The following is a 285,318-nucleotide window of genomic DNA, read 5'->3' on the forward strand; positions in this document are numbered from 1 at the left end:
AGTTCCAATATGGCACCTCATGGCAAAGAACTCTCTGAGGATCTTAAAAGACGAATTGTTGCGCTACATGAAGATGGCCAAGGCTACAAGAAGATTGCCAACACCCTGAAACTGAGCTGCAGCACAGTGGCCAAGATCATCCAGCGTTTTAAAAGAGCAGGGTCCACTCAGAACAGACCTCGCGTTGGTCGTCCAAAGAAGCTGAGTGCACGTGCTCAGCGTCACATCCAACTGCTGTCTTTGAAAGATAGGCGCAGGAGTGCTGTCAGCATTGCTGCAGAGATTGAAAAGGTGGGGGGTCAGCCTGTCAGTGCTCAGACCATACGCCGCACACTACATCAAATTGATCTGCATGGCTGTCACCACAGAAGGAAGCCTCTTCTGAAGTCTCTACACAAGAAAGCCCGCAAACAGTTTGCTGAAGACATGTCAACAAAGGACATGGATTACTGGAACCATGTCCTATGGTCTGATGAGACCAAGATTAATTTGTTTGGTTCAGATGGTCTCAAGCATGTGTGGCGGCAATCAGGTGAGGAGTACAAAGATAAGTGTGTCATGCCTACAGTCAAGCATGGTGGTGGGAATGCCATGGTCTGGGGCTGCATGAGTGCAGCAGGTGTTGGGGAGTTACATTTCATTGAGGGACACATGAACTCCAATATGTACTGTGAAATACTGAAGCAGAGCATGATCCCGTCCCTCCGGAAACTGGGTCGCAGGGCAGTGTTCCAGCATGATAATGACCCCAAACACACCTCTAAGACGACCACTGCTTTATTGAAGAGGCTGAGGGTAAAGGTGATGGACTGGCCAAGCATGTCTCCAGACCTAAACCCAATAGAACATCTTTGGGGCATCCTCAAGCGGAAGGTGGAGGAGCGCAAAGTCTCGAATATCCGCCAGCTCCGTGATGTCGTCATGGAGGAGTGGAAAAGCATTCCAGTGGCAACCTGTGAAGCTCTGGTAAACTCCATGCCCAGGAGAGTTAAGGCAGTTCTGGGAAATAATGGTGGCCACACAAAATATTGACACTTCAGGAACTTTCACTAAGGGGTGTACTCACTTTTGTTGCCGGTGGTTTAGACATTAATGGCTGTATATTTAGTTATTTTGAGGGAAGAATAAATTTACACTGTTATATATACAGTGTATCACAAAAGTGAGTACACCCCTCACATTTCTGCAGATATTTAAGTATATCTTTTCATGGGACAACACTGACAAAATGACACTTTGACACAACGAAAAGTAGTCTGTGTGCAGCTTATATAACAGTGTAAATTTATTCTTCCCTCAAAATAACTCAATATACAGCCATTAATGTCTAAACCACCGGCAACAAAAGTGAGTACACCCCTTAGTGAAAGTTCCTGAAGTGTCAATATTTTGTGTGGCCACCATTATTTCCCAGAACTGCCTTAACTCTCCTGGGCATGGAGTTTACCAGAGCTTCACAGGTTGCCACTGGAATGCTTTTCCACTCCTCCATGACGACATCACGGAGCTGGCGGATATTCGAGACTTTGCACTCCTCCACCTTCCGCTTGAGGATGCCCCAAAGATGTTCTATTGGGTTTAGGTCTGGAGACATGCTTGGCCAGTCCATCACCTTTACCCTCAGCCTCTTCAATAAAGCAGTGGTCGTCTTAGAGGTGTGTTTGGGGTCATTATCATGCTGGAACACTGCCCTGCGACCCAGTTTCCGGAGGGAGGGGATCATGCTCTGCTTCAGTATTTCACAGTACATATTGGAGTTCATGTGTCCCTCAATGAAATGTAACTCCCCAACACCTGCTGCACTCATGCAGCCCCAGACCATGGCATTCCCACCACCATGCTTGACTGTAGGCATGACACACTTATCTTTGTACTCCTCACCTGATTGCCGCCACACATGCTTGAGACCATCTAAACCAAACAAATTAATCTTGGTCTCATCAAACCATAGGACATGGTTCCAGTAATCCATGTCCTTTGTTGACATGTCTTCAGCAAACTGTTTGGGGGCTTTCTTGTGTAGAGACTTCAGAAGAGGCTTCCTTCTGGGGTGACAGCCATGCAGACCAATTTGATGTAGTGTGCGGCATATGGTCTGAGCACTGACAGGCTGACCCCCCACCTTTTCAATCTCTGCAGCAATGCTGACAGCACTCCTGCGCCTATCTTTCAAAGACAGCAGTTGGATGTGACGCTGAGCACGTGCACTCAGCTTCTTTGGATGACCAACGCGAGGTCTGTTCTGAGTAGACCCTGCTCTTTTAAAACGCTGGATGATCTTGGCCACTGTGCTGCAGCTCAGTTTCAGGGTGTTGGCAATCTTCTTGTAGCCTTGGCCATCTTCATGTAGCGCAACAATTTCGTCTTTTAAGATCCTCAGAGAGTTCTTTGCCATGAGGTGCCATGTTGGAACTTTCAGTGACCAGTATGAGAGAGTGTGAGAGCTGTACTACTAAATTGAACACACCTGCTCCCTATGCACACCTGAGACCTAGTAACACTAACAAATCACATGACATTTTGGAGGGAAAATGACAAGCAGTGCTCAATTTGGACATTTAGGGGTGTAGTCTCTTAGGGGTGTACTCACTTTTGTTGCCGGTGGTTTAGACATTAATGGCTGTATATTGAGTTATTTTGAGGGAAGAATAAATTTACACTGTTATATAAGCTGCACACAGACTACTTTTCGTTGTGTCAAAGTGTCATTTTGTCAGTGTTGTCCCATGAAAAGATATACTTAAATATCTGCAGAAATGTGAGGGGTGTACTCACTTTTGTGATACACTGTATATATATATATGTGTGTGTGTGTGTGTATATATATATATATAGAACAATGTATATTATTGCTCCTATTGTATATACTTATACCTATAACTGATATATTGTATATATTTATAGCTTTTATCCAAAGCAACTTACAATTATCACTGAAAGCAATTAAGTTCTGAGATCCATGCTCAGCTTGGTGGTGATGGGGCTTGAACTGGCAACCTTCAAATGACTAGTCAAGTTCCTTAACCACTGAGCTACCACTGCTCTATACCTATTATGATATCTTAATTTCAATATTTATATTCATATATCTGTATATTGTTTATAAGAATAGATGCACTACTGCTCCTATTATTATTATTATTATACCAGATGCACAATTTGCACATACTTTTTTGCATACCGTATATTTGTATATATGTACAGTACATTGTACATTCGCAACACCTAATTTACTTTATTAGTATTTGTATTCGTTTTCTTCTTGTGCTTGTTCAATTACTGGAGGCCAATAACTTCCCTCAGGGTAAATAAAGTATCTATCTATCCATCCATCCATCCATCCATCCATCCATCCATCCATCCATCCATCTATCTATCTATCTATTTAAAGGCTGGTGCTATATATTTAATCAGAAAATATCTTTTTTTTTAAATCTTAGTCTTTTGATGTGTCTCTGAGCAGTAAACGGTGTTGACAGACTGTCGTACCCACTGACAGTCATCCGAAGAGGCCCGAACTGCCAACAGGTTGTTGGGTGGCCAAGACTTAATGACACAAGAGGACATGAAGGCTATGACAGATCAACAGAAAAGCCATTGTGGCTCAGAATATAGACCATGTTAATACTGGTGATGAGGTGAATGCGTCAAATGTAAATGTAAATGTAAATGCGTCACAACACAGAGTGTATAAAACCCTAGTCGCAGGCAAGTCAGTTCCCATGCTCAAATAAATCAATGTTAAATGCTTGTTAAAGCTCTATGAATATTCATTGTTTGTCATTATGTATGTATACATTTTAAATAGACAAAAAATCATCTTGTTCTTGAACAATAACATTAAGAATTAAGGATTCTTAAGAATTAAGAATAATTGTTTCATCTGTATAAGATACAATCCAATCTGTTTGTTTCCTCTGTCTAGTTCAGAATAAGAGCCAAGTTAACTAAACTTAGCTAAATTGAACTAAAACACACACACACAGACACCAGTCCTGTTAATGTTGTAATGATCCTAATTAGCACTTCAGTGCTAATGATATCAGTCTCTTGCAAATGGTAGCTGATGTTCACAACAAATACGTACACACCTGCGTGACATTATACAGTACTACCAAGTACCAAATATTTGACACGAAGGTTCCTAGAAAAAAGAGATGTTCTTTGTCATGACTTCTAGAAGCAACCTCATTTGTAGTTAGGGTAGTAGTAATGCTGATAACTCTTTTGAGAGCTCTGATGCTAGGGCTGGTGACTAGTGGCGGATGGAAATGTTATGCCTTTCTGCAGCTGACCTCTCATTCGTAGGCTCATCTTTGTAGGATGACAGAAGACAGAGCTCGTAATGCTGGAGACGAGAGTAAGTATGTGGCCTGGAATATGTAGATGAGAAGCTGGGTACTGGGTTCTGACAGCTGGCCATCTTGACCATATGGTTGATGCTCTCTTTGTGTGTTTTAGCCTCTTACAGCTGACACAAAAGGGTATTAACACTAAAAAAAGAACCTCTGCAACTGTCTGCTGGTACTTTGTGTCAGCGTATTTTAAATACATGGTTCAATCACAAAATTGCAGCTAACATCTGTTTGATACCAGATGTTTAAAAACAGCTTGACTGTTAGCAACTAAAATCCTAACACAATTATCAAACAAATAATTAAAGAAACAGTAAAAGTATGAGGAATGAGGCAGAATTAAGTTTTGTTTAATTACCACAATAAATTCCTTTATTTTTGAGCTTTAAATAAAGATTCTGTGATGTCATAAACCTTTTTTAATAAAGTATGAATGAATTGCAATATAAAATTCTAAAATGAATTGGAATAGACAGTTGTATCCTAGTGGGTAGAGCTTTGGGCTATCAATCTAAAGATTGAGAGTTTGAATCTTTTCTCTCCCATGCAGCCACTGTTGGGCACTTGGGCAAGGCCCTTAACCCTCTCGGCTCCAAGGATGCCGTACAATGACTGACCCTGCGCTCTGACCCCAACTTCCAAAGAAGCTGGGATATGTGAAAAAGAATTTAGTTGTACTGTACATCTGTATACGTATATATGACAAATAAACGCATTCTATTCATTCTATTTGGTTCCAGTTAAATTGGTGTGGAACAGAGATACAGATGTTACATTGTAATTGACATTGTTAGTGTGTGGTGCCCTGCAAAGGACTGACATTTTGGTGTCTGCCTGGCATGTTTTTAAACACGAGAGGATTGCTGAGTAGTTCAGAGACAGCCCAAGGGAAAACTACAAAGCTGGCAATGCTTGTTATTATGAGGTCCTGAGGTGCATACTACAAATGCTATGAGGCTTCTGAGACTGCCTTCCAATGTGGTTTAGGTGATCAGCTCTCTAAAGCACAGCATGACCTGATGATTCCTGTAAGTAAAACTGAGCACTTGTAATCAAATCACTCAATCATAAAGACTATGGGTTAAAGTAATTGCACTACTGGCTGTAACTAAAGGTTGGTGCATTAATACAATATTATAACAATAATAGATAACGATTTTGTAACCCTAATTTCTGTTCTTTTAAGAGTCACACCAAGGACAAAGTCATGCTGCCTGCCAGTAACAGGAAAGCCATTCTGCTTCCTGCTAGCACTGAGTACACTCCCCCAATAAATACGTGTGACATATTTAGGGGAATCCCAGCTCCACCAAGCAGCCACTGTTTGGCCACTGAGTGAGGCCTTTAACCCGCTCTGCTCCAGTTGTGCCTGCTGACACGCCATGATATGCAGAAAAACTGAATTTCATTGTACTGTACATGTATATTTGTATATATGACAAATAAAGGCAGTCTGATGATAAGCAGTACACGTGCAAACAGTAGCCCACAGTCTAAAGATCCAGTAGTCTTTAATTAATCATGTTTATTTATTTAATTAGGACTTTAACATCATGTTTTACACACTTTGATTACATTCATGACAAGACAGGTAATTACTGGTTACACAAGATTCATCATGTAATGTCAGACACAGTCGCAGACAATTTAAAATCTATTAATCCAATTAACCTGACTGCATGTCTTTGTACTGTGGGAGGAAACCCACGCAGACACAGGGAGAACATGCAAACTCCACACAGAAAGGACGTGTACCACTCCCTCTGGAAATCAAACCCAGGACCTTCTTGCAACAGTGCTACCCACCGAGCCACCCAATGAATTATGTAGACATGATTAAATTTGTAATCTATACTCAGAAGACCCTTGGTAACTTAACATGCAAGGCATCCCTTACTGTGCAATTGTATAAAACTCTGAAGTAAAATCTGTGGTTCTTGGAACTTTCTGTAATTAAACTGTAAATGGACATTTACATGTGGTCATTATTCAAGCTGTGGTCCTGTACCGTGTCCCACTGTTACTAGGCAAGCTTCTGCTCTCGGTCTGGTTGCTAATGTGCTGCTGAGAGCATGACTGAGAAGCAGCTTAATCAACTTGTTATGGTGTGCAAGAGGGTGGGACCTACATAGAAAAAACAAGCAATACAAAAACATATATCTTCACACCTGAGCTGACATCTTGAACTCGTCGGTTCCAAACTCAACTCTGAAAACCATCAGGCTGGACGTCTACATGAACAACGATTGGCTTTTGTTCAAGGGGGGATTCTTTATAACTGATGCAATTACAACCTCTGCTGGCTGATTCGAGGGATAATGCTGATCAGGGTGTGTCTCTTCATACACAAAGCTGATCCGCATATGAACTCGCCTCGTGCAGGTGAAAAGATGCAGTTGGCTACTGCACATGGGACGGAGGGGGCGTGTGTCAGTCTCGGCTCTCCTCAGTCAGGGTGGAGATGAACATCAGTAGAGAGGAACGTAATGCAATCAGGCAATTGGATACAACTACTGTAGATTGGGAGGAAAATTGGGGAAGAACGCATGGTGGTTGTAGAAAGCAAATGTCCAAACTTTTAACTTCTAAAAAGAGAATATGTTCAGGTAGTGCTGGGCGGTATGATGGTCCACTGGGTACACTGGCTTCAATTCATCGTACGGTATGGATTTTTCATATACCAACATACCGTAGCATAGACTAAACAGCAGCTGTAGACTTTAAATAACGGCAAAATGTAGGCAGCCAATTATGTAATATTGTTTGCTGCTGGAAGCGTTGTGCAGGTACAGCTCACTAGTTACCCAGGTAGCGTTAGCATAAGTATATACAGAAGGAGTCTCAGAAGCCTCATAGCATTTGTAGTATAAATGTTTTGGTGCAACGAATGCACCTCAGGAACTCATAATAACAAGTGTTGCCAGCTTTGTAGTTTTCCTTTGGGTGGTCTTTGAACCGTTCAGCAATCCTCTCGTGTTTAAAAACATTTGCAGGGCACCACACTAGCAATGTAAATTACAATGTAACATCTGTATCTCTGTTCAACACAAATGTAACTGGGATTGTAATAGCAGAAAAACAGAAACGGAAAACAGATGAAGAATGAATACACAGAGACCTGAGATGTGCTGTGTCTGCAGCTTAGAAGTTCTTTGGTTTAAAAAATCCATCACAGACTAAAACACTACATACTGTAAGGTTTGTTGAGCCACGGCAGCTGCAAAAAAGCAAACGGTGGAGTGAAATACGAATGCAGTATCAATCCACCTGTGCAAGGACACGATTCCTCTATAGACCGTTGAGGAAAATATTTCAGGTTTTTTTTGCTGATTCAACGTTATACCAATAATACTGAAGCAAGCTGGAAGCGGAGACATATAGTCGCCCACTTTTCTACAACAAATTTGTGGATATTGTACAATAAAGTCATACCTCAGTATAATGATGAACTAAGTGTGCAAATGTCATTTTATTCGTTAAAGAGAGATCTTAATGAATTGTATAATACTTAAATATTAAAATGTTAAAGTTTTTGACATCCAAGTTCTGTTTTTGCACAATAAAATTGTTTACATTCTGCAACTGGTGCATGCATACTGACACCTTCATATATTGAGTCATTCTGTGAGGCCAAGCAAACCTTATAGTACTCAAAACCTTCATTATATATACATGATGAAAATAAAATGCTTTATATTCTACGTACTCTTGAAAACAGAATAAGCCACAGACCTATAAAAATACAGTGAAACCATCAGAAATCTTAAAAATACTGTGATACAATTTTTGGCAACTTCTCTCTACCATCCTCAGTCCTACAGAGCCACCATTTATCTTTAGTACACTGAGAGCATTTATCAGTATATGCTGTACCTACAGACTACCTATTCATACAGTGACAGTTTTTGCCCTCTGTGGCAATAAACAGTTTACCCAGACCTCCCCAAGGGCCAGACTCCCTTTTAACCTTGGTTGCACACATCTGCAGCATCTGCAGCAGAGGAGGGCTCTGTAACACTCATTTTGCCCTTACCATCGACGATCCCACCACCATGTTCACATGTTTATAATACTGGATTTGACCTACTGTGTTTGACAGTGCATTTGTTGTGATTCCAGTAGGTGGTGGTAATGATCCTCAGATATACAGACATTAAAAAAGATGATAATGTGTTTCCTGAGAGTACAGCTTTTTTTTCTGAGAGATCTGATAAATAATTTATCTACAGTATATATAAACTATGAAATATCTGTATGGACTTACCATTTAAATTCATTGCTCTATCTATTTTGAGGAACCAGCTACATGAGGTGAGTGGTGGGTGGGTGGGTCGGTGGGTCTTCATACACTGTGTAAGGACCCTGATTGGCGCAGGGGCGTGAAGAGGAGGGCTGTGCACGTGTTGGAAGAGGTGTGTACAGTGACGTGCTCTCCTCGGATGCAATCTGGTATCTCTGGTAGCAGCAGAAGACAAAATTGAGTGCGCTAAATCGGGAGGAAAATGGGAAGAAAATGGTTTTTAAAAAAATTTAAATGAGGCGCTCAGGTGGCGCAGCGGTAAAAAGAAACGCGCTGCAACCAGGGCTGGATTCTGAGAAGCGTCGTATCGAATCCAGCCTTGCTTTACCGGTTCGAAGCTGAGTGGCTATATGAGCAACGATTGGCCGGTTGCTCATGCGGGGGGTGGGACAAAGAACCGGATGTGGGTCTCTCTCTGTCAGAATGCGATTGCGTTCTCTGCCGGCTGATTGGAGGCGCTTACACAGAGATGGGAGAGGGTGCCCTTAGGGTGTGTCTCTCCGCATGCAACGCTAGGTGGCGCCAAACTCGTCAATGTGTGGGTGGCAAAGATGCATCTGGCTGCTGCTCGTGTTTCGGAGGGGATATGGGTTAGCTTCAATCACCTCCGTCAGGGCAGGGTTCGGCATAGACAGAGAGGAAGCACGATGCTAATTGAACAATTGGATGCGCTAAAGGGGGAGAAAAATTATATATTTTATACTTTCAAGGCACTGTATAGCTGTGATAGAAACTCTGTGTGTTTAATTTATATTTCAAGTATTACTGTTGCACTTTACCAAGGGTTGTAAGAGATAATGCACTTTGAAAAGAAAAGGTTTGTGGTGAACAAAGATTCTTTTCAGTTCTGGAAATGAAATAAAGTGAACATTGTATCAGAACTGTTAGATTTAGTTTTAGATTCAATCCTAATGTCTTTTTGAATTGTTTATTTACAGATACTTCAGTAATATCGATAGATTTTTTTTTTACCTTGAGACATCTAGCAGTGGAATCTACAAAGACCCTTCCAAGCTGTTTTAAAAAACGTCCACAGACGTCTGTCCCTGCATGCTCATAGGTATAAAAAAAAAAAAAAAAACACAGAAAGACAAAACAGTTTTGAAACTGAAGCTTGAAACTAAAAATGGCTTTTTACTCGTGTCCTGGGTTTCTTAAAGACTGAAACATATTCCGGTCCACATCCTTACACCACTTGGTATGTTAGGCACCAAAACCTTAAAATGTATCTTTACAGCTACAGGAAGCTGCAATGATGCCAGGGTGTAATATGCACACTTCTTTTGAACCTTGCTAGTGTGTATTGTTCTTGTGCCTCAGGTGCAACAGTGTTGTTGAACTTTTTTAACTGTTCAAAATTACTGGCCTCTTTATTAGGAAAACTGTAGGTTTACAGTTAAAAACTGGGCGACTCAGTGGTTAGCACAGTCGCCTCATGGCAAAAAGGTCCTGGGCCAAAGATCCTGGGTTTGATTCCCAGGTGGAGCGGTCTGGGTCCTTTCTGTGTGGAGTTTGCATGTTCTCCCCGTGTCTGTGTGGGTTTCCTCCAAGAGCTCCAGTTTCCGCCCAGTCCTAAGACATGTAAGTGAGGTGAATTGGAGACACTAAATTGTCCATGAAAGTGACCTTGACATCATGATGACATTGACTTGTGTAAGAAGGACAACCCGGCTGTAAATTCTACTTTGATTACCTTAAATAATTGACACAATGCCAGCCATGTCTTATATCTTCTGCTAACTTGCTGGTCAAATCTAATTTTCCACTTTTAACACTTCAGTTGGCATGCCAGCGTTTCCTGCAGACCTCATTTAAAGTGCATAGCTGTCATCTGTGCTCCTGTGTCTGCCATTAACTTTTAATTGACTGTGTGATCAGCATGGGACCTCCAACTAATTGCATATTGTTTAAGTTTCAGGGGGTAAATGCTAAAAATAATTCCTAAAAACAATGAAAACACACAGAACTAATGTGGAAATATCCAGCAACAAATGCTCAATAGATTCTGGAAACTGCCAAAGTAGATAAAGCAGCAAGCAGCAACGAGGGCATTTATTCAGTGTGACGTCAATAAATACTTAAATTAAACATTATTGCACAGTGGATCATTACTTGAATGTAACATATTTATAATCCTCTGAGTACACATTTAGAATGAAGTCTATTCATAATTTTTGATACTTAGTTCCACACTTCTACTCAGTAAGTCAAATTTACAGGTTTAGCCAACTCTCTTGGTTCCCAATTGGTTCCAATTTTAGTAGCTTAGTCAATAACATTTGATCGCTAAGCTGAACCAAGCTAGACATCTATTGTGTTAAAGCTTTCAGTTAAAAATCATGGAACTACATTAAATTAAACATCATTACACAGTGGATCATTACTTCAAATATAACTCACTTATAATCCAAACCAACATTCAGAACTATTTACTCTCACCTGTTTGGTCTAAGGCGCCTGACTTAAGGTTCAATGACCTTTCACATTTACATTTTCTGCATTTAGCAGATGCTCTTATCCAGAGCGACTTACAGAAGTGCTTCCATAGTAAACATTTCATTTCTCAAGTTTAAATTAACAACAGTCGAAGAACACAAATCTGCTGAAACCTGTTAGAAGTGTTTGGGGGGTTTTTTTGGAAATGGAAAAAAAATGTTAGTAAATAAGTACAAGTCAGCTTAAGTGCTTAGTAAAAAAGTGGGTTTTTATTCGTTTTTTAAAGACAGCAAGAGACTCAGATGACCTTCCAGTGTAATAGAGGATTCTGGTCTCTGAATGGATGCGTGGGTTCAAATCCCACTTCTAACATGAAGCCTTTAAACAATCGCACAGTTAGATAAAATCACTGTCAAACTAAACCAAGTAAGACAGTCAGCTATTTAAAAAAAGTTTTATGTAAATAATGACAGTAGAATACTCTACATCTCGCAGCGTCAGGATGGCCGAGTGGTGTAAGGCGCCAGACTCAAGGTTCAATCACCTTCCCATGCAATAGAGGACTCTGGTCTCCTAATTGAGGTGTGAATTCAAATCCCACTCCTGACAGTCCTCTTTGCTTCAGCTTCAAAATACAATAGAAAACAACTTTTCCCACTCCATTTCTCAGCTTGTTGCTGTAAATCAGGATGGCAAAGTGGTCTAAGGTGCCAGGTGCAAGTGTGACTTCTTACCTAGTGAGCTTTCTGTTCTCCAAATGGAGGCGGGGGTTCAAACTGACAGTTATCTTTACTTCTGCCGCATTACATAATAGAACACAACTTTTCACCCTCCATTTCTCAGGATGTTGTTGTAAGTCAGGATGGCCGAGTGGTCTAAAGCACCAGGCTCAAGTGTGATTTCTTATCTAGTGAGGTTTCTGGTCTCCAAATAGAGGCTTGGGTTCAAATCGAACCCCTGATAATAATCTAAGTTTGCTTCAAAATACAATAGAAAACAACATTTCACTCCCCATTTCTAAGCTTGTTGGAGAAAATCAGGATGGCCCAGCGGTCTAAGGTGCCAGACTCAAGTGTGATTATTTCCCTAGTGAGGATTCTGGTCTCCGAATGGAGGCGTGGGTTCAAATCCCACTCCTGACAACTCTCTTTCTAAGCTTGTTGGAGTAAATCAGGATGGCTGAGTGGTCTAAGTCGCCAGACTCAAGTGTGACTCCTTCAGTAGTGAAAGTTCTGGTCTACAACTGGAGGATTGGGTTCAAATCCCACCCCTGACAAGCATCTTACTTCTGCTTCAAAATACAATAGAAAACAACTTTTCACTCCCCATTCCTCAGCTTGTTGTTGTAAGTCAGAATGGCCGAGCAATCTAAGGAGCCAGACTCAAGTGTGATTCCTTCACTAGTGAGGATTCTGGTCTCCGAATGGAAACTTGGGTTCAAATCTGACTCCTGACAAACCTCTTTACTTCTGCTTTAAAATACAATACAAAACAACAATTCCCCCTACATTTCTCAGCTTCCTGCTGAAAAAAATCAGAAAGAGTTCACATTTAGAATGTAGTCTATGAATAATTTTTGATACCCGGGTCGATAGTTTCACTCAGTGAGTCAAATCGACAAGTTTAGCATAATAGCACAGGTGAGTATTTACAGTTTAAAGTAAACCACTAATTCTGCCTCAAAATATAAAATACAATAGGAAACATCATTTCCCTCTACATTTCTCAGCTTATTGTAGTAAGTCAGGATGGCCGAGTGGTCTAAGGCGCCAGACTCAAGTGAGACTTCTTACCTAGTGAGGTTTCTGGTCTCCATATAGAGGCGTTGTTTCAAATCCAACAACTGACAGTTATCTTTACTTCTGCCTCAAAATGCAATGGAAAACAACATTTCACTCCCCATTTCTCCACTTGTTGTAGTAAGTCAGGATGGCCGAGTGGTCTAAGGTGCCAGACTCAAGTGTGATTCCTTCCCTAGTGAGGATTCTGGTCTTCAAATGGAGGCGTGGGTTCAAATCCCACTTAATTTTTAAAAGGGCTACCGCACTGCGGCTACATTTCCATGATATACTGATATCAATTACTGTCACAATGTAAGTGGGTCCCACCCATCACATCAGGAACTACTGCCTGAATCATAAGGGAAAGACTCGAGTTATTTTTAACGAGTCCGAGTCGAGTCAGGAATCATTAGGAAAGAGATTCAAGTCTGAAATCCGTTTGTATGCGATTTAATAAATGTGACTCGGACTCGATCCATCTGTGTTCAGCAGATTAAAACAAGCTCATAACAAAGCGCGCTGAACCCTGATTGGTGTGGTTGATGATTATGTGATTATTACACAGTGAATCATTACTTCAAAAGTAACGCATTTATAACCCACACTGACGTGCAGTAACATTATAGTCATTCTCACTCATTTGCTATAAATACAGCCATGCTGAGTAAGTCAGGATGGCCGAGCGGTCTAAGGCGCCAGACTCAAGGGTTACAAGCCTTCCAGTGTAGTGGAGGATTCTGGTCTCCGAATGGAGGCGTGGGTTCAAATCCCACTCCTGACAGCTCTCTTTAATTCTGCCTCAAAATACAATAGGATACATCATTTTCTCCTACATTTCTGAGCTTGTTGCTGTAAATCAGAATGGCTGAGTGGTCTAAGGCGCCAGACTCAAGTGTGACTTCTTACCAAGTGAGAATTCTGGTCTCCAAATGGAGGTGTGGTTTCAAATCCCACTTCTGACTCGACTCTTTTAAAGTATTCCTCAGTAAAATAAACCCACTTTCTAATTAAATAATGATTTAAACTAAGTTAGAACTAAGTTAAATTAAACATCATTACACAGTGGATCATTACTTCAAATATAACTCACTTATAATCCAAACCAACATTCAGAACTATTTACTCTCACCCAATTGACCTAAGTAAGCCTCAGTTACCAGTGTCAGGATGGCCGAGTGGTCTAAGGCACCTGACTCAAGCTTCAATAACCTTTCAGAGTAGTGGAGGATTCTGGTCTCCGAATGGAGGTGTGGGTTCAAATCCCACTTCTGACATAACATTTTTGTATGGAAAGAAATACAATAACTACAGTGGAAAATTTTAAATGTAATACACGCATGTCATTGTTTTTCCACAGCGACATGCACTAAAAAAGTGATAAAATGAAAGGCAATACCTCTAACAGAACAATGAAATTTGCTTTCTATTAGTAAGTCCGGCATGTTCATCTCTAAATGGCTCAAAGGAAATTAAGAATTTGGAATGGCATACGTAGCTCTGACTTGAACCTTATATAAATGCTGTGGTAGGACGGCAATTAAAAAAATTCCTCCACAAATATTTCCTATTCTGAAGACTGATCTTACAGTTGGTGATGCTAAAGGTGGCACACGTAGTTTCATGCATTGGGTCATGGCTTTTACACAGGCGTGTGAGTTGTGATACTAAGTTTGATACTTGGTATCAGTGAGTTAAATTTACAGATTTAGCGTCATATTTTTGCTCACAAAAACGTATGTAACTTGTCTGAGAACATATCTAGACAAAACCAGGTTTTAGAATGTAGCCCACTATGCTACTACCAGTTAAAGGAAGAGGAAATCCTAAGAAATGCGGTTCTGTTAAATGGGCAAGAGGTTACCTGTTCACAGAGGCACTCTGATAGTAATTTGGCAAGACTGCAAATTGACGTACAAATTGTTTATTGCAAATCTGGCATATAAAAATACAGAATACTTTACTTAGAATTGCTCTTGCTTTCTTTAAAATATACAGCCAGTGATCAATAGTGCTTAAAGATAAGAAGAGCAGTAGAATATGGATAGGTCTAAGAATAAAGCGTGGAGCATTAGGGGGAATAAAGACATGAAAATGAATTAGTACAACAATGCCATTCAGATATCCAGAACAGGGCAACTAACAATCTACAGAGCAAATCACCACAGAAAAGACCAAATACATAAAGCAATTCACCACACCTCAATCCTCAATCCAAGCAAAATAGTGCAGGACTCTACTTACATTTACAACCCAACTATTAATACAGACCACATCACTCTGGCTCAGTCCTAATGGTCATTAATTGCTGCTCATAAACATTATTGAACAATATAACACGTTTTCAGATTTTTACCAGCTGGCTAATTTGGCTTAAAACCCATTATAAACAATAACCAAGAAAGCCCCAAAATGAACAAAAAACAGAAGAGGAAGAGAAAACAGTGATAGACTCTGCTTAGCAACTTGTAGTATCATGTACAAATACAACCAATTAGCATCTGCTACACATGACAAGATATGCTAATTAAACCATTATATATGTGCTAGCTACTTTGGTACTTTAAAGACAATAGGTTGTTTTCAAACCCACAACAAAACATAAACAGGTGAGTATTTACAGTTTAAAGTACACCAACATGCTAAGCTTCATTTACAGAGTACAAAATGAGCACAAAAGAATAAAAAGTGTAAAGTGTATTTTACACAGGCGACAAGTAGCAAGTTGCTAAAAACTCAATAAACAAGCATCAACTTACATTAAACAGCTGCAATGTTCAGCTCCACAACCAATCTTCCACATAATCAGGACAATTATGATGTTAAAACAGTTAAACTCCAAAAATTAAAATCTGTTCGTTGTAAACACTATTTATATGAGCGCCAAAACGTGAGGTAAAAATGCGCTAGTTTATTAAAAGGGTAACGAACTTTTAAAAGGGCAACCGCACTGCGGCTACATTTCCATGATATACTAATATCAATTACTGTCACAATGTAAGTGGGTCCCACCCATCACATCAGGAACTACTGCCTGAATCATAAGGGAAAGACTCGAGTTATTTTTGACAAGTCCGAGTCGAGTCAGGAGTCATTAGGAAAGAGATTCAAGTCTGAATTCCGTTTGTATGCGATTGAATAAATGTGACTCGGACTCGATCCATCTGTGTTCAGCAGATTAAAACAAGCTCATAACAAAGCGCGCTGAACCCTGATTGGTGTGGTTGATGATTATGTGATTATTACACAGTGAATCATTACTTCAAAAGTAACGCATTTATAACCCACACTGACGTGCAGTAACATTATAGTCATTCTCACTCATTTGCTATAAATACAGCCATGCTGAGTAAGTCAGGATGGCCGAGCGGTCTAAGGCGCCAGACTCAAGGATTACAAACCTTCCAGTGTAGTGGAGGATTCTGGTCTCCGAATGGAGGCGTGGGTTCAAATCCCACTTCTGACATGGCTCTTTTTAACAGTCACGCAATTAAATACACTCACAATCAAATTATCATTCAATTCGTTACATGCATTAGGCAGCGACTTCCTTAGTTCATTAATACATTAAATAATTATTCAAAAACTGAATTTTGTTTACCTAGGTTCTCTGTCTTATATACACTTTTGTTTAAATACAAAATAAGTGAGTCGTGTATGTAAAAAATAAAAAAAAATCAGAAAGAGTTCACATTTAGAATGTAGTCTATGAATAATTTTTGATACCCGGGTCGATAGTTTCACTCAGTGAGTCAAATCGACAAGTTTAGCATAATAGCACAGGTGAGTATTTACAGTTTAAAGTAAACCACTAATTCTGCCTCAAAATACAATAGGAAACATCATTTTCTCCTACATTTCTCAGCTTGCAGTTGTAAGTCAGGATGGCCGAGTGGTCTAAGGTGCCAGACTCAAGTGTGATTACTTCCCTAGTGAGGATTCTGGTCTCCGAATGGAGGCGTGGGTTCAAATCCCACTCCTGACAGCTTTCTTTAATTCTGCCTCAAAATACAATAGGAAACATCATTTTCTCCTACATTTCTCATCTTGTTGTTGTAAGTCAGGATGGCCGAGCGGTCTAAGGCGCCAGACTCAAGTGTGATTACTTCCCTAGTGAGGATTCTGGTCTCCGAATGGAGGCGTGGGTTCAAATCCCACTCCTGACAGCTCTCTTTAATTCTGCCTCAAAATACAATAGGAAACATCCTTTTCTCCTACATTTCTAAGCTTGTTGGAGTAAATCAGGATGGCGGAGTGGTCTAAGTCACCAGACTCAAGTGTGACTCCTTCAGTAGTGAACGTTCTGGTCTACAACTGGAGGATTGGGTTCAAATACCACACCTAACAAGCATCTTACTTCTGCTTCAAAATACAATAGAAAACAACATTTCACTCCCCATTTCTCAGCTTGTTGTTGTAAGTAAGAATGACCGAGTGGTCTAAGGCGCCAATCTCAAGTGTGACTTCTTACCTAGTGAGGAATCTGGTCTCCAAATGGAGGCGTTATTTCAAATCCAACAACTGACAGTTATCTTTACTTCTGCCTCAAAATGCAATGGAAAACAACATTTCACTCCCCATTTCTGGATGGCCGAGTCAGGATGGCCGAGTGGTCTAAGGCGCCAGACTAAAGTGTGATTCCTTCCCTAGTGAGGATTCTGGACTTCAAATGGAGGCGTGGGTTCAAATCCCACTACTGACAGCTTAATTTTTAAAAGGGCTACCGCACTGCGGCTACATTTCCATGATATACTAATATCAATTACTGTCACAATGTAAGTGGGTCCCACCCATCACATCAGGAACTACTGCCTGAATCATAAGGGAAAGACTCGAGTTATTTTTGACGAGTCCGAGTCGAGTCAGGAGTCATTAGGAAAGAGATTCAAGTCTGAATTCCGTTTGTATGCGATTTAATAAATGTGACTCGGACTCGATCCATCTGTGTTCAGCAGATTAAAACAAGCTCATAACAAAGCGCGCTGAACCCTGATTGGTGTGGTTGATGATTATGTGATTATTACACAGTGAATCATTACTTCAAAAGTAACGCATTTATAACCCACACTGACGTGCAGTAACATTATAGTCATTCTCACTCATTTGCTATAAATACAGCCATGCTGAGTAAGTCAGGATGGCCGAGCGGTCTAAGGCGCCAGACTCAAGGGTTACAAGCCTTCCAGTGTAGTGGAGGATTCTGGTCTCCGAATGGAGGCGTGGGTTCAAATCCCACTCCTGACAGCTCTCTTTAATTCTGACTCAAAATACAATAGGAAACATCCTTTTCTCCTACATTTCTAAGCTTGTTGGAGTAAATCAGGATGGCGGAGTGGTCTAAGTCGCCAGACTCAAGTGTGACTCCTTCAGTAGTGAACGTTCTGGTCTACAACTGGAGGATTGGGTTCAAATACCACACCTGACAAGAATTTTACTTCTGCAGTTTAAAGTAAACCACTAATTCTGCCTCAAAATACAATAGGAAACATCATTTTCTCCTACATTTCTCAGCTTGCAGTTGTAAGTCAGGATGGCCGAGTGGTCTAAGGCGCCAGACTCAAGTGTGATTACTTCCCTAGTGAGGATTCTGGTCTCCGAATGGAGGCGTGGGTTCAAATCCCACTCCTGACAGCTTTCTTTAATTCTGCCTCAAAATATAAAATACAATAGGAAACATAATTTTCTCCTACATTTCTCAGCTTGCAGTTGTAAGTCAGGATGGCCGAGTGGTCTAAGGCGCCAGACTCAAGTGTGATTACTTCCCTAGTGAGGATTCTGGTCTCCGAATGGAGGCGTGGGTTCAAATCCCACTCCTGACAGCTCTCTTTAATTCTGCCTCAAAATACAATAGGATACATCATTTTCTCCTACATTTCTGAGCTTGTTGCTGTAAATCAGAATGGCTGAGGGGTCTAAGGCGCCAGACTCAAGTGTGACTTCTTACCAAGTGAGAATTCTGGTCTCCAAATGGAGGTGTGGTTTCAAATCCCACTTCTGACTCGACTCTTTTAAAGTATTCCTCAGTAAAATAAACCCACTTTCTAATTAAATAATGATTTAAACTAAGTTAGAACTAAGTTAAATTAAACATCATTACACAGTGGATCATTACTTCAAATATAACTCACTTATAATCCAAACCAACATTCAGAACTATTTACTCTCACCCAATTGACCTAAGTAAGCCTCAGTTACCAGTGTCAGGATGGCCGAGTGGTCTAAGGCACCTGACTCAAGCTTCAATAACCTTTCAGAGTAGTGGAGGATTCTGGTCTCCGAATGGAGGTGTGGGTTCAAATCCCACTTCTGACATAACATTTTTGTATGGAAAGAAATACAATAACTACAGTGGAAAATTTTAAATGTAATACACGCATGTCATTGTTTTTCCACAGCGACATGCACTAAAAAAGTGATAAAATGAAAGGCAATACCTCTAACAGAACAATGAAATTTGCTTTCTATTAGTAAGTCCGGCATGTTCATCTCTAAATGGCTCAAAGGAAATTAAGAATTTGGAATGGCATACGTAGCTCTGACTTGAACCTTATATAAATGCTGTGGTAGGACGGCAATTAAAAAAATTCCTCCACAAATATTTCCTATTCTGAAGACTGATCTTACAGTTGGTGATGCTAAAGGTGGCACACGTAGTTTCATGCATTGGGTCATGGCTTTTACACAGGCGTGTGAGTTGTGATACTAAGTTTGATACTTGGTATCAGTGAGTTAAATTTACAGATTTAGCGTCATATTTTTGCTCACAAAAACGTATGTAACTTGTCTGAGAACATATCTAGACAAAACCAGGTTTTAGAATGTAGCCCACTATGCTACTACCAGTTAAAGGAAGAGGAAATCCTAAGAAATGCGGTTCTGTTAAATGGGCAAGAGGTTACCTGTTCACAGAGGCACTCTGATAGTAATTTGGCAAGACTGCAAATTGACGTACAAATTGTTTATTGCAAATCTGGCATATAAAAATACAGAATACTTTACTTAGAATTGCTCTTGCTTTCTTTAAAATATACAGCCAGTGATCAATAGTGCTTAAAGATAAGAAGAGCAGTAGAATATGGATAGGTCTAAGAATAAAGCGTGGAGCATTAGGGGGAATAAAGACATGAAAATGAATTAGTACAACAATGCCATTCAGATATCCAGAACAGGGCAACTAACAATCTACAGAGCAAATCACCACAGAAAAGACCAAATACATAAAGCAATTCACCACACCTCAATCCTCAATCCAAGCAAAATAGTGCAGGACTCTACTTACATTTACAACCCAACTATTAATACAGACCACATCACTCTGGCTCAGTCCTAATGGTCATTAATTGCTGCTCATAAACATTATTGAACAATATAACACGTTTTCAGATTTTTACCAGCTGGCTAATTTGGCTTAAAACCCATTATAAACAATAACCAAGAAAGCCCCAAAATGAACAAAAAACAGAAGAGGAAGAGAAAACAGTGATAGACTCTGCTTAGCAACTTGTAGTATCATGTACAAATACAACCAATTAGCATCTGCTACACATGACAAGATATGCTAATTAAACCATTATATATGTGCTAGCTACTTTGGTACTTTAAAGACAATAGGTTGTTTTCAAACCCACAACAAAACATAAACAGGTGAGTATTTACAGTTTAAATACACCAACATGCTAAGCTTCATTTACAGAGTACAAAATGAGCACAAAAGAATAAAAAGTGTAAAGTGTATTTTACACAGGCGACATTACACAACGGTTAAAGTAGCAAGTTGCTAAAAACTCAATAAACAAGCATCAACTTACATTAAACTGCTGCAATGTTCAGCTCCACAACCAATCTTCCACAGAATCAAGACAATTATGATGTTAACTCCAAAAATTTAAATCTGTTCGTTGTAAACACTATTTATATGAGCGCCAAAACGTGAGGTAAAAATGCGCTAGTTTATTAAAAGGGTAACGAACTTTTAAAAGGGCAACCGCACTGCGGCTACATTTCCATGATATACTAATATCAATTACTGTCACAATGTAAGTGGGTCCCACCCATCACATCAGGAACTACTGCCTGAATCATAAGGGAAAGACTCGAGTTATTTTTGACAAGTCCGAGTCGAGTCAGGAGTCATTAGGAAAGAGATTCAAGTCTGAATTCCGTTTGTATGCGATTGAATAAATGTGACTCGGACTCGATCCATCTGTGTTCAGCAGATTAAAACAAGCTCATAACAAAGCGCGCTGAACCCTGATTGGTGTGGTTGATGATTATGTGATTATTACACAGTGAATCATTACTTCAAAAGTAACGCATTTATAACCCACACTGACGTGCAGTAACATTATAGTCATTCTCACTCATTTGCTATAAATACAGCCATGCTGAGTAAGTCAGGATGGCCGAGTGGTCTAAGGCGCCAGACTCAAGGGTCACAAACCTTCCAGTGTAGTGGAGGATTCTGGTCTCCGAATGGAGGCGTGGGTTCAAATCCCACTTCTGACATGGTTCTTTTTAACAGTCGCGCAATTAAATAAACTCACAATCAAACTATCATTCAATTCGTTACATGCATTAGGCAGCGACTTCCTTAGTTCATTAATACATTAAATAATTATTCAAAAACTGAATTTTGTTTACCTAGGTTCTCTGTCTTATATACACTTTTGTTTAAATACAAAATAAGTGAGTCGTGTATGTAAAAAAAAAAAAAAAATCAGAAAGAGTTCACATTTAGAATGTAGTCTATGAATAATTTTTGATACCCGGGTCGATAGTTTCACTCAGTGAGTCAAATCGACAAGTTTAGCATAATAGCACAGGTGAGTATTTACAGTTTAAAGTAAACCAACAGGCTAAGCTTTATTTACTGAATACAAAATAAGCACAGCAAGTGTAAGTGGCTCTTAGACTGGCAACATTACACAATAGTTAAAATAACAAGTTGCCAATGTAATTGTTTGTCAATGTCATAACTTTTATTAAATAGCTGACTGTCTAGCTTGGTGTAGCTTAGCAAACACATTTTATTGACTACGCTAGTAAATGAGGAATCGTTTGGGAACCGAAATAGTCGGCTCTTCGCTATTACGCGAAACCACACATCCACTCTAAATACACCAATAACCTCAGTGTCAGGATGGCCGAGCGGTCTAAGGCACCAGACTCAAGGTTCCATCATCTTCCACTAGAATAGAGGATTCTGGTCTCTGAATGGAGGCGTGGGTTCAAATCCAACTTCTGACATGAAGCTTTTAAACAATCACTCAGTTACATGAACTCACTACGGAACTATGATTCAATTAGTTAAATGCAATAGACAGTGACTTTCCCACAGGGCTTGTAGTTGTTGGATAACTTAGCTCTTTGATATATTAGACATGCTGTGTATGTCAGGATGGCGCCACGCTCAAGGTTTACAAACCTTCCAGTGTAGTGGAGGATTCTGGTCTCTGAATGGAGGCATGGGTTCAAATCCCACTTCTGACATGTTGCTTTTGAACAATCACTCAGTTAAATAAATTTACAATAAAACTATGATTCAATTCAGTAAATGCAGTAGGCAGTGAGTCAAATTGACAGGTTTAGCTTAATAGCTAAAGAGTTGACTCTTTCGGTTCCCAAACGGTTCCTTTTTTGGTAGCTTACTCAATAAAATTTTGTTGTTAAGCTAAACCAAGCTAGACAGTCAACTATTTAATAAAACTTATGTGTATCTGTTGTGTTCAAACTCTATCAAAGAATTATGGAACTAAGTTAAATTACACATTATTAATATAATAATGTGTAAGGCGCCAGACTCGAGGTTCAATTGCCTTCCAGTGTAATGGAGGATTCTGGTCTCCAAATAGAGGCATGGATTCAAATCCCACTTCTGACATAAAGATTTTGTATAAAGTTGAATGCTGAAAATGTGAAACAACAATATTTTCTTTGTGCTGCTTTTCATTAAATATCTTAATCAAGAGACAGCTCACAAATAACTGTTTACGTATAATTTTCTCTTTCAGAAGTAAATAATGCTCAACTGGAACTGTTCTGATGCTCCTTGGGTCCAATGTCCCACACTGGACAAACACACCCTCACAAACACATCAGGAGATGTCACTATTAAAACCAGAACAGATCAAGTATGAAAACTTGTTGCCCATGTTAAGATCCAGAAGACGTCTGGTTTCCTTTATTTCCTGCTGTACGAACCCCTTTCGCAGACGAAAAAAGAAATTCTCCAGTGCTCAGACTGTGGAAAGAGTTTTTCTCGACAGAGCACTCTAAAACTGCACCAGCGCATTTACACAGGAGAGAAGCCTCATCAAAGTTCATTCTGTGAGAAAGGTTTTTACTCAGCAGAGTCATCTTCTACTTCACCAGTGCATTTACACAGAAGCGAAGCCTTTCCTTGGCACAGACTGCCGAATGACCTTAAGTGATAAATGTAACCTCAAAATGTAACCTCTCCACACACCGGAGTATCCTTGCTTTGAGTGTGGAAAAACTTTATCAATGCGATACTCTTGAAAAACACATCAGCACATTCACACTGGAACAAGCCGTATCCCTACCCTGAGAGTGGAAAAGCTTTAGCAATTCAAGTACTGTAAAAACACACCAGCACATTTACACTGGAAAGAAGCCATACCACTGTTCAGACTGTGCAGCTTCAAACAACAGAGCATTCTTCAGCTACTGTACACCAGCGCATTTACACAGGAGAGAAGCCTTATAGCTGTTTGCAATGTGGCAAGAGTTTTGCTCAGCAGAGTAATCCTCAACTACACCGCTGCTTTTATGCAGGAGAAAACCACTATCAATGTTTAGATTGTGAAAAGCATTTTATAGTCTCAACACACACCAGCGCATTTACACAGGAGAGAAGCTGTTTCACTGTTCAGCGTGTGGCTGCAGCTTTAGCTATTCCAGTGCTTTAAAGACACACAAGTGTGCTAAGACATGCAAGTTTGAGAAAAAAATAAACATGAGGTTATGGCGGCGAGTTCAACCAAATAAAGGTGTAGATATTCCCCCGGGTACCTGGTGTTTTAAATTAGATAAAAAATTTTTTTTTTTTTTTTTTTGATAAAAACATTTTGAACATAATATTTTTTTCATGTTTTTACTGCATTTTACAAAATGTTTTAACTGTTTTTTTATATGTCACATGTTAAAGGAGTCTTATTTAAATTATGAAAACAGTTTCTGTGCAGCTACAAAGAGTGTTAAACCCAAGTACAGATTTTTTAGGGTCTAGAGCTGTACTGCAAGCTCGGACAACAACAATTTCGATTCAATTTCTGTGGCAGCAATGCAAAATTACACTCTGGTGAGACCCATTGCTTGAAGTCAAGAACCCTGAGTCCTGAAACATTTAACAGTAGGTATATTTAAATCTGGTTTTCTGCAAGATGGAAACTTTGCAACCACATACAGAAGAATAGGATTTTCAGGGGGTGAACAAAACTCCAAAAAGAAACACCACATGACTAAGGCCTTTGACAAAATCCCAGTAATAACCTCAGTTGGATGTGTAAATAATAATAGGTCGACTGTTATTTGTCAGAGCTCTTCTGGAGCTGAACAGTGCTGTTAACCTTTTTATGTGAGATTTCGGAGCAGCATGAGGCAGCTCGAACAGAGAGGCTAGAGAGGCAAAATAGTGGGTGTTTTTGTAGGTTCAGTAGTCACACAAACTGGGAAAAACAGACAGGCAAAAAAGCATTTCGACACACCTGGGTATTTTCTTATTCCACAAGCCAAACTGTCTACAAAAACAGAAAATTCAGTAATGCTAATCCTCTCCCTATGAGAGTATTAGCAGTACTGAATATCTAGGATGACGCTGTCACCTAAACCTTAAAAGAAGCAAGCCTGAAACGAGATAATGAGCCAAAGCAGACGACCAACACCAGAATAATTTATAATGTAGTATTTTCAAGTTTTACGCTAAACTTAACTTTTTGTTAATGTGCCTTAGCCTAAAGCGGGCTGGAATTATGCAGTGGTGTAATGTTACTAAGATTTATAATAGTTTTATTAATAATACAGTTAATGTGGAATGTCAGCAAACAAATTAAGAATAAAGCATTTGGTGGCTATTTTAAATTAATGACTTTATTAAGACTTGTATTGGAAACTTTTATTGGGGGCCAGTTGTAGGTAAAAAAAAAACTTTTTCTTTCCCTAAATAAATCCAACATGCAACAACACAACCACAACTGACATCTACTAATGCATAAGCGTAACGTGAATACTGGAGAAACAGGAAGGAATACTGGATTATCATCAGTAGACGAGGCTATAGACACACATGGTGAATCTGAAAGAAAAGAGGTCCCAGGTTACACTCAGGGAATGATAGGCATCATACACCAACCAAGATGTATATGCATACAATGTGTATATACAGTACAGTACCTTAATGCCAGTCTGTGTGTGATGTGGTGTGTTTTGTGTTGACAGCCAGTTTCCATCCAATTTCAGTTGGGACACAGACAAACTCTGAAGGCTTATGGGTAGACCTGTTAACTGATTCCCCTCTAGGTTTAAATAGAGTAGTGATCTGCACATACATAACAGCAAAGGGAAATAGTTTCACAGTTTTACATTTTCTATTCATGTTTTTTATAGTTCCGTAATGTTATTTGATTGGGTGAAATGGGTTTCAGTCATGATCTGCACAATAGTAAAATGCTACGGTTTTAATATGCCTGGGTGATGCATTGATCTAAAGTGCTAGCACACCACTGCAGAGTGTTCAAACTTGTGAGTTCAAATCTCAATAGAGCCACCGACCTCACCGGGCGCCCACACAAACACAATTGGCCGTGTTTGATTGAGGGAAAGTTGGAATGGGTCTCTTCCTGCTGCAGGGGGTTTGGCTCACATAAAGCATAGTGTGGCTCTCTATACGCAATACTGCTGGGAACCTAATATTGGCAGTAGATAAGTAGTGGCTGGCGACGCTGCGTGTGTCAGAGGGGGCATGTGATGGCCTACAGCATTTTCTTTGCCAGAATGGAGGCAGTACAAGCAGTAGAAGAGTTATAAATTGAGAACTGGAAATGACAATATTCCGTTCCAGTTTCCAAACTTTACTGCACAACTGAATTTGGCTTTAAATGAATTCTTTAACAGTTGGATGATGAAGCAAATCACAAATATTTTGTTAATACTGCCATGTCACAATTATTGGTCAGCAGTCAATACAGCAGATGTCTTGTTCCTATTTATTCAGCACATCCACCATATAGATAATATTTGTAAGTATACAGCTATTGATTGTAGCAGTCAACATCCCCTTTATATTAGAAAAGACATCAACCACTATAGGCTCACCAATGATCAGGTTTTGTTGTGGTGGTGGATCATTCTCAGCACATCTTTCTACCCATACTTGCAATTGCCATCTTGCCTTCTGTCCACCTGTGTACTCATTCTTACCTGAGGTTCCTGATCTTCTTGCTTACATGGCCAATGAGGTTGTGAGACACATCCAGGTGTTGCAGAGAGGGTAGATTGTATAACCTGCAAAACCCACACTTGTTAGAAACCATGAGCACATACACCGATCAGCCATAACATTAAAACCACCTCCTTGTTTCTACACTCACTGTCCATTTTATCAGCTCCACTTACCATATAGAAGCACTTTGTAGTTCTACAATTACTGACTGTAGTCCATCTGTTTCTCTACATACTTTTTAGCCTGCTTTCACCCTGTTCTTCAATGGTCAGTACCCCCACAGGACCACCCCAGAGCAGGTATTATTTGGGTGGAGGATGATTCTCAACACTACAGTGACATTGACATGGTGGTGGTGTGTATGTGTGTGTTGTGCTGGTATGAGTGGATAAGACACAGCAGCGCTGATGTTTTTAAACACTTCACTGTCACTGCTGGACTGAGAATAGTCCAGCAACCAAAAATATCCAGCTAACAGAGCCCCATGGGCAGCGTCCTGTGACCACTGATGAAGGTCTAGAAGATGACCAACTCAAACAGCAGCAATAGATGAGCGATCGTCTCTGACTTTACATCTACAAGGTGAACCAACTAGGTAGGAGTGTCTAATAGAGTGGAAAGAGAGTGGACACGGTATTTAAAAACTCCAGCAGTGCTGCTGTGTCTGATCCACTCATACCAGCACAACACACACCACCACCATGTCATTGTCACTGCAGTGCTGAGAATGATCCTCCACCTAAATAATACCTGCTCTGTGATGGTCCTGGGAGAGTCCTGACCATTGAAGAACAGCATGGGGGGGGGGGGGGGGGTAACAAAGCATGCAGAGACACAGATGGACTACAGTCAGTAATTGTAGAACTACAAAGTGCTTCTATATGGTAAGTGGAGCTGATAAAATGGACAGTGAGTGTAGAAACCAGGAGGTGGTTTTAATGTTATGGCTGATCGGTGTATAGTAAGTACTTAGTATTAGCCCCCACTGAATTCATCTATTTTTACATATTTGTCACAGTACATGGTTTAAGATCATGATATATATCATTAATATAAAACAAAGAGAACATAACATAAAACACAATGTTTAAATGTAAATTAAAAAGTAATTACACCCCTAAAAGCTAATAACTGGGTGCAATACTTTTAGGGGAAACAATGGCAACCAAACCCTGCTGACAACTGAAGATCAGTCATCTACATGTAGAGTAATTTTGGCTCAGTCTTCCTAGTTGCATTAAAGTGTTGTCAGCCATGAATTGCCAAGCCAATCAGACTTAACTTAGCAGATAAGTGTATGCGCTTTGTCACTTTTAATAAAAATGTGTGCTGAGGTCACAGTATGCACTGTACACTGATGAGCCAAAACATTAGAACCCGACCCCCTGTCTCTTTGGTACCAATAATAGTAATAACAGCTGTAATTTGCTAAATTGCTTGAGCTTTTATTAAGTTTCATTCCACTACCTGGATGCGAATGCATAGATGAGCCTTAATGTCTGAGTACTGAGGGGTTTAATAAGCATTTTGGCTCTGTAGGCAATTGTTTTTCCCTAAACTTGGGCAACAACAGAAAGCCAGTGAACAGAGCACAGTCATGGGTCGATGTTAAAGCACTTGGGTAAACCAGGACTGCTGCTGCATTTTTAATGAGTTTTAAAAGTCACATAGTGGACATGTTAAGTCATGCCAGAATTAAGCTGCAGAAGTTCAGCTTCTGGATGGTAAAAGACTTGAGTGGTTTTAAAAAAGAGGAATGATCAAATCCTTCTGATGTTCTAGAGGAAGAAGCTGCATGATTAGCTTAGTTTAGCCACACACAAAAAAACAGCTGGCTATCCAGAACAACACAACTGTTTGGTATATTTTAGGAGGATGTGACCTGTGTCACAATAACAGGACAAGATCTTGGCATAACCAGAAAGATATCAGCTTAGTCCTGCAGGGGTTAAGCGTAAGATGATGATCTGACGTCCTACATGAGATATTAGATGTAGATCCCCTCCCTGAACTCACCTCTCCTGGTCAGAAACAGTCCAGCACCATATTAAAGCACAGGAGATTGCTGTGATTCTCTGCCAATTCAACTCAATAATACAACTCAAAACTTACTTTTTGACATTTAATGTTCTTTTCCACTGTACACTCAGTACACACAGATTTAGTATTTTTTTGTGCTGAAAGGAGTGGAGCTAAATAAAGACACCTGCTTTTATAGGCCTTATGCCTCAGAGTTCCCCAGATTTTGCATTCTTCAATGCTTTTCTGTTCACAGCAATTGTAAAGAGTGGTTATTTGGGTTCCATTAACCTTCAAACCAGTCTGACTTTTTCTCTCTGTTTTTTTAAATGAACAAAGTGTTTCCACCTGACTTGATTGGTTGATTAAAAAGCAGGAATGAGCAGTTGTACAGATATTCCTAATATATTGATCAGTGTGTGCATTGTAGTTACTGGCAGGGCAAAGCGGTTAGCTTGCAGAAGGAGACCACAAGTGTCTTCAGGTTAATTAGCTTCTCAATCTCCACAGGAATTTCCTCAATGGGATTGTCCCTTAACTTCAGCACCTCTAGTTTACTGAGCTTACATACCTAAATGAAAAAGAAGAAAAAAAATGGAGAGAATTAATGAAAAAGTGTACGACATAACAAGTGCTACAAGACGATAGCAAAAATGCTAACATGATTCTGCTTATGTAAAGAAACTTGACATCAAGAAAGTTCATTTGTATTTGTTGTGCACAAAAATAAATAAAGCTTTAATAATTATGTCTAGGGTGGCACGGTGGCTCGGTGGGTAGCACTGTCGCCTCACAGCAAGAAGGTCCTGGGTTCGGTTCCCAGGCGGGGCGGTCCAGGTCCTTCCTGTGCAGAGTTTGCATGTTCTCCCTGTGTCTGCGTGGGTTTTCTTCCGGGAGCTCCGGTTTCCTCCCACAGTCCAAGAACATGCAGTCAGGTTAATTGGAGACACTGAATTGCCCTATAGATGAATGGGTGTGTGTATGTGTGTCTGCCCTGTGATGGACTGGCGCCCCATCCAGGGTGTTACTGTGTGCCTTGCGCCCATTGAAAAGCTGGGATAGGCTCCAGCAACCCCCTCTCCCCCAATTGGATAAGCGGTTAAGTGAGTGAGTGAGTAATTATGTCTAAAAGTAGGTGTTTGTTTTTAACTAACAGCAAATGCAAATGGTGGTGCAGCAGGTAATATTGGTGCCACACAGCTTTGTTAACCTAGGGTTCAATACCTGCCTGTCTGGATCTTTGGTACCTCTCCACTTTCCAAAAAACTCTTTGTCTGTCTGGTGTGAATGAAAGTGAATGAATTATTGAAGGAGTGATGCCTGGGGATAGACTAGCATTCGATTAATGTATTAACATGAGTGTATTAATACCTTCCACCACTACAACCTTGATCAAGGCAAAAAGGTTACTGAGGTTAAATGATTTAAAGATAAATTAGAAATATAAATTGCTACACTTCTGGCTTCCTCCTATCATCCCACATGATAATTACTAGTAACTGTGAATAATAATAATAATAATAATAATAATAATAATAATTTACTGTCACCGTCAACATTGTCAGCCAACATCATCGCAGCAAACTTAACACATAAAACAACACACCAAAACACCAGTGCAAACAGACGCAAAGTGCAACCAGATACCATGTGTGCATCTGTGTGTATGTTTCAGTGTTTTCAATGCTTGTACATTATTTGCAATCCTTTAAAATTAGTGGTAGTTTAGCAACTAGTCACTTTTAAAATTGGTTATTACCAGGCATGTAACAAACGACATTAAACCTTATGTGATTGGACAAAAAATAAAAACCCACCTCTAAAGGAAACTCAATGAAATCATTGAATGACAGATTAAGGTAAAGGAGACTTGAAACAAGCAGAGACAGATCTGGCAGCTGGGAAATAAAATGAGCCTGTACACACAAACACACACAAAAAGAGATACATTAATAATTGTCCTTTTAATGATGTTCTGGATACTTCATAGAGTTTATAATGCTAAATGCTATATACAGTGCCTTGCAAAAGTATTCAGCCCCCTTGAACTTTTCAACCTTTTGCCACATTTCAGGCTTCAAACATAACGATATGAAATTGTAATTTTTTGTGAAGAATCAACAACAAGTGGGACACAATCGTGAAGTGGAACGAAATTTATTGGATATTTTAAACTTTTTTTAGAAATAAAAAACTAAAAAGTGGGGCGTGCAATATTATTCAGCCCCTTTACTTTCAGTGCAGCAAACTCACTCCAGAAGTTCAGTGAGGATCTCTGAATGATCCAATGTTGACCTAAATGACTGATGGTGATAAATAGAATCCACCTGTGTGTAATCAAGTCTCCGTATAAATGCACCTGCTCTGTGATAGTCTCAGAGTTCTGTTTAAAGCGCAGAGAGCATCATGAAGACCAAGGAACACACCAGGCAGGTCCGAGATACTGTTGTGGAGAAGTTTAAAGCCGGATTTGGATACAGAAAGATTTCCCAAGCTTTAAACATCTCAAGGAGCACTGTGCAAGCGATCATATTGAAATGGAAGGAGTATCAGACCACTGCAAATCTACCAAGACCCGGCCGTCCCTCTAAACTTTCAGCTCAAACAAGGAGAAGACTGATCAGAGATGCAGCCAAGAGGCCCATGATCACTCTGAATGAACTGCAGAGATCTACAGCTGAGGTGGGAGACTCTGTCCATAGGACACAATCAGTCGTACACTGCACAAATCTGGCCTTTATGGAAGAGTGGCAAGAAGAAAGCCATTTCTCAAAGATATCTATAAAAAGTCACCTGGGAGACACACCAAACATGTGGAAGAAGGTGCTCTGGTCAGATGAAACCAAAATCGAACTTTTTGGCCACAATGCAAAATGTTATGTTTGGCGTAAAAGCAACACAGCTCATCACCCTGAACACACCATCCCCACTGTCAAACATGGTGGTGGCAGCATCATGGTTTGGGCCTGCTTTTCTTCAGCAGGGACAGGGAAGATGGTTAAAATTGATGGGAAGATGGATGGAGCCAAATACAGGACCATTCTGGAAGAAAACCTGTTGCAGTCTGCAAAAGACCTGAGACTGGGACGGAGATTTATCTTCCAACAAGACAATGATCCAAAACATAAAGCAAAATCTACAATGGAATGGTTCACAAATAAACGTATCCAGGTGTTAGAATGGCCAAGTCAAAGTCCAGACCTGAATCCCATCGAGAATCTGTGGAAAGAGCTGAAAACTGCTGTTCACAAACGCTCTCCATCCAACCTCACTGAGCTCGAGCTATTTTGCAAGGAAGAATGGGCAAAAATTTCTGTCTCTCGATGTGCAAAACTGATAGAGACATACCCCAAGCGACTTGCAGCTGTAATCGCAGCAAAAGGTGGCACTACAAAGTATTAACGCAAGGGGGCTGAATAATATTGCACGCTCCACTTTTCAGTTTTTTATTTCTAAAAAAAGTTTAAAATATCCAATAAATTTCATTCCACTTCACGATTGTGTCCCACTTGTTGTTGATTCTTCACAAAAAATTACAATTTCATATCGTTATGTTTGAAGCCTGAAATGTGGCAAAAGGTTGAAAAGTTCAAGGGGGCTGAATACTTTTGCAAGGCACTGTAATAGTACTCCCATGGTCACTGTGGAAAAAAAGTTAATATGGAAAATAATGAACACATGGTTTTGTTGGAACAATTACATTTCTTGTATATTTGTAGTGTGAGCTTAGGTTAATTAACCATGCTAACATTATCTTCAAGAGCTTTTTACCCACTTCTCCCAAAGGTGCCAACAATTCATAAGCTAACTGCATCTGTCTGTCTGTAACTGGCATTTAACACATACAAATACTATAAGAAATGTAAAAGAATACAGACTTTATTTCCCAAAATAAAGCCCTAGTGTAGATAATAAGCTCGTTTAGGCTGAGAATGGCTAGCTTCAAAATAAGCTTGACAGTAATACACACTCACACACACACCTTAAGGTTGAGGAAAGAGCCGCCATATTTGATGCACTCAAGAACAGCATGTTCGGTTGGACTGACTGAAGTGAGGAAAGGTGATCGCGAGCGGCGTAAACCCTGGAAGTGTTTATCCGTAATGGAACTCAGGACAACTGAGACCGGTAAAAGAAAGAACATTACAGTTGTTTATACACTCACCAAGCACTTTTTTATTAGCCACATTTATCTGGCACATACGTACATTCACTGACTACTTTATTAGCTACACCTATTAGCTACACCACCTATCTAATTTTTTGAACTTGGTTGCTATATAATTAGTAAGACTGTAATCCATCTGTTGCTCTGATACACTTTGTTACCCCCTGTACCTCATTACCAATTGCAATAGACCTCCATGGGACCCCACTGACCAGATGATGTTTGGATGGTGAACCGTCCTCAGCAGTGCAATGACAGTATCATGGTCTCATGGTCATAACATGGTAGTGCATGTTTTTTGTAGGTTATTGAGGGGAAAAGGAATTCCACTAACAAAATGCTTAAGAAATAATATAAGCTGAATTAAGTAAAAAAAAAAAAGCCAACATTAAAATAGCTAAAAAGCTTTGGAATGGCCTAGTCAAAGTAGTAGGCTAAACCAAACAGAGAGTCCTAAAATTAGAAATCCATGCCTACAATGTAGCAGTATATCTAATTTAAAGCAGTTTTATTTAGTTAAATGTAAATTATTAATATTAATTATTTACTAAATAATGTAAATGCAGTAGATTAAGAAAATATACAGACCTTTTAACGTTTTCCAAACTTAGTGTTGTGGATTTGTATTTGAATGTGTTTTATTTTTCTGATTACCCATAATAAAGTGAAAATGTGTCTAATGTGACTAAAAATGTCTGCATTTATTAAACATAAACATATATTTAGGTGTATAGACACTACATGACATGACATTCACTCTACTGGTAAGACATAACCGAATTTCCACCTGACATAACAGAACATAACTAAGAAATTGCCTCATGGCAGTAAAGCCAAATTTCAGGTGCATAAAGAGAGTCAGGCAATGCTGTCTACCTATCCACCTCTTGTGCAGGCATCTGCAGTAAGGAACTCTGTCAACCTTCCTTCCTCAGGTACAGCCAGCCAACTGTGTATGTTGAAAGTCTGGCCTGGTCAATAATACAGCTAAGATCTGAACTCAAGGGTCGAGATTTCAGGATTGGTGGGCTACTGTGCCACCCAAGCACTTTACATTACAGCACCAGTATTAATCTATTGATATTAAATAACAGTATCCTTTGTTTATGTAGTTTAAAAGCAAGTGAGGCAGAAATAGATAAACCCAGACATTAGAAAGGGTCTCTACAAACATTCAGCCATGTATTGTATCTAGATTTATGAAGAATACATATGCTAGCATTTTTAAGGTGTAGGGTGTGTGTGAGAGACTTGCCTTGGTTTTCATCATGTGATGTGTGTGCGTGCACAGTCAGCTTCTCGTCAGGTGTCCACAAAATTCTATTATCTTCTAGATGCCTCAGGTATTCTGCCCGTGCCCTCATGTAGGTCAGAGCAGCCAACTCTAAATAAGTTGAAAATTGAAAACTGTTCAAAGAAGAGATATGTCATGTTTTACCCTGCATCACATTCTGGGATCAACGGGATGCTTGTGGACTGATTTAAGATGCATGTTTTGGAATTTTTCACCAGTGATTCCATTATAATTGCGTATAAAGGGAACACTGCAGATAGTCTCAGTTGTTTACAAGCAAGGAAGGATCGAGGTTAATGTTGGAGGTTCTCTACTTTGCACAAATGCATAACTAGTCCCAATGCATAGTCCAAAAATGAAGAACAATGTTTCTCAATGCATAGTTGCTAGAAATCTAGGAATTAAAATCAAAAATGTTTTTCTTGACTGAAAATCATGTTTCAATACATGAATACGTGTGTTAAGGACATGACTTTGGTAGAACCATAAAAGATTGGCTGAATGTTTGGTTTGAAAGATACCCTATAAAGTCTGCTTAAAGATGCTCCTTACATATGCTGGCATTTGCTTTAAATTTAGTCATCACACTTCAAAGGGACATTCTTTCATTTAATACAAATTTTAAGTAATACCTCAAAACAAATATTTTAAGCCCCACACCTAACATTAAGGTAAGGTAAGGTAGCTCAACCCAAATTTGAATCTCAGCAGCGTCTAGATGTTGTGGTTTGTTTCTGCACTTCTAAAATTGCCAGTCTGCCAAATGCCAAATAAATAAAAGTATTTTCAGAAGTTTGGCTACTATTTATAGGTAAACTACAGTGAATATTACAATACAATGGTTATGTGTGTATATTTAATAAGAGTAAAGTTTTAGAAATGCTTCTAGATCAGCGGTTTGATGTCATAATAACTTGTGTTACCACATAAGATCTGCCTTTGTGGAGTCCTGCTTTCTACTGGAGGCAGCACCTCACAGCTCAGAATTAGATTGGCCACTTCTCTCTGATGCCCACTGTGCAGCTCCAACATGGAGTGATCGATAAACTTCTTGTGTTTACACCTCGATGACTCAGATTTGCCAGGCTGGACTGTACCACTTTCTGACTTGCCAGATTTTATGAAGTCATCTAGGCAGAAGATTGGAGGAAGAGGTGCATAGCGAGGATTATCTTCCAGTAAACCCAAAATAGGGGCTTTGGGGAAAATTCGTAAAGGTCGAGAAGGAAAAGAGTTAATAATTTTGTGTGGTGTAAGTGGAGTTTCAGGACGGGAGAAAGCCAGTGGTGTAGAGGGTGGACAGTAATTTGACGTAGGTGTGTCGCCATGGCTGCTGTGTTCACTGGTTTCCTCCCTTTTTTCATCATCTTGGGAAAGACTGCACTCTACCAGCCTACCTGGAAGGAATACAAAGAGCCAGATTATATGATAATATGCCTTTAAAGGAATACACCAGTGATTTCTGATCTAATCTCCATCCACTATATCTGTAGTGTTTACACAAGGGCAATATTTTAATCTTCACTGTGCTGTAAAAATGATGGAAACTGCCTCTAGTATTACAAAGTCAAACACTAAATGATTTTAGAGAAATAAAGCAAAATATTACACAATATTATGTAATAAACAAAATTATTTAACAAACATATTACCCTTGTGAAAAAAAGTAAATAACTGATTTAACTACATTTAGCAGCAATGACTGCAACTTAACGGTTTCATCTTAATGATCTGATATTAGTCAAATCCTCTTTTGCATCATTCCCTTTCAGCTAGTCTAATCAAAGCTAATTCCCCTATTGCAATTCCCTGGCCAAATCTTCCACCCTCACACTGGCCCGAAAAGCGATGAGACTACCACATGCCCCCACTGACACAGAGGACCATACCGCCCACAGACAGTCAGACTATAAATTCCACAAATACCCCACAACTAGTACAGGAGCCTTAACCAGACAGCAGAGGATGCAATTCCAGAGCAGCAATGAGCCATCATTCCTTCCCCAGGTACAGCCAGCTAGGCCAGGTCAATAGCACAGACTGCATCCATCTTGTTTTAATCGTCTTGCTTTACCACATCACCATGTTATTTAGGTTGAAATGATTGCAGAGAATTTGCAGATGGTACTTGGAAAAAGTCTTTTGATCATGTAGAAGATTGCAGTCAAGTAAATTATTGTAGTAGGAGCTTTGTGTTGGAAGCACATTGAAACACCTTGGATCTGGTTAATGCTTAAACATCAACTTCATTCAGTCACTGAATGGTGAACACGCTACAAGTTGTCATGTACAGATCCTCTCTCTACATACAACTCAGTTTGATCTATTTTAACTGTTTTTAAATTTAACAATGCATTACCTTGTATATGATAATCTAAAATATCATGGCAGTAATAACACAGGAGCAACTGCAATTATAAGAAGTGTAACAAAAGTGTAACATTTTTCAAAGGTACATATGAATCAATAGATGTGGTAAAACTTACAACGTGCAGGGGTGTTTTTAGGAGGAAGAGGTCTCCGCAGGAGCTGGATTTGTCCAGATGACATTAATCTGTGATGGTTAATCTGTCAGGCAATATGGTTATTTTGAAAAGAAATGAATGAGCAAACAAGAACAACATTACCTCAATGTACAGTTGCAAGGTACTTAGGATTACATTATCTAAATTTCATAGCATTATTAAAAGATTCTGAGAATCTGGAAAAACCAAAAAGACCAAAAAGCAATACTTAATTCATGTAAACTTTTACTCCTCAGACTTCACTGCATTAAAACCAGCTTGCTTCTGTAATATAACCACAAGAATCAGGAATAGTTTAGAAAACCCTTGCCAATTAACAGTTTGTTGCTGGATGTACAAATGCAAGGAAATACTACTCTGGGCTCAAGCTCATTCGAGATGGACTAAGTGAAAACGTGTGGTGGTCTGTTTTTTAGTTTTTTGTTCACATTTTTGGGAGATATTAGACACCGTGTTCTCCGAACCAAAGAGGAAAAGGGTCATCCCAGTTGCTACCAACATATTCAACATATAGTTGAAAAGCCAGCTTAGATATGGTGTTTGTGTTGATGGCAAGGGTAACTTTCTGTGGACCACATCTGTGAAGACAGCATTATTTTTGAGGGGAACTCACGCAGTTTATATCATATGCTGCCATCTAGTTGACATCTTTTTAGGGACTTTCCTGTTTGTTTCAGCAAGACGATGTCAAGCCACAATAAAATTGAGAAGCCAGACCTGTTCTTTGCTAAGAACATGTGCATTATAAAGAGCAATACATGACAATGAAGACCCCTGAGTAAGAATGGAAGAAAACAGCTAACAGTCATCAGTTAACAAACAATACAAACATTTAAAGAAACGTTGATTAAACAGTGGCAAACAAGACCCTGACCCATTTTTTTTGGAACGTGTTGCACACATAATATTTAGACTGATTGTATATAATTTAATTAGTTAAAATGCTTTGTCTTTGTACTATTGAACATAGGTCAAATCATTGCTGCTTTTCTGGAACAGGTTGTATACTATCTGTGTGAGTTATTATACACCATTTAGACATATTTTCATACATTCATACTTTAATATAGTCATGATATATAATCATATCAAAGTGGACATATTATATATAAAATGGTTTGGCTGGTTCTTAAGATTATGACAATGCAACCCAAACACAACCTCCATACATCATATTTAGACTGTAAATATGAAGGTATTCGCATTATAAAACATCCACTGTCAAGAATATTTTACATTTAGGTATTCACGTGAACTTATGGAGAGAATTATCATCACTGTATCATGTGGGTTGGTGCCAACTCAACCAATAAATTACATTTTTAATAACCCAGGAGCAACTGCAATTATAAGAAGTGTAACAAAAGTGTAACATTTTTCAAAGGTACATATTAATCAATAGATGTGGTAAAACTTACAACGTGCAGGGGTGTTTTTAGGAGGAAGAGGTCTCTGCAGGAGCTGGATTTGTCCAGATGACATTAATCTGTGATGGTTAATTTGTCAGGCAATATGGTCATTTTTAAAAGAAATGAATGAGCAAACAATCTAACTGTTTAAGAACAACATTACCTTGATGTACAGTTGCAAGGTACTTAGGGATTTCATTATCTAAATTTCATAGCATTATTTAAAGATTCTGAGCAAAGCAATACTTAATGTCTGTAACCTTGTACTCCTAGACTTCACTGCATTAAAACCAGTTTGCTTCTGTAATGCATATAACCACCAGAAATACTTTACATTCAGGTATTCATGTGAACTTGTGGAGAGAATTATCATCGCTGTATCATGTGGGTTGGTGCCAACTCAACCAATAAATTACATTTTGGAAAGATTGTATTGTACATCTGCTTCTTAAGCTTTATGTTCACCTGTCTGGAACAAACATATTTTGTTTTCATTGAGCATGATGTAAATTGAAAATTTTGTGCCTTAGTATAAACAACAGTTTGGCTAATGTGTGTGTGTGTGTGTGTGTGTGTGTGTGTGTGTGTGTGTGTGTGTGTGTGTGTGTGTGTGTGTGTGTGTTTTAGGTGAGTGAAAAGCTATAAATAAATGAAAACCTAACTAAGTTTAAGAATATAATTTAAAACTCAAGCCCTACCACTGCCAGGTTGCCACTGTTGGGCACTTAACCCTCAGTTGCTTATACTGTTACAACTGTAAGTCACTTTGGATAAAAGTATCTGCTAAATGCCGAAAATAGAAATATATTCTGCTAATACCTGTACTAACATTTACTAGTATTGGTTGTTTAAATTAACACTTTTTCACTTTCACTTTTTTTTTACTTTACTGACAAAGAGTTGAACATTACAGGTCACAAAATAAATCACTAATATTTAGGCTTTACAATAATAAGTTAAAGTAGAATGGAAAGTTGCAAAACAGTTGTTGATTATTATTATTATTATTATTATATAACGTTGCTGAACAAAATGTGGAAATGATTGTTTGTGTCGTCACCACCTATCTGTGTTTCCTGGGAAGCCACTACCATCCAAATCCACCCTAAATCAATAAAAGTAATCAAATAAATCAAATGAAAACCTGTGGGAGACTTCAAGTGATTTTCACTCACTCAGTGTCGCATTCTACTACATAAATGCTTGCAATTCCTGTCAATGCTTATTTCAATGTCATTTATCGGCTAAAATCTTTAAAGAAAAAATACAATAATCGCTGGAAAAAATATTAAAGTCTATTGATTCTTATTTAAAAACTTTTAAAATGTCTTTTGAAACTTACCGCGATTTTTAATTCCAGGTTTGTTTCCAGAACCCATAACAACTGTGGTATCTAAGAAACGGGTTGCCAGATTGACTTGTATATCTGAGAGTCCTAAATATTTGTTATACCGCAACATGAATCTTTCAGTTTTATTTTCATTCATTCATTGTCTGTTTTACCATCGATTTATCCTGTTCAGGGTTGCGGTGGATCTAATTCACTGGGGAAAAGTAGGAAACACCCTAAACAGGTCTCCAGCCCCCCCCCCCCCCCCCCAATATATACAAAACAGTTACAATAGGTGTAAAAATATAAAATAGAATAAAATATTAATATAAACAGTGCAAATAATAACAATTAAAAAGGTGACATTTACAATATTGAGGTAGTAAATAAACGTTTGTTGTGTGTGTGTGTATGTGTGTGCGTGCGTGCGTGTGTGTGTGTGCGTGCGTGCGTGCGTGCGTGTGTGTGTGTGTGTGTGTGTGTGTGTGTGTATGAGACATGGTCACCCACTGTCCCTCACCTGGTGGCAGGTGTGTGTATAGAGTGCTGCTAGTGTGCAGCTCTCTCTGTGTTCCCCCAGTAGGTGGGGCAGTGTGTCGGGGTCTGGGAGGGAGGTAAAGTTGGGGATGATGTTATTAAATTTAGTGAAGAATTGGGCCCGGATGTGGTGGTACTTGGTACACTGGGTGAGAAAGTGCAGCTCCGTCTGTACTGTACTGAGAGTGCAGTGCTGGCACAACCTCTCCTCCCGGGGCAGCCAGGACCGGGTGCGTCGCCCCGTCTCCAAGGCAAGGTCATGTGCGCTCAGTCTGTACCTGGTCAGGGTGTTTCTTAATTTAGGGTTGGATACTGTGCTCATATAATCTGCTGTCTGTTTAGGGCCAAATAACACTGCATTTTACTTTGAGCTTTAGTTTCAGTTTCCCAATAATTTAGATATTTAGTTTTGAGTCTTTGTGTAATTTGGTTCATTCTAATTGGGTTTGCAGATTTCTCCTGTTCCTGAGACACACACACACACACACACACACACACACACACACACACACACACACACACACCCTAAGGGCAATTTTGGTAGTTCCAATTAACCTGACTTCATGTATTTGGACTTTGGAAAGAAACTGGACCTCCAGGAGGAAAGCCAAGCAGACACTGGGAGAACATGCAAACATCACATGAAAAAGGACCCGGACCGTTACACCTGCAAATAAAACACAGGATCTTCTTACTGTGAGGCGAAAGTGCTACCCACTGCACCACAGCGCTTCCCCACAGCTTTTATTGTATTTGTTGTAAATAGTGATGGTTGTGCATATTTAAAAAATAATTAAATACAAAAATCCTTCTTTACAAAGCCACACTGTTGCAGAACAAGCAGAATAAAGCCTTGCATTGTGTGGCTGAAATAACCATGAACTTCGCTTTGATGGCTCTTCAAAATCTCAATACGGCTAGGCCCAGAAGAACTGATTTATGGATTTCTCTTAGTGTAACAGATTTTCAGATCAGCCACAGAATGTGTTAGGTGACAACAGTTTTCTAAAGTATCCAGAGTCCCTTTGGCCATATTCATCAGGGTTCTCATGCAGTGCCATCTGAGGGCTCAAAGGTCACACACATTAAACAGTAATTTCCAGCCTTGTCTTACATGGACTGAGATTTCTCCATTACTTGCAGTAGATGGGGACATACCTAAATTATTTGCAAGCTTGAAGTAAGAAGGTTTTGAGGTTTGAGGTTTTGGTGGATCATCCTTTTACACCCAATTCACCTGTCTATTGTGGAATGTTTCAAAACAATGTTATTGAAATAATCTATAAGCTTTTCACTCATTCTTTTTCTTTTTTTAACTGTATACAGGCATCAAATGCAATGCTTTTATATTTACAAAAAAACACCATTAAGTTGGTCAGCAAAAATATTAAAAGGCATTTCTTTGTACTTTGTCAGTTAAATAAGGGCTCCACTTAACATGAGCTTGTTTCATGCACCCCAACTTCTTAGTCCATGATGATGTAAATCTTGTGGCTTAGTTTTTGGATGCAGTCAAACCAGCCCTATTTACATGGGCACAGATGAGTCACCAGCTGGAGTCAGTTATTATTCCTAACAAGCTATGATACATTATAGGGCATACTACACAACTAAAAGTTGTTGAGTGTGTATATTTTGACCCAGCATATTTTATAATGTATCTCTGGATTACACTTCACACTCCACACCTGACCATATGGCAGTCTGAATCTGTGCACTAATGCATAGAGCCAGCTGGTAAGGTTGGTGGAGAAGAAGTAATAGACCCTGGCTGTTCTTGGTGAATCTTAATCTAAATTTCAGCATCTTGATAGCATTATACAGAATTTGTGCCTTTAACTGTCCAGTGCTGTAAAATAACTTGATTGCCTGCACACATGTAACAGATCAAAACTGCATTCATTTGTGTTTGGTATGGAAATGGGATTAAATAATCTTTCTAATTTATTAATACATCCACTGCACCTTGATTAGGTGTAGAGAATGCTTTTGAAGTGCACACTTTCCATCTGAGACTTCATAAAGCTTTCTACACCAGCAACATTAAATCTAAATTCCTGTATAGTTGTCATATTCTCAGAAAATCTACAATAAATGTATGCAAGAACTGTAATTAATGAAAGTTTTTTTTTTAATTTGGCAAAATGTCTTCAAATCATTTAAATCACGGAAAAAGAACAGTAGCAGAAGCAGAAGTAGCAGAAGTTCAATCAAAAGACTGTTAGGCCTGGTTATATCTGATTAAAAGATTTTGTCATTCACGTTTTTTAAAACAATAAAACAAACAAAAAAAGTCCAGTGTAGGATAAATTAATATGGGAGCCGATTTTACGTTTTGGGCTCGAACCTTACGTAAGCACCTTTAGGTGGTGACATTTTGAACGTGTCACTTTACTTACTTACAGATTGCCATATAAAGCCATCGTGATCAACGTTCCTGTTTTCGGCTGCCTGTTACTTCCTTCCTCTCTCATTTGAATAGATCTGTCGGTCCCCAGAGATACTCTGCACACTGCTTGTGTTAACGCAGAGAAACAAATAGAACAAACCGGACCCTCACATTAACCTTTTTCAGGTAAGACATCAGCTGCACCTGCTTCCAAAGGGAGTGCAAATGTGTTGTATCTTGTACAGATGTGTGTGTGGTTGTGTGATGATGACAGGTCTTGAGAAATGATTTATTGCTTAGTGATGGTGATGGACCACTGAATGTTCTACATCTATGTGGTTTAAATGCACAGAATCTATCACTGTGTTCTGTAGAATTGTTAAGTAGAGTTAATTCAGAAACAAATCTTTACATTTATAGGCTTTTTGTAAAGATCAGATCACAAGATAATTGCTTACACGATGTATATGTATGTACTTGTTTTAAGATATCTCAAGAACCTTTGTGTCACAAACAGAAATGTTGAAATGATGTGTGTCACAGAGTTGTATAAAGTAGGATTCAAAGCTTTGCTGTGCAGTTACAACTGTTACAGGAAGTTGTGGTTAAGCGTTGCTCTCAACAAGTTTGACATGCATCGCTTCATGCACAATTTTAGGTTTTGGTTGGTCACAAAGTGCCACACTAAACAAATGTACAGCTATATTGGAGATTTTTAAAAAAGTGGAAAGTTATGACAACACCGCATGCATATGCATTTTTTGGTAGCTTAGAAGGTTGTGTTTTCTGCTAATTATATGGCTAAGTGGTCCAGAATTGACACTTTTAGGCTTGCCTTAAGTCTGCAGCTGATTACTTTAGTCAGCAGTAGTAAAAGCAGTCAATGGCAATGTAGAGCTTGCTTGACTGTGGACACTGCCAGCCATGGTACATCGGTTCTTGGATTCAAATGAACTATTCAGACAAATTTTATTCCCCCTGATCTTGGCATGAAACCAATGGTTTATGAACTCTGTGTAGTCTAGGTCTGTTATATGGGTGCAAAGCAGTAACCAAATATTTTCAGTTATAGCCAATAGGAAAATAAAGGAGCACTATATGCTTCATCAAATCCATGGTCTAAGTTGTTAAATGTATATTTGAACCCACTAGAAACTTAGAAAACATGAAGACTTTTCATTCACTCAGCCATCGAAAAAGAACTGCAGCAAATAGCATTAACATCCTAAGTCATTGCATGCAGGTGCTTAACAAGTGTGTAAACGTTTGATCTTAATTGTATAATAGTGTAGCATAACATTAATAATATTTCAGATAGTGACTAACATCTTTTTACAAAGTACTGCCATCAAGTGCATTTAAAAAGGAGCTTATACAGGCCCACTGAGCAACTTCCGTTTTCTAGTTTCATACTAAAGACGAGCACGTTGACAGGAACTGGGTGTTATTCTAAAGCGCCTAAAGGTCTCGAATGAAGATGTAGGTGAAAATTGAACTCGGTTCAAATCTTCTCAGCCTGCTTGTTCTTCCCTTTCCTGTGTTAACACCCAACTCATAAACCTCCCCTTTTATGAGAATAAAATGAGGTATGATTAGTGTACTCAGTGATACCACTGACATTTGTGACCTGATTGTAAAAGCTTTGTGATTATTAGGAAAAGGAATATCACCTGAAGAAAGGACTACTATCACACTGAGAGCTATTGGCTCAGGTCAGCTTTATCAGGCCATCAAACATCTTTATTGTCTGACAAATAGCCATGGAAGCGTGTGAGTAAAAAGGAAAAAGATTTGCATAGACACACAATAGGAATAGAACTAAATCTGTATTTCCGCAGACAGAGGCCTTCAATGGTTGGCAATGGTCATTTTGTTCTCATGGCTAAATTGGATTACTTTAATTTGCAGAGATCTTTTCAAGAGCATAACTGGCCAATAATTCATCCTTTTAAATCCGCCTGTATTTAAGGTCAAACAAGTTCGTGTATTCTGATAAAAGCTGCATATTACTCTACAATGTCCTTGTGCTGCCTCTGTCTATCTTATTTGTTTTGAAATAATAAACATTTATTTCATATTGCTCTGCCCTTTTTGCTTTCTTAGATTTTAAAATACGACTGCTAGAATTTATAGCCACAAGTGCATAGCCTCAAGATCTAGCAGTTGTGTCGGGCCAAGGACATCTCTTAAAACTGTAATTAACCCCTAACAGGCTAGATACAGTTGAGTTTAGGTGTTCAAACTGTTGGTGTTTAAATAATATTTTCTAAAATGTGTTGGTACGTTGTTTTATCAATATTAATCCTCACTAAAAATCTCCACCAAACTTTACATCTAGTACTATACTAATTAATGTAGTATTCCCTAAAACATTCCTATGTTTATATTTCTTTGGACTTTTGTAGCTTATTCCAAACATAGACGAGTTTTAGTCCTTTTTGAAAGCTTGTACAATATATATTTTATATCCAAGCTAATCTTTATCCTATTGTTTATTCCTTCTCCTTTGAAGCCAAGAATAGGTTCAGCTCTAGCAAGACAAACTGAATTTATTTAACTGATTTTTTATTATTACCTATCTAACTACCAATTTGTCATTTGATATTGCTTCCAGGTACTTTAAAAAAAGAAAACAGAAAATAGTGGCCATGTAGTAAAAGATAAACAGTGGTATTTTAGAGGATGTTCTTCAAAAGTTTCTTAACAAAAGGTTCCTTAATGTACCGCTTTAAACATGAAAAGAAGAACCAAGGTTTTCGGTTCTGCTTTGGCCATGCATTTATAGGGTTTAACACCTTAAATGGAGATAAGCCATGTCTTGAGACACAAAAACTTTATAGAAAATATTCATTAAAACTATGAGCATGTGTAATGTACAAGTTAAGTAGCTACAATTCTGTGACTTCACGAAAAGCTTGGTGAGATCACAATTAAATCAGGATACATTTCCAAATTATCCTGATTTAAATGCATATTGTTGGCACAAGCGTTATACTTTTAGTAAGACAAAATTTTATGTTTGGTTCCTTCTAACTTATTTGGAGGAATCAATATGTTTTAAAATTGATCAATTTTTCTGTTTTTATCATTATTAAAAAAAAACTAATGGCAATATAAGTGTTCTTCTAGAGCAATATCCAAACCTATTAAACCAGAATCAAATCCAGCATACAGCTGTGGATCTAACATATAAATGTTTGACAAGAAGAAAAGCCAACATTAAATGTATGTTTTTGTTTTAAGGATTAACAAGGTAATTCATGTATTTTTGTAAGATTTCATGTCTTGAGTAAAAGGCCAGGTTTTCTGAGTCAGGACCTTCTGAGCTAAAGCAGACCAGTCATTTTTTCCACAGGCTCAGCAGTGGTCCTTTTGGTCCATAACCTGCTCACCAACACAGAACCCTAGCTGCTAAGCTACAACTGTACTGATTTGAAAGTAAGTTTTCATGGATTCCATGAAACAAACTATGAGCAGTTCATTATGGGAAACTGCATGACTTTATGAGAAACAATTTAAGATTCAAACTCCACTTATAAAACGGATAGTTCCGGTCCTAAAATCTGATTGGCTGAGCCGCGTTCGAAGCCGTTGTAAAATCCCCGATAAACGCACACCTAGGACCACCTCACATCATTCCATATTAATACGCCACTGAATAGAAAAGTTAATGTTATTTTTGCCCTCATGTTGCCTAGCAACACTGTTAATCGAACTATTTTGCGTCGCGGAAGAACGCTTTATTGTAAGTTTATACACAATAAATACATTTATGAATTAAACATTGTTGTATTTATTATATTTTATTTGACCGCCGTTTTATAAAAGCAATAAGCCACTCGAGACCGTACGTTACTGTTACGATTTTAGCACGGGGAAAGAAGTTTTAGGCACTCCGCTTCGCGTCGTGCCAAAAACGTCATCCCCGTGCTAAAATCACAGTAACGTACGGCCTCTCGTGGCTTATTGCTTTAGTAGACACTCTTTCGCTCTCTTCCTCTCCCCCTACAAACTAGTCATTGCCCTATGACCAACCACTAAACCAAAAAAAGCATCATTTATGTCATTTAGCAATAGGTTGAAAATAGTTGTGAGGGATTTTATTTTAAGTTTAAGGTATTGCACATCATACATTATTTTACATCACTGCTCTTCATGCGAGGAAGTGTGTCAGAGATCAACTGAACCCATGATTTCCAGTGACATACACTTACAATGAACAACCATGGATGGACATGTCATGTTTAACAATCTTAATCATTTCTGCTGTTCTTTTTCTGAGACTAAATAATTGGAAGAAATGCTTTTGTGTCATTTTTTAATTGTGGATTTTCTTCAAATAAACCATGTGTCTTTTAATGTAAGCTGTCAAACTACCTCTTTGTATATGTGCACAGAAGAGTCACTAGGTATTCCACTAGTTATCACAATATACTGATTTCATATTACAAAAAAGGAATTAAGCCTCTGTATGATCAATATGCTGTATGTGGACCTCAGACAATGAATGACAATAACTAACAATGAACCTAAAGAAGAAATCAGTCAGTCATAGAAAAAGTAGCAGTAGTCATAATATTGATATTACTGACATTGACAAACTTTTATAAACATAAACATTTATAAACAATATAGGACATATACATTTCAGGACTATAATTGTAGAAAACCATAATTTAATGTCAATTATGCCCAACCCTTTCTGTACGCCATATTTGTAGGTAGTTAAAGCTAGTTTAGACTTCTGTGTCCTGCTTTTGTGTTTCCATATAAGAAGTAACCCATATGTTTATTAATTGTGAAAATAGCAGCAATGGCCGGCACAGCACCGATATCATCTGAAGAGCTGGAGGATCTGAGAGAGGCCTTCAGCAAAGTTGGTAAGTAAAGAATTTCTGAAAAATTACTTGGCAGTGGTTTTTAAAAGAGTTTTTAACAGTGTTATGGTGTAGTGTGGATGCTTTCTTGCATTTCCATTAGAATAGTTCATTGACTTCTTTCCATGTTGGTGTGAAAGCTAAAGAAAGGTGGTAGTTGTGAAAAAAAAAGCTGTCTCTATTTCAAAAAATGTTTCTCTTCAAATGATTAAGAATAGGTCGAATGAGACAAAAAGGTTGTAACGATGTGGGTAAAAACGTGTCAGCTTGTTCACGAACCTGATAATTAGGACCAGATTGCAGTAATTGCACCAATTCAAAACAAAATCAAAAACGCCAACCAATGCAGAGGTAATGATGAAATGTTGAATTGTTCATGATGAATAAATCACAGTGTTTGATCTTCAACTTCCTTCCAGATCTGGATTCTAATGGCTACATTAGCACAGATGAGCTGACTGAGCTGTTTAAGGTCGCTAATCTTCCTTTGCCTGGTTATCGAGTTCGTGAAATCATCGAGGAGCTCAGCCGAACCATGGACCAAAATAATGATGGCAAGATCACATTCGATGAGTTTGCAAAGGTTAGGCCATATTTCCTCAAAGTTCAAGATCATAGTGTGATAAAGGTCCTCCAGATGCTCATAACAACATAACACCATTATGGTCTCTTACTTAGTCAAGGTCACAAGTGTTAAAGTTTCACTCATGGTATGGTATGTTATCCTGTGCTACTACAGGTCTTTAGCCAGCTGAAGAACTCAGAGGTGGCAAAAACATTCCGAAAGGCTATCAACAAGAAGGAGGGAATCTGTGCTATAGCAGGAACCTCGGAGCAATCCGGCACTCAGCATTCATACTCAGGTCTGAAAAAGCACAATTTATATCAGTACATCATTCTAAACTGAACCCTAACCACAAGGTTTTTAATGTAGAAATTTACCCTAATCTCTGTCAACTCTACCATAACTATAATAGCTCTATCTAAAGTAACCTTAAATTTAACCTAAAGTTTAATACACCTATTTCTGACACCAATAATATTTTCTGTCTGTCAATTCTACCATAACTTCAGGAATCCAATTTCTAGTAACCCTAACCTAACCCAAACCATAATTACAGTGTTTTCTTACCTTATACACAGTAACTTTGACCTCTCTAACCCTAACCTATACCTTTTGTAACCATAACCTTACCCTCAGTAAGCTTTACCTCAATAAACTTTTAAAACCCGAAACTCAATCTTTACCTCAGTAACCAAAAACTTAACCTCAGTAACCCTAGCCGTAACCTTTTACCTTAGTAAACCTAACATTAAACTCTTTACCTTTACCTCAGTAAATTTCACCTCTATAACCCTAAACTCAACCTTTACCTTATTACACCTAACCTTAAACTCAGTAACCTTTACCTCAGTAACCTTTACCTCAGTAACCTTAACCTTTATAATCCTTACCTTAACCATTACCTCAGTAGCCAAAACCTTAACCTTTTACTTTAGTAAACCTAACCTTAACCATTACCTCAGTAGCCAAAACCTTAACCTTTTACTTTAGTAAACCTAACCTTAACCATTACCTCAGTAACCAAAACCTTAACCTTTTACTTTAGTAAACCTAACATTTTACATTTTCAGCAGACGCTTTTATCCAAAGCGACTTACACAATGAGCTGAACACGATGAGCAATTGAGGGTTAAGGGCCTTTGCTCAGGGAGCCAACAGTGGCAACTTGGTGGTGGCAGGGCTTGAACCGGCAACCCTCTGTTTACTAGTCCAGTACCTTAACCACTGAGCTATCACTGCCCTACCTAACCTTAATCATTACCTCAGTAACCAAAACCTTAACCTTAGTCACTTTAAGCTCTGTACCCGTCCTTTACCTTAATAACCCTAACCTTAAATTCAGCAGCCTTCACCTCAGTAAACTTAACCTCTATAACCCTTACCTCAGTAACCATACCATTAACTTCAGTAACCTTAATATTAAACCCAGAAACCACATGTATTTCATGAGTGAAACCAGTTGTTTTTCACTGTCACAGCCCACCTAAAAAAATAGAAACTCTAATTTAAAGCCCAAAAATTATTTGTAGTTATTGTATATATTGTCCACCTAGATTATTGCTCTGGATTGTCCAGTGTAATTAATTATTCGTAAAGCATTGGGGACCTTAAACAAAGAACAAAATGCACAGGTGAACACAATTGTGATGGAAATTCATTAAAACAAATATTTGTGTTTTATTATTTTCTGAGAGCTAATGTACCGTAGTTAAAGATCAGATTTATTTCATATTTTAAAGATGAAAGCCAAAACACCTATTTATAAAACACGTAAAGTTTTAGTTACGAAGGATGTCACAGTTCTGGAGGTGACTGTATAACCTACCAGACTTGATATGTTTTGTATAGAGGAAGAAAAGGTAGCGTTTGTGAACTGGATCAACAAGGCTTTAGAGAAGGACCCTGACTGCAAGCATATTCTCCCAATGGACCCCAGCTCAGACGACTTGTTCACCGCAGTAGGAGATGGCATTGTGCTCTGGTATACTTACATACATTCATACATACATATGTACACATGCACAGTTGGATTTGTTTATACAAATCGTGTTTTAAGCATGCATATTTCACCTTATGTAGTATTTAGCAGTGGACAGTTTTTAATTAGAGAGTGTTATTGGATTGATGTATTTGATATTTATGTCTATATATATAGTAACAACTTCCTTTCATAACACTTTCTCTGACTTCCTTCGACCGACATCATGGCACCTCATTGTGTCACTGCCACTAATTTGAGAACCACTTCTATATCACATGATAGCCACCAAGCTGGGTGATGTGGGCTAACGTGGTTATTCGCTGCTGATTCATTACACAATATACCAACCTTAAATTAATTGGTGTTTTATGAAACACATTACAATGAGCTGAAAAGAATAGACAACTGTTAAGATCAAATTTAAAATCAAACTAGCTGATTATATTTATCTTAAGCTCTATTGTTGTTTATCATTTGTTGTGATTCAGCAAAATCAGTACCATTCCAGTTGTGGTGTGCATGCACACTTCTATTTACTGGTTACATAAAGGAAAACCATCCCCTATTTTATTTTGTATTAAAACACACACACATTTATGATAAAGACAAATAAAACTCGACCGGTACCATCATTACAGCTTTAAAAGAAATCCCCAGGCTACATTTTTATGAAACATTATGCACATCCTTTATTCTACCACATTAGTTTTTGGGAGCTGAGATACAGAGGCACGGCTGGTCAGATTATGTAAATGGTTTTAAAGAAAAACTGTGTATAATATTGCACAGCCTTTTCACACTGTGCCTGTTCTGCTGTTTTTGCTTAGTCAGAAGCAGAAGCTGATTTATATTACTGCTAATCTTACTGTTTTTTTCTCTACAGTAAAATGATCAACTTGTCCATCCCTGACACTATTGATGAGAGAACCATCAATAAGAAGAAACTCACACCTTTTACTATTCAGGTAATAAAAAACTAAAATTGTTCAAAACATGGGCACAATTAACCAAATTTTTTTTCTAGTTGGAGGGGAAATAAAAAGCAAAAAAAATGCACATACATCTCTGTTAATTGTTACCTGTTAATGGCCATTGATTAACGTAGTAAATATTGACATATATTATTTCTTTTAGTCCGTACTGATTTCAACAAAAAAAGAACTGATGTTCATGTTAAATGTTGCTGACTTGCTGCTGATTTTGTGTTTGTGTGTAGGAGAATCTAAATCTGGCTCTGAACTCAGCTTCAGCTATTGGTTGCCATGTTGTGAACATTGGAGCAGCGGACCTGAAGGAAGGCAGACAACATTTGGTTCTCGGGCTTCTTTGGCAGGTCATCAAAATCGGCTTGCTTGCAGATATTGAGATCAGCAGGAATGAAGGTACACACACACACACACACACACACACACAAACAATAATTGTATAACTCTGAGTAGCACTAATAGAACACTGTTTATCCAAACAATAAAAAAGGTTAGCCTTCCAAATAGAATGTGACTAAAGTGTTGATACGTTATTGTTCTTAAATGTTGCAATATATATTTTTTAAAAGAATATCGTTATGACTAGTCTGAACATTATTTTGTGTTTGTCCATGTGTACAGCTCTAATCGCTCTGCTGAGGGATGGTGAGAGTCTGGAGGACCTAATGAAGCTGTCCCCTGAGGAACTGCTCCTGCGGTGGGCCAATTACCACCTGGAACAGGCTGGCTGCTCGAAAATTAACAACTTCAGCTCTGATATTAAGGTGCAGACATTAAAAAAAAAAAAAAAAGAAGAACAATCTAGCCTTTTGCTATTCCTCAAATGAGTTCTGATCAGTAGTACATTTACTGGTTTTGTCTTTTTAGGACTCAAAAGCCTATTACAACATCCTGAACCAAGTGGCTCCTAAAGGAGATGAAGAAGGCATCCCTCCTATTCCTATTGATATATCCGGAATAAGGGTAAACTAAACCTTTTTTGTTTTGCAGACCCGTTAACAGGCCACTGGCCATTAAGAGGTTATAGCTGTATAGATTTAGAGTTATTGTATTATTGTTGTTGCTGTCTGTCAATCTGTACAGGAAAAAGACGACCTAAAAAGAGCAGAGCTCATGCTGGAGCAGGCAGATTGCCTTGGTTGCCGCCAGTTTGTCACAGCGAATGATGTTGTACGTGGAAATCCCAAGCTTAACTTGGCTTACGTGGCCAACCTTTTCAACAAATATCCTGCTCTAAAGAAGCCAGAAAACCAAGACATCGACTGGAGCTCCATTGAAGGTGGGTTCCTAACCAAAACACTGTGACACTGTGCTTCAAAGCTTTGTTCTTTGTTACATGGTCAGTTCATTGTTTAATTTGATCATACTTGTCATGAGTGTAAAAAGTCTAATTTTAGCTTTAACAACACAACACCCCAATCTACGTGTTTCATTTAGTCCCTTTTTCTTTCAAAAGTTGACATTTTTTAATTAATTTCACATTTTATTACAATATCTGTAATTTTGCTTTTTTTGAAAAAGACATAAAAAACTATTTCATTGGCATTATGTCATATTATTAGGCAGCTTACTTTAGTTGTTGGGATAATGACTGGTCTTACCTGGGCATTTCTTTTAAAAACTTAAGCTCCTTAATGTCATGCTTAGAAGCTCGGCTGGCCTAATCCGCTCACTTTGCTTTTCTCCTAAAAGTAAACACCTTTAAAATACAGTTTCATGTCAACATTTCTATTTTTTCAAATAGTGAAAACCTTTGAAAAAGTACATTCGAAACCATTTGACACTGTTTATTATAAAGCATCTGCTTCAGCATACAATTGGTCGAAACATTCATGTACAACAGGACAGTTTTATATCATCAGTATGTATTTTATATATTTTTTTTTTCAGGTGAAACCAGAGAGGAACGCACTTTCCGCAACTGGATGAACTCCCTTGGGGTGAATCCTCGCGTGAACCATCTCTATGTGTAAGATTTGTCATTTTCCTTTCCAACAAAACTTTGAGAAGGATGAAATGATTAGGGATTGATTATGTATTTCTGTTACAGAGACCTGGCTGATGCTTTGGTCATTTTCCAGCTCTATGAAAAGATCAAAGTTCCCGTAGACTGGGACAGAGTGAACAAACCACCATATCCCAAACTTGGCAGCAACATGAAGAAGGTACATGGCATTTAGCAGACACTTTTATCCAAAGCGACTTACAGTTGTTACCAAATACAATTGATCACTTGAGGCTTAAAGGCCCCAACAGTGGCAACTTAGAGATGGTGGGGCAACTTGCTGATTGCTAGTCCAGTACCTTAACCACTGAGCTACCAGTGGCTGTTAAATGTTAAGTTCAATCTATACAGCACTTTCCAACTTTCAAAAACTTGAAACTAGACTAAGTGTTGGCTGACTCTGTATTGATGTTGTTTTGGTTGGCAGCTGGAAAACTGTAACTATGCAGTGGAACTGGGTAAAAAGGAGGCAAAGTTTTCTTTGGTGGGCATCGCTGGGCAGGACCTGAACGAGGGCAACCGCAAACTTACACTCGCTTTGCTCTGGCAGCTCATGAGGAGGTGAGGATTTTGGCATTAAGAAGACAAAGTGATTAACCCGTATGTTTTATGTTTTGTAACAAAATGTTTTTGTTATTAATGTTACAGATGTGGCACAGCTGGGCATATTTGTTTGTGCTGTTGAGGTGTGGTAAATTTCTAAAAGACTGTTGGTGTTTGGTTCTTCAGGTACACACTGAACATCCTGGAGGAACTCGGAGACGGACAGAAGGTCAATGATGACACCATTGTCAGCTGGGTGAATGATACGCTTACTCAAGCTGAAAAGAAAACCATCAGTGGATTCAAGGTACCAAATCTGACTTTTCACATTCTTATGATTTACAGGTTTGTGGTTCAGCGCTGAGATGGTTGGGTGTGACATAGATAGGGATTTCAATTTGAATTTGGCAATATATTGGTTATTCCAATAGTAATAACTGTGAAAGCTCTGTGGTTGACCAAAATTACCACCTAACCCTAATGCTTGCAATGTATAAAATAAAATGCATTAAAATAAATGTACAGTAATTTAAAACTGAAGGTTTAAATAACATACAGTTTTAGCTGTACTATGGTAAATGATCTTTTTGGCAGGCAGCGTGGGTACATTTAATTGTACAAATTAGCCATTTTTGGCATCTACCTGTTGCCAGGTTACACTTACTGTAGTACTCATACTAGATTTGGCTGGAATTAGAAATAATGTACACCCTTAAAAAAAGAACCTACATACAGCACTATATGCATGTAATATAGTACTAAAAACAATGTTTGTATACTGTTTTATTGGTGATTTCACACAGGAAATGACCAATTACCAAATATGTGGTAAACTAAGTGCTTGATAAATATATTAATTTATTAACATCCTAAGCTTCAAGGATCTTTTATTTTTACATTATGCACTTGTCATAGAAAAAGGCAACAGCATTGTAAGTCGCCAAAAATGATGTTAACATATGGTTTGTTTGCTAATTGTGATAATGTTGTGATAAAGTTCAGTTTTACACCATTTAACATGAACTAGTTTAATAAAGTTTGGTCGGGGGAAAGCTAAACTAGTTCTATGGCTCCTGCAGGATGGATCCATCAGCAGCAGCTTGCCTGTCCTGGACCTCATCGACGCCATTCAGCCGGGCTCAATCCGCTATGATCTGGTCAAGACTGAAGATCTCAATGATGATGAAAAACTCAACAACGCCAAGTATGTACCGTTAACCAGGTTTTTTTAGATACCCATTCTTATGAAACTTACTGAACACAAATTAAAAAACGCAAGAAACATAAACAATAAATTATTTATTAAACAACTAAGTCGGAAGATGAATAAAGTCATGGAAAAGCTGTTATTGTATCAAATTATTGGCCTTTATTAAGCAAAGAAAACAACTAAGGAGAGCAGAAGAAGAGGCTTAAGAACTCTTTAATGTATTATTAAAACCTGGCAGGATCGTGGTGAACTGAACATTTAATCACTTGAAGCTGAATCGTAAAAAAAATCACCAGCAGAACTGGCTTTGTTAATAGTGGTAATAGTTTGTTTGTTTAATAGGATTTTAACGTCATGTTTTACACTTTGGTTACATTCATGACAGGAATGGTAATTATTCGTTACACAAGATTTATCAGTTCACAAGGTTATATCAAACTCCAATTCACCTCACTTGCATGTCTTTGGGCTGTGGGAAGAAAACCGGAGCACCCGGAGGAAACCCACGCAGACACAAGGAGAACATGCCATCTCCACAGAAAAAGGAGAAAAAAACCTGGATGGCCCCATCTGGGGATTGAACCCAGGACCTTCTTGCTGAGTGGTAATACTAAAACTACAATTTAAAGAAAGCTAATGAGGCTAATCGGGAAAAAGGCTTTAATTTACAAGGGAGCACAAAGATTGGGCTCTGGAGCAATGGAAAAAGGTCATGTGGTCTGACACTTCTAAATGCCCACAGTACATTTTTTCTTCCCTAATAGAATGAGCATATTTCAGAATGAAATTGTTAGAGTGGTTCCGGGGGCATGGGGAATCATTTTCATATTATCAATTAGCCACCACAGAGTCCGGACCTTAACCTTATTAAAAGTCTTCGGGGTGTGCTGGAAAATAGTTAACAGAGTGGATTGAATATTCTGTTATCAGTACAACATCTCTGCCTAAAAATAAATGCAACTCTGGACAGAAATAAATGTTGTGATGTTATATAATGTTGTCGAAACAATGCCATAGTAAACGTATGCTGTAATGAAAGCTAAATGAGGTCAAATGAAATATTATTGAGTCAGCAGCATTGGATGATTTCATTTGCAGGCTCTCAGACTTATGAGGCTCAGAACTGGTTCCATTTTTAAATAGTCTTGAATTATACACCGATCAGCCATAACATTAAAACCACCTCCTTATTTCTACACTCACTGTCCATTTGATCAGCTCCACTTACCATATAGAAGCACTTTGTAATTCTACAATTACTGACTGATCTGTTTCTCTGCATGCTTTGTTAGCCCTCTTTCATGCTGTTCTTCAATGGTCCGGACCCCCACAGGACCACCAAAAAATAGGTATTATTTAGGTGGTGGATCATTCTCAGCACTGCACTGACACTGACATGGTGGTGGTGTGTAAGCGTGTGTTGTGCTTGTATGAGTGGATAAGACACAGCAGCGCTGACTGCCCTCACTGTCACTGCTGAACTGAGAATAGTCCACCAACCAAAAATATCCAGCCAACAGCACACCATGGGCAGCATCCTGTGAACCATTGATGAAGGTCTAGAAGATGACCAACTCAGACAGCAGCAATAGATGAGCGATCGTCTCTGACTTTACATCTACAAGGTGGACCAACTAGGTAGGAGTGTCTAATAGAGTGGACAGTGAGTGGACACGGTATTTAAAAACTCCAGCAGCGCTGCTGTGTCTGATCCACTCATACCAGCACAACACACACTAGCACACCACCATGTCATTGTCACTGCAGTGCTGAGAATGATCCACCATCTAAATAATACCTACTCTGTGGTGGTCATGTGGGGGTCCTGACCATTGAAGAACAGGGTAAAAGCAGGCTAAAAAGGTATGCAGAGAAACAGATGGACTACAGTCAGTAATAGTAGAACTACAAAGTGCTTCAATATAGTAAGTGAAGCTGATAAAATGAACAGTGCGTGTAGAAACAAAAAAGTGGTTTTAATGTTTAATGTTTTAATTCAATTTCTAAAATTTAGAGTGCTATACAACCATTACAGTATACTGTATATTAACTGGTTTATGTTTAAAACTTTCTCCTGTGTGCTTTACTGGCAAGTAAATCAGTGATAATATGGCAATAAGCTTGAGATCTGAAGTATGTTAATATTGAACCATTAAAATAATAAGAACATATGTGAAGTCTGACATTTCAATTTACATTCTAGGTACGCCATCTCAATGGCCAGGAAGATCGGAGCTCGGGTTTACGCTCTTCCAGAAGATCTGATGGAAGTCAAGCCCAAAATGGTCATGACCGTCTTCGCCTGTCTCATGGCCCGAGGAATGAAAAGAATTTAGCATGGGTGCTAACCAAATGTATACACCAATCACAATTCTCTGCCTACTATGTAACAAACCATTTTATGCTTGTTGTCATAAAATAACTTGTGACCTTACTGGAGGAAAAAACATGGCTGGAAATCGCAGGACTGGAATGTGCAGTGTTGTTTTTTAAGTGTTTCTTTTTTACTAATATAAGCTTTTTCCAATGCGAACATGACATACTAGTGTAACAGAGTTGTATTAGTAAGCATGAAAAACTGCTAAATGTTTTATTCATTTCCACATTATTCATGCAATGCTAACATGGTTAATGCAGATGTGGACTTGTTACAATCAGAAGTAAATAAAATCTTTGATAGTTTTCTATTACACTTTGTTTGTCTCTTTTGTTGAGTATAGAATATGTGGGAAATAGTGGATATACCCAGAAAGATTTGATTGAGCTGTTTTGGCATAATGTTTCCTAAAATGCACATTTTTCTAGTGACTGAATAACACATTTTATCTAAAGGGGAAAAAAGAGCCACTCAGGTGGTGCAGCGGTAAAACACGCTAGAACACATTAGCTGCGTCCGGAATAGCATACTTCCATACTCAATAGTACACGAAATGAGTACGCGAGAGTGGTTAGTATGTCCGAATACATAGTATAAATAAAGAGGTACGCGAGAAGTACCCGGATGACGTACTTATTGGGCAGCCTTGTTCGAGTATGCAAGCGATGCACACTTGCGGTCCGCTAATGTATCCCATAATGCAACTGGAGCTGCGTAGGCGTTCAAAGCGGAATAAGAAACAAGAAAGATGCGGAAAACGGAGTCCTCTGTTCACAAGTCTAAGTAAGATAAATAAAATAAAACATTTTAAAGACGAATAAATAACAAAAACACGATAAATATCCAAAATTTTGGCGAGTGGGGTTTGTAATGAGTCTGTAACTATGGTGATATTACGTCATCACGTCCTTACGTCATCACTTGACGTTGGCAAGATGGCGCATGTAGTACGTAGCGGTGTTGTGTGCATACTGCATACTTCTGTACTGAAAGTATGTACTTTTTTACCGGCCAAGTAGTGCATACTTCCTCCAATCTAGTACGTACTCTGTAAGTATGCGATTCCGGACGCAGCTATTGTTTCAAATCTCAGCTCTGGCTACATTAACAACGACTGGCTGTTGTTCACACAGGGTGGGAAAGCTGGACCAGGGCTCCTCATCATAACTGATAACAGTTACAACCCCTGCTGGCCTGCACATTAGTCGATCAGGGATAATGCGTTGACCAGGGTGTGGCACTCTGTACACTAATCCATATATGAACTCGCCCAGTGCAGGTGAAAAGATGCAGTCGGTACTGCACACAAGTCTGTTACGGTGCTCCTCAGTCAGCAGTGGAGGGTCGTCAGTAGAGAGAAAGCATAATGCAATCAGGATAATTGGATATGACTAGATTAGGGAGAAAATTGGGGGGAAATCAGGTCGCTGGGTGAAAAAGAAGGACCTGATATAAAAAGCAGGAGCAGGTTTCTTTCTTTCTGTCTGTGGACAGTAATACCCGTGTTCCAGCAGCATGTTATTCACAGCAGACCTGTTTTTTTGGCTTCTCGAATTACACCCAACCACCCAAATTTTCTGTAGGAAAGCTAAACAGCATTATTACACTTTGTACACCATCTAATTATTAATCAGAGTTGATTAACGGCTATTTTTCCTGCTGTTTAAAAAGCCCACAATTACCCTGTGAAAGAACTTATTTTTATTATAACATCATACTTCTTCTTCATTCACACAAAATAGCCCATTAGAAATCTTTAAAATCCTGAGACAGCCGCGACGTACAAATCCCTTACAAGTGTAGGCAAAGTTGTAAGTATTTATTACATTATTAGTTCTTGCTGCTGTTGACTGATTCTAACAAGACATTATTAATCTGTACAGCAAAACGTAAGCTTTTGTATGACACAGTTTACAGAAACATGTTCACTTTTGATAAGCTCTGTGCTGTGTACAGTTTAGCTGTCTTACTTTCACTGCTTTAGTTGACAGGTGTTTGGTTTACATTTTATATACCTGTACCAAATGAGACAACTCTGACCCCAAGAGGGGGCTATTGGGGGCCTTGCCTTTGTGTTATGCTTTAACAAGTGACACTCTTGGCATACTAGGCGTCCACTGAGTTCAAAGAGCAGAACTGTGCACTGATTTACTATCTGCAAAGGATAAATAAGATTATCGAAACTAATTTAAGGTACATGATACACCTTATATTAACTCTATGTACTTTCCCTTGTCAAAAGATAAAATTAAATACTTAAAATATGCACACTTGGAGGTACCACACAGGCAACAAGTCCGTCTTTATTCTACGTTCCAATGTTACTGTCCAAGTTTTTCGCCCATTTGAAAATAACTGCTTTCACTGGGGTTCACTGGAGTCCCTGAGACTATATAATAAAGATTGTTTGCACCTCTCTCCCAATCTAGTCATTTTCAATTTCCCAACTGTAACTTCCACTATCCCTGCCCTGACAGAGGAGAACCACAGACTACCCCACACCCCCTCTGCTGTGCATGCAGTCCACGGCTGCATCTTTCAACCTCATAGAAAGCCGTATCACTTTTTGGGAATCATTTATCCCTCATGCAGACAGCTCATCCAGCAGCAGAGGCCACAAGTGCAGCATGAGGAACACATCAACTGCCCTCCCTCTGCCACAGCCACTCGTGCCTGTCAATGCCCATAAGTTTGAGATATCCTACAGGCTTGTGGTCAAGTGTCTAATCCAGGTGTCAGTACAAAAAGTATATAGTATATTTAACAGCAGTGTGTGTGTATATACACTTATCTATCACTAAACAGTATTAAGTCATAATAACCAGCCCTAACTGGTAATGTTTTCTGTGTTGGAAAGTACACAATAGCTATCAAACTCGGCCAATTTCAATTGTGTCAACCTGTGTCTTCTTATGTTCTACTCATAAGCCTCCATATTTCAGTTTGCTAGCATAGTAAACAGGCTAACAAATGAACTAATGGTCAGGTACATAATACAGTAAAGTAATTCAAGTCAGCAAGTTTAGAAATTAGCTTGAGCTGTTGACATGCTAGAACAAAAACTTACTTTTTTAATATAGTCTTTTTTTAATTAAACATTTGTCAAATTAAGAAGTTCACAGCGATTTCAGTGCTGGAGCGGTTTGTACAAAGAATACACAAGAACAGAGAGGGAAAATCCTCTTATAGTTCAAAACGCACTGTGAAGTGAGACAAAACCTGGCAAGTTTTCAGTTACAGCTTTGATGTTCCATGTGCCAAGAAGAAATGGTTGGATGAAGTTTAAGCTTGCATTTAGCTTTAGCTTTATCCTACATTGGTGGTACAAGATTAAAAAGAAGGCAATTAAGGTTCAGGTTCAAATGAGTGAATTATGTTTTGAAAGAGCACCACAGCTGATTATCATGTGCACTAATAACTCAGTGTTTATGAGTCACATGAACCATCTTTATGCAAAACTCAGGTTTACTGACATGTTTGAATGAAATGTTGACCCTGATGTACATCTTTAAATGGCAAAAGTTTTAATCCACAAGTGCCGTTTGAACCAGTCCTCATCTTATATTTTTGGGAAAACAATAGTTTACTAAGAATTTTGAAAAAAAAAAAAGACATTAAAAAACATCTCTCCTCCAACTCATCGATGATACAGAAAAAAGGCCCAGACATACATGAGAAAAAAGTAAATGCCAGGTGAGTTTGCCTGAATTCAAGGCTTGATCAGTTCAGATCTCGTCTGCTCCAAAAGGACTATTTTACAGCTTTACCCTCTGCTGGCGCCTCACCATTATCGAGCGTCTTAAGGAGGCGGAAGAGGCCGGCGGCCTCACGAATTCGGCTGAACTCGATACAGAACGCCTGCACTTCGATGAACAGGTCCTGCACGTTGATGATCTTGTTTCGAATCAGTGACTGAAGAAAAACACACACAAGGCGCACCAGTCGATTCTGGAGCAAAGAAAACAGAGAGAGGGATCGTTCAATGTTTACCATTAAAATTAGGCATGTTAATGATTAATCAATTCACAGATAAATGCACAATGTATTCATCCAGTTCTAGTCTTTTATTAGTGGACGCTTTTGGATCACAGGATGCTGTTGGATTTATATTGAAACCAAGGTGTTTGAAAATCCCAACAACACTGCTGCACCTGATACACTCATAGCAGTACAACATCTGCCTTTCAATTGATTAATGAGGTACAGGGATGTGGTAAAGGGTACAAAGCAACAGATGGCCTACAGTCAGTGTTTGTATTTATTTATTTATTAAAATTTTAACATCATGTTTTACACACTTTGGTTACGTTCATGACAGAGCAGGTAGTTACTCGCTACACAAGATTAATCAGTTTACAAGTTTAATGTCAAACACAGTCTGTGGACTCCACACAGAAGGCACCTGGATCGCCCTACCTGGGAATCGAACCCAGGACCTTCTTGCTGTGAGGTGACAGTGCTACCCACTTAGCCACCCCCAGTGTTTGTACACCCACAAATTTTACCTGTATGGTAGGTGTGGTTTATAAAACAATCAATGAATGTACGTACACCAGACAGGTGTACCTATTAAAGTGCTCGTCAAGTGTAATTATGTGCATATTATTTGTGAACTGTTCTCATGATCAAAGTGCAACAATTTTGTGTATCTTCCAAAAAATGGAGTGAGATTTCTAAAGCTGGTGCTTTGAAACCAAATTATACAGTAGAATTAATATAGCTCAAACAAACCTGCATGTACTTGTCTTTGATTTGCTCGCAGGTGGAGATGCAGTTAGAGATGTACAGGTGGATGAACTCAGGTGGAAGATCCACTGCTGTTGTTAACCTGCAGGCCAAAAAACACCTTAATAATAATAATAATAAGTGCTAGAACAACACACCACACAAACAACATAACTGTAACCGAGGCTGAGTAACTAGAGTATAATTATCAACACAATATGCTTATCAAGTAAATATATCATCAAATTCTTCATATTTTAGGGTTTAGGGCAAAATAATATGATGCTTTATCACAGCTGTTACTCTGATGAGTTTTATGTCCAGAAAAGCTGAGACATTTTGTAAAATCAAATAAAAACAAGGATTTGTAATAAGTACAATATGAGTCTTCAGCTGCTCAACAGTCTGTAGTCGCTCGTCTGATTCTCCTCTTCATGGGGAACCATACATTTTCAATAGGAGACAGATCTGGACTGCAGGCAGGCCAGTCAAGCACATGCATTCTGTGTTTCCGAAGCCTGGCATTGTCTTGCTGACATAACCATGGAAGAATGGTAAAAGGAAGCACACATTTGGCTCTGGCACCTTTCCCTGCTAGGAATCTGGATGGTCCTTTTTGTCTTTGGCATGAAACAAGCTGAAACATGGACTCATGTGACCACAGCACACGTTTCCATTTGAGCTGAACTTGAGCCCAGAAAGGTCAGAAGCGTTTCTGCACTGAACCGGTGTATGGCTTTCTCTTTGTGTAATAAAGTGTCAGTTTGCATTTCATGATGCAGTAGTGGACTGTGTTAAGTGAAATGATTGAAGGTCACACACATTTTCTCTTTCTTTGTACAACATATGCTATTGCGTAACATCAACCACATTAACTAGATTTACCTGTTGACCACTTCCATTGAGTGTAGAGACATGTCCATGTTGACCAGGACAGAGAAATATTCAGTGATCTGACTGGAGGACATGAGCTTAAGCAGCATCTCAATGGCCACCAGAGGGTTGTTCTCCACCAGATCAGGTAGTTTTGCCGGGGTTAGGCCGATGTGGTAGACTAGCTTCGGGTCTTTTTCTAACTCAGCTAGCAGCTAAGGAAACAAAACAGTATTGATTCAATAAACAAGGAAAGACACATATTTATGCTTATTATGGGTTTTTGTAATGGCTACAACCAATTGTATATTTCTGTCACATGTAATATAACCTGGTAAATGAAATTGATTAAATAAAACACAATTTAAAAACTACATTTGTTCATTTCTATGTAACCAGACACAGTAAATATACACAGTGTCATGCGTTCCAGTAATGTTTGTAGGATGCTGTTGCTGACTTTACCACATGAAAGTGTTAATCAGCTAGCATTCTGGCATAAACTCAACAGCATCTTTAACACATCAACCCACACACTTAATAAGTAAGAATGTTTACTGCACATGATCAGATGTCCACATACTTCTGGCCATGCAGTATTATGAGCTGAATAAAAATCAGTACTGTTATATGATGAATAACTGAGGTAAAATCTCATGTACCTGATTTTGCTGAGGCGCTGACAGTGGGCTCTTGAAGGCTTTGGCCATGATCCGTTTCGTCTCGAGGCCAGTGGCAGCACGTACACACATGGAACGATCCCACTGCACGCGATGCTCTGGCTCGGCTGGACTCAGCCATGCCAGTTCGGCCTCGCTCGCCTGGAACAGCGGAGGAGCTGGCCGAATTAGCTCGGGACGGAAGTGGCCTGGGCAGAAAACAAAAAATTACATAAATATGTATAAATGAATATAATAACTCTAATACTTTTGTCAAACATGAATTATAATGTTGGTGACAATTTCATTTAAATAATGCAGCAGCAAAACACAGCTAGCCCACTAACAGTCAGATCCGGGGAATGAATCTCAGGGGTGCTGTTGGCAGTTGGCGTCTGAACGGACATGCTCGGCTAATGTTCGGGGAGTGTGGGGGGTTTTGGGCAGAAGGCCATTGGAAGGTGAATTTGTCAGTGTAAAAAAACCCAGAAGAATAACTAGGGGTTTAATGTAGGTAGGTGTGCGTGTGTGTGTGTATACACCAATCGGTCATAACAACAGGACCAGAATCCCTGTCAAAACAGCTCATCATGGCCCATCGAGACTCCTGTGATATTTGTTTTATTTGTGCTCAGTATGTTAAATTCACCAAATAGACAGTAACTGAGCATGAAAATGTGCTGTTTCTTTCCTGTGGAGACGCTGCTACTGTATTTTCATTTACAAACTCAAAGCAACATGGAATTTTACCTGTTATGTACAAACATTCAAAGCCTCTACACCAAAAAAATGTGACTCTTCTACAGAACTAACCTTTTTTTAAAAGACATGGTTGAAAATGGTGATGTTTTCCTTCTTAAATAAACTAATCCCAAATGTAATTGCACTTACTTTCCAGAGGTGGGCGTGGCCCAGTCACCAGCGATTCTGTAATCTGATTGGCCAGGGAGCTGTCAAAGCCCGAGTGGGACGAGTCAGGATCAGGGTCACTAAGCAAGCTGGGAAAACTGGCTTTGCTTTGGGTGGGCAGCTCTGACTGACGCTCTAGATTAGGTACACACACACACACACACACACACACACACACACACACAAACAATTAAAATTTCACAGCAGCACTGTAAACATAAGATACTTCAAACAGGCTAAAAGGAATTCAGCATCAATACTAGCACTATCATTCTGGAATTAAACAATACAACATTCTAATCCAAGAGGTTCCTGACAGATGGTTCTTGTACTGGCATTGCATACAGAGAAAAGGTAGAGGTCTAAAGTTAAGGGCTGAGAAATATATGCATTATCCAATTTAGCATTTGTTGGTCTTGTTTTGTAAGGTTGTGTAGCCTACTCCCTAGTGGGTGCTGTTGTTTTTAAATGCTTTCACCATTTATATGTTGGCCTATGAAGACCACATGCCTGTATGCTAAATTTCATTCTACCATTAGAATTAGCAAAATGTGGGGAGCTTGTTGTTGGCGTAGCATTTGCTTTGTCACCATCACTTGTATCTTCCAGGTTTTAATCCAAACACACTTAGACTTTAAAGCAGATGTAGCTGCATTAACAAAGAGAATTAGCTACCTGAACTATAATTTATTTATACCTCTATACATGAAAATACTATGATACTATGATTAAAAAACAAACAAACTATGATTACCAGCGAGAGCAAGCTGAAGTCCACTGATGTCAACGGCCTGTGGAGTTGAACCTACATCCATGCATGAAATCTGCCGTGGCGTTTTCTTAAAAAGCTCTCGAGGAGGGGCAAGCATGAGCTGAGACAGGAAAAACTTCTCGGGCATTGTGACAGGAGGAAGGAAACCTGGACAACACAAAAAGAAAACAACAACCCTTTTAATGTGTAACAAATTGAAATGATAAAACAGCCCAGACAAAAAACCCAGCTATGTTACAAGAGTGAATTCATGAAAATGGTTAATTCCTTGTGTTTTGCTTTATGTTATACTGTTTTTGTGTTTTCAAAGCATATTCTGCTGCAAGTGTCTGTAAACAAGATGCAGATGCTTTGGTGTGTATGCATGTGAGAATACCCCATTTCAATTTCTAAGTGATTGCTCAACAGTTCTTCAATTCTTATAATGTTGAATTAAAAGTTTCCCAACTAATGGTCTCATGGGGCAGCATTTTATTTGCAAATTAATAGGCTTTATCCAAGATGGATTGGACCCTGTTTACACAAATGCCCAGATCACACATTTTTGTCATTTTTTCCCAATCTATTTGTTTCCAATTTCAATAGGCTCCAGATACACCTCAGCCCTAAACAGGATAGTAAATATGTACAAATGAATTAACAAATAACACCATGAGATTAAGTGGCACATTAAGTACTGTAGAGTATGGTCACTCGTAGTTTTTGCTGCAGCAGTACAGTTGCCTCACAGCATGAAGGTCCTGGGTTAATTCCCAGCTGGAGCAGTCATGGTCACATCTTCTCCCTGTGCTTGGGTTTCCTTTGCTGGAGATACAAAACTACCTTGATGGTGTTTGACATTGAACTTGAACTGATCAATCATGTGAAGCCTGTAATAACCAACCCTGAAAGTAACTAAAGTAACAGAAAAAAACAACAGATCTCTACTCAATGGCAGTTGGTGGAGTGGCTGATTTTTTACTGACCCTTTTCCATTGGTCACTACCCTACAGTACAATACAATATGCATTCAAATTTTAATACGGGTGCTTAGAGTTCCATGCAGTGGAAAAGAGGCAATATATAAGTTGTGCTCCATGGATTGGCGCCCTTTCCAGTCCTGCTATGTATGTATGTACAGTGTATCACAAAAGTAAGTACACCCCTCACATTTTTGAAAATATTTCATTATATCTTTTCATGGGACAACACTATAGACATGAAACTTGGATATAAGTTAGAGTAGTCAGTGTACAGCTTGTATAGCAGTGTAGATTTACTGTCTTCTGAAAATAACTCAACACACAGCCATTAATGTCTAAATAGCTGGCAACATAAGTGAGTACACCCCACAGTGAACATGTCCAAATTGTGCCCAAATGTGTCGTTGTCCCTCCCTGGTGTCATGTGTCAAGGTCCCAGGTGTAAATGGGGAGCAGGGCTGTTAAATTTGGTGTTTTGGGTACAATTCTCTCATACTGGCCACTGGATATTCAACCTGGCACCTGGCATGATGGCACCTCATGGCACTCTCTGAGGATGTGAGAAATATAATTGTTGCTCTCCACAAAGATGGCCTGGGCTATAAGAAGATGCTAACACCCTGAAACTGAGCTACAGCATGGTGGCCAAGGTCATACAGCGGTTTTCCAGGACAGGTTCCACTCGGAACAGAAATGTGAGGGGTGTACTCACTTTTGTGATACACTGTGTGTATGGATGTATGGATGTACTGTATGTATGTATGTATGTATGTATGTATGTATGGATGGATGTACTGTATGTATGTATAAATGTACTGTATGTATGTATGTATGTACTCTATGTATGTATGTATGAATGTACTGTATGTATGTATGTATGAATGTACTGTATGTATGTATGTATGTACAGTGTATCACAAAAGTGAGTACACCCCTCACATTTCTGCAAATATTTTATTATATCTTTTCATGGGACAACACTATAGAAATAAAACTTGGATATAACTTAGAGTAGTCAGTGTACAGCTTGTATAGCAGTATAGATTTACTGTCTTCTGAAATTAACTCAACACACAGCCATTAATGTCTAAATAGCTGGCAACATAAGTGAGTACACCCCACAGTGAACATGTCCAAATTGTGCCCAAAGTGTCAATATTTTGTGTGACCACCATTATTATCCAGCACTGCCTTAACCCTCCTGGGCATGGAATTCACCAGAGCTGCACAGGTTGCTACTGGAATCCTCTTCCACTCCTCCATGATGACATCACGGAGCTGGTGGATGTTAGACACCTTGAACTCCTCCACCTTCCACTTGAGGATGCGCCACAGGTGCTCAATTGGGTTTAGTCCATCACCTTTACCTTCAGCTTCCTCAGCAAGGCAGTTGTCATCTTGGAGGTTGTGTTTAGGGTCGTTATCCTGCTGGAAAACTGCCATGAGGCCCAGTTTTCGAAGGGAGGGGATCATGCTCTGTTTCAGAATGTCACAGTACATGTTGGAATTCATGTTTCCCTCAATGAACTGCAGCTCCCCAGTGCCAGCAACACTCATGCAGCCCAAGACCATGATGCTACCACCACCATGCTTGACTGTAGGCAAGATACAGTTGTCTTGGTACTTCTCACCAGGGCGCCGCCACACATGCTGGACACCATCTGAGCCAAACAAGTTTATCTTGGTCTCGTCAGACCACAGGGCATTCCAGTAATCCATGTTCTTGGACTGCTTGTCTTCAGCAAACTGTTTGCGGGCTTTCTTGTGCGTCAGCTTCCTTCTGGGATGACGACCATGCAGACCGAGTTGATGCAGTGTGCGGCGTATGGTCTGAGCACTGACAGGCTGACCTCCCACGTCTTCAACCTCTGCAGCAATGCTGGCAGCACTCATGTGTCTATTTTTTAAAGCCAACCTCTGGATATGACGCCGAACACGTGGACTCAACTTCTTTGGTCGACCCTGGCGAAGCCTGTTCCGAGTGGAACCTGTCCTGGAAAACCGCTGTATGACCTTGGCCACCATGCTGTAGCTCAGTTTCAGGGTGTTAGCAATCTTCTTATAGCCCAGGCCATCTTTGTGGAGAGCAACAATTCTATTTCTCACATCCTCAGAGAGTTCTTTGCCATGAGGTGCCATGTTGAATATCCAGTGGCCAGTATGAGAGAATTGTACCCAAAACACCAAATTTAACAGCCCTGCTCCCCATTTACACCTGGGACCTTGACACATGACACCAGGGAGGGACAACGACACATTTGGGCACAATTTGGACAATGTTCACTGTGGGGTGTACTCACTTATGTTGCCAGCTATTTACACATTAATGGCTGTGTGTTGAGTTATTTTCAGAAGACAGTAAATCTACACTGCTATACAAGCTGTACACTGACTACTCTAAGTTATATCCAAGTTTCATGTCTATAGTGTTGTCCCATGAAAAGATATAATGAAATATTTGCAGAAATGTGAGGGGTGTACTCACTTTTGTGATACACTGTATGTATGTATGAATGTATGAATGTACTGTATGTATGTATGTATGTATGTATGTACTCTATGTATGTATGTATGTACTGTATGTATGTACTCTATGTATGTATGTATGAATGTACTGTATGTATGTATGTATGAATGTATGAATGTACTGTATGTATGTATGAATGTATAAATGTACTGTATGGATGGATGGATGGATGGATGGATGGATGGATGGATGGATGGAAGTACTGTATGTATGTACTGTATGTTCTGTATGTACTGTATGTATGTACTGTATGCATGTATGTATGTATGTATGTATGAATGTACTGTATGTATGTATGTATGTACTGTACTGCATGTATGTATGTTTGTACTGTACTGCATGTATGTATGTTTGTACTGTACTGCATGTATGTATGTATGTATGCATGTATGTATGTATGTATGTATGTATGTATGTATGTATGTATGAATGAATGACCGACCTGAGATGTGTCTCTCGTTCTCCTCTTTGCCCGGGTTGAGCAGGTGGGCGAACACAGCAGCGAAGGGGTTGGCAGCCAGCGGCTCGGTGCGGTACATTTCCCACAGCAGGTAGAGCGCGGCGAGGCGTGGAGCGGAACCCGGCAGCAGGTCAGCCTGCTGCAGCAACAGAACCAGCACCGAACCCGCCCTGAAGTGTTCAGCCTTCCCGAAACAGTGGTGGAAAGCGCTGGCTAAACTCTCAAACGAGTTACTGGCGCACGCCTCCTCCGACAGCAGTCCCAGCAGTGTGGTCAATTCCTTCGGTGCCAGAGTCATTGTTTCTCTTTATTTAATGATTTAATTCCTTCTGACTGAACAAACTGTGTATTAATAATAATAACAATAATATAGTTGGTTTCTATTGTAGAGACACTGCTTACTGTATGTTATCATACACATGCTAACTAGCTTAATTTTCATTTACTAACCGCTCGGTCATAAACTTCAGCTAAACCGACAACATACCATTTTAGTACCATTTTTACTCCTATAAACATTAAGAAATTACAAAAATATATCAAATTATTGTAGTTATTTCTGCCAAAAATCACAGACGCTCTCTTCTCCTTGGCTAGCTAGTAGGCTAGTACTTTATTTTCTTTTTGGTTGGTGTTGACAGGCGGTTACAGAGCATTACCGCCACCTACGGTTCCGGAGTGTGGAGCAACATTTTTTTTTATACACATTAATTTATTCGTTTATTCATTCTTTCATTTATGAATTCACTCACTGATTTATTTCGACCAATAGCTTGTCAATAGCTGGTCTGGGTCGCGGTGGTTCAGACACCCCTACATAGACACACTGGACAGGGCACCAATCCATCAGAGGCAGCACATACTCAAGTATTTACTCACTCGAGTATTCACAACTTGAGGGTCACTTATAATAGCCAATCCACCTTCTGTATGTATTTGGGTAGATGTGAGAAATATTTCCCGAAAAACAGTGAGAACTTGCAATCCTTTTTACACACAGTGTATTTAAGTTGTTGTGTTTTATTTATTTAATAACATATGGGTCAGGGTCTTGAAGGGTCCAGACTCCAGAGCCAACTGAAAACACTAGGCTTCAGTGCATTGCAGGGCAACACAGACTTACATTCACTTAGTCCCTAATAATTTGAAGAAATTTAAAGCAGCAAATCCGCCTTGTGCATCCTTCAAAGGACAGATAATGTAACACAGTGGTAAACATGCTACAGGCTTTTTTGGATTGACACCCTGTTTATGGTATTCCTGCCTATGTAATCCCAATTAACATAAATGCAATAAGGTATATGAGGTTTGAGCAAAATGTGTTTTTTGCATCGTAAATTAATCAGTAATATTAAATAATAATATCAAATATTATCCAAATATATTGGAGCAATATGGTTTTGATGTATTTAATTTGTAATTATGTTCTACTGTAAGAATAAAAAAATATTAGAACTAAGGACTAATTTAAACACGAATATTTCTCACTGCTTTAATAATTAACTATTAACTATTATTTGTATTTAAATGTTACTGTTTGGAATCGATTCTAAATCTTTTGAGTCGATTATAGCAAAATTAGAATCGATTCTCAATTTTTAATGCATTAAACCAGAGAATCGACTCTTACACAGAAATGATTCTCATGATTACATTCTAAATTACTAGCATGTCAAAGGAAAACATATCGATATTTGAGGTAGTAATTAGTCACTTTGTTAAGTGGGTTAGAAGTGCGATTCGGGCTTGAAAATAAAAAATTATACATTTTTACAGCGTGCATAAGTGCATTATGGGATATGTAGTTTATGAAAAAGTCGAATATTTGCACAATGCAAACGTACCAGCGCAAAGAAATAGAAGTCATTTCTTATTTGTAATTAAAAAGGTTTGCACACCACACGAAAAACTACATTTTCCCCATGATATACAGATCCGGAAGTGGACGTCTGTAACACCTTTTTGTATTACCCAGAATCCCTTCCTCCTTCCTTTTCGACGTTCATCTGGCAGAGTGAGTATCAGCTAGCGGGAATTGTTTCCAAAATCCATCAACATCCTTCATGTTTTTGTGAAAAATACTAACCAGCATTGGTCTATATGTGTGCACTAACAGTTTATAATATTACAGGATTAAAATTTGTCATTTTCTGGCCCTGAATAACTTTTAAACCCGCCTTATTAGAGTCTTAGCTTAGCATTGGTATACAGCGTAGCATAGTGCTAGCTGCCGCGTTAGGCTGTGTAGCGCCACGTTTTGTGTAATAATAATAATAATAATAATAAAACTGTAATTGTTGGTGAATTTAGATGGCACCGCTTAAAAAAGGAGGAGAGAAGAAGAAGGGGCGCTCCGCCATTAACGAGGTTGTGACCAGGGAATACACCATCAACGTTCACAAGCGCATCCATGGCATGTAAGTTTGAGCTTCATGTTTTTATTTTCGTGCTTTTAAAGTGAAAGAATAATTTAGACGTTAACGTCTTCGCTCAAGATCGTCATTGTTTTACCACTAAAAGTTACATTTGTCTAGACTATGAGATCCTGGTAAGGCAAGTTATAAACAAGCGAGGAGAAGCAGAAGTCCTGAATTGTACATTAGTTTTATTTGTCTGGATATTGAACTAATTGGGTTCATAAATAAACGACAAGGGTTCTGGGACGCTGTAGCCAAGGTACTGGACTAGTAATCAGAAGGTTGCTGGTTCAAGCCCTACCACTGCCAGGTTGCTGCTGTTGGGTCCTTGAGCAAGGCTCCTAACCCTCAACTGCTTAGACTGTATACAGTAACTGTACTCTAAGTTGCTTTGGATAAAAGCATCTGCTAAATGTCAAAAATGTAAATGTCATTTACTTGCAGGAAAGCAGCATTAGTTTAGTGTGCAAGGTACTGGACATGTTGTAGTAGTAGTAATAATCTAGTCCTAAATTATTTGTGAGTACAAAACTTTTTGACTTGGTTTTATTAGCACATCATATAAAATGATACTTTAACACAATTTTGTCTGTTATAGACAGTATGTTTACATTGCGGCACATGTTTACATCTACCTATGCGGCATGGTGACTAAGTGGGTAGCACTGTCGCCTCACAGCAAGAAGGTTCTCCTCGTGTCTGCGTGGGTTTACTCCGGGTGCTCCGGTTTCCTCCCACAGTCCAAAGACATGCAAGTGAGGTGATTTGGAGACACTAAATTGTCCATGACTGTTCGATATAACCTTGTGACCTGATTAACCTTGTGTAATGAGTATCTACCGTTCCTGTCATGAATGTAACCAAAATGTAAAACATCCTAATAAACAAACACTAAGCCTTATGAATCTTGGCATTGTCCTGGAACCTGTTTTTATAATGTAAACCTGTAGTGTAAAGTACTGAAAACCGTGCTTACATTTTTATGTAGTAGTTTGAACCCTTGTGTTTGCAGAAATTACTAGAGATGGACCGATCGGGGTTTTTGGCACCGATTCCGATCTCCTTTCAGGAAAAAAATAAAAATAAATAAACTTAAAAAGAGCCTCACAGTGAAGATAAACCGGAGCAGCGTGTGTGTGTGTGTGTGTGTGTGTGTGTGTGCGCCTTTAGAAGATACGCTTTGTTCACAGTATCGCTATAAGTGATTCATTGATTCACGAGTCGATTCATTTTTCGCGAAGCGTAAGTTTCTCTTCTCAGTTATCTCTCCGTGTTTACTGTTATTACTTAAATGTCGTGGTTTTAAATAAACACCAACTACTACAGAACATTCTGTGTGACTCTCTTACATTTAAAAGCTTCATTAAAAAGCTTAATTAAACTGCTATTACCACAGATCTGTAACCGACCGTCAGACTCGTTCCGTCTAAGGAGCTAAAAGTTCAGCAGATGATCCTGAACTAACGAATTTGGTAATGAATAAACTTTTGCCTCTGATTGGCTCTGTAACGTTTTCTGTTCTCATCTACATCACAAGTAAGAACCGCATACGATTTACCAAAGTGAACCAGGAGTTTATATAACGTGCTGATAGAATCGACTCAGATGTGACCGGGTTGAATTATCTTTTTAAAGTAAATATTACAATCAGCAAAATTACATCGTATGTATGATGCACAACGTTAATGATGTTATTTTAGGTCATGAAGAGCTTTCACTGTGGTTTCTGTACGATGGTTGATGAATGGTGATGTGATGGTTGGCGCTTCGTAGCTCAAAGTCTGGATCAATCCACTGAGCTGTTAACTTAACCTGATCTTTATATATCACACGATCGGATCGGCTACTCTTAGGAAATATCGCCGATCGCCGATAGCATATTTTGATTAAAAATCGGCCGATACCGATTCATAGCCGATCGATCGTCCCATCTCTAGAAATTACATACAGGTATTTTAAGATAGGTATTTTCAGTTCAATATTTACTGCTCACAGTGATCTGTAGATTTAAAACATACCACAGATTTTGTTGACATCTTTTTTCCCTTTGTTGTTTTTTCAGCTCTTTCAAGAAGCGTGCTCCTCGTGCCATTAAGGAAATTCGCAAGTTTGCCGTGAAGGAGATGGGTACACCTGACGTTCGCATCGACACCCGCCTGAACAAGGCAGTGTGGGCAAAGGGAGTCAGGTAACACTGCAATTGATTTGTTGCAATTTGATTTGCTATACTGATACTGAATGAAGACTTAATATCCTTTTCCATGTTCATTAATAATCCTGTTGTCTTCATCACCTGTTTGCTCTATATTTACTAAGCATTTATTTTATGGTGTTTTTTTTAGGAACGTCCCATACCGCATGCGAGTGCGCTTGTCTAGGAAGCGTAATGAGGATGAAGATTCACCCAACAAGCTGTACACACTTGTCACGTATGTCCCAGTCACCACATACAAAGGTAAGCTGGTGATATAATTTTTTTTTTTTGTCGTCGTATGACGCTAGATCACCCTTTGGATTTTGTAGTTCTATAGAAAAACGGGGGCAGCACAGTGGGTAGCACTGTCGCCTCACAGCAAGAAGGTCCTGGGTTTGATCCCTGGGTAAGGCGGTTTGGGTCCTTTCTGTGTGGAGTTTGCATGTTCTCCCTGTGTCTGTGTGGGTTTCCTCCTACAGTCCAAAGACATGCAAGTGAGGTGACTTGGAGATTCAAAATTGTCCATGACTGTTTGATAAACTTGTGTTATGAGTAACTGCCATTTCCATCATGAATGTAACCAAAGTGTGTAAAACATGACGTTAAAATCCAAATAAATAAATACAAAAATGGGCTGTTTTATGCTACCGTACATTAAGGTTCAGATGCGTCTAAGGAAGCATAAAGCAGCTGGTGTAACGTTTGAAGTAGTTACTATGGTTATAATTTGGCAGGTTCAATAGGTGCTATAAGGTTCTAATTTAGTTCTCTTTTCTCTGTGCAGGTCTTCAAACCGTGAATGTGGATGAGAACTAGCTTTGTTCGTGAATAAATAGTAATTTCTAAAAAGAATCAGTTTGTCTTGTTTTTACTTTCATTGCTGTTGACTGCTAGGTTGCTCTTTACATTTAACACTGTATTAATTGCTTGTATTTTTAACATGTGCAGCAAAATCACTTTCCTAAACAATACACCATTTTGACTCAGTGCATTAGAATGTAGTTTTTGCAAAATTATTTTAGATTAAAATTAAGCTCTGACAACGGTCATCATTAGATGTGTGAAGGAAAAAAATACTTTATCAAACTGCTGCTATTAAAGAGCCCTGATGCCGCAAGCAATTACAGGATTAGTAAATATAGTGCAGACCCGTCTCATTTCACAGTTCACTAATCTTAGTGCCATGATTCTAATTTAGAGTACCAGTGGAGCACCACTATACTGTTTTTCCTTCAGTTGCAACCATGGGGGGTATAATTAATGCCACAAATGAATGCTAATGCGAACTCCATTCTAAGCAGCTCAGTGGCACCTTGAAGCACAGGACGTATAACTGTCATCACATGGAAAAGTAGTTCACCACAAACCCATCATGCTGGTGTCAGGTGGAAAGACTGATATTTTTTAATTTATTTTTTATTTCTTCTCACAGCACTGTATGCATAAACACTGATTTAAAATGCATTATCATGTGGGCTTTAAAAAATAACAGCGATGTAAAGAAAATGAACAAAAGGTTTAAAAAACATTGAGTTACACATATAAAATCTGATGCATAAAAAACTCAAAGTAGAAAGAAGTGTTAAACATTTTGAAAAGTGCAGACATTTTTCATTCTTGGCAACATAACACAAATAATTGAAACAAGGTAATGCTACAGCAAAGAACATAAAAGATTGTAGCTTGGTGTTAACAAAAGACTTCATTTTAAATGTTGAACACTAAAATTCTCACAGTAAATAAAAGTAAAATTACTTTCTCACAGTCAAAATAACACCATTAGCATTGAAGTGGTGTTCATTGATTAAGGCACTTTGATTTAGCTAATCCGTTCATGAATACACAATAAGGATTGTCACCTTCTCAAACTCTGATTAAATGAAATCATTGTATATGAGCTGCGATATACCAGGGATGGTATTGTTTAATGGCTGCTACATCTGAAAGTTGACAGTTCTTCTCTGTGGGTTCTGTGGTTTGTTTTCCTAAAGGAAGTCCAGCTTCCCTTAAATGGTCCAAAACCGACAGGTAGTACAGACCCGTTAGGATCCAGTATTAAGGCTCTTCAAAGGGACTGCTTTCGGTCAGCTCAACTACTACTCGCACAAGTCCAAAAGCAAGCTAAATTAATTAAAATTTGAGCATATTAAAATTATACATCAATGCTTTGGTGGGGCCTGCAAGAGCAGCTTTTGGCCACTGTTTAGCCTGTTGCACCTCAACTAATGACTGTTAGGAAACACCTGCCTTCAATCTTAAAAAATCAAGTAGGCAGATCTAGATCTTAGCTGACACCAGTAAAGCCCCATCTGATAATCTGCAGGACTGTTTCTGATAGAAATATTAAAAGTTTATCTTGATCTCATTCGCTGGTCTTTTAAAGTTATCTTAGAAGCATGGACTGAAGATCTTAAATTATCAGCTGATCGAAGACTGACCATACACCAGACAGCGCTGGTATAAATCTTCATGTAGTTCTTGGTTTAATAGGATTTTTAAAGATTCTATTATGTACTTTACCCTTTTCCTCGCAATCTTTAGTTGTATATTTCCTTCACTGAACGAGGAGGTCTGTATCTAACATGCCTCCTATGACGTATGTGTATATAGTAGCTTACCACTTCTCTACGCCTGCATGAAACAGGTTCACACAAAGATCATTTTAATATACAGAAAGTCCCTCTCTGATCTTCATTATTCCCTGCAAATCTAGCTTTAAACAGCTCAGGCACAGCCAATCATGTCATAAGATTCAGACTTAAAGAGATCGCGATCTCAGCAGTGGTGGGTGCACCTTTTTATATGGATGTTTACCAAGATCCACAAACTTTGTGCATGGCTTTGTCAGTCCAGGAGCTATTTTACACTGGCAACAGCCTAAAACTTGTGGAAGTCTAGAAGTTAAGAGATGCAGGATCAAGAAATGCAACGCTGTTAGTCAAGGATGTTATTAGACCAACTAAAGTTACGAGAATTTTGCATAGTCCAAGATGTGATCTTTCAAGACTTGATACATTTTCTTGTGTCCCCAGAACACAAAAACCCTTGCGTCTTTAAATTGCACGTTTGTCTTACAGCTCGTTTTGTAGGAAGCCCTGGAACCTACCCTAAGCTCATCTCATGCTGGATCATCAGCAGACCTGAGCGTTGCTGGTACTGCTTCTCTTTTGCAGATGCAATCTTCATGCTGAGATCCTCTGATGTCTCGAGGAAGTTAACCAGCACTTGCTCAGTTAGCAGTGAGGCCAGTATCTGCTCAAAACTCACCGTCCAAGAACCTTCAGCCTCTGAGACATTTTCCATAGATGAACCAGAGGTTGCCTGGTCAGATTTTATTTGCTCTGCTGCCTTGTGCCCAGCCTCACCGATCTGCAGCACTAGACTGGTGACCATTGCGATGGCCTGGAAGAGTTCGTTTTCACCAGGGTGGCCGTAAAACATGCTGCACAGTGTCTTGCAAAACTGGACAAACTCCCGCTGTTGGGAAAAAAAGCAGATGTCAATCTTTTCATGTCCATGGGTCAAATGTCATGGCTTTTTCTTAAATAAACATTTAGATCTAAATAAAGAGATTCAGGTATTTTGGTTCCTATAATGGTCATCTCCTGAACTATGGCCTCCAATTCTTACCTAATTTGGCCCATAATGAGATCTCTGTGCCTAGTTGGTGTTTCAAACTCACCTGTTTCATTGGAGGAAGGGGTTTCTCCAGACCTTTGTCTTTCTCTTTGGCTAAATCCTTAAGCATCTGTTTCAGCTGCTCCTCATAGCTTTTTCTCTCCCCTGAACGCAAAACGAGGGTGGTGCAATTTCAGTTTTAGAAGAAAATACAGGTGTTTATGTGGACCATAGAGGTGGAAACATATGAACCCCGTCTCTATTAGAATGAGTGAGATTAAGGTTCTCTATGTAACCTAATCTAGGTAAATCATGGTGAATTATGATTAATTTGTACTTGCTGAACCAACTCATCTGAATGAAAGGTAAATTCCACCAGTTCTATTTAGCATGTCAATATGTGTATAATGGGATATTAATAGGAAATGTGTGATTAGATGCATGCTAGTGAATGCTGCAAGTGAATGATGGGAAGTCGTCTTTAAGTGTGAAAAAGACTACTGTATACAGTATCAGAATTTTAAGATTATGAATTTTAAGAAATGTAATATAATGTAGACTCTGGTACCATTTGGCAGGTTCACATAAAGAGGTCTGGTAGTAGAAAGGATGGGGCTTTTCACAGGAGAGGGATTATCTTCATTCTCAGTCAGTGCTAAACAAAACAAAAACATCAAGCATTTAAGTTTATTTGGCAGATTTCCAGCTAAGAAAGGACATAATCCAAGCAACTGAGGTTTAGAAGGCTTAAGAGCGGTGAGGTATAAACCCCTTTACCTCCAAATACTAGTGCAGTACCTTAAAAACTAAGCTACCATTGCACTATACAAACAATACAAGGCTTGTTCAAAATTTGCAGCACCAGAACACACTGGTGAGTAGACTTAATTTGAATGAATTGTTTTCTGTTGCTTTGCTGCTGGATATTTGTGGTGGTATCGTGGTGGTTCTGTCTGGTGCCAGGATCACACCCTGGGTAGAGCGCCAATCCACACTTACACCTGGGGGCAAGTTAGAGCAGCCGATTCACCTGGATGGAAATCAGAGTACCCACAGTACTAAAGTACTCATAAAACTGACCAAATTCTGTGTAAACAAAGGAATGACTAAATTCCAGGAACTAGAAGAGAGGGTCGAACCCAGGAACCCAGAAACCACGTTGCTCTGCAGCACCCAATAACTATAACGTTGAAAATTTTAACATTTCCAATTACTAAGTTATCTATTTACTGATAAAGAAAAGTATTTTAAACAAACTCTTTTCAAACTGCATTTGTTAAACTTGTTTTACAAGAATTGTGTCAGGATTGTGAGTCAGCAATATAATTATACCTACCAGGTGGAATGTGAAGACGATAAAGCAGTCTGATCCTTTCGTTCAAATCTTCACAGTACAGCGTGTCTACAGAGAAAATTAATGCAATTATTATAATTCAGATTTTATTGTTAAGCTTTTCTAGGTGTCTTTTATGGCTGTATAGAAAATGACTGCAGTCTTACGATCGGATTCCACTAATAGTCCATACTGAAGTTCTGTTAGCTGCCGACTTCCAAAAATCAGTTACTTGGCAAAACTGGACCTTAGAAATCTATCTTAATATGTTTTAAACATATGCTTGTTTGCAAACCTCCTTGCAATATGTTGGCAAAGTTTTGGGCAATAAAAAAAAAAAAAACACAGTTTGTACAAGGTAACCGACAGTTCTATCCAAGTGTGCCAAAGCTATCTCATCTAAAATAGTAATATCAATAAATATGCAATTAAGTGTTTTGACTTTCTATTTAAATTAACCCTCTGTGTATATAGATATTTCAATGAAACACACAGCAGGAATAATAATGAATCAGACACACCTGACAAGAATGAGAAGGACAACTGGCAATAAAACATGCCATCAATCTTAAAGCTGCTAGTAAGCAAGCTTAAAAAATAAGAGGATACAATACTGAAGTTTGGGATTTTTCTGTTTATTTAGCAGGAGGAAAAACATAAAACCCAGAAGAAACATTTGTAGGCATGAGAAAATCATACCAAACTAGTTCCTGGCTTGAAGAAAGGAACACACCTAGGTCCCTGGAGCAATACTAAATGCTGTCCAACCATTTCACCCAATTTCAAATTTGCCATTAGTATTTCTGATTCACTACCAAAAACATGAATAAGCACAGTTCACTGTACTGTAATCTCTAAACCTATTATAGGAGACAAGTACACACCGATCCACTGGGCAAACTGGCTAAATGTGATGCGGTTTTGCCCGTCTTGGTCCAGCAGGTTGAACGTTCTTTGTGCCATTGTATCTGCATGTGATCCACACTGCCAGGGCATTAACAACTGGTACAGACTCTTAAACTGGGCTCGATCCACTTGGTATTTTACAGTGGGGGCAGAACACGCTTCATCTCCCCAGTACAGGTTAACGAAATGCTCTGTCTGAAACACACACAGAAACGCAGAGGCCACTCATTATGAGGATAGTGAGTTCTTAAATTGAGACTCAGTAATTACAACAACATCTTTAATTTGGAAGTGTGCTGTACAGTGGATTCAGAAAGTATTCAGACCCCTTGAACTCCTGTGCAATTTGTGACAACAAATTTTGTTTCAGCACAAAATGACCCAAAGCATACTGTCAAAACAATGCTGGGGTGACAATATTGGGAGAAATCTCTGAATGTCCTTAAGTGACCCAGACAAAACCCAATGCAAATACCTATTGATTTGTAGAGACACCTGAAGATAGAAGTTCATAAACACACATAATCCAATCTAATGGTGCTTGAGAGGCCATGAAGAATAAGATAAACTGGCCAAATCCAGATGTACAAAGCTTGTAGGGACATATCCAAGAAGACATCATTGTGATTGCAGCCAAAGGAAATTCTACAACATATTGAATAAAGGATCTGAATACTTTTGCTGCACCATTTAGTGTAAACTCTAGATACTGTTGGTTTCTATCAAACACAGACAAGCCTATCTGGCACCATATAAAGTAACATGACATTTGATAACGATGCATGAATCACTTGGTATTAAGATGTTCCTAATAAAGAAGAACACACGCTTGCAAAAAATACAAACCTTAAAAAGGTCATAAAGATCTGACAGAATCTCCTGGGAGAGAGAAACGTTGGCTGATAAGAGCCGAAGCTACAAAGAAAAAACAACAAACATTAGATTGCAAAAACAACTTCGTAATTGGTTTTCATTATATTAAACTATGACAATTTATATCTACCAAGCACTTATTTAAAAGATGATTAAGGAGGTATGTACAAAATAAGGTCCAGTTTAAAATGAAATCTCAAATTTGCATTTAACTGCTTTTGCTTTGTTCACCATCAATGCATAAAACATTCTTTCTTTTTTCTTCCAATTTAGTTCTTTCCAATTCCTGATTGCATCTACGTTTCTGCTTCCACCACATCGCCCAATTTGTGTTTTGGAATGACCAGGTCAAAATTCAGCCAGTCAAGTAAAGCCAACTGAGTTGCTGTTCCATGATCTTTGGAAAATGGTCTAGTTTTTCTTATCTAGCTAAACTGCTAGCTTACAGCGTTTTCTTTGTTGGTGTCCTCATGGGACTGAAGAACTTGAATTCTGTGCCTGGATCTCATCTTCTCCAGCTGCTTCACTGTCAGATCTCCAAATTTCTACACACACACACACACACACACACACACACACAGTCAACATATGCAGCTACTACATTAACAAACCACATTTTCAGAAATGTCAGGGCATCTACTAAAATGCTATAAAACAAGAATTTGTGATTTGTTAACTCTCTTAAACTCTTGTTTTACTGACAAAAGGTATGAAGAAATCAATGTTCTACCTTACCAGCTTGACTGTATTTAGTAAATATAATCAAATTCTGAATTTAATTCCTGCAGTGCAGTCAAAAAACGTCAGAAGTGAAATTTTACAGAATGTTCAAGTTACAGCATTTTGAAACGTGTAGCATTTTGAATGAGTAGGTGAAGGATTTAGGATCGGGTGTAAAAGGGAGGATTCATCATAGACTCAGTCTTTGCATGGTAAGATGCTTTGTGTCAAACTACGTAAGAGAATTGTCAATCAGTTCCAAAAAAGCTAAACAATTTAAGACTTTTACCATATAACATACAGTGTATCACAAAAGTGAGTACACCCCTCACATTTCTGCAAATATTTCATTATATCTTTTCATGGGACAACACTATAGACATGAATCTTGGATATAACTTAGAGTAGTCAGTGTACAACTTGTATAGCAGTGTAGATTTACTGTCTTCTGAAAATAACTCAACACACAGCCATTAATGTCTAAATGGCTGGCAACATAAGTGAGTACACCCCACAGTGAACATGTCCAAATTGTGCCCAAAGTGTCAATATTTTGTGTGACCACCATTATTATCCAGCACTGCCTTAACCCTCCTGGGCATGGAATTCACCAGAGCTGCACAGGTTGCTACTGGAATCCTCTTCCACTCCTCCATGATGACATCACGGAGCTGGTGGATGTTAGACACCTTGAACTCCTCCACCTTCCACTTTAGGATGCGCCACAGGTGCTCAATTGGGTTTAGTCCATCACCTTTACCTTCAGCTTCCTCAGCAAGGCAGTTGTCATCTTGGAGGTTGTGTTTGGGGTCGTTATCCTGTTGGAAAACTGCCATGAGGCCCAGTTTTCGAAGTGAGGGGATCATGCTCTGTTTCAGAATATCACAGTACATGTTGGAATTCATGTTTCCCTCAATGAACTGCAGCTCCCCAGTGCCAGCAACACTCATGCAGCCCAAGACCATGATGCTACCACCACCATGCTTGACTGTAGGCAAGATACAGTTGTCTTGGTACTTCCCACCAGGGCGCCACCACACATGCTGGACACCATCTGAGCCAAACAAGTTTATCTTGGTCTCGTCAGACCACAGGGCATTCCAGTAATCCATGTTCTTGGACTGCTTGTCTTCAGCAAACTGTTTGCGGGCTTTCTTGTGCGTCAGCTTCCTTCTGGGATGACGACCATGCAGACCGAGTTGATGCAGTGTGCGGCGTATGGTCTGAGCACTGACAGGCTGACCTCCCACGTCTTCAACCTCTGCAGCAATGCTGGCAGCACTCATGTGTCTATTTTTTAAAGCCAACCTCTGGATATGACGCCGAACACGTGGACTCAACTTCTTTGGTCGACCCTGGCGAAGCCTGTTCCGAGTGGAACCTGTCCTGGAAAACCACTGTATGACCTTGGCCACCATGCTGTAGCTCAGTTTCAGGGTGTTAGCAATCTTCTTATAGCCCAGGCCATCTTTGTGGAGAGCAACAATTCTATTTCTCACATCCTCAGAGAGTTCTTTGCCATGAGGTGCCATGTTGAATATCCAGTGGCCAGTATGAGAGAATTGTACCCAAAACACCAAATTTAACAGCCCTGCTCCCCATTTACACCTGGGACCTTGACACATGACACCAGGGAGGGACAATGACACATTTGGGCACAATTTGGACATGTTCACTGTGGGGTGTACTCACTTATGTTGCCAGCTATTTAGTTATTAATGGCTGTGTGTTGAGTTATTTTCAGAAGACAGTAAATCTACACTGCTATACAAGCTGTACACTGACTACTCTAAGTTATATCCAAGTTTCATGTCTATAGTGTTGTCCCATGAAAAGATATAATGAAATATTTGCAGAAATGTGAGGGGTGTACTCACTTTTGTGATACACTGTACATAATATTGTTAAACGATTAACTATTACTTGAAATGCTATTAGGCAAAGACACTTATTATGCCAGACATCAACTCTGTGCGTATATGGTACAGATGGACCAAAAGACAGTGTAAAACTGTACTGTGGTCAGTCCACACCTGATAATAAAAATAATACTAATAATAATGATAATTTGTGTAAAATGAGGCACACTTACCTCATATGCATCGTTAATTAAAGTGCTGATGTGAGTGTGTCCCGCAGGCCCCGTCTCCTCAGTACAACCACACATTTCATCATCGTCTCTGACCTGCTCAAGGAAACTGAACACACACACACACACACACTGAATAAAACAAACCTACTAAATGCATTCATTTAATTATTAGTGTGTCTTTAGTATCTGCTTCATAATAAGCAGTGTTAAAGCTGGTCATAGCATGGTTTTTAAGTGTTTTATTAATGTTTCGACTTTGGCATTATGGGTGATTAAAGGTAGGTTGATGGGTAAATTTGACAATTAAATCAAATGCATGAACTAACTAAAGAACTCGGGTAATTTGGGCAATATGGAATTTTCATGTGTGTATTCTGCATTTGTTTGGTCATGTGATCAGCAGCAAACTACTGTCTTAAACTTAAGGTTGATATAATGCTTGCTTGACTATGGAAAGTGTCACTTGCGTTTCAGCAGACCTTTTTGGTGGACAAATTATAGCAACAATTTAGGTTTTCTTCAGGACCTTGGCAAAGAGAACACTGTTCTTGGTACTTTTTAATAAGTGCTGTCAAACTACCTTTACTTATGTGTGCACAGGGAAGTCAGCAGCTATAGACCACGACTCAGAACCATGCCATAACGTTCACTTACTGTACATAAGCTTTTATAAATTCTGATACATTTTTATAAGAGTAACTTTGCCAAAACAAACTAGTCTGTGTGTGTGTACCTAGTAAGAGTCATCAAAGCTTGACCATCATCAGTGCTGGCGCAAATTTCATCAACGTTAGCATCAAGCACAGCAAGTCCGAGCTGAAAAATGACTTTAACACCGTGGAAGAAGAAACAATCGAGGATGCGCAGGCCGCTACAGAATGGTACCACACTGAGGAACAGAGCCAGGAACCAGGAGAGCGAGAGCGAGGAGAGGGACGAAAGATCTGGAACACGTTCGGCTAGGTGTGGCAATCGCTCACGAATTAGCTCCTCAAACACAGAGCGGTCCACCTGAGCACCTGAAAGAGAGAGATAGAGAGAGATAGAGAGAGAGAGAGAGAGAGAGAGAAAATAATGTTCCTTCTGTCATTACATTTACACTTGTTTCATTTAAAATAAACAATAATAATAAAAAAAATAATAATCAAGGCAACACAGACACCCACTCAGCCACAACTAAGAGCAATTTAGAGAAGCTAATCCAACTTCAAGTAACAGCAACTTTCTTTTTATTACTGCTTTTTTATTTAATAATTAATATACTAATATTAAACCATAAAAGTCAATATGGAAAGTACACTAACACTTAAGGTGGGAGAGAATCAGGTGATAGTCTGTGGCTCTTCTGGGCCAACACAGGGAAGCTGCCTTCAGTCGCCAGAGCCGCAAATGCTACGAACTCAGCAAATATCCCACGATTAGTGCAGTTGCCTCAACCAGACAGCAGAGGCTGCAACTGCACACCAACAATAAAACACAGTCTCTCTCGGGTACATCCAATTTTTCCTGTTTGGGAACCCCGCCAGGTCAAAACATCACCTTGGATTTGAACTGGAGAGCTCGAGATCTCACATTTGGGCTAGTGCATTACACTGCTGCGCCAACTGAGCTCCTGATTCTGGATTTATACCACAGATTTCCTTTACTTCATATTTTGTAAAACACTGCACACTTGCTATGTTTTGCTTCTAGACCTGTGACTGTTTTAGAAAACTATAAGCTCATGCCACTCGCACGCCCACACACATACTCACCAATGACTCTGAGGTTGAAATAATCAGGCAGCATTCTTTCACACACTGTTACCAGCAACCAAAAAGCTTCTTCTTCTCGAGTGTAGAGCAGCAACACTGATGCTAGGATGTTCATAGACTGTACACACACATGCATGACACACAACATGAAAAAGTTTAGAGTTTGTGTAAGAAGTAGCAAAGTGCACATAATTGCTGTGTGTCAGTCATGTGGGTGGCTGTGCCCTCAGTGACAAAAAGTAAGTGACCATAAGCTTGTTGGACATCCCATTCCAAAACCATGAGGAACAGAGCCACCGTGGTGTCTGAGCCAGGACATCACCAGCAGGCCCTTCACTTTCTGTACACTATCTTTTCTGTGGATAAACAAAGCACTCGTGCCTATCCATCCTTCTTCTCTTGCTTTCATGTCCACTTCCGATGCTTGCATGCCCACTAGCGGTGCTTTCATCAGATAATATAAGTCACATAAGTTTGCATGGGCACTTTGCCTGGCCTGTTACTACGTAGTCCCATTCACAGAAGGGTTTGATGCACTGTGTGTTAAAGACACATTCACCTCATCATCAGGATTAAAACGAAACACAGTTTGAGCCAAAGTAGATCTTCTGTTGGTCCAAACCAGATGTCATAGCCTTTATGTTGTATAGCATTAATGACTTTCAGTCACCCAAGAACCTGTCTGCAGGTCGTGGTTTGTCCTTTTTTGGACCACTCTTTGTGGGTACTGAACAATGGCTGCCTGCCAGTCATCTGGTCAGAACAATCTGGCTCTTATTGCTGATCATATCTGCTGCATTCAACACATGAACCACCAGGAGCAACCACCCACCCAACAATTAATATTTCCCTGACTGTGACGTCCACAGTTTTTATAACACAAACATTTGGGAGGTGGTTTTAATGTTTTGGCTCATCAGTGTATGAACTGGAATTGTATTAAATAACAAATATCCACTGTCTACCTGACAGAAGCCAATATACAGTATATTGGATTGTGGTGTGTGCAAATGAGTGTGTACCTGGCAGTAGCCAATACCCGGGTTGCGGAGGGCGTAGGCATTCAGGACACGCCGCAGTGCAGAAATACCCGTTTCGCTCTGGAATGCCGCATGTTCGGGTAGCGAGCGCCGAAGGTCCCTCTCGATCTCATCACTTGTGTGCTCGTTTGTTCTTCTTTCCAGCAGATTGGAGTAATAATGAGGGTGAGTGTTCAAAGATGAGTAAGTGTCTAAAACACACACACACACACACACACACACGCAACAAGGTTGCATTATGAAATTTGTCTTCATGCAATGGCATTTAATCTCTACCCATAATGTTTTATTAATTGTCTGATATCTCTGGTTCAGAAAACGACTCTATGTATGTCTCCCTGTATCTTTTTCATCATCCATTCTCTTTCCACTGGCCACTGTCACCCTCTCATTTTAATTTTTCTTTGCAAATAAAAACCCTGATATGTAAAATCGAAAATCGAAAATAAATTAAATTCCAACCCTGAGGGAACAATTTTGAGAGAAAACAGATAAAGAACTGCACAGATCCCTCACCTTAACCCTACTGAATGCTATTAAGATAAAATGGCACGTCGACTGTGAGCCAGTGCTTTGCTTGGCCGAGCTCATTAATGATATTTTTACTAAATGTGCAGGATCCTTAGCTGTGCTATCGACCTGGCCGGGCATCTAACAGACACAACTGGTTGGGTTACGCTTTGATGCTGCAAATGCGGCCCCTGCTGACTGCCTGAAATGCCTGCATGAGGGGTGGGTGATGATGCAGAGAGTGTATCATGACTTTATATGAGATATGGCTCTCTGTGGGAGGGTAAAAAGAAATATCTAGTGACTGAAGGCATGTTGGAGGGTTGGTGTGCTACACTGCTGCCTCCTTTGTCAGGGTTCGAGTGTCCATATATTCATATATGTTTCTCTTTTCATCCATAGTTCTATTCCCACTTAATTTTTAATACTCTTCTCTGTTTTTGTCTTCTCATTTGTTGGACTGTTTGTTTAACTCTTACTTTTAACATCATGTTTTAAACACTTTGGTTACATTCATGACAAGACAGGCGGTTACACAAGATTCATCAGTTTAAGTTTAATGTCAAACACAGTCATGGACAATTTTGTATCTCCAGTTCACCTCACTTGCACGTCTTTGGACTGTGGGAGGAAACCAGAGATCCAGGAGAAAACCCACATTGACACAGGGAGAACATGCAAACTCCGCACAGAAAGGACCTGGACCTTTCCACCTGGAATCCACCTTGGAATCAAACCCAGGACCTTCTTGCTATAAGGCGACAGTGCTACCCACCGAGCCACCCTCTTCTCATCCATTTCTTAGCCTCCATGTGTCCCTTGCATCATTCATCCATTCATATGTCTTTTTCTCATTTATCTGTCTATTCCCATGCCTTCCCTCGTCCATCTCTACTCCCATGTCTAATTTCATGTCTTCCCTCGTCCATCTCGATATGTGTGTCTATTCTGAGGTCTTTCCATGTCATCTCTATTCACGTCTATTCTCATGTCTTTCTCTTCGCATTAGTCTCCCTATTAACATCTTTCTGTCTCTCTCCATCTGTTATTCATACATGACTCTCTCTTATTACCTGTCTATTCTCAAATCACCGTCTTTTTTCTCGTGTTACCTGAAAAGGTAAGCCACATCTCTCCACGTAAAGATTTTGGGATTCCAGCAGCCACCAGCTTTCTAGTTGCCTCAGTGCGGAACATATGTACACCACGACCAAACTCTTCAAAGTGCTCATCCCACAGCTACACACACAGAAATTATTATGAGCATATTCTGTTTCTTAAAAACACATTGTACTGTTTAAGTATGAAACTAATGTCGACGCCTAATACTCACGCGCCTGTGCTCAGAAGATTCTGATTGGCTGGTCTGGAATGTGGTGATCAGCGCTTCCTCGAGAACTATGGGCTGGAGTGTGTCCTCTGTATCATAGCAGAAGGTGTAATATGGAGAGGGGGAAATCTACACACATAACAAATACACTTCATTTAATCCTGTTATTGGTGAGATAAAACAACTAGAAAATCATCTCTGTGGGACTTGCATTATTCAGTGGTTAAACCATACCAGGGTTTTTTTCTGCTGACTTTGCCAGTGCAGGACACGTAGGCGGGAATTCAGACTGTCCACAAGCTGATCGCGATGTGTCACTTCAATCAGCTGGAACGCTCGTTTTGAGCGCACGCTGATGATGACTGGGTTTGGGAGTGCGCCTGTGCTTTCTGCTTTCTCAATGGACTGCACCTAATACCAAACAATAACAACCATTAAAGCCAGTTTGGTTATGCTGTTTTTGCACCTTAGAGCAAAATACAAATGATGAATTGATGGATTAAAAAGTCAGATTAGAAAATCAGATTAGCAGATTTAAAAAAAAGTGTAACAAATATCAAGGCTGCATTGCTACTCAGAAGGGACATTGTGACCTAGCAGTTAGGATACTGGACTAGTAATCAGAAGGCTGCTGGTTTAAGCCCCACCACTGCCAGGTTGCTGCTGTTGGGCCCGTGAGCAAGGCCCTTAACCCTCAATTGCTTAGACTGTGTACTGTCACAGTACTGTAAGTCACTTTGGATAAAAGCGTCTGCTAAATGTCAAAAATGTAAATGTAAGATTGTTTAATAATAATAATAAATATAGCCACAAGTAGCTATTTTCCAATGTGTCCCAATATTTCAGTATGGAACCATTCCAGAACGATGATAGAACACAGAATTTCATAGTAATCAGACCATCTTGGTTTGTTTGACATTATCTTGTATGTTATAGCACCACTTAGCACTGCACCTACACCATATTTTTGCCATGAACTTATGAACCTTATATGTTATGTGCTTCTGAAGTTTGATGACAATCAGTGAAATGCTATCTGAGTCAGAGCAGTACATGTGTGCTTTATGCTGGCTTGCTACACCCATAATTTAGATCGTCATCCGGTAATGTGACTATAGAAATTCTATTGTTTTCGATGATTATTAAAAGTTCAAGTTCTCAGTGTTTCTTTGATACCACAATTGTGTATGAGCGGTGAAAATCCAGAGACTTGTTTGTGCTTGAAAATCTGTGTGATTTCACCTAATATGCAAATTAGCTCTAAATCGAAGTGGGCAGGGCTATATGGGCTTCTTCCTGAGGCTTTTTTTGTAGGGCATAAGAAAAAAAATCAGGGGATAAAGAATTTTGTCTCTATGCCATACTGACTACTTGCATACTGAACAGTATGCGAAAGCAGTACGCAAGAGCGGGTAGTGTGTCCGAATACGTAGTATTCATTAAACAGTACGTGAAAAGTACCCGGATGATCTACTGCATGGGCAGTTATTGTTGAGTATGCAAACACAGCACACTGCAGTCCGACAATCTATCCCATAACTCAACTGGAGCCGATAGATGGCACAAAGCGGAGAGTCGGCTGTTTACAAGTGTAAGTAAAATAAAAAATAAAAATTTTTTATAATTGCGTACAACCCTGAATGACGTTATCAGTAGCTTTGTGGAGAACGACAGAATGAATTTTGTCTGATTTTAAAATTGTTATAACTGTGGCAATGTGACATCATGCATCATGTGACACACTTGCGTACTGACAGAGCTTACTGCTTTACCGGCCGAACGGCACGAACTGCCTCGAATTTAGTATGTACTGTTTAAGTGTGCGACTTCGGACGCAGCCCGAGTTTCATGTCTGTATGACTTTTGGTTTGGTCTTTTATCACAGAAAAATAATAATGAGATAAAGAAGATGATGAAATCCTAACAAAAACAACCTTTGGTGCTTTGACCAGTACCAGTATGATATACTATTTATTCTAGCAGCATGTGGTTTGAGGTGTTGATTCTGCTTCCATCTGCGTACATGCTGTTTCACAAGCTGATCTTATCAGATAAGCAGCAAAGTTGAAGTTTCGCCTACACCTTTTCACACATCTTCATTTACATCATTTAGTAGATGCTTTAATCCAAAGCAACTTACAGTACTGTGACAGTGTATTGTCTAAGCAATTGTGGGTTAAGGGCCTTGATCCAGGGCCCAACAGGGGCAACCTGGCAGTGGTGGGGCTTGAACCAACGACCTTTCGATTACTAGTCCAGTATCGTAACCGCTAGACTACAACTGGCCTTACCAGGAGCAATACAGTGGGTGTAGGTGCTCCTGGTAAGGCTGGAAGCTGGTTGCTAGGGTACATCACATGGTTGCTAAGGTGTTGAAAGCTGGATGTTAGGGTGTTTATAAGTGACTTTTCTGAGCTGCTTTGAATATCGTCCATACCTCTGCAAGTGGTATAAGAAGGATGCACTGTCCCTCATGAAGGCTGTTGAATGCTATGTAGTTTTCAATAACATAGAGATTTCCTGCTGTGTGACACCGGGCGTGAGGCGTCCATGCTGAGCATCGCATCACTTCCTGCAGTATCTCTGAACGTGGCAGGCCAAAGAGAGAGAGCACATACTGGCGCAGAGCCTGCTGCTCCAGTGCTCTGATACACAAATACATACATACACATTACTGTGTTAGAAAGAACAATAATGCACATACTGTAGACATGCACACATTTTAAGCACACATCAGCATACAATAGCATCACTGCTTTGTCACACATACAAAAACATGCACACCTTCTAATTCTATTTATTACAAAGTGTGAAACCACTGCTCACTTCTGTTTACTTTTTTCTCTTCCTCATACTTATCAAGTTCCTTTTAATAGAAGGAAGTGTTGAAAAAAAGTGAAGCAACATTGTGAAAGTTGATTCTGATCTGTAAATTCACATGCACTTTACATGTACGTGTGATTAGCATTAGCGAATTACACTAAAAAGTTAAGCCATGTAGGGAATTGATCAAAGTAAGTAACAACCTTTTGGTAATACTGGCATCTGGTTCTTTAGGGGCGTTATCAAACAGCCTTCGTAAGGCCATATCGGCTAGCTGAGTCAACACGGTCATCACTTCGTCTGCATCAAGAAACATAGAGAATTCTCGCTGTTTTTGGCGAGTTCGAACCCGGATCGCGTCGTTTATGAGGCCGAATGTTGCACGCTCCAGAGACGTGACGTCTGCCCACGGGATCAGTAGTTTCACTGTACATAAATAAATAAATAAACAATTTTAGGTTAAATTAAATGAAAATATTAATATAAATATTTTTCACAAGACAAATGAAAATAAACTAAAATAAAAGAACTTATATCTGTTATATAAATCTTTAGCTAGCATTACATTAATTCCTCTGTTGTTGATGCATTTCCCCCTTTGTTATTTGTTGTTTTGCAATTCCTGATTTGTCATTCACAATTCCTTGGCCGCTTGCACCACCCCCATCGAGACCGAGGGGAGTCACAGATCATCTTGCTCCCCCCGACACGCGTGCAGTTGCTGGTCTCAGCTGGTCTCACAGATTCACTCTGTCATTCAGTGAAGGATCCACTTCCCAAGCAGATGCCTCAAGCAGCCAGCAGAGACTACATTTGCAGCAGCAAAAATGAACCATAATTTGTGTGCCTTTTCCCCAAAGGTTAATGATGTGTTTTGCAGTACTTAGCTTTCCATTAGGTAGCACTTTAAATAGGTAGTATTTTAATGAATTTTGAATGTGCCTGCATCACAGCAAATGATGAAAATGTGTTAGTTCTGCATTACAACTATGAATAACAGAAATCAAACATGTATATTCTTTCACAGCTTGTCAAATGTCATGCCCAGTTTGAGTATATTGGCCAAGCTAATGACTAACAGCTGAGTGTAAAATTGGTGTGATCTGATAAGGGACCAGAATGATACAGTGGTCTAATGTGCTTGCACAACACCGCTAAGACCTCTAGCTCTTGTGTTGCAAATACTGAAAGCTGCCGGGAAGCTGCAAACTACAAATCAGGAATTGGAAACAACTAGAAATAAGGGAAAAATTTAAAAAGGAACCCCACTGACCTCCCTCCTTCTGGCAAAAACAATAGTGCATTTTAGATGCCCAGGCAGGTCAATAGCACAACTAAGCTTTAAACTCGAATGCTAGAGGTCTGAGCAATCTGGCGTTTCATTCCACCAGTTTTAGTCAAGATACTGAATGGAACAGATTAGCTCAGGTGATATTTTGAAACTGGACATGGCATTTTAATAAACACAATAAATATGAGTCAAACATGGTGCTGGTCAATAAGCTGTGAAAGAATCTATATGTCTATTCATAGGAGCGATACAGAACCCACACATTTTCTTCATTTGCTGTAATGCAGGCACATGCACAGTTATGATGCATTAAAAATGCTGCCTAATGAAGTGCTACCTAATAAAAAGCTGAATACTGTAAAATAAGATAAGATGAAATCATAAACCTCTGGGGGAAATGGTCCACAAATAACGGTCATCAGAAACTCAAAACTCACATAAATGCTTTCCAGACAATAAAGTAATAAGTAAATGTAATATACCAAAAAGTGCTTAAATAAATAATGGAGCATATTTAATGATCCAACCCTAGCCTTCTGATTATTATTGCTTTTATGGCTCATGGGGTTTCCTTGTAATTTTTTGCTATCCATCGAAACACATTTTGTACCACTTGAGCATACTGTTAAAAAGCAGTAAACAATAAACAGTCACAGACTAGCACTAAACTATGCATATTTTATATGTGTTTAATCATCACTGTGATTATAATCACTTAAATATGGCCTTTCCAGCACTGTTAGGAAGGATAATGTGTTCTAATAGGAGCACACTATGATACAGTGATTAAATATTTGAGATGAGAAATTAAGTTATTAAAATAGATTAGTCTGGAAAGAGTTAGAAAAGCATTTCTTTTAAAAGGATGGGTTAGAGGACTGATTTTCTAAGGCACAGGTCATGATAGATCTCACATAAAGCTAAAACAACATACCACAGCAAGTACATCATACCAACAGTCAAATATGGTGGTGGCAGAGTAATGGTGTCAGTCACTTTGCTGCTTTAGAGTCTGGGTGACTTGCAATAATGACAGTTTTTGATGGTTTGGGTACTAAGGATACTACAGGGTGGGCCATTTATATGGATACACCTAAATAAAATGGGAATGGTTGGTGATATTAACTTCCTGTTTGTGGCACATTAGTATATGGGAGGGGGGAAACTTTTCAAGATGGGTGGTGACCATGGTGGCCATTTTGAAGTCGGCCATTTTGGATCCAACTTTAGTTTTTTCAATGGGAAGAGGGTCATGTGACACATCAAACTTATTGAGAATTTCACAAGAAAAACAATGGTGTGCTTGGTTTTAACGTAACTTTATTCTTTCATGAGTTATTTACAAGCTTCTCTTTGTTTACAGCCATTGACATGTCGCAGAGGTTAACACGTGAGGAGCGGATAGAAATTGTGTTGATGTCTGGTGAACGCAGTACCCGGGTCATTGCAGCAGATTTCAATGCAAGACACCCTACGAGACCACCCATCTCCCATGCTACAGTTAGCAAACTGCTTGCCAAGTTTCGTGAAACTGGTTCAGTGTTGGATTTGCCAAAATGTGGACGCATGAAAACTGTCACTAATGAAGAAACATCAGTGGCTGTCCTAGCTTCATTCAGCAAGAGCCCACAGCGTAGCACTCGCCGCATGTCACTGGAGAGTGGCATCAGTCGAACATCCCTTCGGCGGATATTAGCTACTCACAAATGGCACCCTTACAAACTCCAGCTGCTGCAGCATCTCAATGAGGATGACCCAGATCGGCGCACTGAATTTGCAGAATGGGCAAAACAAAAATTGGAACAGGACCCTCAGTTTACACAGAACATTTTGTTCAGTGATGAGGCAAACTTTTATGTGAATGGTGAAGTTAACAAACAAAACCACCGCTATTGGTCTGACACTAACCCACATTGGATAGATCCCTCCAAGACTGTTGGAACACAAAAATTGATGGTATGGTGTGGTATATGGGGTACAAAGATAGTGGGGCCATTCTTCATCAATGAAAACTTCAAGGCCACTGGATATTTGAAATTGCTACATGATGATGTGTTTCCCTCTTTATGCACTGAAGCTGGCACGTTCCCTGAGTTTTTCCAGCAAGATGGTGCACCACCACATTATAGGTGTCAGGTCCGAGTTCACTGATATTCTTTGTTTTGTAAAACAATGCTACTATTTGCACTTCTGGTAGATGCTAGCTCTATCTACCAGTCTGTCCCTCTGTCTGCCTGTCTATTTATTTGGTTTGCTTTTCCACTTTACATGTTGAAGAGGACACAAATTTGGGCTGCAGGCAGTCCAGTCAAGCACAAGCACTCTTTGTCAACAAATCCATGCTGCTGTAGCATGGGCAGAATTAGGCTTTGCAATTTCCTGCTGAAATAACCATGGCCTTAATGACCCATGCTGCGGGTACTGATGCACCACTATACCATGCCAGATGTTAACTCTTGCACATTTCACTGATAATGGTCTGGATGGTATTTTTTCGTCTTGAGCAACTTTCGTCAACTCAACGTCATTTAACTCGACTAACCATCTTTCAGTCCATATGAGCTAAGCTTGGGACCATGGCAGCATTTCTGCATAGAACTGATAAATGGCTTTTTCTTTGGTTGCACTTTTTGATGCAGCGGTGGACGGTGTTAAGTAACGATGGTTTTCTAAAACCCATGCAGCTATATTTATTACAGTGATTATTATTATAACAGATAATTACAGACAGATTATTATAATGATTATTGGAATAAAAATATGCACTCACCCTCTTTTCCAAGCAGGAATGAGTAGAAAGCCAGGTGATTAGTGGAAAGGTAGAGCCAGCCCTGGCGTGGTACTCGTCCTTTCCAGCAGCAGCAGGAGTAATGAGCCACCAATTTCTCTCTTGATGGAAGGCCAAATCGCTGCTCGAATCGCACCATCGCCTCACGGAATCGTGTAGGGTCATCTTCCTGTGCCGCCTGGCCAACTAGCACTTCCTCTGCAATTAGGCCCTGTAAAACACAGAAAGATTGCAATTAAATACTACAGCTGGGTTTGCCAGTTCTGATTACCATGCATGGTTTTTTTGCTGAGCTACTAGGAGGTGCACTTGTCAGTGCGCTCAATGGAGGTCTCAAACCCAAATGAAAATAGGAGGGTTGCATCAAAAGTGGCATGCAGCAGGAAAACTGTGCCAAGTCTGCTGTGGCGACCACTAAAATATATATGGGAGAAGCTAAGAAAAAAGTGGTCTAAATAAATTAAAGCAAATGTATTTAATAAATTATATTTTTTAATATAAATGAATTTGATGCCTGCAACACTCTCAGAAAAGTTAGGATGGAGGAATGAAAAATAACTTTAAAAGAACTTTATGCATTTAAAAACATTACAATATGCTCCTTAAGGAATGGAGCAAACAGGGTTAAGGGGCATGTTGGAGGGCCCAACAGTGGCTGCATGGCAGAGCCAGGATTCGAACCCACAATCTTCAGATTGATAGTCCAAAGCTCTACCCACTAGGCTACCACTACAACATTAATTGCACCATCCTAAATTGAAACAGTGCTTCTGTGATAAGTGTGTATTTTTTAATGTGTGCATTTAAGATTGCAGTGATGATTATGAAAGCACCTTGACTTTGCCCTTCACAAAGATCGCTGCATCCTGTTTGTTCTCGAACACAGACATGTATGGCAACAAGTTCTGATCCAGCCATTTCCAGTGTTTCTGAACTTCTTCAGACATGGCTCCTACATGCAAAGACACCCAAACACAAACAAATAAGAAAATAAGGATTAATAACACTAAATTATTTTTGCAAATTTCTATATTTTACTTTAAATTCATTCTTTATTAGCTGAGGCAGCAAATGAACAAACAAAACACAGTATGTATTTTAGAGTAGCGAGATAATTTGTTAATACTGCCAGGTCACAGATACTCAGCCCCTACATAATACTGCTGATCTTAAAACCTGCTGCTAATATGTAGGACCTACTGTACAACATAATTAAACCATTGGTACCTAATAAAGATACTTTATCTGCTTCAGCTGTGATGAGTTACATAAACACCACCTAGAGATTCAGGTGTTTAAGGCCATGAAAGAAAGCCCAAAATTTCATCATGAGGCGTCAGGATGATCTGATGAAGGCAATAAAATAAAATCTCACCACTAGCAATGATCCAGCTGACCTGTGAACCCGGCACTTGCAGAAGGATTCGGAAGGGAGCAACTCGAGCAGTTGAGTCCAATACAGTATCCAATGCTCCCACCAACATACCTACAAACACACACACTGTTAATAAGGTTAACAAATTAAATATAATTTATATACTAAAATCAACAATGCTGCTGTACAAAACTACTAACATTAAATAAAAATTATTAGGATATTTCAATACCTTGCAGTGTAATATTTTAACCACTGTATGTGTACTAGATATTTATCATCCTTTGTGACAGTAATGTGCAGACGTTAGACATCGTGATGACAGTATAAAGAAAGGGAAGCACGACAGGCTTCCTTCCTATGAAAGGCACTTCAAAAATAACTATAATAATTTAATGATAGGTACAGCATGACTCACAGAATTATTTAAGCTATTCAATTGTATTCTTTCATATATTTATTTTTAGCAACAGCTTTATCCTGATAAGGGTTACTTTGGGTTGTGCTCTACCTGGCAACACCAGGCATAAGCCAGGAACACAGTCTGGACAGAGCAGCAACCCACTGCATTTTTTTCTTTTTAAGGGAGAGTCATTTAGAACATACTACAACCAACACAGCAAACTTATTAACGTTTAGTAACGACTTTGACTGGAGGCAAGAGTTGAACCTGAATTTTCCGGATGGTGATGTAGTGTGGCACCCACCTCCACCTCCAGCTACACCGCTGTGTTGCCTGTTTATTGAAATGTTTTTTCCAGAAATCACAGAAAATTTCAAAATACACTAAATATTGAAATTAGAAATTTACTGCATTTTGTGTGCATTTTATCTATAATGCAACATGGTACTTTGATTAAAATAAAAACATTATAATAAAGGCGTTGTATTTGCTAAAAGCACATTTGTTTTAATACACTATTATAAAGAATACCCAAACAAAACAAACAGAGAACATGCGAAACCCCAGAGGCCACATTCAAACCCAGATCTCTAAGCCTTGCTGAAGGTTCAAACCCAAATCTTGTGACCTAGACAGGCCTGTTTGTCCAGTATGTCATAAGATACATAGAACAATAAGTGTTTACGTGCAGTATAATCATTCATTTCATTTTCTATATGTTCAGATGTACTCTGATCAGTGTGATGCAAAGTAAAGCTATACTTGGACTTTAGCTTTCACTTTTCTATTGCATATCAATTTACGGCTTACCAATGCAGTCATTACAATCACAACACACTGTTTCTTGTGACATTGTGTACATTTTGAGCAAGTGGGGGTACCCCATTTCCCATTTATTTTCTATAAAAACAGATCAAAATCCTACACAATAGACTATGATAGTGCAAGTGCCACAAAAGGCTGAGAGAGCAAATACACGTGGCTTACTTCACCTTTATGCAAATAATGAGCGAACTTGGCAAGGCAGTTGGCAGACTATTAAACGTAAACATAGCAAATGTAAAGCAGCTCACAGTAAATTTATGACAATACACTCATACAAAGCGACAAGGAAACCGAAAGTCATTTATCCTCCAAAAATGTCCCTTTATAAATAACTACTTAGGATTTATAGTTACAAATCCTGTGATGAAACAGTGAACATGTTTAAAACATACACAAACTATGTAGTTTTAATGTAGTTTTGTAGTTTGTAGTTTTAATGTTGGATGTCCTACAGTCACAGTAAAACATTGCCAAATATAAGTCACTAAGGTCTGAGGTTGGAGCAGATCCCAGATGACTCTTCTGGGGAAAAGACATAAAGGAGATAAAAATAAAGGAGGAGGAAAAGAAAAACAGCTCAGTAAAACAATAGTAACAATAAAAGAAAACCATTTCTCTTTTCTCTGCTGTCTATTCTTAAACACTCCTCCTCACTATGGAAAAGTATCTGGACATGCTGGAATGCCTCACTGGAACAAAAGCCTACACTTTTCCTCTAAACCCTTGGCCATTAAAAATTCTCTACAAAAGGCAGCTTCAGTAAGTGTGGAAAGCAAACATTCACTGTAAGAAACATAGGAGTGGTTGGTCGGCAGCTATATAAAGCTTAATCTGATGAAGGTCACACACACTTGCGGCTATCTCAAACAAACACTAGCTTTTGCCACAACAGGTGTGTGTTCAGCTGCTGCACAAAACTGAAAGAGGAAGAAACAGGACGATGTAGAAACTCGTTCTCATGTGTTATAAATAACTGTAGCAACTTTCAGTTGCATAGTCAATTATAAACTTAACTAGTAAATGAGTAAAACGATCACATGGTACAGCTGATACTCTTCATGTTCTATAGCACTTATTGTTTTATTACTCGAATAAGCTTCTGGGAAATCCACAAAAATACAAAGATTTTATACCATAAAGACATAAGGTCGGGGAACGCTCTAAATTACTGAAGCTTACACAAAAACCTTTTTGTTTTAGTAATAGGTCAGCTGGCAACTGTACACTTTTTTTTTTAAATCCCTGGAAGCAAAACACTTCTGAGTGTCTTTTGTTCAGATTCAGAGCTGCATTCTTTATGTACATCACCTGCCTACAGGGGTCACATTAGATCTGATGCACATTTTATACCTCAATGTCTTAAACTATTGATTTTTATTTTATAGCACTGAAACACAGTTGTTAAAAAATATATTTTGCCAGTAAAAGAAAATGCAGCTGGCAAAAAAAACTAGACCCTGTTGTGTATTCATTGCGCGAGTCTTTTTTCAACATAAGGTTTGATGAAATTCTCCAAAATAACCACACACATTTTTAGGGGTGGTCCTAATGTTTTGTCTGAGTGTACGGGCATTAGTATAATTGTATATTATTTGTATATTATTTGTATATTTATAAATATTATTTGTATTTATTGATATTTATTTAGATCATTGTTGCTTACATTTTTTCTAACATAATATCAAATGCAGCATGATCTAGCAAGTGTGTGAAATCAGGAAAACCTTTTCTGACATTTTGAGCAAGCTTTAAAACGTAAAACAAACCAAACCAACCAGCTTCCAGATGAATTATAACCTCATGACTGTTTTACAACAAGAGGAATTCCCACTCCCTGATAGAGCCAATCATTTCTATGTAAACGCCCGGCCAAATCTAATTTATTAGTTATTTACAACTATTAACTTTATTATATTATTATATTACATTATTTATTATTATATTATTAACTTTTAAGAGCATACCAAAATACAAGTCCTTCATTGTGGACTCAAGATTAGGAATATTTTTCAATTTCATTTCACTCTTACTTTCACAAACTAATTCCAAATAGCCAGGGGCACAGGGGGAACGAGAACCACTTAAAAACACTGGCCACGTTCCATGTATACATTATGCCCAGAGCACCAGTCCACCACAGGCCAACACAATACAATAACACGTACACATTCATTCACTTGCTTGCTCACTTCCTAACACAGCAGCCAATCCACCTAATGCATGTTTTGAAAAGTGTTGCCCAAAGAAAACCCATATATTTATAGACAGAACATGCAAAACAAAATTATTTGTGTTCTCGCAAAACCTTTCCAAATTGAAATCATGCCAGATGATTTTTAAACCTATTATTTGTTTAATTAATCTGAATTTATGGTAATTATTTGTTGGCCATTTAAAATTTGACAGTGTTCATATTAAGAGGTGATTGTAAGATTATGTGATACCTGACATTAATTTATTAGATAATAAATTAGAGGACATAAAATTTGTCATCTTAATGAACCATGGACCAAAAAACTGAATGCATATTTACAGTTAGAAGCAGTTCAGAATTAGGCATGTGCAGGAGTGTATTCAATTATCAATTTTTATTCATATATCATAGTATGTGAATCTTTTTAGACATTTAAATGCCGAAACTGGCATTAAGGCTGTATAAGCTCACTGTTTAGAATTTGGGAATCCTATTAAATCTAATATATTTTTAGATGTTAAGATGCAAACTGCTGACAATTATTTTATTGTATGTAAATATCAAGGGGATGTTGTACAATATTACTGCATGTCTTGTATTTGTTAGGTTACAAAACTTTTCACAATAACAGGCAAATCAATATACTGTACAATATACTATAGCTTTTCTGTAAAAGTGCTGCATCACTAATTTTTCTTGCAGCACAAACAGAAACAGAAATGAAAGCCTGTGTGATCCAGATGATAACAGCAGTTCAACATCATCTTTAAAGTTTAAACAGATTATAATCTGATCTTTATTCCCATTCCAGTGCAGTCTTGGCTGTTTTTCCACTACTTTTGTGTTGTCATGTCAAACAAATGCACAGATTTCGATTTGATTTCTAGATTTACAGAATAAACACCTACCAGTGATTTTGCCCCCGGTATCTCCATGCCCCCTCCTCCGCTGCAGGAGAAAATAATCGTTAGACTTCTCTGTGATCCACAGGTTAAGCGCTGTTTTCAGAGAAACCTCGGCCGGATTCAGCCACATCTCTCCCACTTCAGCACGCCGAAACAACAGAGGAACCCAAATAGCTGCTCACACACTGATGCCGGAAGTAAATTACCAACAGTCAGTTCACTTTTGGACATTGTTTACCACCCACTTCTTCTAATGGTGTCCGCTTCCACAGTTTATTCCTAAATAAGTATTTTTTGAATAGTAAGTCAGACAGAACGTTAAATTAGCTGCCTTTTCACAGTCGCGACCGGCGAACACTACATATCCCATGAACACATGCGCTCTATTGACTGAGTGCGCGGATTGGACTGTGTCGTTGATTTTTCCCAGACGAACCGCGGTGCTCTATTGGAGGTGTAGTTCGCGACAATGCTTAACAAAAGGACCAAATGTTTGTTTACAAACACACACGCACGCACACACACACACACACACTTTTGTACAACTATAAACAAACAAGGCATATACAATATAAACACATATTAAAAGAAATGGTTGGTAGAGTGTTGCTAGTTGTTTTCTATAGTCTAACAGGTAGCTGAAAGGGTGTTGCTAGGTAATTGTTGCTGTATTCTAGAATGCTTAAGTGTTGACAGGCATTGCAGAGCTGTGAGAAAGCCTGAATGGACGAGTTACAAATTGGTGATTTTTTTCTTTAGACTAAGGAGAATCTGTTAGTAGCCAGTGATTAAATCCATTGCTGAGGGCAGCACGGTGGCTTAGTGGGTAGCACTGTCACCTCACAGCAGGAAGGTCCTGGGTTCGATCCCAAGGTGGGTTGGTCCGGGTTCTTTCTGTGCGGACTTTGCATGTTCTCCCCGTGTCAGCGCGGGTTTACTCCGGGTGCTCCGGTTTCCTCCCACAGTCCAAAAACATGCCACCAGGCTAATTGGAACACACTGAATTGTCCTATAGATACCTAGCCGCTAGATGCACAAACCAGTGCATTGTAGAGCCCGGATAAAATAGGGAGGGTCGTGTCAGGAAGGGCATCTGGCGTAAAAATTGTGCCAAATCAATGCAGATCATGATCCGCCGAGAGCCGACCCCGCAACCGAACGGGACAAAGGCCGAGGAAAAAGAAGAAGATTAAATCCATTGCTGAAAAAAAGCTGATCCATGAGTTTGTCAGAGTGAGTCAGAGGATTGAAGGGATCCAGAGCATCAGGTTCACCTCCATTTGAGTGCACACCCTCAGCAGACCTGCCCAGGCTCAGCTTCAGCACTTCATGAACAGGACCTTTGTAGCACTTTTAATACTGTACTTGGGTTCTTTCTTACTCTGACCAAGACCCTTCTTGCACAGATGCCCAACTGGGCTGAACTCTAGAAAGGTTCAAGGTTGTGCCAAGCTCTTCCATATAAAAGTGATTAAGGCCACTTTGCACCTTAAATATTAAACACTTAAACCTTTAATATCCATTTATATCAGTACCCTGATCTATGCTTTGCCACAGTTTGATCCACGAATGGCTCCTTGGACTTCATGGCTTGGTTTTGTACTGATAATGCAGTAGAAACCTCTAGACCCAGGTGTGTACCTTCTTTAAACTATTAAGTTCTAGACACAATACATTAATAAATAAAGCAAACAGGATGCACCTGTCCACAAAGCCACAGCAGAGGGTTTAAATATTTTTGTTAATCAGAGATTTCCGCTTTTTAAGAACGTTGTTAAGAACATGTTTTCACTTCATCTTTATGAGTGATAAAGTGTTGATTGATGGGTAAAACTGGCAATTATATCCATTTAAAATCAAATCAACATGTTATTTAAAAATCATGTGTTTAAATTTAGAGAACCTAAACAAATAAATTAATTAATAATAAATGTAAAAAAAAACACACAATGGTCAAAGAAGAAGAATATCTTAGTTGTATTACTGATTTGAGGTAAGGTGCTTATCAAGAACCAGTGCCATTTGCCATTAAGAACATTATATTAACATTATAACATTATAATTGTATTTTTTTCCAGGTTATTATTGTTTCAAATACAATAACGGGGTTTTAGACACACTTTATCATAAACACCACATAAACTTCAACAGATTTCAATAGTTAGTGTGTTCTATAAACATGACTTTCCAATAAACTTAATCAAACACTGCCATTAAATAAAATGTTAACGAAATAACAAACACACATCCAAATTTGTACAAAATACAATACCAGAGGTTTTCATACTTGCCCACCAAATATATAACAATTATAAATAGCTTTTTTGACTGGCCCCACAGAAATTAACACTATCAAATACATCCAGGTGACTGTACGGTTCAGTTTACAAACAACTAACACTCTCCTCAGTGATTGTTTTACAGTGTGTATTTTTCCTTGTAAATGTAAGGGAAAAATCTTTTTCTTCTTGCACTCTGGCTAGTGCTGAATGGTACGCTAATGGAGGAATAGTGTTGACCAGAATAAGCCTCAGTGGGTTTTTTTCCTCATGATATTGACATTTCACATATCTAGCAAATGCTGTGCGATAGGTTTTATTAAAAAGTGTGTAAACCAGTGGGTTGATGGCCGATGACATGTATCCCACCCAAACAAACACATTAAGAAGAACACTGACAATGTCATTACGGCACATGGAGGGATCACACACCGCCGCCAAAATGTTGGTAACAAAAAATGGGCACCACATAACCACAAAAAGTATAAAGACCACACCCAAGACTTTAGATGCCTTCTGTTCATTGCTGAGAGTCACTGAGCGCCTCAGGAACAGCTTTTTCTCATAAGGAATGAAACCAAGTGCCAAGGTTCTGCTCCACCTGGGCTGTGGCACCAGCTGGTCCAAGCACAGTGTGGCCTCACTATGGAGGGCTTTAATGGTCAAGACGTAGGTCACCACCATGATGGTCAATGGCATGCAAAAGGCCATGAAGGAACCAATGAGCACAAAAAAGCTGTCTGTTAAGAAGCAGCTACCGTCTTTGAACACTTTGGTCTGGTCACGGAGGCCTATTACCGGAATAGGCATGGAGATACCTGTGTGAGAAAAAACAAAAAGAAAACGAAAAGTTTAGTTAAATGACACAATAACAGTCCCAATGTGGCATAAGATTAATGATTTCAGACGGATGGTATAAAGTGGTATCATTCATTTTAACAACACGATTCATCCAGTCAGGGTTGTGATGGGTCCAATGCCACTCAAAACATAAATACCCTGGACAAAGTGATACACACTCACACATTCACTAGGTGCAATTTAGTGCCGGCAATAAACTATCTGCCTGTTTTGGGAGGTCGGAGAGACTTTGAGTACCCAGAGTAAACCAATGCATACACAAGGAAAGCATGCAAAACTTCTCACAGATAGTGACTAGAAGTGAGGATTAAACCAAAGACCTCAGTACCTACAGTATATCCTGCTGTGCAGGACTTACTATACTAGCTGCACCACAACTGTTCCCCTTTGTGATTTGCATACTCTTTAAAAACACATGGTCTTTACTGTATATGCTAAATGTATTTGTCATTGTATTTAAATGACACTGTCAACAACATGCAAACACAATACAACACGGGTGTTACTGGCAGGAATGGGTGCAGACGAGAAAAGGTTATTATAGAATAATTATATTATACAATTATACTTAAAGCATCTAAAGAACCTATATGCTGGGTTTATCAACCAATTGTTTTAATTTGGCTTTATTGGAGGGTTTTTAGGTATGAGTTCATCACAGCATCTCGATAGATTCAAGTCAGGACTTTCACTGGGACACTCCAAAACCTTGATTTTGTTTCTTTTAAGACCTTTGAGCTATCTACAAGGCATATGAATAAGTCTTGGCAGGTCAGAGTAGTTTTGACAGCTGTTTGACAGCAGGTGGGTGGTCCTAATGTTTTGGCTCATTAGTGTAAGTGATTTTTCCCTTGTTTAGTTTTGCAAACCAGTGTGTTTTTCAAATGTATTCCTGTTTGTTGTTGTGTTTAAAATTGTTATGTCTAAGTCTTACAGCAAATTTTTTACATTCAAACAATTTTTCATGTTACACGTCTGGTCACATGACAACCACTTAAAGTGAAGTTATAAAAGCATGTGATGATGGGGATTGTGCAACCCACCAGCAGAGATGGTCCAGACGGCAGCGATCTTAGCTCTGGCTCGCCAAGCAGATTTAGTGCGACTGTGGCCTATCGGATTGCGAATAGCCACATAGCGATCAACTGAGATGGCACATAAATGCATAATGGATGCAGTAGATAGCAGCACATCTAAGTAGATCCATATTGGGCAGAGGACAGCTGGGAACGGCCATGAATAGCCTGTAAAACACACACACATATGACATATCAACAGCATATCAGGGGTTGACTGAAGTTTAGATTGGATCACATCAAGGCAGTTATATGTAACTTTTTAAAAACATCAAGGGCACATTGTGGAATACAGCATGGTGAACATGCGTGGGGATTTAAATGGGATTTTCCCATTTAAGTTCTGTTTAATAATTTTGTGCCAAGGAACTATAGGAAGATCCTTCAGATACACCATAATTGCTACTCATTGCAATCTTTCCAATCAATGGCAATATTGTTAATAGTGAAATAAGATGCAAGTTGCATCTTGCATCTTACTTGCAAGATGCTTAATATCCAAAACGACTTACAACTGTAACAAAATACAACCCAAGCAACTGAGTGCAAAGGGCTTTGCTCAAGGGTCCAGCAGTGGCAAAATTAGGATTACTAGCCCAGTAGTGTAACCATTGAGCTATCACTGCCCTGGTGTTTTTTGTTTGTGTTTATATGTACACATATGTATATTTACACCTATGTATACACTGTAGGGATATCACTTAACAAAAGTTATTCATTACCTGCGCCCCTTAACAACATTAAACAGAAAGAGCTGTGTGTTCAATATGTAATGTGTTCAAAAAGGTCTGATTTGACACAACATCACATTCCACAACTACATCACAACAATCAAAAACAAAAGTTACAGCCAACCCACCATACAGAATGGTTACAATGGAGACTGGCATGACAAGAAGGCTCAATAGCATGTCAGCTATAGCCAGCGACATGAGAAAGTAGTTGGTTGCATTCTGCAGCTTCCGTTCTAGACTGACAGCCATGATGACCAGGATATTCCCAGTAATGGTGATGACCACAACAGCTATGATTAGCAGTGCTGCCCAGTTTTTCTTTCTCCTAGGTTCAAGCTCCTGACCCTCACATAACGCCACTTTCAGGTTTGACAGGTTGCTGAAGAGTAAGGTTTCCACACTTTCGTTACAGTCGAAAAAGGCATTGTGGACTTCGTTTCGGGACATTTTCTCAGAGTTAAAGTTAATGATGAAAATACTCCTTAGAGTGCTTATAAGTGTTCCATCAGCCAGATGTTTGTAGCATCCGATTAAGTGACTCTGGTTAATGCCCGCATGTTTGTCGTGTTCTGAATGACCTGAGTATTCCTGCAAAAGCTGTTTAAAAGAAAATAATCACACAGAAAGGTTTCCTTTAAGGTAGAAGAGCAGAAAATGGTGAGCTGTCTTGTTTCTTTCGTTTGATGGTAGGGTTTTTTTTTCTTAATGCCAGCGCTCTGGAGGCAATAGCAGCATGAACATTTGTCGACAAGCCTTTCATCAATCTTCCTAATCTTGCCATTCTGAGGGTGAGAGGGGGAGGAGAGACACAGGGAGGTAGAAAATAAGGGAGGCAGGGAAACAGTGAGTCAGAGAGCTGAAGATCCTCAGGTGGTTGTAGGATTTCCTCCACCTACAATGAAAGGAAGACAGAAGAAACACAGTAAGACACACACTTCAAAGCGCTGGGTCAGAATCAGAAAAGGGGGGTGAAAAGAAAACCATTAAACAATAATAAATATGACTATACGCACAACAATTGACACATTCTTCAACTGCACACATCAAGGTTTCATACACTTGCTTACTTTATAGGGTCTCAGTGGTGTCCATTATAGTAGACTGCAGAGAAAAAAACTCCCTCCATTTATACAGCCACCAAAACACACCAGCAGTGATGAGTGATCCCTTCAATTCTATCCTCCTCTCATCCGTTCCTTACTTTCTCTGCTTTGCTTTATATGTCACTCCTCTCCTATTTGTCAGTATTCTCCTCCTTCTCCAGTGGTTTAACCATCTCATTACCCTTTCTTTCCTGAACACATGTTTAGTGAGTTCATGTAAATTGGGTCACTTTAATTACAACTAAAACAGCTTTATAATATAAATATAAAATTATAAACAACACTCCATAAATCATTGGAATCAGATGACATTTAAAAGACACTGGCAACATGAGAAAAAGATTCTCTGGTCTGATAGAAAATGAGATGGGCTGAACAACAAGCACCATGTCTGGTGAAAAACAAGCATTTGCTAATACCACCCCTCAGTTAAACATGTGGTGGCAGAATCATGCTGTGTGGGTGCTTCTCAGCTGCAGGAACAGAAGGACTGGTAGGAATTAAGGGATGGATGAATGCATCCAAATACAGGAACAACCTGAAGAAAACCTCCTCCAGAGTGCATACAGGACAGAATTAAAACATTAAAAACAGTTCACCTGTATCAATAATAACCCAAAGCATACATACAGAACAAGACTAGAGTGGTATTGGGGCAAGTATCTGAATGTTTTCTGAAAGTCCAGACCTAAACACTATGAAACATCTGTGAAAAGACCAGAAGATGGCAGACCAAAGATGCTCGAAATCCAATCTGACAAAGCTTGAGAGGATATGCCATTCAGAATGGGATAAACTGCCCAAATCCAGGTGTATTCTCAAAACAGAACTGTGCCAGACGTTAAGGGGTGTGGATATTTCTCAATCAATTGTGTTTAAATTATCCTGGAATAACATCTACATTTATAGCATTTAGCAGACACACTTATCCACAGAAATGAGGTTTGCACTCTAAGGTAGGATGGGACTCTAAGGTAGCAGTGGTGGCATGGCAGTGCTTGGGTTGATTGAAAACCCAGCATGCAACTCCCAGCATTTTAAATCAGCTGTAAAGGAAGACCTACCAAGAGGGAGTTGCAGTAGTCCAGCTTCAATATGACTGGGCGAGTATCTTGAGTGGCTTTTTTTAGAGAGGAATGGTCAAACCTTTCTGATTCTTGAGAGGAAGCAGCATGAGGTAAGACCACCTCCAGCTAGGAAGCCATCCACTGCCATGCTGAACCATTTATTCAAAGGTTGTAGAGGACATACTTGAGAATGTTGTGATTAATGGTTTCAAAGGCTGCACATAGGTTTAGGAGATTCAGGACTGATGATAGTTTGGCTGCATTGGCCTCCAGCTTTTCTATGGCATTTACAAGGTCTGTGTCTGGTGAGTGAGGTGCCTTAAAGCCAAGCAGATACTAATTTGGATGTCATTCAGGTTAAGAAAAAGAGATAACTATACATAGCCTGTGCAGGAATTTCGGAAAGAAAGGAGAGGAGTGATATGAGTTTGTAATTGTTTAACCTGTGCCTTTTTTAAAGCTGCAAAACCATCCCAAAGAATTTCAACACATAGCCAACACTCTGTTCTGGATACTCCTCAATATACTCCCTTTCATTCTGCATCTCCTAGATTATTTTCCAGTTACTTTAGGTTTTGCTCAGTATCTGTAATGCACTAGGATCCAAGTAATAAAGTCATTTTAAGTCACTTAGACATGAATAATTACTGAACGTTATGCTTTTGCTTTGCCGTCTTAATGGGCAATCCATACAGCAAAGCAAGAGAACAAGACAACTGCACAATGCACAAAATTAACTGCACCCTGTCATAAGAGAAGTGCAAATCCATTCTTCAGAGACATGCTATATTCTAAGACAGATCAGATGTAAATAGATACCAGCAATTGTTCATGTATTGGTACATGGCAAAATAAAAAGGGTTTGCTGACCTTATAACCAAGGTTTTGCCATAGGCACCCTAGTCAACTTTCTTTAAACCCATAAAACTTACGAGGGTTTTTCAAAAACTTTCCACACTTTCCACTTTTTTTTAACTCTATTTATTAAGAATTTCAAAAACAAATTACAACACTTTTCTACAGTCACCATCCATGCAGTGTTGTACCAACTTTTTAATGCCATCAGCAAAAAATGTTTTTGGTTAAGTGCGTAGCCACTGACGCACTGCTGCTTTCACATCGTCACATAAAAATCTTCTTCCCCTTAAAGCTTCTTTGAGCGTCCAAAACGGTGGAAATCAGATGGCACTACATCCGGACTTTAAGCTCTCTCTCAGTCTCTCAGGCACATCATAGCTGTTTATATAGTATAACCTTCTTTTTTTTTAAATAAATCCAAAACCAATAAATATGTGAATGTGAATGCCAATGGCCCAAAAATTTTGTTTGCTTGTTTACTTGGCTTTTCCTCTGTAAAAATGAGTTATCATGAACTGGGTGCATGTTTCTGCTATCTGAACACTCACTAGTGTTCGAGTCAGTCTCATTTTCTGCTGTTTCACATCTTCTAAAACATTCATCATTTAGTCATTTTTTAAACCTGCTCAGCCTTCATTTTATTTGCTCTCTCTACCACACACACACACAAACATGAGGTGAGTCATCAGACCCCTGTCTTCGAAAAAAAAAAGAAATCCCTCTTCTATTTTCAGGTTCCATTATTGGTAAAAAAGAAAACAGAAAAAAAACAGCCCCAGAATGACTAGCAATGGGAGAAGGTGAAGAAAACAGATTTAATAATGCAGTGCATAGACGTTGCCAATTCACGCTTTTACACTGCAGCTATTATATTCGAATTGTATGAGAATTAGAAATTGTAGAATGTACTGGGGTAATAAAAAAAAATTCAGAACATTTTGTAAAATGCAATAAAAAAAGAACGTGATTGTTAATTTTCTTAAACCTTTATTTAAGGAACAAACCTTACTGTATTTTAAATTTGGGTGCTTGGGGGACACAGCGGTCTATTTCACTATCCCAAATTGTTCTGAGATTTCAAGCTATCGACTTGACTGGGCTTCCAAACAGGCACAATTGCCTGTGCTTTAAGGTGGGGTTGTGATACAGTAGATCTTATTGCTGCTGTGCAATTGCGACCTCTGCTGTGTTGTTACTTCACGACTGGTAAATAAAAAGATGCAGCCATCTGTGTGTGTAGCAGAGGGGACGCTTTCCTCAGCCAACGTGGGGGTGGTACAAGTGGCAAGAGTATAGTATCGGGGAAACTAAGTTATCAGACTGGGGAAAAAAAATGTTTTGACACCTACAACACAGTCAAGTTTACCACTGTTACACCACATTTTCCAAAAAATGAAAAACCTTACACCTTTTAATGGTTTGGGAACTGAGAACACCAATTGTTATAGATTTGGAAGTGGAATTTTTGCTTGATACAAGACTTCAGCTGCTCAACAGTTTATGGTCGCCGCTGCCTAATCCTCTTTATGATGGACCATACATTTTCAATAGGAGAGAAATCTGGACTGCAGCCAGGCCAGTCAAGCACAAGCACTCTGTGCCTACAAAGCTACGCTATTAAAGCATGTGTAATATAAGGCCTGGCATTATCTTGCTGAAATAACCGCATTCCCGCAATTGACACTTCTGCTATGTTTGGCACAAGGTGGTAAACCATGACCCGTCTTTGCTTGCAAATACTGAGCCTCTGATGGATCCTCCTTTTATACCCAATAACGACACCCTCACTGTTACCAATTCACCTGCTAGAAGATCAATTAAGTTGGTGAGCAAATCATGAAGTCATTTCTTTGTAACTTTGTCAATAAATATTCACATATCACAGATTCTTATCATTATTGTCCCAGCTTTTCTGTTAATGAGGTAATAAGGCATTTATTTTATTGAAGACAAACTTTATTTACAAGGTTACAAACCAAAATGTATTTACAACTCTATATACACATCTTGCTGCATGAACTGCAAATATTTTGACATGAGCTGACACGCACGCACACACACACACCATGCAGTGTTTACAAACAAAAACATTTCTGATTTCTCAAAACGACAATCTCTCAATTGCACTCAGTCAGAATCACTACTGCTGCTAGACGAGTCTGTGCTCATGGCCTCTACGTCATCCTCGTTCTCTTTGTTGTGGCCCGGCAGCTCAAGGCCGAGATCGTTACCATGGTGAGGCGGTGGAGGCATTGCCACGGCAACATCTGCCGACTGCCATGGGTACTGAGGTGCAAGCACGTCTTAGGAAAATAAGCAGAAGAAAAACATAAGACACAGTATTTGACAAAGGTGTTAATTGTCTGATTTATTTATATCCAATTCAATGTCCAGCACCATCATGGCCAGTTTAGTATCTCTAATCAACCTGACTGAATGCTTTTAGACTGCGGGAGAAAACCAGAGCTCCAGGGGAAACCCACACAGATAAAGTAATGGTTATTAATTGTTATTATTAATAATTAATCAATTAAAAAAATAATAAAATAGTTGTCAATGCCTTTTTTGAAAGGTTGTACCAGTGGACATTTATTTGGCTCAGGACAAAGACATGCCCCCTAATTATTAAAATCCAAGTTGTTTATACCCTTTAGTTTATTTATTTGGATAAATCCAAAATCCAAAAATGTCAGATATGTGATTCATACTCAACCAGATCTCGTATCTCTTTATAATAAAAGCTTTTTTGTTTTATTTTTTGGGAAATAAATTAACTAATCAAACTAATCAAATCAAGTACAGACTTCACCCATAAGCTATTACCCACCCCTTTTAGCTTTGAATATGATAAATCAGTAACACAAGCAAAATTATGTTTTAGGCCATTGCAAAAACACTGTTCCATGTACAGACCTTGGTTTGGTTTTTAAGCACATTTAGGTCCCAAGTGACTAGCCTAAAAATCTATGATCTGAGCTTTTTGGACTTACATAATCGTAACGATTGGGGTTTAGTCCCTAATCCCTAGCAGCCATCACAAAAAATGGAGAGATTTAGGAAATAGTAAGATACGGAAATATGGCCATCTGGAAGGGCTACAAAAACACGGCTGCTCTGACACGCCCACAGCAGTCATGTCTTTTCACCTGCCAGGGGCTCAGACTCAAAGAATGCAGTATTGAATTTGTGAAAGTGAATAATCCCACCGTATGTTACCTACTTTACGTTAATTATAACTGTACACCATTAACATAATATATTGCACACATGCTTGTACACACCTGGTAATCTCCCAGCAGCCAGTGCATCTCCGGGCAGGTGGCCGTTCACACCGTTAGTAGGCAAGTTGCTCATGTGACCCAGTATACCACTGCGCATCTCCAGGTCAGTTGGGTAAGGTCTTCTTGGATCACCTGACAAACACACAACAGGAATAGATGAAAATGCTAGAAATGGACATCTGCTGTAATTTGCTGTAGCGACCCCTAACAGGAGCAGCCAATAAAAGATCATGCATTTATTTATATTGGTACCTGACTGAAAGATACTACACGCCATGTTTTCACACACACTGACTACACAGCCATGCTGTTGCAATGTACAATTAGCCTGAATGTACCTAAACAAATGTATAGTTTATCATTACAGCTTACAGATGTGCAAGTTATTCACGCTATGGAACTATTACACCCATTTATAATGAAACACTTGTCCCCAACTTGGCTGTTGTTTTTCTTCCATGGCCTAAAGATCAAGTCCAGCATTATTATCCTGTATTATTTTGCATCTGCCCCTTTCAGATGAGCTACAGTTCAGAAAAATCTGCAGCGCTTTTGGGCAGTGTTGACATTCAGCTGTAAATAGTAGTCTTTTACATTTGTAGATTTATGGAGAATAAGTATTCTTCAGCCTAGGTGGTGATTATCACACAAGCATGCTGTTTTTTAATACAATGACATTTGAAGGATCAAAGGTCACAGTGATTCAGAAATGTTCCTCAGCCTCTGATTATTTTAATGATAATATGCAACACAGGGGGTAAATTGCTTAACTCCTTGAATTTTTTGAGCGATAAACTTCAACCCAGCATTGCTCATAAATGACTAGACCTGTTCCAAGCATGACTGACTCACCTGTCTAGGATTTTTTTTGTTTTAAATATACATATATACACTTCACAGTTAAGTACTAAACTCCCCCATTCCAGCTGTTTAGGAATGTGCTGTAGACATGGATTTAAAATGCGCATATATTTCAGAACCAAAGCAAACAAAACCCCCTCCAAAAACAGATAAGGAAATTCATTGCACTTTTGATTTTGTACTGTTTATGTTCAAATACGGGTCATTGTGGATTTACAAATCACTGCTTTAATCGCATTTTACGTACTAAAATAAGCCCCCCCCCCCTTTCCCGGCACAGAACTATGTGATACGACTGAGAAATTCCAATGGAAAACAGACTTTTTAAAAATAATACATAGAAGGCAAAAATTTTAAAAGAAGCAAAATATTAAATTATATAATATAAAATATTAAACCCAAACATTAAGAGACAGAACAAACCTGGAATCCAGTTCAGAGGAGCACACACTGCATTACTGGCACTTATCCTGTGTGCATACTTTATGATTTCCTCCGAAGAGATGCTGCCTGATAGATTAAAATTAACTCCATTAGCATCGAATATCAACATCAGTAGTTACATCTATTTGAACAAATTCTACAAATCTAATTAGGATTTAATACTACTTTTTTAGAATTATTTATAATCATTGTTGAATCTTAAAGTAAACCAGCAGTACCTTTTCTGGCCCTATCTATTGACTTCAGTTTCTCTTTAGCCTGGTAAACAGCAGTAGCCTGGAATGAACAGAGCAAGAGTAACAGAGACAAAAGAAAAAATCAACTTTAATCAATTTCAGAAGATATTTTCAATTTGGTCAGGTAAAACATTTAACTTATATTAATGTAATTTATATGTCATTTATAAACTGCAATGTGTGTTTATTTACATTCTCAGTATAGTATTAAATTAAGCCTAAAGATATAAAATAATTAAATGAGACAAATCTGCAAATACAAATCGAGTTAGAAAACTACCAATTATTTGGACATTTGTCAGGCACTACAACAATGTCAAACTATTAATATGATTATAATGTTTTATGATAACAATTTGTATTCATGAATCCTGGAATATAGACCCCCCACAGTAGAAACTTTTATGAATGCCCAAATCAATGCCAAGCTAAAATGCTGGGCTTATAAGCTGACAGACAGTGTTAACTGACAAAACCAACAATACAATATGACCTAAAATGACTTTTTTTTACTTTCAAAGAATCACTTAGCTGATGACAGTATAGTATCAGTATTGTTATAAGTTGATTCTGACGCTCCAGTACTAAAATCAGGCCCAGATCAACCAGTCCATAAGTATGCCCACCAAGATGTGTTCGGCCTCTTTGAGCTGTTTCTGCAGTAGTTGAATATCACCATCCCTCTTTTCAACTTCCTTTTCCAGCTTCTTCATTTCCTCATGGGTCCTTCCCTGGCTTCGGGCTGTCCGCATCAGCTCCTGGAACTCTTTGTCCCGTTGCACTAGCAGCTCAAGCACCTGTTCACAAATATTTCACTTTCATATTGCATCAGTATGTTTGTATTTTTAACATTCTTTTTATATAAACAAGGCAGACACTTTAAATTAATGGTGTCTGGTTTTCTCCAGACGATGCCAGTAGGTGAGAAGGCTACTTTAATTTGTTCCTGTTTGTGGGTTACATGCTTTCTCTGTGTGTTTTTTTTTGCAATTGCTATTAATTACTAGAAGAATCAGACAGCATGGGTGGCAGGACAGGTTGGAGCTGTGTATAATCTTGTGTATCTATGTACTTACCATGTGTAAGTATTTACTCTGCTCTTTAGCATAATTGCTACCTAACACTAACAAGCCTACAATGAGGTCAGTAACACCAGTAAGTGTGTGATGCACCCTAAATTGGTTACTGATCAGCTGTTTTTTTTCCCCTCAGAGAAGGTTAAGTACTCTTATTAAAAACAACTTTGAGTCACATGCATTACCTGAGTGTCCTCGCCAGGCTGAGGAAGTTTTTGGCTTTGTGACAATGCCAGCATCTCTATAAGTTCTCTGCAGCAGAAAAAAAATAAAAATAGTACTTTATTCAAAAGCCATAAAACACATCCTTAATTATCTGGAGTAAGAAAACAAAAAATTCAAGGCTTATTAAAAGGCTTATTACTACTTATACACCAATCAGGCATAACATTAAGACCACCTTGTTTCTACACTCACTGTCCATTTTACCAGCTCCACTTACCATATAGAAGCACTTTGTACTTCTACAATTACTGACTGTAGTCCATCTGTTTCTCTGCATGCTTTGTTAACCCCCTTTCATGCTGTTCTTTAATGGTCAGGACCCCCACAGGACCACTACAGAATAGGTATTACTTGGGTGGTGGATCATTCTCAACACTGCAGTGACACTGACATGGTGGTGGTGTGTTAGTGTGTGTTGTGCTGGTATGAGTGGATCAGACACAGCAATGCTGATTGAGTTTTTAAGCACCTCGCTGTCACAGCTGGACTGAAAATAGTCCATTAATCAAAAATATCCAGCCAAGAGCGCCCCATGGGCAGCGTCCTGTGACCACCAATGAAGGTCTAGAATGTGACCAACTTAAACAGCAGCAATAGATGAGCGATCGTCTCTGACTTTACATCTACAAGGTGGACCAACTAGGAAGGAGTGTCTAATAGAGTGGACAGTGAGTGGACACGGTATTTCAAAACTCCACTCACACCAGCACAACACACACTGACACACCACCACCATGTCAGTGTCACTGCAGTGCTGAGAATGATCCACCACCCAAGTAATACCTACTCTGTAGTGGTCCTGACCATTAAAGAAAGCAGGCTAAAACAGTGTGTGTAAAAACAAGGAGGTGGTTTTAATGTTATGGCTGATGGGTGTATATGTTAAAGAATTATCTTATAATATAACCGTATTCAACTTAAAGCTCTTTTTAAACAACAAATTTCACCTAAAACAACAACAAACGATAAAAACAAACCATACAGTTGAACCAATAAGATTTACTGATCTAAAATCTAGTAGACTTGCCTAAAATAATAGATCCCTATTAAACTAGATTTGAAATATTTGCCAGTCTGATTCTCTGACATTTTATTTAACGTTGACTGGCAGGACACAAATAAACTATTAAAACATGCTGTTATGATTCCTTAGGCATTTTGCATAACATGGTTTCAGTCAGTTGTTTAATTACTGTTTTCTAATTACATATTTGTGATTAATTAATTTACTTTTTCTTAATTTGTCTGTTACAATATACGGTTATCAGAGTTGCAATAATGCACATGACGTGACCGACTCGTGTAAGGACAGTAATTTTCATAATCAGATTATTAAAGTGCATATAAACCCAACAATCAAATTATTGCTATAATCTAATTTTTTTTTATAAGTTATCTGCTTATTTAGATCATATAAACGCACTTTTTGTAATCTTAATGTAGTGGTGATTTGTCCTACATTCAATAAATAATTTGATCTCCATAACTGAAGGAGGGCACAACATGATACATTATGTACTTATAACTGTAATATAACTCAAGTGTTCATAACAACAATAGATAATAAATAAGTTACTATAAGCGTTGTTTTTTTTACCCACTAGTATTCCGCCAAACTTAACACACTACGCTTTGATTGGATAGCAGTGCCAGGCTCCTGTGCTGTGATAGCACGCTGCGTAATCAATGACTAGTGCGTAGCAACTACAAGCCAATCATAAAGCAGAAGGCGGGATCTGTAGCAAAACAGGTAGGATTTAAATGCTTAACCGTACCACAGATATACAAATTAGATCAACTTTTTTAGATAACGTTTAGTTTTTGTGCTGTGTTACAGAAACATTCGAACATGACTAATAAATCTACATTAAAAGAAGTACCAAGACCAACCTGGATAACACTTCAATATCGTTTAGAGAGGATAAAAGCTTTTCTTTTGTAGACTTGTCGGCCGCCATGTTTCTTCCTCTGCTTCCTCTGTGTAGGAGTCATCATTTGAACACAGCGCCGCCGTCCGGATTTACCTCAGATAAGGTGGGAACCAGACATTTAAGAGACGAGCCAAACATTAACCCTTGCTTTATAAAATCTATTTTTAAAATTGTTTACTGCTTACATAGCTTAACAGAAATACGGGCAGAACATGTTTGTGTTGTTATATAAATCACTGACAACAGTTCTCCCAAATTCCCAAAATATACAATGTCATTTAATGCATTTGTTTATACTCAGACCTTGAATAACGCCAAGAAAAGCTCACATATTAAAGAACACAATACTGGTTTTATCTTTGGAAGAGTTTATAAGTTAATATTTGGTGGAATAACACCGATCTTGTCAAGCTTTCCACCAGTTCCACATTGCTGTTGGGTGTCTGTGACTATGTGCTGTATTTTCACAATTTACTTACGAATTGGTTCCAAAGGGCTGTTCTTAAATCAAAATGTTCGTTAGTTAAACCTATTTTTCCCATAAAAAAAAAATGTAAATAGAATTAATCCGTGCCAGACCTCCCAGATCACCCCCTTACCTAACCTTTCTAATGTCTTAAATGGTCTTTTCTGTTATAAATACAAGTATATTTTCCCTTAAATCTTAAATTATAGAATAGATTATACTGTAATAAACAATAATAAACAACAATACACAGTAGTACTGTACTGTACATAAACACACATCACATTTTAGTACAGTACGTGTGCTGTACTATACACCATAATGCATTTTCTTCTTTTTATATAAAATGTATCTACCAGAAACAACAATAACTCATATTTCTCTATTATTTCCTTCTTTATTTCAATAGTGTTGTATTTTGTAGATGTAATTGCACGAAAGAAAGAATACTTTACTGAGCCGAATTCCTTCTTCTCTCTCACTAACTCTCACCCTCTGCCTGATACACAGTGACAGCTACTGGCAGGAGTAATTATACAACACAACAAATAGTGATTTTTTCATTTTCTCACTACTGCGCTTCCTCTGCACCAATTGAATTTTACAAATTATGAAGAAAACACCGGAAAAACACTGTCCGCTGACCGAATGTTTACTCACTGTATATATATATATATATATATATATATATATATATATATAGAGAGAGAGAGAGAGAGAGAGAGAGACTGTTGGAGTCAACTTGTTCGTAATGTCACGTGTTTCACGAATTTCTGTTCATAATCCGAAATTTGTTCGTACGTTAAGTTGAAAAAGATTGTTCGAAACCCAAAATGTTCGTATGGTAAACCGTTCGTAACTCAAGGGTCTACTGTACTGTATACCTTTAGGTCAACTTATGTGGTCTCAGATTTCAGTTTAAGATCTGAAATTATGACTACAAACACTCCTAATATTCACTCCTGGAGGGAAAATGGACCAAACCTACAACTGTAAATGATTAAGCTTTTAATGGTCCTAACAACAAATCACTGGTCAGAAAGTTCAAACAAAATGAATGCACTCCTAAGACCTGATCCACTATTTGCTTGTCACCGCTTTTTCTGGAGTGACCTGTTGGGGGGAAAAAACTGAGACAAACAAAGAAAGCTTTAGCTTGTGTTTTTGCCAGTAGAAAAATGTTTGATCAGTTTAATTCAATTTTAATTACTTTACACTGGCTGTCTTTTAAATTCCAAGTTGATTATAAACTCCTAATGACCTTAAAAGCCTATTTAGAAAATAAGCCTACTGCAGATTTATTTAGCCCAGTGCCCTGTGTCCAATGCTTTATATGTACCCTAGACAGGTACATGTCAAATTAAAAATAATTAATACCATTACAAAAGCATGCTTTATATTGTCTCATTACAGAACAAGGATATTGAGCAAGGATAGTTTAGAATGATTCAGCAGCTCAGCTTAGTGTGTTTAATAAGTAAATTGAGTAACACAATTTACAGAGTAGACATGTAATGCAACCCGAAGTGAAAAAATCTGTATAATAGGTCTTTGCAAACAATAAAGCATTCCTTTATCTTTTTAGAGCTTTATTAAAATATTAATGGTGTAGTTACAGGGGTTGGACAAAATAACTGAAACACCTGTCATTTTAGTGTGGGAGGTTTCATGGCTAAATTGGACCAGTCTGGTGGCCAATCTTCATTAATTGCACATTGCACCAGTAAGAGCAGAGTGTGAAGGTTCAATTAGCAGGGTAAGAGCACAGTTTTGCTCAAAATATTGCAATGCACACAACATTATGGGTGACATCCCAGAGTTCAAAAGAGGACAAATTGTTGGTGCACGTCTTGCTGGCGCATCTGTGACCAAGACAGCAAGTCTTTGTGATGTATCAAGAGCCACGGTATCCAGGGTAATGTCAGCATACCACCAAGAAGGACAAACCACATCCAACAGGATTAACTGTGGACGCAAGAGGAAGCTGTCTGAAAGGGATGTTCGGGTGCTAACCCGGATTGTATCCAAAAAACATAAAACCACGGCTGCCCAAATCACGGCAGAATTAAATGTGCACCTCGACTCTCCTGTTTCCACCAGAACTGTCCGTCGGGAGCTCCACAGGGTCAATATACACGGCCGGGCTGCTATAGCCAAACCTTTGGTCACTCGTGCCAATGCCAAACGTCGGTTTCAATGGTGCAAGGAGCGCAAATCTTGGGCTGTGGACAATGTGAAACATGTATTGTTCTCTGATGAGTCCACCTTTACTGTTTTCCCCACATCCGGGAGAGTTACGGTGTGGAGAAGCCCCAAAGAAGCGTACCACCCAGACTGTTGCATGCCCAGAGTGAAGCATGGGGGTGGATCAGTGATGGTTTGGGCTGCCATATCATGGCATTCCCTTGGCCCAATACTTGTGCTAGATGGGCGCGTCACTGCCAAGGACTACCGAACCATTCTGGAGGACCATGTGCATCCAATGGCGGTGCCATGTATCAGGATGACAATGCACCAATACACACAGCAAGACTGGTGAAAGATTGGTTTGATGGACATGAAAGTGAAGTTGAACATCTCCCATGGCCTGCACAGTCACCAGATCTAAATATTATCGAGCCACTTTGGGGTGTTTTGGAGAAGCGAGTCAGGAAACGTTTTCCTCCACCAGCATCACGTAGTGACCTGGCCACTATCCTGCAAGAAGAATGGCTTAAAATCCCTCTGACCACTGTGCAGGACTTGTATATGTCATTTCCAAGACGAATTGACGCTGTATTGGCCGCAAAAGGAGGCCCTACACCATACTAATAAATTATTGTGGTCTAAAACCAAGTGTTTCAGTTATTTTGTCCAACCCCTGTATGTGTAGGTTTTATTAAGACTTGCTTCCAGTCGCTATATTGAAGAGTTTGTTTTTATGCCTGTGGAACTTAATTGGGTGATAGGTTGATAAAGTAAGTAATGTATAATTGCTTTTTTTACACTCTGCCAATAGACCAATTCATGAAATAAGCATTTAAAATGTATTCGGTGTGTAGTCAGGTTAAATTTGTCATATAGAAAAATAAAAGATTGTATACTAAAAAATAGGTAATAACATTCTAATCTGATTTAATAGAGTGGGCTTTATATTTTACCTACACTAATTATGAATGATAGTAATATTTTTTTAAATTATTAGCAAGAACAGAATCTAGCTGTGGACTTTGTAACATGTTTACATTTTAACATTCACCAATTTCTTTGAAATGTTAATGTTGCACTTGATGAATCTTGCACTAAACTAAACAATGAAGTTGTCAACTCTGAATCCCAAACCCATTCATTTTAATGACTAACTGCCAGTTCACAATTTGTAAGCTTTTACTCAAGTCCAGTTCTTTCTCTTATTTTGTACAGTAAAACTAAACCAGACGGGATGTTCACCTGGTAAATTATCACTCTGTGACACATGTCTCTATTGTAATTCTGTAGCCTGCGGCTCTGTATGCTACTTGGCATATTAGAACCTTTGTTTTAAGAGCTTTTTTTTCTTTTTTGCCAAACAATGTCGTGCCGAGAAATCGTGGCATTGCTGTCAGGAATAATTGGGTTGGGTGCTATCATCGGAGCTACAGTGTCTAATGAATGGAAGAGCACAAGTAGGGCTTCTTCTGTTATTACAGCTACATGGGTATTTCAGGGACTTTGGATGAACTGCGCTGGAAATGCTTTAGGAGCTGTACATTGCAGGCAGCACCACACAATATTTAAACTAGACGGTAAGACTATCAGATATTAGTACTTTTGTCATTTTAAATTAACACTTTATGATTGATTTTGCAGAATATCCAGAAGCTAGGTGTTACTTTGCTGATGTAAAACCTAATATTATTATTTCAACTGATTGAAAGCAAAAGCAAGAATATTTGCTTTGAGACATCTACACCCACTGGTACACTGTTATTTTTGGAATAGTAAAAATATGTGATTAACCTTATAATATTTGACTCTAAATACATTATTTGAATCATTTAAATTGACATTAACATATAAGAGTAATTAACACTCTGACAAAACTGTAGCCATTGATTCTAGTCAAATCTTGATTTAAACACAAGATTGCGTAGACATGATATGTTTAAAATACTCATTCTAAATGAAGAATAGTGTTATCTTAAAGCTTAAGGTACTGGACTAGAGGTCAGAAAGTCACTGGTTCCATCCCGACCATTGTCAAGCTGTCCCTTGAGCATGGCCCTTAAACTTTAACTGTATTGCTTGAATTCAATTACAATTTAAGTTGCTTTTGATAAAAACAAGTGCTTTATGGTACAATCTTTTTCATGGGTACATTACGCATACATGTCTAGACAACCACACGGACTTGGAGAAAACAAGACTTGTTAGACCAGTCGACCTTCTTCCACTGTTAAGATGTCCAGTTGTGATCCGTTTTGCCCACTGGAGGTACTTTCAATAATGGACAGCAGTGAGCATGGGCACTTTGGCATCTAAATATGTAAACCACTACATAAAATGATTCAATGTGCTGTATGTTGAAATACAGTACATTTACTTTTTCAGCAATGTTCAGCATTGTTCTGCAATGTGAGCCACAGTAGCCCTTCTGCTGGTCGGTACTAAACACCAAAGCCTTCGTGTCCTTTGGTTTTAATAAGTCCTGGCCACCTAACAGCCTGTTGACTGTTCATGGACTGTCCCTCCTCTGACCACCATTGGTGTGAACTCACTATGGCTGCCTGTAAGAACTTCTTACTGTTTTAGAGATACATAAACAGAAGAGTTGCAAGGAAAAGGACCATACAGGAACCTTGCTTGCTAAAAGATCTGTGGTCTTGTGGTCTAAGGAAACTAAAAGAACTTCAGAAAAAAATCTAAATGGAATGTCTGATGCAAATCTAACAAGAAACCCAGACAGATCATTCCCACTGTAAAACAGGGTGGTCGAGGCATTATGCTGAATTGCTCTATTACATAGTGCTGAGTTAAATAAGACTGTAATAGCTACCAAATATGTCTTTACTAAGCTATTGAGAGTCTGATTCAAGTTTGTTTGTTTGTTTATTAGGATTTTAACGTCATGTTTTACACTTTGGTTACATTCATGACAGAAACGGTAGTTACTCATTACACAAGGTTATATCGAACACAGTCATCTAAAATTCACCTCACTTGCATGTCTTTGGACTGTGGGAGGAAACCGGAGCACCTGGAGGAAACCCACACGGACACGAGGAGAACATGCAAACTCGACACAATAAGGACCTGGACCACCCCACCTGGGGATCGAACCCAGGACCTTCTTGCTGTGAGGCGACAGTGCTACCCACTTAGCCACCGTGCCGCCCCTCTGATTCAAATACCTAGTCAGACTAAACAAATTCAAAAGATGTTTTAAGTAAAGCGAGTAGAGAGCTGCCAGCTGACACAAAGACACAAACACTAACACATACAAGGAAAGAAACAAATATCAGCATACCACTCAAGTACTGTTCACACTATGTGAATTAGTAGTGGGAAAATGGGGTTAAGGGCTGAATACTTTTCATAACACCTTTATTTATTGGGTTCAGTTGCTGAGTAATTATTTAGTATAAAGGGTCTGAATTTTTATCACAATCTTTCCTTGATTGTTGTCAACCTTTCTAATGCTCCTAACTCATTTACTTTTAATAGATGTATTTTTTTCCACTTTTTGATGGTTCACTGCTTACCCAACACAACTCAAAGTCAGTGGAAAGGAACTGGCACATTAAACAGGATATTTTCCTACTTACTTTTGTACTCCTTAAGGCAAATGTGTATGACAAACATGTCAACTAGAAAATGCTTTTTTATAAAGGAAAGTTGAATGCAATTTTCTCAGAACTCAAAGACAGAGACTGAACTACTGATTGCATTTTCCTTTAATGTCACTGTGGTAATGAATTACTAAAAAGGTATATACTTCAAGGAGAAGGTTTAACTAATGATGTTTACACTCTTTTAAAGTCTTCCTGTCAAAATGTTGCTAAAATAAAAGGGTCAGTAGAAAAGAGTCTAAAACTCTAATCTTGAAATAACAATAAAATGTTTTTAATTATTTAACTATAAAACATGCATTGACTATACAAACACATATATTAAACAGTAAAAAGGTTCATTTGTTGTTGGACAAGACATTCAAATGGGTAAAACAGTCAATCTGACTTTGATTTTGTATGGTATGATTATGTAGTATTTTTTTTTCAAGTGCTATTTAAAAGATTTTCCTGCAATTATTCCTTTTATATACAGTATACAGTGGTACAACTGATAAATGTTATAACAAAAAAATTATTAAAGCAGAGCAAGACTAAGGCAAGACCATAAGACAAAACCTGTTAACATGAGTACCTTTGACAAAAGATGACAATGATTTTGCAGAGCCCCTGTGGCTATATTTATAACAGTAGCATGACAGTTCACATGCATATTCAACAGTAGTTTCTGGCCTTGCCTTAAATAAATTACCGCATAAGTTAAGGCATAAATTATTTCTTCTACTTTAAGAAATGTTCTTTTTCAACTAGCTATTGGTGGAACTTCCTTTTATTCCCAATCATGACACCTTCACCCATTACCAATTCATCTATGTGTTATTATCACTATTATTAGTATTAAATAATAATAATAATAATAATAATAATAATAATAATAAAAATACTCTGTCAAAACCCAGCCTAATTTTAGAATTATTTTAGTTATTAATAATAAATTTTTTTTAATTGCTGGTCCACATTGTACAGTTTGATGATTTATTAATTTCTTAATTGTTCTACTTGAAAAGACCATAAACTTACAATAAAAGAGCCAGACAAGATCTACTACCTACCCTACACACTTTCTCAGCCTTAAGCAGCTGTTGTTGACAATGGTGACTTGGTGACATTGTCATAAGGGGGCAGAAGTGGGCATTCCCTGCAAGAATGTGATTATTGTGACCAAGACCCTCCCAGAAAAATGTCAAACCTGTGTAGGATATATTAACCATCCACCCTTACCTGTTTAGCACAGGCAAACCTGGATTATCAACTTAAGGACCCTGAGACGCTCTTCTCGTATTAACTGTACTTTTTGGCAATAGCCTTACAGAAGCAATGGGTAATATGGCAACAGAAATAACAGCATTTGTGGTGGCCACAGCAGGGTGGGTGCTGGTGTCTTCCACATTACCAACAGACTACTGGAAAGTTTCCTCGATTGATGGCACAGTTATTACTACAGCCACATACTGGTCTAATCTTTGGAAGACTTGTGTGACTGATTCCACCGGAGTTTCCAACTGCAAAGACTTTCCATCAATGCTTGCTCTAGATGGTCAGCCAGTTTTTTATTTCTTTTAATTGGTTTCATGTGTGTGTGTGTGTGCTTTTGCTTGTGTCTTGTTTATATCTTTTGTCTTAACTAGTGGGGTGCTTCAAAATGACAAGCGGTCTATCTATCTATCTTTCTATCTATCTAACTTTCTATCTATCGATATGGTAATAACAAAAAAAATTACTTGATTCACTTGATTCAGAATCAGGACCTGATTTCACTCAAAAAAAATTTAATGGTTGAAAAAAAAATTCTAAGAAAGATGCCACAAGGAATTGGATTTTGTAAGAGAACAATGACAAGAATTACAAAAACCCATTAAATAACTAAATATAAACAGAATAAGGTTTGGGGGTGACCTAGTCAAAATACTGACATAAACCCAACATAGATTCTGTGGTGAGACAAGAATAAAGCAGTTTATGCATAAAACTTGGCAGTCAGTCTGATTTTTAGCAGTTATGTAAAGAAAGGTAAACAAATTTTTCTATAGTGATCTAATACTCTAATATCAAATTATTGAAGATGTAAAGTTGTAATCATTGTTACTAAGTGTGATGTAAGCAGTTATACAGTTAAGGGGGCAATCAGATAAGTACAAGAGTTACTGTATATTAAAATGCTTTAAGGTTGGTGTTCATGGTAAAACTTTGCATGTTTATCTCAAATGATATGGCTTAATAAGTTTATATTTAGCAAGGTTCAAGGTGAGAAAATATCTGAAATGGCTTATTGGTGTAAATGAATACACAACCCTTAGGCAGTAAGCACTAGGACACCACGGCTCATTAAATGCTGAAATGTAGCGGGTGTGTCTTACTTTAGGGTACTAAGTTGCATATCACTTGGCTCTAAACTAACACATAGCTGATACACTGATAATGTCATAATTGTAATAATTAAGAAATAGACTCACTTATTTATTCATCTTCATAACAAAATTATTCTGATCAGAGTTGTGGTGGGTCTGGCACCAATTGGAAACACTGGCTGCAGGGCAGGAATACACCCTGTATATGGGACCAGTCCACTGCAAAGCATAACAGTAGCCAATCCACCTATTAGCAGATTTTGGAAGGTGGGACAAAACCCAGAGTAAACCCACACAGACACAAAAAACTTCTCATTGACTGTGATTCCTTACAGATAGTGTTTTAATTCAACATTAATTTTCAAAATCCATAGCATATGCTAGCATGGGGGAATCCACCTTTCTGGAAAAGTTAGGGGTTTGTAGTATACTTCTAGTGCATACGTCAACTTAGATTTTTGGAATAAATATGGGATAAATTGTGTTATACAAAATACTTTGTTGCAAAGCCATTGTTTGCATCTACAGCTTTGCTAATTATCACAGTAAGTAATAATTAACTTTTTGCGACATTGTGCTTTAGTTTTGGCTTATTCCACCTGGATTCAATTATTGAGGCTACAAGGGTCCCACTAATAAATTTACAATGTTAAAATGTTAGAATTCAAGTCAATTCCTTTACATTCTTCTTTTTAGACGTGCTTTGTTTTTAGCAGATTAGTGTTGTAATTTAAGAGAAAATAGCAATGCAGTTCATATCTAATTTTTCTCTATGTAACTCTCTGCTGTTTTGGGGTCCTTCTTTATCAGTGACAGCAGGTCTCTTTCTCTTTCTTTCCTAATCATTAATCTAAACGTAAAAAATAATGTGGGGTGCACCTGTATTTGGATGATTCTTAGTTCCATGATCTTTCCACTTGCAGATTATCAAACCAGTTCTACTAACAGGAATGTCTGAAGTTTTAAGATTGACTTTTTCGATATAGTATTAATAAAAGTATTTTCCCTGTAAGCTTCAAGAAGGTTATTTATATTTTATAATAAAACCAGATGAAATCTGCAAGGCAACACTCCTTTTAATTTGCAGCATAGACATTTTAAACTTTAACATTTTTATGTAGCCTTTACATCTTTAATACAGTCACTATTTAACCAGACTTTAGGTAGGTATATAGACTACACTGTATAATGAATTCTTTCCAACATAAATAAATAAAATCAAATCTGACAAACAAGTTGTATTTATGTTCATTAGTGCATAGGTAAAGACAGTAATGCACTGGAAGTATAGGTTGGACTTCCTAGCACCTGCATTCTCATACTACACAGCCATGCTGTTATTACACGTACAGAATGTGACTTAACATTAGATTTCTGAAACAAACAGACTTGAGAAATGTTGCATTTATACTGTTTTCTCCTATAAAAATACAACATGCAGTTATTCCTAGAACTTGATGCAGTTTTTATCACTTTACTGCTGTGATTTATGCATAAATCGTTTTTTATTGATATATTTTGTAATAGGCTACATCCAGGTATGCCGAGGCTTGATGATCTCAGCTGTGTGTCTTGGCTTTTTTGCAACTGCGTGTGCTCTCTTGGGAATGAAGTGCACCAAAGTAGGAGGAAATGATCGAATCAAAGCCAGGATTGCATGCTGTGCTGGATTGCAGTTTTTTGCCAGCGGTAAGTCTGTTAATTTCCTATGAGGAAAAAATGCTGAAAGATTAAATGTACCTGCTGCTGGCATTTCGTTAATTAGATGGGCCAGGGTGCCGACCCAATCTGTCAAATAAAAATACTGAGCCAATAATAATTCAGTTAACTTGCAGCAGCCAATTAGTAGCATAGAAACTGTTGGGGTGATCAAAAAGGTGCCCTTTTTTTGAGTGGGTTTTACTAGGCAGAATTGACATCTTGCTTGAAAATGATTGGGTGAAGATTCATGGCACTGTAAGCAAACATGTTTTAATGCCCTAGCACAGTAGGAAAATCATTAACTATGTGGATATGCTTTGTAAAATGATGCTTCTGATTTCCTTGTTTACATAGATTGCAGAAATGAATGTAGATGTAAATATTGACATGGTTTTCACTGTACTAGATGTCCTTTAGTTTGTACATGGTAGTTATGAATTGCTGCATTCATTTCAAACTACAGTACAGAGGGAAAATGTGACAAAAAGGTTTGAATCAAAAATAAACAATATCATATTTTTGCTTAATACTATCATTACTCAACATTATTTAGCTCTGTATCCAGCTGTAAAAACATGTTACACCATTGAATACAAATGCATTTTTTAAAGCTTCTCTTTTTGCAGGGTTGTGCTCTTTGTCTGCCTGCTCGCTGTATGCCCACAGGATAACATCAGAGTTTTTTGACCCCATGTTTATGGCACAAAAGTATGGTCAGAATCATTCAACATAATTGAGAAATTAAAATAATATTGTTTGAGAATAACTAGTTTGTTTCTTTACTTTCTAAGATATGAATTGGGTGCTGCCCTGTTTATTGGCTGGGCAGGATCTGCACTTTGTATTCTGGGAGGAATTGTATTCTTTTTGTCACTGTCTGATGGCTTCAACAAAAGGTATGTAAAATTTCAATCTCTCTTGATTTTACCTGATTAATATTTCTGATAAATGTAGCAGTTTCTACTATTCACTGAAGCCCCAATTAATTTATAATAGCTTTTTTTTACAATTACAATTTATAGTATATAAATAATTTATAGTAACATGATGTCATCTGTACTCCTCAACTCTTGCTACTAAACATAATAATAAATGATCAAAGAAATATTGAAAATATGAAAATATTTTTACATACTTAAGCAAAATTTTCCTTTTTTCTGCAGCCAAACCAACACGAATGGGAGACGGTATGTGTATCATACAACTTCTTATGCCTCCTCTCCTGGGAAGTCAAAAAACTCTACAGCCAATGGCAGAAAACCACCTAAAGATTACAGCAGCACTTCACTACAGTTCGATAAAAATGCATATGTTTGATATACACAAAGATCTACCCTCATTTCCATATTAGAACCATACTTTTATATATACTATTATATATAATATAATATAAATAATGTTAAAAATACAAATATACTGTACATCCTTTTCTTAACAAATTTAAGTTTTAAGCGTCCAAAAAGGGGGAAAAGAACCCACTTTCACTCTTTTGAGAATGGAATAACACTAAACACAGTAAGACAGATAAGAAGTTTTTACCACTTTACACCACATAATAAAACTGCATACCCCATTTCTGGAAAAGTCGGGACATTTTGTAAAAAGTACATTTTGTAAAAAAGTAACACTAAGAATTTGTGATTTGTTCATTTTTGTAAACCTTTATTTACTTGACACAAAGTACCAAGAAATTGTTAACTGTATTTTGTAAATATCAATATTTTTAATGAATTCCTGTAGCAATTTAAAAATAAGTTGGAACAGGGGCAAAGCAAGAATAAAAAGTTTATAGAATGTTCACAGCTAAGATCTTAAGCTCTTTAGTTTGAATCCCAGACAGCGCTATCTACTTGGTTGGACTGATGGGTCATTGCTCAGCTGATTGACAATCAGTTAAAAAAAAGAACATTTCACAATACCAGATTTAACACAGTCCACCACTATTAAAAAAGCAATATGAAACTAGACAAAGAGAAAGCCATTCATCAATTGTATGCAGAAATACTACCAAGTTCTCTGCGGCCAAGCTCATCTCAATGGCCAGAAAGCTAGTAAAAATGTGGCTTTTGTTGGGATTTTAGAGAGAAATTTGCACCCATTAAGGCAACGTTTTTTGTCCATGGTTATTTCAGTAAGTCTTCATTCTACATGCGCAATGACAGCGTGCCTTCATAGGCACAAAGGGCATGTGCTTAAATGGCCTGCCTGCAGTCCAAAACTGTCTCCTATTGAAATTGTATGATGCATTATTTGGAGTGGAATCAGACAACAGTGGCCACACACAGGTGAGTCTTGTATCAAGCAAAAATATCACTTGCAAAACTGCAACAGTTAGTGACCTTAGTCCCTGAACCGAATCTATTTACAAAATACTTCACTGACAAAGTACAAAGAAACGATTTCCAATGTTTTCTCTGATCAACTGTATTGTAAAGAATTTTGTTTTTATTGCATTTTACAAAATGTCACATTTTTTCCCCCTCAAAAAATAGGGTTTGTATATTAGGTTACAGAATCATTAGCATGTTGTTTCAAATGTTTACAAGCTTGGAAACATAATTACATTATTTAGATGTAATTACTTATGCTATATCAAATGTTTTTGTACACAAGCTCTATTTTGTGCACTAGCTAAATCTAATTTAAAAGCCACCCCTGCACCCACACACACATGTATATGTAAATATAATGTCACTCATTAATTATCTTGTGTTTTAGAATAACTATTTTGTTTTTATTTTTATTTCACATTCTGTCCTGACTTTTTTTTTACAATTATGCTTTGTGTTTATAAATATATAAATTATAATTAATATGCAAATAAAGGGAACAGCATTTACAATGAGTGGAGGATCCAGCAAAAGAGCCCCAGATCATCATCTTCATCCTTTATATCTAATAATAATGTGTCACGAGAAACCATCCCAAAATCCCTGCCTGACGAACTAAAGGTAATTACAATTTTGATGGACTGGTCAATAAAAGTCCACTGGCGTCCACTGATGGTGCTGCATGGCCCAGACAAGCCTCTTTTTTGCCTACTATGTTATCTTAACAGTAGCTTTTCCACAGCCATTTGGCCAGTCAGTCCTGCACCTCAAAGGCTTCTGCACATTGTCTCTTATTGTCAAAGATCTTTTCAGTTTTTCTGCTGCCCTTTGGTGAGGTTTTTTGCCTTTCTTTACTATTTCTCTATAGAAAATGTAGAGTAACTAATGGACCTACTAGTATTCCTTGAGAGGAGGGGAGAAAACCCAGATAGACACAAGACAGTAAATAAATGTGGGGATTAAACCCAGGTCACTGACAAGGGTTCAGCATGTAGCATTGGTGCTACAAAGCTTCAAATGACTAAAAGGAAATATTGGTAAAATACATGTTGATGTTTAAATGTAAATGTTATAATATTGTTTTTTTTCTAATTTCATTTAAATTTAAAACAAAGACAAAAGAGCTTCCAAATTATTTATTTGATCCTGTTACTAATCTGAAGAGCCACTGTAAAACCACCCTTATTTTACGTTGGATGCTTGCCTCCCAGAATTTACACAAAACAAGCCTGGCGATATACATAACAACAAACGGCATGCTGCCTTCACTCCTATTTCTTTGAGGAGTTTTGTAAACACACACTAATTGAGACACGTCTTCACAGATTTATACTTATTTTCCAGGGCTTAAAAAGGAACTTTAAACAATTACAGTCTTACTGCTGAAAGAACAAGATACTTAAATCAGTCCAAGGACAGAACAATGAATACAATTCTCATACAAGTGTTGGGGTTCCTAAGCTCCACTTTTGGTTGGTTTTTTGTGAGCTCCACAATGGCAATGGACTACTGGAGAGTTAGCTACATTGGTGGACAAGGAGGATCTTGGATCATAAAGGCTGCATGGTACTGGTCCACCCTCTGGAGAGACTGCTATATAGACTCCACTTCTGTGGCCAACTGCAGGGACTATGACACTCTCTGGATTGTGAGACCTGCAAATTGGGCTGAACAGGGTAGGTTCACATGGTGAGATGTCTGATGCCGGAATAAGAGGTGTTTTTAATTAAGTTAAAGTGATTGGTACTTTAAAAATGTTAATATTCATGGTTGTTGACAGATGACAGGCTAGTATTATCATACTTATCCTCCTTTTCCAATAGCTGTCCACATTAATTTTCTTTAACTGCATAGGGCAACCTTTTAAAACATTGCTAACCAAAATTAGAATTTAAATTAGATTAAATTAAGACAGATGATTATTTTAACTGACTTTTCTGAAAAAAAAGTTATATTAAACAACCTCTACAATTAAAGTGCACTTCCATTAGATTGTGAACACAATGCACAGAAAACTTCAAAAGTAATTCCTAACATTATTTAATAAACAGGATTCAAAAAGAATACAGTACAGTCCAAAAGTAAGTGGACATCATGTTATTGGCATGGCATTGTACTCTAGTACTTATCATAACTGGTCATAACAGTTGAAGTTGAAATTTTATAACATTGTATTACCAGCATTAATAACTGCCATATTACGGGGGTTCTTCAAAAAGTTTTCACACGTTTTAAACTCTATTTATTAAGAATTTTAAAAACAAATTACATCACTTTTCTACATAGTCATCTTTTGATGCATTTTTCTCAGCGTCGTACCAGCTTTTTAATGCCATCAACAAAAAATGTTTTTGGTTGAGCGTGTAGCCACTGATACACCTCTGCTTTCACATCATCACATGAAAATCTTTTTCCCCTTAAAGCTTCTTCAAGCGGTCCAAAAAAAAGTGGAAATCAGATGGCGCTAAATCCGGACTAAAAGCTCTCCCTCAGTCTCTCAGATGTGACCAATTACTACTCCTCCCACCCTCACTGTTTCCAATGAAAATATAAAAGTGCAGAAACTTTTTAAAGATCCCATGTAATGCTGATTTTGCTGAAGTCCCCTAGTTAGAATCAAGACAGTAGAACCTCAAGATGATTGTAAAAAGGTTGCAAGTCATTTACTACAAAAGGGATTTTCACAAATGAGTCATGTGACTTTCATAAGAGCGTTAGGAGTGTTCTACTCATCACGGATGCACTGTTAAGTCATCTGTGATACAATAAATTCTAACGTAAGCATTTCAAATGAGCACTATATAATTACTTCAAACATTATAACTGTCATGATAATTATTGATACTGGTTATATACACTAAATGGCCAAAATATATAGACACCCTTCCTTATTATTAAATTCAAATGACCACACCTATTGCTAACAGATATACAAAAATGATGCCAAATAAATGATATGCTTTTTACTTTGTAGCAACAACTTTCTGTTCCAGCATGTCTGTGCCCCTGTGTAAGAAACGAGGTTTATTGTAAGAAATAACAATAAAAAATTGTTATTACAAATTGTTACATTTGTGAAGAGGATATTCCATTGGCCTAGACAGATCCCTGACCTCAACCCCACTTTTCATGTTTGTGAATACCTGGAATGTTGATTATTAACCAGGCCTCCAGCATCAGTGCCTGACCTTACAAATGCTTTTTTGAATGAATGAGCACAAAATCCCTCAGACACACTCCAAAATCTGTTTTAAAATAGAATGCTCAACATGCTCAGAGTAAGGTGTCTTGGGCATATAGTGTAACAATGTTATTGTACTTGAGATAGTTTTATGAACTATCATGACAGGTTTATGACATGCTTAGGTCAGTATTGTGGTAAAGATCACTGCATTAATAAAATATTTCTCTTTGTTTAATAATATGAATGCAATGTATTCCTTTTCTTTATGAACAGGGTATATAAGGGCCGTACGAGCTCTGTTGTTGTTCAGCATGTTTGTGGGACTTTTTGCTGCTATATTTAGCTTTATTGGGATGGACTGCACATACATTGGTGGAAAGGAGAAAACCAAGGACAAAATATTGGTCATAGGATCTGCTCTTCATTTTGTTGGAGGTATGAAAAGTATCCTATTAGAACATCATTTATAATTTTGAGGTTTATATTATTTTAATAGGTTTTGTATTTTTCTCATGGAGGTACGGCATGCCTTGCTGCCTACAGCTTATTCACTGTAAGATTGGGAAGAGCAGCATTTGCACCTGTGCCCAACAGAGGTATTCTAAGGTAATTATATTAATTATTTTTATGTCTGGTTATCTACCCTTTGGCATTTAAACCATTAACATCATCATATTGATTTCCTACCTGCCAATCTGACCATATTTAACTTTTATCCTTTTATAAACTTGTATGAACTTAAAGTTGTTGCTTAGTGGCTTGTGTAATTTTAAGACATGAGGTGTCTAGAACATAAATGTTTGTGCTTAAAGTTTTACATTTAAGCAAATAAAAATGAACACTTTCATAGGGTATAGAACAGATATTTAATTAGGTTGGTTATAGACATCTAACAATGAACAGATTTCAACCCAAACTCTTTTTGTATGCATTTAATGATGTACTTCACCATGAACTTAACAATAAAACCAGACTACTGAGTCTAGCTCTGTTGGATTCCACTTTTTTGCCTGATTTCTTTTTTTATGCGTTTGGCTGGATAAAATTATATTACTACAGAACTGCTAGCTGTTATCATGCCAAAATGGACAATAAATCCTTAAAAATCTCATTTTTAAAGACTGCTTAATAGGATTTTTTTGTTGCATAAAATAATTTTTTTCTACAAGATTCTTGTATTTTGTCTTTGGTTTTAGGTATGAAATAGGGCCTCCAGTATACTTTGGTTTGGTGGGCAGTGTTTGTATAATCCTGGGATCTATAATGTATGCTGTGACTCTTTACAGGATTTTCATACCAAAGAGGTAAAGTATACATACACTTTTTAAATAAATCTCTGCTATAGTGACAAGTCGACTTGTATATTTACAATTATATGTAATGATACATTGTATATACTACTCATGAATTCTGTCACTCAAAATGACAGTAACCCCATTTCAATTACAGATCAAGACTTCGTCTATTTTAAGAAGTGTTTAATAATTATCATTATACAATTATTTGTTAACTGATCAAATTATATCATACGTATAAATTATATGTAATACACTTAGACGTTCCATTTTGTATAGAATTGCAAAAACGTTGATGCCTAACTCTATGTATCTCTCTCTGTGTATTGTAGAAATGTGGACACAGCAAAAAAGCAAACTGTTTCTAAATCTAAAGCTCTTTGGAAGAAAAGTAAAACATTATACAAGGGAGACAGAGATGATGCTGTATCGACCCAATCACGATCCTCAAGTCCTTCTAGCCTAACAAGCAGTCAAGAGTCAAGAAGCTCTAAAATTATAGAAGTGTCTGAAAGAGATTCTTTTGTGTAAACAGGGAAGAATTTTTACATTGTCGCATCATGTCCTACACTGTATAAACTACCCATAAACACATGAATTTCACTGAAATGTTTTTTTTTTGCATTTTGCATGTATTTTTCTTTCACCTGCTTGCTTAACCAAACATTGCTTACATCTCCCAAACTTCTAATTTAACATTTAAAATCTTAGATCTCTATGCAAAATCTGTAAATGTTTATTTATTAATTTATATGAAGATTATACCTAGATCACATTTTGTCGTATTTGTACAATAAAGTTTGTCATATAATGTATGTATTTTTTATTTTTATTTTTTTACCTAGAAGGCTTTACTGTATACTTGTGTAAATTGTATATTCCCTTAACTATGTGCCATTACCTTTATGGGAACAGCTTATTGTATATAGGCTTTAGTTATATTTATGCAGAACTAATCTAGGTCTTGACTGACATATACTCTTTGGGGCCTAAAAACAAGCCAAACAGGGCAAGAGATATTTTGGAAAATTTTGAACACCCAGTTGAGTTTCATATCAAAATGGCACAGCAGTAAAACATGCTCGGTGACTTGTGCTGACATTTCTCCGCCCTGTTATCAGCTATATGGACAATAATTGGGAGAGGAAAAGCCATTTAAACCTACCTAAAGGAAAAATACAATCTGGTTATTGGTAATTGGGGGAAATGCATAAATAGAAAAAAATATATAGTCTTTTAATAGATTTATTTTTGCATACAAATAGGAATTACCTTTCCCGTTTTCCCTATAGTTCTTGCTAATTTTCTGACCAATGATTTGTTTTTAGGAACATCAGGAGGAATTTTGGGTTTGGACCATTGTTGATTAAATTACAATGGCACATTGGACAAAACTAAAGAGCAGGGAACATGAGTGTGTAGGCAAATATCACTGTGCATTTTAAAATCTTAATTCTATTTTAACTCTTAAATTTAAATCTTTAACTTTCAAATGATCATAATCAGGATTTAGTTATTACATAAAATTACAGAGCTGGTTGTTAAATGTCCACAAATTCTCTAAATATTCAGACCTATAAACCTTTTACACACTTTTTGGTTTTGAGGATTTGATAGATGTTACTGTTATTTTTAGTCAGTGAATATCTTCAAATTTGTACCCAAACCAATCAAACCTTCTATTTGTATTTCTTCACCCTGACAAAGTTCCAAAGGGAACAAAGCTGGCACAACTCAAACCATGCAGGTAGATTATGACAAATATGTTTATTATAAACACACTGTGTTGTCATGCTGTCCTTGAAACCAAAGGCAATAGAACATCATAACACCTCCTTCTTTACTTAAAGACTAGGCTTGTCACATGTCAACACACAAGTAGGGAGAACATCAGACTATCTTCTGCCGAGAGACAAAACCTGAAACCTGAAAATAACTGTATCAATCATAGTTTTCTGTATTAGGCTGTTTAAAACCATGAATAACAAAACACTTGTCATGTACGTAGAAATAGGTTGCTTTGTGAGTTGTGTATGCGGATGGATGTTGGTTTGTGTCACCATGCCAATGGAATACTGGACATTCTCTGAGGTTGCTTCTACAGTACTCACTAACAATCGCTTCCATTCCAACCTGTGGAAGGATTGTACCTCTGATTCTACTGGAATGGTTGACTGCAAGGAGTTTCCAACATTACTTGCTTTGCAAAGTAAGATTGGTCATTCAGCTGTTATTTAAAAAAGTCATGTGGTAACATATCAAATACATATTTGAGGGAAATAATGTACATTAATGATTTGCTGTAGTGTTTCGTTCTGTTTTCATGTTTAAAGCAACATCCAACCCAATATGTTTTAGAACTGCATAATGATGGATGGTGTATTCCTTTAGTTATTTTTATTTATTTTACCTCTGGAGTTGTAGAGAATTGTTTTCAAGAACAAACATGATTATGATCATTAATTTTCTTCTAACTGAAGTTAGAAATGTATTTATCATGATTAACTGCTTTATCCATAGTGTGTGACACTGGAAAGACTGGGCACAACATGCAGAGGGCATCAATTTATCTCAAGACTGCAGACAATTTATTACTTTCACACCAATTTATCTACTGACACCTATAGCCAATTTGGATTAGTCAGTTTACCTTTTTTCAAGAGGTCACCTGAAGAACACCCAGGTAGACATGGTGGGCTATTTCCTCACATATGGTGACTAGAGGTGAAAATTGACCCAAGTTCCATAGGAATTTGGATATGTGTGGCGCTGACACTATCTACACTGTCACCACACCTCCCCAAACAGCACACGGGACACTAAAGAAACAGGTGGCCAAAATATGAGGAAACAAAAAACAAAAGGGAAAGGGAAAAACAGAATGAAAAACTGATGCCACAAATGTGCCAACTACTCAGTCCACCAGTGTGTGACAACACAAGTTCTCAGAAAAAGAATAAAATGAGGGAACTCAGTAGAAATCGTCAACGGTTGTAAGAGGTCAGGAACAGCCACTCCACCAACCTACGTCCAGTGTGAATCCATCTGTGGGGTCCATCTGTGGGGTAGCGACAACGCACTTGCTACATTGGCTTAGTTTCCTGGAAAATAGATAAAACAGAGAACGACTCTCTAGCAAAAAAGCTGTAATTAAATAGACATTCTCCACCAGTAGCGAAATAATGCTGGATGAGGCGCAGAGACAGCTGGTTAAAGAAACTGGCACTGTCAGTCATCTGCGCCTCCATGCCCCCTACCAAGCATTAGTGGCATGGCAGGTGGGCATGAGACCGTAGTCCCTGCCCCCCTGCCAAGCTGTATGGCATGTGGGCCAGTTACAAAAAGTCTAGAGCAAACACAAAATGTTATGTGATTATATACACTAAACTTGCTGGTACAAGTGTTGGATTATAAAGACACTGTATGTACTTCTACTCTTCTCTGAGCAGCATACATCCATTTGTGTCGGGCACTTATCATCACCTCTATACTTCTGGGACTATTTGGAGCTATTCTGGCCCTAGTGGGGATGAAGTGTACCAAACTTGGTGGATCTGAGATCGCAAATGCGAGAGTTACTTTTGCTGCAGGGATGAATTACCTCGTATCAGGTATTTTTTTTGCTTTAGCTTTAGTAGAAGTCTTTACTGGAAGCAATGCACTTGTTGCAGAATTAAAATCTGGATTTTTTTTCTATCCCTTCCAGGTCTTTGTGCTATATTTGCTTACAGCTGCTATGGAAATAAGATAGTTACAGAGTTCATGGACCCCAACTATAGGACACAAAAGTAAGCAGATCCTACCATGTAATAGGTTTTCTTTGTGTTAGTACAAGTTCGTTATAGTTTAAATGTTTCTTTAGTTATTTTTTATCTTTAATCAGCCTGATCTGTAGTTGATCACAGATCCAGACTCTTATTAGCAAAAGGTCACTGATTGGAATTTCAACAGTGGCCAGATGAAGGTATTGTTGTATTGGGATTTCTGAGTGACATATGAGGCATCACTGCAAAGTATTTCCTTGTGAAGTCCATGGTTATTTCAGCAAGACAATCCCAGATCTTGTTCTGCACTAGCTATAACAGTACGGATCTAAAGACACAGAGTGCGTGTGCTTGACCTGCCTGCTTGCAGCCCAGATCTGTCTCCTCTTGAAAATATATTGTGCATAATGAAGTAAACAATCAGACAACAATTACCACAGACTCTTGCCAGGTCGAATAGAAAATCAAAACCCTTTATAAAGGTTCTGAAACAGTTGCAAAAATAAATGAAATCTTAAGACTGCCATGATATAAATGTTGTTTTACTTACAATATTAACTTTGAACTTGCTCCTTACATACTTCTCTTTACATATGATCCTATCAAATGTAACTGATTTACTATCTGTTTAGGTTTGAGCTTGGATCAGCGCTCTATATTGGCTGGGGTGGCTCCACTTTTCTCATAATAGGGGGGCTCATCATGAGCATCTTGGGAGGAAATGAGGGCTGCCACTCAAGGTATAACTCCAGTCAATTTTTACATCATTTAAATGACATTTTTGTGGACCTCCGGAAAATAAGAGCAGATACCACATATCCGGGTTTAAAGAAATAGTTTAATTCTTGCTTTCAGGTACTGTCTTTGTATGGTTTGTTGTGTTTTTTCTGTATCCACTTTAGTTTACTTAAGGTACTTTATTTAATTCATACTACCAGAAAACATGATGTAGGGGGCTGGTGACTTAAAGTAGTTACTAGATAAATCTACAGGTGGAAAATGAATACATTAATTAATAAATCAATTTGTGTACTGCTTTGAAAATAGCTATATAATATTTCTCATTGATTGATTGGTTGATTACTTTACTGAATGGAAATTGCAATTTTCTCTTGGTCAGAAAATTATACATTTGTACCAACATAACACACACTGACATTCTTATGTCTGTTACTGCTGTGTTAACATTAAAATAATTTCTGCATAGACGTTCAATGGTGTTCTAATAGACACACATATGTATAGAAACAGGTAGACTGCATCTCAGTATTTGTATATACAATAAGTTTGTAACAATCTGTTCAAAACACCTGTTCTTGCCATTTTTTTTGTAGTTCCACCAAAAAAGAAAGATCAAAATTCACTGTTTATGAAGCCCCCTCTACTGAAGGTAGAGCAGCAGCAAAACAAGCACAAGCTCCTCTCCCTCAGGAGAAAATCAGGAAGTCTGAACGCTCTACTAAACCCTACAATAAAGCATATGTCAAGGACGAATATGTATAGCTAATTCCAGATTTATGTACAGTGTATCACAAAAGTGAGTACACCCCTTACATTTCTGAAGATATTTAAGTATATCTTTTCATGGGACAACACTGACAAAATGACACTTTGACACAATGAAAAGTAGTCTGTGTGCAGCTTATATAACAGTGTAAATTTATTCTTCCCTCAAAATAACTCAATATACAGCCATTAATGTCTAAACCACTGGCAACAAAAGTGAGTACACCCCTTAGTGAAAGTTCCTGAAGTGTCAATATTTTGTGTGGCCACCATTATTTCCCAGAACTGCCTTAACTCTCCTTGGCATGGAGTTTACCAGAGCTTCACAGGTTGCCACTGGAATGCTTTTCCACTCCTCCATGATGACATCACGGAGCTGGCGGATATTCGAGACTTTGCGCTCCTGCACCTTCCGCTTGAGGATGCCCCAAAGATGTTCTATTGGGTTTAGGTCTGGAGACATGCTTGGCCAGTCCATCACCTTTACCCTCAGCCTCTTCAATAAAGCAGTGGTCGTCTTAGAGGTGTGTTTGGGGTCATTATCATGCTGGAACACTGCCCTGCGACCCAGTTTCCGGAGGGAGGGGATCATGCTCTGCTCAGTATTTCACAGTACATATTGGAGTTCATGTGTCCCTCAACTCCCCAACACCTGCTGCACTCATGCAGCCCCAGACCATGGCATTCCCACCACCATGCTTGACTGTAGGCATGACACACTTATCTTTGTACTCCTCACCTGATTGCCGCCACACATGCTTGAGACCATCTGAACCAAACAAATTAATCTTGGTCTCATCAGACCATAGGACATGGTTCCAGTTATCCATGTCCTTTGTTGACATGTCTTCAGCAAACTGTTTGCGGGCTTTCTTGTGTAGAGACTTCAGAAGAGGCTTCCTTCTGGGGTGACAGCCATGCAGACCAATTTGATGTAGTGTGCGGCGTATGGTCTGAGCACTGACAGGCTGACCCCCCACCTTTTCAATCTCTGCAGCAATGCTGACAGCACTCCTGCGCCTATCTTTCAAAAACAGCAGTTGGATGTGACGCTGAGCACGTGCACTCAGCTTCTTTGGACGACCAACGCGAGGTCTGTTCTGAGTGGACCCTGCTCTTTTAAAATGCTGGATGATCTTGGCCACTGTGCTGCAGCTCAGTTTCAGGGTGTTGGCAATCTTCTTGTAGCCTTGGCCATCTTCATGTAGCACAACAATTCGACTTTTAAGATCCTCAGAGAGTTCTTTGCCATGAGGTGCCATGTTGGAACTTTCAGTGACCAGTATGAGAGAGTGTGAGAGCTGTACTACTAAATTGAACACACCTGCTCCCTATGCACACCTGAGACCTAGTAACACTAACAAATCACATGACATTTTGTAGGGAAAATGACAAGCAGTGCTCAATTTGGACATTTAGGGGTGTAGTCTCTTAGGGGTGTACTCACTTTTGTTGCCGGTGGTTTAGACATTAATGGCTGTATATTGAGTTATTTTGAGGGAAGAATAAATTTACACTGTTATATAAGCTGCACACAGACTACTTTTCATTGTGTGAAAGTGTCATTTTGTCAGTGTTGTCCCATGAAAAGATATACTTAAATATCTTCAGAAATGTGAGGGGTGTACTCACTTTTGTGATACACTGTATGTATTATTTTTTCTATTTATTTCTACTTGAACTGGAATACTCAATTTTTTATACAATCCACATCGACAGAACAGTTGGTACATTTTGTTAAATTCAATAAAAACATGAATCTGTGACTTGTTAATTTTGTTGAACATTAACTGACTAAAGGACAAGTGAATTTTAATGCACTGGCTGAGACAGACGCAAAATAAGAGTGGAAAGTTTAAAGAATATTCAAGTTACACCATTGTGAAAGATTTCACAATAAGCCGGTCAATTGGTAACAGGTGAGGAAATTCAAGATAGTGTAAAAGGAGGATCTACCAAAGGCTGTGTTTGCAAGCAAAAATAGGTCGTATCTCATCACATTGTGCCAAATCTGTGTGTGTGTGTGTTCTTGTTCATGTCTAACATGTTCTGTGACTGAGCATTAATATTTTTGAGAACATTGACTGTGAAGGTTTTTTTTTTTTACTTTAAAAATGCAACATTTCTTACAGTGTAATTGAATACAGACTCAGTATTTACACAAACCATTGCTATTTTTTCTCTTTTTTAATTAAAGTTATTTGTTTATCATTTAAGATATCTGCTCCCTTGTTGGTTCATTAATCATCAGTAGATGTGTTATTAAGTCTGGTGATTCAAAAACAGCGATATTACATTACAAGTGTATTCTGAAAGATAAATGTAAAAAAAATGTCTAGCTATGTCTAGGAGGGGGGGTGGGGGTGGCCGAAGTACTGCAATGGATTGGTGCCCATGTACATGCCTTGTGCCCACAGAGTCTGGATGGAACAGGACCCATCCTGACCCCAACCCAAAAAAAGCGGTTGATGAAAAGGAAATAAAACAACAACTGTAAGAAACTTTATTAACTTTGTTAAAACAAACAAAAAAAAGTGCTTGGGTGTGTAACAAGCCCACATGATTGCCTAAATTTGGGAGGGGGTGATGGCCAAAGCTTTGTGATGGATTGTGCCCGTGTAAAAATACGGACCCATCGCAACCCTGACCAGGATAAAGCGGCTGATGTAAATGGGGGAAAGAAAAACAAATGCAGACTTAAGTAAAATTTTTATTAATTAAAAAAATCCTATAAAAACATACAATTATATTTATGATCAATCAACACAAAATCAAACTATTGGAGTTGAATTTCACATCAAACTTGTACTATCTGCTCCTGCTCTTCAAACATAGTTTTTCTGAATTCCAAGTACAAGTATGAATACAAGTCAAGTATCAAACTTTAAAAAAAAAAAAAAAATACTTGTTCATCCTTGCTCTTTGTAAACACCCGTCAAATACAATTTATACAATACAAGTTCATTTAAAAAGCAATCAAGAAAAAATAAAAAACAGAAAGTAGAGAACCTGTAGTATTTGTAGTATTGTTCTAGTTCCAGCATGGCTCATGTTTTGATGCATGACACTATTTGAAGATTTTTATTCAGACCATCTGACATGCACCGTTGGGAATTCCCAGCGATCTGGGTGGCCTATGCGTAATAAACTACTGTAAGGAGAAGTGCTCCATTCAAACGCAGGCACCTGGTCCCACGTTGGCCCGCTGACAGCTAACAGCTCGTACTGCTTAAAGAGACCATAGGATGTCAGCTGCAAAAAGGAAAAAACAGAGTAAATAAAGATTAGAAGCCAAAAAGGAAGGGGAAAAGATTTTCAGAAAAAGGATAGGAAACAGGGCACAGCAGTATTTTACACTGACCCACTCCACTAAGATTCGTGTTTAGATGGGATGGTAGATCTAATGTAACCACAGAAATGAAACAACTACTCAAATCAGTCTCACTTTGTCCTTTTTTTAAATTCTCATTCTCTAGTGCTTTTAAACAGTACTTGCCTTCATGTCTGTTCCACCATGAGGCCTCTGCGTCAGCGCTCCAAACGGGTAGGTGCCGTTAGCAGGGTTCAGATCTGACCGTGCAGAAATGGAGTTCTCACCATTATAGGGAGGACTGCAGCCATCACACTTTGACAAGGGATCATTTTTAAAGTTGTTATACCTGTAGCAATAGGCAGGACAGAAAAAGTGTTAGTTTAAAGAATGAATCTAGCACAAAACAGGAGAACAGCAGTTAAGGATTTTAATCAAGTATCATGGTTGTACCTCATCAATCGCACCATTGACTCCAGGTCAGTTACGAGGGAATGGTTGCGGCGGAATATCTGAGCTCTTGGATTGTCGCTAAAGGAAAACCAAGAGCCATACTTCTTCACCAGGTCTGGACCTCCACTTGCATTGAACACCTGCTCAAAATACCTACCAAAAATAATGGAACAATACTATAAAGACTTACAATATAAGCAAGAAAGCAAGTAAAGCAAGCAATTCATAACTAGGGCAGCCACCTCGTGGACATCATTAGGTTCAGCTTTGCATGGATCTACAAGAGTCAACAAATCAGGCAATTTTGCAGGTCCAGATGAACCCCATGGTGCAAACATTCCCAACTGCTGCACACTGCTAAAATAATTTAAAAGTGGTTTGATAACAGCCTCTCCAATCCCCAAATTTGAACAGAATTTACATTTTATGGAAAGTTTTGGAATGTAGCCTGCAGAACAAATCTCAACCTTCACCATACATAAAAAAAATTTTCTCTACATAAACAGTCAAATATTCCAATTTAAACCATTCAGGGATTTTATTACAATATGAATTCCAGCTTTTCTCAAAGAAAGGAGTGTCCATATTCATTTACTGGCTTCTTGAAATTAACATAATATGACCACTTTCAGCTGGTTTTTCTCTTGAACCTGGCCAATGACAAATATGTATAAGAATACATAAAATAACTCTATTCTATCCCTCAAGTAATTTAAGAGCATTCTTCTTTACCAACTTTTGCTGCTTCCAGCTTTTATCATTCTAAACATTTTATAAATCTAAACATACTAAGCATTACTGCTTACGGGATATTGTAGCTGGCCCAGTAGCTGGTCTTGTATAGTTCTTCAGTTTTATCTGCAATTTCGATCATTCCTCTGAAAAAAGAAGTATACATTTATCAAAATATAAATTTATGATTCTGCCTGAATATATAAGCTTATTTTTATTTTATTTTTTATTGTAAGTGTTACAACAACCTCATTCTTATAAATATAATTTAAACAAAGCTTTAAATCAGTAACCAACAGCATATACAATGTATAAAATCACACCCTTAAAAAAGTGACTTTTTGTGATCTAGAAAGTAATTGGTTGTACCTGATCAAGTTTAGAATGGTCACTTCAAGTTTCACTACTTTTACTACTAAATGGTAATAATGAAATAAAAAATAAATAAAAAAAATTTTAATGTTTAAGTTTCACTTTAATGTGTTATTAGAAAGGTAGGGAGGGAAATTATGACAGGATATAATTTTTTACAGGCACTGTAGGTTGATATTAACTATGCTACATAGAATTAAAACTGTCAAATGTAGGTGCGGAAGCCCAACAGTAACTTAAGCTCAGCAAAAATTAAAATTTTAAAAAGCCAAGTATGCGTTCAGTGGAGATGTTAAAAAAACATCCACCGCACACACAGTCGACTAGGATAGATGAGTCATGTCATGTCAGGTGACATTTACTGTTAGGTATTGCTGGTGAACAAAAGTACAAAAGTTTGAATTATGAGTGGTGCTATACTTACGGTATTTGCTCCAGCACTGTAAACAGCCCCTGATTCTGAACGGGTTTGCCTGGAATAAAATTCTTATAGTCAACTATCATCCACTGGTTATTGTACCTACAACAAAAGACAAGAAACATCATCAACACTTTATAACAACAATGCAAAACAAACAAAAATTTAACTTTAAATCATTTTAATATAAAAACAACAATTTCATGATACAAATTAAAAGGAACTTGGACCATCAGTCAAATTAAGTTTCACAAATGGATGAAATTATTTCCATTGCGTTTTACTTTCAGAATATAGAGGATCTTTGTTAATTATGTCAAGTGCAGCTTTTATTTTTTACTGTATTTAAATCACTGGTTACAACTAAAATGGTTTAAAAAGTGACGTCTGATTTATTCTAAATAATTAAACCTTTATTATTTGCTAATGTTGTCTATGGACTAAAGTTAGCAACTAACAGACTACCTGTATGTTTTCCACCACAACCAACTCAGCAGACACCAAGAAAAACAAATAAAGAAGGCCACATATACTCATTAGACATCGCATAAATACGCCACTTGATGTATTTGGAAAAATATATAAATAATAATATATAAAACTGCAGAAAGCTCGTCTTTAAAGTGCCCCGAATTCTCAGAATAGCATTACTTTTACAAAAGTGTTTTTCTACAGCACATATTAATACATTATCACTGCCATTTTATTTCCAATCATGCACATATTCTATTCTTTATGCTCTAATTTGGGAAAGAAAAATGATTAAACAGATAAAAACAGTCAGAAATTAAACAAAGCCACCAAAGAATCATTATAATGAACAAGAAGAAAAAATAGAAAGAAAAGAGTCATTCAGATAAACCGTGTGTTGGTGAAGAACCTATGGTCAAGTATAGAGCCTCTGTATAACATGTCTGGTAATCTTTCTTTAACTCAAATGTAAGTTTGTTCGGGTTTTAATGCCTTTTGCACATATTTGTGATATTCATGGCAGTATAGGTGTTTTAGTTCAGTGTTCTGGTGTTAGTCTCATATACACGTTTTCAATTTCATGTTTGTGAGAAACTTGAGGATTGTCTCTGTTTTTTCTTGTGAGAGGATTTATTTTATTATCTTGGAGTGTAGTAATTGTCTTTCCTTTTCATATTTGAGGCATTTAATCAGGATAGGTTATACAATGAAGAATGTTTAACTAATTTGAGAATGCTGATCATCTTACGTTCCACTGTTGAACTGGCTAAAAATATCAGCCCATTCTTTGCCAGTTCGAGCAAGCCTGTTGGCTACAATGTTTCTTAGCCACTCCATGACAGTACTGACAGGATTCACAAACTTCCACAAATCAGGGTTACTGTTACCAATCGTGGTTTCCATAGTAACCTGCAAAGACAGGTATATTGGTAAATTCAAGAAAAAGTACAACAGTCAAAAGAATTTGCCTTCCTCAGATAAGCAAATTGTACTTTTTCTGTGCAAATAAAATTGTATCATCTTACCATGCCACTGCTTAGAATATAGAAGTCATCTCCTGAAAAGATGGAGCCAGGGTAAGAAGAGAATGTCTGAGTGCTTCCGGGAATCAATGCCTGATCTGCACAAGGAGTAAACAATAGTTTTTAAAAGTAACCACTCCAAAGATGTAAAACTAAAAACAAACTTTGTTGCTTTACCTTTTGGGGATACCCGGAAGGAAAAATTGTACTTCTTCATGATTCTTAACATGGACTGGTAGTTGTTCCATGTATCATGAGAAACAAACAGCTCCTTGTTTCCTGGCAGGAGTTTGATTAGTGCAGAGCAGGATCCAGAGCCGACTGTACGTGACTGGCTAGATTTGTTTAAAGCAGCCTCCAAATCCTCCAAATCTCCACCCATCTGAAATAATCTGAACCATATTTCTTATTAATTAAATTCTAGGTGTGGTCCAAAAAACTTTCAAACATCTCGCTTTATTAATGCTTTCTCATTTAGGCCGTAGTCCAGCTACACTACCACAGCTGCAAGCCTGTGAAAGCTTCCAGAGATTTAACTGGATATCCTGTAAAAACTAACCAACTGCTTATCATTAAGCTTAGCATTAGTGATGCTAGAAAAAATTCCTGCATGACCCCCAGTCTGATCAGGGAGAGCTGAATCACCACTAGCCCCATCTGACAATGTTTGTTGTGATAAGTCTGCTGCAGGTAGCAAATACAATAAATGATATTATAGACAGGGTATGTGTCAAATATTCTGCTCTATGCACATTTTGACATAGTTTTTACCAATTTGCCAATATAAATTGTAGTCACTTACAGAAAACCTAAGGGGTCGAAGGAGAGTCCTCTTTTCGGGAAGGTCGGGTGGCCATTATAACCATCCTCCAAACCTTTCAGCTGCAGAAGAGACAAGTGGACCTAAAAGAGAACAGAAATCTTAGCAGTATATATAAATAAACACCATGCTTACTGTGTGGCTGTTAACACATTAAGTTAATAATTAGTATACAGATATACAGTAAATTAAAGAATAGAAGGTATTCAGATCTCTTGACATTTGGCACAGTTTATTGTGTGGATTTAGAATAATATGATATAATGCCATTTTCAACTATAAGTCTAGAGTTAATGACCTATAGTGCACCATGATTTTTTTGAAATCTCAGATGTGCTTGAGATTTTTCCCCAGATGGATTACAAAATGGTATACAGAACGGTATCAATCAATACAAAGTTATTCAGACTAATAACCTGATCAATATGACTTGTCTGGAAAAGTAAATAAGTAGTGTATGTAGGATCAATACAAAAACACATTCTATACGATATTGTATCTTAACGCATAAATAATGCTGAAATTGGAAACAAAAAAACAAACAAACAGTAAAATGGTACCTGATGCCAATATGGTGACTCTGCTGCTTTCTCTATTTGCTCTGACACCCACTGTAGGTTGGTGGTAATGTATTCTTTCAGACGCTGACAGAAGCCTGCATCATACTTAAACGGTCCACAGTACCCCATCAGTGTGTTCATCCAATGCTTGTAGATGAGCTACAATTAGATGAAAAGGTAGAAAGTTAAACATGACCCTACTTGTCATCAGACACAGTCGTAATAAACATGCAGCGTAAACATTAGCTAATAAATCTAATTTTAGTACTGATAAATGATAGTCTTGCACATTGCAATTTGTGTAAAAGTTCAGGGTACCTGAGAAGTGACCGCAGCCTCCACAACTCCAGCACCATAAGCTTGCAGTGTGTCATTGTACCTGCCATTAGTAATAACCTCTAGATATGACCAGCTAGAAAGACAGAAAAAAACAGTAGATGGCAAGTCACAGTGAATACTGGTATACTGGGATACAATCATAAAAATTGCCTGATTGCAATTTCATAAAATCTAACACTTAAAATCAATCTTAACTGCTGTAGTACAGAAGTTAAGGTGCTGGACTAGTAATCAAAAGGTCGCTTGTTCAAGCCCCACTACTGCCAGACTTTCACTGCCCTTGAGCAAGGCCCTTAACCCTCAATTGCTTAGACAGTATACTATTACAGTACTGTAAGTCGCTTTGGATAAAAGCGTCTGCTAAATGCCAAAAATGTAAATGTAAACATAATATTAACATTTACCCTTTATAAAGAGTACTCTACGCTATTAATTAATAAATAAACAACAGAATGCATTATCTTTCTGTGTCACATTTCCTGTTGAAGTGAACTGTTCTCGATGTCCTGATCATTGTGTTTATTTGACACTTTTACATGACTGCCATGATCACTGCATTACACTATTTTAATAGAATTAAGTGTAAGAATCATTGCGGTCATTTTTCCTACCCCGTTTTACTGATGTCATCTGTAAAGTTTGCCACTGCGACATAGTCGTTCTGAAATCCCTCCTTTACAATCAGTTTTCCAGTCTGCTCATCAAATACTGCAGATTTCACCTGAGACTCCACAGCAAAGATTAAAGGCACAAAAACAGTGCAAATGAAGAGACGCATTGTGCGCATAAAGTTCAGGCACTTTGCGGGCAAAAATGATTAGCTTGTGTAGTGTGTACCTCTGCCTGTCATATGACCAACAACAAAATGTCACATGACTAAAGTCGCGTGACTTCTGCGTGCCCCGTTACGATCCTCCCCTGTAGTTCCGCCCCGCTCTGCACAGGAGCCAATCAAATTGCAAAACTCCAACTCTAGTTCCGCCCCGCTCCGTTAAGGCGCTAATTAAATTGTAGAACTTTAATTCAGCTCAGGAGCCTGATATTACTACAATATTACTAAATCCATTAATTTCTTGTTTTTATTCATATAGCTTACATTGTGTTTTTGCAGTGTCAATAGTTACATTTATAAGTATTATTAGGGAGGCATGGTGGCCAGCCTCCATGGTTGCCTCAGAGCACAAAGGTCCTGGGTTCAATTCCCAGATGGAGAGGTCTGGGTCATTACTGTGTGGAGTCTGCGTAGGTTTCCTTGGGGAGCTCCGGTTTCCTCCCACAGTCCAAAGACATGCAGTCAAGTTAATTGGAGATACAAAATTGCCTTAGTATTAAGTATGTGTGCCCTGTGATGGACTGGTGACCTGTCCAGGGTGTTTCCTACCTTTCGGCTAGCGAATTGGACCCATTGTAAAGCTCTGGTAAAACAGACAATAAATGAATTATTGTTGTTATTATTTGTCTTTAGAGACAGTGTGACAGCGTCTTCTTCACCCATTGCAATGCTGATTCGGGATCAAAGTTTAACTGGTGTCTATGGGGTAATAAAGTTTTATTGAATAAATGTTGCTTTTACTTTGGTTTCCTATCATAAACATCAGCTGAGGCTCTGTAACCATAGAACAATGTTAAAAGTTGAAGTTTATTTTTATGTTTGAAAAGTCCTAATTACGTGACATGTCATAATTTGACTGACTGGAGAGTGTGTGAGAGTTGAGGCAACATACAATGAAAACGAGATAATTTAATTATTACTATTATTTATTATTTAAATTATTTATAACATATACAGTGAATTTATTATCACCACTACTGACAAGGCTACAACACTACACTTACAATACAAGTGAAGACCATTGCAAAAATGTTTACACCTGAAGCCATCCATGATACGAACTTAATGGCGCCATCATTATGATTGGCATGATTAATCTTGAGAGGATCTGACTTGTAGAATAGGATTAACAGGCCCAGTCAGATTACATCGCAGGTCTCTCCACAGATGTTCGATTGGCTTTAAGTCTGGGCATATATAACACAGTCACACTAATGTTCAGAGGCTTAGCATGGCTCTCTGTATGCCATGTGGCACATGTAGCTTAGAGTGGCTCTCCATATGCCATACGACCTAACAGCCAGGCGATAAAAAAGCGGATGGTGACTGGGCTTGACTGTCTACAGTGCTCTTCGGCCAAAACAGAGGTAGTGCAAGCAGGAATTACATTCTGTAATTGGAAACAACTATGATGGGAGAAATTTTTTTTTAATGTTTACCTGCACTATAATACACATATGTGTACTTTGACTCAAGTTTGAATAAACAGAAATGCCCAAATGTAACTGATAAAAGGTGAAACAGTTGGTAAAATATGAGTGCCCAGTTTATAACCATACTATAGTATTACAAAGGCCAAAGCAAAGATAATCTCCAGATGATCACTCCCTTAATATTACTGGACTTTTGTAGGTATGTCACAATTGCTTTGGCTTTTAAATGCAGGTAAGAACCATTAAAAACTGCCAGCCTGATTGGTAGCTCAAGACCAAAAGGAGGGTCTTTGGACACTGCAGAACAGTAACAGTGAAACCCCTTGGTGTTCTGCATACTTCAAATATAAATGCATTTAAAAAGAGGCTTATGTTTTGACAGAAATACAGTATGTTCATATGTGCCAACCTTCCAGAAATAAAATGCTCTATCATGTAAAAAAAACACTTTTTTAGACAAATACCCAAAGAAAACTGCTGCACCATATATTTTTTCTTTATTAAACAGTCTCTGATCATGCCAGAAATGTGCACAAAGCTATGATATGTGTTTCCTTGAAGGTAATGAGAGGCCTTCACATTCTTTCATAATCCTGTTGGGTTTTTACAAGAGCTGATAGAACTCCATTAAAACTCAACCAAAGAAAAAACCGACTGTAGTTCTGTGCACATCAGTTTTTCATCCTGGGCAACAAAGTTGTGTGTAGAAGCAGCAACATGGACATATTGTGTAGGTTGCTATAGTGTAGTTATGACCGGGTGTAATTAGAAGCTATTAGGGAGACGCTGATGTGCCCCGATACGTCTTCGACTTATCCAACCGTTTGGTAAGGTGACTATTACTTGCCTCCAACTCCTCAATTTTGTCCAGGGTAGAACGGAGCTGCAGAAAGAAACACAGCAATGCAGATGTTACTGTAAAGCATTATTTTACACATAACTGAGCTTGGGATATTTACTTTCGGCTGCTTATAACAGAAAAGGAAAAGAAACGTATACCTCTCTTTGTAGCTTGCGTTTTTCCACTTTAAGTTCATCCTCCACTTTTTCTGCATTTTCTGCGGCGGATTTGTACCGAGTCACCTGTCCCTCTAATCTGGTGACCTGTTATCGTATGTATTTAAAAAAGGTTATTACAGAATGTTCGTATAACTACAGGCTAAGGGAAGAAAAACATGATAACAGAGCACTTACATTCTGTTCCAAAGCTGTGACCTCCTGCTCCGATTTAACCAGCTTGAATTTGAGGTCAGTGATTTGCCTGTTTGCATCTCCTATACAAGAAAAAGTTATTTTTTTTCAAAAGAAGCCAGTAGGTTACATAATTTATATATTAAAAAAAAGATAAAATCTTCATTTCTCCACTGCTGTACACCCATTATCTAACACAAACCTGTTTCTAGAAAAGTTGGTACGTTTTCAAAGTGTAGTAAAAAATCTGCGATTTGTTCATTCTGTTGAACTTCCAGCAGATTAGCACAGTACTCCCAGTCTTACAAATACCAACACTGCTGCACCTCAGAGCAGTACACAGTTAACATGCCGGTGTATTAAAAAGCGTGTGTGTGTGTGTGTTTGTGCATGGCATACTTTGCATGTCCATGACCTCTGCGTCAGTGCCATTCTGTATTATGTCTCCCTTTGGGCTGGAGCTGTCCTCTCTCCCAGGCCCCTTTTTCTTCTGTTCAAGCTGCTCTTTTAGGCTCTTTACCTAAATAGGAACAGTCTGTTAACTTTCTAACCTGCTTGTGTTAAAGATTTAAATATTAAACAATATTTCACTGTCCATCAACAGCTTTATCCTGGTCAAAGTCATGGCAGGTCCAGCTTTACCAGGAAACACTAGGTGTTAGGAAGGAATACCCTAAACATCGTGCCTATCCACTACAGGGCTTTGGTCATCCTCCCACTAAACAAGAGCACCTCAAAATGGCTAAGCTGTCCAACCATTTCACCCGTTTCAGACAATCATGTCTGTGTAGACACCCGACTGGCTGATAGCACCACAGAGATTTGAACCCTAGATCTCTGCAGTAGTGGACTAGCATGATTAAATGCTGTGCCACTTGAAAGCTCAGAAAATCAACAGTAATAAACTTAAAATAACAGCAGTACAAAAGTTTGCACTGCCCAAATATGCACAAACAAGCTGCACTGCACTGCTTTTAGACCTTTTTTAGGCATATCTGTTTTAACTTTGCCAGATTGCTTGACCAGCTAATGTGCACCACTTTTTCACATAAATCCAGAGTTGTTTCCCTATTTAGACTGAAAGAAGTTTATCAAGGCATGAAGAAATATGTTGTAAGTAATATGTTAGGAAGAAGGAATCATAGAGAATAAAGACTACGGTCCAAAAATGGAAGAAAAACAGCACACAAAGAAATTACCAGGATAACACCATAATAACAAATGTAAAAATGAGTAAAAAATGCTGAGGTGGTTTGCACAAATTCAGTGTTTGGATTATTTGAATATTTGGGCTTGTAGAAAGGCATGTAAAAGACAAATAATCAAACAGTACCCCTTCACAAAAATACCATGACCAAAAATGCACATCAATACAATGCCAACTTGTGCCCTAAAATGCTGCCATGTCACAGAATACATGTGATGGTTGAGATGGCAAGTGATTTAGATGCGACTTAGTAAGACTCATCTTTTACTTTACAACGAGCTCTGTGAATGGCAATTAGATTCATTCAAAATCAAATCTACAATAAAATAAAAAGTGCAAAACATCAATTCTTCCTGAACCAACCATATACTGTCTGATACACGATAACCACTGTAGCACTGAGTCATAGAATTAAGTACAAACGAAGCATTTCAAATTTTAGGAACACTTATATTACCTGTTCTATCAGATTCTCCCGCTCGTCCACCAGTTTCCGCAGACGAATCTCTAAAAAGCATATCAGAGACTGATTTATGTTGTTTGCATATGTTTATATCAACCTGAATAAAACTGAACATTTGATTATACAGATGTATGCAAAGGTTTGGGTGCTTCTGGCCAAATTACACACTTAGTATTTAAAAATGTTCTTCATTCTTCAAACGTAATAATAATAATAATAATAATATAGGGCAGTTAAAAGGCTTTTATTATTCATATAAACAAATAAACATGTACAGTACAATGGAATTTGTTTTCCCACCAATGCATGTTCAATTTATACAGATGTACATATTCAGTACATATTACTGATGTACGTACATATTAGGTACATATTCAATGAACCTAAAAAACTTAACCATGGGGTTCTTTAAGCAGCTGACTAAGGACCAAAATAAAGCTAACAAATGCCTACAAAGCAAACACGGTTATAAAAAATATCAATTGTGTGAATTGTCCTTAAGATGTGAACGTCATGATTTGTAGGACTACTACAATTTTGATAGAAATGCTTGTATGCTCCCCAGAAAGGCAAATCAAAACCCCAGTATAACAACATAGTGGTGCACCAGCCTACTGTGCAGTGATGCTTGCACATTGTGATTTGCATTAAAGGGTCTTTAGAGGAAAATCTTACAACCATTTACCAAAGGTAACTAACCAATTGTTTAGGATAGACATTTAGCATGGAATGACTGAATGAGTAGACAGAAAATGGGGATCTATTGGTTGTTAGCTAATTCAAGAAGCAATTGTGGCGCAAATGTGAATCCCTGGCTATTCTATGTCTCGGGGTATCCCAGATTGTTTGAAAGCTGGGGTCGGAGCGCAGGGTCAGCTATTGTATGGCACCACTGGAGCCAAGAGAGTTAATGGCCTTGCTTGAGGGCCCAACAGCGGATGCATAGCAGAGCTTGGATCTGTATTTACAATATTTTGATCAATAGCCAAAAGCTTTACCCACTACATTTTCTGTAAAATGTGAGTACTCAAACCTTTGTATACAGCTGTATGTACGTTAGTATACATATAAAACAGTACCTGTGTTTTGCATGATATTTATATAAAACACAGATTTATATCAAATTGATAACCTTAGTCCAGGAGGACCACAGCACTGCACATTTTACAGTCAAAAAGCAAAGCTGGTTCTTGTTCATGCATTTAAATAATCCTGATAAATAATGTAAACCATAAAATGATGCAGTGTTGCTGATTCTGGACTAAGGCACACATATATTAATTACAAACAATGGTAAATAAAAAATGCAAACTTACAAGTGTGGTAGTAGCCAGGGTTATGGACAGCAGGAGTCAGTACATGCGAGTGAGTGAGAATGCGGGGCGTGAAGGGTGAGAATACAGAACATGCATAAACTTGGATCGTCGTCTTTTACCACATCATGCAGCAGAGTCCTGTTCTGTGACAAGTCTAGCAGATAAGTACTTATGTATACACAAAGAATGTGTGAGGCTTTTAACCTATGTGTATAAGTGTGTTTTTCCAATGGGCAGAATGATGGGGTACTAGATGTCCAGATGTCCTTTTTAAAAAAATAAAAAAACATTTCCTTGTGTTTGGGTGGTGCAACAATCGAGCAGAGCCACCAACCTGACCAGGCACCACACAAACACAACTGGCCATGCTTGAGGGAGGGAAGGTCAAATGGGGTCTTCCAGCTACCGTTGTGAACTGAGATCTTAAGATTGGTCCAGGTACATGTGCAAGTATGGGGGAGGGGTGCATAGATCTTAGTGCGGCTCTCTTATGCAATATGGCTCTGGGAAACAAATGCATCTCCCAATTGCTAGGCTGTTCAGGAATAGCCAATTATGTCTGTGTAGACACCCAACTGGCCAATAGCACATTTGAACATCAAACCCCGAATTTCAGCAGTAGTGGGTTAGTGTATTTTACTGAGCACCCAGGATTACAAACACGCATAAATGTGGCTAGGTAAGTCATGTCATTTAAATGGTTTCTTCATTGTTTCTTTATTGTCTATTGTAGGGTGTATTTAGGGAGTGTGTGCTGAGTTTTCATCTAAAGTAGGGATGTCCCGATCAAGTTTTTTTTGTTCCCGATCCCGATTATTAATTTTGATCCCGATCCGATACCGAGTCTCAAACCGATACTTGTATTTTCTAGATATTGTCTAGATAAGAACTGGATAATACTGTTCACACAGTGCACACTTCAAGTACATTACAGTTATTCAAATTAATCCAATGTATATGTTTAACAACTAAATAGCTCTGCAGTGCTGAAGGAAAAAAATGCTGCATCCAAGCTATTGGCTTAATGTTTTGTATTTTTACAAAATCAATCAAAATGATTGAGATAATTACAGTTTTACTTTAAACTTTACATTCGAAGAAAAAAAATCTGTTTAATGCAGGGATGCACTAAAAATGAACAGAAATCTGTGTAACAGCTTAACTTGAATATAAGAAAAAAAGTTACTTAAAAGCATTACAGTAAAACCTGAATACCAAAATAAAATGGAAAGGCTCTTTTGTTTTGAAGGAAAGCCAGTTCTTAAAGTGCTTGTATTGTGACAATGGTTTGATGGACGTTTCTACGCGAAGTGAGCGTGTTTTGACCCTTTGGGGTTTCCATAGTGCATGGAACAGCGTGCTTGACTCTAGCTGTCCGCTATTCGGTACCGTAACAGAAGAAGTTAATAAAGTGTTATGCTCCCGACAATATGTGAATATACTGTGTATTTATTTCTTTATTAAACGAGTGCATCACTACGTTGTTTTGTAAACCGGTGTGATCCTTGACTCACACACCATATAAACAGTAAAATTCTACAGTAATGAACGCAGCTCTGCTCCTACCGCCTCGTGAAACGCTCACAGTGCAGACATTACACTTCACTGCTGGACTTGTTTCACTTTCCAATTTCAAACTATTTCCACACAGCGGACATGCTGATGTAAAACAAAAGATCGAATTATGATCGGCATTAGTAAAGCCGATTCCGATCAGTTAAAAAATGCCTTGATCGGCCCCGATCCCGATCTTTGAGATCGGATCGGGACATCCCTAATCTAAAGTGCACCTACATAATTTATCAAATATCAAAAAACACACCTTTACAGAAACTAGAAAACAAATAATATAAACATGCTGCAGTTTATTAATATTTTATTTTAAAGAGTTTTCGATTACAGAATGGAATGTATCAGATAATTGAATGACATGATATTAGAGAGCAAAATGTGAAACCAATGCAAAGCTTTCCAGTACAAATGCAAGATTGATACAGAGCTGCAAGTAGTCACCAGTTTAAGGAACTCATTTTATTTGCACTATACCAGAAATGCAAAATCCAGTTTGCTACTGCTGTTCCTGCTTGCAATATTTTTAAAGAGAGAAAAAGTATACACTGTGCGAGTGGTAGGACCTTACACACTATAAGCTGTAATGACATTACCAACCCATTAGCAATCGAATTTTCTTCTGACATCATGTGCAATATGGTCTGACTTATTTGGAATGTAACACAATCACACTACAATGATCCACATACAGATGTACAACAATTACTGAAATGTTTGAAACAGTTGTGTGTTTAGACTGATTTCCCACATAAAACAATTATTTATAGTCTATATTTAGATGCAGTTATATAATAAATAACTTTAGCAGTCCTACTTAGTCTCTGGAGATCTTCTTTTCACTATTCTTTTCAGATTTAAACCCTTTAACCTCCTTCCCTTCCAAATTTGGACATCCACAAGGAATAGAGCTACCAGCCTAAGGTTCTGACAACTAAATGCTTTTTCATGCTTGACTCCAGCACTGGGCTCCAGTTCTTTATATTTTTAAATATCATTAGTAGGTTTCCCAGTTGCCAACATTCTGCTAATCTATTTGTAGTTCTTGATCGACACTTGTATTCTGAGCATTTAAAACCATCTGTGTTTCACCGGTTTGCTCAGAACAAGCGGCAATGCTTTCATGGTCTTGCTGACACTCAGTATGCATAGGTTCTTCTGATCCCATGTCCGCTATATCTGGTTTGGCAGAAAGACATTCAGTGGTACCCTCTGTTGGTTCCTCTAAATGTAGACCACCAGACTCAGGTGATTCGGCACATTCATCATCTTCGTCCAACTTTACCTTGGATTCATGTCCCGCAAGTAAGTCCTGATCGTCTTTCACCTCTTCAGAAAGCTGTGCTGCATCCTTGGCATGACTTTGATCTTCTAAAGGCACATCACTCCTGTTTGAGCCCATGTATGTTTCTGCAACCATGTCTACCAACTGGGCACCCTGCTCATCAATGGCAGGAGTGTCATCCATGTTACTTAGCAATGTTGCTTCAGCATTTGTAGTAACTAACTGATCACTAGATTTGACATCACTGGTGGTACTTTGAAATGGCAAGTCATCAGTTGGGATGTTACTATCAATGATGGGTGCTGAGTCAGAACCTTGCACATTAGTGGCTGATTTTAAGATATCAGTATCATGGATTTGAAATTCGCCAGAATCATCCTCATTTTTTACTGGGTCCATTTTTGCTTCATTATTCAACTGAGTTGCTATTTGTTCACTTTTTGCTGATTCACGTGAGGGTTCCGGCTGCTGTTCATTTAGGTTCCCTGTCTCAGCATTACCCTCTTTTTCATGGCAATCTTGCTTTTGTTTATGCTTGCTTTTTCTCTTCTTTTTCTTCTTTTTTCCAGAAGCACATAAATTTTTTGACTGCGAGTCGTTTGCATCTATTTTTTCTGATGGAACCTCAGAAATCTTTTCAGCCTGAATATTCCTGACCACATTTTCACAAACCTGTTTTTCATCTTCTGCTAATATTTCCTCTTTTACTGTCTCTTGACTTTGAACAAAAACTGGACTCTTTTGGTCTGTCCTCACATCCTTCCTAGTAATGGCAACAGGCTCAAATTCAACCACTTCACCTTTTAGGTTTTTCTCCACAACTACTTCTTCAACCTCATCCTTTAACTCTGTTTTAGAAACTGGCACGCTAGTGTCAACATCACAGTTTTGAAATGCCCTTAAGTCCTTGTTTAGGTCATTTCCTTGGTTTACATCCTCCTTTTGTGCCACCAAACAAGACTCGGAAGAACCTCCTGAAACATGCGAAGGCGGACCATTCTCTTGCAATCCATGATCAAAGTGCCTTGGTTGTTGGAATTGGCTTCCTCTGGAACCCCCTAGATTTTCATCTCTACCCAGCTGCCACTCCTGGGTGCCTGGGAGATTTATTGAAGAGTCAGTGGTAGAGACCATAAGAAAAGAGTCGGCTGTCAAATATTTGCATTGCTAACATACAGTAGAAGGCTGCAGTAACAAATAAAGAACATAGAAAAGGGAAAAGGGCTCCAAAGCAAGAGCTGTTTATCTACTGCAAATATTTATGACAGATGAGCATTTAACAAGTCATTGTAAATGTCTACTCAGGGGTCAAACAAACTAAGGATAAGAAAAGGACAAACTAAAGTATATATCCAATTGTTGTTTTAATTTTAAATTTAAATGTTAAAAGTACCACAGAAATGTGCAGCATGGCTGTAATGGTCAAGTTCCAAAAGATATCATCCAAATCCTGTATTACTCGCATACTCTCATACTGATAATTCCAATAAAGACTAGCCAAGGTAAATCATTTATCTGCATAGCTGATTTGGCACATATTTTATACTGAATGCCCTTCCTGGCGCAACCCTTCTATTTTTGCCGGCTTGGGACAGGCACTTAGAGTGCACTGATGTGTATCTCCCCCAATGGCTAAATTAACGTAATGCCATGCATCGTTTGCATTCACGAGCCAGGCCTGGGATCCAAAACCCCGGGACTCAGACAGCAGCATGGCTCTTACATTACACCAGACAAGCATATTACCCTAATACTAAAGAATCCCCACTATTGGTAGAACCTTGATTTTGGGGGTGTTTAGTTTGTTAGCTTGGGAAGGGGGGGGGGTTCTTAGCATGATTCTCCATATTCGATATGGCTCTGTGTGGGAAGCCAGCAGTGGCAGGTGATAGGAAGCGGCCACAGATTGGACATGTTTCTGCTTGAAAAGATAGGGGGTTCTGCAAGATTGCAAAATCTTGAATTGGAAATGAAGAGATTGCGAGATAAAAGGAGGGGAAAACCAGTATAACCACAGAGCTTTTGGACAAGGAAGATGGAACATCTTTTATTACTTACACCAAAAAAATCCTTTTTCAGAGACAGACCGTAAAGCTCAGATCAACAAACGCTAGCAATTTTTAGCCATAAGACTTAGGAAGCAGAAAGACACATTTTGTTTAGACACAAAAGGACTGCATTACCATCTGACTTTGAAAGTATAAGGGAAGTACAAGAAAGCAGCAGAATGACATTTTCAGAAACAATTCATCTGTGTTCAGCATGCCAAGGCACACAACTATAAATAATGAGCTATTATAAGTGTTAGCTTTGGCTTGTGCAGTGCAAGAAACAAACATAATTTTAGTAACGGTTATGTAACTATGTAACTTACCTAGTATACTGCTGCCCTGCTGCACGTCATTGCCTGATGATCCATCTGCTACGTCCTTATGGGTGTTTAAGTCAGATCCGATGACAATGCCATGTTTCTGAACAGAATATTGTAAGGTTGAAATGATTGTTTAATTGACTCTCGAATGTTGTTGTCAATACGTTCAAATCCAGAATAATAGGCTTCAAGTGCAAATAAGTCAGCCCTTTCTCTTCCACAGCTGTGTGGAACCAAGTTCCTTTAACAATTTGTGTATTGTTTACAATTCAGGCCACACCCTTGCACATATTTCAGTACCTTTAAAATGTCTTTGAGCTGAACCACTTCGTCCCTGAGCTCATCTCGCTCATTTCGGATCGCATCCGAATACTCCTTCTGCTTTTCTAACGCCTGAGCAGCACCCGGTAGAGTTGGAAAAGGTGAAGCGGGAGCAAAGCATGGAAATAAAAGACTGAACTCATAAGGAAAGGATAAAGAGCAAGTGCATAAAGACAGCAAAGTAAGCATATGGATAAGTGTGGTCTGTTTAAAAACAATAACAAATGAAAAAACATGAAGCTGGACAGCATACCCCGACTTTTTTATTCTTCCATTCGATAGTTTCCTGCAGGTCTGAAATCTCCCTAACAAAGCCATCTTGTTTGAGTCGCAACTGACGTATCTCCTGGCAGCAGGATGAAGGTGGAATGATGGAAAAAGGTGAAAGGAGCACAGAAAGAGGGAAACAAAAGAGCGAATAAAAAGGCAATGCTTTTGAATGCATTGCCGTGATGGGAAGTGGTTAAGAACAGTAGCTGAGGTCTCACTTACAGTCAGTAGCTCATCACTTTGCTTCAGTGTTTCTTTTAGTTCATCGAACTTGAACTGCAGTATACTGTGGGCATGCTTCTCTCGCTCCAGATCCTAAAAGTACAGTGGATAAGAAAACTGAAATGATGAATAATTGTACAAATGCATATTAATTAGAGAAAAAATATCAAAAAGAACAAAAGTGAATACCTTACTCTTCTCCCCGAGCTCTCTTCGAGTCTCAGCAAGAAGCTCCTCAAGCTCCATTAAGGAGTCTTTTAATGTGTCTACCTCGTACATGAAATTGGACTTCTCGTTATCCAGTTGAGCGTTGGACACCATGGCCTTGCGATACTTTTCCTCCATTTCTACCAGGGAATCCTAAAAGAATATGACAGCATGTATCTTGAGCATAAGAAAGAATACAAACACAAAACCCGACTTCCAAAAATGTTGGGACTGTACATAAAATAAAGAAAATGAAAAAGAAAGCATTGCAAATTATTTAATTTTTAAAAATTACAAAAAGTCACTTCATTAAAATGTATTTATTTTAAAAATATACTAATAGTTCCTAATTTGACATCTGAAGTTAAGACAGGGGCAATACAAGACACGTCTTTTGGAGATGCCACTATCATGTTTCAGTATATTAAGAGGCAAAATCATTAACTAGCAAGAATAGGTTAAAGTTCTTTGAGGCAAAAAAGTCCTGCTTGCAGTCCCAACTACATTAAAAGTGCTGTAAAGAACAATACCAAATGCTTGTGACCTTCAATCTCTCAGATGGCATTGCATTAAACATAAACAAGCCTCTGTAATGAATATAACCACATGGGTGTAGGAATACTATTTAAGTTTTGGTCAATCGTCTGAAACCATTTAATGCAACAAATGTAAAGGATGAAAAATAAAAAGAGCATTAACAAAAGAGCCAAAAGAAAAGGAATGCTACAGACTGCAAAGATGGTACAGGGAAAAATTGGGCTAACTTTAGCTTTTTGCATTGTACAAAGCCCTGCAATGGGTCTAGGGTGTTCCTGCCCAGGGACCTGACCTTTCATCAAAGCAGTAGATAAAAAATAATGATTTGGAAAAAATAGAATTTTAAGATAGAGGTGCTGAAATGACATTAGCCTTATAGTAATAGTTGATGTTTTTTTACTATCAATTTTCTGCTTTAGCAGTTATAAGAGTTCTCACATTTCCAAGTGTTTCTGCAGTAGTTTTGCAGTTTATTGCCAGTGGTAAGACATGCTGACAACTGCAAATGTAACACTATGTTAAACTTTAAATGTACATAACATGATGTGTGGCAGTGGTGACTTTGTGATTAAGTAGTGGACTATAGACAAAAAGGTCAAGGGTTTAAACCTTGCCATTACCAAACTGCCATTATTGGAGTGACCCTTAACACACTGGTGCATGATTGTGTTTTCTTAACAGTAAACTGTTTGCAAAAATATATTGTTACGGAATAAAGTAAAGTCCTAAGCTCTGAACTACACAATAACGAAGGAAAAATATTTTCTGGTCTGACAATATAAAAACTTATTAATAACTAAGAATTGTTTGGGCAGAAAAATCAGGCACTGACACGGCATATTGCCTGGCTAATACCATCTCTACACAAAGTGGTGGCCCCTCATGCTAAGGGGGTGCTTCTGAACAGCAGGGACTGAAGAGTTGAGAAACGGAACGTATTTAACTGCAAAAGTATTCTTGATGAAAACCTTCTTCAGAGTACACACAAACTAAGACTAGGATAACAGTCCACATTCTGATACAGCCAAAATAACACTGGAGTGGATTTAAGGCAGGAGTAACCCAGTCAAAGACCAATCAGGTTTGTGAATACTTTCTGAATCCAATGTCAATATATCCTACTTTCTAGATTTTAACTGTACTCTATACCTTGACTTCTTTGAGGCTCTGCATATACTTGGCCTCGACATTCTGGATCTGATCCTTAAGCTCATGAATCTCCTAAATAAAAAGCATAGAGAAGCAAGAGTGAGAAAAGGCAAAACAAGTGAGTAAACATCAGAGAAGGAGACAAGCAAAGGCAACACTTTGCAAAGAGAGGCATTTAGAGCAGCATGCATGTATACAGGTGCAATCAGAAATATTTTAAATGCACTAAAATGTTTGCGCTGATGTATATGGATGTGAGTCGAATGAAAATATACAACAAGAAGTCTCAGTAAGAAGAGTGCACTTAATGTTAAAGAGTATCTTAAAGAAAAATGGGCAGCAGTAGCTCAGCTGATAAGGTTCTGGTTTTTGGTTCAAGCCCCATCACCACAAAATTGACACTGTTGGCCCCTTAGCAAGGTCCTTAACCTTCAACTGCTTGGATTGTATTCAATCACACGTCTGGGTGATGCTGTGGTAAATTAGACTAGCCCACTACCACTGGGATCCAGGTTTCTAATCCCCAGAGGTGCTATCGGCCGGTTCAGTGTCTACATACAGACACGATTGGCTTTGTCTGAGAGGGGATGTGACCGAGGCCTCGGGATAGATTGGTGTTCAACCCGGGTGTGTTTGACATTGCACCCAGTGATTCCAGAAAAGCTGGACCCATGGCGACAAGGGTAGGTAAAACATAAAAATGAAATGAAATGTATTCAGTCACACTTGTAAGTCGCTTTGGATAAATTGTCTACTATAGGCCGTAAATGTAATAAAGAAAAGCTCTTCAAAACATTAAAATGTTCAGTTTAAAAGGTTGTGAATATGCAAATTTACTCTGCATGTTTAATTGTCCTGTTGGCAACATACACTTCAATAGAAAATGTAATAAAAACTGTCAATTATAAAAAAATGTATGCGTGTGAACCTCGATTAACAATTCATGGCTAATTTGAATGGGAAATTTGAGTAGATATACGTAGATAAGTACCTTCAGCTCATGTAAGGAGGCCTCTGTGTCTGCAGTGACAGATGAATCTCCACTTCCTCTGCGTGAGGACGTTCCGCCGTGTGAGGTAAGCGTAACAGTAGACATAGCTGACACTCGAGAAGAGCCCTGAAAAACCAAACCAACTGTTACATTCCCTGATATTTACTCACTAATTCATCAATATTGACTTATTTACTAATATAAAAGATGGTTTCAAGGGATAGTCAAGAAGAAGAAAGGGGTGCTTGTGTTAACCTTTTCAAAGGTTTCTCTTTCTAACCTGTCATCCAACTGTAGGAAAGATAAATAAAAATAAATAAATAGATGTAAAAATGTTTCAAACCAGGAAGGAACACCCAAGCATGATAATAAAAGGTAATAATTCTATTAAGTACTTAATGGTAAAACATCAGTTGAGGTTACGTCAAGCAGGGAAGTTTATCAACACAGGAAGTGCATCACATGTCAGGCGCTGCAAACTGTTTAGGCACTCATTTTATGTATTCTCATTTAAGTCTTCCATGCAATTCACAAAACCATCACAGCATTCGGGACGTTCATTCCTTTTTTAGCACCGTAACTCACAGATAAAATACATGCCGTCATACCCTAAGCAGCTTGCCACTCACGTTTGGCAAATCTGGAATAGTCACATAATCCAAGTCTCTAGATAAGCCACTGCTGTTAGCCGCCTTTCGTAAAAAACTGGCCACTGAACTGCTGCTGTTCTCCTGGAAACCACCAAGACGAACAAATATATATAGACAGCGTACATTTGCCATGGTAATAACCACAGTAAACAAACCCTTTGCTGATAAGCATTGTTACAGGTATTATGACATATCTCTGGTAGCTGTGTATTATACTCTGACTAAAAATAAAGCTCACCACAGGACTGGCACATCTGGAGCTTGTCCTGGATGATGTTCTGGAACTTGAACGCAGAAGACCACTATACTCAGACAGCTAGGAGCGAGGGAGGGACACAAAGACATGTATACACGTGTGGAAAGTAAAGAAAATCTGGCTGCATTAACATGATACGTGGCTTTAGTGCTGGCTGTGCCTTTGCTTTCTATGGCTTGATTCAATGCCGCCATTCTAGTGTTGTGCGCCGAGCAGATTTGCTGCTTTACAGCTTGGTTTATACCGCTTGCAAAGTTTAATCTGATTAAGCATTGACCCAGTTTGATGTTTTCAAAACGCTACCAATAAGACAAATTCTTACTGTTCCACAGGAACCAAAAGGGTTCTATTCCAGTTTATATAAGAACCATGGCATTGTCAGACATTGTCCAACATAGCAAAAAGTAAGCTGTGCAATAAGGAAACCGGGTTTGCATTTTAGATAGCGATTCCATGTTTCCTAATACTGGAATGGCTTGTTGTGAATTTGCAGCTCTTGAATAACATTTACCCTTTGTACCATGAACCTTGAAGCAATTAAGTTTCCTGAACCCACTTCCTGTTTTTAATCTTCCAACGTCTCCAAATGCTCGGTGCTAATGAGCGGTGGCAATGTTACTGTTTTAAACTACAGTTCATAGAAAACTGCATTTGAATAAACAGTCAATGCCATTAGTCAATACTGTGTGATGTTTTTAAGCTTGGCGCTCAGTGGCACAACCAGTAGAAAGAGATTTTGGCAAGTATCATGTGAAAATTAAACACAACAATAATCAGCAAAATGCCCCCAGCTTCATGGTGAATGAAGCACATAATGCTTATCATGTGAAAGCAGCCTTAGAGTGACTGAGCAAAATCTTAACAAACGCATGCATTTTACCAAAACCGAACACGACACACACAAAGATCCAATGAAAACTGAAAGAGCTTCAAATCTGATCTGACATCATTATCCTCTCAAGCCACCAACATCTCCAAACAAGATCACGTGTGATCATGCACACACAGGGCACAGCAGCACAATCAAGATTTTAGTTTTCCATTTGAATATCAAATAAAATTATTTACTGAAGCCAGGATGCTCAGGTGGTGCGGTGGTAAATTACGCTAACCCATTACCAAAATCCCCAGCTGTGCTATTATTGGCTATATACTATAGATAAATAAAACAAGTTCATAGCTATTTATTGTAGACTTTTGTAATAAAATAATGCAAATGGTGTAATTAAACTATTATTTATTCACAAGAGATGATTTATATGTTATTAGTGCATACAAATAAAAAGCTATAGGAATACAGTAGCATAAGTCTATAGCAACAACCATCATAGTGAAACCTGTAAAGGTATGGGGCTATGAAGAATTGAATTAGCAGACGGCAAAATGTATAGAATTGCTTTAGACAGTTGACCTACTGTTCACACTGACCGATCCAGGTTATACAGACTTTAATCATTATAAAAAGGCAAGGAATTAATTAAATGCAAGTCCATTTAAGGTTATAAGAGGAGTGCATTCTCAAATGTAAGAAAAACAACAAAAGAAAAGCAAGATAATAGAGAAAAATCACCAAACGAGCTAAAGCACTGAAAGCGTATAACAGAATGAGTCTGGTTAAGTGAGTCTCTCTACTCCTGAAGTGAAAGCTTCAGGAACAGACACAAAGCACATTTGCATTTACAGCATTTAGCGGGCACTTTTATGCAAAACCACTTACAACTGTCACTGAATACAATCCAAGCAATTCAAAAGCAGCAACCTGGCAGTGGTGGGGTTCAAAATAGCAATCTTCCAATTACTAGTTCAGGACCTTAACCAGGCCTCTTAGCACACTGTCTATGATAGGGGTCCCCAACATGTGCAACATGTGCACAGCAAGTGCAAAAAATTTGCAAAACAATCATGCAAAAACTCATTAGATTACTAAACAATTGTTCATTCATGCTTAAAATAAATTTAAAAAAGGACTAACAAATGCTATGGTAAATTAACACTGCACACAGTTAGTGATAATACAAACCCGGCCAGAAACTGAGCTGTAATCATCATCATAGCCATTGCTCTGCGAGGCGGGAAATGAGGCGCACAAAGGAATACGCATTATTAATGCTGCTTTCAAAATAAAAATGTATTAAAAAAGCATTTTAAAACACAGTCTGTACAGTGCTGATCACATACAAATTCAGGAGAGTGCTTCATCTTTTTCTTCTTCTTTGAGCTCTTGTGAGTGGGTAAGGACATTTGAGATAGCTGTATTGAACGGAGTGTAAAAAGTATAATAGTATTAATGTATCAATAACATGCAAAATGTAGGTAACACTTCAAGGTAATTTAAACTACAAGAGCAAAATATAAAAATAAAATGTACAGCATTAGGTGGCTCAAGTGGTGCAGTGGTAAATCACACTAGTGGTAGCCCATTACCACTGAGATTTTACTTTTAAATCTCAGCTGTGTTATTGGCCTGGAAAAATGGTTATTTCAGCAGTTCCGAATGTCACAGGTACAGAAGTATAACCCCTGGATATGGCATTGGAGCCCTTACAGCGAGGGTTAATAGGTTACATCTTTGTGATACAGATGTAAATCCAAGCATTTTACTTTTTTGGTCCATGTGTCCAGTAGGTATTCCTCACTTGGCAACACATCCACTGAGAAAACTATTGATAGTACTACACAGCTCTCTAAACTCTTATTCGTCTGACCAAGTCCTGGCTTAGCCCTTATGAGTAGTTAGCCCTAAATAGATCAGCAGTTACTAGAAATAGTTATGTTCATAAGCAGCATCTAAACTTTAAAATAAACTGATGAGGTCATGAACTGTGGCTACTCCTCCTTCACAAGCATTTAAAGTATAAATGCTTGAGGGAGGAGTAGCCACAGTTCATGACCAGGTCAGTTGATTTGAAAATAGTGGCTTTCTTTTTAACTTTTTGAAGGCTTTAATATCATCTGTGAAAAATAACATAATCCACTTCAGATGGCTTTAAAGTCTAAATTAGAATCTACTGGTTTCACTCAGAATGTAATGGGTCCTACACACAGCTTTGACCATACTCTAGAAGCAAACTAATGATTGGTATTTACATAAACAAGCTGTTATCTTACCATAAAATATCTCAGAACAGTATTTACACATTGCAAAACCAATGATATCTGTCTACCATTTTGCAATCATATTGAGGACAATATAAGCTCTACTACTGCAGCTGTGTTAAATAAAAACCTGAATTAACGACTGTCAGATCAGAGCTCAAACAGCTTGAACAGGCAACTAACACTTTAGTCTGTTTCGCTGGATATTGTTGCTGCAGTCAGAACTATTCAGGAGAAAATTGCTCCACAGTAGACAACACACATGCTCTAAAACAAACAGTCTAGAAACTGGAGTATAAATTGTAACACACAACTGTTTCAGATAGCATAAAGAAATAACCATAGCCATCCACTTCAGTTAAAAACATCAGAACTTACTAGAAACAGGGGTAACTTACTAGGAGTAATGTAGTATTGATGAGATGCAGCAATAGTGTTCATAACTAAAACGTCTCAGGCATTGTCACTTCTACTTAATTCTATTTAAACATTTACTTAAACGATTCCCTGCCATCATAAAACCCTCTATCACTATACAACGTGATATTTTAGTGACATGTTATAAAATACTTTAGGTTTCCTCTATTATTTACACATTACATACTACCTTTAGGAATTTTTTTTCTATTGTCATACCTTCTGGCCCTCTAATGAGTTGAGCTAGATGGTGATGGGCTGTGCTGCACTGCATAAGACAAATAGAGCCGTTTTTTATTTTATTTTGGATATTAAGTTGCTGTCGTTTAGCCTCTAATATACAACTACTTAGGTCTAGATATGCTCTTATAATGAGAGCCTTGGAGTCTCATGCTATACAATAAACAACTGACTCTTATTTACAGATTATAGTCGTCCCCCACCAAAAAAAACAAAAAACAAAACTTAGCCCAGACCAAATCATTTACGCTTAAGGCCATCATGCTGCAAAAGCTGTTTCATTCTGGGCTACTGGTATCATGGAAATCTGTAGTGACTATACCCACAACCAACATTATATCAAGACACTCACTAGACATTACTGTATTACTGACTACACTTTGATATGATGACAAACGTTTGTGGTGCATACATTATGCTTCTTTGTTTGTGATATTTTTTATTTTCTTTTTGTATTTTAACATCTAATCTTAATTTATCCAAATATCATTCAGACAGTCCAAAGGGAACAGGTCCCCTTTGAGTCTAGTTCCTCTTAAGGTTTTTTTCTTATAATATTTAGGTTGTTTTTCCTTGCCACTGTCAGCCTAGGCCTACTTATCAGTGGTTTTAGACCTTGATTTCTGTTAAGCTGCTTTGAGACCACATTTATTGTGATAAGCATGATACATATAAAAAAAACTTTGTTGTGCAGTGCTTTGCCAAAGTGCTAAAAAGCAGTACAATAGAACAGGCAGTCATTGTCGTTCCTACATTCCACTCAATGCTTCTCTGCTAAAAAGGACAAGACCCAACTCCAAAATGTGCATGAACATTCAGACAAATAATAACACCCTTACAACTATGTACACTGGCCAGACCAAACAAAAATAAAACCTTGAGACTTTCATAAGCTTGTGGAACCAAAGAACAAATAATACTGAAGGTCAACATTTTCAGTAAATGAAAGAATGACACAGCGCTGAATTGCATCAGCACAATTGCAAACGTATAATAACAACTGTCCACTGACCCGTGTGCTGCTCTTGCTCCCCACCGACATCCGTTCTTCATCATCTGACATCTGCAAAAACAACAACAACAACAAAAAAAATCAAAAACAGACACCAGTTACATTTTAATTTCAGGTGGCACTAAATCTGCACCTGGATCCAGATCTGATGATCTGCACCTGGATGTTCATGTTGTTGTCGTCATAGATTTCCTGATTATTATTTTATTGCTTTTGTTCCTTCAAATACGACAGTAAATAATAATGTAAGTGCAGCATCAGTAAAACCAACATTTCATAATCTATGCCTAAAATATGAAATAGCTTTGCATCAATAAGAGGAAAATCTGCACCATGGCTTTCCTCAAACTGTTTCACTTATTACAACAAAATACCAAGACAGACAGAAATCAAGTTCACAAATGGGTGGCAGCACAAAGGAAAGATGTGAATGATACAAACCGAGCCATGTCTTCGTGAGTGGCGTGTATACCGCTCACTGTCCTCCTAGAAGGCAGCATAACGTCAAATTGGGAAAAGAGAAGAAGGAAAAGAGTAAAGCGTCAAAAAAAGTCAAGAGTATATGGAAATAAGAGCAGAAAAGAACTACTAATCACAGCCATGTAAGCAGTAAGTATAAAAATAAGTAGTCTAAATACTCGGTTGTTGCTGTGGTAAATTAGTCAGTCGGGTGTCTAAATACTGACATAACTGGCTATGCTGAGGAACGGGGAGGAGGATGGCCTTTGGCCCATGGTGGATTAGTGTGTACTACTGCTTTCAGCCCAGTGATTCCAGGGAAACCAAACACACCACAACCCAGACCAGGATAAAGCAGTCATTACACATGAAAATGAAATGAAAAAAAATCTTTTGGCTGTTCTTATTAGGAGTTGCCAAAGCCGATCATTAGTCTCCATCTTGCCCAGTCCTGAGCATTCTCCTCTGTCACCCCAACCCCCTACATGTCCTCCCACATTGCATCCATAAACCTCTTCTATGGCCTTCCTCTTCTCCTACTCCTGCCTGGAGGATCTGCACCCTTGTCCTAATATAATTCTTATCCCTCCTCTGCACATGCCCAAACCATCTCAATCTCACCTAACTTTGGCTCAAAAACATCCTAAATGTGCTGTTCCTCTAATAATTTGTACTGATTTGTAATCTTTTCCTGCCTTGTGCTGGTAAAAAGAAGCAGTTGGCTACTGCACATGCTGGTGGAGGCGTGGATACTACTAGAGTGCAAGAAGAATTGGGGGGAAAATGCATAATAAGACAGCCAACCATAGACTCTCAGCAGTGCAATCGGATGCACTATCAGTGCACTATAATATTTAGTGAAGTAGAAACTTTTAACACTATAGTTAAAAAACTACTTGTAAATAACATAGCAAACAGTTTTATAGCTAACCAGTATCCCAACCTAACACTCTTCTTATTCTTCTTCCGGCTTTTTTCCCTTTTTCAGGGGTCGCCACAGTGAGTCATCCTCATGATCGCTCATTGATTTGGCACAATTTTTACGCCGGATGCCCTTCCTGACACAACCCTCCCGAATTTATCCAGGCTTGGGACCGGCACTACAATGCACTAGTGCATCTAGCGGCTAGGTATCTATAGGACAATTCAGTGTTTCCAATTAACCTGGTGGCATGTTTTTGGACTGTGGGAGGAAACCGGAGTACCCGGAGGAAACCCACGCGGACACGGGGTGAACATGCAAACTCCGCACAGAAAGGACCCGGACCGCCCCACCTGGGGATTGAACCCAGGACCTTCTTGTTGTGAGGCGACAGTGCTACCCACTAAGCCACCGTGCCGCCCCAGTATCCCAAGTAAGTGGACTCAGATTTATAGACCCAACTGTTCAGTAACCTATAAATAACTCTAGAAAGAAATGCACATAAATAAAATCCCAATACCATCCATTGCTCAATGTCCCCCCATTTGCTGTCCAGATTCTCCAAGCCATAGTATTTCTGCGGAAAGAGTGCACATGAAAGAAAAGACAAAGGTGGAAAAATGCTTAAGACAGGTTAACAATTCTGTCATAAGAAAGATAAGGCTGAAAACATTAACAAGATGTTGTATATTTATGGAGACAACAGGAATGAAAATAATGAAACAGCCATTGCAAACATGTTCCCGAAGCAGATCCATAAAAAAGCAAGCAAGCAATTTACCTTCTGGACTTGATAGATCTACAGTTGGAAGGAAGGAAGGAAGGATGGATGGAAGAGCAGCATTGGAAAGTGAGCCGGACAGACAAAAATCAGGGCGAAAAAAACAGAAAAGTACAATGTTACAATGTTATATGATACTATTTGTAGGGAAATGTTATTACAATAGTTATTTTCAAAACTCCTAAACTTCCGCTTTTCAACACAAATTACACCATATTTTTTTTGGATAATATGCACTTACCCAAACAAATTATGCTGGAATTAATAAACTGCTAATGAAATCATGATTGGGGCAGTTGTAGCCTAGTGGTTAAGGTACGGGACTAGTAATCAGAAGGTTGCCGGTTCAAGCCTCACCTCTGCCTCAGGTTGCAGCTGTTGGGCCCTTGAGCAAGGCCCTTAACCCTCAATTGCTTAGATTGTATACTGTCACAACTGTTAGTCGCTTTGGATGAATGCCGAAAATGTAAATGAAAATGTAAATGATTGGTTTTAACATCAGTTTAGCTAGGTTGTTGCAGGCCAATCAAATTCCAAAGCTCTACACTTCTGAACACTAAAGAAGCTGAGTTCAGTCATTACATTTTCTATACGCTAGCCCACTACCACTGAGACCTGGGGTGCAAACCTCAAACAGGCTGTGACTTGGGGGAAATGGCCAAACAGCCTAGCCATTATCGGCGCACTCTCAAGACTGAGGGTTGCGTCAAAGAATAGCTGTGCCAAATCAAAGTATCCACACAAGAATTATCTGCTGTGGCACTCCTAAATATACAGGTGCAATCAAAAGAAAATAAATATATAAAAATACTACAGTTTAAAATAAAAGTTAGGCTTCATTGCTGCTACATCATTTTGGAAATAATGTTACACGTTTATTATCATCAGAAAGCTTTATTGTTCTTAGTCTCAGGTTTTATCACTCAAAACTAATGAATGCTTTTGGGTTTTAAAGTCATTTAAACTGCTCAACAATCACATCTGGCTTATTTCTGATAACAACATGTATGGTATAATACAAAAATATTACTGAGCAACATTTTATGTCTCATACTATACACATTATACTTGCAGCATCTCTAATTTATTAATTTCACATATGTGTATCTGTATCGCACAGTGTATCGAAAAGTATTACCTTCTAAGTGTTTCAGTACCAAGTATTTAGGTTTTTTTGCATATTTATAAATTGATCAGGATCTTTAAACAAATTATTAAAAAGACCCCTTAGTTACTCTTAAATTAAACAATTAAATTAATAACTGGGTTCAGTTAGACCACATACTGACTTTTTTGGTATAAAACCTACATTTAAAATGCTAATCAACATTCACTAAATTAGGCTACGTGAAACTCTGTGATGTGGTTCATATTTTGATGGGGACGCTATACGCTTGTAGCTTAACACATAACCATTGACTACAGATGATTGGGTATCAGTTAAAAGAAACTAGAGGTGCTTGGGTGGTTCAACAGTCTTATATAGCCCACCCATGAATCTCAGATGTGCTTTCTACCAGACAGGTGCACACACAGACATGTCTGGCTGTGTCAGAGGGATGGAGGGAATGGTCTGCAGGGTTCTTCATTGCTGCTGCAACTGCAGTCAGAGGAGATGTGTGATCGTCTGTGGATCTCTACAATCAGAGTCGGGGTCTGCAGCGGCAGAGAAACTTACTACTGGGAAATTGAATATGACTAGATGTAAGGCAGAAACATATTCACAACACTGATTTACATTGACTGCCAGAGAAAACGCTGGGGAACACTCTTTAGTGAGTAAGAGTGAAAGGAATATCGATTCGCATCAATAATCATTCAGTAGACCAGGACATAGAATTTTCAGACTTCACCTCTTTCTGCTGTCTCTCCAGCTCTTTCATGCGGATCTCGCGAGCTTCTGCCCTGGCTGCCCTCTTAGCTGCCAACCGGGCCTCAGCCTGAAAAAAAACAAAACATTTCACTATAAACATGAATTCAATGTTCATTTAAATAAGCTTTAACATTTTTACACAGCTAAAGGAAATAAGCTAAAAAGCAATTTTTTGTTCTTTAATAACAAACATGAATGTCTTGTAACATGCACACTTTTATTATATATGAGTGTGTGTTCTGTTATTTTGCCTTTAATGTAAAACAACCAGAAATGTGGTGTGCTTGTGCTAAATATATAGATTTTGTTCTTTGCACTAGTATAAGGTAGGTTCTGGAAATGGGTTAAGGGGGCTCTAGCATAAATAAGTAAAAAATAAACACTAGCAAACATTAGAGTGGCTTTCTGAAATACATCTGTGCTCAACATCCATTACTTAGTTTCCTTTTTTGTAATGCAGTGAAGCTAAATAGCACCATTAATAATTGCATACAAACTGCATGTTGATTAATATTTAATGCCCATATAGTCTGTATTTAACACACAAATAAACATTTACATAGCTGCATAACTATGTGTGTATGTGTACGTGTGCGTGTCAATAAGTCAAAAGCAAGCTAAAAAGTCCTTAAAAGGAAATGGCTTTTTGTTAAAAAAAATTGAGAGAGAAAGAGTTTGTGTGAGAAAGAGAGAGACTTCCTTCCTGTGACAGTTATAAAACCCACCATCCTAGAAGTAAGCTTAGCTTAGCTATTTTCTTTTACTATTTAACCTAGCTAGTTAATGTGTAAGTCCATTTTATTTAATTATTAACTTTGTGATGCTTTCCTAAGATTTGATGTAGTAAAAGTATCAATAATAAAATTTACAATGTAAACCTTCTAAAAAATGAATGCAGTTTTGTTAGCACTTGCTGTTATGTATATTAATGGTCACCAGACATAATGTGAATTCTTTAAAGACAAACGCTTCCCAACATATTTAGGAACAAAATAAGTAAAATTAAGAAAATTAAATAAGAGGACTGTCTATAAAAACATACATTCTCTGAAAGAAGAGTAATACATAAAATCTTTTAGATATACAGTAGATGACTCGGATATTAGAAAAACCTATCACCTAAAGACAAAACCCTATATCCAGAAAAGTTGGGACATTTTGTAAAATGCAATAAAAACATGAAGCTGTGATTTGTTAATTCTCTTAAACCTTTAACTGTTACGTAACTGACAAAAATATTTAAAGTTTTCTGATGTTCTTACCGACCAACTTCAGTGTATTTTGTAAATGTAAACAAATTTAGAATTTGATGCATGCAACACATTAAAAAAATGTTAAAACAGAGGCATAAATCAGACTATTAATCAGCATATTAATCAGACTCAGTTTGGGAACTAAGGAAACTAATCTTTGCAGTTTTGCTGATGTAATTTTAGCCCATTCTTTCTGTATACAAAACTTCAGCTGTTTGTCAAAGTACTCCCAAGCCTATGTGGCTATATTTATCACAATAGCATGACAAATGCATCCCATGCAAAAGCATCCAAGGGCTAAAAGGTCATGCCTATTTAACAGTACTTAGACTTGACCTAAACAGACAGAGACTTCTCCTGATTTCTTGAATCTTTTTACAATATTATTGATGGTAGATGGTGAAAGACCTGCTCATTGTGGAATGGTTTAAAACAGTGTAACTTGAATACTCAATGAACTTTTAACACATATTTGCTCCTGGGTCAAATTTGTTTTTTGGTGTGCTGCAGGCATCAAATTCAAAATGTGTTTATATTTAAAGAAAACAATTAACATCTACAGTCACTTCTGTGTAATTTTATTACTTAAATAAGGGTTCAAGAGAATGAATAAATCCCAAATTTTACGGAAACTGTGTGTACATTTCACCATTGCAGGAAGTCAGACGCCTGAGTCACTTACACATGAGCACACCCTTCCTGCACTATTTATAAGAGTGACTGTGGGGACAAAGACCACAGGTCTTACTTAGTCCAAACTTTCCTACACTACACAAACTACAAGTACATGCAGTGCCATACAAAAAAGTGTCTACAGCAAGAAAACTAATTTACTTAATATGATAAACATATGAAACCATTACACTACACTTTACTTATCTAAGTTTAAAATATCTGCATTTTTAAAGTTTTAGTTTCTTTATTGACAGTAGGGGATTAAATCATTTCAGAACATTCCCTAAACAAATGTAAAATAAATTAAGGGACATTAATGCTTACATTTTTGCTTACACTAAAGCATATCGTCATGCAATTAACATTATATGCCATGAAGTTCAAAGTGGTTTACAACCAGCAGCCAGAGCATTCGGAAATCCTTAAATCTAAATAGGACACATAGAAGGAAAAAACTAGGCCATTTCTTCCACTTGTCTTTCTCTCACTCTCTTGCTCTTCTCCACAGCTATATTTATATGACCTATAAAAACTGCTGTCCCAAAGTTATTGTAATTAATTCTTTGATTAAACTGTTTTACTGAAATAACAAAAACAATTTGAAATACATTTCTACAAAGTCAACCGAATAAACACAAAATAATGTTATGCGGAAATTTTAAAGGTCACTTAACCTGAAGAGGAATTAAAAGACTATAATAATAACAACAATACCCATAATACCCATTGCTTTACACCAGCTGGACAGCTCAGCTACAGTGTTGTGGGTGAAATTTTTAACATGACTACAATTTACTGTTGTAAATGTGTGATTTGTCAGGTCATTAGAGTAGACATGTAATCCCTGGTACACACAAGAGGCTGGCATTAATCACATCACAGCAGCTTGAAGCACAAGGACAAAGAAACATTCTATATATGCGAGGGTTCTTCAAAAACTTTCCACACTTTTTTTTACGTTATTTATTAAGAATTTAAAAAACAAATGACATCACTTTTCTACATAGTCACCTTCTGATGCATTTTTCCCAGCGTCGTACCAACTTTTTAATGCCATCAGCAAAAAAATGTTTTTGGTTCAGCATGTAGCCACTGATGCACCGCTGCTTTTAAATCATCATCACATGAAAATCTTCTTCCCTTTAAAGCTTCATGCGTCCAAAAAGGTGGAAGTCAGATGGCGCTCTCAGACACGACCAATCACTTCTTCCCCCACCCTCACCATTTCCAACCAAAAGGTAGGATTTTTCTTAAATATACCTGGATTTGGGCAGTTTATCTAAATATTTATGGCTTCATCAGACTGAATGGCAAATATCTGTGAACTGCCATGTTTGGGTGTCACTTTGTAACTCTGGCTGGGTCACTCACTGACATTTAGAGACTTGCTTCCCTTGAGAGTTGTTTGGTTGTACGCTTCAGGTCATTGTCATGTTAAAACATGAACTGCCACTAAAGTCCGAGTTCACACACACTCTGTAAGAGGTTTTACTAAAAGAAACATTCCTGTATTTGGCCCTATTCATCTGTCTCTTAATTCTTACCAGTCTCTCCGTCCTTGCTGCTAAGAAGCATAATGCTTCCCTTACAATGTTTCAACTTAAGGATGGTATAAGCCAGGTGATGTGCAGTGGCAGTTTTTGCCAAAGTGTCATTAGTCGAGAGAATTTTCATCATGTTGCCAGAGTCCTTAACATGCTATTCTATGCATGCTGCCATGTACTTTTTACTTAACACTGGCTCCCATCTTGTCACTCTGCCATAAATGCCTGATTTATGGTGAGCTGCAAAGATGCTTGTCTATTCAAAAGGATGTGACACCTTTCCACAGTCTTTGTGTCTGACTAAATTCATTTCAATTATATACCCCAGAAGACTGGGGTGTTTATATGTACGCTCCACTCAACAGTTTGAAGAAAATCTTCATTTACAGGCATGCTACAGGTAATATGATCCACAACAATGTGCATGTGAAGTACCACTTAGTGTACATGTTACCATGACAACAATACATGAGACTAGCCAGATTAAAGGAGCAGCATGTTACCTGAGATTTCAGTGTTTGTTTTGTTAATTGCTTTAAAACTAAGCCAGACTTAAGAAAATGTCCTTCAGATTCACTTATTAAAGAATGAGCGAGAGTAAACTGTATGTTTTTAATTTGTTCTATCAGTCGTGTGATCCACTGTCGTGTTGAACTTCGTAAAGTTCTGCTATGATGCAAATGCACATGCACAGAATGTACCTAATGATATGTTTAGGACTCAAAAGACGGTCAGTGAATACAAATTAGAATTGGTCCTATGACTTTTATGACTTTTAAAGTTCACAGACAAAGAAAAAATTGAACACAGTTGAGCTGCAACTGTAGCAAGTGGCACTGGTTGCAATTGTTAATTCCAGACCATGTTGAATATTTTCTCATGGTAGTTTGTTTACAAGTATACATTCAGAACAAGACAATACATAAAGAGAAAAAAACATTTATAGAAATCTAGCTGGCATAAATAAGAGTAAACACTTTGCCTGGGCACCTTGTAATGAATCATGTCCTAGTTGGATTTACTTAAGCAGGGTTTCCAATCAATTTTCTGGGAAAGTTGAACATAAAAATATCCTAATCAAAACAACACTGTTTTTGCTGAAGGAAAAAAAAACAAGTGTTATAAAACACTGTGGTGGCTTTTGTTTAGGATTAATAGTGCTAGGTGAAATAGTAAGTAAGTAATAACCCCGAAACTAACAAGTGTAATCTTTGAGAGCAAATGTAAGCCTATGGATAGCAAACAAAAATTGTTGTAGGACTCATATTACAGCTGCTGTTGCTGACAGCTGATCTTAAGGGTCTTCTATTTTTATTCTGGTTACAGAGTCAGCCAAGTTATGAGAGCCAACATGCTGGTTTGTCAGATGTCAGAAAGCATGGGACCGTTCCAGCACAATTTCTACCAAAAAACCAACCTTTTTAAATGTAAAATAAGAATTAAATAACATTTCTGATTGATTTATACCTTAGACTCCAAATGTAATGGTGCAAAATGTCTTTGTTTTTCATTTTACTGATTTAATTTCCTTAACAACTAAGCAAGAATGCATTGCAGTGCAGTTTATTATGTGACTATTCATTTGAGGTCAATTAAGGTAACCAAGGTAGTCATTAACTTTTTTGTTTGGGAAAACAAAACTATATGAACATTTTACCTAGTAAGAAGTAAGTATGTAGAAACTCTCAGCACTCAGTCAATACAAGATGAAGACACAATGTTTACTCTGTACTGGCAATGTGTTACAGACTTCGCAAGTTGTAGTCCATAAACTTAGTGTACTGGAGAATATATTGCTTTTAAATCTCATGTGACAAGGTATCACATACTTATGTACTCACAAGAAATGACTGTGCAAAAACATTTGTCACATGAGTAGCCAGTAAACCCATTACAACTGGCCTGCATCACATTTTCGTAAAATTTACAATAGATGTTATTTAGCTGTCACTAAAAACAATTTAATTTACCTGTCAGTTTCAGAAAGGCCTCTTTTTCCATACATTTTGTATAAGACAATGATTGTTAAGAGTTTAAGAAACCCTATTGTTAATTCATGTCTGATAATTACACCTGGTAATTATTAAATTTGTGGGATGCAGGTATATGCTAGAAACATCTATGTTCTTTAACATTTGTGTTATGTTTAGTTTTATTCTTATGTCCCCTGCCCATCCAGAAAGTGTTTCGTCATTATCACACCTCAGCGTGACATGACCTTTTGAAACAGTATTGTAGCCTTAGAACTAACAAATTGCAAACAAAGAAAACACTATCACGATTTACCAGGTATCAAAAATTTAAATTACAAGGAACAGTAACATTTAACTTTCTTTTGGAGTACAAAAAGCTGTGTAATCCCACAGCTCTAAACAATGCATTTAAAAAATATATGCTTGGAAATATACTACAGAAAAGAACCTGTTCAACTTGCAACATTCATTGGGACTACATTAACTAGCAGGTCCACGCTTTCTGGATAAAAAGGCAAGCTGGCTCATATGTTATTTAATACTTTAGTTTAATATAAATACTGTGATATCACCGGTTCTCTGTATTTCTCTGACAAAAGAGGGGTAAAATGCTTTTAAAATATGGCAGAATGTCTGGTATTAATACATTCGTTCCTTTGCAACAGTTAAGGGGGGAAATTAAACTGTATTTTTGATCAAATAGGTCATGTATGATGTTGCAGGATGTTGTAGGAAAGCAGTACATGTTTGAGTATAGGTTCAAATAACACGTGGTTTACAGATTGTGTTACCCACGCCTGAGACTCAGACTCAAAATCTACTTAGTCCCAATCCGCAGCATGGACTCCAGCACCTGTTACTTAACACCTGTGACTGTATGTCAGTTGCTGCCAAACTTTGGCTTGGTGATCTTTAAAGTCTGAACCAAAATCTTACAGTATTGTGAGTAAATTGCCCCCAACCTGGTCTGAAATAGTAAGTGCCAGTGATGATGTATTTCATGCCAGTTGTTAAGATCTGCAACTGATTGACTATCTGATTTACAGCACAGACAGCTCCTATTTACACCACCTAGTTTAAATAGTTTTGGAGGAGCTACATGGGTAGTTAGATTGAAAGCTGGTCAGGAGAAAACCTGAAGGTCTTACCTCTCTTGCTATTACATTAAGTGCATCTTCTTCTGGAGTCACCCCATTTCTGTTAGGGGTTCTTTTCCGCCCCGGCCCATGAGAACCCATTGGCGGCTTTACTCTCGGCTTCTCTCTTAGATAAAGTGTGAACAAGTGTAATTTTTCATGAAAACTGCCCGGTATCCGAAGCCACGTTCTGTCTGCCGAGAACAAAATCTCTTAAAGCCGAAACTTCTCGTGAATTTCCGGTGGAGAAGCGCTGCGCGTGAGAGCCGCTAATAGTTCATCAACATCCGCCTGCGCGCGCTTCCTTTTCTGTGGCGTTTGTCAAGAAGTATCGTCGAAGAAACAAAACAGAATACATTCAAATAAATATATCGTGTTATCCAGTCCGCTTGTTAACAACACGTGTTTTTGGTAACATTTCCAAATGTGCTTTCAGGTAAGTTCCACAGTTTGGACAGCTGGCAGTCAGGCAGTGTGTTCTCACTCAGCCCGGATTAAATGACACACACCCTCATTACCACTGAGGATGACGGGAGTCCGGAGCTAAAAACAGCTACCTTATCGTTGCCCTGCCTATCGCACTTTAGGACTGGCCAATACTGCGATATATACCGTCTGACGATAATAAAAGTGTTTACCGGTAGTGATTTCACCATATTTTCTACCTCAAATATGCTCTTTTGTTCAAAAGTATAAATACACCCTGTCTAATTACAACCCCAAATCAAAAAAAGTTGGGACAGCATGGAAAATGCAAAAAAAAAAAAAAAAAAAAAGTTTCTTACATTTACTTTGAATTTTATTTGATTGCAGACAGGATGAACCCAAGATATTTCACGTTTTGTCTGGTAAACTTCATTTCATTTACAGTGGCGGCTCTCTCAGGGGGGGCAATTGTTGCGATGATGGCCAAGGTGACCCGTTCAATGGGCAAATTAAAGCTTAAATAAATAACATCTTAATTCATCTGTCAGTTTGCCCTCACAGATAACTTTGAACATGGAGAGAGACCAGCTTTACCATTGATCATAAAATTAAGTAAAGCCTTCACACTAACAATTTCATTCAGTCTTCATCAGATAGCATTTTATTTTAGGTGCAGCAGATCCAGAATAAAGATCGGCATCGGGGCTGATGTGCAATGAATAAAGAAGTACAATTAAACAATTGGAGAGATACAATAAGTGCAATCACAATTCACAATTTAAAAATTACATTACTTACTTGTAATTTACTTGTAGCTTATATGATTTTCCCCCCTTTGTAGATACTTAATGTTTAAATTTGGTCTGGGTGGCCCTAATTCTTAAGTTGCTAATTTATCCTGATTACACGATGGAGTTGCTCCGAACTGAGGTGATGGTAGTCATGGTGACGAGATCGCGACACCAGGTTACGTGTGACGCAAGCACGTAAATGCGAGCCCTCCCGGAAGCCATTCAGAATGTATTGCAGCGCCTGCAGTTCGAAAAAAAGAGCCTCAACATGAGAGTCTATGAGAGCAATCCGGGGCGATTTTCAGTCAGACTGAAATCGCCCCTAAAGGGGCGGTACTGTACGGAACACAACTCGACGCTGATTGGACTACGATATTCCGAGGCAAGACGGTGGTGCGTCGCCTGATCGCCCTAGGGAACGAGCCGCCCCTGTTCATTTATTAATAAACATCCATTCCTGCATTTAAGGCCAGCACGTTACAAAAAAAAAAAAAAAGTTGGGACAGAAAAGAATTTACCATTTTCACCACACTTCAAAAACGTTTTGGCACAGAGGAGACCAAGCAATTTAATGTTTCAGGTTTTATTTCGTCCCATTCTTCCTGCAAACACGTCTTAAGATGTGCAACAGTATGGGGTCGTCGTCGTCGCATTTTTCATTTCAAAATTCTCCACACAGTCTCTACTGGGGACAGGTCAGGACTGCAGGCAGGCCAGGCCAGTACTCGTACCCTCTTCTTCTGCAGACGTCCCTGGAAAAGATGACGTCTTGAAGGCAGCATATGTTGCTTTAAGATCTCAATGTACTTTTCTGCATAATACTGCCATCACAGAAGTGTAAATTACCTTTGCCAAGGGCACTGACACAGACCCATACCATGACAGACCCTGGCATTTGGACATGGCCTTTTTTCACCTCATTACTAGCCCTAAATTGCCCCCGTCCTTACTTATTTTGGAATGTGTTGCTGGCCTGAAATGCAAGAATGGATGTATATTAACAAATTGAAAGACGTTGAGCATACAAAACATGAAATATCTCAGGTTCAAACTGTCTGCAATCAAATAAAAGTCAAAGTAAATGTTTTTTTGTTTTTTGTTTTTAACTGTCCCAACTTTTTCTGATTTGGGGTTGTATTTAGCATGGGTGTTTCAGCCACTCCTCTTGCTAACAGAAATTAAATGTTAACAATAATCTTAAAATTTCATTTTCTTTAACTGCTTTATCCTGGGTAGGGTCGTGGTGGGTCTGGCTTCACCGAGAAACAACTGGGCGCAAGACAGGGATACCCTGGACAGGGCCTTAAAGACAGCTAATTATTTATGTGTAGACACCTTTCTGTGTATATGTTGCATAAACTCACATATTATTTATTTATTAGGATTTTAATGTCATGTTTTACACTTCTGTTACAGTAATGACAAGACAGGTAGTTACTCGTTACACAAGATTCATCAGTTCACAAGTTTAATGTCAAACGCAGTCATGGACAATTTTGTGTCTCCAATTCACCTTACAGTGGGGTCAAAAAGTATTTAGTCAGCCACTGATTGTGCAAGTTCTCCTACTTAGAAAGATGAGAGAGGTCTGTAATTTTCATCATAGGTACACTTCAACTATGAGAGACAAAATGAGAAAAAAAAATCCAGGAAATCACATTGTAGGATTTTTAAAGAATTTATTCGTAAATTATGGTGGAAAATAAGTATTTGGTCAATAACAAACAAGCAAGATTTCTGGCTCTCACAGACCTGTAACTTCTTCTTTAAGAAGCTCTTCTGTCCTCCACTCGTTACCTGTATTAATGGCACCTGTTTACAGCCTCAAACAGTCAGACTCCAAACTCAACCATGGCCAAGACCAAAGAGCTGTCGAAGGACACCAGGAAGAAAATTGTAGACCTGCACCAGGCTGGGAAGAGTAAATCTACAATAGGCAAGCAGGTTGGTGTGAATAAATCAACTGTGGGAACAATTGTAAAAAAATGGAAGACAAACAAGACCATTGATAATCTCCCTTGGGGTCAAGATCTCATCCCGTGGGGTCAAAATAATCATGGGAACGGTGAGCAAAAATCCCAGAACTACACGGAGGGACCTGATGAATGACCTGCAGAGAGCTGGGACCAAAGTACAAAGGCTACCATCAGTAACACACTACGCCGAGAGGGACTCAAATCCTGCAGTGCCAGGCGTGTACCCCTGCTTAAGCCAGTACATGTCCAGGCCCGTCTGAAGTTTGCCAGAGAGCATATGGATGATCCAGAAGAGGATTGAAAGAATATCATGTGGTCCGATGAAACCAAAATGGAACTTTTTGGTAAAAACTCAACTCGTCGTGTTTGGAGGAAGAAGAAAAACCCAAGAACACCATACCTACTGTGAAGCATGGGGGTGGAAACATCATGCTTTGGGGCTGTTTTTCTGCAAAGGGGACAGGACGACTGATCCGTGTTAAGGGAAGAATGAACGGGGCCATGTATCGTGAGATTTTAAGCCAAAACCTCCTTCCATCAGTGAGAGCATTGAAGATGGAACGTGGCTGGGTCTTCCAGCATGACAATGATCCCAAACACACCGCTCGGGCAACGAAGGAGTGGCTCCGTAAAAAGCATTTCAAGGTCCTGGAGTGGCCTAGCCAGTCTCCAGACCTCAACCCCATAGAAAATTTGTGGAGTCCGTGTTGCCCAGCAACAGCCCCAAAACATCATTGCTCTAGAGGAGATCTGCATGGAGGAATGGGCCAAAATACCAGCTACAGTGTGTGCAAACCTGGCGAAGACTTACAGGAAACGTTTGACCTCTGTCATTGCCAACAAAGGTTATGTTACAAAGTATTGAGCTGAACTTTTGTTATTGACCAAATACTTATTTTCCACCATAATTTACAAATAAATTCTTTAAAAATCCTACAATGTGATTTCCTGGATTTTTTTTTCTCATTTTGTCTCTCATAGTTGAAGTGTACCTATGATGAAAATTACAGACCTCTCTCATCTTTCTAAGTAGGAGAACTTGCACAATCGGTGGCTGACTAAATACTTTTTGGCCCCACTGTATGTCTATGCATGTCTTTGGACTGTGGGAGGAAACCGGAGCTCACGGAAGAAACCCATGCATACACGGGGAGAACATGCAAACTCCACACAGAAAAGACCCGGACCACCCCACCTAGGGATTAAACCCAAGACCCTCTTGCTGTGAGGTGACAGTGCTACCCACTGAGCCACCATGCTGCCAACTCACATATTATTCCATATCTTAAGCCATTTTAAAACCTATAAATTACAATTTAAAAAGTAAGTCAAGTTGATATTTTATAAATAGTCATTCTGAAGTAAACTTAATAGAACCCCCCACAAGGCCTCCCACAACTTCAAAATCAATTACAAGTGAAACATCCAATAAATGCCTGTGAATGTCTCATCATATTTGAATTTGAGATATGAATAACTTTTTAGCATTCAGTACTTAATGAACATTTTATTCAATTAAAAAAAAACACCTGTAAAAACATGTCCAACAGAAAAGCACCCTAAACTGGATGTAATATCCAACTGAAAAAAAGTAAATTTTAAAATGTCACTTTATGAACTAAAATGACACAAAGTACCACAGAAGACACAGCAGTTACAAACCAGTACAGTAATAATGCCTCAGTATTCCATTTACATTTTCTAATTGCATTTATTCATTTATTTAGTAGTTTTTAAGGATTTTCAATAAGCATTGGGTTGGCACAATGGAACTGAGGCTGCACATCACATTGTTTTATTTTGCTGTTAACACTAGTCCAACCCACACCACAAAATCATGTTATAGATACAGAACTTATTTATTACCATTTTAACATCATGTTTCACACACTTTGAACATGTGAACTAATGAATCATGAGTCATGGACACAGTTATGTATCTCCAATTCACCTCATTTGCACGTCTTTGGACTGTGGGAGGAAACCCACTCAGTCATGGGGAGAACATGCAAACTCGAAAGGACCCGGACTGCCCCCCCACCTGGGGATCGAACCCAGGACCTTCTTTCTGTTAGGCAACAGTGCTACCCACTGAGCCACCATGCTGCTGGATACAAAGTTAATTACAAAATCAAACCCCTATGATGGTGAAACTAATGTGGCAACTTTTCAAAAAGTTACTTCATGGTCAATCCTTAAAACCTAACATTTTGTGGTACAAACAGAAAAATTCAGATGATTATGACCAGACCAACAATGGCAGACTAAATTATTGTTGGCAAAAGTTCTCTTGCTAATATGCCATATTCACAAACTAACAATGAATTGTGAAATACTTTTACGGTTATGTTTTTTAAGCCACAATATTAACTTGTCTTGCTTTCCTGTAATCTTTTGTTTACTTCCACCTGTCAAATATTTTCACAAAAAAGGAAGTCATTTTAAATTAGTAAAGCCAAGCTTTACACAAACAAAATGTGATCTGTTGAAAAGTCATTTTCTGCATGAATTTAAATAGTGGAGAAACATTGAAGTAAAGAAAATAATTAAGAAAATGCAAAAATTTTTACAGATAGTGACTGGAGGCAAGAATATTTATACACACATACATAAAAACTGATACTTTATTCATGTATGTTAATATTGTGTCAAAAATGTAAGTCTCAGTGGAATGTACAAGCTTAATAATAGCCATAATAGTCATTTTGCCCTTGACCAGTGTTTGAAGTGTGGAAAAAGTGCCAATACTTGCCTAATTCACATACTGGTGTTTGCATTAACATGTATCAGCAAATCAGTAAGTATTCTTCAATTTCTGCATTACATTCTGAATTAACGTTACTTAGACTAGCATTAACATCACTTGACTTACACTAGAGAAAATAAGAACAGGTGAGCATTAAGTAGTGCCCCCTTGATGCACTATACTGTATAGTGCAGTTTATACAGTATAAGGTCATTATGAATCACCCAGAACTTAATATGAAGAGGGCAAAAAAGAGCACTGGAAGCTTGTGAGAAGTGCCAGTATGCAGAATGAAAAGTCATGGTATACAAAAGAGTAAAATGTAGAAATGTAGGCAAGGTACTGAACTAGTATCAGAAGGTCGCTGGTGTAAGCCCCACTTCTGTTTGGCCCTTGAACAAGGCCCTTAACCCTCAATAGCATAGATTGTATAGGTTGCTTTGGATAAAAGTGTCTGCTACATATTGTAACTGTAAAATGTAACTATTCCGGACCTCAAATTGTTACTTTAGTAGTATACATTTTATGTGGATTAGTTGTACTGTTGTACATTTTACTGTTGTACATTTGACATGTAGGGGATCTGTGAGGACCTGAAGGTTGGTCTTCCCTGTAGAAAGACACTGGTTTTAAACAACTGTACTAAAGCCTGTGATGAAACAACAGTCTTAACAAAGACATCTTACAGTCAGTCATCTGTACCTACAGCTGTAGAAGCTCCATATGGCCATGAAAAGAATTCAAACAGATTAAAACATATTCTTTTTAGTGTTTATTTAAATGTTATCAACGGTCCAGAGATCGCTTCTGTATGGCCTCGAGGACGACATCTTTGAGAAGGGCAATCACAGAACGAGGGTCGCTGCTTCCCACTACAGCACTGCCTGATACAATCATGTTAGCCCCTGCCTGAGAGAGAACAAGAAAGTAAGAAAAAGGTCAGTCAAAGGTTCAAGCCAAACATACACTAGGGAATTTGTACTTGATCTTTTATCTGATTTAGCTCTTAAATGAAAGAATTACACAGAACTAATTCCCAGGTCAGAAATAATCAGATTTTCCAGATAGGTTTGCTTACAGAAACGCACAGTGGCACATAAAACTATTCTGAGTTGTTTCTACCATCTTGTAGCCAGGACATAATCAGTCATTCTCCCTTTTTTCCCCAATACATCTTTTATGCTTTTATTTGGTGGCAAAAATAAAAAAGTCTTTATTGGATTAGTCTTAAACATTTACATTTTTAAATGAAATGAGTGACATGGTGGTGTCTGTAGGCTACACAGTATCTCACACTGATTTTTTTCCAAATAGAATATTGCCCTTACAAAAAAAAAATCTGCAGAAATTCATTAATCACTTATGTCTTAAACAAAGTAAATATTATTTATAAAATTAAAAAAAATCATTGCTTACATCATTTAAATAATAAACAGACAGGGCGCTTATCAATCTGAAGGCAATACACACACAACATTTATGCAAGAACCAAGTCATTTTCTGCATCTTCTCGAGAAACACTGCAGCTAAACTTTTTTACAGATAGTGAATGGAGGCAAGAATGAAACCCAGATTTTCAGGACCCATGTTGTTCTGCCATGCTACCATGTGCCCTACAATAGGTTGCTTTCATAAATTAAATTAAGAAAGACTGGCTTTGATGTGCGTGTATTTTAATTTAAACCTTTATATCTTTTAATTGTTGCTATTCATTTAGTGGGTTACTCAGGAATTGAGTGCAACAAATCAGTAATAAACATACAAAACACTAATTTATGATCACACGCCAGAAGTTCAAAAAGATATGCCAGATTTGTTTTATACAAGAAGTTTTTCCAGATATGACCAGTGGTACATTTAACATAGCAGTGGTAGCTCAGTGGTTAAGGTACTAGAGTACTGGTCAGAAGCTCGCAAGTTCATATCCCACCACTGCCAAGCTCTTAACCCTCACTTGCTTGGACAACTGTAAATCTCTTTTAATAAATGTAAATACCTCAGCACATCGATGAATAGTGTCTGGTCCAACTCCTCCATCAACCTCAATGTCCAGGGAAGGGAACTGACTCCTTAACCAGTTGACCTGTGGGGAATGGAAAATTATTAAACACATAAAATAGCAATGAAATGCAAAATAATTTGTCAGCCTGTAAAGCTGAAAAAGTGCCTTTATATGTTTGATATGTGTATTGTTTGAACTGTATTTCTTTGTTTGTTTAATGCTGTGTTCATACATTGTTATGATGTTCACGGCAGGAGAAGTGTTTTATATTTTACAAGGGTCTGTCTTATATTTGTGTATTTATTCTTATATTGGTAAGAAATTTGAGAACTGTTTTTATCTTATGACTGTCTCTTTTTTGTTCCAGGCATGTGCAATCTTTGTCTTTTTCTGTTATATGTTGCGGACTCAGCTTCATGGTAAGGGGTATCTGACAGTTTGTCTGAATTTTATAAATGATTCAGAAATGCCTAAATACAGAGTGCTCGGGTGGCACAGTGTTAAAACATGCTAGCCCACTGGTTGATGGTGCCTTTTCAGAGACAGAGAATAATGGAAATCAGTGTGACTCTCTGTACATGATACTGATACATGATGCTGCACACAGTAATTGGTACCATGTGTAATATTAATACACTAATACTAAAATATATCAAACATACCAAAAATGTCTCAAACTAAACGTCAACCCAACAGCCAAATATGAAATTCCAGTCAATTTTTTGTCATGGGTGGTAAGGCATCTTTTCTCCCAGTAGTTACTGTGGCATGGATATAGCATAGATCTTCCTCCATTGTTAGTGATAATTTCACTTGGGAATAGTATCTATCAGTCAGATGGACAACTACTACATTATGTTGTGTATTTTAACTAGGGCAATACAGTACAATCTACATTGTAGTGAAGTCAGGACTGAAGTACTCTGGTGTACTTGTAATAATAAAGAAATGGTTTTGGTAAGGACTAACACACACCTTTGGCATCATGTCATCCATAAACTTCTGCCCACCAAATCCAGGTTCCACTGTCATAACTAGAGCCATGTCAATCTGCCCCGCCCATGGTGCTAATTCTTCAACTGTTGTTCCAGGCTTGATAGCCAGGCCAACCTGTTTAAAAAAAAAAACACAGCTAGATTAAAAAAAACATTGCGAGGAGTGCCACATGATCATACTACAAATGTCTACAAATGACTATATGTTAAATATTTATAAACAACAAAAATAAATAAATGAAATAACTAATTGGTTTTAGACAAGGAATCTGAAGGAATTAAAACCATAGCTTTTGAACTTTTGAACTTTGCACAAGCCTAGCTTGTTATACTATTACACACCAAGGTAGAAAGAAGTGTCAAAGGTTAAATATTCTTTTAAATTGTGCATCCTAATTAACTTACTGTTACACATATACATTGTAACTATCAAAATAAAACTTTACACATACATTATACACAACAAAAATGTACAGGTTTATTAAGATTTTTGTTGTTGTTGCCAAGATTCTGCAATAATTTACTAACTGACAAACCAAAAAGTCTGTTGTAACCCCTTATCTGTTTAAGTAAACCCAGTTATGCTTAAACCTTCATGTTGCTCTCACGGATTTCCTTGATGAGGTTTCCTGGATTTGTGGTAGCCTCCAGATGGAATGTGTATTGATTAGCTCCTGCTGCTGCCATGGGTTTTACCCACTGTTCAGGTCTGGAAACCATCATGTGCAAATCTGAGGAAAATATAAATAACAAAAATTAAAAACCACTGTTGTTTTTAAATGACATTTATCCCAGCTTCAAAATGCATGCCAGTAGCTGGATTGGCTACTCTAGTGCTTCAGTTATGAGCTCTCAGTAACCCAGTACTATGGTAAGGATAGAGCAGATGAATTAATGCCATTTGATTTTTAAAGCTGTTTCCTACAGTGAAAAATCAGGTCTATGTCTTCTACAGCCACAAGAGGGTACTCAAGAGATGTACTCGTACATGGTCTTGTTTTAATGAGCTTTCAGTATTTCTAAAATTGTGCAGAATTTAATATGGCTCAAAAAGCTGCACTTACTTTAAATTTCCAGACTAAAGCCCAACTAGTAAAAATGTACTACACTAAGAGTAACTCCACAGACCTGGAAACCCAGTCCACAAGTACTGTGCACTTGTGTGTCATGTATCATGCAGACTTTTTATTATAGTCTGAACTTTATCCAGATTTAAAATAATAGAGGCTGTAAGATGGATTGGCATCCTGCCCAAGTTGTGATACTGCATTGTGCCCAGTAATTCCAGAAAAGCTGGACCCACCACGACCCTGGCCAGGATAAAGCAGTGGTAAAACATGAAATCAAATTTGGACCCTTAGAATCAATCATTGTTATAATCCTGAGGATTTGCAGATCTTTACAGCACTAGTAAACATCTACGCAACATGCACAGAAAACCAAAAAATGTGGTAACATTAAAACAACAACTTACCAAAGAAAGGATCTGGACCAACAGCTTTCCGCAGACTTTCCACCACTGGATGGCCAAACGTGAGATTTGGAACAAAATGCCTTAAAATTAAAAATGCAGATTAAATATCAGTTGGTAAAAGATTTTTCATTTTTATTCATCACTTTCATTCTGGTTAGGGTCACGACAGGTCCAGGTACCCTTGAAAACACTGAGCATAAGGCAGGACCATTGACAGCATGGGCTTTGGCCTGCTTGAAAATTGTGTGAGGTACATCTATCTAACCCATCTGTTGTTCTGCACAATGTTACCCCTCTGTACATTATCAGCCAGTTAGAGACTAGTGCTATTCATTTTATCAGTGGACACTTTCTGATCACAGCATGCTGTTGCTTTATATTTAAACTTTACTGGGATGGGATGTTTAAACATCCTAATCCTAGCATCTGACAAACGAGGACCAGAGCAACACACACTACTGTCATTACAGTGCTGAACACTCAAACGACATCTGGTCACTGGGGTCCCTTTTGATTGATAAATAGGATACAGAGGGTGACAAAGTGTCCAAAGCAACAGATCAGCTACAGACAGTACTTGTACAAAGGTAATTTGTATGGTATGTGTAGCTTATAAAATAATAATTGTATCCGTACCTAATAAAAAGAAACGTTATGTCCATAAAACAGACTTTCTAATTTATAGATTGATCAATATCTATAGATTTACCTATCAGGATACTCATGGAGCATGATTTGGCTTACAGTTTATGAAGCTTTCATTATACTCTGTTAATATTACATACTACATTTTTGTTCTATGCATTTAATTACACAGGTTGTATTTTAAAGATTAAATTCCAATTAGAGCTGAGCTGCGACCTGAAAACTTTTGGTACATTCAAACTGCCTGTATAGTCATTCTGTCCACTAAAGAGAACAGTGGTACTGTCGAGAAATGAAAAGTATAGTCCTCAACAAATCTATAACTCTCGACAGATCAAAGTCCAGATTGATCTAATGCTTTAAATAAAGTAAACACAATGCACCGTCTACTCTATGCTACACTAACAGATCTGCACACACCAAGTTTTCTCAGTAGCTCTGTTTCAGTCCAGGCCCGGGTTGCAGATATGATTTTAAGATCAGCTCAGATTGAGCAGTATGAACTGAAAGTAAAGCGCAAATCATGCACATCAGTAGCACATGTGTAGCACTATTTAGCCACGATGCGGACCTTTGCTCACCTGATGCTTGCAGCCCGGCAGCTACCTGGCTGAAAGTAAAGCTTTAAAATAAAAACAACCACCACTCACCCGTCCATAACGTCTAAGTGTAAATAATCGGCACCGCACTCCATCATCCGCTGACATTCTCTGCCCAGCTGGGAAAGATCGCTGTTTAAAATCGAGGGTCCGATTTTAGCCGTGTAAGACATTGCACAAACTCTGGATGTACCGCGTTGCGAAGTTCTGCTCATGCGCAGTGTGAACGGGAACTCGGCTCTAATGCTACATTCAAGTGGTCTCGGGAACTATCGTTAAATCCATTTGAACAAATTGTATATAGAGATCCTGGTAATACACTAGACAGTGTAAACAAAGTTTTTAGTACACTGAAATAGTAAATATGGCACAGTTTACTCCCCTGCCTTACACAAGTGAAGAAAGTACAGAGATAACATATCATGTATGAGGATTGGCCTGTAAAATATGAAAAAAAAAAAAAAACTTAACCTTTGGTGACATCTAGTGCCACATTTGAGTAGTGTCTTCTCCAAACGGTTGACAAAATTGAAAGTATGTTAATATTAAATAAATTAAATAAACATTAATATTAAATAAATGTAAATTATACGTACGGGAAGTACGAACGCACCTTACGTACTCTGCGCACCTTACGCGAATTCACGAACCATCCCCTGAACGTAGGTCAGTTTCGTGAATCGGAGCATGCGTAGTGAGGCTCTCACTCCCTGCGTTGGTGCTTTGATGAATAAATGTAAAAATATTAGCATATATTTTTTTATTTTAAATTAACAAGTGCACATATATTCGGTCACTATTAAAAAATTTACATATTTCACCCAGCAACACAACTATATGGTATGAGTTAGCCGCTTGGTGGTGATACTTCATGATGGTAACAATTTACCTCAGAGTTGACGAGAGAGTAAAGCATCCAGATACAAGTGATCTGACGCTTTTAACATCTGAATTTATCTACAACCTTACTGAGAGCAGCTATTTACAAAAATGTATGTATTACAACATTAATATGATAAAGAGTTATAAATACAGAGTGCTTATAGAAACAGAAATCACTGCGATTAGCTTAGCAGCTAATGCTAGTACGGATGTTGTTCACCCTGGACATTAACTCACAGCTGTGATGTCTTTCGTATAGTTAGTGTACTGTAGTGATGGGAATATCGGCTCCTTTTAGAGAGCCGGTTCTTTTGGCTCGGCTCACTAAAAAGAGCCGGCTCTTTCGGCTCCCAAGTGGCTCCTTAGATTTTTTTGTTGCTTAAATTAATTTATTACCAAATTACATGTCAAATGAATTACTAATGTAAAAAAAACATTGTATCAAATGTTTATTATTTAAATTGCTTTATTTATATACTCAACATGGAACAGAGTGCTCCAACAATAAATAATAAAATACAAAAACAAAGACCCATCTCAATTAGACAAAAAGATCCGATTGTGTATATTATTTGTACATTTGCATCTAGAGTGGGACGGCACGGTGGCTAAGTGGTTGGCACTGTCGCCTCACGGCGAGAAGGTCCTGGGTTCGATCCCCAGGTGAAGAGCCCGGGTCTTTCCCGTGTCCGCGTGGTTTTCCTCCGGGTGCTCCGGTTTCCTCCCACAGTCCAAAGACATGCAAGTGAGGTAAATGTTCCTGTCATGAATGTAACCAAAGTGTAAAACGTGACGTTAAAATCCTAATAAACAAAACAAAATAAACAAGCATCTAGAGTGAAACAACACATCATCAACGAAGCATCACTCACACTCAACAAAATATACATGAAAATGTGCAAAACATAAAGAAGATAGTTTAGTGAAGATTAGCATTTAGAAAAACCAAGCAGCTCATCTTTGATGGGTTGATCCTGTTTCTCCTTTCTGTTATGATCTGCCATGTTAAAAAAGATTCTCTCTGAGGGGACAGATACACAGTCTATGTGCCATCACATGTGTAAGATGTGGGTAGACTGAACACTTGGTCTCCCACCAGTGGGCCTGCACTTCTCTGTAAAAGGGGCTCCTCGAGTCCAAAATTTACTATGTTTCCTCTCACTCATTTTCCTCACCTTTCCAGCGTGTCATGTCTGCCTGTGTAAGTTAATGTGTATATTTTTTGTAATTAATGTGTATTGGAACTGTGAGGGACTGAGCACCTGAGCATTTCACTCACCTTTCACACCTGTGTTAATGTGACGTGACAATAAAGTGATTTGATTTGTGTAAAGCGCTGAGTTCTCTCTCCCTCCTGTTCGTGTGCACGCTGTCTCTGTGTGTGTGTGTGTGTGTGTGTGTGTGTAACCCCGCCCCTCCTGCTCAGTGTAAACACACAAACGCCACCACGCATCTTGACCAATCACGTGCGGCTTTGACAGAAAAAAACCCCGGAAAATAACGAATCGGCTCCCAGTCAGGAGCCGGATCCCGTCGTTCACTTTGAAGAGTGCACAATGCACAATTTTTTACTGTATATTTATTCCGTAATAATAATAGTTATGGTGTATGAGTTATTTGGGTCAGTATCTTAGCTGTGAACTACTTGGCTAGGCTAGGTATTGACACCTTCACACGGCTATTCTAACCTTATTAGCTGGGGTGGGCGGATCGATCCAAATATCGATACTTAGTTTTACTTTTTGTCCGCAACATTGATTAAGTTTCTCCTGTTTCATAAGAAAGTATAAAGTGTGTGTGTGTACAGACAGTAGCAGCAGCTCCTCTCACATCTTACATGCTGACCTCGCTCCTCCCCTCCTGCTGTGTGTGGTTGTGGTACCGTCACGTGACTGAGCTGCACTGAACACATGCAGCAGTGACTGAGAGAGAGAGAAGAGAGATGTGGGGATATTTTACAGCGGTAAATGAAATAAAGAAATAATAAAAAAGAATTTAAGTTTTAAAACATTTGTTCTCCAGTAATAATTTTGTGTACTTTATTTTTTAAGCCAGAGAATTGCAATGAAAGCAAGAAATTCGGTTCTTTCATTATTTTGTGTATTTTGTTTATTTTACAAAAAGTGCAATGAAATAAATAAATTATGTTTTGTTATCATATAATTGTTTCTGAACAAAAAAACTTTGCTGTTCTGGGTTTTAACATGCACATGATTAACTCATTAACAGTAGAAAGCAAAAATCACAAAATCATTTAGTGGTCATAGCATATTGATATTGATATAAATCATTTGATACATATAAATCATTAATGATACATTTATGAAAAAAAAAAAAACAATTCATGACACAAATTTTAGACTAATAGCAAGCAGCTTCTCAAACTAGTACTCCGTGACCAGAGCGGAAGAGAGAACAGAGGCGACTCTCCCATAGGGAACCGTTGGAAAGGGGGCGGGACATTTTTTCTGCGCAGCTTCCGGGTTGTGGAGCTCTGTATAGTTCCAAACATCCCATAGAGCCCCATTCATTTCCACTACTTATCAAACATTTTTAGCTGTATGTTGCTTTGTTTTAAAAAAATTATGAATTTGATGTCATTAATATACTTAATACTGTTATTGTTTAGCATTTGCTCAGCACTAAATGTTACATGTTTATTTTAATTAATAGGTATAACTGAATTTAGCTTGGTCAGTTAAGCTTAATTAATGACACTAGAGTCTTTTCACCTAAAATGAGTTGATTAATCAAGAGTCTTGTTACAGAAATGATCATAAAACATTAGAGCCATAATAAATCATGCTACTTTTACTTTCATACATAAGTACATTTGAAGGTAAATACTTTAGTACTTTACTCAAGTGGAGGTAAAGAGTATTTTTACTTTTACTACTACTTTTACTGGAGTAATATTTTACCTTGGATATCTCTACTTTAACTCAACTACATGGTTTGTGTACCTTGTCCACCACTTACATTAGACAAAATGAACTAGTGCACATTCATAATGAATTTATTAATGTATTACATGTAGGAATCAATTATTAATCACTCATGAAATAAGACATGAATGAAGCTATTTCATGTACCTGCACTATAATGTTTTTGGTACGGTAGTGTGTTTATCAATCTGTTCATTCAGTGCAGGTAAACCTTATGAATCCAGCACATGACTTAGTGTTTAGCCAAAATGATTATTATTATGAATCTTCAGGAAAGTGAAGGGAGATTAGTTTATGCAAAAAACAAAACATAAAAAAACTTTAATGTCTATACTGTATATTGTCTCTACTACTTAATGATATCGCATTATGTAATGTATGCTAATATAATGTACTGTGTGTTAACAAGTCATTATAAACATCAATCTTCCACTTTATATACCAAATTGACATTAAAGCAGATGCAGTAAATGTAAACGCAGTTGAAAATACCCAGAAATTGTACAAATGTTTATTATTTAGCGTTTAATATTTCATTTACTGCTGCCTGTCCCATATGAGAACATGACAGCGCCGGGTTTGTTTGGAACTATTGGAGGGTTACATGAACCACGTGACCGCGTAGCGGCGAGATCAAGGAGTGTCGCAACTCTCTCCATCTACGGCTCTGGCCGTGACCAACGCTGACGCAAATGACGTATACGGAAGTGTAGCATGTAATCGGTGAAGCTGCCAAGGAAAACCGTTTTACCACAGTACAATGGATTTGTAATAGTTTACCTCAGTTTAGTTTTAGACGTGTTTACAACTGCATGTGCGTTATTGAGTACACATAAAAGTAAGTAATATGTGTTGTTTTTACGGAAGTATGGTAATATGTGTAGTTTCACCGGACAGCCGAATGTAAAACAAATGTTGAAAATTAAACTTCAGTTATTTCTACTACTTTGCAGTTTTTCTTCTTGCATGTATGGCATTAAAAGTGTGTATTTCAAGTTAAAAATGCACGCCAATTAAACAGCTTAAAGCTGGACATCATTACTCGTTTATTTCCAAACTACAGATAAAAGCAAACATTTAGACCATAGATATATCTCGATTGTATTTATTTGTAATATAACTGCAACTCTTCTATGGTCAGTACAACAATTTGTCACATTTATTTGTATAGCATTTTCTACAAAAATATTCTTAAAGCAGCTTTACAGAGATCCAGGTTTAAAACATTTAATGAACAAACCTGGGGTGATAGTGTTAAGGGAATTCAACTCCTTAGATATTTTGAAGAAGTAGCTTGGACATTACCATACCATCATTTGTGGGCAGCCAGGTTAGTATTTGGTTCATGGAAATTTAAATATGTAAATACACACTTCAATGCTTTAAATAAAGAACCCCCTAAAACAATAAATAAGCAAATTAAAAGCATAATGTACCACAATAGTTTCCTATAACATCAGATTTCATTCAGAATAAAAACCATCTCTAGTTGTGAGATTCTGGACATTGTCTCCGGTGTGAGTACGGTCAGGATAAATGTTCAAAAGTCCAGCAGAAGTGGGTGGAAGGGTGCATTGCAGCAGGACCTCTAATGTGGGCTGATAATTACTACAGTACTACAGGTGTGAAATCTGGGACATGGGCTGGCCAAACCACCTCAAAGAAAACTGTACAGACTGTAGTAAAAGATGAAGTTAATTATATCAGGATCACAATAATACATGAACAAAACACAGGCTGGTACAAGACTCTACAGCACCCCAAATTATAACAGCATATGTAAAAGTGAAATGCTCCCAATTTAAAATTTTCACCATTCAACTGATCAACAATTTACACATTAAACACAAAACATTTTAAACAACCAAAACAAACATGTTTCACAATATTAAACTAAGAAATGCATAGACCAGGTAAACACCAAGCAGGAACAAAACAACTCTTAACCAGTCATTTATTCTGGAGGTTGTCAGGCATTCACATGGAATACTAGTGGTGGTTATAATGATGTCAGTAACCAGTGTTTAGTTGTTCCAGACATTAGAATGACATCAGGCTGCTAATTAAAAGCTTGTTTCCATTTCAGACATGGATACTGTGGTTGAGAACATTATGAAATTGCCATCAGAAGTTTTTGAACAAACAGTAAGAACTGCACAATCTATTTGGTTTGTTTTGATTGATTTACATGATAAGCTGTTTCCATAAACATAACATGTTAAATCTTTTAGTGATTGTTTTATGTATGCTACATAGATAGAATCATCTATTTTGATTGTTTCAGTGTCTCGATGTCATGCTTCACCTTGAAGGAAAGAGCAGTGCAGTGAATTTGGTTGAGAACTGTCACGTAAGTTTTGCACCAGTCACACCCCCACTTTTCACACAGAATTTGCCTTGCTTGTTTATACTGGTGTTGCTTTTCTTTTTTTTAACAGAGATTTCAAAGTGCTGGAATAAACCTTGACTGGAAAGATGTTCAGGAAATACTTAGACTTTTGTCATTTCATCTTAGGTAAAGTATATTTGTGTATATGATGAAGTTGTACAGTATTACAAAAGGTAATCATTATAGCATCTGAGATTATATTATCAAGTCTAGGTAATTATATACTAGCAACTGCACTTAAAATAGTTTGAGTATGAAGTTTCTTGTATACCAGATTTTTACGCACAGTGCTAATAGACTTAACATTATGAACAAATAAAAAATACATAAATGGCATTTTTGAAGCCTATTAAAGACGCTTATAAATAAAAAAGGTTTCTGGTTCTATCCAGCTATGTTTGTGAACTGTCTATAAATGTAATTTCTTGTAGATCAGCAGCAAAGAACAACCTCACTGCTGATCATTTGGTTACTAAGTTAGGAGAGAGTAGCCAAAAATGGTCCAAATCAGCTTTACAAGTTGTACACCAGCTGTGGACTGAACACAGTGCACAAGTACAAGCGTACCAGGAGGTTCAGACCATGGCCAGCATTGGACAGGTAAGGACTGTTTAAAAAACCTTATTCAGTAAATAAAAGCGACTACATGTAACCACAAGACTTTTTTGTAGCTGGTGGATATACAGTGGAAGTTGGGGATGGCTGTGAGCTCTGACACATGTCGCTCCCTCAACTCCCCATATGTCTCCGTCCTGATGAAAATTGCAGACACATCTGGAGAGATTTCTTACAAGTCTTTTGAGATGACGGTTCCTCAGTTTCAGGTTTGTTTTATTTTTTTGTATTTCCATATTTTAACAATGACCAGTTGAAGTTGACAGAATAAAAAAAATGACATGCAAATTTTTTGTGTTTTCTCTTATAGAACTTATTTAGACAGTTCAAGGAAATTGCTTCTGTTTTAGAGACGGTGTAAGACGGTGCTTCAAATGGCAACAATTTTCATCCTTTCAGTATTGAGCAGTTATATACTTTCAAGCTTTTTAATAATTATCTTAACACTTCATCTAAAAATGTACTTCAGTTTGCATCATTGTAAGGAGCAGTGTACTGTATGAACAACAGTTTTTTTTTTTGTGTGAAAACCAAATGTTTGAAGAATGAATGTATGTAAAAGTGAAACTTTAAGCAAAAATGTTTCTGCTAAAGCATACATTCAGTTAACATTAAGAGCACAATCTCCTGCAGTGTGGTAAACCACTAGGCCACATGGTGGCTCTGATGGGATTACACATGTTGCATATTTTATCTATTTCTGGGAGTAAGGAAGGTTCTGTGGCGTCTTGTTACAAGCAGTGCAGGAAACTAACTAGCTTAGCATGCTAGTATGCTTTCTATGTTTTAATCACTAAGGAACATCTACTATTTCATGAATGTGCAATAATATATTAAATGTGTATGGTGTATAAATTTGGCTCTAGGGCCTACAAAACATCATTGGAATGATTTGTTTACTTCTTGACCCCCACTTCATGCACATGCACTTATACAGTGTAGGTCAAAAGTTTACATAAACTTGCAAGTACATGCATGTCATTGCAGTCTTACAGTTTTTTATTCAATGTCTTTTGTCTAAAGAAATGCTTCAAATGTCACTGTTTGCATAGGTTTATTGTTGTTTTTCTGAAAATCTGCCTTGTCAAAACTATACAGTGTTCAGCCCTGTCCTTTACACACACAGATTATTAAAAAACTGAGTGTACTCAGAGTAATGTTAACATTAACTTAAACTGGTGGACTATTTGCTCATACAGTGTTTTGCAAAGTGGTAAACCTCAACTGATCTTTGCTTGTAAATGACTGAGCCATTATTTAATGCTCTTTTTATTCATATTTTTGCATCAATGGTTGCCCTTTTACCTGTGAAAACAATACAATAGTTCCTATTCTCACAGTCCCACTATCCCAACCTGTTTTAGAATGTGTTGGGTTTGTATGAAAAAATAACTGTCAGACTCTCAGGGTTTTCTTGGCTGTAATCCTACTAATGTATGCTATTTTTATTCTGCAATAACTTAATAAAGTACTTAAGGTTAACACTCAGAACATAAATATTAACATTTCCTGCCATGGCCTGTTTATCTGACTCCATCAGCTGCTAATGACCACGTAGTTTACACTTTCTCAGCAAGTTTTAAATGAGTGGATACCAGTTATCATCTGTCAGTACAACTATTCAACCCAGCTTGGTGACTTTCACTTCTATAGTTTTACACTGATTGCCTAACAAAACAAGTCACTGCTCTTTTCTTATTTTTTCTAATTATTAAATGCTTATGTACAATAAAATCTGTGTTTTATTGTAACTGATAAAGTGTGTAGACCAGGGTTTTACACACTATCAAATAAAAGCTGCTGTGATTTTGATAACTCCAGTAAACTATATTTTGTGAGCTGTCGATAAAATAGACACTTGAAAAAACCTGACTGCCTTGGGTGGTGCTGTTAATGTCTTCTGTGTTTTTGAACAGTGACAGCCTAAAAATGTGGTGCTTGAGTGCATACAGAAAGCTATGTGGAAAAGCTTGTCTCCCAAATGTCTGGCCAATCAGCAGCAACACTACTGGTTCAACTGACATCAGTGTTTAAACATGGGGGTTTGCCCTCTATATTTAGCTCAAGTCTGTTGTCTTCTTAAATACAGCTTTTGTTATGTAATAAGCACTGTAACGTAACGGTCGTTTACGAGTGTTTATTATAAGTTTTTTATTTGAATTTGAGTAGATATTAATAAATAGTAGGTGTTTATGTTAAATCAGAAGGCTGTAATCTAGTTGCAGCAATAAAAAAAAATCACATTAAAATGTTGATTAATTAAGAATGCATTGAAATTACAACTGTAGACCATACTAGCATAAGATTAAACAATTAGTCCCTAAGTGAATCTGCATCATAAATGTGCATTATTAAGTTTCTCATTAAGGAAGTATTAATTTTTGAAGTCCTTTTTGCACATTTTGTGGTGTGAAATTGATTATAAATGAATATAATTAGCATTTTTACCCATCAACCTACACTTTATTACACTAAAAAAAGCCATAAATCAATTCAATGCAGTAATGCTGGTGAGTTCTCTGGGCCCGAACCCATCTCAGATGGACTGAAATAAAGTGAAAACAGGCTGTAATCAGACAAAAAACGGACATCGAGTTCTCTGTGCCAAAGGAGGAAAAGGACCATCCTGTTATTAGCAGTAGGTGCAAAAGCCAACATTTATCTCAGTATGGGAGTGCATCAGTTCCCATGACATGAGTGACTATAATATGTGTTTAGGTACCACTGATGTGGAGGCAGATTTTAGAAAAGATTAGGATTTTAGAGAGACATATAATGTAATTGAATTTTTTTTAATCCCATGACAGACTTCCCCCTGATCTTAGTACTTTAGGCTAAAAAAAACAGTGAAACTAGCCAATTAATTTAGGCTCAGAGCAGGGCCGCAATCACAATATATACTGGGGAAGACATGCCCTTCCAAAATCCAAATATGCTTAAAGTGTTCCACAATATACTGCTGTAAAAATGACAAATAAACATATTCCACTTACTACCTTTATGTTACACATATTTACACATGATCCTAAAATGTACAAAAAGATAATTAAGAAAATTAAGCATGAGGAGGAAATTTAATGAAAATGAAAACAGGAAGAGAAACCGGTGCGTCTCTTGTGTTATGAGGCTGTGTCTGTGGTAAAGTAGAACAATATAAATGCAGAATTCAGCCTCCAAGAAAAACAGCAATGTGACTGCAATCACAGCAGGATACGTTACAATCGGCCCTTTGAGGGCCACAATAATGCTGATGTGGCCCTCGGTGAAAATGAGTTTGACACCCCTGATATACGTAGGTCATAGCAGTCTTGGAATTTCATTGATTTCTGCAACTGTTCTTTTCTGTGATTAAAGGATTAAAACAGTTTTAGAAAGGTTTACATTTTGTCCAGCACTGGGTTTGTTCAGAGGGGGGTATAATTCTTAGTTTTTGGTTATTCACATTATGAATAGGGTCACATGCTGTGTTTGCTACATGTAGGTTTGCAAAAGTTTGTCCCCGCCCCCTGGCTTTTCTGGGCCACGCCTCTTATTACCGCGTGGGCTTTTTGTTTTGGAATTGGCATTTTTTTTAAAAAACAATTACTATCCAAATCTGTGCTGCAGACCATCAAGTTAGACACGGTTAAAACACAAATCTGGCTTCGCCTATTTCAACTCACACTAACACTTAATAATCGGACTGTATTAGACTGTAATTTGGGACGCATCCGTGTCTACTGTTTCTGGGCAGGGGCAGAGTGGTACCCGCCCATTTTCTCTCCAAGCCACGCCCCTTTCCCCTGCTCCTGTAGCTGAATGCTGGCAGAGGAAGGTGAAGCTGAGCTGCTACTGCTGCCAGAAGCAGCCGAAACGACGTCTGCATGACTGAATAAAAAAAAGAGAGGAGTAAATACTCTGTATTTCAGTACAGTAACGTCAGCGGTGTGTGTCTGAACTGGAGCTGTTTATTTGGAGCGGAGTCCTACGGCAGACAGGAGCAGACTGGGTGGTTATTTTGCGCTGTGCTGCGCTGCTGTATTGGGTTGTGTTGTTTACACATGTATCTGTCTGTTCATTCGACACGTTAAAAGGCGCTAAGTATTATAAACAGAGCATTATTATTTCAGTCTAAAGTGGACGGATATTATCCCTGAATATGTTCCTAGTTTGTACCAGGAACTAGGAATAAAAAACTGAAGCACATTAATTGCAGCCGCATGCGGGACGTGGAGTGGAACTTCTGCACACTTTTGCACGAAAGGACTTGCAGAAATCGCACCCTGGTTCATGACGCACAGGTTCTCTGCACGATTTAAGGCAACCACGAAATCTAATCACTAAGCACAGTTGCTTCGTTCTGCTCCCTAAGCATGGAGATGGAGGGATCGGAGGACAAAGGAAAAGTGAAGGAGAAAAGCTTCTCGCTATGTTACGTGGGATACTCGGGGCTGGATAGGCGCACCACGTTGCCCATGCTTCCGTGGCTCGTAGCAGAGATCAGACGCAAAAGTGAGTCCGGTCCGGTTTCTGCAAGGCAGGTCCAGCTGTCCCTCACCCCTCCGATCATCCGATGTGTACCTGCCAACAGCAGCAGCTCGTCCGTGTTTATCTTTGAGCACAAAGCGCAATGCATCTCACGGTTCATCCACAACAGCCACGATCTGGCTTACTTTGCCTATTTGATCCGCAGCCAGCCCGATGATCCGGAGTGTGAAATGGCCTGCCATGTGTTTAAAGCGTGCGATCCAGACCAGGTGCGTGTTTTACCCACCCAAAACTACTGTAACAGTAACATGCAAAGGCTTTCTGTGCAGAGTTTGTGGCCAAATAGCTGTCTAGTTAATGGCTATTGAGTTAGTAGTTGGTTTAAGTAAGATGCATGACAAATACAGATGTTTCAAGTGTTTATTTCTCTGTATACCACTGAGTGACTGGCAATTATTTGATCATAAACACAAACAGGGTTGGGTGGAACACTGTTGAAGTCCACATGCACTTGCAAGTAACATGTATGACGAGAGACATGCATGATGAAATCTGCTGATTCTTAAACATACATAAATAGACTTAGATTCATCTCTACAACTGACTGTACATATAATCTTGGGACCTGTGTAGAGCTGTATAGACTATTTACCAAGGTGGGTTAGAATACCCACAGTGTCACTTTCAGAATGTTCAGATATAATGAATGTAATCAATGAATTAAAAGCTGTTGAAACACAGGTGTCAACTGTCCACAGCCAGCTAAGCTTTACAATACCATGGGCTTAAATGCTGACATGCAGAAAATAAGTCCTTGCTCCAACCAGGCACCTTGGTCAAAGCTTATTGTTGAGCACATGGACAAAGAATAAGCATCTTTCTTGTATGATTCATGGCAATGTAAGGCTCACTTGACTGTGGACAGTGTCACACGTTTTCCAGCAGCTTGTATTTCATTAAAACATTAACAAGTGTATCTAAACTTTTGACATTAGTATTTAGCTATGATTAAATGTATTGTAACAGCTAAATACACAATCCTACATGTATTCAGTAACATTTCTACTTCTAAAAGAAGTCACACTGTTCCATTAACATTGGGGTCCAAAAGGTTACAGCTTGAGCTCTTTCTTGGCCATAACCAAAAACATGCTGCCAATTATTCTCTAGTGAAGTTATCGGCTGGTCAGACATCTACATACAGACATGATTGGCTATGTCTGATGATGGCGAATGGCTGAGGTTCTATAATGGATTGGCCCCACAGTGACTGACCGGTGGTAAAACATGACAATGAAATAGTAACGGACTGACTACAATATTTTTTTGATGGCAAATAAGTGCTTTTTTATTACATTTTTGAACACTGTTGTTCAGTTTTCAAAGCAGAAACGTTTTATTCGACCCATTTGCATCAGCTTAAACAAACAGGAATTATTATCATCTTTTATTAAATTGCTTCATTGATCTCAAATTGTAAATGTAATCTCATTTATGATTTTTGCTTCTTTTGTTTGTTTAACTGTTGTATTTTAGTCAAGGGATACAAATTGCTGGTAACTCTACTTATTCAAGCTCATTTGTCAGTGTCAGTTAAAGCAATTATTTGCTGCCCAGACTTGCTGATTAAAAAAAAAAATTTTACCTGAAAGACAAGAACTTTTTGTGAATACATTCAATATTTACTCAGTTTCATTGTACATGCCAACACTGTCCAGGCACATTTTTAGTGCTGCAGTGTTTATAGGTACACATATTAGAAAACCCAACCATACTGGTTTAAAACCACTGTAGCAAATGCTACAGTGGTCTGGAACATGGTCTGGAAAAAAAACTACTTAATTACTAAGGAATTCTTTTTGAACAGTGTAGAAACAAAAGCACCACTTGTATTTGAGTTTATGAAAACCAAAGTTTCTGAAGTTTCCAGATGAGCCCTATTTTTACTGTAGTGTGTCTGTTGTTTCTTTCATGCTAAGCTGGTGTCTATCTCCTGAGGAATTAATTATAGGCCTGCAATTTGTTATGCAACCAGTTTTGTCACACCAGCATGAGTGCTGTATGGATTTTAGTAATCCAGTCTTTATTGTAGGTGTGAGGGTGTGCAAATGTATGGCAGAAATCATGCTATATTTAGCTTCTTATGAATTAGAAAATACCTCCAATGCATCAGTGCACTTCAAATTTTCAATTCACACAGCTTTTGACTTTGTTTATGCTTAAACATACACAAAAAAGTGTTTAAAAAACCCCCACAAATAAATAACATTCATACTATTTCTAAAGCTTGGTTGTCTGCCCTTCTAGCTTTGAGACATATATGATAATGTATTATTATTTTTTGCATCTATGTGGTTCATTTTTTTTCAACTTGCAGCATTAATATCTAGAACTTTAGTTACTGGCGCACAATGACACAGCAGTCTTTTATGCTAGCCCACCGTACTATTGGTAGGCTAGCTGACTGAACCTGCTGTGACCCTTACCAGAATAAACTGGTTGATAAAAAACTTTATTTATTTTTAGTTCTATGCAAAAGTTTGCATATCACTTTTAAATTCCATGTTATGTCCATGCTTATACAAAATATTCTAATTATTATTAAATGTGTTTCAGCCACAACCAATGCTAACAGATGTAATACAGCAATTATAGTAAGGAAATTATATTCTTCCAATTTTGCAGCATCGGTTTAGAGAAGGCCATTTAATGTTCCAGCATGAATGTGCCCCTGTGCATAAAGTAAGCTCTATAAAGACATGAATAAAAGCTTGGTTTAAAGAAATTCCAGTAGCCTACACTAAGCCCTGAACTCAGCCCAACTGAACAGCTTTGAATTGAACTACAACATCAGTTGAGGGTTTCTTGACCAACATCACTGTCCAGCCATACAAATGTTTTTTGACTGAATTGGCACACATTTCCACAGACATACTTGTCTTCTTGTAAGAAGCCTTCTCAAAAGAGTGTTGGTTGTTATAGCGGAAAGATCACATTAAGATCACTCTGTTTTAAAATTTTTTTGCAGCAGTATGTTTAACAAGCTTATGGTTAGGTGTCCAAATACTTTTGGTCTTATATTGTTTACATAAAACATGCACCCGTGTTTAATAAACACTTTATTAGCTTTAGCTTAGCTGCTTAATATTGAACCGTTTATCCTCCTCTCTCATTTTCATACATTACAAAATCAACTTGCAATATTTTCAGCTAGTTTCAGGTGTGTCATGTACAAGTACAACTGTAGCTTTGTAAGAAAAGTGGTTACATTACGCTCATGATTCCACATGAACTGTGCATCTGGCTTGGTATGAGTGAAGTCATTTGGTGGGTGAATACATCCCTGGAAAGTCTCTTCCTGGAAAGGAGTGTTATGTTAGTGCATGCAGCATTCCAAACGGCAATGCTAGAAGCACATGTTCATGGTGTCATTCTAGAAAAACTGGTTGGATCGCAATGTGTGCAGGACTTAGTGCTGTATAAATCTCTGAAGTACAGAAATGTATCTGCACATCTTGTAAAAGTATGTTGCTGCAGTTTATGCTGTTTGGTATTTTGTTTGTATTAAGGAACCTTTTGTTACCAGTAGTGTAGTCAAGATCATACATGCACCGTAACTATTGAATTTTTTTATTTACATGATATATAGCATACATACACATCTGCTGATCGGGACAGCAGTAGCCTAGTGGGTAGAGCTTTGGACTATCAATTGGAAGATTGTTGGTTCAAATCTAGGTTCTGCTATGCAGCCACTGTTGGGTCCTTGAGCAAGGCTTTTAAGCCTGTCTGCTCCAGGGGCACCGTAAATTGGCTGACCTTGCGGTCTGACGCCAGCTTTCAAACAAGCTGGGATACGCGGAAAAAGCATTGCATTGTACCATACATGCGTATATGTATATGTGACATATAAAGGCATTCTATTTTATGAAGAGAAACGATAACACCATAAAAATAACATATTAATCAAATACCTCACTGAGTTTGTTATACTCCCTCTTACTGTTACATTTTAATTATGGATGTTAAAGTGGACTATACTCAGAGCTGTACTATAATAACACGGTAGCGTGTGTCTACTGGAGTGAGTGTATCAATTCCAGCAGTGTTAATTCAAATATCATGTCAATGACGGACAATGGTAGTCCAACCAATATAAAGCCAACAGTGACCAGTGATAACTTTGTGCATTAAACACTTAATGTGCAAAAGAAAATAACTATGAGTTTTAATGGTTCTCCTACAACAAATGCTAACAGGGTGTGTGCTTTTAATAAAGAGGCCAGTAAGTCTAATCCAGATGTAAAATCTCAACACTGCTGCACCTGCACATATACCAGAACATTACACACTATTGTGTCATTACCATATTAGTGTCATTGAAATCCATCCCAAATCTGACCCTACTTAGACACTGCTGATTGTGTCTATTGAACACCAGGCATGTGTCAAGGCCTTCAGACTGTTGCACCATGCTAACACCCTGCAGGTTTATTTTGTAACCTTTTTAAGCTAATGACACACGTCAAAATGTTTGCGTCGCCTCCTATCCAGACAGAATGACACCACAGATCGTTACAGTAAATAATCTCTTCAAAGCAGATAGGAAAACTATCTAAAAACTAAATTCTGCAATCAGCACCATGAACAGACTGACATGATATGATAAGCTAAAGGGTCAGGCCATGCTTGACCTAGCAAATATTTGGATTGGCTCAGCTCTAAAAGCTACATTCTGTTGTTCTTTTTTAAATTTATGTATGACAAGCAGTGGTACTTGGGCACTTGAGAAAATGGAGCTCTGATATTAATACTGTGCCACTAAAACCTAAATATAAATCAGCTACACAAATATAGCTACATATATGCACACACATGCACACTACATGGCCAAAAGTATGTGGACACATAACCTTAAGGCAGTTGGACATCCCATCCCTAAACCATGGGCATGGGTATGGTGTTGGGATGCCACAGCCTCTGTCCTGGGTAGGCTTTCCACAACATGTTAAAGTGTGTCTGTAGGAATTTGCAGCCATGAGCAGTGATGCTAGACTAAAAGTTTTGGCCCACTTTGCAAGCCAATAAAGTTCTGTATGTCTTTCATTTCAAACACAGTCATGGACAATTTTGTATCTCCAATTCACCTCACTTGCATGTCTTTGTGACTGTGGGAGGAAACCGGAGCTCCCAGTGGAAACCCACACAGAAAGGACCCGGAATGCTCCACCTGGGAATCTAACCCAGGACCTTCTTGCTGTGAGGCAACAGTGCTACCCACCAAGCCACCGTGCTTAACTATATTGCAAGGAACATACGTGAGATGATTAACAGCATAATCTGCTCTCCAGAGGAACATCTTGGACACAGTGTTTAGATTTTTGAACCTTTCTGATTACATCCACTTTTGCTGGCGTCACTAAACAGATAAAGTTTGTGTTGTGTTCCTGGCTAAATTGTGTCTACATCATGACCCTTAGCATGGATTTCCTGTCTGTCCGCTGTGTGGTTGGAACCAGCACGCTGCTCAGAAATATGAGACTACAATGAGAGACAGCAACAGAGCATGAATCTAACTCATATAAAAACCCTGCCCAGGCTAAAAAAAAACAGCTGCTGCAGCTCGCAGACCGCCTGACGTGTGCCATACTGTGTGAATTTAATTACACTGTCGACCCTAATACAGTTAAATAAACGTAAATTGTGTTAAAGGGTGCAGAAGCATTTAGTCTATGTGGATTTGAGTTACAGTACAATGTAGGAGAATGTAGCTTTTTTATTTACCATGACTTGCATCTAGCAGTTTGGTAAATATGTAAAGAAGAATCTGCCAGCATTAACCAGTTAATCTTGCAATTCTAGTACAGATATGTCAGGAAAAATTAGGATTAGGCACAAGAATATATGGACAGCTGACAACATCCAAAACCATTCCCTCCTTTGCATCTAAAATAGACTTTATTTATCTGGGAAGGCTTTCCTCCAATTTTTGGAGCATCTTTCTGGGAATTTTGTGCTTATTCAGTCAACAGCATTTGCAAGATCAGGCCCTGGTTGTGGAGCAACTGGCTATTGGTGTCAGGGGTGTTTAATATGGTTGAGTTCAGGGCTCTGTACAGTCTACGGTCTATGTTTTCCACACCAAAACATGTCTTGATTGAGTTTCCAAACTATTGGCTCAGAGTTGGAAGCATATCACTTATTTTGTAATTGATTTTATACACCTGCTAGCAATGGGTGTGGCTGGAACACCTGAAAAAAAAAACACTTGCAGAACACCAATCCATCATGCGACCTCAGCCATCCTCCCCTCAGACGTCGCCAATAATGTCTGTATGTAGATGGCCGACCAAGTGGAGGTTAGTAACGGTAATCCCAGTGCTAGAGGGCTAGCATAATTTATTTTATGCTGCACCACCAAAGCATCTTGATCCATTGCTCGATAAAACATATTTCCTATATATTTTAGGCTTGTTGGCTAAATGCTGTATTCGACACACACTGGTATGTAATTGTTTTTGTTCCTGATTTTTTCAGTGCACTTTATATATCAGATTTGCTGGAAATCATCATGCAATCTCTGGAAAAAAGCCAGCTGTCAGTTAGAAATGAGCAGCTGCACCCTGTGTTTCCACAAGTCAGTTCTTTGGCAAGAGTTGTGACATGTCCGATAGTGTTTGCTTTTCTACCTGAAATCAAGGAACTAGTGAACAAATCAACACAGCGGCTGGTGCAAATCATTGGATTGGAAGCTGACTGTGGTATTAAAATAGGACATGACCCAAAATTACTCATGGATATGTGTAGCCACTAGGGAAATATATCCAAATCACCAAAGTCACTAAACAGAATAACTCAATGATGATTTTCCTTTATTTATTCATAGTCAGTAACTGCTTTGTCCTGGTCAGGGTTCAGCATCTTTTGAAAAATTTAGCACAGGGTAGGAATACACCCTAGAGACGGTGCCAATTTAGCACAGGGCAACACACATTCACACTAGGGATGTGTATCATTAACAGACTTAATGATAACCCACATAGAATTCGTTGTTCCATTTATGCTGCCTATTAACAAGGTTGTTTAAATTAATTTCCAGCAGCTGATGGTTGCTTTGCTTTTGGAATGAAGCTGCAGGTCTGTCTCACCCACACCCACCCTCAGTGCTCATGCGCCAGTCACTGACTGTGTGGTAATCTCTGCATATGTTCAATCTGTTTGTTTTACAAAAATAATGTGGATATTTTGCATCATGCATCAACATTGCATAATGGTAGTAGAAAAGTTTAAATCTGCTTATTCTGAGAGCTCTTGATTACAATATACTTTTTTTCATATTTTTGTTTAACAAAACGAAACCTTTAATACAGCATTTAGCAGACAACTTAATCAAAAACAAATTACAGTTATGGCCAAATACCATGCAAGCGATTGAGGTTTAAGGGCCTTGCTCAGGAGCCCAACTGTGGCAACTTTGCGACAGTGGGAATTGACAGGAGGAAAAACATTGTTTGAATGTTGTATAGGTACACAAAAATATGTGTTGGTTTTGCCAATTCTTTGTATGTGTTTTAATTATTATTGCTATTTTATTATATTATTAAATGACTTAACACATCCTCTAGCTAGACACGCTCTTTTAAGCTGTTTATGTAAACTGTCATCTTTTCTTGGGATGCTATTAAATCAGGTCAACTTTTCCAAGTAGCAGCAAACTTAAAACAACCTTTTTGAGGTGAAGGTAGAATGGTTATCATGTATGACGTTTTTCAATGGGCTTTGTGGCTCTTAAGGTCGTCATGGTCATGCTATTGAAATTCATAATATGTTCTTTAACCACTTAAAGTGAAATCCTTTAATCTACACAGTTCAGCTGCTATTTTAACTTCTGTGTTGAACAAGTTTGTGGTGTGTTATCTTTACCCGTGATATGAGAGTGTGCACAGCGCAGAGTTATGTTTGGTTTACTCTCAATTGCTGCCTTGAACAAGTAATCCATTTGACCTTGGTGTCTACTGAGCCTTTTCAGCTCCAAGGCTTTGTTTATTACAGTAGAGCTGTTTTGTCTGACATTTACTCAGGAGGACCCTGTGTGTGTTTTAATTAATGCTTTTTATTTGAACTTGTTTAATGAAACCTTATTTCTCACCTCTCTCTGACTTGCCTACAGCACTAACTGGACATCCCATAGCTTACTGAACTTTATTAGGCATCTAAATGGGCATCTGTGCTCTGTGTGAAATGGTCTGGTGTCTGTCTGGTGTCTGTCTGGTGTCTCTGGCTCTTGCTGGCACCTGGCCAGATTCTCTCTGAGTACCGTTTGTGTTCTCACAGCACAATCTGCATCAGTAATGTAAATCAGATTCATTTGTTAAAAAAAAAATCCTGTCTGAGCCTCACGTCCAATGAGAAGGCAGCAAATTTCCGGGTTTTTGAAAGACAACGTCTTATTACACGTTTTTTATCTGATCTGTTTTGTCTCTATGGAAAAATTTGACTGTGGCATTTGGAAATGTCTTGGCTGCTCACTGTTAAGTAGATATATGTCTGTTGCATGCCTATTGCATTATTAGGCAACCTGGTAACAAAGGGCACTATACAAGTTCCTAAACATTCTTTCATTTTAAAAGATGTTTAGCTCCACTGTATTAAACAAGCTGATTAATTATATAGTAGAACAGTAACGACAAGATTTACGGAACACTAAAGTGTGTAATTGTCAATCTTTTAATATGAGGTAGCCTTTGTTGTACATTTAATATTGTAATTTAATTCAAACACTGGCTTTCCTTACTTATAAATGCTGCATTTTTTGCTTAAACAACAGACTTTGCCAGATTTATTTCTGTTGTGTTTTTTATACTGGACACTGTATTTGGAAGCTTTACAGTTTCCAAAACCAGTAACCACTCATTAGCAAGCTAAGGGCAATTGTGGAAAAAAAAACTTATGTTATGAGAATATTATGAAATATTATGAGAAACCTTTGGAACCTTGGATATTGGAAATTAACAGTGTGGATTGGAATAAATATTTCTTTTTTTTTTATTCACATTTTCATCACTCTATCGTTATTATTATTTTTTAAATTATGTGATGTTTGTATTAGGGCCCAGTTGACTGACTAGGTTCTATGAGTGTTTGGCCAAAATCAGGCAGATGAAGTACATTTTTATGAGCTTGTTGGACGTATCATTTCAAAGCCATGGGGTTGACCCCTCTCTTTGTGACTATAACAACTTCCACTCTTTTAAAATGGCTTTTCAAAATTTGGAGTGTGTTTGTAGATGTTTTGTTACCATTCAGTCAAATGAGCAGTTTTAAGGTCAGGTACTGAGGGTGGACAAGAAGTCCTGGTTTGCAATGGACATATCAATTCCAATATGCTGTTGTGGGGTTGATAGCAGTTTTTTGTAGGCCACTACAAAAGTTCTTCCACGCCAAACATGTAAAACCATGTCTTTATGGACCTTGTCCCCAAAGAGTTGCCCTTCAGTTGGAAATAATCTATTTTAGTTCAGCCACTGAAAAATTAACTCTGTTTTGTTTTCCCACAGGTGGCCGAGGTGATTAGCAGCATTCGCCAGGCCTCTAAAGTTGCTCTAAAGGAGGACAGTAAACCCAAGCAGGAGGCCGAGGAGTCCTTTTACAACTCGCAGAAATTTGAGGTGCTTTACTGTGGCAAGGTAATGATGAACAACAAGAAAGCACCCTCCACGCTGATCGACGACTGCATCGAACTTTTCCGGGAGCACGAGACTGAGCGCAGGCGTCTTCGCCTTCTGAACGGCCAACGTGTCTCCACCGAGACCCCTGTGGTGTTCAGCGTGGGAGATGACCCCCTCAGTGCTCCGCTCTCAGAGACTGCAGAGGTCGAGTCAAACGGGAAAGTAGGCAGCCAGCGTAGTGCCTTTCCTGAGTGTATTCAGGAGGACTCGGGCTTCGAGCAGCAGGAGTTTCGTACACGCTGCAACAGCCTGGCTCAAAATAAACCTAAAGATATAGGAGCCAAAGGGCCAACGCGCAGGAGGCATGCCAGCGCTCCTAACAATGTTCAGCCTTCAGATGCAGACAAGAACCGCACTATGTTGTTTCAGGTACAGACACACTCATCAGTTTGACATTTTGTAATTATTTAGCATAAAATTAGCATTTTCCAGTGGTGTAAGTGTGCATGTTTAAGCTTGTACAGTTATTAAAACTGGTTGGGTTTATCGGTAGCCCTAGCAAACAAATTTGACAAAAAAAAGAATGTTTGGCCTTGATCATGTGGTACCATTCGTCAAGCTGAGGTTGTATCACTGTGAGCCACCGGGAGATTGATTCATAGACGCATTTTCGATTTTGAGTCAGTTCCAGACCCCTACTTCTTGGGAGACCATGTATCAGTTAACATATTTTTAGATTGTGCTTAAATGATTTTGGCTCATCCACTCTTGTTATTGCTTATAAAACCTTCATTTATAAAATAATACCTGTAGCAAGGTGCAAATTGTGTCCATATAATAGTCAGTAACTCTACTGAGAGAATTAAAATTCACTGGCAATGCAGGACATAATACCTGCCTTTAGTAAAACATGCCAAATGTGCTGAACAACCAAAATCTGTTCAGTGTTATTCAAGCTGGGCATCTGGAATTAGTCTCCACTATTAAATCGACGGGAATGGTTAAAGCTGCCAGCTGGAAAATGTGTCACATAGAAAAAATAAAGCTTGTGTGCAGTCGTAGGGATTGCAACATTGCTTTTGTAAGGCAGTAATTACTGTGCATGCCAGTTAAGCAGTCAACAGACCATTCTTCAACTGGACACACAAGGCTGACTCTCTTGAAACTAAAACCACAAATGATCCTCCCAAAATGATTTTTCCTAATTTAGCCCTGAGAAGTCATTTGTACAACCTTGATGACCTTGTTAATGTGGGTGTGTGTTAATTTTTCAGTCTTACAACAGTCAGAAGCCATGTTGCGAGGTAGTAGTAGTAGATACAGTGTTCATGTTTCTGCTCCTGCCTCATGACTGGTAAAATGAACGGTGATTTCTGACGCTTACTTTTCTTTGTGTTTTTAGGTTGGACGCTTTGAGGTGAACCTTATCAGCCCTGACAGCAAGACCGTTGTGCTGGAGAAGAATTTCAAAGACATTTCCTTTTGCTCTCAGGTTTGTGGGGAGCCATTTAGTTTAAGACCTTATATATACTGGTGATGATCATCTCCTGGCTCAGGTTTATTATCAAGCTGCTTTCCCAGCATATGCCTTTACAATGGTGTAATTTTAGGTTTGAGGAAGTTGTTTATACTGGCATAAATCTGTTGAGAATTGTTGACACTATCTAGGTTCAGTATTATCACATTACCAGTCCACATAGAGAAATGTACACCCTGTTTTATTCTGTTAACCTTTTCATATCATTTTAACAAAAGCTTAACATTGCATAGTGCACAAAAGTAGTGCAGCAATAAGTAACGCTAGCTCACTACTTCTGGGATGCATCCCCAGCAGTGCTATTGGCCAGTTAGGCATCCACATATAGACATGATCAGCTAAATTTAAGGGGAATTCAGGGTGGCCGAGACCATGTGATGGATTGGCGTCCTGTCCGGGGTGTGTGACTGCATTGTGGCCAGTGATTCTGGGGTAGCCCAACCACCGCAACCCTGACCAGGATAACACAGTGTTAAAACAGAAAATTGAATTAAAAGAAATATATTATTTTATTTTCTCTAAATGCTCACCTCCATCTGTACTAGCACATGAGATAGTAGTTTTCTGAAATGTTTTAAAAGCTAAACACTTTGACTTGATATTTACTGTGTTACTAGTACATAGTAAGCCCGAAGGCAGAATCATTAACTACATAGTAATACTTTATTGGGTGAGAGCTGTAATTTAATTTTGTATGTAACACACTAATGCAGCAAGTAAGGATTTATTTTAAATACTTAATACTTAAATACTGCTTAAATACAGTATATGAATCATGGCGAGTGTGACCACTGGTCTGTGGGACTGAATAATAAACAGACTGGTCATCTAATGCATTTGATTATTGTACATTTACACTCCCACTACCCAATTCCAAAGTAAAAACCTTTGAATCAGTGTCAACATGTAACAAATAATAGCAAACAGAGCTGAACAGTATATCTGTCCACTATTTGAACTGCCTCAGTTACTGAAGCTTGTAACACCACTTTCGTCATATAAAACATTATACAAGTATAATATAATATGTGGTGCAGGTCTATTACAATAGCCCACTAGAGCTTAGACCCAGGTTCAAATCTCAGTAGTGCCATCAGCCGGCCGGGCATCTACACAAACATGACTGGCTATATCTGAGAAATGGGGGAGGGAGGTGGCCGAAGCCCTACGATGTATTGCCATCCTGTTCAGGGTATTCCTGCTTTGCACCCACTGTTTTCACTGTTGAAACTAAAACAGAAAAAACAGTCACTGTTGAGCTGTATTATGCTATTTCTTTGTGACACACAATTGGTAGTCTTGATTTCTTTTTTATGACTTATGCTATTTGTGCATGTGACACACAGGGAGTGAAGCAGACGGACCACTTTGGCTTTATTTGTCGAGATGTGGTGGAGTCTGGGCCCAGCCAGTACATGTGTTATGTGTTCCAGTGTGCCAATGAATCTCTGGTGAGCACATTAATTCCAGTCTCTATTCTACCTGTTCCACTCCCAGACATGACATTTATTTATTATTTATCATTATGTGGCGAGAACAATGACTGCTATGCTCATGCTGTGAAGCTACAAATTAAACTACTTCTTGTTGAACTTACAACATACAAACATATTTGTACAACATACAAATAAATTATATTTCCATTTCACAGTTTTGTTAATGTTGCACCTTAAAAGGTGTTATACGTAGTGATGTCTATAGAATTGAATGAAAATATTCAAGGAGGAGAAGAAGTATCAGTAAACAGAGAAAGGATTTATTGATACATAAATCAACATAATTTTGAGTTTAAATGAAAAACATCTAGTTCTCTTGACAAATGTTTATGTGCACTATTATTTAACCCACAGCCTCAGTACTCTGTGGAACATTTGTTTGCCTTGATAACCTCTAATAAGCAATTTTGGTAAGTGCTAACATGCGTCTAACATCGCTCTTGTGGAATCAACCCATTGTTTTAGTGCAAAAGCCTCCAGCTTACTGAGGTTTGATGGCTGTTGTGCTGCTATGGGGTTTAAATCTGGAGACTGTGAAGGCTACTCCAGGATATTCCAGGACTGATTCCTTATTCAAGCTTTGGTTGACCTGAAGTGTGCTTGGGATCATTTTCTTCTTGAAGTGTCCAATTATTATTATTAAGGTTCAGGTTCACCACAGCAGGCATAGCATTACTCCCTAAAATGCCTCTGTATTTCTGTGAATCCATGATGCCAGTCACATGATCAAGACTGCAGGTTCCTGCAGCAGAAAAACACCCCCACATAATCACTGAACCACCACCACCACCACATTTATTCACAGCGACATTCAACTGCTACAGACTTCATTCAAAACAAATTGTAGCTCTGCAGAAAGGTCTTTGTGACTTTCTTTGTGAGGATTGAATATTCTGAACGATTTCAGATTTTTCTGTTTTTATTATTTTTTCTCTCTCTCAGGTGGATGAGGTGATGTTAACTCTGAAGCAGGCCTTCAGCACAGCAGCAGCAATGCAGAGCTCCAAAACCCAAATTAAACTGTGCGAGGCTTGTCCTATGCACCACCTGCACAAGCTCTGTGAGCGGATTGAAGGTACGTAGTTCACTTTCAGCACCCCGCCCTGTGTACACACTTTCCGAACAAGTTTACTTAATGAAACTAGTGTTTTTCTGTTTTAACCACAGGTTTATACCCACCCAGAGCAAAGCTGGCCATTCAGAAATACCTCTCACTGCTGACTGATAATGAGCAGGTCGAGATTTTTGAACGTGTGCAGGTAACTGTTAAAAGTTCAAAATCATAATTTTCATGTTTTTCCTGGTCAGGGTTGCAACGTTTTCATGCAATCCTGTCTAAAGCCCTGCCATAAATTGGTGTCCTGTCCGGGGTGTGTTACTGAATTGCGCCCAGTGATTTCAGGAAAACCAGACCCACTGTGATCCTGACCAGAATAAATCAGTGGTAAAACATGAAACTGATGTGTAATTAATTTTTTTCTGCACAGAGGATGAAGCCAAGTTCTGATCAGGAGGAGAATGAGCTTGTTATTCTTCACCTCAGGCAGCTGTGTGAGACCAAGCAAAAGACCCACGTACATATTGGAGAAGCTCCTCAGGTACAGTTTAGTCATAGCCACTCATACTCAGTAGGCCAGTTTGCAGGACAGATTCTACTTCCAACAGATCCTAGAGAAACAACTCAATCTGTGATCTGACGCTTATTGAATTAGAGGGATTTTAAACATCATCTGAATAGACTAAAACACAACATTATACTGTATGTGGTTATGTGATAAGACATAAGCTGTTTGCATGGAAATGTTATCTAAATGTATCTATTTAACTCAGCACTGTTAAAAACAGCAATGAATATGTATGTTACTTGAAATTTCCACTTTATTGGTTGAAGATCCATGGCGTCTGTTAAATAAATGGTTATTTTTGTTTGTTTGCTGTTTCTTTGTAGCAGAATTCGGCTAACATTACATCAGGCTCCGAGAACTCGAACGCAGCTGGACGCAACAAGCTGGATGTGCTAAAGAATAAAGCTCGCAGTTCTCTCACCAGCTCCCTGGAGAACATCTTTTCACGGGTGTGCTTGAATGCACCTTTACACCTTACTTAGTCAAACCAATTTATGTCCTTTGGTAGCTATCTACATTTTGGCTGTAGTGGAAAGATTGGTTTACTTTATTCTCAGTGACAGTGGTCATTGGGTTAACTGTAATACCAGAACAAATGATTTTGTCAAATGTTGTATCAGCTTGATAAAAAAGGTAAAAATAATAAATATACATTTGCCATGTTCAAAGGAGGTTTAAACTGTTCTAACAAGAATGTGCAAGTGTGACTTGGATAGACGTGTATTGTTGTTATTGTTCCACTCAGAACTCATAGCTTAAAAATGCAATGTTGACTGAACTATATACAAAGTATGCAAAGTTTTTTCTTTCTTTTTCAGGGTGCTAGCCGGATGCGTATGAGACTTGGAAGCATGGGAAGCTTTGACCGTGTAAGTGTTCTCTCTAAACTTTACTCCCACTCATGCAGGCTATGTGAATTCCTGGAGCTTGTACTTTTCCTAGAATGGAGGCACTGGGGTACAAACTTTGCTATTTTGAATCCCAAATATTGGGGATATTTTGATGGTGTTCAGTAGTGTGTGAGTTAGCCTGCTGTGATTTATAAGGTTAATTATTTAGGTATCTCAGTGTAATTTGTTTGTACAGCACATTTTACCATATACATTCTTCCTAAGCATTAAGTGGAAAATCCTAATCCATGTGACAGCAGAAGAAATAATTTTTTAAAAGCAAGGGTTAAAAAGGGATACAAATCTGCTGTAAGCACATTGTTTGATTTGGATATCACGCTTCTAATAAATCATAATTTTTTTTATTTCCATTCCTGCTTATTAAGTAAGTTAATGTATTGAATGACAGCTATGGCATCAGCAGCGATCAGTCGGTAGGTGAAAGGTACTGTTTGTATCAGTAAGGTAAAGTTTGGTATGGGCATTTTTTGAATATAAGGATAAGTCTGATTTATGTGCACGTCAACAGAAGCAGTTCCTGCAAGTTCATGCAATTGACTGACAGTTGAACTTTTTGAGCAAACTGCCAAGAACTACAAACAGGTGGAATCACACCAGCGATAATACAACAGGATTAGGCACCATTGTCTAATTCGGACAGCCTGAAGGTCAAGACAACAAATTACATTCAACTAGCATTAACATCAGGCTGTACAACTACAGATTGTGTAAGACCAGTGGTAGCTCTGTACATTCAAATCTAGAATTATTTTGTACAATCAGGGACATTCAAAAAGCTGAATGTGCTTCCTGTTTTAGAAAATTCATTCACAGTATAACTGCATTTGATATGATTTCCAATTGATTTGATTGATTATAAACATAACATTAATAGTTAAGGCAAAGAGCAATGGTGGCTCTATGGTAAATATACTGGACTAGCAATTAGAAGGTTAAGGCTTTAAGCCCCACCACAAGCAGGCTGCCATTGCTGGGCCCTTGAGCATTGGCTTTAACAAATATGAAAATAATTTTACATTAACCTTAATATAACTATAACATATTTCTTTTTCCATCAAACAATTGAGTAATTTATTTCCAAAAAATGGTCTGAAACTGTGAGGGAACTCGACTGGCTCAAACAGTAGAACATGTTTTCAATAAGGGTCTAGTGTTGATTTGTGGCCTTACATTTTGAGGCCCATGCTGAAACTCAATATCTTTGTTGTCCTACCTCACAGATCTCAGACCTGCTGCTTAACTCTGCACTCACACTGTCCAGCTCACCACATCTGCTTAAGACAGAGTGGGGGTGAATAGTCTATAAGCTGTAAACATTAGAAACAAACCAGTAATCTTGGAGTAATGTTATTTAATTAAAAAAAGCATATACAAAGTGTCTAAGTATATTGTTGGGCCACTATAAGTCACCAGAACAGCTTTAGTATGCTAAGCATTTGTTCTTCATGCCTTATTGATCTGTACTGGAGGGCTGAAACACCAGTTCTCTAAAGGACTTTATCTTGTGATTATCGTCAAAGCTTTGGAGAATGCAGTCAGACATGTTGGATCAAACTCTTTCAAAACGCTAATGTTCAACAAGAGCTGGTGACTAAAACCATTTCATATGGGTTATATTATTTTCATACTTTGTGAACCATTCAGTGATCCTGTATGACATGGGGATGGTGGCTGTGTCATCTTAGAAGAGTTGTTACATTATATTGTTCACTTAGTTAATCAAAATAACTTCACATTGATTTGCAGTAGCCTTTTTTTTTTTTTTTTTTTACAACCTAACCCTTGTCAACAAAATAGCTTGGCTGCACACACAAAAGGGAAGACCTGAAGGGAGGAATGAAACAGGGTTTAAATATTCAGGTTAATTACCTTCCCATAGGTGTTACCACTAATCAACTAGTTACCCTCCAGTTCATTCACCAATCTCATCCCTCCCCTTGCAACCCTGAGGTAAACCACACCCCACTTGTCACACTCTGCTAATGCAATGTCAGAGCTGTATCTGAAAGTGGGTACCTTATAATGGATTGGTGTTCTTTTTAGTCCACAACCATAACTGGGATTAAGCAGCTAATTAATGAATAAATATTTTGCTTCATTGTTGGAAATGTGGATAAAATTCTTTCAAACCATTGCTTTGCTAAGACATTATCTGATGTTTCATCTCAACACCTTTATTTTTTATTGTGGAACACTTTTGACACATTTTAAATCTTTATTGATATTAAAAACCATCTTACAACTCTTTGCTGATATCTTTCATACTACGTCAATATTAAAAGCTTCCAAAGTTTTCCTCCCTTTTACAGATAAACATTGTTTTTCCCAAATTAAGCCTTGGCCTCATCTGGCAGAGGACGTTGGTGGACGGGGTTGGGGGGAGTAACAGAAATAGACTAAGCGTGAGTGTTGCACAGCCGTTGCTGATTTCCTGATCTGGCTAGAGGCTATGTCACAGAAGGGCATGGGTTCAGGCCCCGGAGTATAAGGACAGGAAACAGAATGAGGAAGTGGGCCAGAGTGGACCCTTCCTTCAACTAACACAGTAAACAAGGACAGGTTTCCATTGTGCTCAAACACACCTACCTTGAATCGTGCATGTGCGATGTGTGTAGTCACGGGACACGAGTCATTAACATACAATAGGTCCTAGAGCATGTGTCCAGTTATGCTTCTCAAGCACTGCCACTTCAGAGTGGGCTCAGACTCTGGGAGATGGATGTAGGTGAGTGGACACTTGATGTTAATACATTGTGTTCAGAGTTGGTGTTTTGTGGATTGATTAGAGCTTTTAGTGTTATCTTTTTAGATGGGTGCTGTAAACAACTATTGTTATATTTGTTATAGTAATTGTTTACAATAGATTTAAGCTTTTGAACCACTTGCTTTCATTAAATGGCTTTTCAATTATGTTACTTATGCCAAAAAAGTGTTTCCAAAAGAACGTTAATTTCTTAATCTGCAACCGTATCAGTTAAAGACAAGCATTAAGCAGCCAGAACATAACATTTTAACAATAGCATTGTAGTTAATGATCAGTAGGACCTCCTTTTGATGCAAAAATATTTAATGTTTTTGGAGATCAGACTTGAAAACCTGTGCAAAGGGATTTAAGAAAACTCTTGGATTTTTTGTGTGAACAGCCATATTCAGCTCAAGCCACATTATTTGAATTTGGATTAAGTTTTAGACTCTGACTTGGCCATTCCAAAGCATAATTTTCCACATTTACGACCATTCTTAATTTATTTTGGAGTACTGGCTCATTTTGTCATCATAATTTTTACTTTCTCTCTGAATGTAAGCTATACTGGTCCCATAGTGGCAAAGAAGCCACTGCTTTTGAGTTTTCTCACTGCATAATACAGACACAGCATTCTATGCTTTTTTCCTCATTAACTGCCCACCCCATGTGGCCTGGTGGCATATGGGGAAGCGGTGTCACCCCAGCAAGAAGGACCTGGACTTGATTCCCAGGCCAATCCATTGCAAAAGAGAAAATGTGTGACTTGCAAATGGAACTGAATACAATCTAAGTGAATGAGGGTTGAGGACCCAACAGTGGGGATGTGGCATTAGTGGGGTTTAAACCAATATCCTATAAATCACTATTTTTAAATCATAACCAGTAACCTGCCACTGCCCTATTTTTCATTTTCGTGCAATGTCGGTGTTTTGTTGACCTTTTAGTTCCAGTTATTAAAACGTTTCTTTGGTGAAGTACAGATCCTTGTAAGGCTTTTGTTATTTTTCATCGTTTCTAGACCTTGTGCTTTATCTGACTGTTTATGAGCGTGTCTGACTGCTCCTAAATATCTCACTGATGATTTTTTTTGTCTCTGGCTCTTCAGCAGGACGAGTCTCCTGGTGACTCTCCTCCAGGGACTCCACCTGGTTTTGTGGAAGAGGACCCCGATGCCCCCCAGTTTCGCCGCCGGGCGCACACCTTCAGTCATCCACCAATCAAAAAGAGGATCTCTTTTACAGAGTTGCCAACTCAAAGCAGGATTCCTGTTCATAGGCAACAGTCCCTGGCTCCAGAATTGCTGCAGAGCAGGTAACGCATCACTTCCTGTCTTTTCTCACATGATCACAATGTGATGGTGTTTATCCTGGGGCAGCTCTCGTGATCTCTTTCGATTTTTGTGTAGTGGGAGTTCGTCAAGACTAGTGCAGTTGTGGTGTAGAGAAAATCTGTTTTTCAGAGCAAAACGATGATAGAAAGTGTTCACAAACAGACTGCATAAATATTTCTTATAGAATTGTTTTTTAAATCAAGTTTTGTGAGAAGCCTTCTTGAAGAGTGGCTGTTGTTATACCTGGAAAGATCACACAGAGGTCACTCTATTTTAATAGGACTTATAGTCATATAGTCTATATCTGTTTAATGTGGTGTAAAACTGTTTCCACTGTCACACAAACTTTGTTTATGTTTAATTTTAAAAGACAGTGATGTTGTGTCTGGAGGCACTTCTGTTTTGGTAACTGATTTGTAATAATGTGATTAAGAGATTGAATCTCAGTGCGGTGAGTTTTTAAAAGCTGTGTAGTGTGCACCAAGGCATTAGAGAAAGCATATGCTTTAAGCATATGAGAGAATGATTGAAAAAAAAAATTCAGCATGTGTGCTTACATTAATGACGAATGAGGCATGTTGCTGTCTAAAGCTAATTTAATACTAATTATTTTATGATTAAATCACTGGCAAAATGACTTTCTTTATAATTGTTTGAATGCACTTTTGATTTGGACTGAAATTCAACTTCAACTTGTGATACTGGTTTCATTGAAAAAAGGAGTAAAATTCTTCAAAGCTTAGATTGTCAGTTAGGACAGAGGTTCCCAACCCGAGCTTTGGATCGTTTTGTCCAGGTCTGCTGCACATGAAGCACTATTTAACTTTAAACTTTAGACATTCATTTTGCTGACAGTGTGATTTGACTTACGTCGTACATGTTTGCAGTCTCTGAATCGGAACTGCTCATTGTGGTGTGTGCACAGTGACCTCCGCCATTTGTGATTTCTCTTATCATAGAGCTGCACGAGAAAGATGCCTAGAGTCATGTTTTTTTTTTCTTCATTGGCCACGAGTCCCTTATTTCAATTCTGCTTTCAACCAAACAGCAAAGGTTGCAATTGTATGGCGGCAATGAAGCCCAGTTAACCATCCCACACTCAGGCACAGCCAGTTGTGCATGTTTGCGCAACATGCGTAGTGTATATACATTTAATTTAAGAATTGCTTATGATGACCCTGCCCTTCCTCTCTGTTTTATTTTCTCTACACTAGTCCATCAAAACACATTGCTATAAAGGTTGGGAACCACTGAATTAAAATACAGATGTATGCCAGTAAAGGTATTTTTAAAGCCATTTTGATAAAAGAACATCAGGCCCAAAACCAACAATCCAGTATTTTGCCACAGTTCCTCTTGTATTAATGTGTGTTATTTGTGGGCCTCTGTTTAGCCAAGTGCGTGTGCCAAGAAAGCGCAGCGTCTCTGAGGGCGAGTCCTCCTTCAGCCTCCCCTCATCCTTCTCAGCTCCCACTTTCCTGAAAAGTTTTAATCTAGGCTCCTTCAGCTCACTGGCCTCCCTGCCGGACAGCGCCAGCCTCAAGAGGTGAGAAGGGGTACCCCGCCAGGATCTTACTACCCCCGGGACCAGAACAGGGCACTAATGCCGCATTGTTATGCTGGGCTGGCACCAGTCTTCTGTGTCTGTCTTATTCCTAACTTGTCCTTTCCTTTCTGAGAGGAACTGCTTTTCTCTCAATCCCTGGCTCCCTCTTCGCTGCTGGACTGTTTATTGGCATCTCCAGGAACCAGGAAACCTGATACCTAGAGAGCTCATCTCATAAAACGCATGATGCTTTTCTCTCTTCTGTACTGCACTAAAGACAGAACTTAATAATAGTAACACTTACTAAATCCATACTATACTACCAGTAATATATGTTACTCATTTTAAACTGCTACAGCTTTTTACTAATCTAGGCTTTACTTTGATTAGCACCCTTAGCTTCATATATGCATCTTATTCAGAGAACAGCACTGCAATCGCCAAGCCAAGAGATGACAAACATGTGGACAAGGTTCAAGGTTTCAATGTCTTATTTTAGCTTGATTTTGCCTTGGACATCTCATAGTGTCCAAGATTCGCACATTTTGTGCTTCATTCTGTCAAATTTTTGCATTGCACCTGTTATGCTACTAGCCAAATATCTACAGAGCAAAGTATAACCCACATCATGATTAATAGTAGTTATGCCGTGACACCTTTCTTACAAGCGGATTATGACTTTTGACTTAAAGTGTAATGTACTGTAGATTCAAGTTGGACGAACATAAATGCTATTATCTGAGTTAGTTCAGCACTCAGAACATACGGTTTAAACAAAGAAAAAAAGTTATTAGCTAGTTGTACATAGTTCTAAACAGGCTTTTCTGCATCAGCTCTGTGTTTATTTACCTCTACCATGGGTGCAGATTAAATATTTAAGTAAAGTAAATAAGCTTCCTATTGATAGCATTGATCGGACAGTAAATGTCTATTAGTGGCTAACTGGCGAAGTGGTTAATTCCATTGTGTCATCCATTAGAATTTTGTTTTACATCTTTAATTGAATATTATGGGCTTAAAGACTATGTTCTATGAAACACTATTAAGTGATCATTTTTTTAGCAATAATAAAGAATAAGGAGGTTTTGTGAGTTGGGCAGTAATTTATTTACAAATGTTTATCATATTTTCTTGTTGTAGGAGGTATTTTAATTTAAGGTTGTTTAAGTGTTGTTCTCTTGGACTGTGGTTGAATAGTCTGAACAGTCATGTGACTCCCAGCGAAAAGCAGCTATGCAGTACAAAGGAAATTATTTAAGATTTAACTGCTGTTTAAAAATATTAATAAGCACAATTGCTTAAAAGATGACAGATTAATTTAAAGAAATAAATCATACAAATCTGCAACATTGCAGATTATGATAAAATTATTTCCTATTGTGTTCTTCTTTACTTAAGAACAAAAAAACAAACAAAAAAACTGTGGTTTTGATATTGCTGATCGTGAATGGCATCTGCTTACATACCTTTCTGTCAAGTCTAAAATTGTAGGTTCTTTAGTATTTTGTTAATCATTTAAATACTATACATTTGAATATTAATGAAACTAAGCAAAAGTAGTCAAGACACATAAAAAGTATTTGTATAGCACTTTCACAGTAAATATTGTCTAACAGCAACTTTACAGAAATCCAAGTTCAAAACTCTGATCAACAAAGTCCAGGATGACAGTGAAAGGAAAACTCCCCCACATATTAAAAGAAAGAAATCTTAAAAGAACTCAAACTCTAAATGGCTCCATCCACCTTACGTGGCAAAGTTTACGCTTTCTAAATTTAAAATGAGCCATGGTAACGCATTAGGAAGGTGTGATTTGACCTGATTTCAAACCTCACCTTTATTCACTGTGAGAGATTGCTGTGGTCTTCCTGTGTCCACTAGAATTCTCTTTCAGGTACTTCAGATTTCTTTCCACCTCCAGCACACATACCAGAGATAGACTGACTACTAAAAATTGCCCCTAGATGTGTGTGAGCATGTTGTCCTGTAATGGAATTCTTCCGTGTGGCACCAGATCCACCATGACCCTGATTAGGATGAAGTGGTTAATGAAAGACTTGAGTTAATTTCCACATTGTTTATCACATTGCCAGTAGAGTATCCAATTTTTTTTTTATCTTAGTTTATTTATTTATTTACTGTAAATGGTATCTTTTGATCATATCTGATCCTGTGTACCGAGTAACATGCCATGTAAGCGTTTCTATACTTGATACCATCTTCTTTTTCAATTATTTGGACAATTTATTTGATCTGAATAATTATTTTGCCACTCTTATCCACGTCTGGTGATTAGAGAAATGTAATATTGTTTAAAGATGTGCTTCTGTTGTCTCATGTACTTGTGTGCTTTAACCACAACATTTCTGCATATTAATCCTGCTAATTATAGTTTATCTGAAGGCTCTAGTCTATTAAAATAGCTCATATTAACATTTGTATAATGATCGAGTTGTGAGTTCCTGTTTAACTGTTACTTACAATTAACTGACATTGTTCTGACAATGGTGATGGAAACGCATGACGTACTGCTACACTTTCTACAATGGAAAATGATTGTTGGATGCTCTGGAGTCTGGACAAAATTAAACTTCAATACAGCTGCTAGAAAATTTTAATTTTAATTTCTTTAAAAGGTGTTTCATTGAACACATTGATCATTTACAGTCTATTTAAAGGTAAAAAAAGTGCATCAATTCTCACATTCTTTCTGCTACTCTTGTAATTAGGCGTTGCCACAGTGGATTATTCTGGTCTGCATATCACCTTATTTGAATCCTGGCTTGGGACCAGTGCTGAGAGCACCTTAATGAGTGCATATCCTAAAAACTAGACTGTCAGGCCACCCCCCCCGCCACACATAGCTAATCATGCCTGTGTGGATGCCCGACCGGTTGCTAGCACAGCTGAGATTAGAACTCCAAATCTCATTTATTGCATGTGCAGCCCTGTGATGGTTTGGCTTGTATAAAAGAATTTCAAAATCAAAAAAAGTTCACAGTCCATAGCTTTTCCCGATTAATGCCTTGACTGACCAACATTTGGAAGGTGTAGTAAAGTTTAAAATGCTTTTCTGTCATCATATCAGTGTTGTATACTCATAGCAAGCATAAAAACACATTGCTCGGGGCGGTTCCACTTTAATGCATTTAAATGACATGCACTTACTTTTTATGTGTGGTGAAACAGTAATGGAGAGGATAGAAAGAGAAGCCTTTCAGGCTGCAGCACTGACTTGGTGACACCCGTGACACTGCGCAGGGTGTCTTGGCGTCAGAAGATTTTCCTTCGAGTGGCCTCGCCCATGAACAAGACCTCTGCCTCTATGCACAAGGCCGGTGCGTAAACGCAAACAAACGAGTGTGTACAGACACAACACAGCTTTTTGCTCTCAAACATATGGTTTACTGTCAACATGACCGACAAAGCTGAATCAAAGTTGAATGAAAATTCTGCAATGAAATTTCTAGCTGAGTGTTTTTAAACCAGTAATGTAGTAAGTGTGTGTACTGGTTGTTTTGTAGATATAGATGGCAGTGAGCTGCTGCCCCTCTCTCCTCGTGCATTTGCACTGTCCAGTCTGCTGCCCTCTGTTCAGGGCCAAAGAGGAGAGACCGGCCGCCGCACCGCAGCTGATTATAGAGCCCTGTGGAAAAAAGCCATCCATCAGCAGATCCTTCTCATACGCATGGAGAAAGAGAACCAGCGGTTAGAAGGTTAGTGTTGCACACGCCCATATGTGCCTAAACTTGACATATGGACTCATTAATCTGTTTTGTTTTTGGTTAAATCTCATATGCCATTCTATTTAACCTCTAGTTTACTGTAGCAGTTGTAATACTAGTGTATTTCAAAGGTAGGACAATGTGGCCAAAGTGTTCTTTGTGTAACCAAAAAAATATTAGTATGAAAATTATATGCTCTCAAAGTGAGGTCCATAAAGACATGGGGTTTGTTACTTTACTTGAACGTATATTTATCTGACAAAAGTATAAAAATAATGACCTTTATTTTTTTGTATGACCAACTTAATTGTATTTTGTAAATATAGTCAAATTTGGAATTTTCAGAAAGATGTTTCTTTCTGTTTCTTCATGATTATTTAAGCAAGACAATGCCATGCTTCGTGTGCTAAAAAGCATGGCTTCATAAACACAGAGTGCATGTGCTTGACTGGCCTGCCTGCAGTCCAGATCTGTATCCTACTGAAAAGATATCAGACAACTGCAACATTGGACTTTTGAGCAGCTGAAGTCTCTAGTATCAAGCAAGAACAGGCAAAAAATTCCACTTGCAAAACTGCAACAACAATTAATCATCAGTTCCCAAACCAATTAAAAAGTGTCATTAATAGGAAAGGTGGTGTAACACAGTGGTAAACACGCCTCTGCCCCATCTTTTTGGGAGTCTATTCTGTGTACCAAATTGTAAATTTGTTTATATTTATAAAATATCAAAAATCTTTCAAGAAAATGAACAAATCACAGATTCTTGGTTTTCCAGAGAAGTTGGCACAAATTGTTCAAACCTTTTTGGAAATTGGGCTTGTACATTCTTCCTAAATGGGCCTTGATTTGCAGTATTAGTTAAAGTGTCATTTTTATAATGCTGGAATAGTTTTACACTGTTACATTTGGCATGTGCATGGTATTTTCTGTTGACTCTATACACAGCCATGTGCCAAAACTGTCCTCCCTCACACACATACACGTTAGCACAAGATCCCATCAGCTCTGTGTTTATCTGCAGCTTGGCATGTGTGCTGTTATCACCATGATGTCTGTTTTTTCTTCGTGGTGTGTAGCATCGCGAGGGCCCACTCACTTTCACTGAGTTGTGGTTTCTGCCTCTCATCCCATTACTGGCTCAAGTAGCATTGTTTGAGATTCTGCCACAGATATATTTAGACTGGAATGCTGAGTGAAGTTTACTAAGATTTTTTGTTTTTACTTTTAGTGACCGCTTAGTTGCAGTGTAGAGTTTAAATAAAACACATTTTTTATGTTACTGTTAAACGTGGTGTAATTATGTTTTTAGCTTAAAGTTTTTAATTTTTATTTATTTATATAATTTTTTTGCACTTTTCCCATTTTCCTCCCAATCTAGTTGTATCCAATCACCCAATTGCATTATGCCTCCTCTTCACCAATGCTGATCTATGCTAATTCCTTGAGCGAGACCAACTCCAACACGTGTGCAGTAGCCAACTACATCTTTTCACCTGCACGAGACAAGTTCATATGCAGATCAGCTTTGTGTACAGAGAGCTACACTCTGATCAACGCATTAGCCGAGGTCTCGGCTCAGGCTCCCCCCCCCTGTATGAACAACAGCCAATCGTTGTTCATGTAGCTGCCCAGCCTGCCGGATGGCAGAGCTGAGTTTCGAACTGACAAGTTTGAAATGTAAGCGCTGATGTGCTAGTGTGTTTTACCACTGCGCCACCTGAGCGGATAGCTTAAGATTTTTATGTGCAGTGGTGTGGAAAAAGTAAGTGCACCTCTTTGTTGTTGCAATGTCACACTAAATGATCCATAATTATTCTTGTAAAAATACTTTTTTTTTGTAAACAATCAAATTTTTGATCAAATTTAGGAGTTTTATGGTTTAAATGCAATTAAATTAAGTGAGAAATCCATACTTCATAAAAAAACCCTATAATACCATAGCAACACTTTCTATGGAATGACATTAGTCTTTGACGTTCTTATGATACTGGTGATAAAAATGCTTTAAATACTGTTTAAGTTCCCACCATATAATTTTATATGCATCTGCTGCATAACCCGATTACACCTCAGCCTTAGCTTATGGACATATTTTTTTGATGAGAGTGGAATTGTTCATTTTCTCAACAATTAAGTAAATCATCCAGATCCTAAAATAGCAAAGCATTCTCACATCATTGCAATCCTGCAGCCATGTTTAACTCTTGGAATAATAATATTAAACGATATTATATAATATTACTTTTCTTTTCACCTTTACACAATAACAGGTGAACAAAATGGGTGGATTTTAGATTTGTACACAGTTGTGTATGGTTGATATAAACTGTGCATTTTACTTGTGAAAGATTGCCCTCTGTTGGTTACATACGGTCACAATAATATTGGTCACCTGACAGTTGGACTCTCTCTTGTCTCTTTTTTTCCTTTTTGTACTTATGTGCCCGAGTCATTCATATTAAGAACCTGGGGTTTCTCAAAATGTTTCTTTTAAGCAAAAGGTAAGCTGGAGTTAAAGCTCGGCTTTGCAAGTTTTGTGCTTGTACTGACAAAAATAATGGCAATGTATCTAGGGCTGTCGCGGTGACAGAATTTCCCCTTGCGGTATTCAGCCTGTCTCAATATCGCGGTATGCGGTTATATCGCCATTTTTTTGTTGTTTTTGAAAATTACTTAATTGATCTGGATTTTAGAGCTATATAAACAAGCTTTATTGTTAGGCTATGATTCGATATATTATTGCTTTATAATGACAAAGATGAGACTGCTTTAAGACCAATGAAATGCGTGTTTAGGCTATTGTTAAATACAGAACAGAGCAGGGATGCGCGTCTTTTCTCTATTAAAAAAAGGTTTAAATAAGCTTCTAGTCTAGGTTAGATATACACTGTGAAACAAAAAAAAAGTGTTTAGGCTAAATATTTTAAATGCACATCTAATCAAAATATGGTAAAAAAATAGAATAAAGAATAAAGTCTGTAAGAGTTTAAACCTGTGTTATCATGCGCGCTAGACGAACCAACATGTTCACCTGATGTGTTTTAGAGAGGATCTGAGTGGGGTAGTGATGTTCCCCTCGGTACTAAAACTCTCTCTGATGGTGCTCGTTGCATTAATACACTGTAGATGTACTGAACCTGCATGCGACTTTAGAGATCAGAGAAAGTCTAGCCTGGTTATCGCGCCACTATTAACCATCTATTTAGTAGGTATAATTAACATAACAATATATACTACGTTTCAAGTTATTATTCGTTTCAATACATTTTTATTCAACGAAAAAATGCATTTAAATCATTCCAGCAAGCCAGCAACAGAGAATCTGCAGGCTGCAATGCCATATTAACCGTCATTAAGTGTTTTAGTTCGCCAAGGCTGTTTAAATATAGTCTAAATTACAAGTGTTTATTGAGTGTGAACTCAATTTAATCATTAATAAACTTGCCTATAATTCCTGTTGCGATTGTTTACATTTTAAAACACAAAGCCTGTTGCCACTCAGCAGCAACGCATGAGAACAGGTTGCGGGAAAATGTCGCTCCTAGCTCATTTTCATTATGAATTTATTTAACATTTATTACGCACGAATGTAAGCGTATAAAACAAGATGGACCTGCAACAATAAAAAAAAAGGAGAAGAAAGAAAGAAAAAACGTGAATATCGCGGTGTTGCGGTTGTCCAGCATGCCCTGCGGTTGGCTGGTCTATACCGCGATATTTCAAAATTGCGGTTAGCGCGACAGCCCTAAATGTATCTTTATAATTTGAAAACCTAACTGCAAAACCAAATATAATAGTGCATTTTAGTTCTCTGCTTGCAGCGTCCCAGTGGCTAAAATGCTGTGTTGAACCATGTGGCATGTGCTGTAGTGTAAGGAAGGTTGTGTAGGATGACTCTCCTCCAGGGGCGTAACTACAGGGGAAGCAGGGGGGGCAAGTGCACTGGGGCCCATGGGGTGGGGGCTCCATGACATGAACTCACTTCACTTTAATTAAATTTAACCTACCTTTAATTCATTCTGATCAGCTATCAGCATGCAGCATATATATATGAAATTTGTTGAGGGGGCCCCAAATTCTTTTTTGCACTGGAGCCCATGAGCTCCTAGTTACGCCACTGCTCTCCTCTGAACTGATTCTGAACCCAAGATTCTAAACAAAATAAGAATATAAGAGGCCAAAAGAACTGTCACCCAGACTGTGTGACTCATAAAAAGAACAAAAAAGAAAAGATTTAACCATCTGAGGTGGTATTCGATACTAGACACTAACCGGCTAAACTAGAGCAGTTAAAGTAAAGAACCGACTCGGTTCATAAACCGTCTGCAGGCAAAACTAATTCAGCCAATTTAAGCTAGAGAGAGCATCAATTTGGTTCAGCAACCAAACATGACAAACCAGCTACTCAGTCCATCAGAATACTGTATCACGATCCAATTGCGCACCGCCGAGTCGAGTCGCTGAATCGTTTAGCGCAAACCGCTTTAAAAATTGAATCAATTCACTCAAATCACTGATCCGTGTAACAACACCGTCTGGCTCGTACACAGCGCAAATACCCACAGTCACCCACGCCTTTTTATAACTTTGAGCTCAGGTGTGGCATTTTAGTGCTAATGAGCGCGGTAGCACCTGGGAAATGTAGTTTTTTTAACTTACGAGTCGAGTCATCGAATATTGTAGATGCTACTAGAGTTGCTTAGTTGCTAAATGCTGGACCTGGTTTTATAAATAGCTTTTTTGTGTTTCTAACTAATTTGCAGCAAAATGTACCATGGCTGAAGGCCCTTTAACATACTCAGCTTTGTTTCCTTACCTGTTTCAAGTGACTAATTTTACATTACCAACCTTTTTCAACAACATGGTGCTAACGCTGAAGTCTGTGCTGGTTTCTAGAATCTTCAGAACCCATTGCTAGATCAGATTCATGCTGTAAAATAATACCAACCAGAAGGACTTAATAAGTTTTTTTCTGCTTAGTCTTAGACTTTATATCCAACAGGATTAAAACTCTAGAAAGACTTAGTGTTTTGGTCTATAAATTATTTTATAATTTAATGTATCCCTCCTTATGGCTAAGCTTTAAGAATCAGCGGTGACTAAAATAGGCTGTGTTTCAAACTGCACCGTACCATACTAAATTATATGTCAAATCTGTGCACTATCAATGATATATCTACATACTATGTAGTACTAGGGTGCTGTTTGGGCAGCTACCTGCATTAACTATTTACATGCACTACTATTTACACTTAAAATATAGCTAAATAGTGCATTTTACCCATGACAAGGATGTAAACAGAACAACAGTGCTCTAAAACACCTCAATAAGAACTACTAAGTCAAGTAAAAAAATATATATATATATTTTGAACATTTAGTTTGTTTACCAAGTTTGTTCTATGTTTTACTTACTAATTTAACTCATCTGGTGGCTAACTTGTGGTTTTCAAAGATGTAATTATCTGTGAGATTAGTGCTGCCCCTGGAACTACTTTAAGACGATTATAGCATGTATAGAAAATATACATACACAAAAACTTTTCTGAATATTTAGAATATTAGTTACTGCATGAATGAATGAATGCGTTCATGATTGGATTATCAAAATATTGGGCCACCACATTATGTAGCAGTATTAATATACTAAAAAAAAAAGTATCATATACCATGTAATCACTAATAATGCAATATGAAATATTGTTTATTTTATGCCAAAATGGTTGAATGATTAAGTGCTGTTGGGTCTGAAGATGCAGAACCATTACAGATCAGGACCAGCATTGGCATTTTGTTGGTGGAAAAGGGCTCTCAGAGTTGAGAAGACTTAAATCTTGATATGTCTTTATGTGTGTGCATTTGCTCCGTGTTCAGCCAGCCGAGATGAGCTGCACATCCGAAAAATGAAGCTGGACTACCAGGAAGTGGGCGAATGTCCTGAAGAGGTGCTGGCTCTGTGGGAGATGAAGCTGAATGTGCCCTGCAGGACCAAAGTTCAGTGGAATAAGGATGAGATCCACACAGCAATCTGCCAGGGTAACCTTGCCATTATCTCACACTCATACTAGCTGTATACTAACTGTATTCATCAGTACTGTCTCTTAGGTTTTCATTTTATATATAAAAAAATAACATCTACAAAAATAAGTAAAGTCTACACTTTTCGGACATTGGACATTTGTCAACAGAACTAGATGATTTAAAATCATGATTTTTTTTCTCATACGTGTGTACAGGTGTTCCAAAAAGTAGGCGGGGTGAAGTGTGGCTGCTTCTCTCTCAGCAGTATCGCCTGCGTCATCGTCTACCCCAGCGGCAGCAGCCACCAGATACACTCTACCAGGATCTGCTTAAACAACTCACCACGCAACAGCATGCCATCCTGGTGGATCTAGGTCTGTTTATGCCCCCTGTTCTCTAGCTGACGACAGCTAAACTGCAGTTTACTTGTTTAGGAAATAAAACTGATCTCTTACCCCAAATGTAATTCACTCAAGACATTTATTTTTGTTGTGTTGCACTGAAGCATTAAGGCCAGTGTAGCTTTTTTATTTCTTTTTTTTCTAACATCTTAGAAAAATAGTATAGTTTACACATGGGAGTGTATACAAGATGTACACATTGTTGTAATACAAAAAAAAAAAACACCCTGTAAAAACTATTCCTACAGGTCGCACGTTTCCCACACACCAGTACTTCAGCACTCAGTTGGGTGCAGGACAGCTGTGCCTCTATAATCTGTTGAAGGCCTACTCTCTGCTGGATACAGAGGTGGGATACTGCCAGGGTATCAGCTTTGTGGCTGGAGTGCTGCTGCTGCACATGAGTGAGGAGCAGGCCTTTGACACTCTCAAGTTCCTTATGTACGATCTGGGTCTCAGGCGCCAGTACCGGCCTGACATGATCTCCTTACAGGTAAGAACCCCAAGCTACTTTTTAACTAGTGGAAAAAAGAAGTGCTTTTCTTGCACAGTGCAGTGTAGTTATCCAAGGTCACTAAGTGAAAGTATAATTTTAAAATTTTAGCAAGCTTGGTGAATAAATGTGGCCCATTTGCACTTAAAAGTTTTTTTCCTCAGTGTTGGTTTTACTGTTCTGTGAACAATTAAACTCCATTTCAATAAAATATACCATAGTTAAAGCATTAAAAAAATCCACAGTGGCCAATAGCATACAGACTGTCATTCAATAGCATGTTTGTCATACAGACATAGTTGGTTATGTATGGAGTAATTCCAGGGAAAACCCTGACCCAGTGCAACCTTGACCTTAATAAAGCTGTGGCAAAACATAAAAATGATAACAATGACAATGAAGTAATAACAAAGCAATATCAGTGTTGCAGAAAACAAAGCAAAAAGACAGGAGGATGTGGATGCATTTTCAGTTTAAATATTTATACTTTTTAATTTTTCTGGGCATCAAAAACAGAAAAACATCAAATTTAATATAAAGTCTTTTCAGTGGCTGGAGGTATTCCAGTGCCAGGTTTTTGTGGGCAAAAAGAATGCAGCAGGACAGGTTTTTTGCCGACAGAATGAAAACAATGGACAGCAGTAGATGAGAAGTTACTGATTAACTGCTGTTGAACCGAAGATTTTTACATAGCAGCATGACTCCAATAAACTTGTTTTTAAAAAAAATCTCAAATAATCCTTTTCATAAATAGTAAATAACCAGAAATACATGATCCTGACATTAGCTGACAGTTCTCTATAACCCATTATTGATGTGCCAGATCTTTATCTCATTTGCGTCCTCTTTTAGGCCAAAAAAACACTTAAGTTTGACTCCACCTCTTTACCAAACTTCCTCCTCTGACTTTTCTGTCAGGCTTTTCATTTCAGCTGTTTCTCTCTGGTTCTTCATTATCAGCTGTACTAACATTTAATACTTCAGATAGGTGAGGGCGAGCAGTGTAACCAGCTTATAACTTTTCAGTCTGTCCTTTGTTCACTGAGGTTACTGTACTGTCTCTCTTTCTGTCTGTGCAGATTCAGATGTATCAGTTGTCTCGGCTGCTGCACGACTACCATCGGGGCCTTTATTCACACCTGGAGGAGCACGAGATCAGCCCAAGTCTGTATGCTGCACCCTGGTTGCTCACGCTGTTTGCCTCTCAGTTCCCCCTCGGCTTTGTCTCCCGCATCTTTGGTACGTGAATCCAATTTCAGACGGTATGTTGTGTGTGAACTATGTATGAGCTCAGAACCCATCAATTTTATTTATATATTTATTTCATTAGGATTTTAACTTTGGTTACATTCATGACAGGACAGGTAATACTGCTTACACAACATTCATCAGTTCAAGTGTTTAATGTCAAATATTAATATTTGTATCTCCAATTCAACTCACTTGCATGTCTTTAGATAGTGGGAGGAAACCCATGCAGACACGGGGAGAACATGCAAACTCCACACAGAAAGGACCTGAAAAGTACCCCAGACAGGTCGTCACGGGGCAAACACACACACACACACACACACACACACACACACACACACACACACACACACACACATTCACATCTAGGGCAATTTTAGTAGCTCCATTTAACCTGACTGCATGTCTTTGGACTGCTCCCGGAGGAAACCTATGCAGACGTAGGGAGAACATGCAAACTACACAGAAAGGACCCAGACAGCTTCACCTGGGAATTGAACCAAGGACCTTTTTTGCTGTGAGGCGACAGTGCTATCCAAATAGTTGTTGCAAAGCTAAAAAACAACCAAAAAAATCCCAAAACGTTATTAAAATAAATTATTATCTGAGGAGTAATACTGGTCCATTTCCAGTAATGTTTGTTAAATACTAAATTAATGATTTGTTAACGTATGTGTGTATTGTGTTTGGCAGACCTCCTGTTTGTCCAGGGCACTGAGGTGATTTTTAAGGTGGCCCTATGTCTTCTGAGCAGCCACGAGGGGGAGATACTGGAGTGCGACAGCTTTGAGAGCATCGTAAATTACCTTAAGACCACCATTCCTACCCTTACACACAGTCAGATGGAAGAGACAATCACCAAGGTACTAAGCTGAAAATCAGTCTATATTTTGTACCTTCTACTTATAGAACAAGTCAGAACACCACACCCTGTCAACACTGCATTTAGGCACAGAAGCACAATAAAATGTCATGTGACTCCTGAACAAACAGAGAACTGTTCTCTAGCTTTTAACATTATACAGCAGCATTTCCTATTTTCTACTGCCCATGTTCTCTTATGTCTGAGCTGATAGGAGGAACTGATCTACGTTCTTCCTCCCTGTACGGCTTAGTCATTTTGCGAAGAATGATTAGTTTGCCATGAGGTTCCTTAAAATGCCCCAACCGTGCAAGCATTCAGTCAACTTCTGTGTGTATTTAGATATGTTTCTCTCATAGTATTGACTGCAGTGCACTGTTTTTTGGCAGGCTTTAGAAATGGACATCTCCAAGCAGCTGCACGCCTATGAGGTGGAGTACCACGTCCTACAGGATGAAATGGTGGACGCTCCTCCACTGTCGGACGACTCAGATAGGCTGGAAAAACTAGAGAAGACCAATGCTCAACTGAAAAAGCAAAACATGGACTTGCTAGAGAAACTGCAGGTATAAATTTGACGTATTTAAAAACATACATTGTTAAAAGGACACGGGTGGTGCAGCTCTAAATTAAACAGCCCACCACCACTGGGATCAAGGGTTCGAATCCCACGTACATACTGACATGACTGGCTCTGACTGAGGCCCTGCGATGTATTGGTGCATACAAATAATAAAAGAATAGAAAAAAAAATATGTGCAGCCTATGGGTTAATTTCATAACTACCAGTAGGTGGCAGCATAGTACAAATTCTCAAAAGACTGTACTCCAAAACTAAGAACCTGTGCCAAAGCATGTTTTGGCAAATACTCTTCCTTTGAACGAGACTTTTGAGAACTATTGCAGATAAAGTCTTACTCAGATGGAGTACTCTATTTTTGTTCCTTTTGGTTGGCCAAGCTTTAAGAAGCAGTCTGAGATTTCCTACTTTATATGTACCACAGGAGTCGTATTTTATATTCCACAGAAGTGTGTTAGTTTTTATTAGGGACGATTTTTACTAGTGCAGCAAGATGTTCCTAAACAGCACGGAGCTTGATTTATCTCTTGAAAGAGCAACTTTGACTAATGATCTCAGTAACAGTGATCATTTTTCAGCTGGAACATCATCTGTCTTTATGTCTCGTGCTGTCCTTCCTGCGGTTGCTCATGGTAGGGCGTTTTTTTATTTCTTTAGTCGACAGACCTGCAGATTGATTGCTTAAAATTTTATATTTAGTCATTTGGGGATGTAATGAAAATGGTTGTTTGATTTTAATTATGTTTAGCCAAAATAGCTTTTTAGTCAGTACTAGTTCAACGTAGATCAAAAACAGGGTTGCTGGGTGTGTTTTTTTAGTGTACATATTGGTTGCAGAGAGTTTGGTTGTCTGTTCTATGCTATGAAATCCTTAAAATGTTGATATGTATGTGCATAGATTTTAAGTGAAAAATAAACAATGAAACAAACTGTAACAGGTCCACCTGCCATGGAGATAGGCAACGTGGCTAGGTTATAGAATAAAATCGGTCTGTCTTGCCAAACATGGCCGGCGAGGGGTGGGGGTGGCATGTTCTTAACTAACAGTCACCTGTGCCTTGCTGAACAATAATTTGCTTAAGGTGGAAGTGTTCCTCACAGATTTGCCAGCTCCTCTGTAGGGAAACCTACCTTTTTCTTGAAACTGTGATGCTGGGCTTGGTTTCATCCAGTTTTTATGATGTATGATGCCACCAGGCTTTTTTGTAAACTGCTGGTGCTGCAGCAATTTTCGGCCATCACAACAGAACCGCTCTGTAATAGTTGGACCCATGTTTGGACTTGGACTTGTTGTTAGGCTGGGATGTCGCTCATGTACTGCTGTTCTGTACTTGTTTTGGGTTTCCTTTCTTTCCTAGCGGGCGCTCTGAGCAGCTTGTTATATTGTGACAACCAGTTTTTATTTCTGCTCTATCCCTTTTCTAAACCTCTGTTGCAGGCTACATGTTTTTTTTGTGTATTCTACAGTAGTATAGTTTCAGATCATACATGGAGCAATTCAGATTTCTGTCAAATTTCAATGTTCGCCTTCATATTTGTGAAGCCTGTGTCTTTAATCAGCATCTCTGTGTGTTTGTGTTTAGGCAGCACGGGTGAAGATCCAGAGTCTTGAGAGCAGTATGGAGAGCTTCTTGGCAAACGAGAGCCAGATGAAGCACATGATCCGGTCTCTGGAGCAGGAGAAAGCCAACTATCAGAAGACTATTGAGCGCATGCGCAACTGCCTTCCTGCAGATGCTGCTGATATGGAGATGACCCAGCTGAAGATGAACAGCAACGGCAAAACCAAAGCAGCTAACAAAAAGCCTTGAATTATCCAGCACTATCTTGGTGATGGAATATGCATTATGCATCTATGAGAGATGCAGCAAAACTGTTAGTGGAGGCTTGAGAAGCATCCATCTTCACATCATGTAGCCATCTCTTGATTGTATCTACCATAGCTTTGAGGAGCTGTGGAACTTTATGTGCCTGCTCTAGTGACCAGAACTGTGGCAATGTATAGATTTTGGGCATGTGTAACCTTCTGCAAAACAAGTCTGGCTTTGCTTTTAGCAAAGCACAAATTGAACAGTTGACATCACAAAGTGCCCCAAGTGTAAAAGAAATTAAGAATGGCTGCTGCTGCGAGAGGTGCTACTCTTCTGTACTAAATTTAGTTCAGGTAAAAGGAGATTATGGACTTCACTGCGACATCTGCTGTGCTGAGAACACTTGACAACAATACGAATGTAATCTTTCCAGATTGATGTGTGACTCACGGCTCAGAATGGAGCATCACTGCTGTGATGTCATTGTGCTTTTTGTGAATGGCAGACTCTATGACTTTAAAACCCGCTGAAGAATTTTGAAGAAAGGAAGCAGTGACGCAATCAACCAAGAAAATTTAGTTTATCTAATTAACATGCTCAATACTGTTTACTGCTCAAACCCAAACTCATCTTAAACAATCCTGCTTTTCTACATCTAGCTGCCAGTCTGGTACTTAAGGTGAATCAGACTTGAAAAACCTACCGCAACGTCTACCTTAATGCTAAAACCTTATGCTAGTCACACACTGTGTTGTTTACCCAATGGAAAGTCAGTGTACAAAGGATATTTTGGGATTATAGACCCATTTTACACTCAAAGCCAAAGTAATTACAAGGTTAGCTTTGCTGATATAAGTCACTATTTTTAGTTATTTTTAAAGTTGGTTTATATTTTCTTAGATGTTTGTGCACGTGTCTGTTGCACAACATAGAGAAGGTGTTTTTTGAGGGCTGGGGGCAGTCAATCAGGGCTAAACAGTATTCCATCAATTTTAGATTTATGCAAATGAAACTATTGCAGTCTTTACATGCAGTTATTAGTAAAATCATCATTATTATATTTTTATCTGACTGATCAGAACATAAACTACTTTACTGTCTTTAATATAAGACAAACCTATCATGCTGATTAATCACAATTAATCACAATCGCAATTCCAAACTGTAGATTTTACAAGGTAGTGTGTCTAAGGTCCAAACCAAAAAAGACAGTGAGCACAATCACTCGTGATAAATCACAATAAGCTGAATCGCTTTATTTTTTTTTACTTGTAGTGGTTTTAAAAGTAATCATGACATTTACATCAAGTTTCTGACAACATTAAATGTTACACTGGTGAAAGATGTAATAACAAAAAAAACTTGATTCAACTAAACCTTAAAAAAAAAAAAAAACTATGGCTTTAACTTTTATTTTTTGCAATAAGTCAGGAAGAATAGTGTTCCTGATAATGATTGCTGTAGCAGAGAGAGCTCTCATTTTTTCCTCATAGCTTTCCCTGTATTTTTTGATATGGCTCATGCCACACTGCCATCATGTATGTTGGCAGACATCTACTTGTAGATCTGCATTGAGGCTGCACATGTAGATTCACAAGTGTCGAAATATAATGCAGCCTTTAAGCCTTCACTGTGTCTTTTACCAGGAGTAAAAGCACACACATTTGCCTTGAACTAAACATTAAATGTGATCCAATGTTTATCAAATGCAAACATAATAAATTTGTTGAAAAGTATGTTTGTTATTTGTGTTATTTTTTACCTTTCATAATTTAAAAGAAAATAATAATAGAGTTCAAATTAGAGTTTAAATTTCAGCAATGCTGTCAGCTGGCAGGGCATCTATTGGGTATATACATGATTGGGTTATCTGGATGTGGGCAGGAGTGTGTGACTAAAGCCTTGTGATGGATTAGCACCCTGTCCAGGGCTGATGTCAGCTGATGAAAATAAATGAATAAGAAATATAAATCACTTCTAAATAATGCTAATTTTCAGATATTCCACCTTTTCTGTGTTTTTTGACCTATGCCCCTGCTGTTATCTCTTAACTGCATGTCTTTCCAAGTAATGTCACAAACTATCACATTGATCACCAGAGAATTAAACTTGGTCTCGACCTGGTGAGTAGGATTTTAGCTCAGTAACTGCAATTACTGGATAAAAGTGCATATTTGAAAGGGGTTTGAATGTAATGATTCACTACTTCACTCGTGCAATCCCTTCACAAGCCTGTTTCTGTTCATTTATTTACATTTACATTTGCGGCATTTAGCAGACACTTTTATCCAAAGCGACTTACAATTATCACTAAATACAATTCAAGCAATTGAGGGTTAAGGGCCTTGCTCGGGGGCCCAACAGTGACAACTTGGTGATGGTGGGTCTTGAACGATACTCTCCATTATCTTAACAGCTGAGCTACCACTGTCTACTACATAACGACTTGTGTAGTTTTTGTACTACAAAACCTCTGTGAAGGCCTATCATCCTGTCCAAAGTGAACTCCCACCTCCCGCCCAGCATTTACAACCTTGATTATAAAGCTTTGAGCTTAAATAAATAAAGAGCTTACATAGAATAAACAAATGAATTCAAAACCAATAATGACCATGATATACACATGGTGCATTATGTGGTTTTATGGCCATATAGTGTGTGTGTGTGTGTGTGTTAAAGCCTTATACATGATTTATATATAGCTCATGTTTGCAGCTATGCATAATGCCATTGCACCTCATTTGCAAAAATATTGTTTTTTTCTCTGTTGATAAATAGCTTGTGGCAGCTGGAGGGCCCTTTTCTGTCATAGACTTCAAACCGAGCACTTTAACATGAATCGGGTGAATTTGTGTAATCCCTCTCTTTGCCTTGAGGATGTGAGCTTTAATTCAGATTCAGTTACACAATTTTACAACTAATTTATATTGCTGTATGTTTGTATATATAGAGACTGACAGCTGCTTGGTGTTCTAGAGTATGAGTGTCTTGTGCAGTGCTTAGGTTGTATCTCTGAATTTCACCAGATGTTTTATAACATAAAACCAGCCATATAATTTGTGAGGAATCTTTAAAATGTGACCAATGTCTGCTAGTATGACAAATGTTTAAAGTACATAGTGTTTTTGATTGGTTTTATTTTAAAAGGATATTATTGCAATTTGTCCCCATAATGACGAAGCTCAGACATAAAACTTATCGCACATCTGTGGAGAGACCTGAGTTAGTTCACAGACATTTACCATCCAGTCTGACGGAGATTAAGAGGATCTGCCATGAGATAAAGAATGGGGTAAACTGCTAAAATCCAGGTGTGCATCACTTATTACCTATCCAATACAACTTTTAGCTGTAATTGCTGCCAAACGGGCTTCTACAAGGTATTGAATAAAGGGTCTGAATACCAATGTAAAGACATTTACATTTTCAGATTTGTAATTATTATCACTGTGGCATTATGGTTGATTAAGAGTACATTAATGGGTAAAAATGGCAAATACATTCTTTCAAACACCAAATCTAAATCCATAAAGAATGCAAAAAGTCAAGAGTGAACACTTTCTGAATACATTGTACACTGTATGGTCAAAAGTATGTAGACACCTGACAGTGAGTGTGTTGGACATCCTATTCTAAAACCATGATCAGTTTTATAGATCTCATCAAACCACTCTTTATGGACCATAAATGATAGCACAAGTTGCCACAAAGTTGGAAGCATATAATTTATTTTATAGAAAAAATGGTGTGGATTAATTACCCAAACCCACATACCTTGACCATATAATGTACATCTTGTACATACTTTAGTAAGCTAGAAGAAAGTTCTTTGTAAACATGGGCAGCAGTGTTTTTAATCCACAATGTATTATGGTAAGATTAAGTGCTCAGGCTTGTTCTTATTTTCATTTTTATCAACCGCTTTATTCTGGCCAGTGTTGTGGCTGGTCTGGTTCCACCGGGAAACCCTGGGCACAAGGCAGGAATATGTAGGAATACGCAAGTAATTTTGGGGAAAACTGATTTTATAGATCCTATGAAACTATGAGCTTCAGTTAAATTTTCTTTAGAAAAAGTATGAATTTTATAAACAACAAAAAACAAACTGAACTAAACACACACATGTCTCACAAATATTATTATAAAGAGTCACGGTAGATGTCAGGGCAGTAGAGGTCTTGGCAGGATATGTCTGAGAGGAAGACTCTACTATTGTTGTTGCTATGGAACTGAGATGTTATGGGGTGACTGATGATTTCTGCTTGTACATATATTTTATTTGTTTTGTATCAAGTCACTCTAGAAATCCAAATACAGTACATACCTGTAGCTCTGTTATGTTTTTATTCTTAGTTTTAGAATTAGTTTGGTCCTAATTCTAGCAGTGTGTAAGGCCAGCAGTAACATTTGGATGATTTGTACTAATGATTGAATGTAGATAAATTCTTCATGTGTTAAGTGTCTGATAATGACTGCTGGAATAAGGCAGAAATGGCTTTATTTTAGTGCTTGCAATAGAGTTTTCCTCATGCTGGTGTAAGATCAGCTCCATGTGTGCATTACTAAGCCACCCTGAGGCAAAGATTTTAGACATGTACTAAATAATACATTTTTATGACTGACAAGAAACTTAACAGCATTTAGAAACACTTGCCAAACTAGTGACAGCAAATAATTCCAGCAGAGCAGCATCTCATCATGTTGGTGTTGTAATCCCTCTGGTTTTCTTGGCTGCTATTTGAAACAGCTGGTAAGAAATTCTGGTGTTAAATTGACCCATTTCAGTCCAAATATGTCTTACTGTGTTTGCTGCAACCGATCTAAATGAAGTGTATTTTCTTTAATGTCACAGTTGTCTTTAAATCAAGGGGTTAGCTGTCATCAATGTGACACATTTCAAGGTTTTAGCAAGTTTAACAAACAAATAAACGAAGGCAGTACGCTTCATCAGGCACTCCAACCCAGCAGGGTTATGGGTGTGGTGCACAAACAGTGTGTCAGTTTTTAGCCATTTCACACTTTAGGTGAAATGTGTGAATGTACAGTATGTGGCTGTTGAAGTGCGTATGTTAAAATGAGTATGAAGCGTAGAAAGTGGATCACATTTGAAGTTGCGGTGGTGCACTACTTTTGGCTGCACTACAGATACCAATAGAAAACAAAACTAAGGATTGTGACTTACTGTGACCAGGATTCCAATGCCGCATAACTGGCATAGCTCTCTGGTTGGGTCGACTGGCGTTCTACACTTTGATATTAATTAAAGTGATTCTAGTCTAGCGTAAAGGGATCTTAGCATAGCATCACAGATGTCCGTGGCTTTGCATGGGCGGCAGTCTTAAAAGGGGGCATAGATGGCTTTTGAGGAAAAGACATTAATGCTAAATGCTAGCCCTCTCAAACGGTGTCATGTGACAGGGTAGACTTAGATAGTGGGTAAAAAAAAACCTAGGGTACAAAAATAACCAGTTACTGATGTATCTGTGCAGCAGGAAGTTCAACAGACTTGTGATGGTGCACCATGACTTGACAGTCAATAGTACTGTACTTTGCAGTGACCTGTTCAATAGTGAGGCACTGCACAGTGACATGTCATTCAGTAGGAAGGTTCTGACCACTGATTGTTATTTAACAGTAAGTGAATTTTCAGTCAGTAGTAAGATACAGTGCTGTGATCTGTCATTCAATAGTAATGTACAGTGAAGTTTGTGCCTTATTGTACTGTTATGTATAGCTGATGTGCCTTATTTAACCTGAGCTCAGAGGTGACTTTGATGACTTCCAGATAGTCTTTTAATCCTTTCTGTTCTTTTCCATGATTAGATCCATCATGTATGGGCCTTTGACTTGACTTTGATTTGTTTTGTGGACAGTCACACTATTTGACCTTACATAGGGATGAGTTGTTCATTTATATATGGTAAAAGAAACTTATCTGGAGTTGGCAAAGTGATGAGTTTTGGTCAGTGCTCGGGTGGTACTACGTTAGCCCACAAACACTGAGATGTAGTGTATATGGTGCTATTGTACACAGACACGATTGCCAATGTCTAAGGATGAGGAGGGGTGGTGGGAGTATAAGATTGATTGGTGCCCTGTCCTTCCGGTTGACCCACTCTGACAAGATACAACGGTTGATAAAAATAAAATAAAATAAAGTAGCAGTAGATCAAAACCTAGGGCTATGATTGCTATTAAATTCTCAATGTTTCTTTAATTTAAGATAATGCACACTTACACAAAGCAGGTGAAAAAAAACCCTGAGTTTAAAATGAATTTAAATTGTGCAGTCTTAGACAGTAAAACAGTAACAGTTTAGGGACCTGAATATTTTAGGCACTGCCTCTATCATTTATTTAAATGATGTGCTGTCGATTGCATAACAGACACCTGCTCTTTGTTTTTCCTTTTTATGAGACCTTCTGGGTGACTCATGTTATTGTTCTCACTGATATTCATTGGAATTGCTTGAAAACAGACAATTTTTTTTACCTGAATTTTCACATTTTGTTTACCTCCATGGTTCCAGATTACAGGCTTTTATATGGTGTGTCCATGGGCAAAAGCCCATCAAGGTCACTGCTGTAGAAGTAGAAAGGCTAATGGGTTGTGTTGGGCAGGTTAGATTGATGTGTAGAAGAAAAGGGAGTCTCCCTTCTGCCTTATAAGGTGAATCTTACTTTAGGCTACTACAGTCTGTTGGAATAGTGGAAACTATAAAAACATTTGCATTTACTCAGCCATGCAGTATCAAGTATAATTTAAAGTATGTGCCTGGCTTCTTCCAGCATAAACCACTAAGAGGCAAAAATAAGCAAACGTAGTATAATAATACTTTTTTTTGTTTAATGCATCATGAAATAAATCACATATGTTATCTTTTCATGATTTGGTGGTAGTACAGCACACTTTAATGATGGAACCTTGCAGGGTGTAGATGCCGTTAGTGAGCTGCTTCATATGTTCAGCAGTTGTACGACTCTACCTGGACTCAGCGGACAGAAGAAGACTGCAGGCGGCTGGTAATTATGAGACCTAGGTGTGTAGTGTCTGCCTAGGCGAAGTCGAAGAGGCTGCATTTATCCCCAGGGGGCTTTTCCAGCCCCCTTCACCTATTCTGGTTCCCCCAAGTGCCTTTACCTTTCCCTCCAACCATAGTCTTTGGTCAGTGGATCTACCCATCCATGCAGTGTACATGAAATATTTATCTGGCTTGCTTTTGCAAGACTGAAAGCCAAGGTTTTTTTTTATATTTTCTTAAGGAAAATAAAATAGATATCCAGCACCCACTGTATCTAAGCTGTTCACCTGTAATAGTTCAGTTATTTGTATGACAATTGACACTAAGGAAATTAGATAGCGACAGCAATAACACAAACACAAGACCCTTCTTGATACAAATAACAACTAACTGTGGATTTTGAATGCAATCAGTGCTTCTGCAGTGTACCTGTCAAGCCTCCTTTCCTTCCTCTCCTGCCTGGAGCCAGACTTTCTCTCACATCCCCCAGCCTCCAACCAAACTCGGCACTAATCCCACAGGACCAGCTAAAGAATCGCTGGAAGAATCTACCGATCCAGCACTAATTTAATCTGCTGCCCTGTAGGAGGGGAAACAAAGCGTTGCTCGGTCTGGGGTTAAGAAGTCACCCAGTGTCCTTCCTAGTTGCTCCAAGTTTAACACTTCTACAGTGCAAGATATTCAAACAAGTACACTAGAGCTGCAAGGTCACAATACTTTGAAGCATGTCTGTGGGAATTAGTTCTCATTTAGTCAAAAGAACATTTGTATGGCTGGACACTCATATTGGTAATAAAAGTCTCAATTGATGTATTAGTTAATTCCAAAGCTGTTCAGTGGGGCTGAGGTCAAGACTCTGTGCAGACCACTGGAGTTTCTTTAAACCAGGTTTTACTAGAACAGGAAATGGCCTTTTCTAAACTGTTGCTTCCAAAGTTGGATTCATATAATTTTCTTTATGTAATTGATTTATTACACCTGTTAGCAATTGTTGCGGCTGAAACCCATGAACTTAAAATATATTTCAAAAAGATATGTCCCAATACTAGTGTCCATATAGTGTACATTAGCTTTGTCCATCCAGACACATTTTCTCATAGTGTAAAGTGAAAGTTTGGGATTTCTTTCTAATCTTGGCACAAGACCACTGTTTATGTTCTTTGTAATAAGTGCAGCACTAACTAGCCCTGTTTATATGGGCACAATAACATTACAAGCTATAGGCAACCAAAACCATTTAAAAGAAATTAGCAGCCCATGTCAAAAAAAAATTAAATAGCATTCTATAGGACTAACTTATGTCGCACGTATGTATATTTTTGACTCTTCCCCTATTTAAACCACCCCACCCCTATTCATTGAAGCTAGTACTAATCTAACAAACTTTTGGCTGCCCAGCACAAACAGCCTGAACTCCAGCCCAATATTCTCATACTTTCCTTCATTACTTTATAGTCTTATAATCACTCTTCGTTTAATATAATTGAAAGTGTGACCTGCACTTGAAAACCACTTTTTAAATGATCTATTTTTCTAATTCATTAGTTATTATTTAAGCAATAAAGATTAAAAAGGTAACATTTTAAAGAATGTATTAAAGGGTGGTGTTTGACTATTAGGACTTGGTTCCACCATAATCTTAACAACTCACTAATGAAGGCATACAGTTAAATGTCTAATATCTCATGATGCTGCTTTTGTGAAATAGCGGGAAGATTCTAACCAGTACTTTTTTAATAAGTGTAAAGATAACTAATTGGTGATATCCTAGTGATTGGCGCTTCTCTGTGGCCACTGAGTTGGAGTAGGCAGAGAGGATGAGGATGACAATGTGCTGCTCTGACGTAAGAGATGAACTCAGTGCAACTTAATGAAAACAGTGCGATGAGAGTAAGGCTGTGCAAACATGGAGTGAGGGAGGAAGCCTTTTTCGTGGGCCTTTGGGAGAGAGGGGTGGCTGCCGGCAAATATTTGATGTTCAAGCTCATTCTTAGCAGTGGGGCCTATGGTATTGAGGATAGAGTGTTGCTCATCTCCCATGCACGTCTTCCTGTGAACTTTGCTTTGGGGTGAGGGGTGTTATGGCTGCTTTGGGACTAAATGCGCTCTATAAACTGACCGTATCCAGAAGTGTTGAATGAAGGGATGTCCCATTCCGATCCAAAAGATTATTAGGATACAGATTTAAGTTTATTTAATTGAATATGTATTGATAATATTAAACCTATTTTACGATGTTCTGTTCTGCTTTAGTTAGTATCATAAATTAGTATGAATGGATGGCTGTTAGTGCTGGGAACACTGGTTTCACCTTATGCTAGTAATGTTGTACAAACTGTGTTATACTAGTAGATGTTCCTCTGGTATTGTAGTACACAAATCTGTTAATTCTGGTGATTTGGTGTAGACATTTGTTTATGCTGTTTACACAACTGGTGTTACATCACTGGTATCTGTTTATACACTGACCAGCCATAACATAAAACCCACCTCCTTGTTTCTACACTCACTGTCAATTTTATTAGCTCCACTTATCATATAGGAGCACTTTGTAGTTCTACAATTACTGACTGTAGTCCATCTGCTTCTCTGCGTGCTTTCCAGAGAAAAGCCTTTCCTTTCATGCTGTTCTTCAATGGTCAGGACTCTCCCAGGACCACCACAGAGCAGGTATTACTTAGGTGGTGGGTCATTCTCAGCACTGCAGTGACACTGACATGGTGGTGGTGTGTTAGTGTGTGTTGTGCTGGTACGAGTGGATCAGACACAGCAATGCTACTGGAGTTTTTAAACACCTCACTGTCACTGCTGGACTGAGAATAGTCCACCAACCAAAAATATCCAGCCAACAGCGTCCCATGGGCAGCGTCCTGTGACCACTGATGGTCTAGAAGATGACCAACTCAAACAGCAGCAATAGATAAGCAATCATCTCTGGCTTTACATCTACAAGGTGGACCAACTAGGTAGGAGTGTCTAATAGAGTGGACAGTGAGTGGGCACATGGTTGTGGTGTGTTAGTGTGTGTTGTGCTGGTATGAGTGGATCAGACACAGCAGCGCTGCTGGAGTTTTTAAATACCGTGCCCATATATATACTGTATATATATATATATATATATATATATATATATATATATATATATATATATATATATATATATATATATATATACAGTGTATCACAAAAGTGAGTACACCCCTCACATTTCTGCAGATATTTAAGTATATCTTTTCAAGGGACAACACTGACAAAATGACACTTTGACACAATGAAAAGTAGTCTGTGTGCAGCTTATATAACAGTGTAAATTTATTCTTCCCTCACAGGTTGCCAATGGAATGCTTTTCCACTCCTCCATGACGACATCACGGAGCTGGCGGATATTCGAGACTTTGCGCTCCTCCACCTTCCGCTTGAGGATGCCCCAAAGATGTTCTATTGGGGTTAGGTCTGGAGACATGCTTGGCCAGTCCATCACCTTTACCCTCAGCCTCTTCAATAAAGCAGTGGTCGTCTTAGAGGTGTGTTTGGGGTCATTATCATGCTGGAACACTGCCCTGCGACCCAGTTTCCGGCGGGAGGGGATCATGCTCTGCTTCAGTATTTCACAGTACATATTGGAGTTCATGTGTCCCTCAATGAAATGTAACTCCCCAACACCTGCTGCACTCATGCAGCCCCAGATCATGGCATTCCCACCACCATGCTTGACTGTAGGCATGACACACTTATCTTTGTACTCCTCACCTGATTGCCGCCACACATGCTTGAGACCATCTGAACCAAACAAATTAATCTTGGTCTCATCAGACCATAGGACATGGTTCCAGTAATCCATGTCCTTTGTTGACATGTCTTCAGCAAACTGTTTGTGGGCTTTCTTGTATAGAGACTTCAGAAGAGGCTTCCTTCTGGGGTGACAGCCATGCAGACCAATTTGATGTAGTGTGCGGCGTATGGTCTGAGCACTGACAGGCTGACCCCCCACCTTTTCAATCTCTGCAGCAATGCTGACAGCACTCCTGCGCCTATCTTTCAAAGACAGCAGTTGGATGTGACGCTGAGCACGTGCACTCAGCTTCTTTGGATGACCAACGCGAGGTCTGTTCTGAGTGGACCCTGCTCTTTTAAAACGCTGGATGATCTTGGCCACTGTGCTGCAGCTCAGTTTCAGGGTGTTGGCAATCTTCTTGTAGCCTTGGCCATCTTCATGTAGCGCAACAATTCGTCTTTTAAGATCCTCAGAGAGTTCTTTGCCATGAGGTGCCATGTTGGAACTTTCAGTGACCAGTATGAGAGAGTGTGAGAGCTGTACTACTAAATTGAACACGCCTGCTCCCTATGCACACCTGAGACCTAGTAACACTAACGAGTCACATGACATTTTGGAGGGAAAATGACAAGCAGTGCTCAATTTGGACATTTAGGGGTGTAGTCTCTTAGGGGTGTACTCACTTTTGTTGCCGGTGGTTTAGACATTAATGGCTGTATATTGAGTTATTTTGAGGGAAGAATAAATTTACACTGTTATATAAGCTGCACACAGACTACTTTTCATTGTGTCAAAGTGTCATTTTGTCAGTGTTGTCCCATGAAAAGATATACTTAAATATCTGCAGAAATGTGAGGGGTGTACTCACTTTTGTGATACACTGTATATATATATATATATATATATTGTAACACTTTATATTGGTAACAACATGAATACCGTTTACACTGGATACATAAAACAGATGTTTGTTCACACTAAACATATGTTTATACTAGTTACGTTACACAAACACCTGTTTTCACTGGTAAAATATTACAGAGGTTATATGTGCCATTGACACTTTTTGCTAGTAATTTACACATCTGTTTATGCTGACAATGTACTACAATTATTCATTAAAAAAACAACTAATAACATAGTGCATCCATCTCTTTATGCTGTTAACATGATTTTTTGCTGTTATTAGCTGCTTCCCTGTTACTGGCTTACTGGAGGTGCCAAATTTAGGCAAATGATGTTTACTTACAAAGTTTACCAGCACTCACCCACCTGAAATCAATCGTTAAACCCTGCTCTGTACCTTGTACCTTTTTGTGAAATAGGGCTAAAGGAAGGCAAACATCAGCATTCTTCTCTGTACTGGTACTAAGAGAATAAAAATCTCCTGGCTGTGTTTTGCCATCTTCAAATGTTGGCTGAAAACCAATCTGACCCCGAGCACATAGTTTCAAAAACATATTAAGAAATCCTATTTAATTTTCTTTTATGTTTTATACACACACTTTGACATGGTTTTAACTAAATGATGTTGTTAAGATTGTTGCTTATTTGTACAAAAGTAAGGGAATGTCACAGAACAATACAAAGCACTTTTGTAGCTTGTTCTGGATAGATGCTGAAATGTAAAATGTAGTCATTGTTTAAAGTACTTGGACTGGGATTGGGGGCAAAAAACTGTAAGTGGTGTTTATGCTGTGCAGCTTCTTATAACAAGGGTGTATACACCAAACACATGCACACTCACACAGCCAAACTATTAGTTCTGAAGTGAATTGATGGAGGGAAGCCAGCTGCTTTGACTGTGGGCACACCCTTTGTTAATTTCACAACCTCCCTCCATCTTAGACCACTGCCACCACACCCTGTGAACTCGAAACAAACAGCCTACGCCCTCACTCCAACAAAAAAAACACATTTTCCTGCCACCTTCACCTTCATGTGCAGCATTCATTTTCACACATATGTACAATTCTTTCATCTCCCAGCCGTCCCAGTTCTCTGAAGTCACGAGATGCGATAGCGGAAGATAAAACACACGAGTACACCCTGTGGACTGGACATGTGGAGCTTCTGAAATGAGAGAGCAACTTGTGCTAGGCTGTTGGAAGCAATGCTCAGGCTCCCTCAGGTTTTAGGCTTCTGGCTTGGGGCCCATCGCTTTATTCTCCCTCCTTCTCATTTCAGCTCATCTTGGTACCAGTGATTTCTCTATCAGAAAAGAGGGTCAGTGCAATTCAGAGCTATTTATATGTGGGGCAGAGGAGGTGGGTGGAGACGTATTGCTCAAACAGAAGGTTTAAAAAAACTAAAGAGAATATTGTACATGTGGAAAAGGATCAACAATGAACATTATACCATAAAATGTTACTTTCTAGCTAAACTAAGCATGCACAATCATTTAAGACTTCTCTGTACTATGGTGTGCAGCTCTTGTTTAAAGATGGGACAATACACATCTTGATATGTACTTCACAAAAACTAGAGAGGAACCAAGAACTATCCAATTTACTTTTATACAATTTGTTCAGCTCAACTTATTTAAATCAACTTTAATTTTCTTTTTTTTTTCAATTCTTTCAAGTTTTATTTATGTATTCATTTATTTATTTTTAAAAGCCACCAAGCATTCATACATTATGTGATCCCTTCCATGCCCAAACAATGCTAAATGTTCATATATTAAACAGCCTAAAATAAAATAACTTCAGTGACTATTACAACTGTTTATCTACTGTGTTCAAACAATGAAAAATACACTTGTATACACTTTTTTTTTCTTTCAAATTTGTTGTGGGTTTTTTGAAAACCTGAAAAAAATTCCAGGGAATTAATGTAATAATAATTAATTTGCATTTACGTCATTAAGCAGATGTTTTTATCCTTACAATTGACCTTCTTTTGTACCAAATACAATCGGTATATAATAAAACAATAAAAATTTTAGGATTAAAGCTTAATTTTAGGGTTGCTCAAAGGTCCAACAGTACCAACCTGGGAGTAAAGGATCTTCCAATTACTAGCCCAAGACCTCCGCTGAGCAACCGGTGCCCTAATCTTTATAAATGTTATTTATATGGTTTATTCTATTTAATGTGTGTAAGTGCAAGGTACTGTAGGTGCACAAAGAACTGCTGGAAATTTCATGTCATACATATGTGGAAAACAGACCATGCTTTCTGGAACTCAACTTCGGAAACCATAAATACTTTATTTCTTTTGGCTAGTATATTGTACAGTTTGTCTCAACTTGGGGTTAGACGTTGAATTCTTGAGCATTGTCATCTCATAAACATCTCATAGTTCCTCCTTTTGCTAACATCCCTGGCAAGTTCCAGTCCCCTGCTTGCTTTATAATTCCCACAGTACCAGTGCTTGAGCAGGAGATTTGTTCAGGCTTTAATGTTGCCTGTGTGGGCAGTACTGCCTCCACTCGCAGGTTCTGCTATCTCCTACTCCACCCACCCTCCGGCCTCTCTTCGGCACATTGGCGGAGAAGAACTGATTTTCTATTGAGCTTCATTAACCTTTCCTGGCACTCATCAGGCCAGATTCATCATGGTAGAGTCGAGGCGAGGGTTCGGACTGCATCACTGCGTGCGGGAGGAGATGGAGCCTCTTGACATCGTCATGACTAATTGCAGACATGCAAATTGCGAATTGATAATGTGTCTGCAATTAGGTGTTCTTGTGTACTCCGCAAAGGGAGGTGTACCTCAGGTGTGCACATTTCTGTCCCTCGGTTAGCCATCTCTTAATTTCAGCCAAATGAGAAGAAGAGGCATTTTTCTTACTAATAGCCCCACTGCACAAATAATCTTTAAATTCAGTGCTGTATTGTTGAGGAGTAGCTATAGCACACATGAAAAACAGTGTTGATTCACAGCCTTAGCACCACAGCCAATCATAGGGCTATTCGACTGCTCTTTTTGTCAAGCACAGACCAAAAATTGGTGGCTAACACACAATACCTGGTAGTTAGGACAAGGCCAGACATCAAACAAAGCGTCAAGTGTATCCAAGTGGCCGGATGCACTTCATTCATGCGGGAAAACAAACAAAATAGCCAAGCTAGATCTAATATAGTGTTCATCCCATGTATGTGTGTACATAAATGTGTATGGGTTCATGTATGTGTGTGTATGTAGTGGAAAATGAGTGAGTCTTGGGTTTTTTAATGAGCACATATCCCTGCCCTGTGCAACAAGAGCAACTGTGAGCCTGTCAGCCCTGGCGGGCTGAGGATGTGGAAATTGAATGGAGCCTTTCACTTCTGCTGCTCGTCTCCCTGGGGGTGAGAGACTGGTTACCATGGTTATGTTGGATTCCTGCAGCTAATGGGTGGGAGTAGTGTAGCTCTAGCAACCTGGCCTCGTCTAAGGCCGAATATACACGCTGAGTGCTCGGGGGTGTGGCAGCAAGCGCTCTAGGATATAGGAGGTCACACACACACACACACACACTCACAAAAATAATTATACATGTTGCGCTCCATCTACAAAATGTACTGTTCCACCCTCCACCCCTTATATGTGTAACGTAGAAGGCATGTAGGAATATCATTAACCCTCTTTTTATGTATGTTAATCAATAGACTGATTATACATACCAGAGCATAGAAATGCCTGCAAAGAAAAGCTACTAATATAGCTATTTTTATTCTCTTATTTGATTTACAGAAATCTATTACTTTTAATCACAGAAATTGACGAGACAAATTACTGCAGCGGTAAAAAAAAACACAACTACTGACTAAATTTATTGTAAAAAGGCAGGATAAAGATCCAAAATACAAAGCAAGTTTACATCTTAAGGGCTAAGATTTTTGGAATGACTTAGTCAATTATGTGATTTAATGACCTAATGTAGATACTGTAGTAGGAACGGAAACAAACAGTCCATGCCCAAGAACCAAGCAATGCCTGATTGATATCACTAAGAAGAAATCCACCATGCCGCCCAAATCAGAATGTAAATTATTAGAAAATATTATTATAATAATTACATTTTATTTGAAAAGCGCCTTTCAAGACACCCAAGGGCACTGTACAATAAAAGTAAGGAAAATTAAATAAAAATAAAAATAAATGCTTAAATAAAAATAAGCATTTACAGACATGAAAACACAATACACATATCACAATTCTGGGTCACCCAAAAGCCAGATGGAAAAGATGGGTTTTAAGACCCAAGGGTTTTAAACATGATTGCAAGAGAACAAGCAAGCAACTCAAAAGGGAGACTATTCCACAGCTTGGAGTACCAAGAGTACGCGGCTTAGAGGGAGGAACTTTAAGCAAATGTAAGTTAGAAGAGCAAAGAGAACTATCTGGACAATATGACTAAAGCAGACTGCCAAGATAAGAGGGTGCATGGCCATGTATGTACAGGGGTTGGACAAAATAACTGAAACACCTGGTTTTAGACCACAATAATTTATTAGTATGGTGTAGGGCCTCCTTTTGCGGCCAATACAGCGTCAATTCGTCTTGGAAATGACATATACAAGTCCTGCACAGTGGTCAGAGGGATTTTAAGCCATTCTTCTTGCAGGATAGTGGCCAGGTCACTACGTGATGCTGATGGAGGAAAACGTTTCCTGACTCGCTTCTCCAAAACACCCCAAAGTGGCTCAATAATATTTAGATCTGGTGACTGTGCAGGCCATGGGAGATGTTCAACTTCACTTTCATGTTCATCAAACCAATCTTTCACCAGTCTTGCTGTGTGTATTGGTGCATTGTCATCCTGATACACGGCACCGCCATTGGATGCACATGGTCCTCCAGAATGGTTCGGTAGTCCTTGGCAGTGACGCGCCCATCTAGCACAAGTATTGGGCCAAGGGAATGCCATGATATGGCAGCCCAAACCATCACTGATCCACCCCCATGCTTCACTCTGGGCATGCAACAGTCTGGGTGGTACGCTTCTTTGGGGCTTCTCCACACCGTAACTCTCCCGGATGTGGGGAAAACAGTAAAGGTGGACTCATCAGAGAACAATACATGTTTCACATTGTCCACAGCCCAAGATTTGCGCTCCTTGCACCATTGAAACCGACGTTTGGCATTGGCACGAGTGACCAAAGGTTTGGCTATAGCAGCCCGGCCGTGTATATTGACCCTGTGGAGCTCCCGACGGACAGTTCTGGTGGAAACAGGAGAGTTGAGGTGCACATTTAATTCTGCCGTGATTTGGGCAGCCGTGGTTTTATGTTTTTTGGATACAATCCGGGTTAGCACCCGAACATCCCTTTCAGACAGCTTCCTCTTGCGTCCACAGTTAATCCTGTTGGATGTGGTTTGTCCTTCTTGGTGGTATGCTGACATTACCCTGGATACCGTGGCTCTTGATACATCACAAAGACTTGCTGTCTTGGTCACAAATGCGCCAGCAAGACGTGCACCAACAATTTGTCCTCTTTTGAACTCTGGTATGTCACCCATATTGTTGTGAGCATTGCAATATTTTGAGCAAAACTGTGCACTTACCCTGCTAATTGAACCTTCACACTCTGCTCTTACTGGTGCAATGTGCAATTAATGAAGATTGGCCACCAGACTGGTCCAATTTAGCCATGAAACCTCCCACACTAAAATGACAGGTGTTTCAGTTATTTTGTCCAACCCCTGTAGATTTAAAAACAAGCACAAGCAATTTCAGTTCCAGTCATTGCTGCTAAAGGTAGTGCAACTTGTTATAAATAGTGATATTATATGACAGTATATTGGTATTGATTTATACTAATCTAAAATAATTTTGTTAAACCTGCAATAATCACAGCAATCAGAAAAGGAGCAATTACTTCTTTCGCATCTTTTATTTTTTTTTATTCTCTCTTTCTCTTTTCTAGCTTTTGGGACATGCTATACCAAAAATCATTATAATTAGGATAAACTTTGGAAAAGACTTCTGGAAAGACTTGTGTCTGAAGTAATTTGTGCCTATTTGGTTTCTCTCAAGGTTTCTTCCTGTATTTTTAAGGGAGTTTTTCTTTGCCACGGTCACCCTCGGCTTGCACATCAGGGGTTTTTGGTCTGTCAGTCCTGGATTCTGTAAAATTGCTTTGAGACAATGTCTATTGCACTATATAAATAAATTTGACTTGACAACCTATTTAATCAAGAGAGCATTTGTAAGGTTAACCACTGAACCGGGACTAAAGAAGGTATGGCGTACAATAAAGGTACCAATTCATCCCAAATGTCTTTTACTGGGCCACTGTTCAGGCCGCTGAAGTCAACGTCCGCTTTATTTTCTTTATTTTAAACCACTTCAGTGTTACTTTGGCATAGTACTTTTGGGTGATTGTTTTGCCAAAAGACACACTTCCCTTGTAGTCATTTTCACAAGTGCTGTAGTCTAAAAGGATGGTCTGGCCTAGGCAGTGTGGTTGTACTTTTAAATGTTCTTCACTTCAAGATTTCCTGATATAAGCTAAGAGGTTGTGTTCAGTATTCTTTTACTGATCTGTGCTCCTTTATCAGTGTTTTTTCTGACTTGTTTTGAATTCACTGTTAGATTTGTTCTGTGCACAGTTTCTATCATCATGATAGCTATGAGAGAGAGAGATGGGGAAAGAAATTACATTTGTAAACTAATTAAAAACAACTGTTGTGGCATTATTGCTAGTCTTAATTTTCAGTTTTTATTATTGAAAGGTTGTCAAAACCTTGTTTACTGTATTGGAAATGTGAACTGTAAGACACTGGCATTGAAACACATTGGTGTGAATACTTTTGCAGTGCACTGTATTTTTCTTTAGAAACTGGTATTGCCAGAAATACCATAGCAACCACCTCCAATAAAAAAACCAAAAGACACTTTTCAAAAAGTTAAGCATTGGAATAAAATAATAGCATCATGATGTAACAGTTCCCAAGTTTTACAGCAAAACTGCATTAAGATCTAATATGAATCTTCAGGAGCAGCCCCTGGCTCTGGAATTTATCACAAGAAATGAAAAATCTTAAGAAATAGACACAACCTGTTGTCTGCTTTTTACTGCTAAGGACCAAGGATGAGAACCTTTTACATGACAGCCTAACACTCTTTAACAAAGCCCCCCCGGTACTTAGCTGCTCACTGTCATTACCCAGATTTCTGCAATAACTACTCATAACATGCGCTCTGGTCCTCTTCTAACCATATTAGACAAACACATTTTGTCTAAACTAACGACACACAAATGATTCTTTGCAGGAGGAACTTTGAATCATTTTGTGATTTCTTGCATCTTTTTCATCCCTTTTCTACCCCACCATGGTTCTACCCCATTTGGCCATTTCAGCACTAACAGTTTAATGTACAGTAGTTGCATGTCTTGTCATGTGTTGTATCAGTTTAAGATGGTGCAAGACTATCCAATTTTTTCTGTACATGTTTGAAAACATTTAAATGTTTTCTCACTGATTGGAAGCTCTTCAGGTTTCAAAGCAGCAACGCATTTCTAAATCTTCACGGTTTCTACATGTTCATCACCATTAAACACCTTTGGGATGAATTCTAATGTTTACTGCAAGCCAGGCCTTGTCCAACATCAGTGCCTGACCTCACAAATGCTTGAAATAAATGGACACACAATCCAATATCATGTGAAAAGCCTTTCCAGAAAAGTTAATGCCTTCAAAAAAGGCCCAACTCTATAGTAATGTCTGTGCTTTTCAACAAGCTTATGGTCTGGTGTTCACATACTTTTGGCCATATAGTGTATTTGCCTGTCAGTATGTCTCCAAAACAGGCTTATGTCTGCTGTTTTGCTTAGTCAGGTGTCTTGATTCTGCATTGTGTGTGCAATAAAACATGGTCCATGTCTTCCTAAATAGCTAAACAGATGTTTTGGCTCACATTACACTTGGAAGTCTGAGTCATGGACGATGCCCTCCACCCCTCACCCTCCCCAGCAGACCTGAAGAAAGAGACTCCAGACTCTCCTGACAGAATTTTACAAAACCCATCTGAGTGTCTTAAAGAAGGTACTGTATCCTAGAAAATGAGAAAAAAGAACAGTAGTGCTAAGCTAGCTAAAATATGAAGTTACAAAGATTTCAGACCTCCTGCTACATTTAAATTCTTCATATTAATATGAGTGAAGAAAATTGAGACAGTAAACTGGCAGGATCTGGGATGGAAAATAAGTGTGGTAGTGTTTTTATTAATGAAGAGTGCATGGTAAGGCTGATTTTGGCTTTACCTTTTAGCAAAGTCAGGAAAAACACAGGGCTTTTACTATCTTCTCATTGTTGACTCTGAGAGGGACTGAAGCAGCCACAGGCTAATCAACATTTTAGTAGTCTGGAATTGTCTGATCTGTTTTACACCCAGTTTACACCTTAGCCAAAAGAGGTCTGTTGTTTAAAAACGCCTTAGACTTTAGTACAGCATACAGACAACTGAACATTGCAGATGTTTGCTTTTCCTCATCACTGGTTTTGACAATCTTGCAATAAAATTACGACACTCTGGTTTAGTGCTATGGGGTTCCCTGTCTGCAACTTTGGTAGTTTAGCATTCATTTAATTTTGGGATTTCAATTAAACAAAGCAATGAAAAGATACTGTATTATTGCAAGTCTATTTATCTTCTAAAAACAGCCACAAATCTTTTAATGAACACAACCATGTTATTTTCTAAAACCCGTCCCAACACTGCAAGAGCAGTTACACGTAATGTCTCAAACGTGAAAAAGTCCACAAATAGACACATTTAACTCATGTGAACATTGTTTACAAGTCATTTCCAGCAACTAATTAGACATTCTGTTTAGTACAACAGAGTGCATTTGGGTTACAGCCAATTTCTATGAAGAAGTAACTATGAACTCTGCCTTCCAGCAGCATAGTTTGGCGTACACAGCATTTATTTCCTGCTAATTGAGTTCTTGTTCCCATTCACCTTAGAGCCAAAATCACCTGACAGATTTTCCAGACTTAAATTGGTCAAGGTAAAAGTCTGGCTCCTGTAAGTCTCATGACTTGCATACACTTGTGAAGAATATGTACAGTGGGAGCCAAAGGTCTGAGAACACTATCCAACATGCTTTAATTTTGCTTTTTTTAACACTTTTGCGTTTTTTAAATAGCAAATCCTATAACCAGTGTAACAATTTGAGAGACCTTGTCAGGGCGTTTATATAAAAGGTCAGATGTTCCTGAGTCTTTCCACTGATTTAGATTTTCAAGTGAATACATTTGCAGCCACTGTTCACTTATTATGGAAATTCAAAAATTCTGGGGAATTCTGTACAGATTCAAGTTTTCACTTAAATTGTTATGCTGGTGATATGATTTGAATATATTCTAATCCAGCTGTTAACTTCTCTGTGCCCATATACATATGCATAGTTTGACCTCACCTAACAGAAAGTACATGTGACAATGGTTTCTTGTCAGTGTTAGAAAGAAAACCCAAAAATTCAGCAACCACCTAAAAAACACCTGGCATAAAATCAAAGCTGCTGAAAATGGGACTGTCTACAGTCAAGCAAGCTTAATGTATACATTGGCTTCTGTGCAAGAAAAATGCTTTTACGTTTGTATGTAAATGTTTGATTTTAACTGTACGTTATATTGCATTATACAGAGTCTTTCATTTCTGGTTAGGGTCCTTGTGGGTTCGGTTTACCTGGACTCTGGACAGGATGGTAATCCATCACGGGGCCTTGGCCATCCCTGTATGTAGATGCCCGACTGGCCAGTTATACAACATGAGCAAACATCTCAAGAATGTAGCTCAAACACTCTTCTATCCTGCAGAATGATATAAAGAAACATTATTATAGTACTGTTTTACTTTTTCCACAAACCTTATAAAAGTCTATTAAGATTAAAACCAGGTCTGTCTGTGTGTGTGTGTGTGTGTGCGTGTGTGTGTGTGTGTGTGTGTGCGTGTGTGTGTGTGTGTGTGTGTGTGTGTATGTGTATTTCATGCTAATTGGTCACTGTTAGCTCGTTTGTGAGTTTTAAAGTACCCTGGCTGTCCAGACTGTCTTGAGTCCAGTCCATCACATGCTCTCACTGTCCAAGTATTTAACTAACCACAATGATTTAAGTGGCTGCTTTATTGCTGGTGGAAAAACTCACAAGCTTCATGCATCCAGCAAAAAAGAATATCAGACATCAGCCTTGACCGTCTCATTCAAAATATTCAAGGTACATAGGTCGAGGATTACTCTACTTATGGGCCACAAATCTCAGTGATACCACTATGGTTCTCACACACCTTGTCAATTATATACGACCATTAAATATTATGAATTGCAGTCAGACATTTCTGGCTGACACCAATTTTACATTTGAACTGCCATGGAAAAAAAACCCACTGTATATAAAAATATGATTTTTTTACAGAAGAGGATGATGCACATTTAAAAAGTATTTGCTTTCATAGCATTTTATTACACTGTTGCTGGCTTACTTTTCCTGCACAAAAAGCAATAGACAATAAAAAGTTTGGTCTGTGTTGACTATTTGGAGACTTTATGGTCTGTGTTGACTATATGGAGACTTTATGGTCTGTGTTGACTATATGCTGACTATATGGAGACTTTATGGTCTGTGTTGACTATATGGGGACTTTATGGTCTGTGTTAACTATATGGAGACTTTATGGTCTGTGTTGACTATATGCTGACTATATGGAGACTTTATGGTCTGTCTTGACTATATGCTGACTATATGGAGACTTTATGGTCTGTGTTGACTATATGCTGACTATGGAGACTTTATGGTCTGTCTTGACTATATGCTGATTATATGGAGACTTTATGGTCTGTGTTGACTATATGCTGACTATATGGAGACTTTATGGTCTGTGTTGACTATATGCTGACTATATGGAGACTTTATGGTCTGTCTTGACTATATGGAGACTTTATGGTCTGTGTTGACTATATGCTGACTATGGAGACTTTATGGTCTGTCTTGACTATATGCTGATTATATGGAGACTTTATGGTCTGTGTTGACTATATGCTGACTATATGGAGACTTTATGGTCTGTGTTGACTATATGCTGACTATATGGAGACTTTATGGTCTGTCTTGACTATATGCTGACTATATGGAGACTTTATGGTCTGTGTTGATTATATGCTGACTATATGGAGACTTTATGGTCTGTGTTGACTATATAAAGACTTTATGGTCTGTGTTGACTATATGGAGACCTTATAGTCTGTGCTGACTATATGGGGACTTTATGGTCTGTGTTGACTATATGGAGACTTTATAGTCTGTGTTGACTATATGGAGACTTGCACTGATGTTCGCCTCCCATTAAAAAATGACAATTCCACTTCTTCTCAGTTTAATCGTGTTGGTGCGGGTTGTGTCATGGTTAGATGCCGACATGGAGAGGCCTTCAAGTCAGTGTCTTGCTTCCATTGTGAAATTTGGTGAAGAATCGGTGATGATCTTGGGGTGCTTCAGCAAGGCTAGAATCTGACAGATTTGTCTTTCTGAAGAACACACAAATCCAGCCACATATAAGGTTATCCTAGTAGATCACTCTCATACTTCTGCCCTAACAATTTTCTCCAACTCTGAGAATTGTTTTTTTTAAGGACCACCAGATCAAGACCCTGACATGGCCAGTCCAAACTCCAGACCTAAACCCCACTGTTAACCTCTAGATTCTGTTCAAAAGGAAGATGTATGGTCGAAGCTATGAAACAAATCTGAGCTGCCAAAATGCATGAAGGCTGGGATTGAAAATCTGTGTTACTTCATCAAATATTGATTTCTGAATTATTCCAGGTGAAAACACGGTGTCTTATTTATTATAACAGAGAGGTTGTCATTTTCTAGAAATAAATACTCTCAGTGACATTATTTGTAGACTATGCAGTTCACATACTGTCATGTTTTGGGATGTGTAAGGGAACTAGAGTATCTAAAGAAGTACAAAACTTAATATAGACAGTAAATGAAGCTCAGGACCTTGGACCCGAGAGAAGCCACCAACTGTGCCACTAACAATGATAGTTATAACTTACTGATACTAATTTTATGTTACAGTTGTTTTAGATCTGATAAAACTCCAGCAAAACAGTAATCATTTCACTATTTCTGGTACTGTAATGGTTTCTAAGCTAAAAACATCTGTTTGTTGACCCAGGAGAATCTGAATCTATGAAACACACAGTGTGGGGTGGACTGGGATGGGCTTCAAGCTACTACAATAAGGATGAGCTCATGGGTGTTGGTCTAGTGCTGAGGGCCCAAAAATATGAGAAAATAGAAGAATAGATTTCTGCCAAGTGATTTATCTTATGTTTTACTCATTTATTACTTCCTCTACAGTGAACAGATTCTCTTACTGTAAAAGTGTTCAACTGTTCAGATTCCATGAAGCCATTTCTCAAGTAATGTTGCAGTTGTAGCCTAGCGGGTAAGGTACTCGACTAGTAAGCAGAAGGTTGCTGGTTCAAACCTCACCACTGCCAGGTTGCCACTGTTGGGCCCTTGGGCAAAGCCCTCAATCCTCAATTGCTTAGGCTATTAGTCACTTTGGATAAAAGTGTCTCCTAAATGCTGTAAATGTAATGTGCATGTACTGTATTTTTGCATTGTGTTTGATGCCAAAGCTGTATCATAATTTCCTTTTAAACTGGGAATTCATGGGAATTACGAACAAAGCAATGATGACTGCATATCAATTCATGCAAGATTACAAAACAATTTGTCTTACAAACACTCAGGACTCATCCTTTAAGAATCAATGCTGAACCAAACAAGTAGCCCCAAGCCTTAGCATATCCTTTAATATTTGAATTACAAGACGTATAACATGGAGCCTGAAATTCTGTCTGTTGCTACATTTACTCTGTTCTTTTATGGTCAGGACCCCCACAGGACCACCACCGAGCAGGTATTATTTAGGTGGTGGATTATCCTCAGCACTGCAGTGACAATGACATGGTGGTGGTGTTGTGCTGGTATGAGTGGATCAGACACAGCAGCGCTGCTGGAGTTTTTAAATACCGTGTCCACTCACCGTCCACTCTATTAGACACTCCTATCTAGTTGGTCCACCTTGTAGATGTAAAGTCAGAGACGATCGCTCATCTATTGCCGCTGTTTGAGTTGGTCATCTTCTAGACCTTCATCAGTGGTCACAGGACGCTGCCCATGGGGCGCTGTTGGTTGGGTGTTTTTGGTTGGTGGACTATTCTCAGTCCAGCAGTGTCAGTGAGGTGTTTAAAAACTCCATCAGCATTGCTGTGTCTTATCCACTCATACCAGCACAACACACACTAACACACCACCACCATGTCAGTGTCACTGCAGTGCTGAGAATGATCCACCACCCAAATAATACCTACTTTGTGGTGGTCTGGTGGGGGTCCTGACCATTGAGGAACAGAGTAAAAGGAAGTTAAAAAAGTATGTAGAGAAACAAGTGGACTACAGTCAGTAATTGTAGAACTACAAAGTGCTTCAATATGGTAGGTGGAGCTGATAAAATGGACAGTGAGTGTAGAAACAAGGAGGTGGTTTTAATGTTATGGCTGACTGGTGTATATACCATGTATCAGGACTACAAGGTTTGCAACTGTATTTTGTGACTGGAATTATTGGAACATAGGAATTTGATTTATTTAATAAGGTTTCTGTACACTTTGCTGGGTCAAAATTGGAAATGCAACAACAATTAATTTGGAAGTGTAAAAAGTCCCATAACATCAGCCTCCTAGTTTCTTGTTAGAGATTATAATTGACTGTAGCTGCCATTCTTTGCCCATTTAAATGGAGCTTGCTTACTGCACTCATTAAAAAGTACATGGGACAGCAGACTCTATGACAAGGTGACAATTTGGGTTTTCTTTCCAAACCTATGCTGTAAGGATGTTTGTCTCGAAGGCAAGAAGTCATCCAAGAACCACCAATAACCTGATGTGTCAGTAATTAGAATCTGCTAAAATGTAGGCAAGCTTACATTACCACAAGTTGTCATGCAAGAAATAAAAGCATCTGCTTCTAATTTTTCTTTGTCCACATGATCGGCAACAGACTTTAGTTTGGCATTGAAGTATAATTTTGATTCTTTTTATTAGGTGCATTCACAGAGCTTTATACAACAGTTAGTTCCGACCTTACAATCTGATTGGTTGAGAAGCGTTCTAACCGTGCTGATATTCGTGATAACATCGCGGTCTTTTCACACCACAACTGTATTACTCCGCTGACGCGTTGCCATTAACGACAAGCTTTATGCACACAAACGCGCATGCAGGCAACACAGACTTTTTTCCCAATCTCGTTTTAAATCCGTTATCTGATACACAATCTAGCGCACTGTGTAGGGAACATAAATCCGCGATCTGATACACAATCTAGTGCACTATGTAGGGAACATAAGTCCGCGATCTGATACACAATCTAGTGCACTATGTAGGGAACATAAATCCGCGATCTGATACACAATCTAGTGCACCATGTAGGGAACATAAATCCGCGATCTGATACACAATCTAGTGCACTATGTAGGGAACATAAATCAGCGATCTGATACACAATCTAGTGCACTATGTAGGGAACATTAATGTGTTTGTGACGCGAACAGTTAGCTTAATAGCCCAGTTAGCAGCTCCTAAGAGTTCTGTTATCATCCATAATCCTTTGGTGTGTGTGAGAGGTTTTTTATTTGCCTTTTTCTTCTTGTTGTTCTTACCTCCCTAAAATGAGTTTTTGCAACTTGGGATGTCTGCTTTGTAGTGTTAAACTTTATATTCCTTGTGGAACTACTTTTTGGCGGAAGGTATTGTCAATATTAATATATAATAATATATATAATAATATTATAATATAATAATAATATATATAATATATAAATTATGCTGGTGTCTACTTAAGCAATAGAACACGAGAGGGATTGTGTTATCGCGAATAACATCACGGCTGCGACCGAATCACAGCCGTGATGTTATTCGCGATAACACACACCCTCTCGTGTTCTATTGCTTAAGTAGACACCAGCATAATTTAATGACTAACATGGATTAAGTCGCAAAAATGAATATACAGTGGCACCTTAAACTCAACGTCAATTGGTTCTGGAACTGGTGTTGAGTTTAAAACGCGTTGAGTTTCAAGGTATTTTTTTTCCATAAGGATGTATAGGAAACCTGTTAATGTGTTCCATGGTCCCATTGACTTGCATATATTTTAGGCTAATGTAAAAATAATGGGGTTATTTTTGACACTTATACACTGACAATAATACAAATATAATATAAAAACACTGAAATAAAAAGCTGATTCTTACAATTTCTAAGAACCCTGAGCTGTAAAACAAGTTTAAAAGTGAAACAGTAAGGAAAATCCAGCTAAACACAGATACATGTGGCGCTTTCAGAGTGAATCTGATGGTTATTGCACACTTTGATTGTTTTACTGCACCTCTTAAGCCGAGTGCTGAACAAAGCAGCTGTTCATTGTTAATTTGAAATTAAATAATTAAATAAAAAAACAAACAAACTGAACACGTTGAGTTTAAGGGAAACGTTGAGTTTAAGGGTACAAATTTCTCGACAAAGGGCATTCAGTTTCAAAGATTTTGAGTTTAGGGGACATTGAGTTACAAGGTACCACTGTACAAATTTAATTCCAAAGACTGCCATGATATTCACACCCATGATGGAACCCGTAGTGGCCTAATACCCAAGATTGTACATCTTGCCTGAAATCTTTTGGTTTGACATATATAAACAAACACAAAAGGCATCAAAAATAATCTTAATCATAAACACTTTTTACATCAACACATTTAACTACAATTATTTCAATTGTATATTTGACATAAAAAAACAAAAAACATTCACACCCATTCAACTTTCTTTTCAGGTTGATTTAGTAGTGTAACTAAATAATGCAAGCATTTTAAAAATAATAATCAAACCTTGTACAGCCTTGCGTAAACAGTTCTAAACAAAATCTACTTTTTTATTCAGTACATATTTATTTACTATTCGTTTATACCTAGTAACACTAATAAACTGTGCTTATCACCCATTTAAGAAAAAATAATTAGATTTAATTGTTTTAAAGCATTATAATCAATATCCAGCACAGCTAGACTGAACACCACTTTGTGAGAGCACATAAATAAACACATAATTCATGCCATGAAACCATAAAGATGCAAACTGGTTCCCAAGCAAATTCCTACATTCCCAAAAAATCTAGTCTTATCTATGGAATTTCTCAAAGCCATCAGAGGTTTTCTGAACCGTGGCCATTCCTCTTCCATTACTGACCAGTAAACCTGCAGAGCAGGGGCAGGAGACCCGCTGTGTTTGGTGTTGTCATTAGGAGAAACGCTAGCCATGTCCATAGTGCAGGTAAGAATACAGAAGGAAAACAGCAATGAATTAGTATTTTTGAGGAAACATGCATAGAAACCAGAAACGAGATATAATCTGAGCAAAATATGGGTAGAAAATATGGCATTTATGTTTAAAGGACTTTTTAAATACTTTTATTTATACATTTTCTTTTTTTCTTATGGCCATAAAACATTTGTTTTATTTTAATCTACCACTTTATTCTGGTCAGTGTTGTGTTGGGTCCTGTACCACCGGGAAACACTGGGCGCAGAGCAGGAATACCTTAGAGAGGGCACCAATCCATTGCAGGGCATTAACCACCCTCCTTTTAAAATATTTAAAAGATAACAGCTAATGTAATTGAATAATTTTTAAATTAAGTGAAGAGACAGTTCCATATTTTAGTAAAGATTTGAGCCACCAGGAGTACAACATGACGAAAGGACATACTCAAAAATCTATCAAAAATAAATGGTGTAACTTGTAACTTCTGCACTCTATTATTCTACAGATTGGTTTTTAGTCAAATTTGGTAAAAATAAAAATCAGCCTTTTAGCCATTTAAAAGCCATAATAAAAAAAATATTAGGAATAATAATTAATTGATTTAGTAAATACTTGACAAAACTAGCAAGAATGAATGATTATACACATGCAGTTTGAATTTCAGCTCAATAGCTGCCAAGATGCTTTTATGATCCACTTTTCATTCTGTCTTATTCATTCTGAATACATTCATGGCAGCGGAAGCTGTGAGGAGAAAACTCTGCCAATATATGATTCATTGAAAGCTAGCCTACATGGCACTGAGCTGCTGCTTCTTCTGTTTAACAGTGCAAGGCCTGCAGTGGAAAAGAGACCAAATGTGATGTGTTGCTGTTTCTCCTCAGGCTGTGAACTGTGGCAGATGCCGTGCACCTTCGCCCACTCCCCTCCCACACTGGAGCGGAAGTACACTCCGGGCAGGTTCCATGAACAAGCTGCACACTGACAGATAAAGAAATTTACCCAGCCACACTGAAGGAGGAAGGACTAGCTTTTCCTAGCAATTTAGCCATTTTCATGTTGGCACACTACTTGAAATAAATCTGGTCTGTTTGGCAGGCATGGCATTTACAATTTTATGCTTACATAACTAAATTAATTCATTCTTTAGAATGAAATACATCATTGTTTAGCGTCACCTGTTCACAGCAGACATATATTTAAAAATAGTTCTGAACGGTCACACTAAAATTATATTTAATTCACCAAATTGGGTTCTTGACGCACACTCAGTAATTACATGGAAACAGGTTTATTTTGTTGTTTCTATTTGCTTTCATTATTACAATATATGCTGCTTCTCTAATACAATATTACTAAAATCTTGAGTAACACCAATGACTGTGACACCACCGATATTTATCTTAAAACTGCTGATGCATTAAGGAAATTGACTTAAATACCAAACTAGTGCAGCGGGATATTCCACTAGCACATCAACGCTGAGATTCTGAACTCCTCGGTTTGAAACTCGACGTTGCCACCGGTTGGCTGGGCACCATCTGGCGGGCACAGATGGCAGTGCCTGCAGCATATACTAATTGGCCACCGTATCTGCAGGGTGGGGGCAGGACTATGTGTGGGGTGGGATCTTCATACGCTGTGTAAGGACCCTGATTGGCGGAAGAGGCGCCTGTGCAGAATGCAGGGGCGAGAAGCTGTCGGAAGAGACGTGCACAGCGATGTGCTCTCCTTGGATGCAATCGGGTATCCCTCAGCAGCGGAAGACAAATTCATATGTTTATAAACATAAATGGCACTGCTTCATCGCTAATCAACAAAAATGTAAGAAAATTGATGTCATTATTTGTAAAATTACTGTTATTTGAGGTGCTTAGGTTGCACAGCCCACCACCTCTAACATCCAGTTTCAAATCTTGATTCTGTGCTATCAGCCGGGCAGGCATCTACACAGACATGATTAGTCCAATGAAACAGATGCACAGCGACCCTGAAGAGGATAAAGCGGTAGTAAAACAGACAGTGAATAAATAAATAAATTATTATTACATTATTCTGCTTAAAATACTTTTTTTAAACATTTATAACATTCAAACTAATTAGTAAAAAATAGCATATGTATTAATTGCAGAACAAAAAAGCTGATAGACCAACGTTTTACTAAAAGCATTTTAAAACTCCATCTTCTTTGTTTTGATAATGACCCATGTCTGCTTTCTCTGCTACTTTATGATCAGTGCTGTTTGCCAAACTGAGAACCTTATATAGAACGATGCCATGCAGGGTTATTCAAACAGGACTTAAGTTCAGCGACGAGCCTTATGTGGACTCCAGCTTACATTTCACGACTATAAATCTGTATCCTGCTGCTGAAAGCTTAACACTGTTCTGCTCTAACTCTTTATTTTAGTGCTGGAAAAACAAGGAATGGGCAAATGGGTGTGTGCTCTCTTTGCTTTACCAACGCCCAGTATAAGACAAAGCCATTAGCATTCCACAGCAATATCTGTGACACTTTGCCGACAGTAAGACAATCCAGCAGAACAACATTTATTTTTTTATTTTTTAAACAGCCACAGAGGTGTTTGAGTTAGATACCAGAATAAAATTCTGTCTTTTTATTGACTTTATGTTAATAATAACTTTTATTATAATAACAAATTTTTTTGTAAATATAAACAAATTTAGATTTGATGGCCTCAACACACTCAAAAAAAGTTGGAACAAAGGCATGTTTACAACCATGTAACATCACCTTTTCTATTAATGCAACTTTTTAATTTTTTGGTAACTGAAGACACTAATTGTTGCACTTTTACAAGTGGAATTTTTGCCCATTTTTGCTTGATACAAGCCCTTAGTTGCTTACCAGTCTGTGGTCACCGCTGTCTGAGTCTCCTCACAGTGTCAGTAAAGGACAGATCTAGACTGCAGGCAGGCCAGTGAAGCACACACACACTCTGTGTCTACAAAGCCACAGTGTTGTAGCTCATGCAGAATGAGTACTACCAATCAGGCAGTACAGCTTACCTTGAATGTCATGCAGATTTGCAGCTTTGAGGATCGGTTTTTACTGCTCGTCGCTGCTCTTAAAGTTCAGTCTGATTGAACTTTGACCCCAATGAAAGTGCAGCATTGATATAAATAATATAGCATCTAGTGAGCTGTGAAATACAGACATGTTTGCATTTTGAATAGCAAGTGTCCTCATCCTGGTATAGTTAGTCGGGATTTCATTTGCCCTTAGATTAACATAACAATGACCCATGCCACAGCTTTCTTGTTTAAACTAAATACATTTAGTACAAAACTGCCTGTGAATAAACTGTCAATATCGTCGCCAGTATTGTCAGTAGTGTTTATTATTTCAATCTTGGTGTTCAGTGTCACAACCAGCAGAAAGTGGTTTTGTCACATATCACATGAAAGGCTTAAATGCTGCATTAAGCTGCAACATGTGCCCAGCCCCAAAGTGAACAAAGCACAAAACACTTATGTAAAAGCAACATAATACATATTATGGTATATTTTTAAATAAACAGATACAGGTACAGGTATGAAAACTTTGTGTCTGTGGTTTTCACTTATTGGGTGTGGTGCATATTCATTACATTAAAACACTAAAGTTTTGGGTGAGTTCATAGGCCTCAGTGTAGGCTAGCAGCCAGGGCAACCTGAGTGTCTTAACCTCACAGGAGGACAGCTACACTCCACTGCATGGGTGTATTCAACACACGACTACAGGAGAACATTATACAGAGAGACGCTCTGCATTATTAAGCAGAGAGATGTGGATAGAGAGGGATAAAGTGAGCAGGCCAGCTATGCTTTTGGCTGAAACGCGACACTGCACCCAGCAGACTTGCATTGCAAAGCCAAACACACCCGCCGACTTTTCCTTTCCTTTGTTTTTTAAGCCTATGACCAAAAAAAAAAAATGGGAGGGCAACAATCATGGCCATTTCACCCTGCCAAAATCACAGGGGGATCAATGTGAAACATCTGGGCTTTGAGTGGACAGGGCAGCTTTTGTTTGCACAGAGTAAATTTAGTAAAATTGAACTTCATCAGAGTTCCCAGATATGGTGTGGGTTACCAGGGACAGAAAAAAAAGGTGTTTGCTTTGCATTCAGGGCAAAGGCAGGTCTGGAACTGCTGGGGTGGTTTAGACTGGCCTTGGTAATCAGTTACAGAGCAAAACATCTCTGAGTAGCTTCAGTGCCATTACGCAAAATATATGATACATCAGTATAATAATCTTCAGGTCAATGATGTACATTTTTTAAGAATGTTATTATTGATGAGGCTGTTCTGTAGCTTCTGTAGCAGTTGTGGGTGCCAGGCTGGGTAAAGGGTGGCCTTAGGCTGCTGGAATAGAGGAGGCTGATCTAAGATGTAATCAGTTACAAAGCAAAACCTCTCCAAAGCAGCTTTATTCTTTTCAGAGCAACACAATTATAGGTGACAACAATCGTTTTGTCCACTCACTAAGCCTTTCCTGACTCACGCTAGTCTTTATAAAAAGAGAAAAATGCATTTACAATGGGTTTTAGAAACTGAATGATTTATGGTAGTGCAATAATAATGTAAATATTTGTGGGGTGGGATCTTCATATGTAAATATAAATACATATTTAGAGACCTTCAGACCAAATGTATAGAGTAAGATTCTATATCTTCCCTGTGATATTTATTGAAGTAACATTCTGAATACATTTATTATAAGGGGTATAATAATAACTTTCTGAATACATTTATTAAATGGCAAGCCGTAGCCTAGTGGTTAAGGTACTGGACTAGTAATCAGAAGGTCACTGGCTCAAGCCCCACTACTGCCAGGTTGCTGCTGTTGGACCCTTGAGCAACGCCCTTAACCCTCAATTGCTCAGACTGTATACAGTAACTGTAATGTAAGTCGCTTTGGATAAAGGCATCTGATAAATGCCAAAAATGTAAATGTAAATAGTTATACCTTCTACCAGGGCCATCATTGGACCCAGTTTACTGTGGCACATGCCCCAAAATACAACAGTAAAAAGTCAATAAGAAAGCCATAAATCTATACATTGTATTCTGTTAAACACACATAAATAAACATACATTTAAATCACTAGTTAATCTGACTGCATGTCTTTAGGCTGTTGGAGGAAACCCTTACAGACAAGAGGAGAACATGCGAATACATACAAAAATGACCCAGACCGCTCCACCTGGGAATTGAACTTAAAACCATCTTGCTGTGACGTGACAGTGCTACCCACCAAGCCATCGTGCCACCCAACATTAATTTTGTGTTCATTTATTTATTTATTTTTTTCATCTATGGCAGAGTGATGCCTAGATGCAGTTATACCACTGCAGTTAGTTGGCCAGCAGACAAGTACAGTTGCGTCCTTTTTAATTGTGTGTATACCTCTGTACAACAAGTAGTATAGAACTTAGTTAATTATGTACTTTTAATAAACATTTGACAGTGTATTTCTATTATTATTTTCACACAGTTGCAGTTTGATTTATTGTTTAGTGTGCTCTTGAATTTAGACCACCAATGGCTAAGGGATTGTTGAAAATAGAACTTCTAATCTGCTAGGGTGGCATGGTGGTTCAGTGGGTAGCACTGTCACCGCACAGCAAGAAGGTCCTGGGTTTGATCCCGAGGTGGGGCGGTCTGGGTCCTTTCTGTGTGGAGTTTGCATGTTCTCCCCATGTCTACGTGGGTTTCCTCCGGGAGCTCCGGTTCCCTTCCACAGTCCAAAGACATGCAAGTGAGGTGACCTAGAGATACAAAATTGTCCATGACTGTGTTTGATATAACCTTGTGAACTGATGAATCTTGTGTAACATATAACTACAGTTTCTGTCATGAATGTAACCAAAGTGTAAAACATGACGTTAAAATCCTAATAAACAAACAAACAAACATCTAATCTGCTAATAATATAGTAAACATTTTATATTGTGCCACTTAGAAGCCTAAAACCCAGATGAGTTCTGATAACAGCCTGGTGAAAGCATTTTCTCTTTAAAAGAATACACTGAACTAAAGATAATTAATATTGCCTTGCTTTCAATTATTTGTTGCTGCTCCATCTGCTTCCCCTCAACTTAGACACTTCATGACCTTCTACCAGTCCATTTTAGCAATGTGCAAACTAGTCCCATGGTGCATCAGTGCCACTTTATCAAAGCTCTCTGTGCGGGCACAGCTGAGAGTATTAACAGTAAAGGACATCAAGTGGTCTACTTCAAGGACAATGGAGAGTGGTGAGAGTCTTTTAGCTTACATTAGCCTATCCTAATGCAGGTACCAGTGCTCTACCAGCCATTCTAATATTAGCATGTAAATGGAAATGCTCAGTTTTTCACATTTGTAGCTTGACACAGTATTTTAAAAGATAAATTTAATTGAAAAGTTTAAATCCTGTCATAAGGTAGTTTTAAACTTTGGAACACTGGTAGCTATTGTATGTTTAATCGACTTTAGTAAATTCTCTAGAGTGAGCTAATAGTGATTCATCATAGAAACAGAACACATTGTAAAGAGAGTAATGCCACATGCTTACCAGTTTTGGGTGGACATGAAATAATTTCGCCAGTTCCACCCACTTTTCAATGCTTGCACGACAAATCTAATGGAAGGTACGAGAATTTTCCAAGTGACTGTCTATTTAATTTTTGGTTTGTATAAATCAATTAAGTTATAATAATACTACACAAAGTAAAAACACAACACATTAAAAACACAACACATTTTTGTCTTTATGAGAATTGAAGTCAGAACTTTGCCTGGGTTCCTCCAAAAGCACAAATGCCTCAGCTTTATATCACAGACAGATAACCTTACATTTTCATCAATAGTTCTCTGATTAAGAGAGGAATTCATTGGGGATTTATTAGTTCTTAATCACAACCGCCCCTTTTTTTTTGTTTAAAGAACACTATCCCAAAATGTTGGGGTATAACTTGTATATGCACAGGTCAGATGAGGACCTGATTTACTCATGGCTGGGTAGCTGCGATGGATTGGCATCCTGTGGAGGGTGTGTTACTGGATTGTGCCCAGTGATTCCAGGGAAGCCAGACCTACAGCGAACACGAGTAAGATAAAGTACTGTTAAAGTACTTTATCAACTGATGAAGTGTTTATCAGTGTTATTCCACTATTTTGATTAAAAACGGTTTCTCATTATAACTTTTTCATTTAAAAAGTTTTGATGATAACATGTTTTACTATAGATAAATAGATAAATGAGCCACAATCTGAGCACCACTTATATAAAATGAAACAAAAGATTTTTGTTGATTTTTAATTGACCATACTAGATTTGAAAGGTAGCATTTCCATCTTCCTGGACACTGAACAGAACCTGAGAGTTACTACAGGCCCTCACACCAAGAATCTGATTTATTGCTTTGTTTTAATTATGGTGCGCATGTACAAATCACATTTCCAAAAAAGTTAAGACATGTTGTAAAATGAAATAATAGAACAGTCTGCGATTCGTTTATTTTCTTAAATTTTTATTTAATCGATAAAAGTACAAAGAAAATGGTGCATCATGATGAGGAGAATCAGACAATGACCACCACAGATTCTAGAGCTGCTGAAGTCTTATATCAAGCAAGAATGGAGAAAAATGCCAATTGCAAAACTGCAACAATTAGTGTCCTCTGTTTCCAAACCATTAGCCTCATTAATGGAAAAGGTGATATAAAAGTGGTAAACATGTCTCTGTTCTAACCCTTTTGTGTGTTGCAGACATCAAATTCTTAATGTGTTTATATTTCAAAATACAATGAAAACATTGGAAATCTTTTCTTGTCTTTGTTCAAATCACAGATTCTTCTTTTTTATTGCATTTTACAAAAGGTCCCAACTTTTTTATAAACATCATGTGCTTTGATGATAAACTCCAAATGTACTGCCACCTGAACAGTGATACATCAGGAACTATAGATAATCAAGTAAAATAATATTGTAGCTATCGGGAGCTAACACTCATCTATAAAGAAAACCTCAGACCCTGCAGTACATTAGCTAAAACATCCCGACCCAATAACAAAAAGTTCTTAACTTTCAGCTTGGATTTACTGTGCAGTTCCAGTCTTGCTGAACTGCTGAGTACATCAGGCTCAGACAGTCAGCTGCATATGGAGGACTGATGCACTGGGGTAATGAGCCCTTTGAATGGCTGTGCACCACTGTTGTGAGGAGACTAATTGGCAGAAGGAAGCTAATTTCAGCACTCTGCTGGATAAATGTACTGGAACCAAGTATGAAGGGTAAATCAGTGTTTTACCTCAACAACTTTTTTCATTCAGTACAAGAGGTTTTTTAAATAAATGATAAAGTTTTGTAAGAAAAGCATTAGGGTTTTTACCTTCTTACAAATGATCTCTGGCAATTCTGTTGTGAAAAGAACTAAACTGCGGTAGTAATTTGTGACCAGAACCATAACAGCAAGAGTCTAGGTTCAAGTCACTTAACAGCTTGCCAAAGAACAAAAACAGAAAAGCTTTACTGAATAAAAGTTCATTTATTTATTTATTTTTGTTCACTTGGATCAGAGGTACAAGTAAAACCTATCCCAGGAACCAGGGTTCTACGCAATCAAGCAAATTCAAAACAGAGCTGTTGTTGCATTAATCCTTACTGTTGCATAACAGTGACACCCCAAAAAATCAATTGGCATATATTCTGTAAAACACCCAGGAGCGCCAAGTGCAATGCAGGAACACATTGACTCAACTCAAATCTAAGAGTACATTAACCCTTATTTTGGGACTCTTTTGACATAGCTCTGGTCAAAAATGTATAATAATAATAGTTTAAGCTAGATAATAATCTCTTCAACTTGTCAATAATGTCTTACATTGGGACCCTTGGTACACAATATCTGTGCAAGGTTAAACATTGTTATCTTTCAAGAACATATTTTGATTTATGTACTGTCAATATTGTTTAAATACGCAACAAGAATTAACAAAATGAATGAACATGGAAGGTAGGACTATTCCACAGTGGGCACTTTGGTGCTGCACATGGTGACTTCTGCCCCTGGTCCCTGTCAGTAAGTGCATTGTCCTCACCCATCTTAAAGCATAGCAGTAGGTGTATAGACCACTCTAAATTTCCTTCAGTAGTGAGTGAGTGGCTGGCTGCATATGTAAGTCATGTCTATAGATGACAGTTCTGCTTTTGTACTAGTCTTTCCAGAGTAGTGCCTAGACCCATCATAACCCCTAACCAGGATAAAGCAGCTAATTATGAGTGCTTAAACAAATAAATGAACACACTAGAAACATTTGTCGTCATTTATCAAATGGGTGGCACAGTGGGGCTCTGGTAAAGAGGGTGTCATACAGCAACAGCTTTCTTATAGACCTGTGATTTGAACCTTACCTTGTGTTTCTCCAGGTAATTCAGTTACTCCTACTCTCTCCTTCCAAAAACACGTAGAAGGTCATTTGAATACTCTAATTCACCCCTGGATATAAGTAAGCATGTGAAGAGTTGACCTACCACAATGCCACTTTCTATGACATTCATTGCAAAAATAAATAAAATGCTTCATTTCTTTCACATCTGAGAAGTAACTTAGGAAGCCAAAGTTAGAAAGCTGAAAAAGATGGATGTGCATTTGGATAGTAGTTCTATCTCAAACATTAAAGTCTATTATTGGGTGGTATTGTGCCCCAGTAGGATAAGATTGTGTTTTTGGGACAGCTGGATGGCACTGCGGAGAGAGGAAATGGAACTCATCCTCCCCCCGCTGTGAGCTGATGGGTGGCAAAGCATAGAAGCACAGAACCAAAGGAGGGGTCTTAATAAGACTTATAACTCCCTAGAGGAGAGCATCCCCTCCCTTTCTTTTTATTTGGGCTCTCTGTGAACTTCCTCTTCTCTTTTATCTAATATCTAACACTTTAAGGTAGATGTTTTTATTTTCTGTTCTGAGCGAAGAACTGATTGATAAGTAATCTGACATGTTTGCTGGCTAAAAAACAAAGGTGTTTGTAAGGACATTTTGGCCATCTGTGTCTCAGGCTGGGCTGTGCCCGGGGTATACCTCATGGGAAAAAGCTGCCGGTAAGTTATTCAATTAAAGGTGCATTATTGGGATGGCTACCTCCACATGCCAAGCTGATGATGTTGTTGGTTGCCCTGCTCTGCATTCCGCCGTGTCCCCCAGCTGGCCTTGCCTCCTCGCGCGACTGGGTTTGTATGTACGAATCAGAAAAGCAAGAAGGCTGGAGAAAGGGGGAGTAAGGGTTTGACCAAGAAATGAACTGAAAGGGAGTAATAATAGGGGTCCATCAGAAATGGCTGACTGGTTTCAAATGAACCTCCTAACCACCTTGAAAAGAGATGCATTACATCTTTTTGAGCATCCTGCCACCTTTTTATTAACACAATGCCTGGAAGGCTGCACCATTTTTCTACCTAGGCTTTCTTCCTTCAGTGTGGGCGTATGTCATTTTCCTCATATTTTCTTCTTGTTATTACAAATGATGCAGCAGCAAACGTATTGCATTTCTAAGGGAGATGATGCCTCACTACAAGAGTCATTATAGCATTATTGGTTAAGGTTTATGCCTGAACATTTAGATATTTACCATGACTGCCGATAGAACACATTAAAATCATTACTGTACAGCTAAATATCTGGTAAATATCATGACACAGATGGTTTGGGGCAAGTCATAGTGAAATAATACATGATAATCACCAAGGGGTTCTGGAGCCCCAAAAAATGCTTACATGGACACCCCCTCCCCAATCACACGCACACACACACACACACACACACACACACACACACACACACACACACACTATCACTCTATAAAGACTATGCCTTAAACCACATTTTCAGGGGATCCCTAGTGGCATAAAAAACATTCCCCCTGTTGTCATAGGTTTAAACCCTGGCAGCCTAGCTCTATGGCTCTATGACTCTCTATGGCTGAAAGTCTGAGAGGGTAAAATTGGTTTCTGAATAAGTCAAGTCAAGTCAATTTTATTTGTATAGCGCTTTTTACAATGAACATTGTCTTAAAGCAACTTTACAGAATGCAGGACCTACAGACCAAAAACCCCTGTTGAACAAGCCGGGGGCAACAGTGGCAAGGAAAAACTGCCTTAAAATTACAGGAAGAAACCTTGAGAGGAACCAGACTCAGCAGGGACCCATCCTCCTTGGGTGGCCTGGAGGATAATTTGAATAAATAGGATTTACACAAATCATACAAACACAAAATTAAATCAAACTTAAAGTTAAAACTAGCAAAAAATAATTGGAGTTCTTCATTATTTGTCTGTGATAAAGTCTGTAGTGAGTTCTTGACATTTTTGGTGCAAACAATCCAGGTCTAGCAGGAGCAGCATTGTTGGCACAGCAGTCTCGACGTGCGGTCTTCAACCTCAGGTGGCTAAACAGGTTTCCGTCAGAAATGTCAGTTTTGCAGAGAGTAGCTTTAGACTCCGGCACCCCTAGTTATTACAGCATAACTAAAAGGGAGAGCGAGCAGGTAACAAGGTCATGAAGGCTTTCATAGGACATCAGCGCCCACCTCCCCCACCATCATCAAACCTGAGTGTCCGGACAAGAGAGACAGAACAACAGCAACCCAACATCCCTGATCACCATAGGTTTCTATGACCAAGCACCACCAAGCTCTGCGCCTTTGTCTATATTTGGGGTGGGCAGCTCTGGTCCTAGAGGTGAGAAGCCAGATGCAGCCAGAAGCCAACACACAGCACCAGTACATCTGACAAACATGAGAGCACCAGACTGCCCAGACCCCAGACATCCAGGACCGGAGCCACACACCCCTAGTTTGAAAAGACTAATCAAAAGCCTGAGTAAATAAATATGTTTTCAATCTAGACTTGAACATTGAGACCCAGACAGAGACAGGGAGATTATTCCAAAGAATAAGAATTATGGTATTTCTGTTTTCTCCTGATTAAGGAACAATCATGTTCATTATGTGAGCTCCTTGTTGCAGTTGACACTCCGAGTAGACTGTAGTAAATAGTATTAAATTTCCTGACCTGCTAAAACAACCTAATAAGAGTATGGACCTTTGCCCAATGTTGTGTGACATATGTCCGCTTTCCAAAGTCATGTCTGTTTACTTTCAGCTAGCGCCTGCTATGCATCTAGACATCTGATCTCCTCACCTGTTTCAGTAGTTTCTATCAATCTTCTACATACTGTTATTTATATTTAGTGTCATTTCAGTGTATTTTATAGTGTTTGTTGTTGTACAGTGTCTCTTTCTTAAAATGCATATAAATCCAAAGCATTCCATAAGAAAAGAAACAAAATAAAATGAAATTTAATAGATTCTATTGTAAAGAATCAATTGTAGAATGAATAACCTCTAATTGATATTGATCCAGTCCATTAATAAAGCACTCACATGTCTTAGCCCTCATGCTGCTGGTACTTGTAGTACAATAGGTAGTTGGGAACTGGCTACAAATAAGAAAGATTAAGAAAATTAGCCAGTGTACAATTCTGGGTTTTTTAGCCATCATGATGCCAAGAACTACTGACCACCTTTAAGGTGACATCAGGGTCCAGATATCTTGGTGTAGGTGACATCCTAAACAGACAAATAAGAAGACATAATATTTCAGAAAACGTAATTTTGGTTTTCCACCATAAAATGTATTTTTTTAAATATTTAATATTTATAATGCCATTTCTAATGTTGTCATACAACTGACAGTTATGACCATTTATGTTACAGAGCACTCCAGACTGATGTTCCTCTCACCTCAGATGGCTGACAGCATGGCTGTGTGTGTGTGTGTGTGTGTGTGTGTGCATGTGTGGAGGAGTTACAGGCATGCCTGGCTCTGACACCCATAGTCAGCCCCCAGATGCCAAGAGAGAGGACGACTGGGTGCCTCATCTGCTGTGCAGAGAATACAAATAGGTCAGTGTTGCAGAAAAGGGGCAGCCCTGGTCAGAAAAGTCTGCCAGATGAATTCCTCCATCAGACTTGATAGTACGGCCCATCTGCTGCGAATGTGGGGGAAGTCAGGCACAAAGCTGTGCTGCTACTCCTGCCAGCCTGTCACACGCAGCCAGAAATGCACCTGAAAATGCCACAGCTCACGCCTCACACTTGGCACTTAAAGTGGTAAAAGGTCCTCTTCCACTATTTGTTGCAGTATTGATGTGTAATCTTCAAGAGTGTGCATGATTGGTGCATCACATTCACCTGCTACATGATTGGGATGCAGAAAGATCAGATTACCTATATTACCTAAAGTAAACAGAGGCAGGAGATGAGGTTTAAACTCAGGTCTCCAGGTCCAAGTCATGCAGCACCCACACTACCTGCTTTGCAACTGTTCTGCCATACTTGTGCATTACAGATATAAAATAGTACTATTTCAGGCTATGGTTGTTATTTTGATGACACCTAATTTATACAGTATATAGTATCACATTACATGGTCAAAAGTATGTAGACATACCTTTAATTAGTGTGTTTGAAAAATGCATTTTGAGAAGCAAGCTATAGTGTGACCAGTGTTAAAGGGAAGGCAAAGTACTGTAAATGTATTCATTCATTCATTGTCTGTTTTACCACAGCTTCTATTTAGGGTCAGGGTAGGTCCAATTCTCTGGGTGAAAGGTAGGAAACACCCCGGACAATTTGCTAGAGAATCATAGGTCAAACACACACACACACACACACACCTAGGGGGACTTCAGTTAACCTGACTTCATGTTTTTGGACTGTGGGAGGAAACCAGAACGCCCGGAGGAAACCCACACAGAACTCCACACAGAAAGGACCTGGGAATCAAACCCAGGACCTTCTTGGTGGCCACTCATGGTAGTGTGGTCATATAGCATCTTGCGTAGCTTGATATGCTTAGATGACAGCACTATCAGTCCTATTTGGTACACATTAAGCACACAGATACTGATATTGGATTTGATGGGTGGCACTACCTCATCCAACTGTAAGCCACAATGACTTCTGCAAACATGAGGTCAAGAACTTTTCTGTAGCATTACTTGGCAGGCTTACAGCCTTTTATGCTTTTATACCAACTACATACAACATGACATCCTGACAAAATGTACAGGAAAGGAAGATACATCCTTGTAGATGTTTGTAATTCAAAATATTACCAATCCAAATCAGAGTGGAAATTATGCAGTAATAGATGCATGGAAGAATATGGTTTCAGACACCGCTAAATTGGACCATAACATTTCTCCTGTCTGCCTGTCTTCACTTCCATTATTGCAGCTTCGCAAGTCAGAGAAGAACCTGTATCTTAATGTGAGTACCTATCTAGTTTGTTTAATACACTTTATTGCTATCTAACATCAGCTGGTTTCTAAGTTTTGCCTGAAGATACAGTTTAACTAATGACCCCCCAAACTGTTGTTTTTACCGTTTTTTGGGGGTTCCAGGTTTTCATTAGACCCATCCCAGACCCCATTCCCCCGTAATTCAAACCACAATCCAAATAATACAATGATACATGTGTTATTTTTACTATTACTCACTGCATAATGCTTACTATACAGTATGTAAATAAAATGAAATTAAATAATCTTAGTAGACAATCAAGTTATGCAATAAAACTTAAATTCATTACAGTGCCAGTGTGGGATTACATAAAACACAGTTAGCTTGCTAGCTAATTAAAGTTGACTCAGGAATGCAGCCAGCTCAATTGCTGGCTCTTGGCCAGTCAACCTACATGTTTAAACTGTTAGTCAACCCACGTATTTTGGGCATATTACAAATACTATCAAACACATATTGAGTATGTGTATTATTAAATCTGTGCATATTTCTTTGGTGGTGCGGTGATCTAATACACCTGCTCACCATCGGGTTCAAATCTCAGCTGTGCTGTCGGCCAACCGGCAGCTACAAAGACTTGATTGGCTATGTCTGAAGGAGGTGTGGCCGATAAACTGTGATGGATTGCCACCCTGCCCAGGGTATTTTTGATTTCCTAGTGAAATCGGACCTGCCGCAACACTGATGAAAAAATTAAAAAATTGAACTTGTGTATTGTTATCATTTTAATGTGCCCAGAAAGAGAAGAACTTATTATTTCTTTGTGAAAGCATCCTATCCATTTGGGAACGCGCTGGTGCCTAGATCTTACCAGTAATTACCAGTTACAGTATGTTCAGACTGACAGTTACACTATTGATGAAATACCTCCTGCAACAATAGACCAGACTCTACTGACGGATAATTATTCATGCATTTTCATTGTAATGCACTATTATTTTCAGCCTAGCAATGAAAATGTAATGTGTGAAAATTTAAGACTTGTGCAGAGTTTATTATTTATTATATCTTCAGTGACTGCTTCATTCCAGTCAGGGTTGCAGCAAATTCTTGGACTCTGTAGCAGTAGAAACATGTTCTTTGAAATAATGAATCACAGTTTATCACCTGGCAGTCTGACAGACTAATCTAGGTTGACCTGTACAGAGCCCTGACCTTAACCCCGTCTAAAATGGATCCACTAGAAGAGTGACTGCGATCAGGACTTCCTGTGATAGCCTTTTGTATTTCAGACTTTCTATTATTATTACATTTATTTACATTGCATCATATCTCAAGAACTTCGTGCTGGAGTTGTTACTGAATTCACACACAGACATGCTCAATAGAAAAAAAGCAGGATCATTTATCTATTGATGCTATGATTTCAAACAACAGATCAGAGGTAAGATAACTGTATAGTGATTGAAACAGTACGCCTTTCATAAATCTTTATAAGTGGTATAATTCTATTTCTGATTTTGAGCTTCAAGAAAAAATATAAAATATTTGCAAATTCACCAGTATTTTTTATTGCCTCTTTTCCAAAAAACTTCATACAGCTGCCTGTTAGTGCCTTGTGGGCACCTGATGATTAAGTTCTAAGAAGGAACAACTTAGAACTTATAACAAAGTTAAAATTTTAACCAAAGGCGTAAAACGCTGAGTCTTAAGTTTTAAAGTTTTACTATTTTGCCATTCACCAGAAGTAGATGGGATAAAGGGGCTGGCAAAGTGTGCATAAACAAACTATAGTCAATACATGTATATCTTGTTGCATGAATAAATCTACATTGTATGAATATTTGTTAATATAGCAGCTTAGTGCAGATCTAATGTGGATCAGCAGATATGTGGCTTCTGTGCCACTGTGTCAACAAACTTCAGTCTATTCAATATTTTTAAAACAGTGTTAGAAATTGTAATCATTTTTAAAACCTATATGCCTAGAACATACTAATATGTTCATACAGGTTATGTAAGAAAATATTTGGTCTCTAATGCACTTTAGTTCATTCCTTTTTTTTATAACAAAGGTGGAACGATCTGGGTCCTTTCTGTGTGGAGTTTGCAAGTTCTCCCTGTGTCTGCGTGGGTTTCCTCCAACAGTCCAAAGACTGGTTAATTGGAGCTACTAAATTTGCCCTTAGGTGTGAATGTGTGTGAATGTATGTGTGTTTGTTTGCCCTGTGCTGGACTGGCCACCTGTCTGGGGTGTTTCCTGCCTTTCGCCCAGTGAATCATACCCACTGCCTGCAACCCTGAATAAGATAAAGCAGAGGTAAAACAGAGAATGAATGAATGAGTAATGAACTATCACATTCACCAAAATGAATCAAGTATGGAGCTGTGCAGTTTGTTTTAAAGAATGTAATTACGTTGGGTTTTTAATAATCATGAACTTTGTGATGATCAATGGAATAAACTAGAATGCATTAGGGATCATCTATGTTCTTAGTCTGGGTAAAGACATAAAAGATGGATGGATGGATGGATGGATGGATGGATGGATGGATGGATGGATGGATGGATGGATGGATGGATGGATGGATGGATAGATAGATAGATAGATAGATAGATAGATAGATAGATAGATAGATAGATAGATAGATAGATAGATAGATAGATAGATAGATAGATAGATAGAAAGAACAGATGCTGACAATATAAGAGACAGATGAAATCAGTTTTAAAGTTTATAGCATTTTTGAGGTTGCCAGTTATGTAAATGTGTAAGAGCTGGATTATGTTTTTGGCACACGCAGCATGCTGTAGGCGGCTTCCGGTAAGCATCTAATACTGCTGTTGAATATTCAATAGCTCGTATCCAATAAAATGCAATTAACATGCAATGCATTTAAAACAACACTCTTATACAGGTTCAAGATTTTAGTTGTTTTTAATTAACGTAACTCCTTGGCAACAATTAATTCACTATTAACATTTATTGCTATACTATTTATTTGCACAAGTGCTCATAATTACCTTTGTGTCTTGTCGAATGCAAATTAATGCTAATCATTTCTTTCCAGGACACTTTTAGCCCGTGTTTTTATTGAGGATTAGAACTTCAGTGGCAAATAAATTCCTTTAATTCTTTCCCCACAAATATGCATTCATAAAACGATAAACAGTTCTAAGATGTCTTCGCTTAATACAGCCATCTTTATTTTTTTTTATCTTGCTGTTGCTTTGCAACACATCCATCTCTGTGATTATTTCAACCGGTGCCAGCAAATGACTGTGACCCCTTTAATTTTGCCTGTGATGAGGGCCCCTCCAATTCTCCACAGTCCCTTTTAGATTACAGAAAAAAAAGTAGTGAGTGAAATCAATGTTGTTGCCATGGCTACCTTCTGGCAGCCTCCTCCGCCTACCAAAAGCCCCCACAATAAAGAGCACTGGTTGTTCCCAACCTCCAGCCTGCGCAGGAGGGGTGGAGCGGCTGGCAAACAACGAGAAGTCTCTCCTTCACCAAACCGAGGCTGAAGGCTGGAGAAAGAGCAACAAAAGCCTGACTCAATACACAGTGCAGTGTCCTACGACAGGGTGTTGGACCCGCTCTGTACTACCTGAATGATGCCAGAACCTTCTAAGTTTGTTTGACAGCTGCATAAGAATCTGAATACTGATTCATAGATAAAAAGGCAACTTATTTGGATATTAATGTTTGGGTCGCTGCCTTACTGTAGCCCTGTGGCTATTGTGTCTTACGATGCTATTTAAAATAATAGTTTGTATAATCTTCTAATAAATCTCAACAAATATTAATTATACAAAGAAATCTATTCATACCACTCTGTCAACTTTTTCTTTTATAAACTTTTTCTCTACTGCGGAAAGCACAAAAATCTCAACTCATGCTTGCTCGTAAATGATAGCCTTTCATTAATGTTCTTTTTATAGCCAATCATTAACACATCACCTGCTACCTATTCAACTTATATCAAGATAATAACAATAATAATGGGCACCTGGGTGGTGCAGCAGTAAATTGCACCAGCCCACTGCTGCTGGGATTCAGGGATCGTCCAGTCGGGCGTCAAAAAACAGACATGATTGGTATGTACGAGGGGGGATGGTCAAGATGGTCAAGACCCTGTGATGATTGGCGTCCTGTCTGGAGAGTTTGACTGTATTGTGCTCAGTGATTCTGGGGAAACCGGACCCACAACAACCCTGACCAGGATAAAGCAGTGGTAAAAATGAAAATTAATGAATAAATTAATGAGTAATAAAAACAACACTTATTTTATACTTAGATTAACATCAGCAATTTGATCCACAATTTTCAGCCAATCCAATATATTCACATTCCAGTATCTATGGACTGTGGCTTGCAACCAGTTAATAATAATTAATAGGCTAATTAGCTAAACATGTAAACTAATGTTACCACCATTAGCAATATGTAATAGCTTGATGTTTTGGTACTATAAAACACATTTGTGATAATTTGTTGATTACAAGGTTAAAACCTAGGTCCCCAGCACCCATGTGGCTGTGTGACACCTACATTACCTGCTGCACCACGTTGCAATCTCTGTTAATAATTGAATGTAACTCTAGGTTCTGATACTGAAAACACACTTGAGACCAAAAACTAGACTAGGAATGACATAACTAGCATGCCTAATTGGATTAGTGTTAAAACACCACTGATCCAGTTGTATGTAGTTTGGGACACAACCAAAATGATGCATGTTTGGTTTATTTAAAGCTTTTGTAACTTTTGAGAGTATAAGGTGGTCATTAAAATGAACATGTTCAGACGTGTGAGACATATGTTGGGCTTCTTAATCACTCCTAATATAATGATAAGATTAAAATCACATTTTAACAGCTAACTAATCTACCTGCTATCATGGGATCTCCAGAAGACATTTCATATTGCCATAAATGGCATATTTGAGAATATTAATGAATCCGAATGTAGAGATGCCCCTAGACCAAGGTCGCAGCCATAATTTGAACATGGGGTGAGAACCTAATCTACGGGTGGGTGTGGCTGGCGGTGGGTGATTAGGTTCCTGCTATTCTAAAACATGAACTAATGGGAACACTGACAGATCCTAATGTGACACAAAGCTAGTGACTGGGATATGTTTATTTATTATTTTTTACATCAATTTATTGAAGAAGCATTGCTTGTACTTGCAGCCTTGCCCTAGACCAAGGGTTCTTGACCAAGTACAACCCCTAAATCAAACCGGTAGAAGGATTGAGCCTGTTGAGCATGGTGGCTTTATTTCTTTCTCTGTCTTTGTATAAATTGCTTTAAGTACCATCAGTTATACACAGTTCCACAGTGTTTAGATTGACTGCTATTTTAATATTATGGCAGTCGATGACCAGCATTGAATCTATCATTTTCAGCTGGCAATCAAAAGTCAGAATAGCTTTATTCACACTGACCCAGTTGCTATCAGATGACATTTGAAGTGTATTAAATATCAGAACCAATGGATAGATGATCCATGTAATAGATCTGCACCT

At 38.3% G+C, this 285,318-nt stretch overlaps 15 protein-coding genes and 13 non-coding genes across 48 annotated transcripts; 20 read left to right on the plus strand and 8 right to left on the minus strand.

Moving 5' to 3' along the window:
* The first annotated feature begins 12,126 nt into the window (after positions 1–12,126).
* On the plus strand, positions 12,127–12,233 carry trnal-caa (transfer RNA leucine (anticodon CAA)). Its single transcript has 2 exons — positions 12,127–12,164; positions 12,188–12,233. It is a non-coding gene; the product is annotated as a tRNA-Leu (tRNA).
* Positions 12,234–13,540: 1,307 nt separating this feature from the next.
* Positions 13,541–13,653, plus strand: trnal-caa (transfer RNA leucine (anticodon CAA)). The gene is made up of 2 exons: positions 13,541–13,578; positions 13,608–13,653. It is a non-coding gene; the product is annotated as a tRNA-Leu (tRNA).
* Positions 13,654–14,033: 380 nt separating this feature from the next.
* On the plus strand, positions 14,034–14,146 carry trnal-caa (transfer RNA leucine (anticodon CAA)). The gene is made up of 2 exons: positions 14,034–14,071; positions 14,101–14,146. It is a non-coding gene; the product is annotated as a tRNA-Leu (tRNA).
* A 2,076-nt stretch (positions 14,147–16,222) lies between these two features.
* trnal-caa (transfer RNA leucine (anticodon CAA)) lies at positions 16,223–16,335 on the plus strand. Its single transcript has 2 exons — positions 16,223–16,260; positions 16,290–16,335. It is a non-coding gene; the product is annotated as a tRNA-Leu (tRNA).
* A 412-nt stretch (positions 16,336–16,747) lies between these two features.
* trnal-caa (transfer RNA leucine (anticodon CAA)) lies at positions 16,748–16,854 on the plus strand. Its single transcript has 2 exons — positions 16,748–16,785; positions 16,809–16,854. It is a non-coding gene; the product is annotated as a tRNA-Leu (tRNA).
* A 74-nt stretch (positions 16,855–16,928) lies between these two features.
* trnal-caa (transfer RNA leucine (anticodon CAA)) lies at positions 16,929–17,035 on the plus strand. Its single transcript has 2 exons — positions 16,929–16,966; positions 16,990–17,035. It is a non-coding gene; the product is annotated as a tRNA-Leu (tRNA).
* Positions 17,036–17,464: 429 nt separating this feature from the next.
* trnaf-aaa (transfer RNA phenylalanine (anticodon AAA)) lies at positions 17,465–17,571 on the plus strand. The gene is made up of 2 exons: positions 17,465–17,502; positions 17,526–17,571. It is a non-coding gene; the product is annotated as a tRNA-Phe (tRNA).
* A 429-nt stretch (positions 17,572–18,000) lies between these two features.
* trnal-caa (transfer RNA leucine (anticodon CAA)) lies at positions 18,001–18,113 on the plus strand. The gene is made up of 2 exons: positions 18,001–18,038; positions 18,068–18,113. It is a non-coding gene; the product is annotated as a tRNA-Leu (tRNA).
* Positions 18,114–18,393: 280 nt separating this feature from the next.
* Positions 18,394–18,500, plus strand: trnal-caa (transfer RNA leucine (anticodon CAA)). Its single transcript has 2 exons — positions 18,394–18,431; positions 18,455–18,500. It is a non-coding gene; the product is annotated as a tRNA-Leu (tRNA).
* Positions 18,501–18,581: 81 nt separating this feature from the next.
* Positions 18,582–18,688, plus strand: trnal-caa (transfer RNA leucine (anticodon CAA)). The gene is made up of 2 exons: positions 18,582–18,619; positions 18,643–18,688. It is a non-coding gene; the product is annotated as a tRNA-Leu (tRNA).
* A 380-nt stretch (positions 18,689–19,068) lies between these two features.
* trnal-caa (transfer RNA leucine (anticodon CAA)) lies at positions 19,069–19,181 on the plus strand. The gene is made up of 2 exons: positions 19,069–19,106; positions 19,136–19,181. It is a non-coding gene; the product is annotated as a tRNA-Leu (tRNA).
* A 2,080-nt stretch (positions 19,182–21,261) lies between these two features.
* Positions 21,262–21,374, plus strand: trnal-caa (transfer RNA leucine (anticodon CAA)). The gene is made up of 2 exons: positions 21,262–21,299; positions 21,329–21,374. It is a non-coding gene; the product is annotated as a tRNA-Leu (tRNA).
* A 628-nt stretch (positions 21,375–22,002) lies between these two features.
* On the plus strand, positions 22,003–22,115 carry trnal-caa (transfer RNA leucine (anticodon CAA)). Its single transcript has 2 exons — positions 22,003–22,040; positions 22,070–22,115. It is a non-coding gene; the product is annotated as a tRNA-Leu (tRNA).
* A 2,846-nt stretch (positions 22,116–24,961) lies between these two features.
* On the minus strand, positions 24,962–39,167 carry LOC134324499 (leucine-rich repeat-containing protein 63). Of its 3 annotated transcripts, XM_063006367.1 has the most exons (13): positions 39,086–39,167; positions 37,753–37,820; positions 36,543–36,598; positions 36,296–36,377; positions 34,733–35,206; positions 33,771–33,899; positions 32,330–32,466; positions 30,165–30,263; positions 29,572–29,625; positions 28,782–28,918; positions 26,307–26,390; positions 25,281–25,425; positions 24,962–25,182 (listed from the first exon to the last, which is right to left on the minus strand). In XM_063006367.1, exons 4-13 carry the CDS (start codon positions 36,357–36,359, stop codon positions 25,162–25,164), a joined length of 1,344 nt encoding a protein of 447 aa, XP_062862437.1. In that variant the 5' UTR covers positions 36,360–36,377; positions 36,543–36,598; positions 37,753–37,820; positions 39,086–39,167; the 3' UTR covers positions 24,962–25,161. The 3 variants fall into 3 exon arrangements, with proteins under 3 accessions (XP_062862437.1, XP_062862436.1, XP_062862438.1); XM_063006366.1 differs by lacking the exon at positions 36,543–36,598; XM_063006368.1 differs by lacking the exons at positions 29,572–29,625; positions 36,543–36,598.
* Positions 39,168–42,104: 2,937 nt separating this feature from the next.
* lcp1 (lymphocyte cytosolic protein 1 (L-plastin)) lies at positions 42,105–56,856 on the plus strand. Of its 3 annotated transcripts, none has more exons than XM_063005476.1 (16): positions 42,105–42,185; positions 46,808–46,879; positions 47,296–47,459; positions 47,616–47,739; positions 49,290–49,422; positions 50,306–50,387; positions 50,639–50,804; positions 51,030–51,172; positions 51,276–51,371; positions 51,492–51,687; positions 52,299–52,377; positions 52,459–52,573; positions 52,841–52,974; positions 53,143–53,263; positions 54,036–54,160; positions 56,370–56,856. In XM_063005476.1, the coding sequence occupies exons 2-16, from the start codon at positions 46,813–46,815 to the stop codon at positions 56,500–56,502; spliced, it is 1,878 nt and encodes a 625-aa protein (XP_062861546.1). In that variant the 5' UTR covers positions 42,105–42,185; positions 46,808–46,812; the 3' UTR covers positions 56,503–56,856. The 3 variants fall into 3 exon arrangements, with proteins under 3 accessions (XP_062861546.1, XP_062861547.1, XP_062861548.1); XM_063005477.1 differs by having other exon boundaries at positions 42,131–42,185; positions 46,811–46,879; XM_063005478.1 differs by lacking the exon at positions 42,105–42,185 and adding an exon at positions 45,383–45,437.
* Positions 56,857–59,594: 2,738 nt separating this feature from the next.
* Positions 59,595–68,728, minus strand: cnot11 (CCR4-NOT transcription complex, subunit 11). The gene is made up of 7 exons (XM_063005763.1): positions 68,413–68,728; positions 64,464–64,628; positions 63,692–63,844; positions 62,804–63,009; positions 62,154–62,356; positions 61,275–61,371; positions 59,595–60,491 (listed from the first exon to the last, which is right to left on the minus strand). The coding sequence occupies exons 1-7, from the start codon at positions 68,726–68,728 to the stop codon at positions 60,294–60,296; spliced, it is 1,338 nt and encodes a 445-aa protein (XP_062861833.1). The 3' UTR covers positions 59,595–60,293.
* Positions 68,729–70,362: 1,634 nt separating this feature from the next.
* Positions 70,363–73,893, plus strand: rpl31 (ribosomal protein L31). Its single transcript, XM_063005764.1, has 5 exons — positions 70,363–70,444; positions 70,741–70,847; positions 72,910–73,035; positions 73,190–73,302; positions 73,826–73,893. The coding sequence occupies exons 2-5, from the start codon at positions 70,741–70,743 to the stop codon at positions 73,855–73,857; spliced, it is 378 nt and encodes a 125-aa protein (XP_062861834.1). The 5' UTR covers positions 70,363–70,444; the 3' UTR covers positions 73,858–73,893.
* Positions 73,894–74,628: 735 nt separating this feature from the next.
* LOC134324109 (TBC1 domain family member 8) lies at positions 74,629–100,155 on the minus strand. Its single transcript, XM_063005765.1, has 20 exons — positions 99,825–100,155; positions 95,495–95,605; positions 94,953–95,071; positions 94,102–94,330; positions 90,244–90,466; positions 89,655–89,862; positions 87,452–87,628; positions 87,221–87,346; positions 87,000–87,126; positions 85,360–85,568; positions 84,338–84,455; positions 83,317–83,602; positions 82,584–82,689; positions 80,218–80,316; positions 79,745–79,813; positions 78,877–79,093; positions 77,996–78,061; positions 77,228–77,314; positions 76,724–76,824; positions 74,629–76,518 (listed from the first exon to the last, which is right to left on the minus strand). Exons 1-20 carry the CDS (start codon positions 99,949–99,951, stop codon positions 76,144–76,146), a joined length of 3,180 nt encoding a protein of 1,059 aa, XP_062861835.1. The 5' UTR covers positions 99,952–100,155; the 3' UTR covers positions 74,629–76,143.
* Positions 100,156–102,205: 2,050 nt separating this feature from the next.
* Positions 102,206–105,089, minus strand: htr2aa (5-hydroxytryptamine (serotonin) receptor 2A, genome duplicate a). The gene is made up of 3 exons (XM_063005683.1): positions 104,897–105,089; positions 104,005–104,205; positions 102,206–102,918 (listed from the first exon to the last, which is right to left on the minus strand). Exons 1-3 carry the CDS (start codon positions 105,018–105,020, stop codon positions 102,206–102,208), a joined length of 1,038 nt encoding a protein of 345 aa, XP_062861753.1. The 5' UTR covers positions 105,021–105,089.
* A 4,647-nt stretch (positions 105,090–109,736) lies between these two features.
* Positions 109,737–116,001, minus strand: med4 (mediator complex subunit 4). The gene is made up of 7 exons (XM_063006675.1): positions 115,813–116,001; positions 113,883–113,949; positions 113,248–113,418; positions 112,604–112,661; positions 112,365–112,451; positions 111,081–111,212; positions 109,737–110,102 (listed from the first exon to the last, which is right to left on the minus strand). Exons 1-7 carry the CDS (start codon positions 115,878–115,880, stop codon positions 109,927–109,929), a joined length of 759 nt encoding a protein of 252 aa, XP_062862745.1. The 5' UTR covers positions 115,881–116,001; the 3' UTR covers positions 109,737–109,926.
* A 3,868-nt stretch (positions 116,002–119,869) lies between these two features.
* Positions 119,870–127,760, plus strand: LOC134324738 (claudin-10-like). Of its 2 annotated transcripts, XM_063006673.1 has the most exons (6): positions 119,870–120,026; positions 123,436–123,663; positions 126,002–126,163; positions 126,802–126,883; positions 126,967–127,071; positions 127,339–127,760. In XM_063006673.1, the coding sequence occupies exons 1-6, from the start codon at positions 119,870–119,872 to the stop codon at positions 127,490–127,492; spliced, it is 888 nt and encodes a 295-aa protein (XP_062862743.1). In that variant the 3' UTR covers positions 127,493–127,760. The 2 variants fall into 2 exon arrangements, with proteins under 2 accessions (XP_062862743.1, XP_062862744.1); XM_063006674.1 differs by lacking the exon at positions 123,436–123,663 and having other exon boundaries at positions 119,870–120,083.
* A 2,168-nt stretch (positions 127,761–129,928) lies between these two features.
* Positions 129,929–133,515, plus strand: cldn10l2 (claudin 10-like 2). The gene is made up of 5 exons (XM_063005685.1): positions 129,929–130,181; positions 131,963–132,124; positions 132,208–132,295; positions 132,886–132,993; positions 133,317–133,515. Exons 1-5 carry the CDS (start codon positions 129,929–129,931, stop codon positions 133,513–133,515), a joined length of 810 nt encoding a protein of 269 aa, XP_062861755.1.
* Positions 133,516–134,961: 1,446 nt separating this feature from the next.
* Positions 134,962–138,251, plus strand: cldn10c (claudin 10c). The gene is made up of 5 exons (XM_063005686.1): positions 134,962–135,193; positions 136,434–136,595; positions 136,691–136,772; positions 137,381–137,488; positions 138,083–138,251. The coding sequence occupies exons 1-5, from the start codon at positions 134,962–134,964 to the stop codon at positions 138,249–138,251; spliced, it is 753 nt and encodes a 250-aa protein (XP_062861756.1).
* A 2,700-nt stretch (positions 138,252–140,951) lies between these two features.
* plbd2 (phospholipase B domain containing 2) lies at positions 140,952–147,561 on the minus strand. Its single transcript, XM_063005827.1, has 12 exons — positions 147,363–147,561; positions 146,731–146,824; positions 146,413–146,571; positions 145,835–145,935; positions 145,210–145,424; positions 145,036–145,130; positions 144,759–144,919; positions 143,546–143,641; positions 142,824–142,895; positions 142,018–142,170; positions 141,751–141,913; positions 140,952–141,506 (listed from the first exon to the last, which is right to left on the minus strand). Exons 1-12 carry the CDS (start codon positions 147,536–147,538, stop codon positions 141,336–141,338), a joined length of 1,656 nt encoding a protein of 551 aa, XP_062861897.1. The 5' UTR covers positions 147,539–147,561; the 3' UTR covers positions 140,952–141,335.
* Positions 147,562–149,491: 1,930 nt separating this feature from the next.
* On the minus strand, positions 149,492–178,881 carry lrrfip1a (leucine rich repeat (in FLII) interacting protein 1a). Of its 10 annotated transcripts, XM_063005788.1 has the most exons (23): positions 178,415–178,881; positions 171,802–171,888; positions 169,949–169,966; positions 169,688–169,744; positions 168,228–168,272; positions 167,787–167,837; positions 165,200–165,271; positions 165,042–165,083; positions 163,004–163,081; positions 162,724–162,846; positions 162,371–162,406; positions 162,116–162,241; positions 161,125–161,196; positions 159,421–159,591; positions 159,232–159,324; positions 158,993–159,085; positions 158,719–158,811; positions 158,422–158,518; positions 151,872–151,921; positions 150,607–150,727; positions 150,211–150,290; positions 150,016–150,120; positions 149,492–149,899 (listed from the first exon to the last, which is right to left on the minus strand). In XM_063005788.1, the coding sequence occupies exons 1-23, from the start codon at positions 178,502–178,504 to the stop codon at positions 149,792–149,794; spliced, it is 1,908 nt and encodes a 635-aa protein (XP_062861858.1). In that variant the 5' UTR covers positions 178,505–178,881; the 3' UTR covers positions 149,492–149,791. The 10 variants fall into 10 exon arrangements, with proteins under 10 accessions (XP_062861858.1, XP_062861852.1, XP_062861851.1 ...); XM_063005782.1 differs by lacking the exons at positions 149,492–149,899; positions 150,016–150,120; positions 150,211–150,290; positions 150,607–150,727; positions 151,872–151,921 and adding an exon at positions 155,093–157,144 and having other exon boundaries at positions 162,745–162,846; XM_063005781.1 differs by lacking the exons at positions 149,492–149,899; positions 150,016–150,120; positions 150,211–150,290; positions 150,607–150,727; positions 151,872–151,921 and adding an exon at positions 155,093–157,144.
* Positions 178,882–185,100: 6,219 nt separating this feature from the next.
* rpe (ribulose-5-phosphate-3-epimerase) lies at positions 185,101–190,261 on the minus strand. The gene is made up of 6 exons (XM_063005800.1): positions 190,108–190,261; positions 188,813–188,892; positions 187,930–188,069; positions 187,319–187,453; positions 186,338–186,424; positions 185,101–185,250 (listed from the first exon to the last, which is right to left on the minus strand). The coding sequence occupies exons 1-6, from the start codon at positions 190,227–190,229 to the stop codon at positions 185,128–185,130; spliced, it is 687 nt and encodes a 228-aa protein (XP_062861870.1). The 5' UTR covers positions 190,230–190,261; the 3' UTR covers positions 185,101–185,127.
* A 4,330-nt stretch (positions 190,262–194,591) lies between these two features.
* Positions 194,592–198,655, plus strand: commd6 (COMM domain containing 6). The gene is made up of 7 exons (XM_063005951.1): positions 194,592–194,721; positions 195,970–196,028; positions 196,168–196,233; positions 196,322–196,398; positions 196,704–196,872; positions 196,944–197,096; positions 197,198–198,655. The coding sequence occupies exons 2-7, from the start codon at positions 195,972–195,974 to the stop codon at positions 197,246–197,248; spliced, it is 573 nt and encodes a 190-aa protein (XP_062862021.1). The 5' UTR covers positions 194,592–194,721; positions 195,970–195,971; the 3' UTR covers positions 197,249–198,655.
* A 2,590-nt stretch (positions 198,656–201,245) lies between these two features.
* On the plus strand, positions 201,246–239,096 carry tbc1d4 (TBC1 domain family, member 4). Of its 7 annotated transcripts, none has more exons than XM_063005421.1 (20): positions 201,246–201,623; positions 210,912–211,451; positions 212,425–212,514; positions 213,906–214,010; positions 214,998–215,130; positions 215,223–215,314; positions 215,543–215,658; positions 215,730–215,743; positions 216,029–216,129; positions 216,499–216,555; positions 220,428–220,648; positions 225,403–225,551; positions 225,738–225,929; positions 231,816–231,977; positions 232,178–232,336; positions 232,612–232,856; positions 233,936–234,095; positions 234,801–234,970; positions 235,359–235,535; positions 237,133–239,096. In XM_063005421.1, exons 1-20 carry the CDS (start codon positions 201,246–201,248, stop codon positions 237,358–237,360), a joined length of 3,489 nt encoding a protein of 1,162 aa, XP_062861491.1. In that variant the 3' UTR covers positions 237,361–239,096. The 7 variants fall into 7 exon arrangements, with proteins under 7 accessions (XP_062861491.1, XP_062861488.1, XP_062861493.1 ...); XM_063005418.1 differs by lacking the exon at positions 215,730–215,743 and adding an exon at positions 219,317–219,333 and having other exon boundaries at positions 215,543–215,653; positions 216,004–216,129; positions 216,499–216,553; positions 220,443–220,648; XM_063005423.1 differs by lacking the exon at positions 215,730–215,743 and adding an exon at positions 222,061–222,213 and having other exon boundaries at positions 215,543–215,653; positions 216,004–216,129; positions 216,499–216,549; positions 220,443–220,648.
* The last annotated feature ends 46,222 nt before the right edge of the window (positions 239,097–285,318 follow it).

The sequence above is a fragment of the Trichomycterus rosablanca genome, chromosome 12 (assembly GCF_030014385.1).
Source record: "Trichomycterus rosablanca isolate fTriRos1 chromosome 12, fTriRos1.hap1, whole genome shotgun sequence".
Lineage (NCBI taxonomy): Eukaryota > Metazoa > Chordata > Actinopteri > Siluriformes > Trichomycteridae > Trichomycterus > Trichomycterus rosablanca.

Bases quoted from the DNA above. Each gene is read 5' to 3' on its own strand.
- commd6 (XM_063005951.1), top strand. From the start codon at position 195,972: ATGGATACTGTGGTTGAGAACATTATGAAATTGCCATCAGAAGTTTTT. The intron at 196,234-196,321 runs GTAAGTTTTGCA...TTTTTTTAACAG, and splicing joins ATTTGGTTGAGAACTGTCAC to AGATTTCAAAGTGCTGGAAT. The intron at 196,873-196,943 runs GTAAGGACTGTT...ACTTTTTTGTAG, and splicing joins CCATGGCCAGCATTGGACAG to CTGGTGGATATACAGTGGAA.
- cnot11 (XM_063005763.1), bottom strand. From the start codon at position 68,728: ATGACTCTGGCACCGAAGGAATTGACCACACTGCTGGGACTGCTGTCG. The intron at 64,629-68,412 runs GTCGGTCATTCA...TGTGTTGTCCAG, and splicing joins GAACGAGAGACACATCTCAG to GTTTCCTTCCTCCTGTCACA. The intron at 62,357-62,803 runs GTACATGAGATT...TTGTTTCCTTAG, and splicing joins CAGCGCCTCAGCAAAATCAG to CTGCTAGCTGAGTTAGAAAA.
- LOC134324499 (XM_063006366.1), bottom strand. From the start codon at position 36,359: ATGTCATCTGGACAAATCCAGCTCCTGCGGAGACCTCTTCCTCCTAAA. The intron at 28,919-29,571 runs GTATTGAACCCT...TTTTTCATTTAG, and splicing joins CCAAAGATCCAGACAGGCAG to GTATGTAAGCTCAGTAAACT. The intron at 26,391-28,781 runs GTAACTACAATG...TGGGTTTTGCAG, and splicing joins CTAACCGCTTTGCCCTGCCA to GTTATACAATCTACCCTCTC.
- cldn10l2 (XM_063005685.1), top strand. From the start codon at position 129,929: ATGAATACAATTCTCATACAAGTGTTGGGGTTCCTAAGCTCCACTTTT. The intron at 130,182-131,962 runs GTAGGTTCACAT...CTTTATGAACAG, and splicing joins TGCAAATTGGGCTGAACAGG to GGTATATAAGGGCCGTACGA. The intron at 132,994-133,316 runs GTAAAGTATACA...TGTGTATTGTAG, and splicing joins AGGATTTTCATACCAAAGAG to AAATGTGGACACAGCAAAAA.
- LOC134324738 (XM_063006673.1), top strand. From the start codon at position 119,870: ATGTCGTGCCGAGAAATCGTGGCATTGCTGTCAGGAATAATTGGGTTG. The intron at 120,027-123,435 runs GAAATGCTTTAG...GCAATAGCCTTA, and splicing joins ACTTTGGATGAACTGCGCTG to CAGAAGCAATGGGTAATATG. The intron at 123,664-126,001 runs GTCAGCCAGTTT...ATTTTGTAATAG, and splicing joins ATCAATGCTTGCTCTAGATG to GCTACATCCAGGTATGCCGA.
- LOC134324109 (XM_063005765.1), bottom strand. From the start codon at position 99,951: ATGTGGCTGAATCCGGCCGAGGTTTCTCTGAAAACAGCGCTTAACCTG. The intron at 87,347-87,451 runs GTATGGTTTAAC...TTATGTGTGTAG, and splicing joins GTCAGCAGAAAAAAACCCTG to ATTTCCCCCTCTCCATATTA. The intron at 79,814-80,217 runs GTAAGCTAGCAG...TTTTCTTTGTAG, and splicing joins ACACCAACAAAGAAAACGCT to CTTCGGCTCTTATCAGCCAA.
- lcp1 (XM_063005476.1), top strand. From the start codon at position 46,813: ATGGCCGGCACAGCACCGATATCATCTGAAGAGCTGGAGGATCTGAGA. The intron at 52,975-53,142 runs GTGAGGATTTTG...TTGGTTCTTCAG, and splicing joins CTCTGGCAGCTCATGAGGAG to GTACACACTGAACATCCTGG. The intron at 54,161-56,369 runs GTATGTACCGTT...TTTACATTCTAG, and splicing joins GAAAAACTCAACAACGCCAA to GTACGCCATCTCAATGGCCA.
- cldn10c (XM_063005686.1), top strand. From the start codon at position 134,962: ATGAATAACAAAACACTTGTCATGTACGTAGAAATAGGTTGCTTTGTG. The intron at 136,596-136,690 runs GTATTTTTTTTG...TATCCCTTCCAG, and splicing joins GATGAATTACCTCGTATCAG to GTCTTTGTGCTATATTTGCT. The intron at 136,773-137,380 runs GTAAGCAGATCC...CTATCTGTTTAG, and splicing joins CCCAACTATAGGACACAAAA to GTTTGAGCTTGGATCAGCGC.
- htr2aa (XM_063005683.1), bottom strand. From the start codon at position 105,020: ATGGCTGTCAGTCTAGAACGGAAGCTGCAGAATGCAACCAACTACTTT. The intron at 104,206-104,896 runs GTGGGTTGGCTG...TGTGTTTTACAG, and splicing joins CATTGTAACCATTCTGTATG to GCTATTCATGGCCGTTCCCA. The intron at 102,919-104,004 runs GTGGGTTGCACA...TTTCTCACACAG, and splicing joins CGTCTGGACCATCTCTGCTG to GTATCTCCATGCCTATTCCG.
- lrrfip1a (XM_063005781.1), bottom strand. From the start codon at position 178,504: ATGGGTTCTCATGGGCCGGGGCGGAAAAGAACCCCTAACAGAAATGGG. The intron at 162,407-162,723 runs GTATGACGGCAT...TCTTTCCTACAG, and splicing joins TGAGTGGCAAGCTGCTTAGG to TTGGATGACAGGTTAGAAAG. The intron at 157,145-158,421 runs GTAAGTTACATA...TAAATCTCCCAG, and splicing joins GCAGGGCAGCAGTATACTAG to GCACCCAGGAGTGGCAGCTG.
- rpl31 (XM_063005764.1), top strand. From the start codon at position 70,741: ATGGCACCGCTTAAAAAAGGAGGAGAGAAGAAGAAGGGGCGCTCCGCC. The intron at 70,848-72,909 runs GTAAGTTTGAGC...TTGTTTTTTCAG, and splicing joins CACAAGCGCATCCATGGCAT to CTCTTTCAAGAAGCGTGCTC. The intron at 73,036-73,189 runs GTAACACTGCAA...TGTTTTTTTTAG, and splicing joins GTGTGGGCAAAGGGAGTCAG to GAACGTCCCATACCGCATGC.
- rpe (XM_063005800.1), bottom strand. From the start codon at position 190,229: ATGTCTTACACGGCTAAAATCGGACCCTCGATTTTAAACAGCGATCTT. The intron at 188,070-188,812 runs GTAAGTTGTTGT...TATTTTCCTCAG, and splicing joins TGGTCCAGATCCTTTCTTTG to ATTTGCACATGATGGTTTCC. The intron at 186,425-187,318 runs GTGTGTGTTAGT...CATTCCCCACAG, and splicing joins TGGATGACATGATGCCAAAG to GTCAACTGGTTAAGGAGTCA.
- tbc1d4 (XM_063005423.1), top strand. From the start codon at position 201,246: ATGGAGGGATCGGAGGACAAAGGAAAAGTGAAGGAGAAAAGCTTCTCG. The intron at 222,214-225,402 runs GTGAGAAGGGGT...GTGGTGAAACAG, and splicing joins GACAGCGCCAGCCTCAAGAG to TAATGGAGAGGATAGAAAGA. The intron at 234,096-234,800 runs GTACGTGAATCC...TGTGTTTGGCAG, and splicing joins CTTTGTCTCCCGCATCTTTG to ACCTCCTGTTTGTCCAGGGC.
- med4 (XM_063006675.1), bottom strand. From the start codon at position 115,880: ATGGCGGCCGACAAGTCTACAAAAGAAAAGCTTTTATCCTCTCTAAAC. The intron at 112,662-113,247 runs GTGGGCATACTT...TGTTCATTCCAG, and splicing joins AAGAGGCCGAACACATCTTG to GCTACTGCTGTTTACCAGGC. The intron at 111,213-112,364 runs GTTTGTTCTGTC...TGTGTTTGTCAG, and splicing joins TCCTCTGAACTGGATTCCAG to GTGATCCAAGAAGACCTTAC.
- plbd2 (XM_063005827.1), bottom strand. From the start codon at position 147,538: ATGCGCACAATGCGTCTCTTCATTTGCACTGTTTTTGTGCCTTTAATC. The intron at 141,914-142,017 runs GTACAACCATGA...CTATTGCTACAG, and splicing joins TCAATGGTGCGATTGATGAG to GTATAACAACTTTAAAAATG. The intron at 141,507-141,750 runs GCAAGTACTGTT...TCCTTTTTGCAG, and splicing joins ATGGTGGAACAGACATGAAG to CTGACATCCTATGGTCTCTT.